The sequence below is a fragment of the Pagrus major genome, chromosome 1 (assembly GCF_040436345.1).
Source record: "Pagrus major chromosome 1, Pma_NU_1.0".
In the NCBI taxonomy this organism is placed as follows: domain Eukaryota; kingdom Metazoa; phylum Chordata; class Actinopteri; order Spariformes; family Sparidae; genus Pagrus; species Pagrus major.
Genome location: NC_133215.1, coordinates 22559687 through 22841003, shown reverse-complemented (window position 1 = coordinate 22841003; position 281317 = coordinate 22559687). Strand labels below are relative to the sequence as shown.

The following is a 281317-nucleotide window of genomic DNA, read 5'->3' as shown; positions in this document are numbered from 1 at the left end:
TCCCAGCCAAAAGCAACTCATTCCATTTTGTTTTAAGGCCATCTTTTCTTCCCCTCCTCCTTCCTAAAGTGGTTTTCAGGACTGCTCCGCTGCAGTCTTACCCTTTCTTTGACATGCTAGGAGCCCCAGCGCCTGCCAATAAAATAAATAGCAGCGGACTTGATTATACAGGGATAGACTGGCGAAACACTGCACCCGTTTAGTTTGGAAAGCCCAAATAGATGAGGCCTTATTCAACCCACTGAACCAGAGAACCCAATTGTACGAGTGTCTGAATAAGTGGGTGGCTACGTGCTGCTACCTCAGATAGTCTCTGCTTCCTTTTTATATACCAGCTCAGGCCTCTTGGTGAACCGTCTTTCTGTGGTCAACAGCAGCCTCGTCACTTTACTCCCAGTGGAGGACAGTAGCTTCTTTTAAAGAAGGCCTCTGCTGGCTCAGCGTCTCCTCACAGTAAAATGAGGGCTGCTGTCCTGTTGAAGGGAGAGACGGATTATGTTTTTCAGAGGCCCACCCAGGCATCTCACCACCAACACCACAATGAGGGCTGGAGGAGGCCAGAGTTTGAACACTGACCACAGCTTACCTTTGCCAAGATTATATTTTGTCGTTGTCTAGTCTTTTTTAGAATACACAGACCCTGAATGGCTGGAGAGTAAAATGGGATTAAAGGTCAGGAGATAGGTTGTTTAATTTAGCTCTTATGCCCACTGTGGGGCAGACATGCTTTCCCACATTTAATCTTGTTGTCCTGCCCACAGCTTGGCTCTTCTTGATCATTTTTCTTTAACACCCTGTCTGAAGGTCTTGATCTTTTCCCATATATTGCTGTCTTTGATGTGTCCCCTGTTAAAGGCGGCAGGTTTACTAAATACCAGGCTGACCTTTCCACACTCACTTCTCTCTTTTCTCTCCTGTATTAACTCTCTAACCTTGATAGACATTTGATTTGATCAATACCTCTCTATTTCTTCTCTATTTGTTTTTTCTTTTAAATCTTTTTTTTTAAATTTGTCAGTCAAGGTAGTTTATTTTGTTGCCCCAAGGAAATGTGGGAGGGGGGGCAGGTGGGCGAGAGGCCAAATCTGGGTTAATTTGGGTTTGTTTTGTGCTGTCTGTCTTTTGCAACCTCTGCCAAGGAGGTTATGTTTCCACCCATTTCAATTTGTTTATTTGTCGGTCTGTTGGTTTGTTAGCAGGATTACACAAAAACTACTGAACGGATTTTCACGAATCTTGGATGGAGGATGGATCTTGGCTCAGAATAGACCTGATTAACTTTTGGTGTGGATCTGGCTAAAGAGATGGATCAAGGAATTTTTTCTCACCTTCTTTAACACTGAGAGAGAAAGCTTCCCCCCCTTATTTTCTCAGGGAATAATGCATAGATCTTGATGAAAAATCTAAATCAGGCATATTTAGGCAGCTGGAATCTATGAGTGAGAACAAATGCAGGTCCTAATAAAAATCTGCATCTTGTGATTTTAAATATAACCTTCATTGAATTACAGGGGACTGTTTGGCCATTCAAGTGTTTGTTTATGGGTTGGAACAGTTTTACATGTCAGAAAACCATCAGGCTTCGTATTTGCAGCTAGTACCTGTGCTATCCGTATCATGCGGATGGGTGAAGGGTGGCAGCTGTAGTGGTCAGACGGTGGAAGTTCCAGATGTGGTTGGTAGACAGCAGGGGTACCTGCTGGCTGTCAGCTTCTTTACACTTGAGACAGGAAGTGATTTCTGGGGAGTTAATATGATTGAATTTTTAGACTTTAAGAGAAACGTGTGAAGGAGGAGGGTAAAGAGAGCACACCAACTTAACTGTGAGCTAGCCAGAGGCGCCAGCTACTCTTACACCACTCTGCTTTGTATATTTCTTTCCCTCTCTCTTTCTTTTCCTCTGTGTGTATCTCTTTCTCTCTGCTTATTCAGGGTTTATCTCCCTCTCCCTGTTATTCCTGCTAGGGATATTTAGCAAACGTCTGGTCAAAGGCCCAGCCTGTCCACAGGTCTGGATCAGATTTACTCAGGGCTTAGGGCTCTGTTTAGCGCTCTTTGCTTTGAGAAGAGGGTGAGGGCAAGAGAGGGAATTTCTAACATTGTGGTTAGAGGATATTTGAGATAGAGGGGCAGGGGAAATCCCTACAGGACATATCCCTCTTTCTTCTATCTTTGAGTAAATCAGTTTCTGCCACTGGAGTCAAAGCAGTGCACAAGAAAAACCACAAAATCCCTGTTACCATGTGACAGTTAAAGACTAACTCCACCAATTTTACATATTAAAGTCTGTTTACAGGTCTTGGGAGAGTACTACTGCATATTTAAAAAAAACAAAAAGTAGTATAAAGCCTTTGGTGGCTCACGGGGAAGTGGAATAAAAAAAGGCAATATCTCTGGTATTGATTTATGGTTTATGACTCAGCAATTTGTTATCTGTCTTCATTATAATTGTTATGTTTGTTTTATGTCTTCAACTGTGTAACTGTGCTGCTGCCTGTCTTGTCCAGGACTCTTGAAAACAGATTTTTAATCTCAATAAAACTTCTTTCCTGGTTAAATTAAGGTTTAATTAGGACAAGCTGTTTGCTATTCCTGTTTCAGTGAAAGGTGAATCATTCTGACATATGACTTTCTCCTCTGCCCTCTTTGCCCTCCCTTCCTTGACTATTCATCTTCTGCCTCCCCTTCAACCACACCATTCCTCCAGTCATCCGCCTCAGTTGAAGGACCAGGGTGGTCCTGGGGCTCCGCAGCAACCTCTGTCCCCAGCCCAGCTGCCTGAAGAGGCAGAGTGCCTGACGGTGCCCAAATACAAGAGAGACCTGGTGCAGAAGCTAAAGATCCTGCGGCAGGAGCTTTCTCAGCAGCAGCCCCAGGCCGGACACTGCCGCATCGAGGTCTGCCGCGAGGAGATATTTGAGGTAAAACAAACAAAAACCTGAGTAGAGGATGACCCTTTCACATCCAAACATGTTAACAATGCAACTTTTTTTGTACAAAATGCTCCACTTCAGGAGTGCAGATGTTCAGCGAGAAAAATAGTCTTGATGCCCGTAAACATGACGCCCTAACCTACAATTTCTGATGTGCTTTAAACCATAAAGGGAAACATTTGGTTGGCTGTTGAAGGGCATGTGAGCACAGCTTTCACATAAATTAATGCAAAACACGGAATTTACCGTGAATTTTGATAACATGCCTTGAAAATGTGATCTTGAAATTCATCATCTGGCTTTCAAAGCATCACAAAATGCAAACCCTGAAACAATAGCAGAATGCCCACCAAACACAGATCTTTGCATTTTACTGGCATTTTTTCACCCCATTTACGATATGCACCAGAAAACGGCCCAGGGCAGCACAGAACCAGTACTCAGAACTGCTTTATGGTTTCCAGGGAAAAGCAGAACAGAAAGTCCTTCAAAACACCACAAAAAAACTATTTCTCTGTTACTTTTCTTCTCCTCCTCTGTCTCTTTCTCTTGCTCTCCCAATCATTTGTTCTACCAAGGCGAGGCATTCTTTCTGGATGATTTCAGCAGTTAAAGAGATGTGGAGGGGAGGGGAGGGAGAAGGGGTGAGGAAAGGAGCGAAGGCAGCAGTGGCAAGTATTCGGGGCCAGACATAACTTCATAACTACAAGTTGAGCAATGAAAAATATGACTTCATCCTCCTTCGACGTGACAGCTGTGGAAGGGGAAAGTTAAGTGTGAAAACCAGCCCTGCAGATCCACTTGAGGTTTTCATGCAGGAACCGGCGCTGCAGTGTGTTCACGAGAATGTGCACATTCTCACAAATGCTGTAGTCTGGTTTTCTATCAAGGCGCGTTCTGTGCCGCAGGTTTAAATATGATTAACACAAATAAAATCACTTGGTGTACAAGTTTTCGATATTTCAGACACTTTGCATACAAATATTTTTGCCCACCAACATGTTGGATAACTTGAGTTTAGAGCGTCTTAAACTTGTTGAATAGTATCTTACAACCAACCGTGTAGCCAAGCTCTGTCATGCTTCACAGATGCAGCAGCGCTGTTGCTGTGGCAGGATATTGTTTACTGTGGCACAGCCTCTGAGTCTTTGGACTCCTCTAAGAGGACAGACATGGAGATGACTCTTACGTAATGTCAAAAGGAAACACACTGACTATTTGTTTATTTGTAACTGAGGGGAGAGACACAGTGAGGAGAGGCAAGAGAGGCAAGTGTTACCAGGATGCATTGCTCAGTTATTATTTTTAAAGCAACATTGTAACTGTAAGATTTCATGTTTGTAGGCTTGTAGTTATATCTGAAGGTGTGTGTTTATCCCATAACAATCCTGACACCAGCGAACCCTCCAAAGTTATTTACTATTTTCACATCCAGCAAAGGTAATAGTGATGTCTTTCAAATTATACTGTAGATATTAAAGCTGGTCTTGTTTTCTTTACTGTATTATAATACATTTTGGTGTATGTGTTGAATTGTAGGAGTCGTACCGGCAAGTGATGAAGATGCGTCCAAAGGATCTCTGGAAAAGACTGATGATCAAATTCAGAGGAGAAGAGGGACTGGACTATGGTGGGGTAGCAAGGTACTTTGTCACATTTGACGTTTCACGTTTGATTTTCTGTGGATTAAAATGTCAGCGACCTCTTTAGAACATAGCACTGAGCAGCATAAAAGGACCAACCAAGAAAACATAAAATGATTAAAAGAAACTACCTTGCGAGGAAGCTGGATTCACAAGATCACATGATCATGTGTCAACTTGTATCACATAGAACTTTAGCTCCTCTCCTGACTGACTGTGCAAGACTTTAATTTACTAAGCGGCACCGCTGGTAGCCCTCTTCTACTAGTGATCTGATAGGTTGAAGTTAGCACGATTGTACTTGTTTGAGCATTATTTGTAGTACATTTTTCACAATGTGTGTGTGTGTGTGTGTGTGTGTGTGTGTGTGTGTGTTTGTGTGTGTGTGTGCGTGTGTGCGTGTGTGTTAGGGAGTGGTTATACCTACTGTCCCACGAGATGCTGAACCCTTACTACGGCCTGTTCCAGTATTCTAGAGATGACATCTACACTCTGCAGATTAACCCCGACTCTGCTGTCAACCCGGTATGAATTATTTTGTTTTTTGTAATTGTCATTTGGGATGATTGAGGGGCAACAGTAGCTCAGTCTGTACGACTTGGCCAGCATTGACATATGTGGACTGGTAGCTGGAGCGGTGCCAATTCACATCCTGGGCACTGTCAAAGTTCCCTTGAGCAAGGCACTTAGAATTTAAAGCTGTATAATCCAAATCTGTATCCATAATATGAAAATGATATGACTGAAAGCCTTCATATTAATACCTCTTTTAATGTGCAGGAGCACCTGTCGTACTTCCACTTTGTGGGTCGCATCATGGGCATGGCGGTGTTTCACGGCCACTACATTGACGGAGGCTTCACGCTGCCCTTCTACAAACAGCTGCTGGGCAAACCGATCACGCTGGACGATATGGAGTCAGTCGACCCCGACCTCCACAACAGCCTTGTCTGGATCCTGTAAGACTTTTTTTGTTTGTTTCCCGGCAACCCAAGTTAGAGGAAACACTACCTGCACTGAAAGCAATTTTCTTGTCAAAACAAGTATAAATAGAGGTTACCCAGCATCAAATTTTAATGTTGTCTTCTATAACTTAACCTGTAGGTTTTCCTATTTTAACAGTTGAGCTGTAAAAATCTTTCACTGATGCCTTAATATTTAACATTTCTTCAAGAAGCAGTTGATTACAGGTGTAAATTGTATCAGGAGATGAGATAGAAAATCATACATAAAAAAGGTTCAGAGTGCACATACTTCAGACGCTCTCACAAGCTTGACAAATTTGTCTTAAACTTTCTAATGACTGAAGCGCCCTCTGCTGTCAGGAAAGATGATGACATCTAATCTCAGAAATGAACATCCTCGTTGGTTCAGGCATGCTCCTGCATGTTGTGACACAGTGATTGTGTATTTTGAAGATTGAGTGTTTTCCACATGGGGATGGGATCTTCTCTTGACAAGACCTAAATATTCTTACTTATGATGCTGTCGTCCACTATTATGTCTGTGAGGAAATAATCTCTTTGAAGTTATTTATGACCATGTGAAGGTTAAGTGTAACATATGCTGTTTTTTCATGAAGATAAAGTTCATTACAGCAATTAAAAGAAACCAAATATAACAAAAAAAATAATCACAGCTGGACACTTTAAATATGTAAGTCTGAGGTGCTGAGAGCAGGTCACTGCTGTCTGAGTTTTGTTGGACCAAATTCTTGAAAAAGACAGAAAATCTGAGTGAATGGAAATACTTTCTGAAGCAGCTCTGAGCTGATTCCTGTTGTTACCTACCCTCTCCCTCTAACCTGCCCTCCCCCCTCTTCAGGGACAATGACATCACTGGCGTGCTGGACCACACTTTCTGTGTGGAGCACAATGCCTACGGAGAAATCATCCAACATGAACTGAAACCCAACGGCAAGAGCATCCCCGTCTCAGAGGACACCAAGAAGGAGTATGTCAGGTATGGAGAAACACAAAGAGTGAGACGAAACTCATTTTCAGCCCACATAAGTATCATATTTTCACTGTTTTCATACAACTTTTTTGTGGCAGTCCATACTGTTGCCTTGCCATTCATTCATTGTCGTGATGATGAACACTCCCTTTGTGTTTCTTCCTCTTCCTACCACCTTCATGTTCTCTGCAGGTTGTATGTGAACTGGCGTTTCTTGCATGGCATCGAGGCTCAGTTTCTGGCTCTGCAGAAAGGCTTCAATGAGGTTATTCCTCAGCACCTGCTCAAATCCTTCGATGAGAAAGAACTGGAGGTAAAAAAAAGAAAAAATATTATTTCAAAAGAAGAGCAATCAAGTTACAGTAACAGCTATGACCAGCTTCTCTTCTTATAAAATTCAAGTTAATATTTAAGTTTATGTCTCCCTCTCTCCTTACAGCTGATAGTTTGTGGACTGGGAAAGATCGACATCTCTGACTGGAAGTCCAACACCCGTCTGAAGCACTGCACCCCCGACAGCAACATCGTCAAGTGGTTTTGGAAAGCTGTGGAGTCATTTGATGAGGAGAGGAGGGCCCGGCTTCTGCAGTTTGTTACCGGATCATCCAGAGTCCCGCTGCAAGGCTTCAAGGCTTTACAAGGTCCTTTTTTTAATTTATCTTAGAATACACAAAATTCCAGAAGCATATTTACATTTTTTTCAGTGAAAAAGTCCAGTGAAAGAAAACCTCAGATAAACAAACACATGTCTGGTCAAAGCTTATGGAAGAGAGTTAAAAAAGGGTTAAGGTCTTTATTAGCTGAGATGATAATGAGTAACTTAACAGTGGAATTTGATGCTGAACTGCAGCTGATGGATACTGTTTGTGTTTTGACTGCAGGTGCTGCTGGGCCCAGACTCTTCACCATTCATCAGATTGATGCTAACACCAACAACCTGCCCAAAGCCCATACCTGGTGTGTGTCAAATGCACCTGCAGACCCAATCTTTATAATGATAATGAAAAACCATATTATATCTTTACTCATGTGAACTCTTTGTCTCCCCTTCAGCTTCAATCGGATTGACATTCCGCCCTACGAGAGCTACGACAAGCTCTACGACAAGCTGCTGACGGCGATCGAGGAGACCTGCGGCTTCGCAGTGGAATGAGAGACACGTCGGAGAGTGTGTTTGTGTGTGAACATGTGTAACTGTGTGCAGGACTCTTGATAGACTATTATTGTGACTGCGACGTGCGACAGGCTCACTCAGAGCCTGATACGAGCCTTCGACCAGCCTGCAGTCTTCCTCTTCTCTCACCGCTCTCCACATTCTTCCCTTATCGAAATCTGTCTGAACAGCTGCTAGAGAGTCATCCTGTTATCGATTTTCTATTCATTTTTATGTTGGTTTTTTTTGGTGTAGTTTGTGTGAAATAAGGAGAGCAAAGAGAGCTGCAGCATTGTGAGTTTGCATTCAGAAACGGAACCTGCCTAAAATCCAATCAAATCAGGATGCAGCTTAATCAACTTCCAGATCAACATCTTTCAAAAGTGTTTCTTTAAAAATAATTGAAAAAAACTCTCCCTAGACATTTGAGAACAGTGAATCACTGTTTTGTTTTGTAATTTAAACTGATTGAAATGATCCTTGTCATGCTACTGAAGCTTTTACACTGCAGGTAGCCATATCTTGCCCTTAGTAGCAATCTTAACCTCAAACAATACACCTTCCAGTCCTCATGGCTGCAGAGTTGGTGTGCTTCATCCTGTAGGAGCGCCACAAATCCATCCTACCTCAGTGTGTAATATGTCGATATTTGAAGGGTTTCATTCCAAAATGCTGTGTATTCTCGTTTAGAAAATCTTGAGTTTTTACAACAATCCTCTGCGGTTAGTTTAATTGCCTCCTAGCAGTCATTAAGTAACTGTAAAACCGTGTAATTTCAATTGTGAATATCTGATTTTGAAATGGAACTCGTACAGACTGACCTGGATGTGGGTCTGATGTTTTGTGGCGTTTGTGGAGTCGAGCTTGTGGTGGATCGTTTGAAGATGAGGGACGGACTCTGGATGAGAAGAATCTTATTTTTTCCCTTCAATCACTGCAGTGTGACCACAGCTCTTGTAAACGTGTGTGTGTGTCTGTGTGTTTCTGCATGTGTATAAAATTGTGCACCTGTATGTGAGGAAGGTAGACATGTTGTAGATTAATTCCCCGTCACCTCTACTAGCACAGCGTCCTGTGTTTTAAGCTGCAGAGCTGATTGAACCTCACTATTTGAGCTTGGTTCGTTTTCTCTCGTTGACAGATTTGCCTCCAGCAGTTAAAAAGTGTGCACGTTTTTGAATTTTTTTTATTTCACCTAACCCGGCACACTTCCTATCAGATTATATGTGAAAAGGGCACAGCTGTCCATGGGACCAGGCTTGATTTAGAGAAGAAAAAAAAAAAAAAAAGTGATTCAAAGTTTTCAGTGACATCATCAGTTTAAAAAGGCAGACGTTTTTCTTTCTCTCCATCTTGTCACTTTTGAGCACTTTACAAACTGAGCAGTGATGGCTGGAGTGCTTTCTTCACATTAGATTAAAAATATATCATGTTTCATTTGCTATACGACTACATTAGAAATATACAGAGTAAAAAGTATCTATACACCTGTAATTTTTGAGTATATATGTACAAATACATAGCTATTTTGTATATTGTTGCTTCTTCTTTCTGTTCAATTCAAATGCAAGCATGTTGGTGTCTGTCACAGACCTCTTTGCATTCTCAGGTGAAGTTGTCCTTTGTTTTTTTTTTGTTGTTTGTTTTTTTAATTTTACATTTATTAGGCTAGTGTGTGAGGAGGGGTAAAACTGGTTTTAATGGAAACTATATTTCAGATGCCCTGTTTTTAAACCCATGATAGACTGTAAAAAAAAAGCAGTTTTCTTTTGGTTGATCACTTTCAAGTATTAACACACAAGTACCTTCATAGGAGAACATGAATGGCCATATTTGCTTCTCTGGAGGTCTGAATGCTGGTTGATGCCTCAAATCCTCAGAAGTGCAAATGTTCGGGGTTGACTGCTGCTGAACTCCTGGGTGCTACACACTGAAAATGGTCAATCAAAATGAAAAGTTGCTAAAGAAAACCAGCGAGGCAACAGTGAGGACCACCTCCATCCAAAGAAAACCCTCTGCATGAATGGATGCTCAAGAAATAAAGCCTATTTATTTGCATAATTATTATTCTTAGAAAATGTTTTTGACTTGGAAAAAATCAGTTAAATGTTCTTTTTTTAATGTATGCTGCCTGCATTTATTTGTAACCATGAACAGTTTGTTAGCTGGTACTCGCAAAGCTTGAGTTTTTTATTTTAATTTTGTGGTCATCATCAGATAAAACAAAACAGATCACATTGAAGTTGTCGTCTTTGTACAGTTACAGAGAATTTATTTGATTTTTACCTTTAATAACGTGACTCAGAGGCAGGAAAATAGATGCATTACAAGTTTTTTTGCACACGTTATGCATACTTGGGCTCCAAGTTATAATCAGACACTTCCTTCTATTTACCAAATAGTTAATGGACTGATTTTTTTTAATGTAGATAACATATATATAAATATATACACACACATGTTCTTGATATGCACACATGTATGTTTGTCCAGTGCACACAGTCCACTTCTGCTCTTTGCTACTTTTTGTTGGCACCAAGTTTTCTGGCTGGTTCAGTCTTCAGTGCAAAAGTTGTTTGGGTTGAGTGCTTCCAGACGAGGGGAAATCACACTTCTCCCCGCTTAAGCAGCCAAATTGGTCCGACATCCTCGACAATTTTACAGGTTATTGTTCTTTTTTTTCTTTTTTTTTTTCAAGCTTAGAACATCTGTGATATAAGGAGATTTTTGTCTCCTGATATGATGAATCTAATTGAATTGATTGAGAGCCAGTGGTCAAATTGACGATGGGTTAATTGGTTTAAAACCACAAGCTTTGTAATGTTTCTCTCCCCACACTTTTAAATTTACAGGTTTATGTGCAAGTGTGTGTGTGTGCGTGTGCGTCAATGACTTTTGATTGAATTCAGTACAAAACAGAAAAAAACTTCTTTTTTTAACTGCACCGTGTTTTATTTCTTTTGATTTCCTATCTGTTTTTGTATTTATTATTACAGTATATGTGTTCATAGTTTTTCACATCAGCTGCTCTGTGAGCTTGTAACTGACACCTGTACATAAGGACAAATAAAGAAGCAAAGTAATACACTTCTTGTACCCTTGCAGAAAGCTGAGCAATAAAACTATGCTGTTTGGACCTCACAGCATTATGTTTTATAGAAATGTGTGTGTTAATGTCTTTTTTACTGATAAAAGTTTGAAGAAAAAAGGGGAAAACATTGGACAGTTCACTATTTTTATTTGGTAAACTTCATATTCCTTCAAGTTTTCTGAATTATTCATTACTGAAATTGGAAATGACATTGCATCTACCAAGCTTATCATTAATATGAAACTGCCTCAGGAAATGGTTACATTTTTAAGCACTAATATATTTTAAAATATTTTATATTACAAGTAGCCTAAAGGTTCTGTGAATACAGAAGTATTGTCAGCAAAATTAAATTTGAAAAATGTTTTCTGATACATTACATAGTGGCAACAATGTATTGTAACTAAGTACATTTATGTAAGTATACTTACGTATACTTGTACTTTACTTGAATATTTCCATTTTCTGCCAGTGTACACTACATTTTGGAGGCAATTCTTGTACTTTTTACTCCACTACATTTATATGATAACTTTAGTTACTAGTTACTCTTCAGATAACATGCTGCATCAGAGACAAAGTAATATTTTGACACAATATCTGAACTTTTGTGTACTTTTTAAAACACTGCATAGTAGATGGGGTGTCAAGACACTAGTTACTGTTTTCTGCATATTTGAACACATTTTAAAAGGTTGTAATAGCTTTTATTTGCATTAAGTACGTAGTAACAATGATGGTGAGGTTAAAAGTACAGTAGTCACTGATATCATTATGGTGGAATACAGTATCTGTATGGGGATGTCTTTATGTATCAAATACATAAAGACATCCCCATACAGATACTGTATTCCACCATCCACCACTCGTTCTGACTTACGGCGGGCGGGAGGAGTCAAAAAACTGAACACAGGAGAAGAACGAGCCTCAGTTAAGCCTTTGTTTTTAGCCTTAATTCAACATATTTTAGATACAAGACATCCTCATTTAAATGGTGAATACTGAAGATTGAAGGCATAGCATTTCTGAAATGGGCTCTCAGTGACTTCTGTACGTCAGAACAGAAACTAAACAAGCCCCCATCGGAGGAGGTCCAGGCGAGTGAAGCGAGCTGACAGTCAGCCGGCCGGCCGGGCAGCACCAGACTAAACCTCGGCCCGGGATAACGTCACAGTGCTTGGGGAAAAAACTGCGGGGAAAGTTGACTTTATTTCTTATAAACTTGTAAGTGAAATACCACAAAGGTTAGAAACATGTCTGCAACTCCTGACCATGATTCTGGTGCCTCCTTTTCACGATGGAGTTAATGTAAACAGACCGGAGAGGTGTTTTTTATTAAAGGAACCACTTAAACTTATTTTAATAAGTCAGCTAGTTAACTTAGTTATAACCTATGATGGCGTCCTGAACAGAGAATGAACTCTCTCTCCCTCTGTGTGAGTTGTAATCTGAGTTTCTTTGGTCTTTGTTTTGGTAGCCGGGCCGCCTCGCCTCCATGATGACACCCTGATGACTGCTGGCACCCTCACACTGTGTATGTAGAGAGACTGACCACACACACACACACACATACACACACACACATACACATACATTAAGCAAGATGGCTGAGAGCAGTTTGAAACTTCCAGCTGAAGGCAAACTTCAAGCGTCGCCTACACAGAACAAGAAACCACATTTTTTAGCTAAAAAGGCATCCGACAGAGAGAGAGATAAGACCAGGATCAACATCGGTCTGGCTTTTCCATGATGGAGAGCCCTAAGAGCTGCTAGAAAGCCTCAGCTTGACCTGGAGCTGGCTTCTCCTCGATGCGTACGTGACTTGTTAGGTACATACAATGTTACAACGTAGGTCCTTAAAGTCTTAAAATGTCTTAAATTTATAAATATTAGGCCATAAAAGTAATTAGTCTTAAAATTGAATTTATGTGGCCTCATTCCAAAATATATTTATCTATTTCATATATCCATCTTTTAGTTGTTGTTTGCCAAAATAAGTCATGTTATTCTGTGGGAAAGTCAACATTTTGATGTTAGAAATCTTTAAACCACTGATATTCTCTAATGTTGTCCACAAACTGTGCTCCATTAGCCAGCTTCATCACATCATGTTTGGGTTTATATATTTATATTATATTTATATTATATTATGTTTATATATTTGAGTTTTTATACTTGACCATATGTGAGCTGATTGTAACGTCATGTAAAAAACGAGACCTTCCCCGTCTCTCTCAGTTGTCTGTACAAGCCTGTGGACTATTTGTCTAAGTTGTTTAATGCTGCTGGACTGTTGATTTCTTTGTGAAAGACTCAGATTTTCCGAGACAGTCCAAAGTATGTGACTTCATGCACGTTCTTGAGTGAATCATCTCTCTGCTCAGCTAAAAGAGAGCAACAGTTAGTTTATAAATGGTGTCCGCTAACATAAACTAATGACCAGCTTCCTGCAAAACACAGTTCTACAGAGCTCTTTTAAAGGGATACTCCTCTCATATGATATTTCCCTTTTAAAAGGTTTGGGGACTCACAACAGACAGATTATAAAAGTTTGATATGCTGACATCCTGACTTTCCCTTTTCCATTTCCATTTAATCATCGTAATGTATTGCTCTAAATAACACATGCTTTTGTTGAATATTTTGCATGGATATGAAGCTTGAGTATGGTAATTATAAGATTGTATCAATGTTTTTTTTCCTTTGATATATTTTGGTCCAACTAAGAATCCAAATAATACATATTCATTAAATAAAGCTAAATCTGCCATTTAATTATCAGTAATAAATTACTATGAGTATAGGTGCAGCCCTTTAAATTCTGGGCCTCACTGGCGCTGTGAATAGTTAATGAAAAGGCTGTTTTTTGGGAGCCAATTGTCTGGTCGTGGTGAAACTGTGAGTGGGGCTTATCCTGCAGATGGGCATGGATTTAAGTTTTTCAGTGATGTGTGGGTGCATGAGGGATAAACCCACTAGCAATAGCCTCAGAGGGCTGTGGTGATAGACAAAGAATCTGGAGTTACGATATGTAACGGCTCATCACAATGGAATAGAAAGTGAACTAGTGTTACGCTAATGTTAATGTAGTGTAGAAACGAGTTGTCAGTCTCCTACTATGTGTTTCCATACTGTATATGTTAATGTATTTGTCCATATGAATGAACCGGCAAGCTAACTGCCACGTGTTAAGACTGTAGTTATCTTCAGCCAGAGAATCAACCTCAACGGCCAACTGTAAGAAGAAGTTCTTCAACTGAAACCTGGTGAGAGGGCCTGAGTGTAAATATAAGTTTTAAGTCATTTTAAATTATACAATAATGATGAATGACAATATAACAAGTTCATTTCACAACCTGCTGAAATACACATGCGTATAGGTAGAAGTACATTTTCTTTATTCTTGTTCTGTTTATTCAGTGAAAATGTGGATTATGAATATCCACATATGAGTCCCCCAAATGAAGCTGCGTGGGAAACGTCTTCTGTCGAGTCATCTGAAAATAGAAAGGTAAATGTGACACTGACACATTTGCCAGGTAGAGCTGAAATGATTAGCTGCTCAATGAACTGACAGAAAATTAATTGCCAACCATTTTGACAATTGATGAATCTTTTTTTTCTCTAATGTATGAATTGTCTGCTTTTCTCTGTTTGATATCATTGAACCTGCTTTGGGTTTTGGACTGTTGCTAAGGTAAAACAAGCTGTTTGAATACATCTCCTTGCCCCCGAGAACAGGCTATTTTCTGTCGTTTTTTGGTAGTCTAAACATCTTATCAGTTTAATGGAAAAAAAAAGAAAGGAAATCACCAGATGGTTTGATACTGAAAAATACAAGTTATTAGCAGTGATAGTTCAAAATCTTGAAGATTGTTTAATGCGGATGTCCTCAATGAAAGGTTTCACCTAAAGTCTCCAGCTCCAAAGCTCAGAAGATACTGTCATGTGACCCTTCGGGTTGATGACTGTCTACCCATGCAGACATTTCTAGCTGAAACACATGACAGCACTTTCACTTGAATAGTAAAAAAATGCATGTAGGACCACAAACTCAGACTACAAAGTTGAGTTGCTGAAAACAGAGCCCTGTTTGTACGTCTGTTATCACATTGAAGTTATTATACTAGCTGATTGGAGCCCGACATGAAACCAAACTGTTTTGTTTTGTGTAATAAAAGTGAATGTCAGTGCCAGTTGTAAACTATATTTATCATTGCACCGACAAAAGATTTAAGCTCATCAGTGAGCCAAGTCGTCTCTGTAGTTCTGCTTCCACCTCTGTTGATGTCTTTCAACATTTCAGCTTCAGACGTTCCACTTTAGTTTTACAATTTGCTGCACTTATTTAATATCACACTTTTCTTTTGTGACAGTTTAAATGTATCATCTTTAAATTGTAAATATTTCTACTCAGAAACTGAAGAAAATAGAGGTGAGTCATCTTGACAGCAGCACAGCCCTTCTCCAGCAAAAAAAAAGTGAAAGGGAAGTTTTACCACATTTATGTGGATTTCCATTCAGTCTTGATTATAAATGTAGTCAATTGAAGCAATACATTCCTGTGTGTGCTATATTGACCGAGAGAATCAAGTTCTCCTGCCCGTGGAGCTGTGCCAGCAGCGCCTACATGTACCAGGATGCCTACTAAACAAACTAGCAGCTCAGCGGAAATAAAAGTTTGACAAAGTTGCCAAGTAAATGAATTCCTGCTGTTTTTCTCTTTCACGTCACTATATCGTTACCTCCAGGGCGTGTCTATCAAGTACATACAATTACATACAACAGTAACACATGCCAGAACTAGCGTCCGTTTGACAAAAGCTATCGTAGCCTTTTATCCAAAATATGGATATGCTTTCTTATAAAAGTACATTTTAATAGAACAGATTCGAGAGAAGACACTGATAAATAAACAGTCAAAAGGTTGCAACATTATGAGATTTATAATGTGAGCACGATAACCATCTTAGTAAATATCATGGTGTCACAGTATACAGAATTACACAATTATTATTATTATATTATTATTAAATATTTGATATAAAATTGAAATATATTTTATTATAACTTAAATGGATACTCATACCAATGTATACCTTTAAACTGGTAGGTAGTAGACACACACAAACAATTCAGTGGTTTTCCAGTTGTTGTGGGGAAATCTCCATCCAAAATAAAGTTAATCCACTTGGTCTCAACATCCTCAGATGGTGGGAGTGAGCAGATGAAAACTTTTGAATTGGTTCTTGCAGCCAGCAACAGAGCAGATAGGCTTGCTTGGTCCTTGTCGGTCCCACCCTCTTGCACAGCTAATGCGGCCTCAGCTGCATGTCTTTGGCCGTATACTCTGGCTCGGATAAATACTGCTGAATATCTGACTCAGCCAAACCACAGTAAAATTAATCCTCATCCATAACGTTCTCTGCACATTATGAATGCTATTTCCATTGTTTGGAAATTGTTTTCAAGCGGCACCAGTAGAACTTTCTTGGCTGATATCGCACAGCCGGAACAATTTGTTTACAATTGGATGTTTACAGGAAAAGTGAAGTAACAAGAACTTGGCTATTCATGCATCTCTTGTAACTCCCTCAGCTCGTCAGCTTTCGTTGTTGATGAAGAGTGCATCCTTCAGCTGTTCAATTCATGCAGAGAATGCAACAGACAATGTACAGTTATAAAACAAGCCCAAGGACTAAAGCTGGTGGTTTACCAGACTTGCTGTTTCTGTCAGAGCAGCTGTAAATGGACTAACCTGCCGGATGAAGACCATGGTGATTTCCATACGAGTGGAGAAGAAGAAGCACATGGACAGACTGCCTCTGCTATGTCATCAAGCAGCATCACAAGTTGAGATAGAGTCATGTCTGAAATGATCCTCCAACAGACAGTGGTTGTAAAAAATGGATAACTGTTTGTTGAGTCTACCTGCTTCATCCGACCCAGCGCATGGGGGGAGATTTGAAGGTGGGCAGTTTCTCCAGGAGCACAAGGAGGAGCTCATTCTGAGAGGGGATACAAACCCGAACATTTCTTGTATAATTAGACTATACCCATATAGTATTATTTCTTTGACTTGTGACAATAAATAATATTGTGTGCGACAAAAACAGGAATTTCCTAATATCTGAATTGTCATGTGCCTCCTCAGGAAAGATTCAAGTAATTTGAAGACGCCTTGGTTTCAGTAGTAGCTTAATACAACGGATGCCACAGTTGAAAACAAAGGTAAGTTACAGTAAAATTGACGTGTAAAATGTTGCTATGAACAATTAAAGCTTCTGCGTGCTCTCTGCCTGCTGCTTAATAGTGATGTTGCACTCAACACACATACCTTGACAAAATATTGATCATTCAGTGGCCAAGTATCAGAGAACGATGTTTTGATGCCTCAGTTTAACATGTCACACCTCAAGGCCTTTTTCGGTGGTTTATTTAATTGGAGGAAAATATATATAAATGCCTGATTATGCTGTTTGACATGCCTTTATCAATTATATTGCACTTTTGTTTGTTTCATGTCTGTCTGTAGATTTTGTCAACACTATAGTATCAATTGTGCCAGATGGGATCATGAAGCTTAACAGGTGTGTAGTTGAGATCAAAATGAAAGCAGAGTTTGAAGATGGGTGTGACCCAACAAGGCTGTCGGTAGTAGAGGGGTGAGAGTAGGAAAGGGGCTGTTGGGGCCAACTGAGACTGCTTTTATTGAATGGTCTTGACCAGAGATGCAAGATTTACTATAAATGTAGGTGGCAAAGCTGGCTGCCATATACATTGGTTACATGGTGGGTGCCTACAGCAGAGTGGAGGGAGCTGGATGGAAGATGGAGGATGGTGAGTTTGAAAGAAGCAACTGTGCAGTGAAAGAAATATAATAATAAATAAATAATTTTAAAAAACTGTGTCTGAATGTCTTCTCAATGAAAAGTATTTCCTCAGCATCAATTTAAACAGTGAAATACTGACGGACAAAAAAAAAAAAAAAACTAAACTAAACATAATGTAAAATGAGCACAGACAAGTCATCATGTCTCAAGTCAAGCCACGGGCTGAGTCTTTAACTTTTTATTTTGTGAAGTTATGCTGACTCGACTCGAGTCCAATCACAATGACTTGAGTCCACAGATTTTGGGGGAGAGTCGACCACGCCCACTCAGGAGACAGAACTGTACAGAGAAGCTTCGCGTTACATTTTCGGCAGACCAAAACGTCGAGGCTTATTCCTGTAGCGCCGACACACACACACACACACACATACACACACTCACACAACACACAGACAAACACACACACACACACACACCATCATGGTCCGAGTGTGCTCTTTCCCTGGATGCTTCAACAGAGAGAAGCGTGTGAGATGTCGCGTGCGCTCTTCGTCGCAGGACGTCGGCCTCCCGGTGACTTTCCACAGACTCCCGCTACATGACCCAGAGAGGCTCTGGCTGTGGCTCATCGCTCTCCGCCTGGATCTCAACCCCTTCCTCAAATCCCTCCGTGCAGTGCGGGTGTGTAGTGAGCACTTTTCACCGGAGGACTACCGTCCAAAAATGCACGGGAGGAAAACAGAGCTACTTCTGCTGAAGCCGACAGCTGTGCCGACCGCATCACTACAGCAGGCTGAGGTGAGTGCTCGCGAGTTCCAGCTCGTGCACCCACTCGCGCGCTGTCGCTTTAATCCTCGTGGCTACAGTGAAGATTTCATTTGAACAAACTGTAAATAATGTCTTTACAAACCGGGGTGGGATCTCGGGGCCTGTGTAGTCGCCGGACTAGCTGTGTGGAGCCATTTTGTTTTTTTCTTTGGTTGTTTACGTTTTAAGGGAAGACACTACAGGTGCACTGAAAACACTTTAAACTGTATCACCAGGATTACTTACAATAAGATATTTTTTACGACAAGTTTTCTTACATTTTATTTCTGAATATGCCAGAGATGCATTATCTAATGTAAAATGCACTAACTTGTATAGAACATAAATCTGAACACTGGATAAAGGCACATTTAAATACATACTAGAGTCAAATGTCAGCATCCATCATAACCCACGTCTTTAGGAATAAAATGTTATATAACTCCAAATCTCTCTCCACAATATAGATTGGAATAAAACTGGAAAGTGTTGTGTACTAAATGCCACTGAAGTGGAAATATTTGGCTCGCAATAAAAAAGGCATTTAAAGGTGCAATATGTAAGTATTGGCCACCTCTCAAATTCATACTCCAAACAAGTAGGGGGCAGCACATCACCAGAGTAGCTGCTAACTGTAGCTGTCGTTAGCTCAGTTAGCCATGCTGCTAACTGAGAGCTCAGAGTGGTATTTTGATATTACATATTTAGACAATAAAATGGTGAAAAGGGTAAAAACCTAAATAGATATCAGCACGAAGCTTCCACAGTGCGGATGATCCGGGTAATTTTATACCTGGGAGGTCTAGCTTTTTTCGATTAATCCACCACTGAGCAGCTTACATAGGAATGAACAGGGTGCCGCCTCTGAAGCTGTATCCAGATTGTAAATGTTACATCCAGGTGTGCTACTTAGACTGGGCAGCTACGTAGATCAGGTAGTGACAGCTCATCTGGCTCATACGTCAAAATAAGCTTCCGGGTGTATTTCCTGGGTGTGCAGCCACTGAATATGGATAGCAGTGTTTCTTCTGCTCAGCCCATCAACTTTACATTGTGACTACATCACAGATTTTTAAAATGTCTTTTTTTTTTTTTAGCTCAAGAAAAGTTATACAAATATAAAACTTCAATGAAGCAAAAGTTCATAATAGAGTCTTAATTGACCTTGTTTGCAGTCTGAGGTGAGCTGCAAACAGTTTGAAAGGTGTCGCTTTCCTCATAGTGGCGTAGGTGAAAATGATTTTTGGGTCGCAGGGAATTTTTACAATATATGTTTACAATATTTGCAATAATACGAATTTGTAAGCCTTCATTATTTGCAATACCGTGAGTGGCCACTGGGCAAAATTGGAAGCAAGGCTGAGCTGTATCCACCACTGTATCCAGTTCAGTAATACATTCATGGATTAACTGCTGCAGAAAGTAAGTCTGAGAGAATAGAAATGGTTAATGCTGCAATCTTGTGTGAATTACTGGAAAGGAGTGCAGGCCAGCCTGCTGAGAGGCTTTCAGGCCCTCTCAGAATCTAGATTGAATAGGCTAGTTTACCAGAGAATGGCTTTATTGGTGCGGTTGAGGTTTTTTTGGTTAGATAGGAGAATTAAGACTTTTTGCAATCCAGTCATAGTCGGCTATGCACATTTTTGGTTGCAAACTGGCTTTAAAATCAGAAGGAGGCCTCTAAGCTTCATATAGGTTATATAACAGGAGGCTGCAGGTGGCGGTATGCACCTACAAAGTCATTTACTGCAATCACCCATAAAACGAAAAGAAGAAGACTCTGCTTCCTGGAGAAAGTAAAAGTTCACTCAGAACATTTTCGTCGCAATGGTGTCGGCCTGCATCGTTCCCAAGTGCAAGGCAGTGAAGTGGAAACGGGGCGCTGGAGTGAGTTATTACCGGCTGCCATTAAAGGACCCAGAGCGTTGCAGGCAGTGGCTGAGGGCAGTGAATAATCCTAAATATGGAGAGAGCAGCGCCATGGAGACTCTACACAACCTCCGAGTTTGTAGTCTCCATTTCAAAGCGGAGGACCTCGAACGCAATGTTTTGGACAAAGCTGAGGGTTACGTGTATGGGAAAAGATTAAAAAACACTGCCGTCCCGTCTGTTAACTTAGACGGAGAGAAACCAGCGGCTTCTGCTCAACCAAAGCGGAGACGCGTTGGATTAAAGGTACAGTGGTCCCTTGTCGTGTGTTGTGATAATTGACAAACCACGATACTATTTTTCAGTGTTAAAGCTCCTTATGTGTGCGAGCTTTAACGTTACCTATGTGAGCTTGTGGGCTTGTTTTTGCTCACGTGGTATAGAGATTGTGGTTTTAAGTCACTGAGGATAAACAAACAGGGTGTCAGCATGAAGTAAAAACGTGATGTTGTTTTATAGGACATGGAAATCCTGATATTCAGAAGGTGACCGTAGATGCATCATTCAGTCGGATTGATGAGGCAGTGATGTATTACCATTAATTTGGCAGATGCTTTCTCTATGACAGTGCTGGCTAGCTAATGTTAGCTGCTAGCTTGGCTGGCACAAAGTGTTAAAACTGTGTGTAGGCAGATGATGACACAGGATTACACTCTGGGTGTGTAATGTCTGTCCTGAGGAACATGGGGTAGATTGGTTGGATAGTTTATTTTAGTCATACTAAATACTTAAACTCATGTCTGCCATCAGCTGTTAAGAGTGTGTCTGTGTTGTGTGTTATTTTACAGCAACAGGACACCTTGGAAACCGACAAACCACCAGGCCAGATCGGAGACACAGGTGAGTCAGTGAAGTCAGGTGAATGATTTTCACTATCAAGTGAAGTTTACAGGTGCATGTGGCATTCATTAATGACATGTGTCTTACAAGTAGCCATATCTGTGTGTGATGGTCGTGTGTAAAGATGACTGCTATGGTGTCCGTTTGGGACATTGTTGATGCAACACTGATGATCAGTAAACCACGTTGTTAAAGGATAAGTTCACCCAAAAATGAAAAGTCACTTCTACTAAAGTTGGGTGGTCCAGAAAAAATTTCTGGAGCTGCCAACATAATAGTGTTGCAACATTCTCATAAACAAGTAGATGGGAAAGGTAAAAAAACAAAAACAACTGGAAGAAAGCCCCCATCTACCCCACTTTTTTAGGAGACTGCTGTCATTCTGTTTTGCTGTAAAGCTCCAGAAATGTTTTGTTGACAACAGAACTTCACCCAACTTCCCATCAAAATGGGGGCGAGTAGATAATGACTACATTTCCTTTTTGAGTAAAAAGGACATTTTTACCCCAAAACAGATATGCCAAGTGACACAAATCTGCCACAGTTAATAACGTGTGTCTTGAACTTTTAACTGGCATCAATTGGGATTGCTCAAAGTCTCCATCTTTGCTATTTTACTATGATATAAATAATGCAGTTCATGAATCCAGCTTGAAAGCAATTTTTCTTCCCTTAAGTTTCTGATGTTGTCCAGCCTGGTGAAGACAGTTTGTTCGAGTCCACCTATAATACACCTGAGACGTCAACTGCAACAATGGAGAAGTAAGTCTTTAAATAACATTTGTATCCATGGTGAGATTTAAGTTTCCACCTCTTGCCGGCTCCATACAACCTGTGTCATATCTCTCCTGTCCTGTCACAGAGCACCTCTGCAGCACATTGTTGACGAGGAGGCCATCCTGCAGCTGATGAAGAACTGCCCGATGTGCGACAGAAAGTGCCGCTGTACCAAACACAATCGAGGTCCTTACTTCATAGTCTACCAGAGCTGCTACTTCTGCCATTATCAACGCAAGTGGGCCAGCCAGCCTGAAGCTCTAAACATGAACATTAATAAAGCACACACAGCGCCCAAGAGGAAACATCAGCCAAAGGAGAAGGTGTGTGTAAAAACCAAGGCTCAATCATGACCCATTAGAAACTTGAGGAGCCCAGTGTTAACTCTGGCTTACATGAATCTGAATTTGGGCACAGAACCAGAGTCAGATGTGCCTTAAAGTGGAGCATTATTAGGCAGCTGGATATGCTTAATGATGACAAACAATTCTATAAAGTAGAATCGCCCCTGAGTCTACTTACTCAGTTGGACAAAAAGCTGCCAGCTGGTGCCAACAGTGCAGACACACAGCAAACAGAGGGGCCACGGATGCTCAGTGATGGCCATGATGTTGACTGACAGCTGACCGTTGTCCTGGTGTATCAGGACCTTAAGTAAACTGGGAGGAATTGTTTAACAGTCACAAGCACTTAGTATTTCACTTTAGTATGTTTATGCCCACTTTCGTCCAAGCTGGACGCATTATTGTTAAGGTTAATACCCTTATATCCTTGGTTGTTAAAGTGACAATTCTGTATATTTTTTGGTTATATTTATTTAAATAAATGTCTTTTAAGCATTTACTACTGCTCAGCTTTACATTAAATGCATTTAACTGACGACTCATGGTTAGCGTTTTTATCATGAAGAATTTACAAGAAATGCAATGCATTTGTCAGTAAGCATAACACTTTATTTCACTGCTGTCATCTATCAGCGATGTGTCTACAAAACAAGACAACAGTGATCTTCTGCATTTTTGGACAGTTGATCAATCTGAAATATTGCAGGGATTAATGGAACAAGGAGGAGCAGCTGTGGGCACCAGGCTGCACACCCCCTGACCTCTTGGGGAGCTAACCAACTACTTCCACCATGACGTGCTATTTGCAGACTCCTGCCATGTGCAGTGTACAATCCGATAAACAGAATGATGTTAAAAGGCCAATTATTGCCTGACTTCTTTATTAAAATTACAATAGTTTGTTTTCGCCCCAGAATTGTGTGACCTGTAGTATTAAACTGCATTTGCTGTTACTTCCAGTAACAACAGGTTTTGTTTTTTTAAAATGTATTTTTATTTATTTATTTTCATCCCTTAACAGGTGTCACCAAATCCACCCAGAGTGACTACTTTGAAATAGTTGTCTGGAAATCAGCACTTGATACCCCGTTTATACCAACTTGTGGGGTTAAAGCTATAGTCTGTAGCTTTTTTTTGGTTATATTTGCTAAAATTGTCATTATGATCTGACAGTAGAATATGATACAGGTCAGCTGTGTAAAATCCACTGTCTGTTGGCCCACCCAGTGGCTGTACTTTTGATTTGCAAGAATCTACCTCTCCGACTGAATACAACCAATCAGAGCCAAGGAGAGTGAGCCAGGTGTCAATCACTCTCGTGCATGCCTGCTGGCAGCCCCCCTCCCCCGCGCAGGTGCAGTGCCTGCTCTTACCTGGTCTGATACCACAAGCTCAAAGGCAGAGAACAAGAGTGATGCCGAAATTGAAAAGTGGCTGAAGGTATGTCAATTGCTGCTCAGCAGCATATACCGATCCCTGGACTGGTATACCGATCCTTGAAATGGTATGCCGCTGGTATTCTACTGACACATGACGGTATGTGTCACTTGAGACTGTTATGCCATTGAAAGACTATTGGATGACTAATAGATAGCAGAAACTTTAAGCCAACCAACCAAACAATACTTACTGACAGGTTTTCTTTATTAGGAGAACACAATAATGCATTACTTCAATTACATCTACGTCACAGAACATTAACCATTGTGGCATATTATGTATCATGTTCACTGTACTTTGAATGACCGGAATCAGCCGCTAATAAAAAAAAAAGGATATTATATGGGATATTTTCTGATTCCTGGTACTTTTACTGTGTACTGTTTTACTTCTGGCTTATTGTGATAAGAAAGTGGTGATCCAGCATATAAGCCTTGAGGCATCGATATACCAACTGATCCAGCAGTATAAGCCTTCGGGTATTATACAGGCTAAATTTGGGTATATGTCTATTTGAGTGATTCATCTTTTTCTTTATTAGTAGCTTATTCCGGTCAGAGCTCTGAAACCCATTGTTTTCAATGGCTTGCGCCATGCTACATCAACCTTTTGCTGCATCCAGCAAACAGTGTGCTACGCAACACTTGCATCTAGCTGAGATCCAATCATAGTGCATCCTGATAGCATATTAACAGGAGTGTACGTGTGGTCTTGAAATTTACCACATACAGTGAAGAGTCACTTTAACATTGTTTATTACTTGAAAATATGACAACAAACCTTGTTTGAGTGAATATGTATTTTGAAAATACATATTGGCACAAGGATGACACAGCATCATAAGATTAATGACTTCTTGAACAAAATAAAAATCTTAAACGTTTTTCCTGTAAAGAGAAAAGGACTTTCCTTACCTTCTTTCCTTTACTTACCTGCCAGTCAAAACCAAGTATTCTCACTCCCGCTCACTTTGCTGTATGCATATTAACAGACAAATGTGGCAAGCTGAGAAAACCACCCTCTCGCTTGCATCAGGAAAGTAGCCTCAAGTCCAGCAGCTCAGTCTAACATCTCACAGGTTTAATAACAAATAAATAAATGGGACATATTCATTGTTTATCGAAATCTCCATACAATCACTGTCCACTTGAAGCGTTATTTAAGACACGATGCTGTCTAAAATAGTAGTACTGCTTTGTGACATCGCCGAGTTGGTCCATGCTGCATCTTTTACTTTCACCTAGGAACAATCATCGTCTTCATCTGGCAGGTTAGTCCATTTACTGCTGCTTTCACAGAAACAGCACTTCTGGGAGACCACAAGTTTTAGTCCTTTGACTTGTTTTCTAACTGTACATTGTCTGTTGCATTCCCGACATGACTTGAACAGCTGAAGGATGCACTCTTCATCAATGATGTACTCTGATGAGCTGAGGGAATCAGAAAAGATGCATGAATAGAATGATGACTTCTTGTTGTGACTTACGTATATGTACAGCTGGGGGTAGTATTTAACAACAAAAGCTTCAACCTGGATTGTGATTATTGATAATAACAACATACCTCCCCAAATCCACCAGATAGCGTCCGTCCCCCACACTTAATGAGATGCTGACTTCGTTATCCTCATCTTCTGGCATATCTGTGTGTGGATCCATTTCAACATATCAGTCATTACTTCACTTATCCTGTAAACAATTAGCTTGCAATCTTAAGGATTTGTTTTGCTGGTGAGGGACTCTGCTAATGTGAAGAAGACTCACCACTATCTTCATTATTTTCTGTCTGGTTGATTATCATCGACTCGTCTTGACTGTTCAATATTTGAGAAGCAGCATCTTCTGTCTGTGGCTCCTTTAAATAGGACAAGAAACAGCAACCCGTCAGCACAAAGCTTAGTTAAAACAGGCAACGTCATTTAATTTATTTAGTAGATTTCATAAACTGAAGCTCGACAAATACAGGTTAATATAGTTTAAAGAGAATACATTTAAATCTGTAACAAAAGAACAAGTTTGTATTATAAATGCATGCAGTAAATTGTAAAACTAAAGCAGACTGTCTGCAGCTGAAATGTTGTAAGGGATGGAAGCAGAACCTGCAGCTCAAATCTTTTGTTGGTGTAACACAAGACCAAAAACATTTTCAATGGTATTTTTAGTTGTCTGCAGGTGAAACTCTCTGAAAACTTTAAATCAAAGCCCACAAATGCCCCTGACATTTACTTTAATTACAAGGCTAGTTCTGTTAGGTTGTTAGGTTTAACTGCTTTATTGCTTTGGAGCTGGAGACAATACATGAATCATTTTCAGTCAGAACATCTGCTTTTATCAATCTTCAAGATTTTATCAATGATATTTATACTGTCACTTAGCAAATCATTTTCATGATTGAAAGGTTTTTCCGATGAATGGGTAAGACTGTAAAATATCAGAAAATGGTTTCACTTCCTGGTGAGGAGATGTATTCAAACTGCTTGTTTTACACAATCGACGGTCCAGAACCAAAACAAACAGAGAGATGATAAAGTTAGTGTCAAAATAGTTGCCGACTGATTTTCCGTCAGTTTTATTAAGTGGCTAATTGTTTCAGCTCTTGTGGGAGATGTGTCAGAGTCACATTTACCTTGCAGTTTTCAGATGACTGGACAGAAGGAGAAGGAGAAACTTCCTGCTTCACTTCAATTGGTGAATTCATCATTATTGGATATCCATCACCCATGCTTGCCCTAAATATACAGAACAAGAAGCACAAGAGTGTAAATTAACTTCTACCTTTGCGCAAGTCTTTTTCAGTAGGTTGTGCGATTAACATGTTATGCTATTATTCATCATTACTTCATGGTTTAAAAAGACATAGCAGCAACAATCAGGCCTTCTCACCGGGATTCAGATGAACTTGTTTCATAGGCTGGTCGATCCGCTTGATTCTCTGACTTGGTCCGAAGATAACTAAAGTTATAACACATGGCAGTTAGCTTGCTGGTCAGTCAGTAAGGACTCAAACAGTTGTATTTATGGAACCACCGACGGAGAATAACAACACGTTTGCACTACAAACGCAAGTGGTGTTACATACCACAATATGGCAAGATGATACACACCTAACCTACCTGTCCAGTAGTATAAAAGCCATCTTTGAGTCCGTTTTAATACCACATCAACAGCAACAACTTGTTGCCACTTTGTAATAGCAGCGCCAATATATTCTCGTCTTACTGCGCCGTTTATCACCGTCTCTTTTTGCTCGCTGGCCTTTCTCTGATCTAACCCTCTTCTTCTTACCCGCAGAGTCTGCAACAGCTGTGTTTTGAGGCGCTTTGGGCGCCATATTTGTTTATCACTGAGTTATGACATCACGTCCAGTGTGCCAGGTCACAGAATATGGTGTAACACCTGTGCACTGGTTTATTTATGATAACTAAATATATTATTTAGCGTCTTTTAATTAACATCAATTTTTGGACCAATGACCCACCTATCCCATCACCACTCATTCAGAGACCACGCCCCCCAGATTTGTGGATCTGTGAAACAGCAACACTCATGTCAACCACAGCGGAACTTCGACAACAACAACCGCTTTTACGGCAGCCCTATGGCAACTTTCAGGTCATGTCATTGCAATAGCTAACATCTAAACTTACATACTGTTTGGAGATCTGGTCCGCTCACTGCTGGATGAACGCATCACTAATTATGCACCGCTTGTGATTTTTTCTGCGAAAGTCGCCACCGACACCCAGTGTGCATCTTTGCTATAACAGCAAATGCAAGGGCTTTCATCATTGGGCCTTAGGCTCAATCTTCATTGCTGTTACATCATTCGGCGATAGATAGTGACTGATATTTATTTACATGAAAATCTTCAAGGTTATTACTTTAAAATGCAGAGTTAATAACACAGACTCTAGGACACATTCATCTCATTCTTTTGTATGATGTCCTGGAAACTGAAGGAGAACGTGTCTCTAATCTGTAAACACCAATTTAAAGCTGCAGTCTGGAGTTTTGAGAAAAGAGTGGACTTAGCTAGAATATTTGAATGATACAGCTCCCAGGTCCCCCCTCCTTTCTCTCTGCTGCGCTGCAGCCCTGCCTTCAAAGCCCCTCCCCACAGAGGAGCCTGCTGTGCACGAGCACGCCTGTAACGACGGTAACGGAGGACGCAACATAACCAAGATGGCGCATTCACAGGTAAGAAGTTTATTGGGAATATTTCTAGAATTGCTGTTTGGTTTTTCAGTGTCAGACCGTTTAGACTGCCAGGTTGAATTTAGTTACACCCTAAGAAGAGTTAACCATGTGCTAACACATTGTTTCAGCTACATGGAAGCTACTACATTAGCCGCTCACAATTGTCGCTGAGGAAAATCTGACATTTTTTAATTGCGTTTAATTGTTAGAGTTTTGAAACGGATTCAATGGGCTCAGGGGAAGAATACACGCCAACAGCTCCTTCTACGAGCAGATGGGCAGGTAGAAGAGGAAGCCGTGGGCGAGGAGCATCAGGCAGGGGCCGTGGAAGACGGAGCAGACGGCACAGTATGGGACAAACTGCCAAGAATCTCAGCGCAGAGGACATTACGCGGGTTGAAAATTTAAGATTGGAGAGGATTGCATATGAACGTGTAAGTAGCCTCAATTGTATTTTTATCTGTGGATAATGAGCCTCAGTAAACATATTTACTTGTTGTCAACTTGCCTCTAGTTTTCAATTGAACCTATATTTGTAGAAGGGCATAGTCAGATTCTGACCTGACATCTAATAATAAACCACACAGCTGAGGCTGTAACAACACAGTAAACTTGGCAATATATGCCTTCACAATCATTTTCGTACCTATCAGAGGATGCCCCGCCAGAAACACTGGAAATGACAGGGAATGGAGGTGCGGTCATCTGACGTTTGACTGCTGTTGAGGTAATGGTGGAAGAACCTGCCTGATATCTGCAAGACACAATGCAATACATACTTACACATACATACCTACAAACACACATTACTCTTATGAAATTTCGACATGACTAATCATGCAACATAATTATCTACTTGTAGAAGAACTACTACACACTGTTCAGTGCCCAGGTATTACAGAACAAACACTCTCGTAAATAAGTACAACATTGATTATGAGTTTATTTAGTGGAGTGAGCAAAAGCACACATAAATCTGGGAGAAAACCTGCTAACGAAAACTAATGTTGTTCAGGTTAAAGGAACTTGGGGCAGGATCAAGAAATAAGACTCGACAGTGACACGACGGCCATTAAAGGTAACTGCAGCCATCAGCCAAGCCGGTGCGGGAGCGTGCATGAACTCTTCACAGCAGTGCAGCTGCTAACTCACCTCCCGGATAACAGGTTGGGCTTTTGGTCCCATATATAAAAAGGGACATATTTCCAACTATTCGGTTTCAGACTAAAGGACCATGGAAAATGCGCAGTCTGTAACTATTCAGTGTAACACAGCGGTGACTAAGTTACATGTTTGCGGCTAACGCTACTTTGCACGTTAGGTCACTCCGAGTCCTCGTGATCTCATATGATTTTCAAATCAAGCTCTAAACATGACCTGTAATGTTTTCTTACCTGGTTACTAGGAAATGAGCCATGTCAGCATCTGTTTTCAGTCCCAATTCAAGTTGGAGCTGCCTCCATGAGTCGAGCGCGTATCCAATGTATATTCGGGTGCCAGCCCGGCTTTGGTCGTATTTTCGTTTAGACTCAAGAGATGCTGCTGATAAACCCTTCTTTTTCTTCTGAGTATGACTTTTTAGTGGAGTTTGTGTGGTGGTGGGTCGTTTGCTGGCTGTAGCAGACTCCATTACTACCTAAACACTAGTTTGGGTCCACCGCGCTTTTCTTCTTCCCGTATCCAAGTCGAAAGCCGTCGAGGACGCGCATTCAGCGTCATCTGACGTCACGTCCGCAGGACTGCGCGGGAAATTCGGACCACGAATTGCAGTACATCATGCAGCACACAGCCTGTTCAAGGCAATGGAGAGATACGTGGGTGGGCTCATTCTTTTTGGTTTTGAACGCTTCATCACCCATTAGCATCAAAACACTTAAAATGCATGTTTATTTTTTCACAAATCCTGCCCCAAGTTCCTTGCAGCTTGCACATCGTGTTGAATTACTTTGACAGGGCATTGGGAACAAAATACGCCCTGATTGTTCTATTTCTGATCAATACAGCTAAATTACAATGATGAGTGCCTCAGGCGAGTCACTGTAGATATCCAGAGCAACAAACACTATTCCTCACATCGCGAGTTACCAGGTAATCATCTTCACCATGCTGTCTCTCTGGAGCATGAGTAACGTTATTATACAAGCTAACAAGCTAGGATTTCGCAACAAGCTACGTAGCTTGACTGCAACATCGGCGATGTGCGCTATGGTGAGTATTACTATAACTGTCGCCACCATAGCCTTGTGGTTAAAACATAGAATGAAACATGTATCAAGCAATGGTCCTTACTTGTCCCGCAGAAGAGCGGCTAACTCTGCGTCGCTCTTCAGTCTTTGCAAATCCCGCAGCTCCCTCCACCTCTGACGAGACGCTCCATTACTGATCACTTGATCCTACTTTTATTTCGGGCACGGTCCCCTGCTTTCCTTTTACAACGTTTTTATTCGTCAGTCTGCTTATTTTTTCCCTGTGATGTGGGCAATTGTGGAGCCAACCGTGGGATAGGCATTTTTCCGAGCTGTTTTCGCTCCGTCATTGTACTCCAGTAGCGCCGAGATCGAAAAGTGGCCGAAGGTATGTCAATTGCTGCTCAGCGGTATATCCCGATCCCTAGACTGGTAAACCAATCCTCGGAATGATATGCCGCTGTTATTCCACTGACACATGGCGGTATGTGCCGCATGCCATTGAAAGACTTATAAATGAATCAAAGCTAATGAAAGAGCTAGCCTCAGCTAACATGACTAACGCTAGCCCAGCCACTGTAGCCAGTCTGACTAATCGATAGCAGAAACTTTGAGCCAACCAACCAAACAATACTTACTGACAGGTAACATGTTGACCGACAACATGCACTTTTGGACGATTTATTGACAGTTGCGTTTTTTTGGACAGGCATCGACACAGTCACCTACGCTGTCACTGTGTGCTGAACAGTGGCTTGCAGGTCGCAGACTCCGGCATCTCCGTGTGGAATAGTAGTGTACAAGCCACTTCAAAATTAATTTACATACACATGACTTGGATCGATGAGCAGGGTGATCGAAATGGGTTTCCTGGTTAGCGGACAGGGCCGAGGACCCCTCTCGAGACCGGATTCTCTAACCACCAGTTAAACTGTCACACCGGGCAAGAGGTTGTTATGGAGACATGAATCCGGACAGGATGAATGAAACCTCAACGCGAAGTGGAGGGGTTTCATTCATCCATTCATCCATCTTACTTGCTGCTTCATTTAGCTGCCACGAGCAAATAAATAGGCTGATTTGGTTGTAAACATGATAGCAATTTTAGCTTACACTGCTAACATAGAGGCTAACGTCTCTGTCGAACAAGTAAACAAGTGTTGACAATATTGCAGAGACAGAAATTGTCTCGACGCCGTCTAATAACAGAAAAAAAAAAACTAATGGCAGCTTTCACAGTCATAAGCCAGCATCGGCATAAAAGTTATCTGTGTCGCAACATCCACAATAAAGAGGAAAGATTACCTGTTCAACAAAAACTCCGCTGTATCAGCATCACTTTTCAGGTCCATATCTTCGCGGAGCTTTCGCCACCGTTCAAACGATGACCCAATGTTTACTCGGGTTTGAGCCCTCTTCATTTCGCATCTCCTCTTTGTCTCTGCCTTTTCAGCGACAGACTTGCGCTTTCTTTCAACCTTTGCTGGTGGGGCAAGCAGAGGCCGCTTGCTGCTGTCGCTCTGTTTTCCCTCCATGCCTGAACTGCTCAGGGCCAAACAAACCTCTTGTCTGCTTGTAGTTTCAAATGCGGAAGTGGGTTGGGACGAGGCGTGACCAGGAGCAGGAGAGTGAGCGAGGGGATTGGATGGAGGGTCCGAGAGAGAGAGTGCAAATTGAGCAAGGGAAACTCCCATGCGGACCGGATGGCTGCTATTGGTCAATTTCTTTGCAGTTTTGCAGGCGCTAGAGAGAATAGATTTATTTGGTTCCTTTTGCTCTTCACATTGTGTAGGTCGTACTATTGGGCCATAACCACCATCTAAATAATGATAATAATAATGATCAATCTTTCACATCGTAGACCATAGCTTTAAAGCTACAGTTGGTAATGTTGGAGAGCTAGCAAGATTTGAAAGTGGCACCTCCTCTAGGCTCCACCCCCTCCCGTCAGTGCTCCGTCCAAAGCCACGCCCCCACAAACTTGAACGCATCTGACAGGAGTCAGCAGGGCAGAGGACAGCTGAGTATTTCAGCAAATTTTGGACATCAACCAAACTACCTCATGTACCACCAGATGCGTCGAGTACATGCTCTGTGCAGGAAGCACAGATCCTATAAGTTAGATAAGCAGTATTTACCGATGACCTGTAACGTTACTGGCTTACACTGGCTGTGTCCAAATTCAGGGGCTGCAGCCTTCAAGGCCGCGGCCTTAGCGGTCCACGAAGGCCGCAGCCTTCGGAGAGACCTTGAAGGCTACATCCACCGTTGTTAAATGGGACGGTCTAGCCTTCGGAGTATTTCCTGGTTGCGTCACCAGGTGTTCATGCATTAAAGTCTGTTTTGGTTCAAATCTATCAAACGTGTACATTTATTTGTGTGTGTACAATGTGTCAAATCTGAATTGAATTATCAACATTACAAAATAAACATGAACCCATTGGTGAATAACAACTATGTTTACCATCGCATTACCAGCTTCACGTATTTTAACTGAAAGTTAAACTTTGGAGGTTTTATAGTCTCTTGAAGTTTAACATATCTGGCGTTGGATGTTCAAATGAGTAATAACCGAGTATAAACCCATTACTTAAATTTAAATGTCATGTCTGCGCCACTTGATGTCGCCATTTTCTCTTGCTTCCTCTTCTGTTTCGGGACTGAGCAGCGGTGCGCAAAGGATCTTGGGATATGTGAGGCCGCGAAGGATAGTAGCGGTGCGTCCTCCTAAACGAGGGTGGGGAAGGCTGCATTTGTGGGCTGCATGTGGCGCAGCCTTCGAATTTGGACAGCCTTCGCGCAGCGTTGTGACGTAATTGGCCTTCAAATGCGCCCTTCCTGGGCTGCAGCCCCTGAATTTGGACACGGCCACTGACAGAGAAGTTAATGTTAGCATTGGGCTAATATGAGCTACAAAAGTAGCTAAGTTGGCCGACATTACATATTTCATGAAAATAACAAATCCCCCTGAAGCAAAACAAATGATTACCTGTCCAACAGAAAGACAGCAACCTCTGCATCACTTCTTAGGCCCTTCAGCTTCCTCAGTTGTCTCCACCGTTCAAAAGCTGAACCGATGTTGACTCTGGTTTTCCCTCTGGCTTTATCCAAATCCCTTTTCGTTGCAGCCTTTTCTGCCTCCGGCTTTCTTTTCTTAGCCCGTTTAGCGGGGCGAGCCGTTACAAGTAACGCTGGAAGTGCTACTTTTGGCTGCATTTTCTCTGCCATTGTTCTCTCCTGCTAACTCGGTAAGGAGTGTACTGAAGATTTCAGGCAACAGTGACACGTGATGAGTGCACGCAGGGAGGAGGGAGGGACAGAGGGGGGCGTGGGCAGGACGAGACATGAAGGCATCTGATTGGTTCCTTCCACTCGCACCGAGAGGCAGGGATGGGTCAGTGTTTTTACAGGCCTGCAGCTGCCACAGAGGTCTGATTTTTTTCATTCCTTTTTCTGAACACATTATGTATTGACTACTCTCAGGATGGAAGGACCATTTCACCCAGTATAACAAAAAGTGTTTCTGAACAGGATTACCAACTATAGCTTTAATAGTTACTTCTAACTCACACAAAATTGCACATTTTTTTTTAAGGGAGTCTGGAGTGTATTTCTACAGGCATCAAAGAAGATAACTATATTGGCTACTATTTTCTATTTGTAGAATTTGACATTCTTTCTGTCTTCTTTCATAAATTTAGTGATCGGATCTTTCTGGAAGGATCTTAATGCCAGGGGTTCAAGATTCCAGTTAAACCACAAATATGCCACATGTGAGCCAAGACAATACTGTTTAAAAAGAAATAGGATAACCATATTGTTGCTCTTGTCCTCATCATCCATTATCTAATCAGAGTATTTTTTGATGCAAATGTAAGCCTTCATCCTTCATGTTAATTTGTGATGCTACAGATGAAACTGCCTCATTACAGAATTTGTTCAGTGGAGTGTATTACAATCAGCCTTAAACTTCAGGAGATGAGTGAGCCCACACATTTAATAGATGACGGCGGGGCATGTGTGTGGTCATTACATAAAATGCACAATATCAGTACACAGTGTTTTAACATTGCAGCTCTTTGTGTATTGGTTTAAAACGACCATGTCTTAAGTTCTGGCTGAAAGAAGTCGTGACAGACTGATTATCATCGCCCCTGGTGATCAGACAGCAGGACACCAGGTCAAAAGTTAAAAAATAAATAATCCACTAGAATGGTTAAAATATTAAAGAAAGACATAGCACATGTCAGGGACAAAAGGAGGTTAAGGATCAGTCAGTGTGACATTGATACTTATTAACTTTGCATCTGTGGTCTCTTTTTGGCAAAAGGAAGAACATTTTTACTAGTTGTTTGCTACAATATCAGCACACAAAGACTGCACAGTGAGGGAGCCACTTTAAAACATTCTTAGGTATCAAGTACTAAAACCCATGGAAGAAGGGGACTTGGTCCAAGGTGTCATTAAGTTCAGGTATAGCAGCTGAGGTGAGAGGAGGAGTTAGCTAAATAAGCTAGCAGCTACATATTGTCGGAGTGTGTTCAGTTCATTAATAATCAATAATCAGGATTTGTGTAAGTTCTTACAATGAATTTCCACTTCCTGTGCAAATGTCTGAAGGAAGATACCAAAGAGACTGTACTGCTCAGCCATCAGAATGTCGTACCCTTAATGGAGAATGGCAAAAACAATTATTTTTGCAGCATGTTCCTCTGATGTAAATCCAGCCTTAATCGAGCGGAGCTTAAAACAGCCCTTCATCTTGCTTCTCAGGTCAGTGCAGATAGCTAGTGTTGTACTGGAAGGAAGCCATCTGGACCCGACTGCGCAGCCTCTGGACCTCCAGATCCTGGAAGTAGTCGTCCTCGTCGTTCTGGACAATGATCTTCTGCAGTTCACAAATCTCACGCTCCATCCTGGAACGCAGCTCTCGCTTCATCTTCAGCAGAGCCTGCAAACAATGGGAACGATCAATGTGCTGGTTTATGAAATGGTTCAGGGATTAGAAAATAATCTGGACAATTCTGCCTCAAGGTGCATTTTGTCTGTGGTTTAAAACCAAAGATGGACCTATCTATGTAACAACTGTGCTTTTAGATTTTTAGAAAATAATTGAATTAAAAAAATGTGTTGGCCTTGGAGGACAAGTTCTCATGCACACACTTCTCACAGTGTACACTCAGTGCTTTTATCTCAGAAGCTACAGCGAATAAGGTCTTTTCGAATCAATTTGGGAACTCAGGGCTTCCAGGACACTGGATGAGCTGTAAGGACCTATTTTATGTTTATTTTTGGGTTGGTCCTGATATACTTGTTGTTTAGGAGAATGTTTTGTTGTGAAGCTCCAGAAATGTTGTGGACTACAAAATGTTCTTCCTTTATTAGATAGTGATTCAACTTTCATTTTAGGGTGAAATTAACAGCAGTAGTAAGTGACGGTTTTACCTTTTCTTGAGCTTTTTTCCGAACCTGGATGTCCTGCCGTTCTTGTGCAAGTTTTTCAGCTAGTAGTGAAAACTGAAAGAGAGAAAGCATGTTGTTAAGTCCAATTCTTTACTTGTTCTTACACAGGGCACTCTGTACATGTGTTTGTGTCCTACCTGGTCTTTGTAGTAGTTCTCCATGGACTTGATCTGGTCCTGGTGCCGTCTCTGATGTTCCAGTCGCTGCTCCCTGGCGTAGGCTTTTTGTTCTCTCAACCGGACTTTCTGTAGCTCCAAACCCTCCTCAAACAGTTGCCGAAACATCTAAAACACAAACACAGCCACACTCGGCTCATCATGTCACCCAACAGACTAATGCCAGATAATCACATGGACTGTGTTTTAATCTTTAACTTAGTAATATTAGTTAACATCTGACTGAAATCATCAACAACTAGGAAGAGATGGGTGACAAGACAGGACAACTACCTGAAGTCCATGGTTCCAGCTTCTAAAATGTGATTATTTGCTTCAATTCTTTGTTAAATGTCAATGAAAATGTCATCTATTTGGGTCGTGAACTTTTGGTCAGACCAAACAAGAAAAATTATAGAAAGACAGATAAATAATGTCAGTAAACATTAGTCGTGGCCTTAGTCCCTGAACTGGAGCACAAAGTCATTGCTACCCACCCTCTCCTCCTTGGTGCGTGCCCTCATCAGACGGGCTCGGTGCTGGACATGGTAGTCGCTGTGGTACTTCTTGGCGCGTGCTATCTGCTGCCTCTGTTCCCTCAGTCTGTTCTGGGTCGACTTCTGCTGCTGGACACGCTCTTTGAAGTCCCTCTGGAAGATAAACATTTTAGCTTGAAACTGGCAGGTGGATTGTGATTCATAAAGGGAACATTGCCTGAAAGTAGGGATGTCCAGGATCGGGATCGGGGCCGATATGGGCATTTTTTCACTGATCGGGATCGGCAATTTTGAACGTGGACCCAAGCCCGATTATTATTATGTCAGCTGTTGTCAACGGAGCACAATTTGTGGCAGAATGCAGTCGTGCTCGTAATGGTAGTCTGGAGAACCTGTGGATAAAATGTCTGCAGTGTGGAAATATTTCAAATTAGAAAGCGAAAGCGAAAGCAGTCCAACGGCAACACGTAACATCTGCAATACGACCGTTTCGCAAGCTGGTAACAAAAGAGCTGCATTTAATACTACACATTTGATACGGCACATAAACAAAAACATGAGTTCACTCAAGCAATACAGGCAAAGGCACCGAAGCAACAAACACTCGTGGATACTTTCAAAAGGAAAGAGAAATATCCTCGAGTCAGCGACATGGCCACAAATATTACAGAGAAGGTCATTGAATTCATTGCTCTGGATAACCAGCCCATCTCCATGGTAGAGGATCAGGGTTTAGTTACTGACTTTGTTTACTTGTTGTTTTTGTTAAAAAAACAACAACAAAAACTAATGAAAACCAATGTTGCAATAGGATATGCAGAATAAGAAAGAGCCATATGAAAATATTTACTTTGTTTCAACAAAATAAAAAAAGCTATTAAGAACAGCTTGGATGCAGGTGATTTTTTTCTTAATGCAGCTGTATTATCTAAGAAAATATTAGTTAGGGCTAAGTATCGGATCGGGACTTGGTATTGGCAGATACTAAATATTAAATGACTCAGTTCGGGATCGGGGTAAAAAAAACCTGATTGGGACATCCCTACCTGAAAATGTGCACATGCAAGTGTTTGAGCGCACAAAAGCTGAAAATCAGACTTGACAAACACTTTTGGTTTTTATCTTATGCCCTGTGCTTTAAACAACAACCCAGAACAGGTAGGTGAGGTCCGTCTGCAGGTGGGTGCATGCAATGTGATGTTATTGCTAATGTAACTAGATGTGAAGGGATCTTCTGAGTTTGTGTTGATGCTCACCAGACGCCTGCCGTGCTCTTGGTCTTTGCGGAGGATGTCCACCAGCAGGTCATGTTTCCTCTGGGCTTCCTCCACCTGGCAGACAAGTGATGCTTTTTTCATATTCATCTAATTCCATCCACCAAATCATACAGTCCAAATAATAAAGGGCACAGAGGTTTAAGTCAGGCACTCTGTACATTTGACTGCACTGTCCTACCTGGCTGGGGAGTTTGCTGCGACGCTGGCTGTGGGAGGATGACGGGGCATGGAGTCTGTCCACCTGCTGCATCTGCTGCTCCCACATCCGACCCAGGGCATGGGGGGAGATGTGAAGGTGGGGCAACTCTTCAAGGAGCACAGGGAGGAGGTCATTCTCCTTTACTTTCACTGGAGAGAGACAGCAGGGACACAAACATGAACATTACCGGTTTAATCAGACTACATTCATATTAAATTATTTCTTTTTTGCTTGTGAATAGGATTGGATTGGAATTGGATAAATTGAACATTGTGTGTTACAAAAACAGGAATTTGTTAATAGTTGTATTGTCATGTCATGTGACAGCTGATTAAGTTGTCTGAAGACATGCTGGTTTCAGCAGTAGCTTAATACAACCATTCCCATGGTTGCATAGAAAAAGTTAATTTGTGGATGCCTGATGCTTTAAGGGCTGAGTGCATAGGTAAGGATGCTCTCTACACTGGTGCTTAATAGTTTTGTTACTCTCAAAGCCCATAACTCACCAAAGTACTGACTGTGGGCAAGTATCAAAACAAGATGTATTAATGCCTTCCTTTAAAGGGTTAGTTTAGGTTTTTTGATGTAGGGTTGTATGAGGTACTTAGTCCTTAGTCAGTGTATTGCCTGCTGGGTCGGCAGTAAAACATATTTAAGCCACCTAAAATAGGCCCATTAAAAATACAATTTTATAAGGCAGGAGGAATTTATATATTTCTATTTATACATATTTATTAATGAATACTTTATAAGGAAATTATAGAAGTAAGGATTTATGTTTCACAGAACAGATATGCTATATGTTACTATAATATTAACAATGTAGTTTTCTGTCTGTATATTCCTCATGGAGCCTGCCTGAAAAACAATTTTGGTTCATTAAGTTTCTGATGTTTGTCAGGCTGCTATTGACTGCTGATGGTATAAGTTGTCAGAATAGAGTCCATTCTATTATAGTTTATGTTTTTAACCTTGTTTAAAATGACTTAAATTACTATATCTTTTTTGAAGTATTCCAACTCTCAACTAAAAAAGATCCTTTTGACTGACCATACTGATGTTAATTCACAGGCTTTCAGGTAAATACACCTGAGGCATCCACTGCAACCATGGGGAAGGCAACATTAGCCAAAGGAGAAGGTGTGTGTAAATGCCATGGCTCTATTATCGTAGCCTAATAAGATTAGTGTTTCTGAATCTTCCGTCTCAGTGTCACATGACCCATCAGAGACCTGAGGAGAACTGTGCCAACTCTGGCTTACATGAATCTGAATTTGGGCACAAAACCAATGTCAGCTGTGCCTTAATGTAGATCATTATTGCACAGCAGGAGATGCTAGATGATGACAATTCTGTAAAGTTTTCTGTGGAGTTATAGCTTCAGACCAAAATAAGGACATTTACTTTTATAATAAGGAACACAGTTGGAGTACAGCAGAGGAGATGAGCATAGATTTACTTGCCAGTTGTGACAAAATACTGTAATGACAATATTTAAGTACAAATATTATAATAATTATAATCTTTGTAAAGTTAGTCATAATCCTGCAGCACACTACGAATGTATTACGCCGCTACTACTACATACAGGCTTATATGTCAGCATGTCGAAGCATGACTAAAAGGTCCATGTAGTGAATATAATTTAACCTACTTGAATGAGCTTTCCTGGGGGACTCCTGCGACCTCCGTCCTGGTGTGGTTTCTCTGTTACTTTCTGATCTGTGCTGGGCCTTCGTTCTAGCTGGCGATGGTCTGGCTGCTTGGGAAACATCCCCTAGTATGGCCTCTCTGTACTGTCGCTCCTACAGAAAGAGACACACACACTGTGAGTAAACTGGGAGGAATACTGCATTGTGAGTATCCACATTTTTTTGTAAATACATTCAAGTTAGCATTCTTTTTGAACAGATGCGCTTTCACAAATTGCTAAATGAGCAACCATGAACAAGAACAGAGCAGACACAACACTACTGAAACCATTTCTTTTAAGCAGTAGCTCTAGTAGAGAAATAAAATCGATTCAACACAGTCACAACAGTTTGTAATCTTAAATGAATATGAGAAACTGATAGAGGTCTACGTCAGTGTCCTAAACATTGATGTGATGTAGTAAACAGAGGGGGAGTGCTGAGAGGCTTCCTTATTGTACTCAGACTACACAAGACATCGTAAAAATGACTTACGGCTTCCTGGGCTTTGAGGCGTGCCTTGTCTAGTTCTGCTCGTTCTTTGTCTTCATATCTTTTCAACTCCTCCTCATAGGCCTTATTCTGCAGGAACTGAGAGAGAGAGATTCATTTAATCATTTTTACATTTTTTTTTATTTCTGATGTTCTTATTGAAGATAAAACTCATCTTCAACATATTATTTAGGCTACATTTACAGGAAAAGAGAACACAATGACTATGTTAATACCTTGCTATGTTTCTTGTGAGACGGTCTGTGGTGTACCTCCTCTCGCTGTGAATGACCAGGAGCTGTGAGGTTGGTTTGTCTCCCGTCATCCACACTCAAGGCCTCTGCCATGGCGTCTTCTAACTGTCCCTGCAGGGAGCGACGGACCCGTGGAGGGGAGGGGGATAAGGAACGAGTCCGCTGGGTGGATTCAGCGTTGGGTGTTCCTGAAAATTGGAAATTTTACAATTCAATACAATTGTCAGTGTTGATGCAAATCACTAATTAAATCTTTGTTGTGTTTATAAAATTCTCACGTGGAGGACCAAAATCTGTCACATCATGTGACCTTTAAATTAAAATTAAAACTTGTGCAGTGCTTTTGTTATAAATCAATATGACACAACTGTGTTGTAGCCATAAAATGTGTGTGTACCTGTGTGTTGTCTAGGGGTCCTGCGACACTCCATGATGCTGTCACTGTGGTGGGACTGCTTGTCCTCTTCTTTGACATCACTGGACTCTCCACTTTCACTCAGAACTCGTTTAAGCATCTACAGGAATTACACATTGCACATTGTTACAAACATTAAAAGGATAACAGAAAAATGTCATACCATACTTTAACCCAACCTGAATAAAACAGACAAACTGGTAGGATTAAAATACAAAATCCACACACCTGATCAAGTTCTTCAAGTCGATGTGAGAGTTTCTCAGATATGTGATGTAGCTCCTCTTCTGCTTTCTTGTTCCTCTGTCTGCGATATGACAGAGGCTCTTCAAAACCTTCCTCCTCCAACCTGCTGCTGCTCAGAGATATTTAGACAGTTAGAAAAAGTAAAAGAAAAAAGTAATGTTACTTTTTCCCTGCATAAAATAAGTTCTATGAGGAAATCTTTCCAACAGGACCTCCACACGTCTTACCTGAGGCCCGTCCTTTCCCTGCGACCCCTCCTTCTCTCCGGTTGTCTTCGTGTATAACTCTGATCCTCCTCATCTTCTTCAGTGTCTGGTGGAGAAGGGGTTGTGGCCGCCATCTCATCCTGCAGGGTGAGGAACAGCACATCTGGCTGGGTGCGGAATAAAACCCTCCTGGGGCCCCCATTAGTTGGCTGAGATTAGACAGAAAGAGAAACAAGTTAATTATCATAAAATAATTATTTCCACCAGGGTGTCAGGTTTCCATCACAAACAATCCGAGCTGGAGCAGGTAAATACTGTATATTGTATTGAAGTTAGAAATTCCAGTATCATGACAACATTACCTGTCACCACTAAAACCAAGTGTGTCTGCATGGGTTAAAGTGAAGTTGCTCTCTTACCTCTAGTGCCTCCCCCTCCACTTCTGTCCTGGCTCTTTGCTGACTGGACAAAGACTTCTCACTCCCAGCTGGAAATTGAGCAAAACATGACCCCAAGAACTAAGTTACACTTCACACTGCTTGGGGATTTTCACTTGTTAGCCATCACACAGACGTAGCAGATAAACAGTATAATTTGGAGATCCACTGCCAACTCAAATGTCAGTTACAACTATTAATTCCATCAGGTGCTCACCACTTTTTTAAGCCTATGATCTGTGATGCTTTTAAAGAAATCAAGTAGCTAAAGCAGTTGACATTTTGTTCTGGTACATTTGTTTTACTCACCAGGAGACTGTAGTCCATTGGTAACTGTCTCAGCTTCTGGTTTAGAGGTCTGTGTGAAAAGGATGAGTGAGTGAGAAATTAAAAAGGGGGGAAAAAGCAGGAGAAGAACAGTTGTTGTTGCCATTAACATTGACTACAGAGGGGCAGTTTAATGAATATAGTCTGCAGCTCATAAAAGTTCATTTTCTAAAACCGCCACCAGAGACCAGCAGACACAAGACCTGTAGAACGTATTAATACTGGTGATCGGTCAAGTCACTCGAAAGAAAGAAGAGGGAAATGTTCTGTAGGATTGAGCTTGGTGGCTGTTGTTGTCATTGTGTACTCTCAGTTACAGGAGCCACAGGGTTAAACTGTGACGGCAGCCAACACCAAGCTTTGTCCATGTCAGGGCCTGCTATTAAGTAAGTGTGCAGACCCTTTTTTCAGTAATTGTCTTAATTACTATGGAAAAATTCTCAATAAAAGGGGGAAAATATTATAAAATCACATCATCTTGAATAAGGCAGTACTTTCTCCATGTTTGGAGATCCTTCTTTCCTTCTTTCTTTCTTTCTTTCTTTCTGCCTACCAATAAACTTTTAATGAACAGTGAACTGTTAAAAACCAGAAAATTGCTGAAGACTTAACTCTTCAGCTGGGTATGGACACAAACTTAAGTACATCTACTTTTATCATCTAACAAGGTGTAGGTGGTGGTTTGAGTGCATTAAATAATAGTTATAAAGCTTAGGAGGAGGTTTAGTCACACTGAGAATATGGTTGGTCAGGGTTGTTGGTGACCCATAAAACAATCCCATATACATAAATGTGTTTCCTCCAATGTAATTGATAGCTGACATTCAAAAGACTTTCATTTAAACCAGCCCTTCAGAGGTTTTTTAAGTGACTCTTACTCTCGTATTGTTATGAATAATATTGAGGAAGACTGAAAAGTAAGTTTATTACTGAAGTTCACCTCTGCCATTTTCTTAATGAGTCAGCACACACTTGTCCTTCCTGTATTGTCCTCAAATCACTAAAATAGGAAGTGCAAGTGTGTGGGTAAAAAACAGAAAGAGACAGTCTTGCATTGCTGGCACTGTAGTAAGATACCTCATTGCCTCTTGAAGATAACAAGTTAGCATGTCCTCAAAGTCAGTGCAAGTAAAAGGAAATTGACTATTTAACACTTGAACATCATCAAGCTGTATTATAAGGATACCTCTGTAGTGACAGGAACAGCTTCCTCCTCTGCCTGTCCTTGGCTGAGGCCAGCAGCTGTGGAGGGTTGGCTGGGTGGCTGTGGGTCTGTGTTCAGCCTCTGGGGGGTGTTGCTCTGGTTGGGTGGCTGCAGGGCGATGGCTGAGTGCAGCGGTTCAGTCGGTGGAGCGTCCTTGGCATCCAGAGGACCAGAGTTGGTGACTGTGTCTGAGGTTTAGGGAGGGGCAGCAAGTCCCAGCAGATTAATCATGAGGACTTTTTGAAAGAGTTATTACAGTAATACATTCAAATCTTAAGTCGCTCAATAATAAACGAATCAAAATATGAATGAAAGTTGAAGGCAACGTGATGTGATGGAGCAGACACATGACAGCATTTTTCTGATTATCGGAATCTGTGTCTTTGTTGTCCGATTGTGGATAAAATTAATTAATTTTAAAAAAATGCTAAATAGTTGACTAATATTTGGTATTAATAATCCGAATCTGCAAAGAAACTAGTGACTTAAAGTTATCCATTAAATATAAATATTTGCCACCAAATGTATATCATTTCCAAGTAGTGGTTATCAGTTTCCTTGATAGCAAATAATCGGTCCCTGAAAAAATTAAACAAACAAAAAACAAAACAACATATCGGCCGATCCCTACTAAATCGTCTTAGAATACCTTTGTGGTTTGCAGCAAGGCCACATGACTGATTAGATAACTTCTGTATACTGTTACAGCTACACCAACAACTTTAATCAGTGCTGGAAACAACAAATGTCTTCTCAGATGCTTAAATTGTTTCAGACAAAAAAAAAGAAAAGAAAAAAAAGAGGCATGAGCATTTTAAGAAAGAATTCTTGACTTATCTTAATGTAACAAAACATCTGGAAACCCAGAGGGGGAATAAAACTGACATGGTTGATAGACAGACGGGCCCAAACACAGTAAAGAACAAGTAAAGATGGGCTGTGTTTCCCATCTTACCTTCTTGTTTGGCTGTGAATGTGCGTGCCGAGACTCCCAACCCAATGAGCTCACTAGTGGATCCGATCTCTTCAGCGTTCCAGGAATGGAGGGAATGTTTACTGGAGTGGACTGTGGACCTAAACAAACAAACAATAACAACAATAAGACATATTATTAACAAAAAGTGCTGTATATTAAAATGAAGGATGTTTAATTTGATAAACTTGGTCTGAATTCATCAAACCTCACAATTACTGTGAGATGTCGATAAGTTGCAGCTAAAGACATAAACATCAATACACTTGCATGTCAAAAATTCTACTTTGTGAGTTTTCCAGATCTGAACCATGTCCAAGACTGGGTCGTGACAGTGTTGTTGTTAAAAGACTCGCAGTTTTCCTCGTACACAGGAACGTCATATTGTTGAAATAATCACAGCAAGAGTCGACTCACTGATTACACAAAAGCTACAAAGACACAGGCTGTAGCAGTGGTCCTTCTGGTACTTACAGCACCGCCACAATACAAAATGTATTTATACATTACAGTTGCTTTAAGTGCCTCCAAGATGTAAATGTTAACAGACAGTTTCAAAATTCACTTTTAATAGTATGACTTAGCACACCAGCAGTGCCACAACCTACACCCATACAAACAAATAATAAAATGTTATTCAGAAGCACACCCAGCTGCAGGAGCCTGTGTCACACCTGAGTTCATGTGTTTGACACACACCTCACCACACCTTTTTACTATTTACACTACTGCTAGAAAATTAGCCTGGCTAGCTGTTGTTCCAGCAGGATGTACAGGTAGGACCTGCACTACAGCTGAATGATATAGTCAAGGTCATGTCGAACAAACGGGTTGATTTGTTTTGGTCTATGGGAAAGAAAGAGGAGTTGGTATTCTTTTATTATGAGGTTTCTATTCATTCTACAATGTGCTGCATTCTCATGATAAAAGAGCAATGGGTGTGTGACTGATGTCTCCTGTTTTATTTGTCATACACCGTTTATCACATATCATCCCCCATTATCGCTTTGTCAGCAACGTTTTAAACACTCTGGTGCACTCCTCCACTTTCAAAATAATAAATATGACACAGACTTAAACCAGCTGGAGTAAAAAAAATGACCGTATGGCCTTTTGCTATCGGAAACACCTGTTGTCCTTCATGTCTTCCCAAAGAAAATGGTCTCGTACACAGGAATTAGTGGATTTTTACATTTTAAGGAGTCGCAACAGTACCATGTTTAGAACTAACAGAATAACTGCACAGCTGGCACAAACTGTGACAACCTAAACAAAATTACAAATTTTTTTAAAAAAAACATCAAACTTTATCAAGAAACAATTAACAAAAGGGTCACAGTATCACTCACACTGTTAAGCATGGTGATCTCTGGGGAGAGAAGTGCAAAATCACCACTGCAATTAAAAGGATAGCATCCAAGATATAACCATGATTAAAACATTAAAAAAAGTTCATAATCTTCATCTTGTGACCAATAAGTGTTTTTTAGTTTTGGGAGAGTATGTAAAGTGCATCTAGTAAGAAATCTTACTCTCCACTGGAGGACGAAGATGCTCCATCCAGTTCAGCTTCCTTGTTATCTGTGGCATCGCAATTTGCCGTCTCCTTGGTTTCACCAGGCGCATCCTCATTCGGACTGTCATTCAGATCCTCTGAAAAAAGTCATGAACAGTACAAATGACCCAGAGGAAGTGACAAAAAAAATAACTTTAGAAGAATGATGAGAAAACAGAACTGATGACAAAGAGAAAGCAACAATTGTGATTACAACATGAAATGACCTCCATGGAATTTAAAGAGGAACAAAATCATATGACCTCATCAATTGATATTCTCTTTTTGAAAACAAAGAAAACAAACCTAAAAGACTCACAGCCGAAAAAAGACGGACAAACAGCCATTTTGTAGCTTTTAGCACAGACATAAGTACCAACAGCAGACGCACAACTTGTACAGTGTCACCACAGCTCAGATTAATGAACCTTTCAGCCCCAACGATCTGTATTCACAGCAAACAGACCACTGTTAGCTTCTATTGTACTCGTTACCAATTTCATTATTGTACATGCAGGAAGTTTGATTAAGCCTTTTAGAAACTCTCATCATTGTGGAGACACAGTCATTAACTACTAATTGGTGTTTGGCAGCAGTCTGAGGGACGGCCCACTGACACAAAGGCATGCTCAGTTCTGCCAAACGAAGAGGCCCAACTGTTCTCTATACAGTCCTGCACCAGCTGGTCTTAAACTGGGTTTAGGACACATTATGTCCAGTTCACGGTGAGGAACAGACACGCAATATCACCTCAATGAGCACTTATGTCTTAGTCAGTAAAAAAAAAAGAAGAAAAAAAGAAGTAGTAGTGGATTCAGGCCCTCTGGAAACTGCTTTAATATTCTGGCTTTTGGGATGACTAAAGCAGAAATCTTCCTGAAAAATCTGTCTGGCAGTTTTGATAAATGATGAAGCTTTAAATTATGTGGTTAAAAATGAGAATGTGCCAATTTGTCACATGAAACACAGATAGTGTGTGTAAAAGTACAGTTCAAAATCTATATCTTCACAAATACCTAATAATATAAAAGGCATATCTGTAAAGTTGATGAGGAAAAAGTGACTAATGAATCTGCCTACCACCATTCTGTGACTCCTCACTTATCTCCTCCTTGAGATATTCCAGGAGGCCATCAAAGATTTCCAGGAGGTTGTTGATAGACTCTTTGTCCCCTCTGACAACATTTTCTCCTGCGAACACACAGCAATCCTCAGCATTACACTCGGTACTCATTAATTTTTACTGCTGAATAAAAAAGGGGGATTGTTTTGCCCTCGTGTTTCGGCAACCCCCCCAGGAAGTGAAGAAATTGGGCCATGAAGCCCAAAATAAAGTGATTTGGTGGAGAAATTTTCCAACATCTCCAGTTGGTCCAAGTGAAAGTTAAGTTTCTCTTCTCTTACACAAGCAATGTGTTAATTATTATACCTGTAATGTGTGAGAGACTGATCTGAAGGTAATCCAGAGAGAGGGAATCAATCACAGACTGAACGTTATGGACGTCATCTTCTTGACTGCATGGTGCTGCGATGTAATCTAGGAACACACAGAGCATGTATGGGACCACAGAATCAGAGAAATGCACACATCACAAACTTAAAAAAACATGTGTTCACAGACTTCCTGCAACATTTTGGAACTTCACTTAACAAACCTGCCATCACGAGACTGTTAATGTTGCTGAGCTCTTTCCTGCTCTGTTAAGTACAGGAAAAAGCTCAGCGACATTAACAGTCTTGTGATGGCATGTTTGATGGTCTTAGGAAGCATTCCTGACATACTAAGCACACTCATGAGATCATACTCTGAACTTAAACCTCACAGCTTGTTAACCATCAGCGTTTGTGGCCTTATGATTAGAATTAAAGCAACCTTGTTAGGGCTAAAAATAATGGCAATTTTCATAATCAATTTTTCACTGATCATTTGCTGAATGGATTAATTAACCACGCAGTCTATAAATGTCTGGTGATGAAACTTTGAAAAGCTGTTATTGTTCATACAATAAAACATTTGTTTTTGGTCTGTCTGACTTTGAAATCTTAAGATGTTCAGTTTATTATTTCATAAAAAAAGAAAAGCAGCCAATCATCACAAGGAAGAAGCTGAAACCAGAGAATGTTTGTTATTTTTGCTTGAAAAATAATCTAAAAGATGAATTTCTCATTAAAGTAGTTGCCTGCTATTGTTGATGGACTAATCAGGAGCTGCAATGATTCGTCGATCAAAAGGAAATTAAATGCCAATGTCATCGATTAATCACTAGTCATTTTTCAATAACATTTTAAACATTTGCTGGTTCCAGCTTCTTAAACATAAAGATTGTCTGCATTTCTTTGTCATTTTTGGCAGCTTTTTTTTGTCCAACCAATTGTTCAAAACTGAAAGCCTCTTCATTTACTGTTAAACTTGGGGATAATATTTGTGATGAGCATTTTTCACAATTTTTGGGGGGACATTTTATAAACTAATCAATTAATTGAGAAATAATCTGCATATTAATGAATAATTACAAGTACACTCGTCTGAAAATCTTTTGCTTCGAGACTCCACTAAAGAAATGGTAAATATTCACTTGTAAATAAAACATATACAACAACAATAAAATACATAATAATTAAGTAAAACAAAAACAGAGCATGCAGAGCAAAAATATGGCCAGCAGGGATAAGGTGGATGACTTTTGTATGATCTCCAGTTTGTTTCCTTACCTGGAACTTTCTCCCCCAGGATGTTCTCATACAGGGAAATGAAAACATTTGCATCACAGTCCGTCAGTTTCCTCAGCCTCAAGTTTATGTGACACTTGCTGAGTAGATCATTTGCCACATCTACCCAATCTGTACAAAAGAAAGGGAATGGTTCATGTAAAGTCCTTAAGTGGACATTTCTATAGGATGATACAGGCAGAGAGTAGTGAAAGAGTTAAACGAGCAAAATTCTGCATCTTTGGCAAGTTGACTTAATGAATACCGTCAGGGGACATTGTACCGTGAATTAATTCACATTTAGGGTTCTCATTATGTGACATCCACTTGTTATTCATTCACAAGTCAGTTTCAGTACCTCCTCTCAGGGTGATAATGTTAATTCAATCATGAATACCCATCCGCGGCAAACTTCAGTCAGAGAGCGGGGAGTCATCTCTCCCTCACACACACTGTACTACTACACAAGCCACTGTTACAGACTACCCGTCCGGATCACAGACATTACGCTTTTAACAAATAATACCGGTGGCCATGGATTTGAGAAGAATAAACAGCAAGCAAACTTGTGTCTTAAGTTACCTGGCACCTTGACGTCAGCTCTAACGTGTTGTGACACAACTTTACCGGTTAACTCAAATGTAGCTAGCTAACGTTGCTAACTCTGCGTGCTTGCTAACGGGAACATGATACGAGGACGTTGTACTGTGAGCTCTCATACTTCAATTAAAACGTGTCTCTAACATGTATATTTAACGTCAAAAGCTGTGGTAACAGGAAAGCAACAACAGCTAACGTGAGCAGTTCACTATTAACGTTACGTGTCGTTAGCTTTCTCGGGACAGGAGCGCAGTGTCGCTGTCTTACCTCTCTCTCCCTCCTGGGTTCCCATGAAACAGCTGTCGACGAGAGGCGACTGGAGCTCAAAATCCACTAAATAGCAACAAAAGGGTCTCGTATAACCCGGAACCCCGACCCTGGCCTGAGAATGTGGGTCCGTTTTGTTGTTGTTGGTTTCAGTACCAGGGAGAAGAACTATCGGCTCTTATTTAAAAATGAAGTCTTGTTTGATTGGACGATACGCTCGTTCTTTGTTTCCGGAAGTTCCCATTGATGGGTGCGTACCGCCCTCTGCTGGTCACTGTGTGCAATGCAGGCAATAATAATGTGTATAAATACTAAGGTCTCCCAGCATGTATGGCTATTTTATCCTTGCTAAAACCCACATATATTTTAAAATGATTATATTCTCTCTCTCTCTCTCTCTCTCTCTCTCTCGTACATAAAAGAAGAAATGTGTGTTTTTTCTTTGAAATGTTTGTAGCCCTTTATATACAAATGGGTACAAACATGGCTTAAGATAACGTAGAAAATGTAGATTTAAATATAAATACAAATAAGTGAGAACTGTATAGACACTGCAATCTCTCTCTTTGCAGCTTTTTAATCAAAGTTATTGAACTCTTTTTTCAATCAACTCAAGAGATAATACAATGGTGCCCAAACTTTTTTCCCTTGGATTGCCAAAACTGAAAGGAAGCACATGTGTATTGTATTGTTAATGCACAATGGTGCTAGGAACCCGTTTCCTTAATTGTCTGATTTCCTGTGCAAAGGGTCACTGTAAATTGCCGTGCTCAGATTACAATAAATAAATAATAATTATGGATCCTACATATTCAAAGAGCACTTGTACCTCACAGAAATAAAACAACACAAAAAATGTTACATATTTTTTTAATTCTAAAAAAAATGTTTTCGCTTGAAACATCTGGAGGGCCAAATTGAACCTAATGGTGGTCCAACTTTGGCAACCCTGAGATAATATCAAGGCTGGAAAGCTGCACACCCACTGCTCAGTTCATCTCCAGAGGGTTAAGGGGTATTATAAACATATTATAGCCCAACACCACCAGGATGAGCAACACCTGCTGAACTCCTTACCTCCACCCTAATTTTGTATTTATTTATTTATTGTCTATAGATGATAATTTTGTCAAATAAAACATTTTTAACTCTTTTTTGAGTAAATAAGAAAACAGTGTGTAGAATTATTTTCAGCTTTAAAGGTAAATTAAATTTATGTTTCAATGTTATCCTTTGAGAGTGGATTTTTCATTTTACATTAGCCCAGTATAAATTTGTACTTCACCTCCACATTGTCTTCTATATTAGTTTTACTACAACTCATACACCACAATATTCAGGGATTAAAATGTGGAGTTCCCATTGCTGTACAGTGCACACAGCAAACTACACATGGTGGCTCAGCAGGCCTTTTTGACTAGGAAAAACATTGGTGTTACTAATAACATTAACAATATCTGTGTTCTTTTAAGTGTCCCAGTAAGCAAAGACAGTGTGACAATGAGTCAGCATGAGCAATACCCTGAAACTAAAGCAGCGAAAAGGAATTCAGCCATCATCAATAATATATTTACACCTTTACACCTTCTCCACTGCCCTTCATACTCAGTGACTCATTAAATTAAAACCCTTTGAGGTCCATTTGAATTAGCCTGAAGAGATATAGCAGGTAAAGCTGTAATAGTGTGAACAGTTTCTCGGATAAACATCCATTTCCCTAAAGCAGAGGTGAGATTAAAAGATCATGACTGTAGCTCTACATACAGGATATCTAATTAAAGGCTAACTATACCTAGCTCTTGCACTTATCAGATATACATTTGTGTGCTTGCAGTTTTCTCTTAGCAACAACAACACAGCAACAAAAAGTGCTGAAGATGTTAGAGGAGATATAGCGGCCTAGTACAGTAAATGTGATGTACATGGCAGATAATAACCTGTTGATACTCATCTAGCATCAGAAACGAAGCTGGATGTGAAACTGTTGTTTAGATGAGGAACACATATAAATAGAAATAAGCAACAACATGAAAGAGGGAAGCTGAAATGAGATGAATCTACAGCAGCCTCGTCAGTGGCTTAACAACACTAAGTTTGAATCCCACCCCACTCCCCCCATTTCCTGTCACTCTTTGCCTGTCCTACACAAATAAAGCCATAAAAAGACAAAAAAATAAATCCCAACAGGTAAAGCATCTAAAAAAAATTACAGGGCAACCTGAAGAAACTGAGTTTAAATTCAAACTAAAGGACCTGTCAACCAATAAACCAGAAGCAAGAACCTCTGACAGCCATAGTTGAGAGAAATTAGTTTTTGATCCAGACCTCCTTTTCAGCCACAGAACCTTTTCTGTGTTATCTGAGGGGTTGTTGTGTAGACAACAAGTAGTGTTGTGTTGTGTAGTGCAACCACACTGAAAACATGAACAGAATAAAGCGACCCTGATGTAAACAGTTATAGAGCTAATTGTTGATGAGCTGTTCACTGCAAGAAGGAAAAATAAGACCACTGTAGTTGAATATGATGGTAAGGTGTAATTGACACCTTGTGTCAAGGAAACAAAAAGACCAAGACTATAAAGGCGGTATTTGTAAGAAAAAGTGATTTTTGAGTCTCATTCCTAACTCATCAAATAATGAGGCTCTGGGATGGTGGCCTACAATCCTAAAGCATCAGTGTTTGACAGGTTGGGAGTGAGACTCAAAAATAAACTTTTCTTACAAATAGCACCTTTAAAAGGAGCATATAACATAAATGATCATGTATTTTATGGCCAGTTCTAATAATTAACAAAGAAAATTAAGCTAAATGTAAATTAAGAGAAGACTTTTCATAATTTATATTTTATGATAATTTCTTTATGCTTGTAAAATATTATCATGGCTGTTGTGATATTGCATAATGCATCAATGATAGTTTTTGTTGAATTTTTAATGCACAACTACAGATCTGGCTTAATTGCATCATAATCATATCACATCTGCGACATGTAAGATTGTCTTGCTTAAATATAAAAGTAAAGTTCTGCCCTTTTACTTAAAAAAGTTCCAATTTATTCATAACAGATTGTGTCCTATTGAACATAAAATGATCAAAGCTGCAGTAAATGCATGAAAAACCTCTTGACACATATGACACTGCTAAAACAGTAAGTGTGTCTCTTACACAGCATGTGATTTTAAAACACAGCACTCATAAATAAGGAAGGTGGAGCTATTTCATTAATGTGTGTATGCATATGTGGTGTGGGACACCCTAGACAAGTTGCCAGTTCATCACAGGGCTGACATATAGAGACAACACAACCTTTCACGCTCACATTCACACATACGGGCAATATAGAGTGACCGATTAGCCTAACTTGTGACAAACAGACATCAACAGATCAACTTGCTGCTGCATTTGAGCAAATATCTGACCACTTTTACAATGTAACTGACAGTGTGAGGGACTGACAGAGCTGGAAGAAAATGACACATTGTCTTCTGCAGCAGCCTGTTGAATGCCATCCATTATTTAAGTATTTACACCAGTCTTGTCGCTGTTACAACAGTCACAGTGACTGGTCAGAATAATTTGGTATTTGTGTCTTTAATCTCATATCTGTGGTAGATGTCAGGCCATATGACTTCCACAAAAGTGTGGACATACTGTATGTTCTCCTTCGAGACATTTATAACTGGCCGTGTGAACAGAGTGAGAACCGACACTTTAGACATGTATCTACAATAGCCAGCAATAGAAAGCAGACGTTAAGAGACAAAAGCAGTACTGATACATACGAAAACCCTTAACAAATAATACATTTAGCATTTTTTGATGCATGAATGTTGATTAAATCTGATTTAAATTGCCATTATAGTACTTCATTTTGATTAAAATAGACAAGATAATAAAAGAACACATTAAGCTTCATAGTATAATATGCAGTCATATGATGCATTGTTCATCAGGTCTTTAAGGCTGGATTTACATCAGCACGTGTGGTCTTGAAATTTACTGCCAACAGTGAAAAGAGTCACTTTAACATTGTTTATTACTTGAAAACATGACAACAAATCTTGTTTGAGTGAATTGAGTGCATTTTGAAAATACATATTGGCACAAGGATGGCACAGCATCATAAGATTAATGAGTTCTTGAACAGACATCTGAGCAAAATAAAATCAAAAGTTTTTCCTGGAAAGACCAAAGAACTTTCCTTACCTTCCTTCCTTTACTTACCTGCCAATCAAAACCAAGTATTCTCCCTCCCACTCACTTTGCTGTATGCATATTAACAGACAAATGTGGCAAGCTGAGAAAACCACCCTCTCGCTTGCATCAGGAAAAACTGAACACATACAGAGAAGTTGATGATGACTTCATGATATTCTGGAGACGAACAACCAAACTCCAAAGAGGCAGCATAGTAGCCTCAAGTCCAGCAGCTCAGTCTAACATCTCACAGATAAATAAATGGGACATATTCATTGTTTATCGAAATCTCCATACAATCACTGTCCACTTGAAGCGTTATTTAAGACACGATGCTACCTAAAATAGTAGTACTGCTTTGTGACATCGTCGAGTTGGTCCATGCTGCATCTTTTACTTTCACCTAGGAACAATCATCGTCTTCATCTGGCAGGTTAGTCCATTTACTGCTGCTTTCACAGAAACAGCACTTCTGGGAGACCACAAGTTTTAGTCCTTTGACTTGTTTTCTAACTGTACATTGTCTGTTGCATTCCCGACATGACTTGAACAGCTGAAGGATGCACTCTTCATCAATGATGTACTCTGATGAGCTGAGGGAATCAGAAAAGATGCATGAATAGAATGATGACTTCTTGTTGTGACTTACGTATATGTACAGCTGGGGGTAGTATTTAACAACAAAAGCTTCAACCTGGATTGTGATGACTGATAATAACAACATACCTCCCCAAATCCACCAGATAGCGTCCGTCCCCCACACTTAATGAGATGCTAACTTCATCATCCTCATCTTCTGGCATATCTGTGTGTGGATCCATTTCAACATATCAGTCATTACTTCACTTATCCTGTAAACAATTAGCTTGCAGTCTTAAGGATTTGTTTTGCTGGTGAGGGACTCTGCTAATGTGAAGAAGACTCACCACTATCTTCATTATTTTCTGTCTGGTTGATTATCATCGACTCGTCTTGACTGTTCAATATTTGAGAAGCAGCATCTTCTGTCTGTGGCTCCTTTAAATAGGACAAGAAACAGCAACCCGTCAGCACAAAGCTTAGTTAAAACAGGCAACGTCATTTAATTTATTTAGTAGCTTTCATAAACTGAAGCTCGACAAATACAGGTTAATATAGTTTAAAGAGAATACATTTAAATCTGTAACAAAAGAACAAGTTTGTATTATAAATGCATAAATGCTTTTGTTGGTGTAACACCAAGACCAAAAACATTTTCAATGGTATTTTTAGTTGTCTGCAGGTGAAACTCTCTGAAAACTGTAAATCAAAGCCCACAAATGCCCCTGACATTTACTTTAATTACAAGGCTAGTTCTGTTAGGTTGTTAGGTTTAACTGCTTTATTGCTTTGGAGCTGGAGACAATACATGAATCATTTTCAGTCAGAACATCTGCTTTTATCAATCATCATTTTATCAATGATATTTATACTGTCACTTCGCAAATCATTTTCATGATTGAAAGGTTTTTCAGATGAATGGGTAAGACAATAAAAATATCAGAAAATGGTTTCACCAGGAGGTAAGGAAATGTAATCAAACTTCTTGTTTTACGGCAGGTCCAGAACCAAAGCTTTTTAGTTTACAAAGATAACAAACAGAGAGACGATAAACTGAGTGTTGAAATAGTTGCCGACTGATTTTCTGTCAGTTTTATTAAGTGGCTAATTGTTTCAGCTGTTGTGGGAGATGTGTCAGAGTCACATTTACCTTGCAGTTTTCAGATGACTGGACAGAAGGAGAAGGAGAATCTTCCTGCTTCACTTCAATTGGTGAATTCATCATTATTGGATATTCATCACCCATGCTTGCCCTAAATATACAGAACAAGAAGCACAAGAGTGTAAATTAACTTCTACCTTTGCGCAAGTCTTTTTCAGTAGGTTGTGTGATTAACATGTTATGCTATTATTCATCATTACTTCATGGGTTAAAAAGACATAGCAGTAACACTCAGGCCTTCTCACCGGGATTCAGATGAACTTGTTTCATAGGCTGGTCGATCCGCTTGATTCTCTGACTTGGTCCGAAGATAACTAAAGTTATAACACATGGCAGTTAGCTTGCTGGTCAGTCAGTAAGGGCTCAAACAGTTGTATTTATGGAACCACCGACGGAGAATAACAACACGTTTGCACTACAAACGCAAGTGGTGTTACATACCACAATATGGCAAGATGATACACACCTAACCTACCTGTCCAGTAGTATAAAAGCCATCTTTGAGTCCGTTTTAATACCACATTTTTTCTTAACTTGTTGCCACTTTGTAATAGCAGCGCCGATAGTTTTTCTCGTCTTACTGCGCCGTTTATCACCGTCTCTTTATGCTCGCTGGCCTTTCTCTGATCTAACCCTCTTCTTCTTACCCGCAGAGTCTGCAACAGCTGTGTTTTGAGGCGCTTTGGGCGCCATATTTGTTTATCACTGATTTATGACATCACGTCCAGTGCGCCAGGTCACAGAATATGGTGTACCACCTGTGTCACTGGTTTATTAATGATAACTAAATATATTATTTAGCGTCATTTAATTAACACAAATGAATTCTGATGCATGAATTATAGTTAATTAATTCTGTGAAACAGCAACACTGTCCATAGACAGACATACATATATGCTCATGTCAACCACAGCGGAACTTCAACAACAATAACCGCTTTACGGCAGCCCTACGGCAACTTTCAGGGGACACACTACTTCAAACAGATAAACACAGGGCAGTCTGTTCTACTAGTTATGTGCTAAAGCCGTTGCAGGAGGTATCGGAGATGTAGCAAAAGTTGCCATGGCTCTTGACAAGACGACGCGCCACCAACCCTAACTTAAAGCTGGAGTTTGTAGAATATGTGAGTGACGCATGAGACTGGGATGGAAACAACTGCGCCCCTCCCCTCCCTGTTTCGACTCCGTAGCTCCACCCCGGTCTCGTGGACGCGCGCGACTGTAGCTTTGAAATATTCAGTCGGACCTTTTCTGTCACACACGTGCCATGGCCGAATTACAGGTAAGAAAGTACTTTACCTTTCTCTCGTGAACAAATTGAACGTATGAACAAACAAACATTACTTTTGCATTGTTTAGAAGAGCGATAGAGACCGACAACAATTATTTCTTGCTAACGTCTCAGCGTGACACAGCCTACATGTCTGGCACTAATAAAGCCACGATATTTGACATACTGACGTGATACTTATACAGCATAATCTAATGACAGCAGCAACACTTATATACCACGGGAGAGAGGTGTGAATGCTAAGAATAATAAAACAACTATAATGCTAAAGTAAACAATTACCCCCACATGCACGGACTATCGGAGACAACCACTTTATTCAGACAACCTGAAAATAAATAATAACTGTCACATCCATATTTACACGACACACGTCCTCTGTTGTCGTGTATATATAACGGTATTGACAATACATTTGACGTTGACTTTGGCTGTGACTTGCTTGTAGCTGTCGTGAGCCTTTGGCTACGGTTAGCATAAAGCTAATCAACTCACAACGTTACTCATCAATTGTGGCCACAAACCGCCTGCTTTATTAGATTTACGGTCATTTCATTACACAGCCAATTACTACCACGCATTTAGATTATTAGCTACGTAAAACTTGCATTGGAGGCTCACCTGTCCAGGAGAAGAACAGCAAGCTCAGAATCCAACTTCAGCCCGATGCTATCGCGAAGCTCTCTCCACCTCGGATATGCTTGTCCAATGTTTATACGCGATTTATTCCGTCTATTGTCACTGTCCCTCTTAGACTCTCGTTTCTCTACATTGGTCTTCCTTTTTTTGGCTTGCTTAGCCGTGTACGCTTTTGTTGGTAATGCCGGGATAGCGACTTTTCCTGCCGGGACGTCCGCCATTGCACCTTCACGGAAGGTGAATGCGCATCGACTTTGGTCGAGCAACCAATAGGAACGCCCCAAACAGCTCGCTCTGTAAAATGAACTGTGATTGGCTGAACACTGCCGTCACGGCGCTGAGTTTACAGAGCCAAGAGGAGACACAGCAGTCCAGTGTTCTGTCATAACACTGTGAATTAAAATATGCTGAAAGGTTATTATTGATTTTTGACCAAATGACGCCAGAAATAACTTACACACTCCAGCTTTAACACGAAGGATCGTCCTTGTTCTTCTGATTGGCTTGCTCTACAGCTAAAGCGTTAGCCAGCTTTGTTTTAGCCACCAACGATAAACCTTATTACATATATCAAATGTAAACCGACATCTCGCAGTGGGTTTCATAAATAACACATTACATACCCTTCAATGAGGAAGTGGGCTAACTGAGGGTCAGATTTGAATCCCTCCAATTCCCGCAATTCTCTCCATTTGTGAAATGACCGACCGACGTTCACTCGTGTTTTCGACCGTCTTCTATCACATTCCCTTTTAGCCTGCTGTTACTCGAATAATGACCGTACTCTCCTTTTTCTCTTTGCCAATATTGTATCAGTATCAGCCATAACCATAAAATAACGACAAATGTAAAACTAACGACAAATCCCCTCCTACATCCTTTAACTGGAGAATGTACTCACTGTCAAACTTTCTTCTTCTCCTCTTTTTGTTTAATGGCGGCCGACAGCCGGCGTTTAGGTGCAACACCGCCACCCACCGTGTCCTTTCCGACTGGATGGAAAAAACAAAACTATTTGGTAATTCAAATTCAAATAGGTTCAGTTATTGAAAATGTCCTCAAGCAAAGGTCCGGTGTAGTGCCGAGAAGAGACTGCTTGCCGAAAAACGACTGCCCCCGACGGGAACGCGCATCAGTTCAGAGGAAGTGGGCGTAGGTCTACTACGGGTCAGCTGGCAGACGCAGCACCGAGAGAAATGTTTTTTTTGCTGTGCAGTCCTGTAGCCCAAGTGAAGAGGCCACGGAAAAAGAACGGCGCAGATAAAAAAAAGTAACCTGATGTTTCCATAATGTAGGCTAGTTGTCAACAATTGATGAGGGTAGATGCTTTACCTTGCCACTTTTATTGTTGTTGTTGTTGTTGTTGTTATCGTTGTTGCAATGTGATTTTACACCGCTTTGATCTATAAATAAAGTCATAATTCAATATCCCTGTTTCAGTGATTTTATAACGAGGATTAGGAAATCAATGCAGAAAAGAAAGCCGGAGTGTTTCCACGTCACATTAGATAGCAATCATATAACACATACTGAGAAATTAGTAAGTGCTATCAGAGGTGGGTAATAACGATTTACATTTACTTCATTACATTTACTTAAGTAACTTTTTGGATAACTTGTACTTTTAAGAGCATAATTATGAATACAATAATGCAGTATATATAGAACTGTAGGCTAACTGTAACGGATTGCCTTTACATTCTGCATAACATTCTTTTCGGCGGGGCCTGCCGAAAAGTGACTGCACCCTGTAACTCTGGATTGCAAGGAGTGATATTGACCAAATTCACTGTACGTGCACCTGGTTTCCTCTACTATTAATGCTGAAAAGACAGAGAATGTAACCCCTCCCAATCCAGAGTTACAGGGTGCAGTCACTTTTCGGCAGGCCCTGCCGAAAAGTGACTGCACCCTGTAACTCTGGATTGCAAGGAGTGATATTGACCAAATTCACTGTACGTGCACCTGGTTTCCTCTACTATTAATGCTGAAAAGACAGAGAATGTAACCCCTCCCAATCCAGAGTTACAGGGTGGAGTCACTTTTCGGCGGGGCCTGCCGAAAAGTGACTGCACCCTGTAACTCTGGATTGCAAGGAGTGATATTGACCAAATTCACTGTACGTGCACCTGGTTTCCTCTACTATTAATGCTGAAAAGACAGAGAATGTAACCCCTCCCAATCCAGAGTTACAGGGTGCAGTCACTGCACAGTGACACAGTGATATTGACCAGATTCACTGTACGTGCACCTGGCAAACACAGAGAATGTTATGCAGAATGTAAAGGCAATCCGTTACAGTTAGCCTACAGTTGTATATATACTGCATTATTGTATTCATAATTATGCTCTTAAAAGTACAAGTTATCCAAAAAGTTACTTAAGTAAATGTAATGAAGTAAATGTAAATCGTTATTACCCACCTCTGATAGCACTTACTAATTTCTCAGTATGTGTTATATGATTGCTATCTAATGTGACGTGGAAACACTCCTGCATTCTTTTCTGCATTGATTTCCTAATCCTCGTTATAAAATCACTGAAACAGGGATATTGAATTATGACTTTATTTATAGATCAAAGCGGTGTAAAATCACATTGCAACAACGATAACAACAACAACAACAATAAAAGTGGCAAGGTAAAGCATCTACCCTCATCAATTGTTGACAACTAGCCTACATTATGGAAACATCAGGTTACTTTTTTTTATCTGCGCCGTTCTTTTTCCGTAGCCTCTTCACTTGGGCTACAGGACTGCACAGTAAAAAAAACATTTCTCTCGGTGCTGCGTCTGCCAGCTGACCCGTAGTAGACCTACGCCCACTTCCTCTGAACTGATGTGCGTTCCCATCGGGGGCAGTCGTTTTTCGGCAAGCAGTCTCTTCTCGGCACTACACCTGAACATCATAATGTCTAACTTGCGTTATGATTTAGTGTGATATATATTGAAGTAGCCTAGTAGTTGTATCAACGTCTGCATGTAATCAACAACTGACTGTCAAATCAAATAAAGAAAGAACAATTCAAAAACGTTTTGACAATATTTATTGTCACTTAACATTTAATTATACAGATATATAATACTGTAGATATGTATCACTTTCTTCTCTCTAAGGAAAAGAAAGGCTGCATTTAAAAATAAAATGGTGAAAATAAATAAAATAGCTTTTTAAAAATTGTGCATCTTAAAATAAAGTACTTAATTTTTAAAAAATAAAGTGCAGCAGCAGCTTGAGTTTCCCTTTTTCTTTGTTAATGTTTCACATCTTAACAGTCTCAACCAATTTTACAACAGATAGAAACAATTGGACAATGGTGGAGCCAACCGTGGGATAGGCATTTTTCCGAGATGTTTTCTCTCCGCCATTGTTCTCTGCCTTTGAACTAGCAGTATCAGACCAGGTAAGAGCAGGCACTGCGCCTGCGCGGGGGAGGGGGGCTGCCAGCAGCGTATGCACGAGAGTGATTGACACCTGGCTCACACTCTCCTTGGCTCTGATTGGTTGTATTCAGTCGGAGCGGTAGATTCTTCCAAATCATATTACAGCCACTGGTGGGCCCACAGACAATGGATTTTTACACAGCTGACCTGTATCATATTCTACTGTCAGATCATAATGACAATTTTAGCAAATATAACCAAAAAAAAGTTACAGACTATAGCTTTAAGAGATATTTATTTACATGAAAATCTTCGAGATTATTACTTTAAAATGCAGAGTTAATAACAAACTTTAGGACACATTCTACAAATATGCATTTCAAAAATATTTGAATTTCATCTCATTCTTTTGTGTGATGTCCTGGAAACTGAAGGAGAACTTGTCTCTAATCTGTAAACACCAATTTAACCCCAAAAGTTGGCATAAACGTGGTATCAAGTATCAAGTGCTGATTTCCAGACAACTATTTTAAAGTAGTCACTCTAGGTGGATTTGGTGACACCTGTTTTTACGGGATAAAAAATAAATAAATAAAAACAAACCTGTTGTTACTGGAAGTAACAGCAAATGCAGTTTAATACTACAGGTCACACAATTCTGAGATGAAAACAAACTATTGTAATTTTAATAAAGAAGTCAGGCAGTAATTGGCCTTTTAACATCATTCTGTTTATCGGATTGTACACTGCACATGGCAGAAGTCTGCAAATAGCACATCATGGTGAAAGTAGTTGGTTAGCTCCCTAAGAGGTCAGGGGGTGTGCAGCCTGGTGCCCACAGCTGCTCCTCCTTGTTCCATTAATCCCTGCAATATTTCTTTACATCTGCATCATGTTGCTGTGGCAACATGATAAAAAAAAAAAAAACAACTTCAAAATATTCCTACGCCGGATTTCCGGCACCGTGCCGGAGGTCTTCAAGCCCTGCAGTTGGCTGTCAGTCAACATCATGGCCATCACTGAGCGTCCGTGGCCCCTCTGTTTGCTGTGTGTCTGCACTGTTGGCACCAGCTGGTAGCTTTTTGTCCAACTGAGTAAGTAGACTCAGGGGCGATTCTTCTTTATAGAATTGCTTTTCATCATTAAGCATATCCAGCTGCCTAATAATGCTCCACTTTAAGGCACATATGACACTGGTTCTGCGCCCAAATTCAGATTCATGTAAGCCAGAGTTAACACTGGGCTCCTCAAGTCTCTAATGGGTCATGTAACTCTGAGACTGAAGATTGCTAATCTTATTTAGATGCGATGACTAAGCCTTGGCATTGACACACACCTTCTCCTTTGGCTGATGTTTCCTCTTGGGCGCTATGTGTGCTTTATGAGTGTTAATGTTTAGAGCTTCAGGCTGGCTGGCCCACTTGCGTTGATAATGGCAGAAGTAGCAGCTCTGGTAGACTATGAAGTAAGGACCTCGATTGTGTTTGGCACAGCGGCACTTTCTGTCGCACATCGGGCAGTTCTTCATCAGCTGCAGGATGGCCTCCTCGTCAACTCCTTGATAATTTCTTGTAAACCGTAAACATACATTTATACACAATTATCTCCTGTGTATTCATCTCGATTTATCCAAAAAATGCCCAGAATGCATACATATTAAGATAAACATGAGGTACATATGCACACTGCCCTCTGCTGGCTAAGAGAGGGAAAAAACACAAGCGCTCACAGACGGCGCACATGTCGGCTCTCAACGAGCAATTAAGGACCAGAATAACAACAACATTCATAAACACGTAACTGCTACGCATAGACAACTTTAAGGCTGCAGAAAATCACATTGTGATCTTTAAACAAGGTGAGGATAACAGACACGGCAGTGAAAAATACACACATTACTGCTGACACGTTTTAACAGATTAACGAGGCAATAAAATACTATAATATGAACGATACTCACGTTTCTTCATTCACTCATACCCGGAGTGTCAACACAAAGCACACCTCCAAAAAACACACGTCAAAACCACAGGTAAGTCTCAGGTTTCTCAGGTGCATAAACCCTTGACAGGTAAAGGGAAAAAAAAGTCCGTCAACATGGCTGAAAGCTATTGTTTTTTTGAAAGCTATTGTTTTTCCTGACGTCTTCACGCCGTACTGTCGTCACTTCCTGTGGCAGCAGGAAGGAGGGGCTATGCGCTCCCTTCAAAATAATAGCCTTTTATACACTATTGTTATACCATCAATTCCTGGCGATTTTCCGTTTTTCATTTGCTTTATTGCAGTGTCAATTTCGGATTTACTTAACTTTTCTTCTGGAATATTTTCCCTCTCATTTAATATTTTTATTTTGTCTTTGACCAGTCCAAAAAGGAATTCACAATCCATTTCTTGGAAATTCGATTTGTATAAATTATTGTAGAAAAGCCATATTTCCTTGTTCACTTGTTCAAGGTCTTCAATTATTAGATCATTTTTCTTCAGTTTACAAATCTTCTTTTTACTTTGATTGTGCTTTTCTAATCCAAAGAAGTAAGCTGATTTTTTTTTTCTCCATGTTCGAGCCACCTGGCTCTTGATCTTACATACGCCCCGTTTGCCTTTTCTAAGTAGAGTTCATCTAACTGAAGTTGAAGGGCATGTAATTTAGCCTTTTCCTCCACTAAAGATTCCGATTTATTACAGAGCTGATCCATGTGTACTTTAAGGAGGTAGGATTTGACATTCTCCAGTAATCAACTGTGTTAGTTGTTACACATAAATTGGACAAGGTGTCATCATATTCTGGTTGTGGACCTCTATGAGGTATTCGATCCATCCAGGAGTTTGGTGCTATATTAAAATCTCCTCCTAGTATCATCTTTTCCGTCACAAATTTAGTTTTCCATTCATTTATGAGTATTCCCAAACTTTCCATCATGGCTCTGTTGTTAGTTCGATTATTGTAACCATATACACATGTTAAAATGAATCTTTGGTCATGAATCTCTACCACCACCATAAGCCAGTGTTCACCCGTATCACTTTTGTGCTCAATTATCTTACCAGGTAATCTGTTGAACAATATCATAACCCCTGCAGAGTGAGAAGTTCCATGTGAAAACAGTATTTTATCTCTCCACTGTTGTTTCCATAGTTTTTCATCTGTTGTTCCCGAATGAGTCTCTTGAAGGAAAATGCAAGTTGCCTTTTGTTCTTTACAAAATAAAAAAATAGCCTTGCATTTAACAATATTTTTCAATCCTCTAACATTAACAGAAACAAATAAAACAGACATTGTACTTTCAAAAGTCCTTGAATGCGCTTTATGTATTAACTGAGCGCAGGAATGAGCATGTTGTCCTAAGATATTAGTTCCAATGCATCAACCTATTAGTGTTAGTTAACTTTCTCTTAACAACCCACTTAACTTTTTTTTCCCTTTCCTTTTTTCCTTTACCTCTAATTAGGTTCTCTCTTAATGTGTACAAAAACATATTTCATCTCTTTATCCAACACAATAACTGACTCGAATTTCTTCTCTTCTTCTATTTCTAAGGTCTAACAGTTTAACCTGAATTCTGTGTTGCCTCAAAGTAAAAGACGATTTGACTTTTATCATGTCCACTTATTAAGGCTCAATTCTCCGTCCATCGATTACTGCATATCCCTCTTTTAGGAAGGCCTTTCTGCCGGTGCGTTGAGCTTCCTCCACTTTTGGCCACAGCTTTGCCCGAGCCTCTCTGTCCTCCTTTGAAAAGTCCTCCTTGAAGTGGATGTTCATTTCTTTGCAGACTCCTGCCTCTTTGGATTTCCTCCAGACTTCGTTTCAGGCCGAGTTTGTCAACCGCCACTGGGATCACCCTTGTGAGAATGCCGACCACCACGTCTTTTGTGTCCTCGTTTTCTCTTTCTTTCAATCCCAGAAGTCTGAGATCCCACCATCTTTTATATCTTGTGTTTTCAAGGCACATTTCTTTGAGGGAGCGGTTTTCATTTGTCAGAGCCTCAATTTGTTTCTGTATTTTTCCAATATTCTCCTTGTTCTCTTCGACTGCTTTTGAATTGGCCTCTATGTGGGATTCAAAGATTTTGAGTTAGCCATTAGCCTTTTTCAGTTGATGCAAAGTTCAAAACTTCCTGGTGTAACTTAGTTGGTCCAAAACTTGTTTCCTGCTGTTGGGTTGGTTTTCCTTTTTTTTTTTCCTTAATTTTTTGGTGCTTTTAAATGCCAGAATTAGGACTTTAAAAGTAAACTGTTTCTGCCCCTGCTGAAAATGCAGCCGCTTACTCCGCCATCTTGATGCTTCCCCCCAGGAAGAAGCATAGACATGTGTACATAAACGCCTCACTGAGCGGGTTGGCCCGCTGCTGCGATACCTCGACGTCACCACCATATTGGAGGTGGCAGCTCTGCCCCGTGATCTAATACAAGTCAATGGAGTGAACTTTATAAAGCTCCTTCTACAAAGTGCTAAAAGTTAATGTCTCTCATTTACACATTCACACACGTACGAATATATTCAGGAAACAGATAGGAACCAAAAACAACGTCTGTAACGTTCTCTGATGATTTAAACATTAACCTCTCCATACATGTTCAGTATACAGGTATATGGAGCCCTGGAGGTGACATGAATGTGTTTTTTTTCTCGCACGCGCGAGATACAGTAAGTCCCGCGCAAGAGATACATATAGATGAACGCATCTATATGAAATGGACTAAAAGAGCGGTCATGCCCTTACAAAAAAGTTTATTCAAGTGTTTATTAGTATACTTAACAAAATTATACTAAAGTATACTTGGCTTATCTTATATAAGTATACATAAAATTCTAAGTATATTTGGCCTATACTTGTACTTAATGTTTTGATCGAGATATACTTAAGAAAAGTATTCTTGCCTTATATAGAAAGTTTAAGTATACTTGGCTTGTAGTTGTGCTTACTCTTATGATAGAGCCTATTTAATACTTTTGCACGCATATTGGCTTCTTTCATGTAGTACTCCAGCATGTTTTACATACTATCTTATAACTTACATGTTAAAGTTTATAGTAACACATCAGCTTTGGGGTGGAATAGCTGAGAGTAAATAGTACACAAGTGGAACTGAAACTGATCTTATATGTACACAGTGTTATTAACCCACACAGAAACAGATAAACATTTGCCTGATTTTATTGACAATTCTTCCAAGGTGTGAGAGTATTGTAACAGACTTGATTCATACTGGCTGCTTTTATAAGCCATTACCAGAATATGAATACATTTATATTTAAATCTCATCACAAAACATCAAGTCTCTCATCTCATCTCATCACAAAAGGAGCAAGTCTCTTTATGTAATACATAAATCATTGGCTACAACACGACCCATGACCGCTCTTTTAGTCCAATTCATATAGATGCGTTCATCTATATGTATCTCGCGCGTGCACATCCATGTCACCTCCAGGGCTTCATATATCTGCATACTGAACATGTAAGGAGTAGTTAATGTTTACATCATCAGAGAACGTTACAGACGTTGTTTTTGGTTCCTATCTGTTTCCTGAATATATTCGTACGTGTGTGAATGTGTAAATGAGAGGCATTAACTTATAGCACTTTGTAGAAGGAGCTTTATAAAGTGACTTGTATTAGTTCACGGGGCAGAGCTGCCACCTCCAATATGGCGGCGATGTCGAGGTATCGCAGCAGCGGGCCAACCCGCTCAATGAGGCGTCTATGTATATATGTCTATGCTTCTTCCTCTGTTTCATGGCGGGTGGCAACCAGCCAGTGTTAAGGTAAATTACCACTATGTTCGTGCTCAAAAATGCTGATTGGCCGAAGAGGAGTCCTGTGTATCTGTGCTCGATTGCTCTTCCTCAACTACCCAGATGTCTGTCACAGTAAATTGAAATTGAATTGCAAGAACTGAATTTGAATTGTGAGAACTGAATGTGAAAATATATATAGAGTTGAATTTTCAGTGAGGATCAAATATAGTTTCAGAGAAACTGAATTAAATTTCATAATCTTACATTCAGTTTCAAGTTTATTGGAATTCAGTTCCAACCTAATAAATTAAATTTCAAATTATAATATTCAGATTCAGTTTTTCAATGCAATGATTCAAATTCAAATTATGTGATTCAAATTCAGTTTTTTAATGCAATTATTCAAGTTTAGCAATTCAAATTCAATATAAATGATTTAAATTCAGTTTCTAGTGGCACGTTTCAGCCCATACGATTCTACTTTATAGAATTGTTTGTCATCATTAAGCATATCCAGCTGCCTAATAATGCTCCACTTTAAGGCACATCTGACACTGGTTCTGCGCCCAAATTCAGATTCATGTAAGCCAGAGTTAACACTGGGCTCCTCAAGTCTCTAATGGGTAATGTAACTCTGAGACTGAAGATCGCTAATCTTATTTAGCTGCGATGACTAAGCCTTGGCATTTACACACACCTTCTCCTTTAGCCGATGTTTCCTCTTGGGCGCTGTGTATGCTTTATTAATGTTCATGTTTAGAGCTTCAGGCTGGTTGGCCCACTTGCGTTGATAATGGCAGAAGTAGCAGCTCTGGTAGACTATGAAGTAAGGACCTCGATTGTGTTTGGTACAGCGGCACTTTCTGTCGCACATCGGGCAGTTCTTCATCAGCTGCAGGATGGCCTCCTCGTCAACAATGTGCTGCAGAGGTGCTCTGTTACAGGACAGGAGAGATATGACACACAGGTTGTATGGAGCCGGCAAGAGGTGGAAACTTAAATCTCACCATGGATACATTTTTGCAGGTGGTAAACAATACACTGTATCACAGAGTTCTCACTTTAAGCTACATAATTTACTTGGTACATTGGAAAGAATATGACAAATGTTATTTACAGACTTACTTCTCCATTGTTGCAGTGAACGTCTCAGGTGTATTTTTGGACAAACTGTCTTCACCAGGCTGGACAACATCAGAAACTTTAGGGAAGAAAAATTGCTTTCAAACTGGATTCATGAACTGCATTATTTATATCATAGTAAAATAGCAAAGATGGAGACTTTGAGCAATCCCAATTGATGCCAGTTAAAAGTTCAAGACACACGTTATTAACTGTGGCAGATTTGTGTCACTTGGCATATCTGTTTTGGGGTAAAAATGTCCTTTTTACTCCTTCCAGTTGTTTCTTTGTTTTTTACCTTTCCCATCTACTTGTTTATGAGAATGCTGCAATGCTAATTTGTCGGCATCTCCAGTAATGTTTTCTTGACCGCCCAACTTTCCTTCGGCATGGAGGCAAGTAGAATTTAATTTTCATTTTTGGGTGAACTTATCCTTTAACAACGTGGTTTACTGATCATCAGTGTTGCATCAACAATGTCCCAAACGGACACCATAGCAGTCATCTTTACACACAACCATCACACACAGATATGGCTACTTGTAAGACACATGTCATTAATGAATGCCACATGCACCTGTAAACTTCACTTGATAGTGAAAATCATTCACCTGACTTCACTGACTCACCTGTGTCTCCGATCTGGCCTGGTGGTTTGTCCGTTTCCAAGGTGTCCTGCTGCTGTAAAATAACACACAACACAGACACACTCTTAACAGCTGATGGCAGACATGAGTTTAAGTATTTAGTATGACTAAAATAAACTATCCAACCAATCTACCCCATGTTCCTCAGGACAGACATTACACACCCAGAGTGTAATCCTGTGTCATCATCTGCCTACACACAGTTTTAACACTTTGTGCCAGCCAAGCTAGCAGCTAACATTAGCTAGCCAGCACTGTCATAGAGAAAGCATCTGCCAAATTAATGGTAATACATCACTGCCTCATCAATCCCACTGAATGATGCATCTACGGTCACCTTCTGAATATCAGGATTTCCATGTCCTATAAAACAACATCACGTTTTTACTTCATGCTGACACCCTGTTTGTTTATCCTCAGTGACTTAAAACCACAATCTCTATACCACATGAGCAAAAGGTAAAGTTAAAGCTCGCACACATAAGGAGCTTTAATCTCTGTGTCAGAGCCACTTGTCTAGATTGTGGGAAAAAATATAATCAAAACACTGATCTTCATCAAGTGATTCTCTTACTTTGACCATATTGACAGACAGAAAACACAGTCTTGACTACCATTTCTGAAACTACTTTGCACCAAAAATTGTATGTCTAAGTAGTGCTAGTAGTGGCATTAGTAGTAGTGTTCAACCAATTTCACAACATGCTGAGCGTTGTCTAATCAAAGTTACATTACTACTGTCCTTTTTGGCATCATGGGAATCTTGGTCAGCCGTCCCACATTGTTGGGCTCAGCATGGTCAAGAATAAGCACACATACATCCCCCATCCCATTTCTAGAAGCTGTCGTCACTAACACTCCGGTAGAAGATAACCAAAAGTGCATCACCTCCACTCTTTCTGCAGCCACTTGTACAGCTCTTGGAATAGCATTTTCCCTCATATACACTCTCTTTCGTTTTCCGCTTGTTGTAGGCACCCTGAAGGCGTCATGGTCAAAGTGGTCACTACAAACTCGGTTCACGAAGGTAACGTTAAAACTCGCACACATAAGGAGCTTTAAAGTGAAACTGCAACCTAGGCAGATATACTATGTAAGTGCATAGTTTTTAGTCAAGTAACATCAAACATCCTGTAACGTTACCACGTTTGTGAAAACGGTATATAAATATACCAACATATAAGTTATATAAAAGGTCTGTAAAGTACATACCTCTGTCTTTAGTTGTGACTCGGTCGGCACAGCTGTAGTCTTCAACAAAGCTCTTCCTTTAGAAAATTTGAAATCCTCCGGTGAAAAGTGTTCACTGCAGACCCGGAGTCCATCGACGTTGGCGGTGTTGATATCGCGACGAAGAGCAATCAGCCACAGCTGTAATCTTTCAGGGTCCTGAGCTGGTAGTTTATGGAAAGTCACGGATCTCCTGTACGAAAGCTTCATTTGATTGAAGCATCCAGGAAAGGAACACACTCGAACCATCTTTTTATATTAATTTACCGGCGCAGTTGAAAAAAAGAGTCAACCCTTGAGTGACAAAGAAAATAACAAAAAATGCTGTTTTACATCCAACTCGGGGAGAAGCTGACTTCGTTGTCGTGCATGGCTGTGCTCTCGTGTCGCTCACAGCAGGATGTAAATACCGGTGTGTATCTATCGCGAGTTCTCGTTGATCTTGTCTGGCGCGGCTTCCGTAGTGCGAGCGGGTGTGAGCAAAACTACCCCTGACTGCAGTAAGCAGATGGGGGCGGGGCTCAACGTGGGCGGAGTTAAACACTTGACTCCGCCCATGTTTGACACCACCCATTGCGCGGGCGCCATCTGGTGGCGGAGACCAGGCAGCACATTCTCAAACGTCAATGCAGCACCTCCGGACAGAGACAGAGGCGTCAAACCCACGTATTGATTGCATATGTAGAATAACGATACACTTCCAAATTCACCTGTTAGCTGGATTTCATTAAAATACACAGAGAGAGCTGATAATTAAGTTAAATGTATTAGGTGCCATTGTTTGATCAACTCTGTCCTGATATGTTACACCTCTGGGTTCAGCTTATAATTAAATAAAACGCTTTTGACTGGGGCACCTTTCATTATTATTTATATCAGGATCGGGTCTGGTGCCAAAATGTAATTCTTTGGGAAAACATGTTTCTTTTCGTATCTTAAATGTAAATACCAGCAATAATAGTAATAATACATAATATTCAATATACATTCTTGTCTCATCTTAATAAAAAAAGCATGGTAATACGTTTACATTTTCATGAGCCCTCACAACTTGACACGCAACTTCTTACTGAGGTTCAGCTCCCACTGAACTCGAAACCTGTGTAACTAGGGCCAGCTGAACTGGAACAGTGAAGTGAAATCAAGACTTAATATTGGGCTTCTAACTATATTAAAACAGAAAAGGCTATGAAAAAGGTTCATGCATTTGATAGACTTAGACATTCCTATTTTTAACTTATTAAATGTCTTCTTTTTTACTGTAAGTCCATTATTTTATCCATGCTGCCTATATTTAAAAAAAAAATCTACCATAGCATTTCCCCAAGTGAGTGTGACAAACAGTATAGACATAGACACGTTAAATTTTTGTACAATCAATTATATCAGCTACATTAAGGAGATCAGAGACTGAAGTGATATCTTTCAAAAGCAGACACAAACTCTGAACTGACACAGTCTAGGCTACATGTCTTTCCTCAAAACAAAGAGGAGCACTCTTAGCTCGGGCTTCACTCAACATAACAGAAACAAAAATACCATATACATCTCTGTATAGAAACCTACTGTATATGATTAATCCAAAGATAGTCTGTACAATGCATGAACCATGTACATTTCTAGGGGTCATTTGTAATGGGTTAGGTTGAGGGTTCTGTACACTTGGACACTTTATTCCTTTTCAAAAGCAGAAAACACCTGCATTTGCCTTGTGTCCATAATTTCTTTACAAAATGCTTCATAATCTTCCTGCAAACTAAAAAGGACCATGAACGATTCCCTTAGTTCATTCGTCTCCTCTTCATCCAGGCCATCAGACATATGTAGCAGTTCCACTGCCCTCAAGCGATCTTCCTTGTCCATGGTGAGGACTTGGGGAAGGGAAAGTTTTCCCTTGAATGTTTCTGTGCCACACCAACTTGCTGCCTCAATGGTGTCCCTAAGCAGAGCATCCTCCTTATCAAAAATAAAGAAAACAATTATTAAAATGAAGGTTGGAGAAGGCATAAACAGTGAAATAAGAAAAGCCCACAGCAGGCAACATACCCCGTTCCCTGTTCCCAGTTCTGGCAAGTTCTCAGCTTCCTCTAGAAAGGAAACAGATTGTGGTTCTTATAGGCACAATAACAATGCAAGATGTAAAAAAGATCAGTAGCTGATTTTAAGTATACTGGTTTAATGAAAATGGAGAAATGACTGCAAAACCACCTATGTGACATCCCACCATCTACAACCTTGATGGATGTGTGTACAATAATACTGCTTTAAACAATACCTGATGCTTCAAAGACAGATTCTGACTGCCTGAACTTTTTTGGAGGGACCACTTCCAGATCCTGAAATAAGTGGAGGGATTATGCTTTAGTTTGCAAGCAATAGTTTGACTACAAGACTAATTAATCACATGACCTCTCACCCGTTGTACTTGCTCTCGTTGCCTTTTTCTTTCCTGCAATCTGTCTTCTTCAGACCTTGGTGATTTAATGACAACATACATTCACTATGAAAACATTCATGTTGGTCTGTTGACAGTGAGTAAAAAAGGTTATTTAAAAGAACCTGATTCAAAAGTGTGATATTGAGGGCACTTACGGCATGGGGAAGTTCTGCAGGAGAACAAGACACCACCATCTCCTAATTTGCAGCATGTTTTCCTTTGAAGAAGGAAATGCAGGAAGATTCAAATATGTTTCGAAAAATAATACCTTGTATACTAAGCGTAATGTGTCACAATTTACACATACCTCTCTGAAATCGTAATTGGCCCCCTTTACAATGTACAGAGCGTACTGTAAGTCAAGAGGTACTGGTTAATGTAATGTCATGCATATTCCCCCAGGGTACAATTATTCAATACAAATAATGTGTTTTGTATGTAGCAAGCAAACATTTTAGAGATAACAGCAATGATATAACATACTGAATAGGTCTTACCATCAAAACAAACATGCTTTGTTAGGCCCTGAGGTGTGAACAAGGTATTTTAATAAAAGAATGGCAAGAAAATAGTAAATGTTAGCAAATGCTATTAAGTAATGTCTCAACTGAACATCATTCATGCCAAGCTTCCTCCAGGGGCCAGGGGCTATCACAAAAACATAACAAAACACTGACAAATAAATCGGATATAAATATTAATCTAAAACTCAGAAAAAGGAGATTTGAAGTCCAGGTTTATATTCATGAAATGCACGTGAAAACTGCATAATATTTTCCCCCCTCATACCGGCCCAAAAGTATGTCGGCCTACTGGGAAAATGCTTGGATACCAGATTACCAGTCCAGCCATGCCGATCTTACTTTAGTGTCAGAAACAGTGGCAGGTATTTGTACTTGGGAAATTGTAAAAGAAACAACAGTGGAGGAGTGAGATTGGAAGAGTATGATACTGGGGGAGAAGATAGATGGGTTTTCAGTAGTGCTGACTGGGGAAAATTTAAGCAGATTAGTGATAAGGAAATGGAAAAAGTTGATGTTAGTCAAGATGTTGATGAATTAAATCGTTCTGTTTGTGAAGCCATTCTAGGGGCAGCAAAACAAACAATTCAAAGGAAGGGAGGCAGAAGTAAAAAGAAAATTGTACCATGGTGGACGAAGGAATGTGACAATGCAATAAAATCACGGAATAAAGCATTTAAAATGGTAAAAAGAACTCATAATTTCCAGAATCTTATTGAATTTAAAAGGTTGCAAGCAAATATGAGGAAAACAATTAAAAATGCAAAGAAGGATTATTGGAGGAAATGTTGTAATTCAGTAGGAAGAGAAACAGAAATAGGTAAAATATGGGGAATGATTAAAAGAATGAATGGAATTAAAAGAGAATATGGGTATCCAGTCTTAGTTGAAAATGAAACTGCTGCAGTGACAGATGAGGAAAAAGCAGAGATGTTGGCACAGAATTTTGTTAAAGTTCATAGCTTTAGTAATATTAGTGAAGAGGGGTGAAGAGGAAGGGAAGCTACAATAGATGAGAATGAGGAACTATTACTACAAGAAGAAGATGCCAATGATTTAATAAATGTATCATTCACAAAGGCAGAACTGAATCGTGCTCTTAAGAAAACCAAGACGTCATCACCAGGAAAAGATCAGATATGTTACTTTATGTTAAATCATCTTAGTGAATCATCTAAAGACAGTTTACTGGAGCTATATGATAAAGTTTGGGGGAAGGGAAAATTACCACAAATTTGGAAAGAAGCTGTTGTAGTTCCAATACGTAAGCCAGGAAAAGATTGTAAAAACCCAGGGAGATATAGGCCTATTGCTTTAATATCTGATGTGTGCAAAATAATGGAAAGAATGATGAAAGAATTGTTATAGGGTGAATGGTGTCTCTGTCTCAGCCACTCTGCCCCCCTATCACTTGTTTCTGCACTATGTAACTTAAGTGAGAGGGTAGTATCACAGCGTTACATACATGTTTACTTCATCATACAAGTTTTTAACACATAACATTGTTATGATGTAATGAGTTTTGTCCGTAGTTAGCACCTACATTATGTCTGACACATTGTTACAGACCTGGGATTTGTATTTATGACAGTGGTATTGCACTCAGAAACTGTGGGGGGTGCCAAATCACACAAAATGCCCATTTCTACATAATGATGTTTTGACAGTGGAAATCCTCTGAGAAAGCGTCTGAGGTCTGGGACCACTATTTTATACTACAATGTAAGAATTAAAGGAGACACTCATAGATTTGAATTCAGTCAGTGCATGATGTCATTATTTTTTTTGCAACTAAAGCAGTAATTGGATTTTTGTCTCCTTCCTGCAGTGCAGTAATAACCAGGTTTAAATTCTATCCACACTAAACTGAAAAATCTGAATAATTCTGTCTACACCTGAAAATAATGTGCATATAAACAAAACCACAGAAACAGCTAAATGGCTTCTTCTTTTCAGCTGAAACTGAGAAAGGCAGTCCAGTGGGTTTGGATGCAGGGTCATGGAAACAGTTTCTTTTCACAGATCCAGAACAAAAAGGTGTCACAGGCAACATCATTCCAGTTGTTTAGAGCATCATATTTCATTATCTGCCCACAGTTTTCTTGTGTCCCACCGTTGGGCTCCCCAGAATCCCAGTAGCTGAAATAAAAAATAAAAAAAACTCTTCACTGGAGAACACAACCCAAGAAGCATGAGGCAGTGATTTAATTTAAATTAAAAAAAGTGTGAACCTTTGGGTCACCGGAGTCCCATCCACCCATTTCCATGTCCCCTCTGTTTCTGAGTCAGTCAGGCCAATCCACATTGGCTGCTTGAACTCGTTTACAAAGTTCTTGTTTAAAGAGAGAGACACAAACTATAAACAGCACAATCAGAAATGTAAGCTTTTTAATTAAAGTCATATCAATGTATCCTCCACCCTGACGTTTGCATACATTCAATTACTTTTAACTCTTTATTCTATACTACTATGGTCCTATGTCTGTTTTACACACAGATACATGTATGCAGACCTGTTCTCCTTCACTGTTGATAATCATCAGGTCTGCACCTTTGTGACGACAGTCATCTCGACTTGATTTCCAGGTGCGTCTGAAAATGGAAACTTGATAGAAACTACGACCATAGTACACCCAACCTTGTTGTGCATAGTGAGAAACAGAGAGAACGTTAGTATCTCATTCACAAGAATTAATAAATGATTCAGCTACAACACAAAAGGCCAAGGGTTTCTATGAGAATTCTGAATGTTAAAATTTACCGCTATCCATCAGCATCAGCTCCAGCTTAGCTCTCTCATCAATCAGCTTTTTCAGACTGGCTTCTGTATCTGAAACAGAATTCCGTGTGTGTGTTGCATTAATCTCTCAATGATACAGTGTTTAATTACTCTCTGTCCACAGAAGATCATTTAAGTCCTTACGCTAAAACTCTAGTTTCAACACTTTTCATTGCTTACACTATATTTTGCACCCTTATCTCTTTCCTACAATTTCAACTCTACATAAAGGAATATGAAGAGCTGCTTCTTCAAATAAAGTTAAGCCATCTATGCAGTTCAGCTTCCAGCTCTTCATCATATTAAATGCCTTAAAGGGGAATTGCCGTTTTTTTACAACCTGGACCTTATTTCTAGCATAAAATACGATCATTTACTCACCCAGATAACTTTGGTGTCATTTGGAGTCGTTCGGACGCAATTAGATCCAGTGGAGCGCTGCGTATATCCATATAATGTGAGTGATCGGGGCACCGAAGCGCAGCCTCTATATAAAGCATTATCTGTCGCGAAACTAGTTCATTTCACCAATATTTTGTTATGATACGCTAGTGCTATTCCCCTCTGAGTCTGGGCTTGCCTGTTATCAACATCCGGGGTCTGTAGGTTGACCTAGCCGTTTAGCCTAGCTGCAGCCGTTTGTTGTTCTTTGGCCAGCTGTTCCTCTCTCTGTCTCCGCATCCTCCTTTCAATGAGCTCCTCATCTGTGTACTCGTCCATGTCCATCATAGACAAAGTCATCGTCCACCACCTCAGAATCGGAAAAATATTCAGCCATGTTGCAAAAAACTAGCAGTAGCAAACTACAGGTAAACAAGCCGGCTGTGCTGTGGCTGCGCGCGGCTTTCAGAGATGACATCATCCAGGTCAGAGGTTAGTAGGTCAACCTACAGACCCTGGATGTTGATAACAGGCAACCCCGGACTCAGAGGGGAGTAGCACTAGCGTATCATAACAAAATATTGGTGAAATTAACTAGTTTCGCGGCAGATAATGCGTTATATAGAGGCTGTGCTTCTGTGCCCCTATCACTCGCATTTTATGGATATACGCGGCGCTCCACTGGATCTAATTGCGTCTGAACGACTCCAAATGACACCAAAGTTATCTGGGTGAGTAAATGATCGTATTTTATGCTAGAAATAAGGTCCAGGTTGTAAAAAACGGCAATTCCCCTTTAACTAGCATGCTTCTACATTGCATCATTTTTGAAATTATACTTCCATTTTAGAGCGTTCAGATTATTATACTCATGAGTATATGTGTGTGCGTCATGGCAAAATGTGTTCCTGGAGACACACTAATGTAGTGAGAACTAACTGTAGCCCCATTCATACTGTCTTTTCAAGGCGGGAATCTTGCGCCACTATTCCGCCTCGCCGCCTGTGTGAAAGTTACAGAGGCGGAATGGGGGGACAGTTTCGTTTCGCCTCTGATCCGCCAGCGGAGTTAGTAACAGAGCCACAACAGAGGCGAGAAGGCGCCTGTGTGAAGCTGGCAGTGCGGGTCAGAGGTGTGATGGTCTGATGGCGTTCATAGTCTGACAACTAAACAGATACTCCATTCATCAAATGAAAGAGAAATGTCCCACATTTCAATCCACAAAGCAAAGTTACAAAACCAAACATCAGTAATGTGGTCGCCAGGCGGCTCCTGCAGTTGACTGATGGTGACTACTTGACGTGATTTAGCGCAAAAAACTTTAACTCACCATGTCTTCATCTCCTTCCTTTAACTGTTTTAGTTACTGTCTCTGGCAACTTGTATGGAGGAAGTGAGTCGCGAGAGAGTCAGATAGGGTCTGCTATTTACTGATGGTGATTATGTAATTATGTAATTTAGAGCAAAAAACGTAACTTAATCAAGCTCGACCACAACACATAATAACAGCATCCATATGATTATAAACAGTCGGCCGATACATGTTTAGATTTACAGGTGGAAACCAGGGGAAACTTAGATCGCAACGTCATGATGTGTACCGTCAAACCTTTTTTGGTTTCGGAATGCCGAACAAACAAAGTTGACGTAAAAGCAAGCGTTCATCGCGCCAATAACGCGGAGTGTCTGTGTGAAAAGGGATACTGAAGCAGTTTTAAGTAGTTTTTCAGGTGTTTCGATTTCTGTCAGATTTTGTCAGTGTGATAGCGTCACAACTGTGCAGAATACAGTCCAAAACTTTATAGATTTGTAGTTGAGATCAAAATAAAGACCAAGTTTGAAGATGGGGGTGGACCAAGTGTAACATATATATATATATGTTGTATTTGGTTTCTGAATTTTATCTGATTTAAATAGTTTTATTTCCCTTTTACCTGTGAGAAGGCATTTTTCTGCACTTTGCTTTCTTTTTGTTCCTCCTGAGCCCCCGTAGTCCTCCAGGCTTCTGTAGCCCCTCCCTTCTTCCCCTCACAGTAATGTTTACAATGGCTGAGGGTGAGTTCGGCCGGGAAATCCCGCCAACATTTTTTTGTTGTTTGCCGTGTAAATGTGGGTTTAACCTATTGAATGTGTGAAGAAAAATATGCACAGAGAATGTAAATATGTTTATCAGTTGTTTTCACTAGTTTTTACGTTCAGAACAAGATTTTACAAACTATTTTATGTTACAGATATCGGCGCTCGCTGTTCATTCATTACACACCCCAAGTTTTGCTTCTGTTTAAGACAGACAGCTTATGTTTTTGTAATTTTCTTTGAAAATATTAGAGAAAAAAAAAGTGTAACAGACAGCTTATGTCTTTGTAAGACAGTAATGTTTACAATGGCTGAGGGCGTGAGACAAAAAGACGGATGACGACATTTTGTATCTGAACTGTCTCCCGCAGGTTTGGGTCAAATAAACGCTGTAAACACTGCAGAATCCTTCTTCTCCTTCTTGTGCCGACCCACTATGGTTACACCAGGGGCGGTCCTGGCTAGATTTACGCCCTGGGTGAACCATCCCTCGACCCCCCCCCCCCCAAAAAAAACCAGCAAAACTATATGTTATTTGTATTATTTTATTATATATAATCTTAAATACAAAAAGGTAACAAGAACAGAGAAAAAAACAAGATAAATAAATGAAATACAGTATATAAACACCAATGTAAATTGCACAAATCCTTCATCACAGGATCTAATAACCATGCTTGAAAAATCCCTGAAGAAAGCTAAAAAAAATATTGTACTGTCATTAGTATACATGTTATTCACAGCATTTATAGCGTTTACAAAAGTAAAAAAAAAAAAAACACACACACACACCTGAGGAGTCCTGCAAGGAACATGTGGCTGAGGAGGTAGATGGCTCCAGGACCATCCCTGAATAGGCCTGTGTGGCTGCAGAGGTAGATGGCTCCTCATCAGACTCCAGGACCATGTCTGTGGCTGCTGTGGAAGTATCTGACTCCTCATTTTGGCCAGTGGGTGCTCCAGCTCCAAAATATTTCAGAAGTGCCCCTGAATTTACAGTTAAGATACAATATGTAAGTTAGATCACACTTACATCACACATGCAACAGTTACCCAATTAAAATGACCATAATGCACATTTTATTAACGTTTGTTAACATCCTATTAACTAAGCATAACACACTACAAATTATTCAAAAAGCTATATCACATGTAGCTTATGTATGCCATGTCAATGTATATTAGAAGTTATTTAAGTTAGCATATAGCATATAGCATTAAAAATTCCACAGTCAGGATGTGAATTTGCACTTGTTGTGTTGCAAACACAAACTAGCCTAGGTTGCCTATGGGTGAAATTAGTTGCATGACATGATGCCTCAATTCTAATAGTTGCTAGTTCAGCAAAACTAAAAACCTTCTGTGGCTAAGTAGCAACATATTAGCAAGAGGCTAATAAATAGCCTATAGGATACTGTCACTCACGTCACTCATAGAAATCTGCATACCTTTATCTTTTGCCCGTTTCTCCTCCTCTTCTTTTCTTCTTTTTCTGAACTGGGCACCTGATGGCTTCTTTGCTCTTTTACTTTGATCCATGATGAAGATGAAGACTTGACATCATTACCTTTTGCCAACACCGTCCATTCGCCCGTCAAACAACCGGAGTCACGTGATGTAAACAAATATACGTAGATGCATGCACAGATTTTTTTTTTTTCACATAACCCAATTAATTACATGTAGGTATATGGGTCTATATTAATTTTAAGAATGAAATACAATTTATTTGGAAGCAGTTTGTGTTGTGTGGCCTGGGATTATCAGTCTATCCCCCACCCCCCTCCCCCTTGCCTCTGCTGACACACACAACCTGTGTGACTCTCAGCAGCAAGTTGACGTGACAATGAGGCGCCCCAGCGCCCACTCCACTAACTTGACATGGAAATGAGCGGTAGTCTAGAAAACTGGCGAGTTTTGTTTTGTCGTTTTTTTTTTTTGTTTTTTTTTGAGGGTGCTCGTGCGCCCTCACATAGATTGCGCCCTTGGCGGTCGCCCACATTGCCCATAGCAAAAACCGGCCCTGGGTTACACAAGCAAGGGGTCCAAATTAAGGGGGTGCCCCCTCACACTTTACACACTTGCTCACATTCGTTTCAATGCAGTCATGAAACTTCACAGGTGTGTAGTTCACATAAAAATGCAGGCTGACTTAAAGAAGATGGGTGTAGTCTGACCCTGCATGTTCACAAAATATTCCAAAGTTCATACACTTTTGACAAGGTCAATAGCTTGCAAACTATTTTAGCACTTAAGTGGAAGAATGAATACAATTATGTTTGAACTGGAAGAGAAGTAAAGGTTGGGGCGGCATAAGTTGAAGACATGAAGCAAAACAGCTCAGTGTCAGCTTTTCAAAAGCCAGCAAAGCCACTACAATCTCTTCACAAAGTCTGTCCTCTAGTTACCTTGAAGCTTCCTCTGAAGATCATTTCTGCCTCTGGTCAAGGTATCAAATCTTTCTTGCAGCCGGTTCTTCTCTGTAGCCAGACGGTTGTTACTGGTCTGTAACTGGTCTCTCTCTTGAGTCAGCATATTGTTACTGGTCAGTAACTGGTCTCTCTCTTGAGTCAGCATATTGTTACTGGTCAGTAGCTGGTCTCTCTCTTTAGTCAGCATATTGTTACTGGTCAGTAGCTGGTCTCTCTCTTTAGTCAGCATATTGTTACTGGTCAGTAGCTGGTCTCTCTCTTTAGTCAGCATATTGTTACTGGTCTGTAACTGGTCTCTCTCTTGAGTCAGCATATTGTTACTGGTCAGTAGCTGGTCTCTCTCTTTAGTCAGCATATTGTTACTGGTCAGTAACTGGTCTCTCTCTTGAGTCAGCATATTGTTACTGGTCAGTAACTGGTCTCTCTCTTGAGTCAGCATATTGTTACTGGTCAGTAGCTGGTCTCTCTCTTTAGTCAGCATATTGTTACTGGTCTGTAACTGGTCTCTCTCTTGAGTCAGCATATTGTTACTGGTCAGTAGCTGGTCTCTCTCTTTAGTCAGCATATTGTTACTGGTCAGTAACTGGTCTCTCTCTTTAGTCAGCATATTGTTACTGGTCTGTAACTGGTCTCTCTCTTGAGTCAGCATATTGTTACTGGTCTGTAACTGGTCTCTCTCTTTAGTCAGCATATTGTTACTGGTCTGTAACTGGTCTCTCTCTTTAGTCAGCATATTGTTACTGGTCTGTAACTGGTCTCTCTCTTTAGTCAGCATATTGTTACTGGTCTGTAACTGGTCTCTCTCTTGAGTCAGCATATTGTTACTGGTCAGTAACTGGTCTCTCTCTTGAGTCAGGTTGTTGAAATTGGTGTGTAACAGGAACATATCCATTTCCCCAACTGTGTTTGACACATAAACAAACAAAGATTGTCAACCATTATTATCATTTAAGGCAGTGGTTCTCAAACTTTTTCAGTCATCCCCCACTTTGGACAAGGGGGAATTTTCAAGCCCCACCTGCCCCCATCGCCCCAACACAATGCTAATGAATTACGCCAAGCTTAACATCCGCGCGAAAGTTTGTTCCTCTACAATTGACCGTTCGCTAAGCCCCGCCCCCCTTAGTTACTGTTGCTATGTCTGTCAAGCTTTCGCTCCTACCATAAGAAATATGGAGTTTTCAGTGATATCAATAAGAGATATTCCAAAGGAAATTAAAGAAAGGCATTGATAAAAATAGGCATAAAAAGGAAAATTTCCTCCCGTTTGTCGCGCCCCACCTGTCACGTCTCTATTCCCCACCAGTGGGGCGCGCCCCACACTTTGAGAACCGCTGATTTAAGGTGTCAATCAGCGTGTTAACAAAGAACTTATATTAAAGACAGAAGCCAACTATCATTATTTTGTATGAGGACTCAGTCCTCCGTATTAACAGTGTTGTTGCATTCAATACAGAACGAAGAGAAGTCTGCCAGTTGAGATATCTGTAACTGTATACACAAGACTACAAACAAGTTTACAGGCTACAAACTGTGACTGGGTTCATTTTACTCGGAAGGCAAGAAAATATGAAGCTTGAACTAAGAACTGTAAAGTCCCCCTCTGTCTCTTATCTGAAGTTATAACTTTTTATAGCTTTCAGTATTTTCAATGTGTAATATTTAAGAGTTAGCCACCTATTAAAGGTCACTCCAAACAAATAGTAGCCGCTGTATCACCCGAATAACCACTAACTGCTGCTAATTATATTCTTTGCTGTAGCTACTATCACTATAGGTACTAGTTGTGGTTTAGCTAGTTAGCCATACAGCTAGTGGTCCTATTAGAAGGGAGTCAGAGAGAGAGAAGAGCTCACAACACACATAATCACGAGGATTTGAGAAGTTATATATTTGATCTGCAACTGTGTATTCCTACTCAAAATGAGCACACTTAAAGTAGCGTGCTCTGTTCTTACGGCCAGGCAAAGCTGCCTATTCATGTAATTTTGAATGGAGAGGGAGGTGCATCACTCTGTCTCCACTCTCTGCTGTTTCACCCAAGTGAGAGAGCAACACGGGTTGACATTAGCTGACATTGACATAACATTGCTTTCTAAATATAAGCTACATTACTTTATCAGCATACTAAAAAAGTACTCACACATGACAACCAGAGTTATGAGTCCAGTCAGGAGGAGAAGACACAGCAGACCCAGAATCACTGCAGCAGCTCTGAGTGACCTCTTCTGAACTCGTGTATCTACAGCAGCTGGAATTAGAAGACAATATTTGTAATCTGCTTATTTTTCAATATCAATTCATAACTTTAAACAGATTTGGATGGCTGTCAGATGGAGCGAGACTGACAACTTCACCAGCTTCATGCTCTCATCAGTCAGCCAGAAGTGAGAAAATCGAGTGGGTCTGAACTTCTCTTTCAAACTCCCTTTTTTCATTCTGTGCAAAATTTCTCTCACATTTATTGTAACACTGTGAAGACCTTCCAGGAAATCCTCTCTCAATATGTGTACTGTACCATACTTAAATGACTATTCCGTCTTTGTATGACAGCCATCTTTCACTTTGCCTTTGAGAATAGCCTTTCTAACAAATACTTTCAAGAAGGCATAACCTGGACATGACCTAGCACTTAATTCTGTTTTGAAAGCTACTGACTGGCCACTGTCAGAGAACTACGGAAGTGTATTGAATTCACTTGGGATGAAAAAAAAATCTGCTCTGTTGTTATGAATTAATAAGATAATGATCTTTGATAGGGGATAGGATATGGGTGTGTGAAATAATTCATCTTTAATGAGGAAACAATTAATCACATAACCTGCAGTGATCCCCAGCCACAGAAACATTAAGTGTGTCTCCCAAATATAAAAGTGTCAGAGTAAAACTGTTGTAGAAGCAAAAACCTGAAAAGTCCCACTGAAATAATATATATCCTCTATTTGTTCCCCTAACAAACTACAGGGCATGGCTTTAATCAGGTGATATGGGAATGTATGGGTGTCATTAGCATAATGGAGATCAATACCATAGTCCCTGACAATATGGCAGTGACACTATTTCCAGATTCAGCGCAATTAGGTCTGATCTACAGCACGTTGAGGCCAAATAAAAGTTTCCTCAAGTGGGATCAATATAGTATATGAGAAAGTCCGTAGGCTCTGTGCTGTGGTTACCTTCTTTCCCCTCTGCCTTGTGTGTGTTTGCATGTGTTCATTACCTGACAGTGCAGGTTCAGGTCTCTTTTGCTCCGGAGTCTGGATGTTGTCTTCATTAGCATAAATATTTTCTGAGCATTTTACCAAACTCTTCTGACAAGGCTTGCCTGATGGACTCTCTACATGGATATCCATTTGCTCCATGACGCTCAGCAGTATTGACAATTCAGTTTGGTGCAGAGGGCCTGAGGGCATCAGAGTCTGGAGACTGAGTTTCTGAAATGATAAAAGATTGTAGTGAACTGTTTTGAATTGGTGTTCCCAACACCTGTCAAATTGTCAGCAGCATATACACACATGTGACCGCATTTAACAGGAAACTGAATCATTTTGGGTTAATTACTATTTCTGCACAGTGGCGGTCCTAGCTTGCATGACGCCCTGGGCAAACCTCACCTTCAGCCTAAAGGAATTCTGATTCTGATTCTGATTCTGAACCCCCTGCTTCACCGCTCCCCTGCACCAGTAGGGAGAGCTGAGGTCCAGTAGGTGAACCTATCCGCCCCCCTCCCCCTTCTCCTTCTTACACAGCCTCTGTATGTGAGACTCTCTCAGCAGGAGCAGACGCACCTTTACAAAACAGAGGGCACCCAGCTGCCCGCTCCCCACACGGCAACATGTCATAGTTGACTTGACGTGTAAATGAGCAATACAAAAACCAGATGAAATGAATGCAAACAAATTTAAGGCAGCCGGTACTGGTCGGCACCGGGGTCGATCCGCCGAGATGATGAGATAAGCCCAGAGGTGGCTGCTACAGAGCCAGTTACTGTGGGCGACTGTCCGCTCGGTATTTTTTTTTTTTTTTTTTAGAGCGCTCAATGCCGCCCCTCCACAAATGCCTCCCTGGGCGACTGCCCATATGAGAAACCGCCCCTGTTTCTGCAAAATATGTTTTGAATCTAACCTGCTCAAAATCATTTAACATGTACACAAATACACATGTTTGCTACCAAACACACTCCCAAACAGAGCTTAAAAGCCTGCCAAATCCTCTCCAGTTAAAACTGAAGAAGTCTCTTGGATGAGAGGTGAAACGTCTTCAAGAAACTGCAAACACCTCCACTTTTATTGAATGCACTTATGGCTACATGTGGAAAACCTGGGTTTACTTATGGAGTTGATAACCAGCTTTGTTTGACTGCTTTGTTAGATTGTGATTGTAGTGAAGCCAGATAACGGAAACGAATTCTGGGTATGTTGAACTTGCTTCGGGCCAGTTGCACCAACATGGTTAACGCCTGGTCTTAAGCGAAGTTGGTCATAACTTGACTTTTTAAGTCCAAGCAATCTGCACCACCTGGACTTAATCCTTCTTCTCGTTGAGACCGGTCTTAAATGGGACTCCCGAAAAACTTGATATTTTACAGAGGGCGGCGCGTTACATCCTGCGTAACACTGCGTTATGTGTCTGATGAGGAAACTTGTAGGCTCACATTGGTGTCTCGTCACTTGTAATGCATAGATGTAACCATTCATATCTGGGTACAGCACTGGAGATGGTGCCCTAGACTTTGCGGGTATAAAAATACCAGATGCTGGTTTTGTGAAGCTCCAAAAACTTACCCACGGTTTTACAGCCACTTCTTTCACAATGTAAGCTAATGGCAAAATGTATTTTTGGGCCCCAGTGTATCACATGACAATGTAATTACAGGGTTTGGCCTCTATGAAAGTCGGCTTCAAAGCCTGGCAATCTTCGTGGGGGCTTGTCAACATTTATTTTTGATTATCATAGCTGCTCCTATCGCGTGTGACACCAAAAATGATCTGAATCTATTAATGTCATCTAGACCAGGACCATTTCTAAAACCTAATCAAGTATTTTACTGCCTAAAACTAACCTAACCAAACTGTGAATGACGGGTAGAAATATTCTTTTAAATACCTGAAGACAATATAAGTCTAGTCATACAAAGCCATAAAACAGAACTCTAATAAGAAGCAGGATGCATACTCTGGTAGGCATTTTCCACCTGGCCAGGTTTTTATTCTGGTTTTTCACTAATTACTATTTTTTTTAAATATTACTGAAGACTATGACCTACTTTCCAAAGCCACCCAAACGGTCTTACAAGGCAGAATATCACCTTTTATGCACATACATGAGGTTAAATACACAAATTATTTGAAAACAATACACTGGAAAGGGTCCAGGGCGGCATTCCGAACGTTCACTTTCATGTTTCGGAATGCCGGCCCTTAATTATTTTTGAAAAAAGGTCGCCATTCCGAACCTGAAAGCCCAAACTTAACCATAACCCGGTCGGAATGGCGGACCGTCGGAACGGGTGTCGCCCCCCCCACTGAAAAATGCTGAAACGTGAACCGCTACATCCTGCAAAACAACGACCCAGCAAGAAATATCAAACTGGGACAAACTAACACAATATTCCTTTTTTATATACAGAGGAGGGAATTAATTAATAAAGCATGTTACATTTGCCGAATTTAAGGGATAGGATAAGCGGTCCAAAGTTTTGGTGACACAGCTCTATGATTTTCTTATCTCAGTGTCAAATAAAATGTTCCTTTTCCACGATCGTCCACAATTAAATGATGTCCTACACATCAATAAGATTGTAAACAGTGCCCTCACTCTGCACTTCACATTTACTATAGTTAAAATGACAACTTACCGCTAACTTTCCCTCTCTGCTCCGCTTGTATCCACTTTCACTTTCTCTGGCTCTCCCTCTCTCTCTCTCTCTCCACACTCATTCATTCCTGCTCTATTCCTTAAAGGAGCCACTCTCAGGACAAATGTATCACTGTCCTGCATTTTGTGTCATTAGTCGTCATTATTCACTGGGTCCATGCACTACCATCTCGTGGGTGGACATTAAGGCTATTTAAGATAATTTGACACAATGATACGGGTTGGTTGAAAGGACTAGATATCAGATATATGCGCATGATATCACTCATTTGTAGTTTGTGTTTGTCATTGGTGGAAAGTCCCAAGCAGCCTACATTTACTCAGGTGATGTTCTGTACAAATTCAAGGAGTATTTCCATTTTGCTGTGAACATTACATTTATATTTCTACTCCACTACATCTCACAGGCAAATGCTGTGCTTTTTACTCTTTTACATTCCTCCTATCCAATGAGAAAAAAGTATCTCAAAATGTAGTAATTTTGAGTATTTATGATAAACTGCAGGATGAAGGCTTCCTCTATGGATTTAGAAAAATGTCCTTCTCCGTAAGAAAACAGACTGTTTTTCTGAGCTCATGAAAACGGACTCATCAAGAAACATAGTTATATATGTATACTTTCTCACAGGAAAGTGACGCCTCAGATGTATGATGATCTTACACAATATGGTGCATTTCTGTAGATTAAACTATCCAACAGTAAATAAAGTAGTTGCATTGAACTCAACCCTTAAGCATACACCAGTAAAATGCAACATCAGTGCCACAGTAATATTAATCCTATCATTTAACATTGACAGGGACCATTTTACTGCAGAATGTGTACTTTTACTTTAATACTTTGAGTACATTTAGCTGATGATAATTTTGCAGGCAATTTTTTAAGCGCAAAAAGTGATTGAATTGCCATTACAGTGGTGTTATGTAATTACAACAGAAAAGAGAATAATATCTAAATTAAACTTCAAAATGCAAATCAAAGAGCCCTGCTGCACCACAGGCTTGTGTTGTACAGTTCAATGTCCATTCAAAGTTCCTTTGGTTATCATAGTTTATTTCTCAAAAAAGCAAGCAAGCAAAGAACAAAGGAATCCGGCATGCCTCTCCTGCTCTGGTAAAAAAAAAACCATAGGCCCACCCAGGTGCATCATGGTCTTACACATATCCTTCTACCTATATAATCCAGGGTGCCCTCAGTGTGACAGAAATTCCCAAACTCAACAAAATACTTACTAGACAAAACTAAACAAAACAAAACAAATAACAAATAAAAAAATGCTATCAAACTCTTATCTGATTAACCTAAACATTTAGAATAACAACAACAAAACAACAACAACAACAACAACAACAACAACAACAACAACAACAACAACAACAACAACAACAACAACAACAACAACAACAACAACAATAATAATAATAATAATAATAATAATAATAATAAAAACTAACAACAAACAAAAAGCTCCAAATGCAATTGTGGGTTATATATTGTACAGTCATATCATGTATTGTTCACTATGTCATTAAAGCAAAGTTTTAATGTTGCAGAGGTGCCATTTTTCTTATCATTAAAATGATAATTTCACCAAAAATTAGCAGGTAACATAACATACAGATTATGTGCACACTAAAACGGAAATCTGGAAATGCTGTCTACCCTTGAAAATAATAAGCATGTCCACACCATCATAGTCTGACTGCTTTTGTGAAGGTCTGAGTTCACAATGAAATGTCACAACAACAACAACAACAACAAAAACAAACAAACAGATAAATCTTTTGTTCTGTTCAGATGAAACTGAGAGATGCATTTATTTGTTTTCTGTACTGTCTGATGGGTTTTGAGTTATTGTGGGAGTTTCTTTTCACAGACCCAGTAGAGTGAATGGGAACAGTCTTCATCATTCCAACTTTTTTCAGCATCATATTTCTTTATATCCCCGCAGTTTTCTTGTGTTCCACCGTTAGGCTCCTTAGAGGCCCAGTAGCTGTAATCAAACAAATAAACTTTTATCAGAGAATGCAATTCAAGAAGCACAAGGAAGTGATTTAATTTGAAACAAACAAACAAACAAAAGTCTGAACCTTTTGGTCAGTAGAGTCCCATCCACCCATTTCCACGTTGCCTCTGTCTGTGAGTCAGTCAGGCCGATCCACATGTACTTCTTGAACTGGTTTGCAAAATCCTTTTTTAAAAAGAGAGACATAAACTATTAACAACTTAATTGAAATTTATGTAGAATTTTTCCATCAAGCTTATTTCAATGTCCACCTCACTGACTTTTACAGTACTTCAATATCTTAACTCCAAGCTTTGACACACACACACACACACACACACACACACACACACACACACACACACACACCTGTTCTTCTTTGCTGTTGATAATCATCAGGTCTGCACCTTTTTGAAGACAGTCATCTCGACTCTGTTGCCAGGTTTTGTTGGTAGATGACACGTAATAGAAACTACCTCTGAAATATACCCATCCTTGTTGAGCATGGTGAGAAACAGAAAGAACCTTAATATCTTGGTAACAACGAGAATTAAGACATGATTCAGCTACAAAACAAAGAGCCAAGATTTTATCTGTCAGAAATATGTATGTTTGCTGGATCATGGCTCACAGGCTGAGAACTGTGATGAGGGTTCATTTTTTCTTCACTGATTTAATCAGCATTCTTACCAAAGTCTTTCAGAATGCTCTTCAGGACCTCTTTCTCATTAGTCAGATCTTTCAGACTGGCCTCAGTATCTGAAACAGAATGACCATCATCTGTTGCGTTAGTCTATACAGTGTTTGTTTCAACCTAAAACAGAATCATTAGCTTTCTTGTAACGAGAATGAGAAACAGAGACAATGTTAGTATCTCCTTCACAGCAAAAATGATAAAAGAGACAAAATGGTATCTAAGAAATTTACATGTTTGCTGTATCATGACTCAAGAGTTTTATTTCACTTTAAAAATGTATTTGATCATCCTACTTACCAAAGTTTTTCAGAAACCTATAAAGAGGAATCTTTCTATTATCTATTGCACAAATCTATCAATGATGCAGTGTTTGCTTCCTCTATCTTGGCTAATGTCGAAGTCATTCGTGAGCGTCTGTGGCCCTGTTGTTGAAGCGTGTCCCGCACCGTTGGCTTTAGTCGGCCCTTGTCAAAGCTTTTAAGCTAACTGAGCGTGTGAAATTGGTGGTGGAGCCCATCAGCGAGAGAAATCACTGTGCCTGGCTGCCCAGCTAAGTAAATCAGTGCATGAGAAGAGAAATGGAAAAGGAAAGCTGCTTTATAATGTCGCTGTGGTATTATTTTTATCAGACATATTCTTGATTAGAAGTGGTTATGTTAGCAAGTGGTGTAAAAAACATCATCATGCTTTATCATAACAGTTTGATAATCCGCATTCCCATGTCTTCTGTTTTCGCTTTTTTTAATGATAAATACAGACTACTGCCACCTGGTGGTATCGAGCAGTATTTCCTCTCGGCTGTAGTCTTGGCTGTGGTGTGTTCAAGTGCAGCTTTTTGCCTGGGACACAGGTAATGTAAGGTGACTCAACTGTCAACCTTCATCACCACTGCTCTTTGAAGCCGGTTTGGTGTGTCTGGGCCCTTATTCTCCATACACAGAAGCTCATTTAAGTCCTCATACTAAAGTCACATACACTCTCAACACCTTTCACTGCATACACAATATTTTGCACCCTTTATTCCATACCTACTATTCTAAGTCCTCATGAAGTAAAAAAGACAGATGTACTGTTTAGCTCCCAGCTATACTTTAAAGCAATACAGCTCAGCATCAGCTATAGCAGCCAGCAATCACATCACAGTCTCTTTTGCATTCTCTGGTTACCTTCAACCAGTTGGTTGTAACTGGTCTGTAGTTGGTCTCTTTCTTCAGTCAGGTTGTTGTAACTAGCCTGTAACCCGACCATCTTCATTTCATGCATTTCATTGCTCCTGGTTACTGTGTTTGACACAAAAACAGGTTAAAAAAATTAGCTGAGAGAATTTAGTTTTGAGTGAGGAAATCATATATGAACACATATGAACTTAGACCACAATTAATAATAACAAACAAATACTGTTAGCCAGTATCACCTGTTGCTTCATCAGCATGCTAACAAAGTACTCACACATGACAACCAGAGTTATGAGTCCAGTCAGGAGGAGAAGACACAGCAGACCCAGAATCACTGCAGCAGCTCTGAGTGAGCTCTTCTGAACTCGTGTATCTACAGCAGCTGGAATTAGAAGACAATATTTGTAATTTGTTTGTGTTTCAATATCATTTCAAATATAGTAAATAAAGCCTTGTATTGGTGGTTTACACAAATTACAATCATGAAAGCAAGAAATAAAAAGACAAAACAGAGATTAATCCTAACATTTTTCCCTTTATTTCCCTTATTTTTCCCTTTCATTTTTTGCCTTTAGATGGAGTCAAACACCAACCTCACTCTGTGAGAATCTAATGTTCTGAGTCAGTAGAAGTGAGAAAATTCAGCAGGTCTGAACTTCTCTTTCAAACTCTTTATTTATTTATTTATTTATTTATTTATTTATTTTTTGTTGTTGCAGAATTTCTCTCACATTTCTTGCAACACTGTGAAGTCCTTCCAGGAAATCCTCTTTCAAAGTGTGCACTGTTCCCCCCACATTAAAATGATTACTCAGTCTTTGTATGACTTAACGCTTACTTGTATAGATGAGAGAAGAGAGTATAGAGCTGCAGCCCTCAGAGCACACACAGACAAAATTATAAACATTAGCAGCCATCAACTGCAATTTGTCACATTGTAACTCACTCAAACCACTTAAGCTGCTGTCACACCTGGGGGAGCGCTTGCATAAAACACATAAATAACAACGTGTAATCATTAATAGATATACAATGATAAAACATTGTCATTAAAGAAATACTCCAAGCAGCAGCCACAAAGCTCTTGGGAACCCCTGGTCCAGCCATGAAACAACCCGACTAATCATCAAATCCCTGCCACCAGGGATTCGAGGCAGTAGAATGACTCAGGAGTTGAGTTCTGTAACATTTCTCTATTTCATCATCATTGAGAGAGTCGACCAAGTGTAAAGTCAAATATCATCTACAGCTGACAGGACAAAAAGCAATTAATGTTTTATTCAGAAGTTTTTGGTGTCAGTGGCCAAGGGTCCAGTTTGTTCTCTTTTCACACATTGCACCTCACAACAACAGCAAATTTAAGTGTAAATGTAAAACTATTGTCGAAGTGAAAAACTGTACAAGCAAAAACCTGAAGAGTCCCACCAAGAAAATAAAGTAATTCTGTGTGTCATCAGCACAATAATGAACAATCTAAAGATTGAGTGGCTCTATTTTCAGATTCAGTACAATTAGGTCTGATCTGCAGCATGTTGAAGCCAAATAAAAGTTTCCTCCAGAGGGATCAATAAAGTATATCAGAGAGTTGGTAGACTCAGTGCTGTGGTTAAATTCTTTCCTCTCTGCCTCCTTCACATTATGGTTTCTCAAACACGTCATGTAAGTCTTTGTTTTACTTCACACGAGTTCTTTGAGAATATGTAATATAATGTTTGTGTGTGGTGTTATGTAAGAAATGCAGTCAACATCCTTTTAGAGTGTTTACATGTTTGTGTTCATTACCTGAGAGTGCAGGTTCAGGTCTCTCTGGCTCCAGAGTGTGGATCTTGTTTTCATTTGCATAAATATTTTCTGAACATTTTCCCAAAGTCCTCCTCTTACCAGGATTACCTGAAGGTCTCTCTACATTAACATAGATATCGAATTGATCCATGACACTCAGCTGTATTGACGGTTCAGTTTGGTCCTGAGGGGCCTGAGGGCATCAAAGTCTGGAGAGTGAGCTCCTTTAATGATAAATGATAAACTATTGTGCTGACCTCTCTGAAATAGAAGGCGTTCCGACCCCAATGAACAGGAACCTGAATCTTTTGGGTAGGTTACTTCTGCAAAATATATTTAGAATATCATACTGCAGCCTCCAAAAAGGCTGTTTACTACCATAAAATGTCTGCCATTCACACAACTTAAACCTTTGTTTAATACAATTGACAATTCTCTGACAGCAGCACACTATTTTTAACACACACACACACACACACACACACACACACACACACACACACACACACACACACACACACCTTTACAAATAAGATAAATAGCAGATGATAACTGTTGAAGTTGAAGTAACACTTCTTCATTTGTACAATCATTTATAAAATAGCAGAGGCCTCAATCACAAAGCAGCTTTTTAGTTAGTAAGGTAACTTCAGGGTAAACTCTAACCTTTCAGTGTTATAATGGTGGTTCACTTCTTATCAGGATATGTTGTTATGCTGCACACATAAAACATAACTGGAGCAGGTTATGTTTCACTAAAAGCACCACCTTCTGACCAATCAATTTTTTGGAAAATGGCATTATTATTGATAGAAGATCATGAGAGGTGTCACCTGTTGCCTGCATGCAATGTCACAGCCATTTCAGTCATTTTATAACAGAGAAACAGATTGAAGCAATAAAGCCTTGTTAGAAGATATGAAAGAACTGCTTTGAATGATGTTTCTATATTTATTTCGCCCAAGTCCGTTTGACACCATGGGGGTTGCAGCTGAAAGAATAAGGCTAAAATTGTCATACACCGTATAAAAATACATCAGAGGAACATATTCATTTAATGCAATGCACAAATGTAATTATAATCAGATTATCTACTCGTGCCCTAATGATGGGGCAGTGACATTACTGTATAAGCCTGTTGATTTACACATTTACACAGTCGGCAGTGTTTGTGTCAGCTGTCTGTCCTGCATTTGTCGGCTGTAACTGTGTTGCTGTCCTTTAAGTCCTTTAAATCATGTCACCCTTGTCTTTGACAAAATCATGTATTAATGTAAAGTCACATTATGTGGAAATTAGCATTTTGTGTGTCTATCTATCTATCTGAATTTGAATTAAAATAAAATAGATAAAAGAGCAGTTGTTGGCTGTATATTGTAAATTAATATAATGCATTATTCACCATGTCATGAAAGCAACGTTTTAATGGTGCAGAGGAACCATTTTCTGGTGTCTAAATGCAATAAAAAAAAACAGGTAACATAACTGAATGGTGATCAAACACACAGTATTGAGGCTGTAATGACTTATTAAAACAACAGCAAGGCCTCCTCAACTGTCACTTTGCTTTGCCTGTGCCAAAGCATTTATAGCAGGAGTTTCTTTTCACAGACCCAGTAGAGTAAATGGGAACAGCTTTCATCATTCCAACTTTTTTCAGCATCATATTTCTTTATATCCCCGCAGTTTTCTTGTGTTCCACCGTTAGGCTCCCCAGAAGCCCAGTAGCTGCAATTAAAAAAAGAAACTTTCATCAGAGAATGCAATCCAAGAAGCACAAGGAAGTGACTTAATTACAAACAAACAAACAAACAAAAGTCTGAACCTTTTGGTCAGCAGTGTCCCATCCACCCATTTCCATGTCCCCTCTCTCTGTGAGTCAGTCAGGCCGATCCACATGTACTTCTGGAACCGGTTTGCAAAATCCTTTTTTAAAAAGAGAGACACAAACTTTAAACAACTTAACTGAAATTTAAGTTCCATTAAACTCATTTCAATGTCCACCTAATGTAGACTAACTCCAAGCTTTAACACACACACACACACACACACACACACACACACACACACACACACACACACACACACACACACACACACACACACACACACACACACACACCTGTTCTTCTTTGCCGTTGATAATCATCAGGTCTGCACCTTTTTGAAGACAGTCATCTCGACTCTGATCCCAGGTTCTCTTGGTAGAAGACACGTAATAGAAACTACCTCTGAAATATACCCATTCTTGTTGAGCATGGTGAGAAACAGAAAGAACCTTAATATCTTGGTAACAATGAGAATTAAGACATGATTCAGCTACAAAACAAAGAGCCAAGATTTTATCTGTCAGAAATATGTATGTTTGCTGGATCATGGCTCACAGGCTGAGAACTGTGATGAGGGTTCATTTTTTCTTCACTGATTTAATCAGCATTCTTACCAAAGTCTTTCAGAATGCTCTTCAGGACCTCTTTCTCATTAGTCAGATCTTTCAGACTGGCCTCAGTATCTGAAACAGAATGACCATCATCTGTTGCGTTAGTCTATACAGTGTTTGTTTCAACCTAAAACAGAATCATTAGCTTTCTTGTAACGAGAATGAGAAACAGAGAGAATGTTAGTATCTCCTTCACAGCAAAAATGATAAAAGAGACAAAATGGTATCTAAGAAATTTACATGTTTGCTGTATCATGACTCAAGAGTTTTATTTCACTTTAAAAATGTATTTGATCATCCTACTTACCAAAGTTTTTCAGAAACCTATAAAGAGGAATCTTTCTATTATCTATTGCACAAATCTATCAATGATGCAGTGTTTGCTTCCTCTATCTTGGCCAGGGGCGGTTTCTCATATGGGCAGTATGAGCAGCCGCCCAGGGCGGCATTTGTGGAGGGGCGGCATGAGCGCCCGCAAAAAAAAAAAAAAAAAATACTGAGCAGGCAGTCGCCCACAGTAACTGGCTCTGTGGCAGCCACCTCTGGGCTTATCTCGGCAGATCGCCCCCGGTGCCGACCCGTACCGGCTGCCTTAAACTTGTTTGCATTCATTTCATCCGTTTTTTGTATTGCTCATTTGCACGTCAAGTCAACTACGTCATGTTGCCGTGTGGGGAGTGGGCGGCTGGGCGCCCTCTGTTTTGTAAAGGTGCGTCTGCTCCTGCTGAGAGAGTCTCATATACAGAGGTTGTGGAAGAAGGGGGAGGGGGGCGGGGGATAGGTTCACCTCTGGACCTCAGCTCTCCCTACTGGTGGTGGAGTGGTGAGGCAGGATTCAGAATCAGAATTCCTTTATTAGTCCCGCAAATGGAGAAATTTGTGCGTCACAGCAGCCAAAGAACAGTTCAATATAACAATAAGCAATAATAATAGTAAAAAGTAAACAATATAATAAAAAGGTAAGAAATAGAAATAGAAGTTAGTTAGTTGCCCAGTTAGTGCAAACCAAAATGACAAATGAGTTATGTATACATTCATATTAGATTCATCTAATAGTGCACAACTAAGGTATTTAGTAGGCTAAAGTCAATCACAGCATGAAGCGCTGAAGGTGAGGTTCGCTGAGGGTCATGCAAGCTAGGACCGCCACTGATCTTGGCCCTGACGCACCAGGCCGATGGTCGGCCGTTGGCTAATGTCGAAGCCATTCGTGAGCGTCTGTGGCCCTGTTGTTGAAGCGTGTCCTGCACTGTTGGCATTAGTTGGCCCTTGTGAAAGCTTTTAAGCAACTGGGCGTGTGAAATTGGTGGTGGAGCCCATCAGCGAGAGAAATCACTGTGCCTGGCTGCCCAGCTAAGTAAATCAGTGCATGAGAAGCGAAATGGAAAAGGAAAGCCGCTTTATAATGTCGCTGTGGTATTATTTTTATCAGACATATTCTTGATTAGAAGTGGTTATGTTAGCAAGTGGTGTGAAAAAAATCATCATGCTTTATCATAACAGTTTGATAATCCGCATTCCCATGTCTTCTGTTTTCGCTTTTTTAATGACAAATAGACTATTGCCACCTGGTGATATCGAACAGTATTTCCTCATGGCTGTAGTCTTGGCTGTGGTGTGTTCATGTGCAGCTTTTTGGCTGGGACACAGGTAATGTGAGGGGACGCAAATGTCAGCCTTCATCGCCACTGCTCTTTGAAGTTGGTTTGGTGTGTCTGGGCCCTTATTCTCCATACACAGAAGCTCATTTAAGTCCTCATACTAAAGTCTCATTTTAACACTTTATGGAGTTATTATAACTAAGGTTCAGGAACTGGACCACGCCACTTCTCCTCGCTGATCTGCCACCCAGGCCCAGCCAATCAAATCACCTGTTCTCATCAACCTAACCACCTGTGACTCATCAACCTAACCACCTGTGCTGCATTAACTCAACCACCTTTGTCGCCCTGATTCAATCACCTGTGAAATCTATATATGCAAGCCTAACCATTTCTCTCCTGTCCGACCGGCTGCCTCCTGGCGCCCAACCCGCAGCCACAGCTTCCAACCCGAGACTCCCGGATCCGTTTTGTCTTCCCTCCGCATCCCATTCCGTCGGACCGACAACAAAGTCCAGCTTTTCCCGCCGCTCACGGCCTCCACCTCCACCTCCACCTCCACCTCCACCTCCACTCACAGTTGCCAACTCCTCAGTAAGGGAAGTTGCTATTGGCTGTCCTAAAAGTCACTAAATGATGTCATCACCTAATTTGCATGACTGGCCATGTGCATTTAATTGTAATGGACGCTGTAGGAGAGAGGAATAGCGTTGTGGGAGCGACAAAAAGTGAGTAAAAAACACCCTTAATATTTTAGAACTACAAATGAACTTATTTTAGTGCATTGATTTATTTTAGACAAAGAAAATTTTACATTTACATCCCGACTGTAAGCCAGGGCGGGATCAGCCAGCGGCAGCTACGCGCATGCGCGATTCACAGTCTGGACGTGGAGGGGTGAACTTCTCCTGCTCTGACTGCAGCTGGGAGGGACTGTTGCGCGAGGACTGGGCCACCTGTGAGTGCTTTGGGATGGGGGAGGGGCCCATGGCAATCTCCAAAAGTCTCCAATAACACCAGAAAAAGTCATTAGATTTGTCATTAGTCGCTAGAGGGGTTTGAAAACTCGCTAAATATAGCGACAAAGTCGTGAAGTTGGCAACACTGCCTTCACTCCGTCCACCACACACTTCGCGGCTCACCGATGACATCTCCGCGCAGCCCCCACAGAGGGCCAGGTCGTATCTCCCCCGTGTGTTCTCCCCACCTGTCTTACCTGTCCCACCCCCTTTTTTCCTAATTCCTCGCTTCCCTGTAACTGCAGGCTGCACGATCAACCCTTGAACACATTCCTCCATCCCAGCACCCTTTCCTCGCCTCTTCAGTCTTCCTTTGCCCCAGGTAACGTAGCACCCGCAGCTACCCCCAGTTACCCATTTCCAGCAACCACTGCCAATCACACCACTGTGCACACAGCCACTGCCACCACAGGCCAGGGCTCATCCACTGCTGGTCTTTCCCGACTTCCTCCTTTTTTATCCCTCTTCCCTTTCTGTTCGCAACACACTCGACCCCTTTCCTTCATCCAACACACTCGACCCCTCTCTCCTACATCCACCTCTTTACCTTTCATCCACCTACCTCGACCCCTTTCCACACGACCCCCCTTTCTGTTTCGTCCAACGCACTTGGCCCCCCATTTCTGTTTCGTCCAACACACTCAACCCCCCTTTCCGTTTCGCGCAACGCACTCGACCCCCCTCTCCTACATCCACCTACCTCGAACCCCCCTCTCCTACATCCACCTACCTCGACCACTCTCTCCTACATCCACCTACCTCGACCCCTCTGTCTTACATCCACCTACCTCGACCCCTCTCTCCTACCCTCATCAAGCCTTCTATCAATTCAAATAAAGTTACCTTTGCGCTAAACCAAAACCCTTTCATCTTACTACACTGTCATTTCATACCCTTCACAACCTCCCTTTCCCCTCCATCTACATCGTAACAATAACCAGCTTCATCATATATGCCCATACGGTTCTCAAAATCAGAACTTCCACCATCAAAGTATATCTCAGCGGCATCAACTTCTTCATCAAACTGCTCTCCGGAGCTCCAGCCCCCTCCGCTTCTCATCCCCACGTCACCATGCTGATCAAAGGCCTACGTAAGGCAGAACCCCAGCTTGCACCGAAACGCTGATTCAATCACCTGTGAAATCTATATATGCAAGCCTAAACATTTCTCTCCTGTTCGTCTCAAGTTCTTATAACCCTCCCCCCCAGACCCTCTCCTTCTCCACTATCCTCTCACACAGCATCACCGGCAGCCCAGCCTTTGACATCGCCATCCCATGGCAAGAAGATCCTCCAGAAGAGGGACCAAGGCCATTCAAGCACAGGAACCACGGGGGGGATGATGAAGCCACGCCGACCAAGACATGCGCCCATCGAGACGTACCCCCACTCTGAGTCTCAACCTCCCTGGTTCCTAGACGGTCCAGCCAATCCGCAACCCTACTCAAACCCCCCTCTTCATCCACCAACCTCGACCCCCCTTTCCTTCATCCAACAACCCAACCCCCCTTTCCTATCCCTTCCAAAATCTTCTACCAATTTAAATAAACTGCCTTAACGTTAAACTGTGGCGTGGTCTTGTTAGTGAAACATTGCGTACACGATATTTTGCACCCTTGATACCTTTTCTACTATTCTAAGTCTTCATAAAGTCAAAAAGACAGATGTACTGTTTAGCTCCCAGCTAAACATTAAAGCAATACAGCTCAGCATCAGCTATAGCAGCCAGCAATTGCATCACAGTCTCTTCAGAAATTGCATTCTCTGGTTACCTTCAACCTTTCTCTGAAGATCATTTCTCTCATTGGTCAGGGCTGTAACCAGTTGGTTGTAATTGTTCTGTAGCTGGTCTCTTTCTTCAGTCAGGTTGTTGAAACTGGTCTGTAGCTGGTCTCTTTCTTCAGTCAGGTTGTTGTAACTGGTCTGTAGTTGGTCTCTTTCTTCAGTCAGGTTGTTGTAACTAGCCTGTAACCCGACCATCTTCATTTTATGCATTTCATTGCTCCTGGTTACTGTGTTTGAAACAAAAACAGGTTTAAAACAATTTGCTGAGAGAATTTAGTTTTGAGTGAGGAAATCATATATGAACACATATGAACTTAGACCACAATTAATAATAACAAACAAATACTGTTAGCCAGTATCACCTGTTGCTTCATCAGCATGCTAACAAAGTACTCACACATGACAACCAGAGTTATGAGTCCAGTCAGGAGGAGAAGACACAGCAGACCCAGAATCACTGCAGCAGCTCTGAGTGAGCTCTTCTGAACTCGTGTATCTACAGCAGCTGGAATTAGAAGACAATATTTGTAATTTGTTTGTGTTTCAATATCATTACAAATATAGTAAATAAAGCCTTGTATTGGTGGTTTACACAAATTACAATCATGAAAGCAAGAAATAAAAAGACAAAACAGAGATTAATCCTAACATTTTTCCCTTTATTTCCCTTATTTTTCCCTTTCATTTTTTGCCTTTAGATGGAGTCAAGCGCTTGAATAAAACACATAAATAACAACGTGTAATCATTAATAGATATACAATGATAAAACATTGTCATTAAAGAAATACTCCAAGCAGCAGCCACAAAGCTCTTGGGAACCCCTGGTCCAGCCATGAAACAACCCGACTAATCATCAAATCCCTGCCACCAGGGATTCGAGGCAGTAGAATGACTCAGGAGTTGAGATCTGTAACATTTCTCTATTTCATCTCTCATTGAGAGAGTCGACTAAGTGTAAAGTCAAATATCATCTACAGCTGACAGAACAAAAAGCAATAAACATTTTATTCATAATTGTTTAGTGTCAGTGGCCAAGGGTCCAGTTTGTTCTCTTTTCACACATTGCACCTCACAACAACAGCAAATTAAAAGGGGAAATGTAAAACTTTTGTTGAAGTGAAAAACTGTAGAAGCAAAAACCTGAAGAGTCCCACCAAGAAAATTAAATTGAAATCCTCTCATCAGATGATATGGAAAAGTATTTCTGTGTGTCATCAGCACAATAATGAACAATCTAAAGATTGAGTGGCACTATTTTCAGAATTAGTACAATTAGGTCTGATCTGCAGCATGTTGAAGCCAAATAAAAGTTTCCTCCAGAAGGATCAATAAAGTATATCAGAGAGTTGGTAGACTCAGTGCTGTGGTTAACTTCTTTCCTCTCTGCCTCCTTCACATTATGGTTTCTCAAACACGTCATGTAAGTCTTTGTTTTACTTCACACGAGTTCTTTGAGAATATGTAATATAATGTTTGTGTGTGGTGTTATGTAAGAAATGCAGTCAGCATCCTTTTAGAGTGTTTACATGTTTGTGTTCATTACCTGAGAGTGCAGGTTCAGGTCTCTTTGGCTCCAGGGTGTGGATCTTGTTTTCATTTGCATAAATATTTTCTGAACATTTTCCCAAAGTCCTCCTCTTACCAGGATTACCTGAAGGTCTCTCTACATTAACATAGATATCGAATTGATCCATGACACTCAGCTGTATTGACAGTTCAGTTTGGTCCTGAGGGGCCTGAGGGCATCAAAGTCTGGAGAGTGAGCTTCTGAAATGATAAATGATAAACTATTGTGCTGACCTCTCTGAAATAGAAGGCGTTCCTAACACCTGTGAAATAGTCTGCAACACATTCACACACAAGACTGCATTTAACAGGAAACTGAATTATTTTAGAATCTCACACTGTTTAAAATCATTTGACATACTGTATATGCACAGCAGCCTCCAAAAGACTGTGTTAACTACCATAAAATGTCTGCCATTCACACAACTTATACCTTTGTTTAATACAATAACAATTCTCTGACAGCAGCACACTATTTTTAACACACACACACACACACACACACACACACACACACACACACACACACACCTTTTTTCACTTCTGTAAACTCTGGCACTCTGTGATGTACAAATAAGATAAACAGCAGATGATAACTGTTGAAGTGAAACACTTCTTCATTTGTACGACCATTTATAAAATATCAGAGGCCTCAATCACAAAGCAGCTTTTTAGTTAGTAAGGTAACTTCAGGGTAAACTCTAACCTTTCAGTGTTATAATGGTGGTTCACTTCTTACCAGGATATATTGTTATGCTGCACACATAAAACATAACTGGAGCGGGTTATGTTTCACTAAAAGCACCACCTTCTGACCAATCAATTTTTTTGGAAAATGGCATTATTATTGATAGAAGATCATGAGAGGTGTCACCTGTTGCCTGCATGCAATGTCACAGCCATTTCATTGTGCTTTTTATACAACAGAGAAACAGATTAAAGCAATAAAGCCTTGTTAGAAGATATGAAAGAACTGCTTTGAATTATGTTTCTATATTTTTTTCGTAATTTGCTCCCAAGTCCGTTTGACACCATGGGGGTTGCAGCTGAAAGAATAAGGCTTAAATTTTCATACACTGCATAAAAATACATTAGAGGAACATATTCATTTAATGCAATGCACAAATGTAATTATAATCAGATTATCTACTCGTGCCCTAATGATGGGGCAGTGACATTACTGTATAAGCCTGTTGATTTACACATTTACACAGTCGGCAGTGTTTGTGTCAGCTGTCCGTCCTGCATTTGTTGGCTGTAACTGTGTTGCTTTAAGCCTGGATTATGTGTGTAACATTGTGTATTTGTCTAAAGGTTTGCTCTTCTTTAATAACATATTCCTTCTCTCCTGCCAGAAGACTTTTCCATGTTTGTGGAAAACCTGGGCTGACTTATAGACATGATCACCTTCATGTGACCACTTAGCATGATTGTGATTGTGAAGCTTAGTGAAGCCAGATCACAGAAACATATCTGGGGTATGTTGAACTTTCTTCATAGTACAGGCCTCTAGTGTTTTGACCATCTCACTATTCTCTATATTGTGTTACAACTCCCCAAGTCCTTTAACTCATGTCACCCTTGCTTTTGACAAAATCATGTATTACCGTAAAGTCACATTATGTGGAAATTAACATTTTGTGTGATTTGGTGCCCCCCACAGTTTCTGAGTGCAACACCACTGTTGTAAATACAAATCCCAGGTCTGTAACAATTTGTCAGACGTAACATATAGGTGCTAACTACAAACAAAACTCATTATGCCATAACAGTGTTATTTGTTGAACACTTGATCCTACCCTCTCATTGAAGTCACATAGTGCAGAAACAAGTGATAGGTGGGCGGAGTGGCAGAGACAGAGACACCATTGACCCTATTACAAGACACTGTACCATCAACATGATATGTATATATCTATATCTATATCTATATCTATCTATATATATCTATATATATATATATATATATATATATATATATATATATATATATATATATATATATTTATATATATATATATATATTTATATATATATATATATATGTATATATATATATATATATATATTTATATATATATATATATATGTATATATATATATATATCTATATATATGTATATATATATATATCTATATATATATAGATATATATATATCTATATATATATATCTATATATATATATATACATATATATATATCTATATATATATATATACATATATATACATCTATATATATATACATATATATATATATAGGGCTATTCAATTGTTACAATGATTGTTGGTTGAAATGATAGATATCAGATATGCAGGTATGATATCAGTGATAGATAGTTACAGGGTTTGCCAGTAATTTAAGTACATTAAGTACATTTCCTCAAGTACTTAAGTCCAAATTCAGGGAACTTGAGCTTTAGTTTATTATTTACATTTTAAACGTTATACTTCTACTCCACTACATATCAGAGGCAAATATTATTTTTTATTTTGTTAATTTAATTTAATTTGTCTAACAGCTTTAGTTACTATTTAGATTAGTTGTTCACATCCCTCCTATCCAGTGAGAACAATGTATCTCCAAATGTAGTAATTTTCGGTGTTTATGATAAATTGCAGGATGAAGGGTTCCTCTATGGGTTTTGAAAATGTTCCTTCTTCTCAAGAAAACAAGCTGTTTTTTCTGAGCTCATGAAAAGTTGACATTTGTGTGTCTCACAGGTCAGTGATGCCTCAAATATGATCTTCTAGATTATGATGCATTTCTATAGATTAAACTATCCAACAGTACATAAAGAGGTTAAAATGAGCTTAACCTTAAACATCTACAGCAGTAAAATGCAACATATATGCAGAAGTAATATTAATCCTAAAACAACAAAATATATAAATCATTTACAGGGACAATTCTACTGCAGAATATGTATTTTTGCTTTTTAACTTTAATTCAAGTTGGTGATGATGATTTTGAATACACATTTTGCATACAAAGTGATTTAAATGAGTGCTTTGAAATAAAATAAAATAGATAAAAGAGCAGTTGTTGACTACATATTCTAAATTAATATAATGCATTATTCACCATGTCATGAAAGCAATGTTTTAATGTTGCAGAGGAACCATTTTGTGGTGTCTAAATGCAATAAAAAATAACAGGTAACATAACTGAATGGTGATCAAACACACAGTATTGAGGCTGTAATGACTTATTAAAACAACAACAAGGCCTCCTCAACTGTCACTTTGCTTTGCCTGTGCCAAAGCATTTATAGCAGGAGTTTCTTTTCACAGACCCAGTAGAGTGAATGGGAACAGCTTTCATCATTCCAACTTTTTTCAGCATCATAATTCTTTATATCCCCGCAGTTTTCTTGTGTTCTACCGTTAGGCTCCCCAGAAGCCCAGTAGCTGCAATATGAAAAAATAAACTTCTATCAGAGAATGCAATCCAAGACGCACAAGGAGATTATTTAATTTGAAACAAACAAACAAACAAACAAGCAAGCAAACGAACAAACAAACAAACAAAAGCCTGAACCTTTTGGTCAGCAGAGTCCCATCCACCCATTTCCACGTCCCCTCTCTCTGTGAGTCAGTCAGGCCGATCCACATGTACTTCTTGAACCGGTTTGCAAAATCCTTTTTTAAAAAGAGAGACACAAACTTTAAACAACTTAACTGAAATTGAAGTTCCATTAAACTCATTTCAATGTCCACCTAATGTAGACTAACTCCAAGCTTTAACACACACACACACACACACACACACACACACACACACACACACACACACACACACACACACCTGTTCTTCTTTGCTGTTGATAATCATCAGGTCTGCACCTTTTCGAAGACAGTCATCTCGACTCTGTTGCCAGGTTTTCTTGGTGGTAGAAATGTAATAGAAACTACCTTGGAAATATACCCCTTGTTGTTGACCATGGTGAGAAACAGAAAAAAAAAGTTAGTGTCTCATTTACAACAACAAATAGCAAATGGTTCACACAAAGAGAGGAGACAAGACGGTATGTTGAGAATTTTGAGGAGGGTTTAATTTCATTTTAACAATTTATTGTATCATCTTGCTTACCAAAGATATTCAGAGTCCTCTTCAGGTTAGCTCTCTCATCAGTCAAGTTTTTCAGACTGGCCTCAGTATCTGCAAAGAGTGGTCACCATTATTTAAGCAATCAACACACTAATAAGAATAGATTTTGACAGACACATATTTAGAGAGCAGTCAGAGCAAATATTTAAGTTGAGTGAGTGCACATTTGCAACAAATCCAAAATCCAAAGTGGATAATCATATCTTCCAAGTGGTCCCTAAATAGATATGATAATGCGGTACCATATGTGCAAAAACACATATGGTCACTTCACCACATGTGTTTTGCACATGTGAAATTCATGTGGTTTTTCTGTAAGGGCGGCACACTCTCTTCAGAAATTGTATTTTACTTACCTTGAAGCTTTCCCTGAAGATTATTTCTGTCTTCGGTCAGGACTTCAGATCTTTCTTGCAGCTGGTCCTTCTCTGTAGTTAGGTTGTTGTAACTGGTCAGTAGCTGGTCTCTCTCTTTAGTCAGGTTGTTGTAACTGGTCAGTAGCTGGTCTCTCTCTTTAGTCAGGTTGTTGTAACTGGTCTGTGACTGGTCTTTCTGTCTTGTCAGCTTGTCCGCTAACTGGTGTCTCTCACTGATGAGGTTGTCGTAACTGGTCTGTAACTGGTCTCTTTCTTTAGTCAGGTTGTTATATCTGGTCTGAAACAGGAACATATCCCTTTCCTGCTCAGATTTGCTTTTGTTATCTGTTTAAAACATAAACAAATAAACACTGTCAACCAGTATTATCTTCCTGGAGCTTTATCAACATGCTAATAAAGTACTCACATTGGGAAACCAGAGTTTTGAACCCAATCAGAAGGAGAAGACACAGCGCACCCAGGCACAATGCAGCCACACCGCAAGAACTGTTCTTTCCATCACCAGCACCTGAAGCTAAAATGCAGGAGTCCATAGCCAACAAAAAACAGTAATGCAATATCAAAACCTACCTATTCACTACCTGTAAAGGGACATGCATAGATATTTTGAGCAGTTGTTGCTGTAGTCTGAAAAAAGTAAACCTAACCCTGCTGCCTATACTGTATGTAAGCCAGCAGCACTCAGCTTGCTAAGATGGTTCATAGGGTAGCATAATATCAAAAAATATTGAAACTATTATACGAAAAAACATTTGGTTCCATTCCTATGCTGATGACACACAACTCTATCCACCCATCAAACCTAGTAATAAAACCTCCCTTCATCACCTCTGCAGACATTAAAAACTAGATGGCTGAAGACTGTCTCAAGCACAATGACACCAAAGCTGAAGTCGTCCTACCCCTCACCACCAACCATATCAGGACTCATTTTGATAGTCACCTCCTCCACTGTCCACTGGCCTCTAACTTATAGCACTCAGCCATAGATTTTAGAGTTTTATTTAACTGAGTTTTTAAATTAGACTTACACATGAAAATGAAAATGGTTGTCCAACCTTGAAAGGTCATCCACACACCTCGATCACTGATCCCTTTATACATGTCTCTCTCAAAAGTCCCTCCATTAGAATCTCTCCCTCCAACTTATACAATTGTGACCACATCACACCATCGCGTTTTGACCTTTTTACATTGGTAACTAGAGTATTTTTGAATTGATTTAAAAATACTTTTAAGGCCCTCTCTGGTTTGGCACCTCCTTACATCTCAGAGCTCTTCTCCTATGGCTAAGCGCGCTGACTGAGATCATCAGAAAAAACTCTGCTCTTGCATCTTAAAACCAAAGGTAATTACGCATTTGCTGTCAGAGCCCTCAATCTCAAGCTTGCTGAATCAGTGCCCCATTTTAAGTCACTTCTTAAAACACACTTGTATAAAGCTGAGTACACTTGTACTAAACTGAGGATATCTTTCTCACCAGGCACTGCAGCAGTCTTTTCATTTATTTCTTCATCAGAGTGGCTCTGTAATGAAACATCCTTCACTGAAGCATCATTTACTATGGCGATGTCATCTTCCTCTTCAAAGAATACCATCTCCATATTTTATCCACTGAGAGTGATGATCGTGCTGGTCAAAGTGTTTTCTTTAAATGGTGCTGGTCTGTGATGTGATTCTTCTTTTATATCTCTCTCTGCTTATACAGCAACTTTCTCTGTTTCTTCTTCCTCATTTTTCACTAAGTTGTGTTTCTTTGTAAACTTACACTGCAATAATCTTCATCCTCCAGGTCAGAGCCGGTTCAGACCTCCATGGGGCCCTAGGCAAAATTCTGCAAAGGGGCCCTCCTAACTGAACTCCAAAAATTTTCAACAGTCGCACCTGACACCCAGTGCTTCCACTCATCCCCCCTTTAAACATATTGCACTGTCGCCACCTGTTGGTCTAACTAAGAATAAATTCAGACCAAATCAGAACAAATCAAATCAAACTAAATGTGTAAACAAACAATCATACAGTCTTAAATGTTGGGCATGTAAACATGTTAATGTTTGAAATAACTCACCATTAAAAGTGTCCCTTTCTGCACTTTCTGGATGCAAAATCATCAATAATGTCATCATATGATATTTGCTTCCCCACATCATGGTTGATGCTCATGATGGCGAAACCACTACTATTAATTCAGCTCCATCAAATTGGCTGCGCTTGTTTTACTTTCATATACTTCAAATGTAGGTAATTATTTATATTATTATTTATTATATAATTATTATTTATTTAGCACCATTGTCATAATATTTCATGAGTTTTATTTATTCACTAAGATATCTGCATCTATATTTGCCTGTGGGCTATCCAAGCAAACAAAATTAAATCTTAGTCAATATTTATCCATTACTTTCCATTTTGTATAAGTGCAGTTGTAACTACACTACAACTAAAATTATAGTAGCCAGCAAGACACACATGGAGACCGGGGTTAATGTAGGTCAAACACGGACTAGTCCCTCCCACTCTCCCACATGGAGAGGAGAGTTACCTGACTGCTGTTCCCGCAGTTCATTGTCATGCTGTTTCTTCCTCCATTCCCCGAGGGATAACTCCACTTCATCGTGGCGTGCTAAACGCTGTCTTGCTAGGCTGATGCGCTGGGAATCTGGGACACGTGTGCGACGGACGGTCACGTCTTTTTTTTTTTTGTTTGTTTGTTTTTTTCACGGGGCCTCTATTAGTTTGCGGGGCCCTACGCAACGTGCGTAGTGTGCGTATTGGGTGAACCGGTACTGCTCCAGGTTTATCATTCCTTAAGCTTTTTATTGACATATACTGCATGATCATATGAGTTTGTCTACTTTGATCACAATAAACAATCTTGCAATACATTACAAGAGAATTCAACACCATAAACAAGAGTATCTTAAGTTGATGTAATGTTTAATCTGCATAGTGTGAACAATTTAATTTAAATATCTTCTTTAGTAAGTCAGCATTCTTATATCTTATACTAACTTTTTCTACAAATGCCATACCAGTAGGAAGCCAGGAGTCAGGATGCAGGTCTCAGGATATTCCCATTGGTGCATCAGCGCTGTCTTTGTTATGTGTTGGTGAAGTGAGTTGAGGTCCTTAAATGTTGAACTCAAACATTATGACATTTAAATTGACTATGTGGAGAATAAAAAAGCTGCAAAGACTTTCAGTATTTTTAAGGGAATCAATTTTATTTGAACTCTTAAAAGGCTCATAATTTAGGTCTCCCTTGGCTCGTACAAAATGTATCAGTAATTTTCTGTATTTTGGGACTTTTTACAATGGCAATTGTTCTATGTCTTTGTTGTAAATAAAGTATTTTTTTTTTAAAAAAAGTCAAGGTCAGGTCCTCACTAATTTGAACCCCAGAGGATGTATCGTGAACTCATACTGGCCAAAAAATTTGATCTGAAATGTTCCCAGGGATCTGAAACTGACTGAATTGACTGAATCAAATTGGAAATTGCTGACTAAAATAACAATAAAGCAAAGTCGAGTATTTCAAATGAGGAACTGAAACGGGCCAGCTTAAACTTGCAATAGACAAGTTTTCTGATTCAACGTTTAATTATTAAGTAAATGTTGATTGCGCAATGCAATGGAAACAGAAAAATGTAACCATCGGTTAACATTGGTTCCCTATAAACCTTGTTTTTACACTGGCACACGGTCACCCAGCGAAAGGAAGAATTACTGTGGATCCATTTCTATTATAGACTAGCGAACACAGTTTTATTTGTTTGACATTATAAACAAGTCTGTTGTCTTGAACTGGACAGGAAAGCTATGTATTATAAGGTCATTACAGTTTGCTGCAACTGCGTTAACCTGTTTGTTTAGCTAACTGTTTAATATCACCATATGGATGTTTCGGGCAAGACTCTCTTATTTAGCCTGTAGCCATATTGTGTCAATTTCACAATTAACAGGTGGGATTAATTATACAGGTGTTTGTGGTCACTTGTAATTAACCCCACCTGTGTATACTGACAGTGAATTGCCAGGATATACGCTGAAGAGTGCATTTTTACAAGATGTCCTTGTGCCAAGTATTAAAAAGTTAAATTTGACTATTGTCCTCGTCTTTGTTTAAGGTCTAATTCACTAAGAAAACCACGCCAAATTTTAATGTTACGGTAGTTTACTTAAATTGGTAGAAGATTTTGGGAGGATAGGAAAGGAGGGGTTGAGGTTGGTGGATGAAGGAAAGGGGGTTCGAGGTAGGGTTGCAGATAGGCTGGACCGTCTAGGAACTAGGGAAGTTGAGACTCGGAATGGGGGTACGTCTCGATGGGCACAGTCTTGGTCAGTGTGGCTTCATCGTCCCCCCCGTGGTTCCTGTTCTGGAGGATATTCCTGCCATGGGATGCCGATGGCGAAGGCTGGGCTGCCGGTGATCCTATGAGAGAGGATGGTGGAGAAGGAGAGGGTCTGGGGGGGAAGGTTGTAAGAGCGGGAGAGAAATGGTTAGGCTTGCATATATAGATTTTGCAGGTGATTGAATCAAGGCAACGTAGGTGGTTGAGTTAATGCGGCACAGGTGGTTAGGTTGACGAGGCGCAGGTGGTTTGATTGGCTGGGCCTGGGTGGCAGATCAGCGAGGAGGAGTGGCGTGGTCCAGTTCCTGAACCTTAGTTATACTAACTCCATTTATGATTTTAACGCAATAATTTGTTTAACATTTGTGTTTTGAAACCATAGCGTGATTTGGCGAGCCTAACTGTGTCTTATTTTAATTGTTGACTTAATGACTACTATAATGAATTCTAGCCTACTCCAAAGAATGATAAAAGCATGTCGATATGATCTGTGTCAGTCAACTATGTTTAATCAGAGGTAGCCTATTGTTGTCAGTGTTTTACCATTTTTATATATTATGAATAATCTGGTTTTCTCTTTCTCGCTCTCCCGCTCGCTCATTGAGGCCTGATGGACTGGAAAATATAGGGTTGGAGTCACCAGACTTACAACTTCTGTTCATATTGTTTTCTCTTATCTGTTTGTTCCTAAGCATTGTTAATTGTTTCTATCATTGTTTATTTTTGCTTATTGTTTTTTGGATGTGCATATACATCTTTAATCTGCCCCCCCACACAAAGCCCTATACTTGCTAATTGGAGGAGGTCACTATCAAGAGGACTGTAAGCCATTTAAAGTTTTTGAAGAAATTACCAATACTGCTGTTTTGCTGTTGTGAACAGTCTCATATTTTGACTTGATGGTGTTGACATCACCAGGGAGCACCAACATTAAAATTCATCTTCTGGGGACCTCATTACATTAAGAGATGGAGATGACTTTTGATGATGGAGAACTTTTTATTCAAGCAAATTTGACACAATGTTCAAAAGGACAAATTAATATATGCTCATGATTTATGCGAGATAAACATTACACTGCAAATAACATGATTGGTTGTTAACAACAGCCATTCTCTTCTTTATTGCAAAGCCAGAACAGTCTCTTAGTCTCGAGACTTGAATTGCAATCTCCAGTCATGGAATGCACCTTAGTAAATTTACCAAACTACTGTTGGCCTACTTAAGTATTATTTTGAGGTATTTTTACCTTACTTGAATATTTCCATTTTCTGCTACTTTATACTTCCACTCCACTACAATTTGGAGGCGAGTAGTGTACCTTTAAGTCCCTACATTTATTTGATAACTTTAGTTAGTTAGTTGCTTTTCAGATTACATGCTGCATTTAATATGATAGCTTTTTTTCTTTATTGGCAATCAGATTTGAAAGAACAAACAAAAAAAACACATTCTGATAATCAGAAAAATGCTGAATATATGATTCAGTGACCGTCCAGGCAGGAAATCAGTTGACCCAAAGTGTATCGTATCTCCAGTAAATATTGTAAATATTAATTACTTTTACTTGTACTCTTGTTATTTAATTACATCTGATATCAGATACTTATACTCAAGTACTTTCATATCGGTGACTTTTACTAAAGTAATATTTTATCACAATATCTTTACCTCTACTCAAGTATGACTATGGAGTACTTTTAACAACACTGTCACATGCATTCATAGCTATGATATCATCAACCTATAATAAACAATATCAAATTATAAAAGCCTTGGTGTCATAACTCAATGAATTTGCCATTATCTGCAAACAAACAAGCATCTTTTGCCTAAAGCAGAGCAGTATATGTGTAGGCTGTTGGGTGTCTCCTGCAGAAACACTTCAGCACAACAACTCCTCACTGGTCCACAGCTCCAGTTCTACACTGTTATTGTAATTTAACAAAGAAAATATATTTATACTGAAACCATGCCGAAAAAATAAGGTTTTGCATAATTTTAGCAGTATTTCGGTTACTATTTATCCATGTTCATGTATACTGTATTTAAAACAAGTATTCTTATGATGAAACCTCACAGGAACTGAATTTGAGAAGAATTTGTGTTCATGTCAATGAGTCACTTAATCTGCAGCTAGGGCATAATCAATGTTTCAGTTATGAGAGTTTGGTTGCAGAGTTGCAGAGTTACAGAGCCACCGTCTTTTCACAGATCCAGATATGTCGCATTCCACATGGTGAATCATTCCAGCTGTTTTCATCATCAAAGAACATTATTTCTCCACAGTCTTCATCTCTGCCTTCATGACTGTTGGGCTCCTTAGCACCCCAGTAGCTGAAAACCACAAAACAAAGAATATGCAATGTTACTTTTTGATATTGATGTAGATCTATCAGAGCATGATTTAAAATAATATGTGTGAACCTTGTGGTCAGCAGAGTCCCATCCACCCATTTCCATGTTCCCTCTGTCTCCTGGTCCGTCAGTCCAATCCACATGTGCCTCCGAAAATATTGTGTGAATTCCTTTTTACAGAGAGAAACAAACTGTCATCAGAATAAATAAAACAGACAGTAAGTGTAATCCTCCAGCTTGGTTACCTGACATTTAACTAGGAAGCAAAGAATCTCTGTACGTCTGTCTGTATGTTATCTGCATACCATGAAAACCGTTCTTGTGGTTGACTTCACACACGGCAGATTTATTGCTGTTGACCTAGGGAAGTGCAGTGTAAAATTTGGTGCAATATAAACATACGACATGTTAAATATGAATACTTTTTGAATATACAATGAACACCTCTTTATGCCTCTACAGACTGAAGCTGGGCTCACACGAGATCCCTCTCAAGTGATCTCATGAGGAAGCATTCTGGATGAGTGAGTGGATGTAGTCAACACAGGTTTTATATTCTTCCGCGAGAATTGTGGTTGAGATTTTAAGTTTCTGTCAACATGCTTGTGTAGCGGGTTAGCACTCTATCTTGCGTTGTGTAGTTGAAATAATGGCGTGCACACAGCCACTGTCCAGCTCGACCCACATTTAATGCTGATGAGAAACACAGAAAAATACAGTTCTTCACAGCCAGATCTCAGCACAGTTCAATACAGCAACACTGAAATAAAACGACATGAAATAAATTCATCTTGCTGCTCAAACAGTTACACAACGAGGATTAGCCATGACGACATTAAGCTAACAAAGTTACCAACATGTACAGCAACTTGCTCTACATACATTTCAATCATCCAACATCATCACAAATACTAGTTGTTGTCGTCGGGAACTTATCTCTATATGTACAGCTAATAAAACACACTTTTGTCCGTAAAATTAATAGTATTTTGGCGGAGCTCTGTACAACACAACCTACCATGGTCCGGTACCAGCAGACTGTTGACTAATTAGGGGGGTGGGGTGGGGGGCAGTGGGCACGTGTGAAGTCTGCAAGGGCCCGTCCGAGTGTGGCATTCAAATACCGTAATAAATCTCAGTGGCATGATACAAAATAATAGAAACAGTAATGGAGACAGCAAGACAGGTAGTAATGGCAAGTGAGATCATTAACTATACTAACTCTGTTACACTAGCTAACGTTAGCCTCAAGGGCAACAATGTTTAGCATTGCTTGGCAGCACTGTCAGAGAATAAACACCTGGATTTGGATTCTGCTCTGATCCAGAACCATTTACTGGCAGGAGGACAGCTCAGAGATTATTTTTAAACTTTTTGGATTAAGAAGTGGATTTATCTTCACTGCTGTTTGTCAACCTGACTCCAGCAGTGAGCCGTGGAGCTGACCTACATTTTCGGTTGTTTACGCTGTGTAATGTTGACTGCCGAATGGAGCTGGAGTAGAAATGGACTTTACTTCATGAACAACATTACAGAAAGGAGAGGGTAAAATAAGTACCATGTCTACCAGACTCTCCTGTGAGTACTAGTATTCATCAAGAGTTGTCCTGAATTCAACCACACAGACACACACCTATAGTGTGTGCTGCTAATGTTAGCTTACGGCTAGTGTACAGTGAAGTAAGCGGCTGTTTGGGGCAGATAAAGACTGCATGGGTAATGCAAACAAACACAAATGTTCCTGCAAACAAACATTCTTCACTGTTGATGTACACACCATTAAACAGCCACTACTGCTGATGAAAATCTACCTGATGTCACTCATGCAGAAATGTTCACAGATTAGATGTTTTCAAGTTATTCACGTTAAGCAAGCATGACCATTTTGAATTCCTACATAGTATATCTTTAAGACTGTCTGCAAACCCCTCATATTACCAGATAACATTTACTGCACTAGTTTATACATTTTTTCTCTATTTCTCTCTGTCCTCACACACATATTGATATGCATAAACACACACACACACACACACACACACACACACACACACACACACACACACACACACACACACACACACACCTGTTCTTCTTTGCTGTTGATAATCACCAGGTCTGCACCTCTCTGCAGACAGTCACTTCTGCTCTCCTGCCAGGATTTCTCCCACGTAGAAATGTAATAGAAACTGTTGTTGAAATACATCCATCCTCGGCGAGAATATTCATCTGTTAAGATAAAACATCAAAAGCATCTCAATAATGAAGTACGTGCATTTTCAGTCATTTGTCAATTGTTTATATGCTGCGTGTAAATGCTGAACAGGTGGGCTGTGAGTGTGTTACACACCACAGTGTTACAGGAGAATTTCAGGAAAGATTTTCAGATAAAGTTATGTAAGTTTGAACTAAATATGTGTATAATGTACAAAACATGAAATCTTTTTCTGTTTTTTCCCCTATTTTATTTTTTAAGTAATAGCTCTGATGTACAGGATGTGGTTGCTATCTACCCTATGTTGCACAACCGTAATTAGAGTTAATAATTTGATAAAAGTCTCAGTTTGCATGGTAACTTCCTTTCACCCACTCCTGATGTTATCACGGGAAGTCAGTACTTCCTTCTCTCTCTCTTAGTCACTGATACCTACATACACACCTCTCAGGGGCTTAAAGGAAAAGAAACGTGTATGTCAAAAAGTCTTTAATACAGTCCATATAATTAGTTTCATCCTTACTCACCAAAGATGGTCAGCTTCCTCTTCAATTCATCTCTCTCTTTAGTCAGCGTTTTGAAATTAGTGTCAGTATCTGTTGTTTTGTCTTCAGAACCATCTGAGAAAGCACAAAGATTTACACATTTTATAACTGTAGTTCAACCCTGAGGTTTTCTCAGGCCGCCAGTGGAGATGTTAGCGTACAGCGGAGGAGGTCAACAGATACCCCGGTATCATTCAACTGTTTGACACCAATATAAATTAATATATAACAAAATCTAATTGAAACATACGACATAACATGACCCTTTTTTTAATACTAACATTTTATTTAGATTTCCCAATATACAATGCAAACTAAAACATTAAAAACAAAGACTCACAAGTTTAATGTCAAAGTAAAGACAAACAAACAAATAAATAACATCATCATCATCAACAATGACGACGACGACGACGACAACGACGGCGACAAGACACATTTCTACCACACATCAAACTAATAGGCTTAGCTCTACATCAGTATGTCATATCTGGTCAACATAAATTAAATGTGTTGAAGATAAAATAAATAAAATAAAATAAATACATACATACATGTAGTTTTTTTCACCAATTAAAAATCAACCAGGTATAAAACAATCCTCTAGATTCTGACACCTCCATTATTTAAGCTCTAGCATTATTGGCCCATTTTTAAACATTTCTTTTGTATTATTTAGGAATTATTTAACAAAAGCTCCTTTGAGGGAAGAGGATTTATTCCTATCAAGAGTGTTAGACATTAGTGTTTTTTAAAAACGGTATTTCTAGAAACATTTTTAATGATATTATGGGATTAATTAGAAGATAAAACATCAATTTAATTTATAAAATTTTGTACAAAGCTGGAAACATTTCAAAGGTATGCCTAGTTGGGATATGTCTTTGCTGGAATTTCAAATAGCCATTAAAATATTTCATTAAAATTAGCCCTGGTAAACAGGATTGTCAAGAACATCTGTTTCTGTAATTTCCTGTTACCCAAGAACACTGGCCTACACGTTTTGACCTCGTGTGACTGCGCCACTATTTTTTCTATATTTAACCCCTTGTATTGGCTTAATCTTATATTTGTTTGAAATTGTTCCTGGGACAGAAAATGCCTCATTTTCGGAAAAATACAAATCCATTCATAAAATCATTTGAATGATTGCTAGTCATATTTATTATGCAAACACATTTTTTATACCTTTAAAAGTATGATGAAAATGTATGATATTAATTTTAGCTTTGCTTGTTGGCCTATAGTTTTTCTCAGTTTGACTTTGTTTTGTAATAAAGTGTTTCATGGTCAACTTGTGACAGGCAATTTATAACAGCCTGGCCTGTAACTATCATTCTTATCGATAATTACTATGTTGATAATAGCGTTGCATTGAATATAAATGTAATTTCATGTTTAATTGTAAAATGATAAGTCACAGAAGAGTACTGTAGAATACTATGAGGGTTAGAAGGCAAACAGAATAATCTGTACAATGAGTCATAGCTCTTTTATTAAGTGAACTTCATAGTGATGAAAATATTTATACAAATCTCTGAGAATAATAATGAGATGGTAACGTTTAGTGTTTGGGGAAACACAAGTCGAGACCAAACTAAACTTACAGAAAGCCAGGCGCAGTGAAATGTTGAGACCAGCTTGTAAGATACACAGGAGTCCAAAGCTCAAAGCAACAAGTCTGTAGAGATTTCTCCCTGTGTGCAGAAATCATTTATATTATAAATTATTGACATTATTTACATTATAGGCAGCCAGGCCTGATGATTGTTATGTGATGCAAGACAGATGACAAAAAGTATTAACTTCATCTCTGTAGTAAGTGTTATTTTAATTTACACTTGATAAAAATTACTAAAATCAATCAGACAAATTATGCAACACTGTGTTTATCTTGTGTAAAGCCATACAAGTGGCATTTTTTTAAGGCTATGACAAAAACACATGTAGAGTTCTGGAGCCTTGACAGAGGTGGTTTCAGAAATCCGGAAACTCAGCAAGCTAATATTTACAATAATGATAAGGTAATAATACAAACTCAGAAATATGTATTATTTGCATAACTGAATAAACACGCTGTTCTCAGAGGGGTCTGCCAAATGTAAACAAAGTAAAATCTGGTTGTCACATAGTTTGTTTTTTCAGTTAATTCAGTCATGAAAAAAAGGAAGAGAGTTTGTTTATTTAGTTTGTTTAGGCATGAAAGAGACATGATTTTTCTCTTCTGATTAAAAATTCTTCCCAAAAACTACATAGTGCACCTTTAATAGTTTTTATCTTAGATACTGTGTCGTAACGATATTGCTCAATACAGTATGCAGCTCTTAAACATTGTGGTTACAGGTTACTTTGCATCAAACCTGACTTAGCTGATAAATATCTCTACACAAGACCAATCTTGTATCTTAGAGAAAAATGTTGAGGCTTCAACAGAACAAAAAAAATCAGTACAACATGAAAATAATGCATCACTGAGCCTTTTTTTAAAGTTATTGTACTTCATGTATATCCTTACCTAAAGGTCTTTTTTGACTGTTGTTGAACATTCCAACGTTGTCACGAAAGTCACAGCCGTATATTTCTGAAGTGACGGAGTGAACGAAACAATTTAATTTGTTTCCACGCTTAAAATATTTCAGAAGATTTCCTGCCTTGTTACATTTGTTATGATGGACGTCTCTTCCTCACACTTTCATCCTCCGTGGTTTACAGTCTTTAATCAGATGGCTTGTAGGTTGAGTCACGTGTATGTAAATTTTAAACCTTCACTTCTGTTTTTTTTAAGAAATGGAGGTTATAAACTGGTTTGTCAATCTTGCACAATCTGTATGTATTTAACATTTCTGCATGTGTTTTAGTTAAGATTCTTCATAACTGATGGTTAGTTGAACAGAAAAACAGGATTTCAGTATATAAATCATGCAGTTATTAAAGAATAAAAGTGACAACGATGATAAAATACTTTTATTGACTTTTCAAGCCAGACATGCAAAATGCTTTCAGATAGAAGAAACATCAAATGCAAAAACAAGACGTATACAAAAGTAGTAAACACAACAATATTTAGACCCAAATAATAAAACTACATCTGTATTTGCAGATTAAAAATGAAAGGAGAGAAAAGGGGGTTCTATGACCACCCTTTGATTTTAACCTTGAGAGGAAACATTATTACCCAAAGAAACGTCAAAATTAATTTGTTTGAATTTTGTCATGCCCAAAAGCTACAAAAATAGCAAGGTTTTAAATGGGCTGCTGAAAATGTCTGCCTGTCAACATTTCCTGCTTATAAAATCTGACCCAATGTGCCACTTTGTTAAACATGTTTCAGTGCTGTCTTCACAGTCAATATACAGTAGCTGTCATGGTGGTGTCAATGCTGAGTTACAGGGTCATTTTCTTTTCGCACATCCAGAAGTTTTCATATTCACATGTTTCATCATTCCAGTTGTTTACATTGTCAAAGAAATTTATTATTACACAATCCTCATTTCGGCTTCTATAACTGTTTGGTTCCCCGGAGCCCCAGAAGCTGAAACCAAAGACAAATAAGCTTTAAACATAGAACACAAACCAACAAGCTCAAACAACAATTGAAATTCAACCAATGTGATTAGTCATTTCACAGAATTCCAGGATCTTTTCAGGTACTATGCACTTTAAGAAGAGGAGAAGACCACGAGTTTCAACACTATGATTTATTCATTTTGAATAAAAGAGCATGTGTGTACCTTGTTGTCAGTCGAGTGCCATCCACCCATTTCCATACCCCCTCCATCCCTCTGTCCGTCAGTCCAATCCACATTATCTTCTGGTGCTGTGTTATGAAGTCCTTGTTTTTAAAGAGAAACATAAAGTCATTATTGAAGGTCATGTTGATAATATTTTTATGTAAACAAATTATAAACAAAAAACATCTACAGAGCTTGTAAGGTGCTGAATAAAACATCTCTTTTCCTTAAAAACATTATGATTGTGAATTAATATTTCTAAAATGTTTGTCTGGTCCAAAATAATTGTTTTGTTTATCTCTGCGTAAGAGTTCTGATGGTTGTCTCCAGCTTCTACCAACAGTCATGGTAGTTACACACAAACACACACGCACACACACACACACACACACACACACACACACACACACACACACACACACACACACACACACACACACACACACACACACACACACACACACACCTGTTCTTCTTTGCTGATGATAATCACCAGGTCTACACCTCTCTGCAGACAGTCATTTCTACTGTCTTGCCAGGTCTTCTTGGTTGAAGAAATGTAATAGACGCTGTCATTGAAATACAGCCATCCTTGTTGCAAGTAGTGTCCTGTTTAAAAAAACAAAGAACCAAAATATGTCAATCCAAGACAGAAGGACATTTAAAACCTGCTGGTGATCATGGATTTATTTAACAAGATTTTCACTCATAAGGCGATAAAACTACTGTCGCAATAACTACTTTATTAATTATGTAGTGGCTCAAAACACTGCATTGAATATTCCACTCTTCACATATTCGTCTAATGAAACACATTTGGAGCAACAACTGTCATGGTTCAGTGTCCGTTTGTTCCTGTTTCCTGTTTTACTTTGAAGTTTTACCCTTGTGTGTCGCATCGAGCTTGTCAGTTCCTCCTGTGCGTTTTTCCGTTAATTCCCTCACCTGTCCGTGTCCATCTTCACTCCACCTGTTCCTCGTCCCGTCATTAGTGTGTATGTCTTTGTCTTTTGTCAGATCGTTTTCGTTTCCCTCTGTCTTGGTCCGTGTTCCGTATTCTGTGTTACTCCGTCATTCCTCTGTGACGTCCCGTTCCCGACCTTCTCCGTGTTAGCCTGTGTCCGTCTTGGTCTGTCTTCCTCTGTGTTCGTGAGTGTTTCCCCGTGATGTCACCCTGTGTTCTCCCCCAGCTTCTTCCCCAGTGTCTCCTCCAGTGACTCCTCCTGTCTCCCGTTTTGGTATGTTTGTAGTTTTGGTTTCTGGTTTCTCTTTTAATTTTTACTTTGCTTTTGTTTGCACTTTGTTTTAGCCTTTAGTTGTTACTTTGTTTGTGTCTACTTGTCTCATTTTAGTCTTTCTGTATTTCCTCATTTTTTTGTATTCAGCTTTAGTTATCAAAAACTTGCCCTTTGTTTCTCCCAATACTGCCTCCTGTGTGTCTGCACTTGGGTCCTCATCGAACTCCTCCTGTACACTCCTTTTAATAACTGACTACTGGTATTAATATATTTATTCTCATACTTACTGAGAACATTCAGCTGTCTCTTCAGCTTGTCCCTCTCTTCAGTCAGGATTTTATAACGCTCCTCAATATCTAGTGGAGAAGTCAACATTATTTGCAACAGAATCAGAGTATGTTCACAACTAAAGAGACAGCTCACTAAATTAACACATTAGGTAATGTACTTTTCATCCCTTACCCAAGTTAATCCTCCTCAAGTTGTCCCTCTCTTCAGTCAGGATTTTATAACGCTCCTCAATATCTAGTGGAGAAGTCAACATTATTTGCAACAGAATCAGAGTATGTTCACAACTAAAGAGACAGCTCACTAAATTAACACATTAGGTAATGTACTTTTCATCCCTTACCCAAGTTAATCCTCCTCAAGTTGTCCCTCTCATCGGTCAGATTTTTACAACTGCAGTCAATACCTGGTGGAGAGGCTTACATCATAAAAGATTTGGATTATGTCAACAACTGAAGAGACAAATATACTTTAACACAGAATTTCCAAATTACATTGATATATTCTTAAAACTGCAGGTATTTTCAGAAGCTGAATCTTGGTTAGTTAGAAATTAATATATGATTATATAGAAATAATGTAACAATTCAAGACAACTCACAGAGAGCAAGACGCAGGCAAATATTCAGACTGGCTTGTAGGATACACAAGAGACAAAAGCTCAAAGCAATGCATCCATGCAGTTTTCCTCCTGTGTGCAGAAAACACACACGCACACACACACACACACACACACACACACACACACACACACACACACACACACACACACACACACACACACACACACACACACACACACACACACACACAATGGGTTCACATGGCAGAAAGCAAGCTGCACTGGACCTGCAGCACCTACTGAGGGCTCCGGTGTTTGTCCATTCTGGAGCAAAGCTCAGACTGATCAGGGCTACTGGCAGAGGTGGTTAGACATGAATACTGTATTCGTACAGTAATACTGTATACAACTTGCACAAAAAGGCGAGAAGATAAATGATGCCATCTGTTGGTTGTCAGGCTCTTTTTTGACTTCATCAGATCAAACAGGTCACTTGAGTGATTGTGTTGGGACAAAGTGCCATGTAAGTATGTGATGGAAATTACAGTATTAAATATCATCTTTGTTTGTCAGATATAATACATTAAAACAAGTGACTTAACAGTCAAATAAAAGTAAATAATCACAATAATATGTAATAAATTAAATCAAGTAAAATGAGAAGATTACAAAAATGCTGAGATGTATAAATGTAATTACATTAATAGATGTAATTAAACAAAAAATGTCAACCTAAAAACCAAAAAGACACTTTCACTTCTGCACTTACAAAATGCAGATTCCTTGGATTTTATTTTCTTAAACTTTTAGACAACAACATGTCTTCCATGACCTTATACTTACTTATACTTATTATACAATTCAATGCAAGACAACTGATTTAATTCTGGTTGCTTTAATGGTTAAAACAACGTAACAGTGAAAGCATTTTTGTCTCACCCGTTGCTGCACTAGTCACCTCACCAGTGTAACTCTTTCTGGCTGAAGTAGCAGGGAGGTTTACAATCTGGATAGTGATCTCTGATTCACCTTTGTGGACCACCATATTTTACCCGTGAATGTGTGCTGAAAGTCGTGTCGAGAGGTGGTTTCTTCTTAGAATGGTGCAGTCTGCTTCTTTTTTATGTTGCTTGCACAGCACAGCCCTTTTGTTCTTCCTTGTTCTTTAATAAACTGTGTTACTTCCTTGACTCAAACAGTTTAGTCATGATACAGATTATGAATGCTGCTGCAGCTATAACATGTAACATGTTTTGAACCTTGACAAAGGTCATCAAATTAAAGTCACTTCCCAAGGTGGGTTGAGCTGTAGGTTGATATTAGAACTGCTCAACATCAGCAAAGTGTTGACAGGGTAAAATTTAGACTGTTTATTATTTCATTTGATCTATTCTGCAAGCTATTTAGATCCAATTAAACAAGGAGAAAGACACCAAAACAGACTGATCCTACAAACTAAATTCAACAAAAACAATATCATTGTACTCTACGTACATTTATACCACTCTACAAAATACTTCATATTTCAAACTTTCTTTTGAACAGACCTCTCACACTCTTAAATTCTCTGCAGTATTGTTGCTTACAAGCCAGTCTGAAAATTACAAGCAATCATACACAATATGGCTATAACCACACATAGATACAATACAAACTTAACTGATACAGGCTCTGTGAACACTAACTCAACATTCAGACGTCCATATTAAAAGCATAGTTTCCTACAGAAGTGATAAGATGTGGTCACTCTGATAGTTGAGGTGCCAAAATACACTTCCTGCTTCACTGTGAGAAGTGTTTTTCCCCGAAAGGACTGTGTTGATGATAAAACACAACGAATCTGTCTTTCATGTTTACAGCAGTGCTTTTAAATCTGTTTTTCAGAACATGAACAGGAACCTAGTGCAATTCAAATGTCATTCCTCTTCCCTTCTTCTGCTCCCTCCTTTATATGGTCCGGGTTTGAAACCAAGAAAAGAACATCCGGTTGACACAGAGTTAAAGGAAGTGAAACTACGGATAAGTTAAAGCTTATGAGACGTGAAAACATGGGGAACACATGCACCCACATTTTTGAGTCAGACTTGAATGCACAAACAAGTGTGATTCAGTTTGCTGTTCTAGTGCTTTATTAAAATTATGACAGGAGACAATAAAAGATAAGCTATCAGATATATGTATTAATTCTGCATTATACAGTATTCTCAAAAAGAGCCAGGTTGGAAGATGCATACATGATTCATTGTGTAATATTTTACATTCTTTCATCATTGTTTTGCAACCAAAGCAGTAGCTGGATATTTGTTTCTCTGTTAATGGCCTGCCTTCCCCTCAGCCCAGTAATATCCTGTGTCTCAGACTAGATCCACACTAAGCCAGCAAATCTGAAAATGCTGTTTAAACCTGAAAATGATGTGTCCACATGATTTAGGCATCTTTGGTTAAGATGCAAGTCCACATGTAACTCTAAAAATACATGTTTTCAATGCATGTCTAAATTCGGCCCATGAATTCCCCCGTTTAATTTATTCTTGCTTCAGGACTGGCCGGACTCTTCTGACTTATCTAATCTGAAAAGTATTTAAAAAAATTAAAAAAATTAAAGGTGGGCTCAGTGTGGATGTAAGGCCAAAGTAGAAAATACAGTTAGTTCACTAGTTGGCTTTGTGTGGGAGTCGTTCGGCTCATACTGGTATTGTCCTGAGTTAGACATCTGTTAAATATAGATGTGGAGTTTCTTTTCACAGATCCAAAAACTTTTCACATCACATGATTTATCATTCCAGCTGTTTTCCTTTTCATGGTATCTCACTTCTCCACAGTCTTCTGCTTGTCCAGTGTTGTTAGGCTCACCATCCAACCAGTAGCTGAAACCCAAAACCAAACAATATGTTTTTTGTAAAGAACACAAGAAATACTTCAACTGAAGCATGCAGGATATTGTTGATTTCTTTATTCTAACAATGCAGTCTAAATCTAATAAATGAGAAATATGAAGCTGTGTGAACCTTGTGTTGAGTGGAGTCCCATCAACCCATTTCCATGTGCCCTCTGTCTCTGTGTCGGTCAGTCCAATCCACAAGTCATCCTTCAATTGTCTTGTGAAACTCTTTATACAGAGACAAATCATCAACATAACTGTGAAATTTAACAAAATGGAATCCACCTACTACCTCATTGCATTCAATCTTGTTTTGTGTGTGTGTCATGTTTCTGTCTCACACATAGTTAAATATACATAAATACACCCACCTGTTCTTCTTTGCTGTTAATAATCATGAGGTCTGCACCTCTTTGCAGACAATCATCTCTACTCTCTTGCCAGGTTTTGGTGGTAGAAGAAATGTAATAGAAACTGCCGCTGAAATAAATCCATCCTTGTTGGGAGTTAGCTTTAATTGAGGACAAAAACAGAGAGAAATCCTCAATATGTCAAAAAAAATATGAATTAAATGAATCCCAACTTCACTCACTCACTCACTCGCTCACTCACTCACTCACTCATATTTAGTTTAAGTTGCTAATTTCAGTGTATAACTTGAACAACAAAAGTGCATAATTTTAGGTCATCTTAACACTTAATAATAAATCATAAGTTTAAAGAGAATCAAAGAGCACTTCATTATAGTCACTTAATTATCCCTTATATACAGCAGGCGATTTGTCCCCCTTGTTAACCTGCCATCACGTCGTCTGTGTGCTTCCTGGTTGGGCAACTACGGCTCACTATCTGCTGCATCAGCTCCACTGCTGGCTGTTTATCAAAAACCAACCACAAGAAAAACACATGCACAACCCATTAACACCCAGACAACCACTGAACATACTGAGGAAATAATAATGTGTCAGTCACGCTGACAGATATTTTCGTGGCTCTGGTAAAGTCAGTCCACTGGACAACAAGAGGGAGAGCGATTGGTGGGAGTTGCGCCAAAGCCTGAGTGCCTGTTCTCAGCTGTCCTCCTGTGCCACACTCTGCCACCTGGGTGCCCTGATAGTCTGCTAGACATCCAGCAATGAGACGAGAATTAGATATCTGGGGAAAATGTGAAGCTCCTCTAGTAGAGAAAGCACAGAAAATGTTTTGAGGAAACATAAATCTGATCAATCAATCAATCAATCAATCAATCAATCAATCAATCAATCAATCAGTGAATCAATCAATCAAACCTCAAGGTGGCGCTAACAGAAAAGTTGGGATTTACCTCTTGGAACCATAAATGTCTGTACAAAATTTTGAGTCAAGCCACTTAGTGGATGTTGAAATATTTCACTGGATAAGTGAAAACTTTGACCTGCAGCTGGTGCTACAGGGAAAAGTAAGGGGATCACAGAAGTCATGGATTCATCATCTGAGCAGTATGAATCCTCACACTTACCAATGTCAACCAGCTTTGTCTTCAGTTCATCCCGCTCCTCAGTAAGGGCTTTAAATCTGGCCTCAATGTCGAGTGACTTCCTATCTGAGAAAGCAGAAAGACTAAATCATGGGAATATTCTGCAATAAAGCTGAAATGTTGATGGAAGGGCAAAAGAAAACGCAAGTTAAGAGATATTCAATGCAAACAATATGGAAATTGTAAAAAATGGAAGACACCCCGTGCACAGTCGTGCTTCTCTTCTGGGTGCAGCTGGTGGTTAAAAAATATCAATATTCCAGTGCACACCAGGATACTATTGACACTATTCTGTTAACAGTTACATTAAAAACAACAAGGAGCGAACTTTGCGTTACAAATGTTGTTTCATCAGATTTGGATATGGAAATTGTGTTTTAATCCAGGGTTGCACATTGGGGCAGTAGTTGGCACTGTAGCCTCACAGCAAAAAAGTTTTGCTCCCGCTTCTTCCCACAGTCCAAAGACAATGGATGGATAAATGTCTTGATCTTTTGATCAAAGGTTTGAGTTTGTTTATTACTGGCATTAACCATTTCCTCATACAAAGCCATCACATCACATCCTCATCTCACTTGATCACAAAGCATCACATTGACGTTGCTGCGAGAACTACAGCAGTCAGACAAAGTGATTGTCATAGTTTTAATTGTCATTATTCAGAATATGTTTGTAGACAGTTGTGGCTTTAAAATCAGAGCTTTATGTCAAGTCTGGTGTTCTAAGAGGCCCCATCATGTATTACTAGTGTGTATGTGTTTACAGTAGTTGCTATACAGTTGTCATGTCTTTCAGGTCCAACAATCACATGCTGTTGATCTTCAGGCATAAAGGAATTGTGCTTAATCAACCAGCAGTGTTGTTTTCAAAATGTTGCACATGCTCTGTCAAATTGATAGAGATGTTTTCTCCATTCACTTGTGATTTCTTAAGTTGCAGCGTGTGTTTCCATGGCCATCATATATAATAACCAGATGGGGAAGTTAAACAGAGGTCAGTCAACACAGGTTTAAAGTTCAAAGACAATTTAAAAGGACTCACAGAGGGTAAGACGCAGTGAAATGTTGACAGAAGCTTGGAGGACACACAGGAGGCCAAAACTCAGAACAACCAGTCTGTAGAGTCTGTAGAGTTTTCCCTCTGTGTGCAGAATCCAAACACATACGTGCAAAATCAGTATTATTAACAGAAAGGCCTGATACTGAATTCTTTGAAACAGGAAACTGGTAAGCTATTTTTTATTTCACCTCTGGTACTGTTTATAGACAAGACAGAATGAACCTTATGATGTCGAATTAAGTTATTACTAAAGCAAAGCCCTCACGGTTCTGACAAAAGCAATGCCTTCCATGTTGGGTCATCCCAAACTCATGGTCTGCACACAGTACAAGATACAGCATATTGTCAGACAAACTTAAAGTTACTTACTCCTGGATGAAGCATCAGGCAGGTTTTCATCGTCCAAAGTCATCTCAGACTCCTTTTTCCAACAGAAAATGACAAAATTATGTGATGGTGTTTCTGAGAACTGGACTGGTTAATAACTGCTTCTTCTTTTCTGCCCACCACATGAACTTACTTCTCTTTCTTGTCTGTCAGCAACTTATCACCATCCCCCCTCCCTCTTATTTGACTATGCTGTCTGTCTCATCCATATCATGGCTGTTGTAATATTGTACCATTAAACACTGAAAGCTGTTGCAGTGCCATGACTTAGAAATCTTCAATACATCATTACATCCAGATGTTTTTACAAAACACATACAATTTATTAACAATAGAGATGATGAATGAAAAACCCCACTTAGTACAGATGATTGCTAATTCATCAAAAGAGTCTCGGATCAGTTTTGTCGTTGGGTCAGGGTTGGGGTTGCTTTGACTAGAGATGTTCTGATACCATTTTTTCCCTCCCGATACCGATTCCGATACTTATGCTCAAGGGCGTAGAATTGGGTCTGGACGCTAGGGACACGTCCCTACCAATATTCAGCCGCTACTGTGTAGTCACTATCAATACAACCGCTGTCCGTAGTGTTTAGTCAATGATTATGGCACACAAAGGGTTAAATATCGGTCTCTGCTAGAAGTCCCGCCTCTAACCCAAATACCGCTCCCTGATCGGCTGCCGGTTTCTCGCTAACTTACATGTGATTGGCTGTCCCCACTGTCACTCCTTCTGCTTGTAAAAACTACCTGCAACCTGCTAGTTGGACCGGACGAGAGGCAGTGCATGTTATCTGCAACTGCGAGTGTAAGTTGTCAACATGTTCGGCATTTGTTCTTCCTGGGTCACGTCAGCTAGATGGATTTTAATATCAGTGGTGTCATTTACATTTGTGTTTGTGTCTGTTTGCGTGCGTGTACGTGTGTGCGTGCGTGTGTGCTGTATAGGATTTGAAGGATGTCAAAGAAAACTGGATATAAGAGACTTCTTTAGGAGTCAAAGTGTAAGTTACTTCAAGGGTGTATAGGTAGAGGCTCAACAATACAGATATTGAATGAAAGAGAATATTTAATGCCAAAGAGATACACTTTTTAAAAGTTATTTTTAATTCTTATTTTCATGTATTTGTGTAGAAGAGAGCAACGGTTTAAAAACACAAGTAAAGAAACTTTGTGGTGGAAATACAATAAAACCTCAGATTCTAGATGATCATGTGATTTTATAATTATAAAATATAATTAATTAATATTAAGTAATCTTAACATTTAGTAAAAGCCTTTTTTGCTCAGGCAATAACTGTACCATCAAGCTCTATGATCATTGTATCCCTAATGTATCTGTTCATGTCATGCATCAACATATTTTTGTAAGGTGACAGACAGCAGAGAGGCTGGAGGAGATGGAGGAGGAGAGGCCAGAGAAGGTAGAGGAAGAGAGGTAGGAGGAGGTAGAAAAGGAGAGGCTGGAGCAGATGAAGGAAGAGAGGCAGGAGGAGGTAGAGGAGGAGAGGCTGGAGGAGATAGAGGAGGAGAAGCTGGAGGAGATGGAGGAGGAGAAGCTGAAAGAGAGGCTGGAAATTCACAGGTGAGGTTAAATAATGATGGATATGTTAGTCATGAGATTCAGCACTGTGACAAATGTTAGTGTGATGATGATCTGAATAGCAATGCTTCAGCCATGTGGCTTTAAAATCAGAGCTTTATGTCAAGTCTGGTGTTCTAAGAGGCCCCATCATGTATTACTAGTGTGTATGTGTTTACAGTAGTTGCTATACAGTTGTCAAATTTATATTGTGGTTTATTCCTAAGGAAACTGATCCACCTGGAAAGAGCAGCAGGGAGAGTGGCAGGGAGAGCAGCAAATTATGATTGCTAATGCAAAAAACCGACAACTTTCAGGACTGCTGCCTTGGAGCACTTTTGTGTCCCCACCAATCTCAAAATCAAACCTACTCCCTTGCTTATGCTGTGGGTATCGGCCGATACCGAGTACCGATACCGATAGCCTACCAGTGTGTTATATATATATATATATATAAAAATATCATACTACGCCTGCATGACTGTGACATGATTATCATTGTGGTAAGGCCTGGCTCAGGTTAAACCCTGTGTAAAACATGAATGAATACAGCAAATGAAAGCCATTTATTTTTAAATTTATTTTTAAATAAAACAGTATAAAATAGTAGTGCAACTTAACTAAATAAATCTAGGAATAATTATTTTTAATAAATTAAAGTGCAGCCACAATCAGCTCCTTGTCTACAGGTGTCAGGTGATCAATTCTTCTTCACACCTCTAAAACAGCACAGCGCAACTGTTTTAAGAGCAGCGAAGAAGCGGAGCAGATAGGCAGGACTGCTATCTGTCGGATGCCGCAGCACAATAGACAAACAACTTGTCTATTGCCAGGTTAATGTCCATTGTAAGAAAAAAAAAAACTACTTTAACTACAACACACCAGTGTCCCTAGCATGGCATCTTTGGGTCTTTTATTAAGTAAGAGACTTGATGCTTTTGTTGTTTTTGTAGATTCAGATGCACAATTAATTTACACAAATTGACATTATAGTATAGCCTACTTTAGTGTATCTGAAACATGATTTTAAGATTACACATACACATTGTGTGGTTTGAGCAAGGGAGAGTTAAGTAGTGGCATGTACTGTGAGTACTCGTGTAATTATATAGTAAATACTACTCATGGGTTGTGATCCTATCACAAGATGGTCTTAGTTAATCTCTAGTTTTTAGAGGTAAATTTCCAGTCAACAAATTGTTAAATAAAGTTTAAAAAGTGACAGCACCTGAGACCATAAGGACTTTATTTTATTTGATGAGAACATTATAAAATGGCCAATTGCTGACCAATATACAGTATAGTCAAAAAAGATTAAGGTCATGCAATGTGTTTTCCACCATGTCAGGAAAAACAAGTTGCACAAACTTTTCTTTTTACAGCCATTATAAAACAAAAGTAGGGTAGGTGATGGTTTAAGACTACAAACATTTTGAAATGTAAAAATCATGAACTTATTAACATTGACCTCTAGATCTTCTAAATGAATTCTGGGCTTAAGCATGATCCCCTATTGAGGAATTAAATAAACCTGGTGACATGAAGCTTATTTCACACAGAACGATTCAGATTTGCATCAAGTAGTCAAAAGTAACATAGCAGACATGATTGATAATCTTTGTTGCCCTGACCTCTACTGGCCAGATGTTTCCACACTACTGTAATACACTGTTGACTGCACTTAATTTAAAAAAGTATGAATCACCAAGCAGCCCTGAAAACAGTCTAATATTAAGGGACCTCTTATTTGATATTGTCATATTTACATTTGACATTTTTTGTTATTGTTAGAAACAAAACACAACAACATAAAAATGGATTTTATTATTTTTTTTCAGAAAGTACAGAGAAGATATTGGCCTTTTAGAACACAAGCTTTATGACAAGGCAGAACATTTGACCTCAAACAATAATGTCTCTGCAGTAAGGTGTAACTATCAAGAAGATCAATGTTGTTGTCACTATTTTAATTTAAGATGGTGTGACTGTTCTCTGAAGGAAACGAAGCTGTTAAACAGACAAAAAACAGCATGACTCAGTGACAAATTTCACACAACTACAAAATGACACTAACTATAAAAGTTGTTTGACATACAGAAATAATGCAAGCATAGACTTCTTTGTTGCAAGATTATATAAACATGCTGCTAAACGTTTCATCATCTTACATAATACATTTTGACATTTTGTAAGAACAAATGGGAGTCCTACTACAGAACTTGAGTGCGTCAGAGGTGTAATCTGTGAAACACTGCAGACTTTTATTACACATTCGACAGTCTACAAATGATAAATCTACTCCCTGACATCATTACTCACTTCTTTTTTTTAAATATAGCAAACACCTGTTTCCATTTGAATGCTCCAAAAGGTGTGTTTTCTCAAAACTCTTCATACAATCAGCAAATATCACATACTGGTGGCTAAACAGAAAATAGTGCAACAAAGAAATTAAATGCAGTGCTGTAGAAATTAGTCCTAAAACCTAGAAATCAGTCACCATATTTCCACTTCCGGGTCCCTTGAATGGGTTTTCGGTTAAATGCCTGAAATAAGGCCTGTGGTTACCACATGCTTAAGATATTAACACATTTTTTTCTAGGACATAAAAAATGTCACAAAATGTCCCACAATTGAATTATAAAGCACTTACCTGTCTTGAAAACCTACCCAATAGTCTGTCTTTACAGGCTGACTTACTAACTTTACAACTCGTAGACTGATCAATTTATAGAAAATGTGTATAGCAATTGTGAAGTAAGATGCTTAGTGGTGGTGACGTTTAAGTCATACAACCACAAAGTAGTCTGTTTGTAGCCTCACATTAGCTTTTTACTTCTAGCGATTTAGTTTACACTTCAAAAATCACAAAAGTGGTGTTCATCTGTGAAGTTTACCTTGATAAACAAAGTGTGTTAGTATCATAAACATACGTTCGCCACAGAGCTTATGTTCGGCAATAATCCAAAATCCAATTGAAATTGTTGTTGAGGGAACTAGGGTGATGCTAAGTCCCAGGTTAGCCTACAAAAATATGTCATCCATAGACCACTCTATAGGAGGGATAGCAATTATTCAGTCGGGGTTAAACGCTTCAGTGCCACCTGCTGGACATGAATTACAATAAAACAGCTGAGCAACCAGCCAGTTATGATGATGTAACTTGGCTGGAAAGTATGTTTGAAAAGGTTTAGACAAACTAAAGTCCTATAATGCTACTTTTAAAAGTTCTGCAAGGGAGCTAGTTTAGCTGCCGTTAACGTAAGCTTCAAAGACTAACTGGACAAGCTATAGTTTGCAGCTCTGAATCCCGGATGTCTTAAATTCTGAGCTTTTACAATGATGATATGATGTGTTTAAAAGTTTAACTTTTCTTTTTCCTGATGACTCTCTTCTTCACTTGTCTGAAATACATGAAGTAATGAGCAAAACTGTTTTTAGTCTTTCAACCAAAAAAATCTCAATGGAAGGTGCAGCTTATTGTTTCTAAAGCTTTTACCCCCCATCTTGTCGCTTTTCTCTACAGAGGAGGATTTAGTTATTATCATGTGGCCAAAATATGAGATTCTGGTCATGTGATAACAGCTGGTTGTGTGGGGGTGGGACATGATTACTCCTGTCTGTTCCAAAATGGCTTCTGTCTCGGATGTGATGTCTTCCTTGATCCATCTCCAGCAGTCCACTATCTCCTTGTTGTTGGCTTTTGATCGCCTCCCTGTTGACTGGTTTTAACTGTTGAGAGTTGAGAATAAAAGATTATTGGATCAATTCTCCATCTCTGTTCTTATCCGTTACTCTTTTCATTCATCAGCGTGAACGCTGATTCTTAATCCTGTTTAATTTTGGCAGGTAACGACTTCAGCACTGTTCAACATAGAAAATGAAATCATTTTCAAAGTGCTCAGTTCATTACTCAGCTCAAATGTTCAGGACATTACTGTTTGTGTCCGAATCTTTCAGTTAAAGCTGGTGACATCACAGTGGGGTTAATCTGTTAGATTCTTCTTTAAAATTTCTCTTCAACCTCCCCAAACTCACACAATTGCCACTTCTCATTCATTATTTTTTCATCAAAAAAAGTGTGCTTTTTCAAACAATGAAACTATATCCAAGCAAACAGACTTGGCATTATGGCCCTCAAAGTGAAGTCTAATGTCCAGGAGCAAGCTAGGGCCCGTCATTATAGCGGGACTAGGGCCCCTTCAAACCTACAACTGATTGATATGAACTGATTAGACTGCTTGTCTGATCTCTGTGGTGTCACAGTACCTTTATTATGGATAACAAGTCAACTCCATCTAGTACACTGTAGCTTATTGCTGTGCTTAAAGGGCTTTGACATCAGCTGCTTAAACCTTAATTCCTTATCATTTTCAACTTTTCAGCAGCCAGCAATCTTTTCAGAAATTTCATTCCCAACTTACCTTGAGGCTTTATCCAAAGATTATTTCTGTCTTTTGTCAGGGTTTCCAATCTTGCTTGCTGCTGTTTTTTTTCCTGTGACCACTTGGTTGTAAATGGTCTGCAACTGGTCTCTTTCTTGAGTCAGGTTGTTGTATCTGGTCTGCAACTGGTCTCTTTCTTGAGTCAGGTTGTTGTATCTGGTCTGCAACTGGACTCTTTCTTGAGTCAGGTTGTTGTATCTGGTCTGCAACTGGTCTCTTTCTTGAGTCAGGTTGTTGTATCTGGTCTGTAACTGGTCTCTTTCTTTTTTCAGGTTGTTGTTACTGGTCTGTAACTGGTCTCTTTCTTCAGTCAGGTTGTTGTATCTGGTCTGTAACTGGTCTCTTTTTTCAGTCACGTTGATGTATCTGGTCTGTAACTGGGCCATCTCCTTTTCTCTCTCAGTGTTGCTCTTGAAAACTGTGTTTGACACATAAACAAAGAGTGGCAACCATTAATATATTTCTTAGTGCATTATCAGCATACTAACAAAGTACTCACCTATGAACACCAGAGTTATGAGTCCAATCAGGAGAAGACACAGCAGACATAGTGCAGCAGCTCTGCAGGAAATCCTCTTTCCATGTTTAACACCTGAAATTGAGTGCAATGTTTGTCACTTCTTTCTTTGAATTTCAATTTCAAATGAAATAAAATCTAGCCAGCATTATCATTATCATATGTTATAAAACTCTGAAAATACAACTTATTACAGACAGTCAAATGACCTGTGTACTAGAATTGTTAGCCGCTGCGATGCTTGGGGTGCTTGGGTAGTGTTATCACAAGTATGAAGGTTTATTGCTAATTTTAATTATATTCAAAGGAGCAGCTGTCACCCATTGAAACCATTCAAAAGTATGGAACATATATTTTTGTATGAGTCAATATAAATTTAGATTCGTTTGCACAGCTTTGTATGTCATTTCCTCAACCAGCAAAACTGTTAAAAGTCTTTGTCACTTGCTGTTTGACTCTTTCTACACATTAAGTTGTTTTTTTCCTGAAGACAAGCTGTAAAACTATAGTCTATTCTCTCTCTGTGTGTGTCTGTGTGTAGAACATGTAGTGTACATGTAATCTTGTGTGCATGTGTTTATTACCTGAGAGCGCAGGTCCACTTCTGTTTGGCTCCAGAGTGTGAATCAACACATTTTCATAAATATGTTCTGAACTTGACATCTCCCTTTTCCTTGTGCTGGGATAATCTAAGGGACTCTCTATGTTACCATAGATATTCAGTAGTTGAGCCATGATGATCCAGCTGTACTAACAATATGGTTTGATCCTGTGGTGCCTGAAACCATCAAAGTCTGATCAAAGTGTCCTTCGATAATGTATTTTTCTGAACTGTGTTCAGAGTAACATCTTCTAAAAGAGGACATTGTCTATTTACACACCTGACTCTCTACTTCACAGGAAACTGAGGGCTGGTGGTGTGAAATGTGTTAGGTGACCACATTCACCTATTTAACCAAGAAGTTGCAGCTGCATGAAGGTGCTTTCCGTTTTGTTCAGTGCTATGTTGTAAATTATCTTGAATGTCACACTTCAAACCTCTATTTCTCTGTCTGCAGACTTAAAGATAGATGTCAGTACATTTTGATATGGATAAAAATATTCAACTCTGTATTCCAATACCAAACTTTACTAGGTGTAACTTCACAAATTTAAATCTTTCCATGACAGCACATTGATATACATAAATAATTTCTTCAGCACAAGTAGCAGGATGTACCAGAGGTTATTTAAGCAATTAAGGCCGTCAAAAAGGTGCAAACTGTTACGGTTAACGAGGGACTGTTACGACCAGGGCATAGGAGAAACCCTGGCGCCACATGAAAATGAGACTCCCCTCTTCCCATCCCCCAAGCACCACCAGCAGCAAAGCATTTTTCAAGGTTTTATTTAAAAACACATCTAGAACACAAACAGACATGCTCGCAGTCTGGCTGAGAGAGGAGAGCCCCCAGGAACTGGGAAGAGCTGGCCTTTAAACTTCTGGCTTCAAGGCAGGAACCAATCAGCTCCCTGGACAGCCTACACTCACTCAAACACACCTGCAATCAATCACACACACACTCAGGTAACAGAGAGGGGTATTTTAGCACAGAGGCAATTAAAACACATACAATAGAAATGTTTATACTACCTCTGGGGTCGTAACACCTCTCCCCTTAAAACTGAAAGTTCCTCCCCTAAAGAAATGTTCAATTTCAGAGATGCAATAGGGTGTTTAGCTATCACAAGTCCGACCCCCTCTGTCATGCTGAACCACACAGTCTACATAAAAGTGATACTTCATCTTCTGCACAGGATGAAAATCAGTGGGTGCCACTCCCACTAACAAAATGGCTACCACCAGGAGGAGAGAACACAAAACCAAATGCATAATTACTGATGTAAAACACACAGCAAAAAAGCAACAGGTGACCAACACAACAGTGGAGTGCAACCAAACAAAACGAAAGGGTAACAACAAGTAGTTAAACTACAGAATTTCTGCCATCCACTAACAGCAGCACACAGACCCGACACAAGTGAACTGCCACTACCACGACACAAAATGGACACCTTGTGGTCTCCAACCACACGTTACTGTAATGGAGATAGAAACCCAGAAACAAAATGACCGGACAAACTGGGAAGCCACACCCGTCAAAACACAAGACACACAGAGAGGAAGGTTGAAGTCTAAAAGCCAGATTTAATAACAGCTCTGAAGTACAAACACAAAATCGAAAAAGCAAGTGCATCAGGCCGTCAATGAAAAGCTGGCAACAAAAACAAAAGGAGAGGGCAGGGGCAAATCTGAGAATAAAAGAAGTACAAAAACTACCTAAAGTAAATGCAAAAGAAGCACAGGGAACAAAGGCATGAACATAACGACTGCAGGAGACACAGGACTGAGGTTGGGAAAGAGAATAGACAAACTGACAAAATAAGAGAGGAAGACAAGGACCTTACTGTAAATACACAGGTAGTGATTACCTAACGAGACACATGTTTACAGGAGAAAAGAGGAAATGAGAAGCAAAACATGACACATGAGGAGAGAGTTACAAAATAAAATATGAAATCACAAAACTAAAAACCCCAGCCATGACACAAACATCATTTATTATCATTTCACCTTTCTTCAGTTGACATCGTGTCAGCAATCATCTCACTCATGTTCAAAGAAAGTTTATCAATTATATGTTGACAGTGAAACCTTTTGGTAAATTAATTAATTATTAGCTTCTTCAGTACTTCTGTTAATTGCCTGAGCAGGTGAGGTTCAGAGCATTCTTGTTATGATGAAGGACAGTAATGACAACAAGTTACCAGCTCAGGGATGACTATACATGTATCGGTCAAGAAATATCACTCCCAGCTCTACCCTTCTCGTGTCAGCTTTGAACCCACAGGCCTCCGTCATTAAGTTAGCAATACCCGCAATACTCTGCCTCTGATTGGCCTGAAAGACTAACCTTAACCCAAACCAGTCTCGGCCCTTATGCCCTAATCTAAACAACCCAACCAATAAAGGCAACCAATCAGAGGCAGAGTGGGAGTCTGAGCTGGAAAAGCAGTGGGATCCATAATAACACACGTCTGGTTAGTTAAATGAAAGCTTGTTGAGAAAGATTTCAGATTTTAAGAGTTTGATAGTCAGGTGACCTTCATTGTCATGACAACAATAATAAACACGCAGTTAACGTTTGGGTTTGGGATAAAATAAGTACATTTGTAAGTTAAGTCACGTAAGTGATGTAACATAAATTAAAAAGAAGTCAACGTTGACTATTAGTTTTCATCCCACTGCTGTCTCAACGGACTTCAACAGCACATCCAAACATTTGGCTATATGAGTGCTTTCAGGAATAACGCTAGTGGGTTATCTACAGCAGCATAGTTTGAAGTGCAGGGCGACCAAGCTGACATAATTGTCGTGTTGAGAGTGACAACAGGTTGATATAGCTCAATGGCCATTTTGCCTATAAAGACATGGATACAGCTTCATCGTTCACATGTACACAGTCACAGGATTGTGAAATATTTTTGGGAAAGTGGAATTTCTGCACCCAGACTGACCATAAAGTGCGTTACAGCTTTTCAGGGTTTTATATATGCTGAGTTATAAAGCTATCATCTTTTCACAGATCCAGAAATTGTGTTCTTCACACGATAAATCATTCCAGTTGCTTTCAAAATCATGGGACTTGAATACTACACAGTCTTCTCTTTTGCCTCTATAAGCGTTGGGCTCTCCAGGGCTCCAGTAGCTGAAACAAAGAAACAAATAATCTTGAAACAAAGAGCACAAGCCAAGAAGCATTGGATGGACAGCAACATGTGTTCAGGTTTAAGTTAAATTAAAATGTTCCCTGTGATTCAGTATGGAGCCAGTTATCACTCCAACAAAAGGCATTAAGTTTCAGCATTGATGTATTTCGATTAAAAAGCTAACATGTGAACCTTTCAGTCAGCGGCGTGCCATCCACCCATTTCCACATCCCTTCGGTTTCTCTGTCTGTCAGTCCGATCCATGGGAGGTTGTGGAAATTTCTCGTGAACTCCTTGTTTACAGAGAAAAACAGTAATCAATATAAATAGAACTAGTTTAAATCAATCTTACCCCTAGATGACCTCACATGTTTAACTCTTTCTCTTGCTATTGCCTCTTAACTTCAAACACACCTGTTCTTCTTTGCTTTTGATGATAATCAGGTCAGCTCCTCTTTGCAGACAGTCATCTCTGCTGTCTTTCCAGGATTTCTTGATAGAAGAAATGTAATAGAAACTGGGATGGAAATACACCCATCCTTGTTGGAAATAGTGATCTGTTATGCAAAGACATAAGATAACAAGATGTGAAAATTTTGACAACAAAAAGAGCTTAGAGTTTGACTCTGCAATGCTAAATTATTTACCTACTTCAACAGTTAGTTAATTTAACAAGTGATAATGAATAAATTAGATGGGTAAGTAAAAAGAGCATGGCTTTGAGGACAGACGTTTGTTTCCTCTTCCTGTGCGTAGGAGTATGCTCATGGGGGCCCGTTAGTGTAAGCTGGGCTAGGTACTGACATTTTTCGTTTGCGCCCTATCCTGTTTTCCTGAAGAGTGCACCGAATGCCCCGTTAGATGCAAGTTTTATCCTCCTACTTACCAAAGTTAATCAGTTTCCTCTTCAGTTCGTCCTCAGTCAGGTTTTTACAGCTGGCCTCTTTATCTGGTGTCTTACTGCCAGAACTGTCTGAAAGAGCAGAAACACTTCATTGAGAATTCATGTGTCAAACATTACATTAAACCAGCAGTTCTGCCAAAATGCACTGAGATCAAATTGGTTGACTATTATAATGCTCAAGGTTACTTTGACATGTAGACAGGAGAACATTCAGGAACAAAATGTAGACTTGACTATAACCATGTTAACAAGCTGACAGTTGTGACTCATGGGTTTCGTTTTTATTTCAATAGCAAAAATATGAAGCAAGATCTGGAAAGTCCCATCCTCTTCTGAGGAATCTAACAGTAATACATGAGCTTAGTACTGCTATTATTATATATTATATACTGATTCTAAACTTCCCCAAACTTGTTTCCCTGTCGTCAGCCACCCACAAATATTAATGCATTAATGAACAGGTATGGGAAACTGCATTGTTACGGAATATTACTCAATTGGACCAAAACTGTGAGAGAGCCTGAGTGCACAGGAATTATCATGAGTTGTTATTGTCATAAGTCATTGTCAATCAAGTGATCTGCACACATAGAAACCCCTCAGAGAAACTGATGGTCATATCTTGTAATTTCAAGTAACCAGATATATTTTTCTTAGTCTTATATTAATAGGAAAAATTAAATAAAAGTCTGTGGAAATAAAAAAAAGGAAAAAAAGAAAGAAATTAAAATGACTCACAGAGAGTGTGACGCAATGAAATGTTGAGAACAGCTTGTAGGATACACAAAAGTCCAAAGCTCACGGCAACACATTTGTAGAGTTTTCTCCCTGAGTGCACAAATCAGACAAACATTAATCACAAATTAAGTGTCTGACGACCTGCTCCATGAAGCAGGTGTACAGAGTTATCTGAGAAATGTTCTGTGTCGCCATTTGGGGACGAATGAATGTGGGACAGAGATCGAGATTAACACATTTTACAACCACAGAAATCCTAACTTAGAGAAGTCAAGAAGAGATAGGAAAATCCTAGGTTTACTAAATCAGTCAATGTGTAGTCAGGCAGTTTCATAAACCATTATGTGTACTTTTCAAGTGTAATACAAGAACATAACTTGTTCCTCAATGCAAAATGACTGAATAATCTCACATCACATGAAAGCAGATCAATAATACTTCCTCACGTACACTAAAAACTTTGGAAAAATGGATTCTTTCTCAGCCCTTCTTCCCAGAATGTTGACTCACCAGGAACTGCAGCAGTCACTCCACCATCCTGTCCAGAACAGCTCTTCAGGGCACGCCCGGCTGATGCATCGGGTATGTTTACATAGTCCATAGTGATCTCTGACTGCTCCTTTTGGACAAACTTCATTGTGTTTTAACAACCAAGTGACAATGGTGATGTTTTCTAAGTGGTGGGAGTTTTTTCTAAGAATGAAACTGATGTGGGATCCACTTCTGTGTGACCTTACAGAGTCGTTAAGGACACTCCCAGAAGTGTAAAAGCTGTACGTCTTCAACAAAATCACAACCATATGTGGTATGTTGAAACATGTGAAACAATGTCATCACTGGTTGAGCTAATCTGTTCCGGGTTAGAAAGCAGAAGTAAATACATTATATAGCCAAGACTTGCAATTTGGAAGAAAGAAGAAGAGGAAGTTCTCAAAACTAATTTTTAGAGTTAGATGTCAGACTACCACAGAAATGAAATCATATTTATCTAAAGCATGTGAGACCATGAGAACATCTACGCAACACAACCAACTGCTATCTATCTATCTATCTATCTATCTATCTATCTATCTATCTATCTATCTATCTATCTATCTATCTATCTATCTATTGTAATGATACATATTGTAGCCTTCTCAGGCTGTAAACAGGAAAACCATGCTTACATCATTTCCTACACATGAACTGACATGTATGAAGACAAAACCCAAAAACCCAAATATAACCTGCATGCCTACCTCACCTTCAGACAACATGCACACTCAGTTTTCTCCAGTGAGCTGAGGGTAATATGATTAAATGGAAATTAAAAATAAATTAAAAGATGTTTAATAATTATATAACTGTTTATTTAGGTTGTTGGCCAGTTTTTCACCATCCATCAGACTCCTTCCACTTCCTTCTCCTATCCCAGCTTTAGCAACCTGAACCCTGGAACTTGTACCTGAACCCTTATGTGTACCCACTTGACTGTCGGCACCTTTTATTGCCCCATTCCTGTTTACCCATGCACTCTCAGTTACTTCTGTTTGGACTTGCTACCCATTTTGCTGCTCACTTTTTGCAATAAATCACTCAACTGTTTCTGTCTGTCTCACACTCACCGGCCTGATACAATGACCTGTAAAATGCCAATCCATGGTGCATTTATATACTGTAATTAATGTGATCAGTTATTTTTAATAACTCATAACAAGTTCATTCAAGTCCACACAGATGTTCAAGATTCTCAAAATGGCACAAAATTGTGGTTTACATTGACAATGTGATGGGCTACTTTAGTGTGTCGTGTTGTACTTCCACATAAACGGTTCTTCCTCTATTTGGCACATCCTCTCAATGTCTTAACCCCAATGTAAAGATTGTATCAGCTCAGTCTTGCACCAAAAGAAGGAACAGAAAGTTCACAAATCAGACTATTCTGCAGTACTTCTTACCAAATATTAAAACAACCAGGGTGATGCAGCCAATGGAGATACAAGATTATATCAATGAACGACCAGGACGTTGGCGGAAAGGCACTGGGGATGCAAATCAAACAGGTAATAACACACAAAATGTTATTCTGTATGTACTGTTAAACAACACAGGTTGTTTTTAGTGTTTTCAGTGCACAGTAACATGGTGCTACAACCCTGTCTCAGAGAAATTTTATGAAAAGCATGCCAGTGCACTGTGTACTCCAGTTGTGTCGGCAGCTTAGGAAAATGTACATTGATGATCCGTTACTGTTTGTTTCACAGAGAGAAGATGAAATGTGTTAGGACAATCCAACACTCTATACAAGAGTTGTTGTCTTTCAAAGACAATTCCTACTTTTGTATGAGTCAGCATCAATTTAATGATTGTTGAGAGGCATCGGTGAAGACAAAACCAATTTCAGTATGTCTCAGATAAAATTAGGTTTTCTGATTTGTCATCTTTAGCCTCATATATGTTAATCTAAGCATTTACAGCAGACCATTTAAAAAGTGTTTCCTGAATGCCATAAATTTGCTTACATTGAAGAGGTGGGCTACAATTACGAACCGATATTCTGAGCACTCCTGCGATATTATTTTGTCGAAAAATGTCCCCCAAATCAGGCTAATTGATAGCCTTGTAAAATTTTTCATTGGCCGTCAGTGTCTTTCATCAAATCGCTCTGAACGTGAGCCCAACAATATTGTTCACCGCTGTCGTCGTTTTTAAAATTTCCAAGTGGTAACTGACAGAAACGATGGACAAAGCTACAAAAATGAGACCCAAGTTGCGATAAAGTGTAACTATACATTGAGGCAAATATTAACATGCTAATGGGTGATTTTTAGTCTGGTAAACTAACTTTACAAACTGTATATTGTAGAACTCAAAGGAAAAAAGAATAGATGTCTCTTCATTAATGATATATCAATAAGACATTACAGCCTCACATGGTGCTACGCAAACTTTTATTGCTGTTCGTCTTCATTTTACAGAGAGAAGACTCTGTCGGCTGCTTTTCATCAGCTTTGGCATTCTGTGTATCATTCAAGCCACTCTCAATGTTGCCCTACGTCTAACCTGTGAGTATGAGGGGGGTTTTGGCGTTGTGTAACTTCAAATTTTGTAAGACAGCATAGACAAAACCACAATATTGCAAACACACACACATTGAGTAGTTTGGCATGTTGCTGTCAAACGTATTCACAATTTGCTGTCAAAAAACACCTGACAAATATTTTCTATTTCAAATTCATTTGAAAAATTATCTTAAATGTAACCTTTTGTTTTGATACAATCAGTGTACTCAAGCAAGGAACCAACCGACACAGACTGCAACGCAACTCACTCACGTGATGACCAAAATCAGGTGACAGTGGTGCAGGACTGTGAGCGAAGGATTCCTTGTCACTGCAACAAATTACAAGAAAGATTCAACGCCTTGACCAGAGAGAGAGACCAGCTTAGAAATGAGAAGAGTCATCTCACCAACACGATAAGGAAGCTGGTGGAGGAGAGGGACAGACTGTCGAGGGCTGAGAACAAATCAGGCAAGTCATCTGCCCTTAAGTTCAGTTTCTCCTCATTTCTTTCTCTTTCATTCTGATATAAAGGAATCTATCCACCATTTACGCACAATCTGTAATTTACCCAGACACAAATGCCTGTAAGCATTTTGCAACATCTGAGTGCGGCATGGCTGTTGTTTTGGCATATTGCTGTGATGTGTTCATTTATTTTTGGTAACAGTGAGGTGCTAACTACTCAACGCTTCTTGTGGTTACAATGAAGAAACCCTTGCTGCTGCTGGCAAAGTTATGGTCACAGATACAGGATACAATATTTATTTTCATTGTCCTAAAGTTCAAGTGACAAAGTTTGGTTATATTTTTACTTACAGATCCCCATCCAAGTGTCAGAGTCTAATCTGTGACGTGTCGTTTGTTTATTTCATCCTCCAGAGCCGAATTTTTGTGTTTCCTCTCAGCGGTGTCCTCCAGATTGGAGGGAGATCAAGTCCAGATGTTACTTCCTCTCCACTGAGCAAAAAACGTGGGAGGACAGCAGGAAATACTGTCAAAGTAAAGGTGCTGACCTGGTGGTGATCAACAGCGAAGAGGAACAGGTAAAGTTGACTAAATCTGTGTCTGGGCCTACAGTATGTGTGCACCATTCTTGATGGTGGATAAGATGTTTTGAAGTCATAGTTATATTTTCTATGATCTCAATTAACAGAGGGCCTTGTACCGTATGGATGGGAATCAATATCTCTTGTTCTGGATTGGTCTACATGACACCGCTGGGACTTTTAAATGGGTTGATGGATCTGCACTGACCAAAACGTAAGAGCTTCAGAATAACCCTGAATTTTTCTGCTAGGCAGGTTGATTCAAACAAGACCTTGGTATCACAGAAATGAGTGCTACAGTATGTGGGCAGCGCTTGGCTCTAGAGATCTTAACAGGTCTGGATCAGAAACAGACAAACGGAAAACCAACTTAAAGGAACAGTCATTATCTGCCTTTCCATTGACGTGGGAGTAGATAATGACTAAATTTTCATTTTTGGGTGAACTGATACTTTAAACCCAACGTGTATCACAAAAGTTTTTTTTGTAATTATTTTTTTTTTTAATGAGACCTTAGAAATAGTGAAAAGTGTTGCCTAAGTTTGGCATGGACTAATACGATTGCATTGCTTTTAGTATTGGCTGGTCCATACTGCTCTATGATGGACAACAATGAAAGGCAGTGCACCTCTTTACATTGTTTTCTGTGTTGTGATTTGATTGTAATGTGTTTATGTCTCTGGCCTCCATCTCTATCTCATTCAGATTTTGGCAATCTGGCCAGCCTGGTGATGGTGGTCCCAACAACATAGAGGAGTGTGTGGAGATGTATCACTTCAACCCAGTGTTGGCCAACTGGAATGATGCCCCCTGTGGGCACAATCTGCATTGGCTGTGTGAGAAGGCTCCATGTTTCATTCCATAGTACATCGAAATATTTTGAAAATAACATCAAACTGAAATATGGAAAACAATAGGATAAGCACATCCTAATGAGAATAAAAAAACAACAATGTATTGGATTCATGTTACTTGAAGGTATTTAGTGGTAAACTTTGTTCTACTTTGTATCTTTCTAATGTGTATTTTTGGGGAGAAATGTTTGTAGTAATAGCTTTTAGTAGGAACATCCAGTTGTTATTGATAGCCAGCATAATATTTAAATGAATAAAAATAGAATGACCAGTTAAGAATCAATAATACAGACTATTGTAATGTAGTTGAGTCCTATCAACAACCTGATCAAGATGCTCTCCTGGAGATGCCAAAGCATCAACTAAAACACAACTGTTGTCATTGTGTGTAAGCAAGACAAGAAATACAAAATCAAATGATTTGTAAATCATTAGTGTTATTACAGAATCGCCCCCCAACATATAGCTAAATGATAAAAACAATAAACAGGAGTACACATGTACACATATTCATTCAGAGGTATCAGGGGGGAAAAGTTCCATTATAATTCAAAAGCTTTTTACGTTTTTGATGTTTAATAAAGTGAGTGAGTAGAGAATCAGTTCTAGGAGAATATGTCAGATGTTAGGCAGTGATTTAGAAAGTGTCTGTCTGTGAATAAAAGATCTTGCTACATTGCTAATAGAATAATGAAAGGCTCTGGATTATTACTATTTTTTACATTGATAGGCAAATTATAGAGTAATGCATACTTATTGAAAGAGGCTATAAAGGGCTCAAAATGTCTGTAAGAGCCCTCACGCCCTTAACGATGTCACAGTGAGACAGCCCTAAAACTGGTATATTGGGTATGTGCCTCTCTGAGTCTAGACATTGCATTATATGTCCCATAATGACAGAGGGATAACCAGGGGGTTAAAATAAGATGAATGATTGCAGTGAGTCACCAAAGGATGGCAGCAATGCACTGACCCTGTGCGACACCTGGGTGAAAAACATATGCAGATTGGCTGTGAGTAGAGTAATTAAACAGACTGCGAACGAGGGGAGGAGGGAACTGACACGGGACTGGTGATATTGAAAATCACCTGTCCACTTAATATTGTTAGTTTCCTTCAATAAACGTTTAAATCTGTAAAGCAGCAAGATCTCTAGAAACCGATCTGAACATTTCCACTGGCAAGTTTATTAAGCTTCGACCTCAATGGGCTACAAAATAAGTAACGTCAGTCTAAATGTGAGAGCAGTCGAGGGACGGATAAACCATGAAACCCAATTATATTCGTTTCAATATACCCTGTACAATAAGTAGCTTGTTTCAATATTGTGATTTCCGAAGACATGCAGAGTAGGTAAAATGTAAACCAGATGAGCAACGAAGGAAGCAGCTCTGTAGAAGAAGTGAGGGGGCTCTGAAAAGAGCCGTTGTGGTTTGTGGGGCAGCAGACAAGTTAAGCGCGCTCTCCGCGGATGCGGCGGGCCAGCTGGATGTCCTTGGGCATGATGGTGACCCTCTTGGCGTGGATGGCGCACAGGTTGGTGTCCTCGAACAGGCCGACCAGGTAAGCCTCGCTGGACTCCTGCAGAGCCATGACAGCGGAGCTCTGGAAGCGCAGGTCGGTCTTGAAGTCCTGAGCGATTTCTCGGACCAGGCGCTGGAAGGGCAGCTTGCGGATGAGCAGCTCGGTGGATTTCTGGTAGCGACGGATCTCTCTCAGAGCCACGGTACCGGGCCTGTAACGGTGAGGCTTCTTCACACCGCCGGTGGCCGGGGCGCTCTTACGGGCAGCCTTGGTGGCCAGCTGCTTCCTGGGAGCTTTGCCTCCGGTGGACTTACGAGCGGTCTGCTTGGTTCTTGCCATTGTTTCTTCTTCCTCTGAACAGACAGGAGAAAAGTGTAGTGAAGAGACGAGACTGGCTGCTCTTAAACTGTGGGACCGGCTGTGAAACGGTGACGCTGCTTCAGACCTCCGGCTCCTGATTGGTTAGCGGCTCCTCTCGGAGCTCAGCGCCGCCTGGAGGAGTCGACCCCCGCCTGAATCTCCGCTGCTTATTGGCGAGAAACCTGTTCAAAAAGACCGCCTTAATTCAGCCAGGGGCCCCTCTGCTGAAAGCCTCTTCTCTGGTTGGTCTGTTGGAGACCCGCACACGCTCCGCGGACATAAAACGAGGGTTGTGAGTATCGGCAGCACATTTTCTTTGAGACGAGACTCTAGAAAGACCTGAAACATGAGCGGAAGAGGCAAAACCGGCGGCAAAGCCAGAGCAAAGGCAAAGACCCGCTCCTCCCGTGCCGGGCTCCAGTTCCCAGTCGGCCGTGTCCACAGGCTGCTGCGTAAAGGTAACTATGCGCAGCGTGTGGGTGCCGGCGCCCCCGTCTACCTGGCGGCTGTGCTGGAGTACCTGACCGCTGAGATCCTGGAGTTGGCTGGAAACGCTGCCCGTGACAACAAGAAGACTCGTATCATCCCCCGTCACCTGCAGCTGGCTGTCCGCAACGACGAGGAGCTCAACAAGCTCCTGGGCGGAGTGACCATCGCTCAGGGCGGCGTGCTGCCCAACATCCAGGCTGTCCTGCTGCCCAAGAAGACCGAGAAGGCCGCCAAGAAGTAAATCATCCTGCTTGAGACCAGCAACACAAAGGCTCTTTTAAGAGCCACACACTCACTTCTGATAAAGAGCAGTGTTTCTCATGTCTGTCTCAGTGAATAGCTACAATCCTCATGAGTATCAACTCTACCAAATCAGTGTATTGTGATAAATATACGATGGATAGCATCAGAGGGTGAATAAACGCGTGATTTACACCAGGTTTTACCTGTAGCGGCTTTTTAGGTCCAATCTATCCTCATTCGGGTAGGATGGGGTGTACCTATTTCCCTCGCCTACTGTAAGTTTTTATTTTAAGTTACTTGGTTCATCACTAATGTCGCACTAATTAAGGTTAATATTGTGGCTATCTGGTCTCGGCATGTAAAACAAGTGGATTCAATAAAACAAGTCACCTGTTCTTGGCAGGATAATTGAGCCCAGGGCTGTGGCCAGGATTTTAGAAGTACTGAGGTTCTGACCTCACACATACATCAAGAACATTTTGAAGACTATGCTATAGTATATATCTGTGCATTTCTCTGCATTTTGACAGGACCAGTAATCGCTTAGGAAATAATATCAGTGCCAGCAAATGAATGACATTCTCAACTTCCGACAGAAGATGAGAGACAAATATGGCCAGTTTTGACTTAATGATCAAACTTATTTACACGCTAAAAATAGATTTCTTTATTAATCCACAATCGAAATTTCACTGTTGCAGTAACAATTCACATAAAATCACAAATCTCACAATAACACACACTATAAAAACACACAATAGTAAAAGTAGCAAAATATTTACAAATATATACATACATAGTGCGAGATTTAAAAAAGTAAAGATAAAATGAATAAAATAAAATGTAAAGGACATTTACATGGGTAACACTTTATAACAACTATCTGTAATAAACGGTACATTTATAGTTAATTAATTTTACTGTTAAGAAAATGTTCATAAAACATTCATCAAGTAGTAATCGTAAAGGTTGAAGGCATCAGTTGCAACTCATCCAAATAATGCTTAAAAATGAACCACACAGTATATATATTATTATTATTATTATATTATTATCAATTGCAACTTTCCAATAAACAATCATTAATAAATCGTTTATAAAGCATTTCATTGGTTGTTAACAGTGACAGAGATTAATTAACTATGCCGCTGATCTTATCTGGACTTAAATTCCCTCATATTATTTATTCCACCGACTGTTCCAAGAAACATAATGATGCATTATAAAGTGTAGGCCTTCATCTCTGCAGGGCAGCCCTTCCCTTTCCCGCTCGCGCTGTGTGCCGCTCACCCTCTCATCCTACCTGAGTCACTAGATTGGACACACTGTGGAATAAAAGTGCAGTCATATGCAGCATTATAACATGAAACCCGGAATCGGAATCTGCGCTTTCCAGATATGAATAGTTAGATGTCTCACTTCCAGAGGAATCTCAGTTTTGTCGTCTACAACGTCACAATTTATTAACAATTGTAAAATTATTGATCGAGTTAAGATTAGCAGAAGACTTTGGGTGCCGTGTGTCAATGCCCAGTCTCATAAAACTAGTTTAAGAGAAGTGAGAGGAGGGGTTATCTGATTGTCTACAGGGTGCAGTTACAGTGTCAGTGCCACTGAAATGTTATAGGCTATATTTAATATCGATTAGGATACATTTCTCAACAATTATGAACAGGACTGAGCTCTTTAAGGATGGTGTGGGTGGCTCTTAAAAGAGCCTTTAATCGGGACGTGTGATGTTGCAGTGACGGCTCACTTCTTCTTGGGTGCTGCCTTCTTGGCTTTGGGCTTGGCAACCTTCTTTGCGGGAGCCTTCTTGGTCGCAGGGGCCTTCTTGGCCACTTTCTTGGGGCTCTTGGTGGCCTTCTTGGGGCTCTTGGCTGGTTTCTTGGCCGCCGCAGGTTTCTTGGCCTTCTTCGGGGACTTCTTGGCGGCTGCTGGCTTCTTGGCCGCAGCTTTGGGCTTCTTAGCCGCTGCGGGTTTCTTGGCTGCGGGCTTCTTGGCTTTAGCAGGAGCCTTCTTAACCGGCTTCTTGGCTTTGGGCTCAGCCACCTTCTTGCTCATCTTGAAGGAGCCGGACGCTCCGGTCCCCTTGGTCTGGACCATGGCCCCCTTAAGCACCAGGCTCTTGATGGCGGTCTTGACGCGGGCCTTATTCTTCTCTACATCGTAGCCTCCGGCAGCCAGAGCCTTCTTGAGGGCAGCCGCGGACACGCCGCTTCTCTCCTTGGATGCGGCTACAGTTTTCAGGATGAGCTCGCTGACGCTGGGGCCAGCCTTCTTCGGCTTGGTCACCTTCTTCTTGGCGGCTTTAGCCGGAGCGGCGGCGGGAGCTGGAGCTACTTCTGCCATTTTGTGTCAAAGTTCTGATCCTACTCACGACAACACGAGAGTCTGACTGGACGAATGGAGAATCCAGAGCAGGAGGCTGTCCTTAAACACACCATGAGAGCCGTGGAGACTCAACCCAGGCCGTGTCTCCTCTGGGCAGTCTGAATGCCGGGCCACTTGTGTTTTCTCTTCATCGATAAAAGACTCCAGACTAAATGTGGGAGAAGTGTTGGAGGCTGACAGTGAAGGAGCCGATAGCGGACTTGTTTCTCTTCATATTGAAGTCATGTAGAGCTCTGATGCTCTCTGCATTTTGTTGCAGGAGCCTCCAAACCTCACACTTTCACCGTCGTGACCAGCACTGCTCAGCGACTTTTCCCACTCATTTCTCTCCTAAAATGTTTTAAAATGCATCAGAGCTCCGTCAAAAGCAGTTTTCCAGCTGGTCAACGTGTTTGTTCAGGGACTCAAAGTGAAAACAACCATCTGTTGGTGATCACTTTGTAATAAACTCAAGTTATTCTGGCAGCAGCAAACACACTGATGATGGCCGAGGGTTGTGGTGTCAGACAGAGCAGCTCACTGTGGCTGTCAACATTTCTTTCGGCATTCTTTTACATTCTGTTAAAAAGAACACGGACGATGAATTGGCAGCAAAGTAAGTGTCTTTAAATGTAACAGTCAAATATTCAGCTTTTTTCCCCTGACGGCTTCCTATGACCAGCTAGATCATAAAATATCGCACAGAATGTAATGCCGCCTCTTCCTTGAGTCAAATAGGCTCGTGTTTTGCGATACAGAGGACAGAAGTGCAAAATAACACAATATATTATATTGAAATTAAAAAAGATTTTAAAAGGCACTGATATGATATAGTATAGTTTACAATATGTAATATGCAATCTGAAACATTTTCCCCTTTGTTACAAAAAAAGAGTAATTACTGATATGTAATAAAAATATACACTCAGTAACTGGAATGCCACCTTTCAGTGTGAACAAGCACTGGAAAGCTCCCTCATCTGTTACCTCCACTCTCCTCATCTCTACCACCCTGTCCTTCAGTCTGACTGTTTCTACATTGAACTTAATACAACATGTCAACACGCTGCCTCTTAAAAAAACTAAACTTTTCACCTGACTTTCTGTATTTACAGATATAGCTAATCACTTATAAAATATCTTAGCCTGATGTTGAGCAGACAGCTGTGTGCCAGTATAATACTCCAATAACAATAGAGTTGTCTTCCAGGAGAGAAATGAAAAGGGCTTTATTTCGTCTTTCAAATGTATTCAAATGTGTCAATTATACTATGCATATAACATATAAGTATATTGAATATGTAAGTACGCCTACTGTATAACCTAGTGTGTAATCAGTATATAGTTCTATCCCCGACTCTCATCTCAGTTTTGGACATCATTTTACATGTAGCGCAGCAGTGAAGACACAGCTTCAGGGAAGGAGTTGAGTGTTTCAGTCTGATTGTATCACTAAGTTTGAGCTTTGTATGAGGGCTTCAACTGTAAATAAAAGCTATATTCAGAAATCACTGAAAGTAAGTCTAGATACATTTAAAAGGGCAGGCCAAGAGAACTTGACAAGAGCTCAGAGGTCTTGGCCTGGCCTTCCAATAGGTCTGCAGCAGTCTTTGGGATGGTGGCTCATATCTTCTAACAATGTTAACCCAGCCATGCGTGTGATTGTCAGTGGATTAAATAATGTGGAGTTGAAGTATAAGGACATACACCAGAGCAGTTTGATCAGGGGAGGGACTGATATACGATCATGACTTAGTTTTTCAGAGTGATCTTTATCATCCACAGTGCTGTAATTTGAGACATTAACATGCATCTTTAACAAATCATTGATAATTCACAGACATAGTGAAAGAAATAAACACAAAGGATGTAAATTCTCAATCATTGAAATTAATACGAAAATTCGAGGAAGAAAGCGCTTCTAGTTTGAGGTGTGTGGCCCTTAAAAGGACCTTTGTTGTTGTAGATCTGATGAACTATCGGTTTAACCTCCGAAGCCGTACAGGGTGCGTCCCTGCCTCTTCAGCGCATACACCACATCCATGGCGGTCACGGTCTTTCTCTTGGCGTGCTCGGTGTAGGTGACGGCATCACGGATGACGTTCTCCAGGAAAACCTTGAGCACACCGCGGGTCTCCTCGTAGATCAGACCGGAGATACGCTTGACTCCACCGCGGCGAGCCAGACGGCGGATAGCGGGCTTGGTGATTCCCTGGATGTTATCACGGAGGACTTTACGGTGACGCTTGGCGCCTCCTTTACCGAGTCCTTTACCTCCCTTGCCTCTTCCGCTCATTGTTGCTGGTCAGAGAAAAGATACTGAATAATTTGAAACCCCTGCGTCCCGGATATTTACATCTTATCTGAGGACGTAATTGAAAACAGAGGTGGGCCTCTTCTTCTCTGGCGTTTCATGAAGGTTTATGATTTGATTCATTAGCGCCACCTACTGAACAACAACATGAAAGACTGTGTTAGTGTATGTGTACGCGCGCGTGCCTTGCTCTGTGACTGGCTGCAGCTGTGTCTCAGCTCTCTCAGGTGAGTGCAGGTGGAGCTTCCTGTCCTCTTCTCCTGGGAGTCTTGTGTGTCCGTCGCTGTCCGAGGTGCTGAACTGACACCAGCAGAGCTGCTACCTGCTGTCTCTGTCCAGGGTGATGAAGCTGTGCTGCTGCTGAGCTCCGAGGAGCAGCCACCTATTTACCTGCTGTGTATCTGTGATTGTCCACCCGTATGACACATATGGATGACTGGATAGATCTACTAATCTATGTAAAGCTGCAGTCATTAAACAACACTACACTTTGACTGTAGTATCATTCCTGTCCTCTATCTTTGAGTTCAGAAGAATCTGTTTTGCTGTAGTGGTTTTGTCCCTCTGACATGGCAGCTAGAAACTAACTGTGAAGTGAAGGAAAAGGAAATGCAAGAACTACAGAAATGGGAAAATAAAACAAGCAATAAACTAGAATTTAATCATAAAGTCTTTTAGCTAAATTGTTGTCTCCATGAATTATCCCTCCCAAAGAACAGACAATACAGAAAATTAAATTTCAAGTAAACTTTAACTGGGGAACCACCAAGGAAGTCACAAAGTGGAAGCTTCTATACAAAAAACAATATGGCGATCTTGGTGTTACAAATTTTAGGGGAGTTTCATCCTCATCACAATACATAATGAGTATTTTTGTAGCAAGTCTAATCACAAAGATAAGCAACATTGTATTTAATTTTGTCATTGATGTTTTTATATTTCACTTTTCGGGGGCTTCATCAGTTACATATCTATACTCATTAATAACTTTATAAATCTCTTTAATATGTGAGTCAGTTATAAAATCATCAGGGAGGAGTTTATTAAAAAGGGCTTTTTTGTTGGTTTGTTTGTTTTTAATTTGGCTCTGCTATTTTCTGTAGTTCAATGGGCCTTAAATCCACCCCTCCACCTGGCACTGCTCAGTTCATCTCATTAAAGGAAATGTAATTTCTTGTTGAGGTCGGGTTCCTCCAAAACCCCAATATCATTTCCTTTCTATACACCAAAACCTCTTTGTATGCTCACAATTTACCCCCCCAGTCTCACTGGAACAAACTTTGGCAACATTACATTGAATTGCCGTCAGATGGCCGTCTGTTCAGACCTCACTGGCGGGACAGTAGCTTTGGTATTGCGCATGCTCAGTTTCCAGCACAACAATTCAGCCAATCTTGTGCAAGCAACAGCAGACTACGATTTGCATCGTTCACCAATATATTCGGCATTTCGGTGATATTGAGCTCATTCGTTTTACGGAAAATCGTACCTCAAACGACCATGCCAGAGCCAGCCAAGGCCCCGAAGAAGGGCTCCAAGAAAGCCGTTTCTAAAGCCACTAAGAGCGGAAAGAAGAGGAGAAAGACCAGGAAGGAGAGCTACGCCATCTACGTGTACAAGGTGCTGAAGCAGGTCCACCCCGACACCGGCATCTCCTCCAAGGCCATGGGCATCATGAACTCCTTTGTGAGCGACATCTTCGAGCGCATCGCCGGTGAGGCCTCCCGCCTGGCTCACTACAACAAGCGCTCCACCATCACCTCCAGGGAGATCCAGACCGCCGTCCGCCTGCTGCTGCCCGGTGAGCTGGCCAAGCACGCCGTGTCTGAGGGAACAAAGGCCGTGACTAAGTACACCAGTTCCAAGTAAACTCATCCTGACATCAACAACCCAAAGGTCCTTTTTAGGACCACCCAATCCTATCAATAGGTGCAATATTCCTGCTTATAGGACTTATTCAAGACTGCTGTTGTATTTGCTATATTATTAATAACGCATCTCATGTTTCAAATACACTGCATTAAATGATGTGTTACAATGAAATCAGTGATTGCCATCTACATTATTTCAGAGGCAATAATGCAAACATTTATCTTTCCCATAAAATAATACATATGCTGAGAAAAACATGGTCCCCAGAACACTTTGAAGCTTCAAAGGTGGCAGGGTCCATCAATAAGAATCAGAATTCCTTTATTAGTCCTGCAAACAGGGAAATTTGTGCATCACAGCAGCCAAAGGACAGTTCAATATAATAATAAAAAATAAACAATATAACAAAAAGGAAAGAAATATAAATAGACTTGTATATACATAATATATACAAATATAAACAGTGTATTATTAATAAATAATAAATATGAGTATGAAAATTGCCCAGTTAGTGCAAACCAAAAGGAGAAATGGGTTATGAATATTTTTTTATTGCACAGTGAGGTCTACTGGGAGCAGTGCTGATTGTAGAGTCTGACAGCAGCAGGAAGGAAGGACCTGCGATACCTCTCCTTCAAACACTTAGGGTGTATCAGTCTGTCGCTGAAGGAGCTGCCCAGTGTTGTGATAGTGACCTGCAGGGGGTGGGACTCCTTCACCAGCGGCGATGACAGCTTATCCATCATCCTGCTCTCTCCCACCACCTGCACTGGGTCAAGAGGGCATCCCAGGATGAAACTGGCCTTCTTGATAATTTTATCAAATCTCTTCCTATCTGCTGCTGCTCCAGCAGACTACTCCATAGAAAATGGCTGATGCCACCAGAGACTCATAGAAAGTCCTCAGGAGTGCCCCCTGCACCTGAGTTTCCTCAGCAGATGGAGTCTGCTCTGACCTTTCTTATAGGTTGAATAGAGTAAAACTGTGTGAAATGGTGTTTTTTTAAGAGGTCTGTAGGTTTCCAGGTAACTCGGCCATAAGGAGTTTATTTACCTTAGGTTTTAGCTGAGTTTGCTTTTTTGTCATGAAATAAATCAGTGGATGCAGACGATGTGCTAACCACATAGTTGAGCTAAAAAGTCAAATTCAATGTAGCTTTATTGGAGGGAGCATTTCAAATCACATAGCAAATCATAAACTAAATCAGTAAATCATAATGGTACAAATACATAACAAGAAATAGAATAACAAAAAGAATATAATTATATTCGTAATGGTTTTATTCGCTTAGGTATATGTGAAATATAGTTCAAGTGGCCTCAACACACCTGATTCAGTTGACTCAGTTGTCAGAGATGTTTAATAAAATTGTTTGATTAGACCTTAATCTGGTTATTTCACAAGACAAAAGAAGGGAAAATTTTGAATAAGTCATGAGGACACATTGTGTGAAATGAAATTGCAACCACTCCGTTTACTTTGCAAGAAGTAGTGCAACCAGAAAAATAAAATTTAAATAAGAAAACAAAACTGAAAAGAGAATAAAATAAAAGACTTAAATTCAAATAGAGAAAATCCTCAGATGCTCAGTCCTGGCCATGACACTGCAGTTTCACAAACAGTTCATGGTTGGGCTGGTGAATGTCCATCATGATCCTGGTCACTCTGGACCTGCACCGCCTGGTGTAAATGTCCTGAAGGCAGGGCAATGCAGTTCGAGTGATGCGCTCAGCACATCGGATCACTCTATGGAGAGATTTCCGGTCCTGGGCGCAGCAGTTGCCGTACCAGGCGGTGATGCTTCCAGAGATGATAGACTGGATGGTGGCAGAGAAGAAGGTTTTCTGCAGCGGCAAATATAAGAAGACAAGCTTGTCTTCTTCCCGTAATCAAGTCGAAACCCGTTGAGGACGCGCATTCAGCGTCATCTGACGTCACGTCCGCAGGACTGCGCGGGAAATTCGGGCCCGAATTGCAGTACATTATGCAGCACACAGCCTGTTCAAGGCAATGGAGAGATACGTGGGTGGGCTCATTCTTTTTGGTTTTGAACGCTTCATCACCCATTAGCGTTAAAAAACTTAAAATGCATGTTTATTTTTTCACAAATCCTGCCCCATGTCCCTTTAAGTACATTTATAGCCAGAAAATGACTTCTGATACTTGAGTTCATTTATTTTCAGAATCATTTCATTCATATATTCAAACAACTGGTATCCAATAGACCCGATGACATGACGTTACTCTGGTCTCTTCTGGTTGACTTTCAGTTGATTTGCATTATGGAGATATGTGAAATCAGCAAACTTGTTTATTTCTGCTCTCATTTTCAGCTGTAACTTTAACATTTAAAGATTTATAGTTAAACACGATGGTCTGAACTTTCTGACGTCTCTGCGCTGTTTGTTACTTTAGGTCTCAAACCTGAGGTTAGTGAAATTGTTTAATAATGACAAATGACAGCACCAGACACACATTTTAGATTAATTAAATGTATACACTTTTAAATAACATATAATGAAAAGACGTCATCAAGTTTTTGTAAAACAACAAGCATTGTTGTTGTTGCTATAGCAACAATAACAACAGCATTCTACAATAAGAATGCTTGATGAAGATCAAAGGAAGATCAAAGGCAAATGTATCAAAGACACATGAAATGTTATAAGTAGAAGAAATGACTTTATATTTGACATTTGTGCTCAGACTACAGTTTAGTTCAGACACATATCTCTTTGTCGCAATGGAACGTACACAGAATAACAAAAAAAAAGGTAGGAGAGGGAGAACAAGAAAGAAGGAAGATAGTTCACAGGATAAGAAAGTAGGAATAAACTTTAGGAGAGATCGTTCTCAGGCCAGGAGAAGACATAGAAGCCCGAGCATAGAAAACAAAGCGGCCCAGCAGAGGACAGAGCCGGAAGACATGGAAAACAACTCTGAGAAGGCTCGACCTCCAGCAGTTTTGTTTTCCCATTATGGACACTTGCTCCTCTGCGATGAACCTGAAGAGCAGACTGAAGTGCAGACTTCTCCCAGCATGTCCTCTCAAGACACATCGCAGGAGATGAATGAGTTGAAGAATCTGAAGTTAGAGGAGATCGAGGATCTGAAACCACAGCTCCAAGCGGTCTCTGAGACGCTGCACAACACTCAGACTGACCATGAGCGCCAGATTGCCAACATTCGGATCAAATTGGAGAAAGTGAAGGCCGAGAATGCAGGCCTTAAAAAGCAAGTGGAGGACATGAAATTAGAAGTCCATGCTGAAAAGCAGCTGCGTGCACTGGCTGAACACAACACTGGGACAACTACTCAAAGCCTGAAGGTGCAGCTCCTTGACATAGAAAGAGCAGAGCTTGAGGCTCGCACAAAAGCCGAACAACTGGAGGCCGATCTTGTATTTGAGAGGGCTCAAGTTCAGATGCTGGCCAAGAAAGAGGAAATGGCTGGGAAGATTGTAGAAAGATCCCAGGCTTCCCATCAAGCCCAGCTTGAGGAGCACAGAGAGGAGACCAGGAAGATCGCATCTGCCCTTAAAAAGGCAGAGGATCTGCTGGAGACTAAGCATCTCTGCTGGCAGCAGGAGAAAACATCCCTGCTGGAGAAGATGGAGAAATCAAGAGCTCTCTATGAGGATCAGCTGGAAGAGCAGAAACACGAGAACAGCACCCTCGTTGCTGCTCTGAGTAATGTCGAGCAGAAGCTGGAGAGTCATCAGGTGGAGTGGCAGGAGGAAAGGACATCCCTCATTCAGGCCACAGAAGACTTCAAGAAGACTGTGCAGGATATGCAACAGGAAACAAAGGAGGCTTTGGAAAGATCCATCAGACATCAGGTGGAGTTGCAGACATCCCTCATGCAGTCCACAGACAGTACTGACAAGATGCTGCAGGAAAAGGAGCAGGAGCGGGAGGAGAAAGAAAGCTCCATGAAGTCCCAGGTGGAAGAGCTCGTGAGCAAGAAGAAAAAGAAGAAGAAATGGTATAGGAGGTTCTTCCAGTGCATATGTCCATGCTTATTTACCGAGAACGACGACTAAAAACTCTCCCTGAGCTACAACTGGTTTTCTCCGGGTGCTCCGGTTAACCAACTTTAATTGAAAAAGAAATTCTTCAATTAAAAAAAAAAAGTTACATTAGTTCAGGCGTGTAAAACTGACCAATCACAAATATACAAGAACAAATGCGTGTACACACCCAGCCGTCCGAGGAGAGGGGATCTCTCTCTGAATTGCCTTTCCCGAGGTTTCTTCCTGTGTCCTTTCAAGGTTGTTCTGAGGTTCATGGGGAGTTTTTCCTCGTCTTCTTAGAGAGCTTGGGCTGGGTACCTGTTCCTGATCTGGATCTGCAAGGCCCACTGTCACACTGGTTTTCTCCGGGTGCTCCGGTTAGCCAACTTTAATCGAAGAAATAATTCTTCAATTAAAAAAAAAAAATGTTGAATTAGTTCAGGCATATAAAACTGACCAATCACAAATATACAAGAACAAATGCGTGTACACACCCAGCCGTCCGAGGAGAGGGGATCTCTCTCTGAATTGCCTTTCCCGAGGTTTCTTCCTGTGTCCTTTCAAGGTTGTTCTGAGGTTCATGGGGAGTTTTTCCTCGTCTTCTTAGAGAGCTTGGGCTGGGTACCTGTTCCTGATCTGGATCTGCAAGGCCCACTGTCACATTGGTTTTCTCCGGGTGCTCCGGTTAGCCAACTTTAATCGAAGAAATAATTCTTCAATTAAAAAAAAAAAATGTTGAATTAGTTCAGGCATATAAAACTGACCAATCACAAATATACAAGAACAAATGCGTGTACACACCCAGCCGTCCGAGGAGAGGGGATCTCTCTCTGAATTGCCTTTCCCGAGGTTTCTTCCTGTGTCCTTTCAAGGTTGTTCTGAGGTTCATGGGGAGTTTTTCCTCGTCTTCTTAGAGAGCTTGGGCTGGGTACCTGTTCCTGATCTGGATCTGCAAGGCCCACTGTCACATTGGTTTTCTCCGGGTGCTCCGGTTAACCAACTTTAATCGAAAAAATAATTCTTCAATTAAAATTTTAAAAAAAATTGAATTAGGCATATAAAACTGACCTTACTACTCACAAATATACAAGAACAAATGCGCGTACACACCCAGCAGTCCGAGGAGAGTATGAAATCAAATCAGATCAAATAAAAAATTTGCCTTTAAAAGTAATTTTTTAAAATAATGTCACGTTTGTCATTCAGCTGTTCTTCAGAATTTAAAGTTTGTTGTAAAGCTTTAACCACACACAGGTCATTTCACTGCAGAACTCGTGCTTTTACTTTGGATACTTGGATACAGCAGATTATACCTTTACTTAATTAAGAATGAATTGAATGCAGGACTTGTACTAAAGTGTTATATAGTTGTATGTATTTGTACATAAATGAAGGCTCTGTATACTTCCTCCACCACTCATCTAATACTGACTATTGAAAAATGACATGTCATCATAAAAATCAATCATTTCTTTAAGATTTCAACAGTATTTGTCCTTTGCCACTAAAATGTTGAGCTTTTAAGGCTTTCTTATGTGTGCTGGTCATGTAACCATGGCAACTACAGGAGCCACACCACCCCACAGCAGCGAAACGATAAGATAGCTAACCACTTAGAGGACTCTGAATCATACACCTTATAATACTAGTTATCAAATATCTTTAGATTTTAATCCATGTAGCTACATTTCTGTTGGTCCAAAACGCTGCATTCAGAGTCAAATGAGCAAAAATCATTTCTGTTAAATAAAATAAAACGACCCAAATGAGTTTCTTAATCGATCAGCATTGTAGGCTATATTATATGATTGAGTTATTTCATCGAAGGGCAGTAATGAAATAAGATTGTGTGAAGGCATTCAGCCAGACCTCCAACCTCATCACCCACAGCCGTAAACACAGGGACGACCGGCCCCACCGCTGTCCTCGCTGCCTCGAAGGCTTCCAAAACAGAGTGGACATGCAGCAGCACCAGGAGCACCACTGCGCCGATGGCGATGGCTCCATCTCTGAAAATGTTCAAGGCCTAAATCTGTACCAACGATTCACCTTAAATTTGTCGCATATCATCTGGACTATTTGTCCAGGGTAGAAGTACTGTTTATTATATTTTAGACACTTATCCACTGATAACAACCGGTCCAAAGTTACTGGAGAATAAATGGAATTCTTTTAAACCCCATTTAGTCTCCATTTAAATTTCATAATCAGCTCCATCAGCAGGCCTAATGCTATCTAGATTTAACATTTAGATTTAGCATTTAGATTTAACATTTAGATTTAGATTTAGCATTTAGATTTAACATTTAGATTTAGATTTAGCATTTAGATTTAACATTTAGATTTAGATTTAGCATTTAGATTTAACATTTAGATTTAGATTTAACATTTAGATTTAACATTTAACATTTAGATTTAGATTTAACATTTAGATTTAACTATTTAATATATTTCTAAGTTAACAAATACTGTTGTAAATGTGCTAAAAATTGACCACTCTTTTAAAAATTGTTTGAAGCTAAATGTGACAAAAAGTTGTTGTTATTTTCAGCGTGAGCTGCTTTACAAACGGCACCCCATATAATGCTGCCAGGGATCATTTTTGATAAACGTTTTGCAAAGCCAAATAGTTTATTTTAGCTCTGTATACTCCTCACTTCCAGCAACAGAAGAATAAAAGCTAACTGTTGTGTGACACAATGTTTCTAAAGGTTTGAATATTCACCGATGATAACTCTACGAAAGGAGTCCAGCAGAAGAAATGTTCACAGCCAGAGTGATTAGCTGACAGGAAGCCTCGGCCATCATCAGTGTGTTTGCTGCTGCCAGAATAACTTGAGTTTATTACAAAATGATCACCAACAGATGGTTGTTTTTACTTTGAGTCCCTGAACAAACACGTGGACCAGCTGGAAAACTGCTTTTGACGGAGCTCTGATGCATTTTAAAACATTTTAGGAGAGAAATGAGTGGGAAAAGTCGCTGAGCAGTGCTGGTCACGACGGTGAAAGTGTGAGGTTTGGAGGCTCCTGCAACAAAATGCAGAGAGCATCAGAGCTCTACATGACTTCAATATGAAGAGAAACAAGTCCGCTATCGGCTCCTTCACTGTCAGCCTCCAACACTTCTCCCACATTTAGTCTGGAGTCTTTTATCGATGAAGAGAAAACACAAGTGGCCCGGCATTCAGACTGCCCAGAGGAGACACGGCCTGGGTTGAGTCTCCACGGCTCTCATGGTGTGTTTAAGGACAGCCTCCTGCTCTGGATTCTCCACTCGTCCAGTCAGACTCTCGTGTTGTCGTGAGTAGGATCAGAACTTTGACACAAAATGGCAGAAGTAGCTCCAGCTCCCGCCGCCGCTCCGGCTAAAGCCGCCAAGAAGAAGGTGAGCAAGCCGAAGAAGGCTGGCCCCAGCGTCAGAGACCTCATCGTGAAGGCTGTGTCCGCATCCAAGGAGAGAAGCGGCGTGTCTCTCGCCGCTCTCAAGAAGGCTCTGGCTGCCGGAGGCTACGATGTGGACAAGAACAAGGCCCGCGTCAAGACCGCCGTCAAGGCTCTGGTGCTCAAGGGGACTCTGGTCCAGACCAAGGGGACCGGAGCGTCCGGCTCCTTCAAGATGAGCAAGAAGGTGGCTGAGCCCAAAGCCAAGAAGCCGGTTAAGAAGGCTCCTGCTAAAGCCAAGAAGCCCGCAGCCAAGAAACCCGCAGCGGCTAAGAAGCCCAAAGCTGCGGCCAAGAAGCCAGCAGCCGCCAAGAAGTCCCCGAAGAAGGCCAAGAAACCTGCGGCGGCCAAGAAACCAGCCAAGAGCCCCAAGAAGGCCACCAAGAGCCCCAAGAAAGTGGCCAAGAAGGCCCCTGCAACCAAGAAGGCTCCCGCAAAGAAGGTTGCCAAGCCCAAAGCCAAGAAGGCAGCACCCAAGAAGAAGTGAGCCGTCACTGCAACATCACACGTCCCGATTAAAGGCTCTTTTAAGAGCCACCCACACCATCCTTAAAGAGCTCAGTCCTGATCCTCTACTCTTTGTCATATCAATGAATGATCACTTAGAACACAGTAACTTTGTAATACAGACAAACGAAACAAAGGAGGGAAACAAAGGTTCCCTCATCAGGTCATCAATAACTTACAGACGAACACAATCCAACCATCCGACAGATGACTACGTGAATCTACTGCCATCATCTCTACTGCACCTTCATTTTAGATTATTGATTAAAAAAAAAAAAAGAATAATAGTACTGTTGATAATACTAATTAATAATGCTGGGGAAAAAGTAAACAAACATTAAACCAGTAAACGATTAATGTTCACAACGTTACATATAGACTATCTACATTTTTAATGTTTTACCGTTAAAGTGCATTATTTTCCTTTATATATTATTTTGAATTTGCTTTTGCTCAATTTGTTACATCTTGTTTATTTCTTATGTAATTAAGCCATTATTTTCATCTTATTCATGGTGTTTCCATATAGTCTATTTTTATTTATTTATTTATTTTTATTTTATACACTATTTACTTATTACCATTTCTGTAGCTAAAGACTTTAAAATTAGTGCACTTGAGTGGAATGACATGTTGACACTTTCTGATGGATACAGAATAAATAATGGACCTAATGATTTGACGACCCATCCCGGTTACTATGCGAGTTGTAATGTGCATTTATTTGACAGTCTATTTCATTCGAACAGCTCAATATGTTTGTATGGACCTGTTCTTGTTTTGTTACTGACATTTGTGATCAGTCAGATTTGTCTGCAACGAAATTATTTGGTATCGTTTAGCCTACTCGCGATGTTTAGTTTAGTTATTTTTTGTAAAACCCATTTACTTGAAAATTGATTAAGTTGGCCCGCTTAATTAGTGCATCACACTAGAAACACTGCTCTTTATCAGAAGTGAGTGTGTGGCTCTTAAAAGAGCCTTTGTGTTGCTGGTCTCAAGCAGGATGATTTACTTCTTGGCGGCCTTCTCGGTCTTCTTGGGCAGCAGGACAGCCTGGATGTTGGGCAGCACGCCACCCTGAGCGATGGTCACTCCACCCAGGAGCTTGTTGAGCTCCTCGTCGTTGCGGACAGCCAGCTGCAGGTGACGGGGGATGATACGAGTCTTCTTGTTGTCACGGGCAGCGTTTCCAGCCAACTCCAGGATCTCAGCGGTCAGGTACTCCAGCACAGCCGCCAGGTAGACGGGGGCGCCGGCACCCACACGCTGCGCATAGTTACCTTTACGCAGCAGCCTGTGGACACGGCCGACTGGGAACTGGAGCCCGGCACGGGAGGAGCGGGTCTTTGCCTTTGCTCTGGCTTTGCCGCCGGTTTTGCCTCTTCCGCTCATGTTTCAGGTCTTTCTAGAGTCTCGACTCACAGAAAATGTGCTGTTGACACTCACAACCCTCCTTTTATGTCCGCGGAGCGTGTGCGGGTCTCCAACAGACCAACCAGAGAAGAGGCTTTCAGCAGAGGGGCCCCTGGCTGAATTAAGGCGGTCTTTTTGAACAGGTTTCTCGCCAATAAGCAGCGGAGATTCAGGCGGGGTCGACTCCTCCAGGCGGCGCTGAGCTCCGAGAGGAGCCGCTAACCAATCAGGAGCCGGAGGTCTGAAGCAGCGTCACCGTTTCACAGCCGGTCCCACAGTTTAAGAGCAGCCAGTCTCCTCTCTTCACTACACTTTTCTCCTGTCTGTTCAGAGGAAGAAGAAGCAATGGCAAGAACCAAGCAGACCGCTCGTAAGTCCACTGGAGGCAAAGCTCCCAGGAAGCAGCTGGCCACCAAGGCTGCCCGTAAGAGCGCCCCGGCCACCGGCGGTGTGAAGAAGCCTCACCGTTACAGGCCCGGTACCGTGGCTCTGAGAGAGATCCGTCGCTACCAGAAATCCACCGAGCTGCTCATCCGCAAGCTGCCCTTCCAGCGCCTGGTCCGGGAAATCGCTCAGGACTTCAAGACCGACCTGCGCTTCCAGAGCTCCGCTGTCATGGCTCTGCAGGAGTCCAGCGAGGCTTACCTGGTCGGCCTGTTCGAGGACACCAACCTGTGCGCCATCCACGCCAAGAGGGTCACCATCATGCCCAAGGACATCCAGCTGGCCCGCCGCATCCGCGGAGAGCGCGCTTAACTTGTTTGCTGCCCCACAAACCACAACGGCTCTTTTCAGAGCCCCCTCACTTCTCCTACAGAGCTGCTTCCTTCACTGTTTCTGTGAAATCATTCTCTAGATGTTTTTTTTTCCTGATATTTTTATGAATAGAAGTGACTAATTTGTCATACATAGCACGTCGGTCAATATTTAAGTATAATCTATTTGCTCTGAAGACGCCAACCTAATATAATCATAGCATAGTGCACCCACACCAGCAGGTTGCAAAACTCGTCAGGTCAGTACAACAGCATTGTAACACAACGTAAATAACATGAGGACACATCTCAGTCTCTGAGCAGCAGCCTGACACTTCTCCTTCAGTAATCACTGCTGATCAAATACCTTTTGGGTCATTATACACAAATATGCCATTTTGTCTGGCTCCAACAAAATTCCTCTGTAAATCTGAATAAACAATCAAAGATTATTCAGATATAGTTTTCATGATATGTCTCATAACATCAAAACAATCATCCCCCCCCCCCCCCAACCTCACCCCCTTTTGTTTTAGAGTAGAGTTGTGCAAAGCATCTTCCAAGAAATGTAAAAATGGCCTGTCTCTCAGTATAATTTTTCTACTCTTACTAGCTATAACTATCATATAAACTTAAACTTATATTAAGCTTCAAGTGTTGTTTCATTACTCATGAATGGGTTTTATTCTTAATATGTGTCAAATGTTGGAAAAATAAACAAAACAACAACAACATCACTCTGATCGCCCATCGCCACATAAGAGCTCACCCAGAGTGGCCATTGGGCTCTTGGTCACCTCTCTGATGTTAAAAACTTGATACGCTCTTTCACTACCCACAGAGACTTTCATCTTGGGAGGGATGGCCACAGTGTCACAATTCCCATCTTGAACTGAAAGTGGATGTCAAAGAAACACTGCTAGAGATGTCTTTTCAGTGTTTAATGAAATATACTGTTTATACAAATACACAGTAATGCCCACAGTAAGACCATATATCCATGTAAAATAAAGAGCTCCTCACCAAAGTGACAGAGAGAAAGATAGAGAGAGAGGCAGGAATGTTAATTTCACTAGTGTTATTTCTCCGGTCAATGATAAATCATCCATTTCGGCAAAGCAATGTTTCACTAATATTACATAATAATAATAACAATAACTGTAAGCTGTAACACCTGCAAACTGTAACTTTATGGCAAGCTAAAATAACACTGTAAGTTGGACACCAAGTCTACTCTTAGCATTATTTGAAAACAAAGGCACGCACACACGCACGCGCACACACACACACACACACACACACACACACACACACACACACACACACACACACACACACACACACACACACACACACACACACACACACATTTCTCCTTCCTTCTCCGGCCCTGCACCCGCTGCTGCAATCCAACTTGTGGTGGCAATGGCAAACATATCAGTAATTTTGGCACATTTTGCTGCGTCCACTCGTAGGCTTTTTAGCCTTTTTTCTCGTACCTTCTCTGCGCACCCCTTGCGTTTTTGTGGTTTATCCATTTCCACTCACTTCTCTCCAACTCCGGTCAGCTCAAATGGCAAAATGTGATAACCTTGGTCAAGGGAGAGGGAGGGGCGGGCCGAGGAGGGCTGAGAGATTTCATTGGATTAGCCCAATGTCCTTCAAGAAAATCAACCAATGGGCCGTCGCGGTCGATAAAAATGATTTATAATATACTTTTTTGATTAAATTATGACAGCCCCGGGCCGGCCCAAAAATGTACGTCGGCCTGTCCATGCATGTATGTCAGTAACAGGGTTAACAAAACACAGATATGCATGTTGATTATGTGGGGGAAAAAAAGAAAGAGAAATTGAAAAGAGACTGAGATGGCAAGGCACATTTTTCTGAGAGGTAAGAATCTACTTCATACAAAAAGGGGCTTAAAGACTTTTCAAAAAGTACTTTGAAAATCAAACATTAAGAATGGGAAATTGCATGTTTTCGTATAATGACCTTTTTAGTACACTTGTCAATTTAACAACAAAGCTCCGCACTGAGGCACCGACTGCAGACATGTTTCTCTTTGTATCTCACAGAATCCAGTGACAGAGCATCAAATAGTCCAGATGCAACATACAAACACTGCAGGAAGACAAAGGGGGGATGAGGACGAGAGTGTGTAGTTGACGTTCACAGGCAGGAAGATGGACATTTCACTGCTATGTAGAATAAGAAAAGAGATGAGCTGCTGTGAGCACTATTCCCATCCTAAAGCACCTTAGTGAAAGGTTAAAGTGCATAATAAACATTAAGTGATATGTACAGATCTGTTGTAAGTTTAGGGAATTTTTGTTTTGTATAACCAATCAAATATAACATGTAGCCCTACGTGTATGGAGCGGTATGCATGCACTAGCCAGTTATTAATGCTTCATAGATGGTTAGAAAATTAATTGATGAAGATAATCCTTTATTGATCCTCAGAGGGCAAATTCAAGTGTAACATAAGTAAACAGCTAAAATGTTACTTCTCACATCTACATTATAGTGCAATAAAAGCATTTAATTCTTTGCTTATAGGCTTAAATGCTGATAGCATGGAATCGATTAAAGAGCCTTCAAATCAAATGTACAGCATGTGTCAAAGAGGGCTCTGATTTTTATCTAAAGTTCTCCTCTGTCTGAGGCCGTAAACACTGACTGAACATCACTATTGATAATGATTCAATTCATAGATATGTCTGCTGATCATTGATACAAAACAGGTAAAAGAGAGAGCTAATTTATCATTCTTTAAATCAAATGAATGAAATAAGATATTGTGGTTGTCAGTGTGATTTGTAGATAAAGGGCCTCTCAGTCAGGATGCAGCTTCGTGGCTGCTCCTCGGAGCTCAGCAGCAGCACAGCTTCATCACCCTGGACAGAGACAGCAGGTAGCAGCTCTGCTGGTGTCAGTTCAGCACCTCGGACAGCGACGGACACACAAAACTCCCAAGAGAAGAGGACAGGAAGCTCCACCTGCACTCACCTGAGAGAGCTGAGACACAGCTGCAGCCACACACACACACACACACACACACACACACACGCACACACACACACACACACACACATGCTGTTGTTCAGTGGGTGGCACTCATACACCAAATAATTAACCTTCATGAAACACCACAGAGGAGGAATAGGCCCTGCCTCTGTTTTCAATTACGTCCTCAGATAAGATTTAAATATCCGGGACGCAGGGGTTGGAAGTTATTGTTATCATTACAGACAACAAAGAAAAGGCCACACTCTTCCGTAACCATCTCGAAAATATCCACTCATGCCCCAATGACACTCACTTTGATAACACATGGAAAGACCTGGTGGACAAGGAAATCACAAAACACAAATCATCACAGACAAATGGAATCGACCCCCCCACAGAGCACCACCCCCTCACAAGGCCTGTCACCACCAAATAAATACAACTGCACCTAAAAAAGATGAAAAATAAAGCACCGGGAGAAGACACCATCCACACCATACTTATCAAACAAGCACCAGTCACCTACCTTCAGCACCTTGGACAGCTCTACACCACATGCCTCACCACTGGCCACTTCCCTTCACCCTGGAAGACCGCACTTGTCACCATGATCCACAAACCCGGCAAAGACCCCCACAACGTCACCAGCTACCGCCCCATTAGCCTCCTCAGCCACATCGGAAAACTTTTTGAAAGAATCATCACCTCCCGACTCAGTAATCACATCGAATCAATAGGTCTCATCGGTATCCATCAAGCAGGTTTCAGAAAAGGCAGAGCAACAACAGACAACATCCTCCGTTTATCCGAAGACATCTACAGAAACTTCAATAAGAAACAAATCACCCTAGCAATATTCTTCGACATTGAAAAAGCATTTGATAAAGTATGGCATAACGGTCTCATATACAGATTACTGGACACCAACCTCAAACTCCCCAAACCCACCCAATCCATCATCTCCAGCTTCCTCAACAACCGTCACATCAAGGTCAAAGTCAACTCAGCCATCTCAACACCATTCACCCCCCAAGCAGGAGTACCACAAGGCGCAGTTCTCAGTCCACTTCTATTTCTCATCTATACCTCAGACATCTACTACCCCCCAGCCACCATAGCCAAAGTTTCTCAGTTTGCCGACGATCTTTGCTACTGGTCCAGCTCAAAATCTCCACAACTAGCAGCTAATAAACTCCAACATTGCATAACAGAAATAGAAACCTGGTCAAGCATGTGGCGTATCAAACTCAACCCCGTCAAAACCCAATGTGTCATCTTCACCAAAAATCAACACCTACAGCGCAATAACATTAATCTCTCATTATTCAATCAACAAATCAGCATCAGCAACGAAGCAACCTTCCTTTGGAGTAACCTTTCAAAGCAACATGACCTGGACCAAATTCATCACAAAACTGGAACAAAAAGGAAACATCAGACTGAACCATCTCAAAGCCCTCTGTGGAAAACATGGCGCATCACCCTCAACAATAATCAAAGTCTATCTAGCCTACATCCGACCCCTGTTCGAATACTCCGTCCCCGCCTGGATCACCCTCACCGACAACCAGATACAACGTCTCCAAGTAATACAAAATAAAGCACTAAAACTGGCTCACCGTCTCCCAAACTATATCAGCAACCACTACATTCACAGAATAACTGGCATCCAGACCATCAGACAGAGGCACCAAGCAATAGCCCGAAGATATTTAAGTACAGCAATAAACAACCCTGCCCTCCAGAGAACCATCCAAGAAGCCAAACAAATTGTCAACACCCCCCTGTCATTCATCCTCCAGCTGAAGCCCCCCCTCCCCATCCCCTGATCCCCCCTCTTCTATGGCCAAGTAACTCAACACAAAAACACACAACACAGACCACCAAACACTCACACGGATACATGAACATATGAATAGAACACAAATAGATCACTTAAGACACAAATACACACAAGCCTGCACTAAATACACATGAGCACTTTATTTTATTTTGTTTATTTTCTTTTATTCTCTCTGTCTCTCTCGCTCTCGCTCTCTCTCCTGCTCTCTCTCTCTCTCTCTCTCTCCTGTTCTCTCTCTCTCTCTCTCTCTCTCTCTCTCTCTCTCTCTCTCTCTCTCTCTCTCTCCTGCCTTGGTTCACTTACGTCCTCCTTCCTCCAGAGTCCTGCTCCTCCCACCTCTTGCCGCTCACCAAGCTCCACCCACAACAATGGGTAGAAAAGGGCGGACGCCCTGAGCTGCCCCACCAGGCTCAAGAACTCTCGCTCGCTCGCTTGGAAGTTATTGAGAAATGTGGTTGGTTGCTGGGTGGTTCTGCTGATGATTCTGTGTATTCGGTTGATGGGGATGCCTTGGTTTCCCAGTTGTTCTTTGACTCGTGTTTCCCTGACGTTGATGTCGATGCCTTTGATGACCAGGAGTTTCACAGAGGAGTCAGAAGGAGGGGTGGAACCTTGTTTTCGTGCTAGTCTGCAAGTGAAGTGTGCACCGTTGAATGCTCCCTCCGGCCATGGTGTGAGAAGGTTGTTCAGGGAGGGGATGTCCTTAGGGAAGATGAGGAGGTTACCGTTTCTCATATGAACCAGTTTATGGAGTTGGGTTTGTGTTTTTGGATTTCTTTGACAATGGCTTGATTGGTTGTGAAGGAGCTGTCCGGGGTTCTGTAATTTTCCATGACCACTGGTGTGACGTGTTGGTTTTCTGTTGATTCCCTTCTTGCTCTTTTTCTTGAGAGGGTGTTAATAGTTGGGTATTTATGCATGTTTGTGCTGACAATGTCGGAGTAGGTGGCAGAAAACTGGGGGAGGGGGGTATGTGGGTCCTGCGCTTAAGAGGGGTATTTATACAGTGAGACACAATGGAAGTGAAGTGTGAGTTTCAAGTGCTTAGTGACACCAATGAGATTTTAAAAAGAGAGAGAAAGTGCCTTGGTCATCACTAGCGCCTCTACCTTGATTTATATAGGTCCGTGGATGAGAGCAGTCAGGCTCTGCTGGCGATGGCTCATGGAGGAATGCAGTGCTGCGTCTGTCGTCGGAGGTATCTGGCTCTGTGCGAGACTGGCTGTCCGTCTGTTAATCAACTGACGTCTGTCTCAACTGACTGTCAGATATGAATGTCTGAATTCTCAAAATTCACCTGACAAACCCTGACCAAGCTGCCGGCCTTCTCCACGAGGGTTTCTACATGGATCTGATTCAGTACAGAGTGGAGAAGGCCCGGCCCCCACCTACCATCCGCCAGTGCTACAAATGCCAACAGTTTAACCACATATCCACAAATTGCAAAAACCCTGTTGTATGCCTGAGATGCGGCGAAAACCACCACCACAAAACCTGCAATAAAGACAAACGTGAAGCCAAGTGCGTCAACTGTGCTGGTGAACATTCTGCTGCCTCCAAGAACTGCCCCATCTACCTGTCATACATGACTCCTCCCTCCCGAAAGCCACCACCCCCTGCAAAACCCCCAACCACCAACCCCACCAGCCTGCCACCCAATAAAAACACCCAACTCACCCACCTCCGCGACGACCTCAGGAAGCTGGCCATGGACGACACCAGCATCGAAGAAGTCATCAAAAGCATTAGAAAACACACAAACTACATTTCATGAAAATCCTTACCCCAAACCACACATAACACACCTGCCTTTTTGCCTTCTGTCTGTTAAATTTTTTTCATAATGGCCATCAGTACTTTTCTCCATACAAACATCAGAGGGATAAGAGGAAAGAAAGAGGAATTAATCCAACTGCTAAATGAAAAGAATATCTCTGCAGCATCAATAAATGAAACATTTTTAACAAACAAATCACGCATCAAAATCCCCGGATACAACATCATCAGGAAAGAAAGACAGTCTAGACAAGGAGGAGGAGTAGCAACTTTAATCAGGAAAAACATCGAATACAGTGAAATGGATTATGGTCTCTCATCACAACAACTCAACAGAAATGAATATGTCACAATAACAATGAAAAATCACCTGCACCATCTCATCACAATCATCAGTATCTACTGCCCCCCTGGAACAAGACCTTCAGCAGAACTGTTTCAAGCCACCACCACCTCTGACCACACCCTCATCATGCGAGACTTCAATGCAAAACACACCGACTTCTACTGCAATATAACAAACACAAATGGAAATGCACTCAAACAGATTCTAAACAACACCAACTTATCAGTAATCAACACCAACGAACCCACCTACATCTCCCCTGCAACAGGCAACTCGGACATCCAGGACCTGATTCTCTGCACCCCCGACCTGGCCTCAAAACTTCTCCAGTTTCCACCACAAACCATCTCAGCAGTGACCACCTACCTGTCCTCATCACTTTCTCCTTCCACCTACAAGCCACCCCAAACAATAAATACAACTACAGAAAAGCAGACTGGGAAATCTACAGAAAACACATCGAAGGAAAACTAAAACACACCCCCATCAATCCCAACACCACCCCCGACGATCTGGACCACCAAGCAATCCTGCTAAGTCAAATACTCACCCAAGCCAGAGAGGAAACGATACCCAAAAACACCAACAAAACTCCAACACAGTCACTCCCCCACCACATCCTCCAACTCATCAAACAGAAGAGAAAACTACGATGAAATTACATCCGGTCCCGATCACCTCAAACCAAAAGAGAAATAAACAGACTCCAAACCACTAGCAAATTACAACTCAGCCTCCACAAACAAAACACCTGGAAAACCTTTTACAAGAAACTGGACCACGACACAAACCCCCGAACCTTCTGGCAGAAAATCAAGAGCATAAACGGAGATCCACAAACCAACACCACCCCCCCACTCAAATCCTCTGGCACAATCATTACAGACAACAAAGAAAAGGCCACACTCTTCCGTGACCATCTCGAAAATATCCACTCATGCCCCAACGACACTCTGTGAAGAATGGACTTTGCAGCCCACGTCCACACAGGATGGTGGCGACAAGACAAACTGAGGTTTGGTGGTGATGAGGTGAAAAACGCAGCAATGGCAAACGTGGATGAGGGTGAAAAGTGCAGATTTATTTACAGTGCAAAACAAAAAAAAATAGGTGTTCCAGTCCAATGGCAACAAAAGAAAACTTCAAAAACAAAACAAACAAACAAACAAAAAAACATGAACCCACCGGTTCCTCAACGTTAAAGGCACTGACTCAATTCTCTCTCTCTCAATACAACCTCTCGGCAAGTTGCTCTCTCCAGACTCCCACACCCTGAGGCAGAAAACCCTGGGTTTAAATAGCCCTTCAGTTCCTCTAATTGGAAGAAACCAACGTGACAAGGTATTTTGTAGGTACAGACATTCAATGGATATTTTACCCATCACCCACAGCTGTTCCAATACTAATAATAATAATATTAATATATTAATTATTATTATTATTATTATTAATGAATATGATTAAATAATATTTACATCTCTTTATAGTTAAACATTTTGTAATGTACCCATAGCTTCCCCCACTCAAAGCAACCCTTTCCCCTGTCCCAAACCGGGAATAAATTCGTCATCGTCGGGGGACTCGTGTTCCTTGGGGAAGCAAAGTGATGCGGGACCAGGAAGTGAAAGTGAAAGTTATCAATGTACTGTTGGTGTTTGCGTGCATGATGTATGGACAAACGGAATGAAATGAGTTATGGAGCCGAATCGACGGGTACCGCGTCGTCCGCTCTGATGTTGGCAGAAGTTTGGTGAGTAACTGAAAGATGTGTAAAGTAGTGATTGCGCATGAATGAATTACGCCGCGGTTGCCGGCGCCGCGTGTAATTACAAATGCCCGAAGCTCCGTGTGTGTATGCGTGTAAGTGTGTGTGTGCGTGCGTGCATGTAATAAACAGTAGTCCATTTAAATGGTGCAGAAAATGTCAGGCGAGTTGGGGGAAAAGAGGGCTAACTTTTCACACTTCCCTCCTCCTCTGGAGGCTCGCCACTGGGGTGGCGAGACAGAAAATCCGCCACCATGTTCTGCTTTCCCGCTCTATACTGCACCTCAAATCTGAAGGGCTGCAGAGCCAAAAACCAACGGGTAATGCGAGCATTAGTGTCCTTCATTTTGCCCAGCCATTTCAAGGCTCGGTGGTCCGTCTCCAGAACAAAGTCTCTACCTAAAAGGTAGTACCTGAAAGTGTCCAGTGCCCACTTTACGGCCAGGCACTCCAGCTCGACGGCGGAATACCGGGTCTCCCGGGGAAACAGCTTGCGGCTTATGTAAGCCACTGGTCGTTGCTGCTCTCCCTCACCCTGGAGTAGTACTGCTCCCAGACCAACTCCAGAAGCATCAGTCTGTACAGTCCAGGGCTGGGTAAAGTCCGGGCTCTGCAGCACAGGGCCGTTGCACAGAGCCTCCTTTAAATCCATGAAAGCTTTCTCATGCTGCTCCTCCCACCTGACCTTCACCGTACCAGACTTTCTGGTCAGGTCAGTGAGGGGTGCTGCTCTGCTCGCAAAGTTTGGCACAAACCGCCTGTACCACCCCGCAAGCCCCAAGAAGGACCGAATATCCTTCTTGGTCTGGGGCTGCAGGCAGTCCCGGATAGCCTCAATTTTGTCTTTCTGGGGTCTGATTACACCACGTCCTAGGATATGTCCCAGGTACCGCACTTCCTGCTGGGCCAAAGCGCATTTCTTGGGCTGGGCAGTCAGTCCTGCCTGATGTATGCGCCGTAGCACCTCAGCAAGATGCCCAAGGTGCTCGTCCCAGGTGGCACTGAAGATTACTATGTCGTCCAGGTATGCGCCTGCGAAAGCACCAGTCCCATCCAGCACACGATCCATCAACCGCTGGAAGGTGGCTGGCGCTCCCTGCAGGCCAAACGGCATAACTTTAAACTGGAACAGTCCCTGGGGCGTCCTGAAGGCTGTGTAGGGCCTGGCCTCCTTAGCCATTGGCACCTGCCAGTAGCCCTTACACAGGTCCAAAGTGGAAATGAAGTGCGCCTTTCCAAGGCGCTCGATTAGATCTTCCAGCCTAGGCATGGGATATGCATCAAAGTGTGATTGAGCATTTACCTGGCGGAAGTCAATGCAGAAACGCATGCCGCCATCCTTCTTTGGAACAAGGACCACAGGGCTGCTCCAGGCGCTCTCTGACCTCTCAATCACGCCAAGTCTTTGCATCACCTGCAGCTCCTCCTGGAGGGCAGGCAACATTCGCTCCGGAACTCTGTACATCCGCTGCCGGAGTGGTGTGGTGTCTTTCAGCAGGACGTTGTGCTCGGCCATGGAGGTGGCTCCGGGCTGGTCACTGAACAGGCCGTCAGGGATGACAGCTCGCAACTCCTGCTGCTGTTGTGGGGTGAGATGTGTGATGTCGATCTCTCCTGCTGGATGGTCGGTAGGGAAGAACTGCTCCGGAGTGTCTTCCTCCTCCTTCACTGCTTGTACCAGCAGCTGTTGACTCAGTGGCACCTCTCTCTCGTGCCACTCTTTCAGCAGGTTAATGTGAAATACCTGCCGCTGCTTTCTCCTCTCTGGCATTTCCAGCTCGTAGGTGGTGGGCCCCAGCTTCCTGCTGATGCTGTAAGGTCCCTGCCACTTGGCCAACAGCTTGTTCTCCTCCGTAGGCAGGAGTAGAAGAACTTTCTGGCCTGGCTGGAAGGTTCGCTGCCTTGCTCTCTGGTCATACCAGCTGGTCTGGGTCTTTTGTGCCTGCTGAAGGTTGTCCTTTACCAGGTTGGTCATCTCTTCCATCTTCTCCCTCATGGTGATGACATAGGTGAGGATGTTGGTGGTGGTGGGCTTTGGTGACTCCCAGGCATCTCTGAGGAGATCCAGAGGGCCTCTCACCTGTCTGCCAAACAGGAGTTCGAATGGTGAGAACCCTGTTGAGGCTTGGGGAACCTCCCGGTAGGCGAACATGAGGTAGGGGAGCCAGCGGTCCCAGTCTTTGCCGTTGGCAGCCACAAACCTCCTCAGCATGCCCTTCAGTGTCTGGTTATATCTTTCTACCAGTCCGTCAGTCTGGGGGTGGTAAGGAGTGGTCCTAATACCCTTAATCCCCAACAACCCATACACCTGCTTCATGGTGTTTGACAGAAACGCTGTTCCCTGATCAGTTAGAATCTCCTGGGGAATCCCTACCCTGGAGAATAACTGCAAAAGTACGGGGGCAATGGTTCTAGCCGTGACCTTTCGGAGGGGAAAAGCTTCAGGGTAGCGGGTGGCGTAATCACAAATTACCAGTATATATTTGTAGCCTGCCTGTGTGCACTCTAGGGGGCCAACAATGTCCATCCCTATCCTAGTGAATGGCACATCAATAACTGGGAGAGGCTGTAGTGGAAAAGGCTTGACTTTGTGTTTGCTTGTGAGTTGACATGTGGGGCAGGTTTTGCAGTGTCGGTGTACATCAGTATACATGCTCGGCCAGAAGAATTTGCCAGCTATTCTCTGGAGTGTTTTTACACTACCCAAATGCCCTGCCCAGGGAATGTCATGACCTAAGCTCAGGATCTTTGGTCTTAGGCTACAGGGAACTACTAGCTGCTCAGTGCTGCTCCCTTCAGGCTGGTGATATAGCAGGCCCTGTTGCACAAAGTAGAATTCTCCTGAAAGAGCTTTTGCCTGACCTGTGCTCACCCCTTCAACCTCTGTAGCCTTACTGAAGAGTTCTTTTAGGGACTCATCTTGCCTCTGCAGCTCTTTTAAATCATGGGGAATTTCCCAGATATCTTCCCTCACAACGGGCAGAGGTTCTGGCTCTGAGTCCGCCATAACTCGAACTGTGCCCAACAGCTTTTCTCGTCTGCGCTGCTGACGGGTCTTTACAGCCTTACATTTCTCCTGAGAACTGATCTCCTCTTGGCTGTATGGCATCATCTCTAACAGCCTCTGGGTCTCTGTCTTTGTCTGAGACCTGGTAGCAACCATACTCACTGGCAGAGTAGACTGCACCAGTTCTGGCAGTATGAGCACATCCTGACCCAAGACAACTGGATGGCTCAACCCTCTGACAATGCCCGCTTTAAGCTTGTATGTCTGCTCTTGTACCTCAAGACAAATCTCAGCTATAGGGTACTCATGCTCATCTCCGTTGACACAGCACACTCTGAGGCGTTCCCCTGTCAGCGTTTCGGGCTGATCCACCAGGTGGGGTTGCACGAGAGTCTGGGTGCTGCCAGTGTCAAGAAGAGCCCTTGCTGGCCTGCCGTTCACTGTTACCTCTATGGTCTGTACCTTGCCGACATATGAGGGTTCTTTTCTAGTCCCAGGACCTGAGCACATGTTAGCACTTCTTGCTCTCTTAACTGGGCATTCTCTGATGAGGTGTCCTGGCTTACCACAAAAGTGACAAACAAAGCTGTCTTTGCTCATGGGGGTTCTGGTTATAGGTGGGCTTGTAGGTCTGGCGTGAGGGTTGTGCTGTGGTGGGTAATATCTGGTGCTTGGACCCCTGCTCTGCTCGCTATACCTAGGACCAACTCCACTCCCATACCCCACAGACTTACCCTTAATCATCGGTCTGCTGGAGCCTTGCTGGCGGAAGTCTTTTGTTCCACGGCGAGCAGCCATGAAAGAGTCAACAAGTTCTGCGGCGTTGTGTCCAGTCTGTGGGTCATGCTCCTTGACCCACACCCTCACCTCTGGAGACAGCGAGTGCAGGAACTGCTCCAAAATGAGGAGCTCCCCAATCTCCTCAACGGTCTTTTCGGCTGGCCTAATCCACTTGTGGTATAAGTCCTTCAGCCTGTTGTAGAACTCCCTCGGCGTCTCCCCCGGTTGCAGGTTTGGTTCTCGAAACCTTTGCCGGTACACCTCTGCACTTATCTCATACTTTGCTAGTATGGCATCTTTCACCTTGCTGTACTCCACTGCGTCGTACGGATCCATGGCTACATACGCAGCCCGTGCCCTACCGGTCAGATATGGCACAAGGAAAATAGCCCAGTCAGCTTGGGGCCACCTGTAGGCTGTAGCCAGTCGCTCAAAGGTGGTCAGATACTGCTCCACATCGTCCCCTTCCTCCAGCCTTGGCACGGCTGCTCTGGTCCACGTCGCTGGAGACGCCACCACTGGTGGTGCAGCAGGCAGCTGCGGATCTGCGGGTGGAGCTGCAGGCATCCACAGGGCTGCTGGCGGCGCTGCTGGTGCCTGTAGGGCTGCTGGCGGCGCTGCTGGTGGTTGCACTCCACCTCCGACACCTCTCTGCTCCAGCTCATCTCGAAAGCTGTTGAGCTGCACTTGCACATTTCGCCACCTCTGCTCCTGCTTGAATGACTCACGTTCCTGGGTCTGCAGGGACTGCTGTATGATGTTATACAGATCTGCGAGGTCTAGTGTCCCACCAGTGTCAACCCCTGGCTCCCCTCCTCGGGCTCCTTCTTCCTCCTGCTCCTGCAGGTCCTCCTGGGCCAGCTGTCCGTACGACATCGCTTGCCGTACTTCTCCCTGTCTTCCTGGCCTCTTTCTCAGTGTCCTTGAGGGCGCCACGATCCCACTTCTGACACCAACTGTGAAGAATGGACTTTGCAGCCCACGTCCACACAGGATGGTGGCGACAAGACACACTGAGGTTTGGTGGTGATGAGGTGAAAAACGCAGCAATGGCAAACGTGGATGAGGGTGAAAAGTGCAGATTTATTTACAGTGCAAAACAAAAAAAATAGGTGTTCCAGTCCAATGGCAACAAAAGAAAACTTCAAAAACAAAACAAACAAACAAACAAAAAAACATGAACCCACCGGTTCCTCAACGTTAAAGGCACTGACTCAATTCTCTCTCTCTCAATACAACCTCTCGGCAAGTTGCTCTCTCCAGACTCCCACACCCTGAGGCAGAAAACCCTGGGTTTAAATAGCCCTTCAGTTCCTCTACTTGGAAGAAACCAACGTGACAAGGTATTTTGTAGGTACAGACATTCAATGGATATTTTACCCATCACCCACAGCTGTTCCAATACTAATAATAATAATATTAATATATTAATTATTATTATTATTATTATTAATGAATATGATTAAATAATATTTACATCTCTTTATAGTTAAACATTTTGTAATGTACCCATAGCTTCCCCCACTCAAAGCAACCCTTTCCCCTGTCCCAAACCGGGAATAAATTCGTCATCGTCGGGGGACTCGTGTTCCTTGGGGAAGCAAAGTGATGCGGGACCAGGAAGTGAAAGTGAAAGTTATCAATGTACTGTTGGTGTTTGCGTGCATGATGTATGGACAAACGGAATGAAATGAGTTATGGAGCCGAATCGACGGGTACCGCGTCGTCCGCTATGATGTTGGCAGAAGTTTGGTGAGTAACTGAAAGATGTGTAAAATAGTGATTGCGCATGAATGAATTACGCCGCGGTTGCCGGCGCCGCGTGTAATTACAAATGCCCGAAGCTCCGTGTGTGTATGCGTGTAAGTGTGTGTGTGCGTGCGTGCATGTAATAAACAGTAGTCCATTTAAATGGTGCAGAAAATGTCAGGCGAGTTGGGGGAAAAGAGGGCTAACTTTTCACACACTCACTTTGACAACACATGGAAAGACCTGGTGGACAAGGAAATCACAAAACACAAATCATCACAGACAAATAGAATCGACCCCCCCACAGAGCACCACCCCCTCACAAGGCCTGTCACCACCAAATAAATACAACTGCACCTAAAAAAGATGAAAAATAAAGCACCGGGAGAAGACACCATCCACACCATACTTATCAAACAAGCACCAGTCACCTACCTCCAGCACCTTGGGCAGCTCTACACCACATGCCTCACCACTGGCCACTTCCCTTCACCCTGGAAGACTGCACTCGTCACCATGATCCACAAACCCGGCAAAGACCCACAACGTCACCAGCTACCGCCCCATTAGCCTCCTCAGCCACATCGGAAAACTTTTTGAAAGAATCATCACCCCCCGACTCAGTAATCACATCGAATCAATAGGTCTCATCGGTATCCATCAAGCAGGTTTCAGAAAAGGCAGAGCAACAACAGACAACATCCTCCGTTTATCCGAAGACATCTACAGAAACTTCAATAAGAAACAAATCACCCTAGCAATATTCTTCGACATTGAAAAAGCATTTGATAAAGTATGGCATAACGGTCTCATATACAGATTACTGGACACCAACCTCAAACTCCCCAAACCCACCCAATCCATCATCTCCAGCTTCCTCAACAACTGCTACATCAAGGTCAAAGTCAACTCAGCCATCTCAACACCATTCACCCCCCAAGCAGGAGTACCACAAGGCGCAGTTCTCAGTCCACTTCTATTTCTCATCTATACCTCAGACATCTACTACCCCGCAGCCACCATAGCCAAAGTTTCACAGTTTGCCGACGATCTCTGCTACTGGTCCAGCTCAAAATCTCCACAACTAGCAGCTAATAAACTCCAACATTGCATAACAGAAATAGAAACCTGGTCAAGCATGTGGCACATCAAACTCAACCCCGTCAAAACCCAATGTGTCATCTTCACCAAAAATCAACACCTACAGCGCAACAACATTAATCTCTCATTATTCAATCAACAAATCAGCATCAGCAACGAAGCAACCTTCCTCGGAGTAACCTTTCAAAGCAACATGACCTGGACCAAATTCATCACAAAACTGGAACAAAAAGGAAACATCAGACTGAACCATCTCAAAGCCCTCTGTGGAAAGCATGGCGCATCACCCTCAACAATAATCAAAGTCTATCTAGCCTACATCCGACCCCTGTTTGAATACTCCGTCCCCGCTTGGATCACCCTCACCGACAACCAGATACAACGTCTCCAAGTAATACAAAATAAAGCACTAAAACTGGCTCACCGTCTCCCAAACTATATCAGCAATCACTACATTCACAGAATAACCGGCATCCAGACCATCAGACAGAGACACCAAGCAATAGCCCGAAGATATTTAAGTACAGCAATAAACAACCCTGCCCTCCAGAGAACCATCCAAGAAGCCAAACAAATTGTCAACACCCCCCTGTCATTCATCCTCCAGCTGAAGCCCCCCCTCCCCATCCCCTGATCCCCCCTCTTCTATGGCCAAGTAACTCAACACAAAAACACACAACACAGACCACCAAACACTCACACGGACACATGAACATATGAATAGAACACAAATAGATCACTTAAGACACAAATACACACAAGCCTGCACTAAATACACATGAGCACTTTATTTTATTTTGTTTATTTTCTTTTATTCTCTCTGTCTCTCTCGCTCTCGCTCTCTCTCCTGCTCTCTCTCTCTCTCTCTCTCTCTCTCTCTCTCTCCCCTGCCTTGGTTCACTTACGTCCTCCTTCCTCCAGAGTCCTGCTCCTCCCACCTCTTGCCGCTCACCAAGCTCCACCCACTACAATGGGTAGAAAAGGGCGGACGCCCTGAGCTGCCCCACCAGGCTCAAGAACTCTCGCTCGCTCGCTCGCTCGCTCGCTCTCGACTCGACTTGGGAAATTTTCAGTATCTTTACTCTGACCAGCGACAATGAGCGGAAGAGGCAAAGGAGGTAAAGGACTCGGTAAAGGAGGCGCCAAGCGTCACCGTAAAGTCCTCCGTGATAACATCCAGGGAATCACCAAGCCCGCTATCCGCCGTCTGGCTCGCCGCGGTGGAGTCAAGCGTATCTCCGGTCTGATCTACGAGGAGACCCGCGGTGTGCTCAAGGTTTTCCTGGAGAACGTCATCCGTGATGCCGTCACCTACACCGAGCACGCCAAGAGAAAGACCGTGACCGCCATGGATGTGGTGTATGCGCTGAAGAGGCAGGGACGCACCCTGTACGGCTTCGGAGGTTAAACCGATAATTCATCAGATCTACAACAACAAAGGTCCTTTTAAGGGCCACACACTTTCTTTATTTAAAGAGCTGATTTCCAAATTTTGTACGAGAGAGAAACTCAATGCTTGCTCAATATTTTAGCCTACTTCACAACTTCTACATCAACTTTCACCTACCGGTTATTTAAAAATAGGTGCGATGTTTTACTTTTACTAGGCCTACTCCTGAGTTGCAGAAAAAAGGCAGAGGATCTACCGTTTTGATCCTCCTCCTGTTGCACTGTTGTTGAGGTGAAACGCCTTCAAGAAACTAAAAACATGTCCAGTTACCCAATTTTTGTAAATGTGAAAACCGGTCCAATATTTTCTCATATCTATTTCTGATGTGTGTGTGTATATATATATTTTAAATTAACACATAATTGAGTGTCTTTGTGTCTTAATGTTTAACTGTTTTACACCTGTAGCCTAGTTGATCTTTAATCTGTTTTACTTAAATGAATTCATTAGTGCATCTTACTCTGCATTCTTGAATTTGTCTAATTCTTTGCTTTCATATTTTAAGTTCTATTTAATTCTGTATTTTAGTATTTCCCATGATTTAGTGTCAGATTTAACTAGAATGTTCAATTGGATCAGTTTATATATTTTACATTCAGTCATCAAATCGTTATCTTTCTAATTACTGTGTATTGTTTTAACCAACAAACAGTCAGAAAAAATCAATTCAAAACTTTATAATTGGAGGACATATATTTGTGGAATTTTGAATCAAACCTAGTAAACTCGCTTCCAAAGGGGCAAATGACTCAACAAACATCAATTTGCTTTGCATCTTTCGATAGTTTAACCTCAGGACTCAGTTTGAACAATTTCTTGAGTTATTGTATTGAAATCTCTACATAAAATAAAACCAGAACCTATCATAGTTCATTCTTCAAGTCTTTTTAATAATTGACACTTCTTACATTTATCTGGAGCAGTATGAAGCATAATAATGATATTTTTCACTGTGATAAAAAACAATCCAGTAAAAGAAGTCTGCCAGGGATGATATCTCTTAAAATATGCCAACACCATCAGCCTTAGTATTGCCTATGGAAATTACACTTTTTGCACAATCACTGAGATGTACATGATGTCGAAGTCCTTCTCAAACAGATATTTTATTTTTTCTTTCCTGAAATTACGGAACTGGATTCCACAAGTGTTCCAGGTGCCGACTTTTAGGGAATATTGTGTGTCAGCATCTCTGCTGTCGGAGATGCTGAACTGATATCAACAGAGCTGCTAACAGCTGTCTCTATCCAGTAGTCGACTTTTTCTTGTGTAAATATACCAGACTGTGAACCTATACATTCTAGGAGGCCATTTTTAAAGTGAGACAGTGCAGGTGCATAGGGTCAAATACTGAACTATGTCACCATGAAACTTCCCCAGCTGATCACCTGCATAAAGAAATTTACCTTATAAACCATAATTTTGTCACAGTTGTTTGAGAAGAAACTGGTCCGTGTTTTCTTTAGATATCTGCTAGTTTTTACTTTCTTGTGAACAAAAAAACAAACAAAATAAATATTTATGTATTTATCTGTCAAGGTAAAATAAAGGGAGCTGATAACTGAAGGATTCACAGGAAGCTGTTGTCACTTCAAAGTAACAGGCCCTGCCTGGAGGCCGGACGTGTATATTAGAGAAACTGTTGACTCGGTTTGGAGTAACAACAGTCTCAATTATGGCTGCTGGTGTGTCTGTTTGACCCAGCTGGAGGCGATGAAGGTCCAGTAGAGGTCCTCAGGTCACCCAGAGACCCTCTCCACCTCTGCTCAGCTGATGTCGATCTGATGTCATCACCATGGTGTCATCCGAACTCTCGATTGTGACCTTTGGAAGCCAACTATTACAAGCTTTGAGGCAACGTCTCCTTAAAGAACATCTCCAACTTTTCTGCTGTTGCAGAAGTGAAATATCTGGTGATGGAAGGTGAAGGAGGTCTCAACGAGGTTTAGTCATTTCAAGGGTGGTTCAATCTATCATATCCACAGTGCAGTAAGGCCTCGGTCCAGTTTGGTCACACATGCATCAGCAGACCAGAAGGACTTGAGTGGGGTTTAGGACAGTGTGGACAGAGAGGACAGCAGAGGAGGACTACATGAATATCACATGTGTTAGCAGGCTCAGAGGATGGCAGCTTCAGTGGCTGCAAAAGAACAGGTTGTGGCAAACAGCTCCATGATGGCGTCCACGCTGACCCGACTGCAGACACAGTCAGGCTGTGGAGGAGGAAGTGCTGGAGGACTCAGGGGAGACTCTGCCCTCTGTCCCGCAGAGGTTACTGAGGTAGTGCACAGTGGCAAGGTGCCTTACAACCACTCCCATGTAGCAACCACCTATAGAAACCACCTGAACACTGTCACACACCAGTGCTGTTTCTTTTAAACCCTGACCTGACCTAACCTGTTTTTTATGACCTTTACTGAACCTCTTACTTAAACCTTAATATTTAATTATTATTTTAATATGTTTGTATTCTTCTATCTATCAATCTGCAACACAGTCTGTCATTAGATCTTCAGCTTAGCTGAGCTTAATCAAATGTAACTATAATTCTCATTCAGGTGTCATGCTGTTTTGTCTCAGGTCCAGTCATTATCAGTGTTTTCAACATCCTACAGGGGCATCAGACAATAAAGAAAATGTGTTGGAGAGCGTGTCCCCCCCAGTCACAGTTATCAATAAACAAGCACCACTGAAAGTCAAAGCACACACTACGCCTTCCTCAATACTGCATCATTCTGCTCTGCAGGATTTTATCTATACTGTTCTGAATCAAGTCTCGTGTTCTCGTGAAAGAACATGAGATATTATGTTGCACATTGTGGGTCCTCCAACGGCAAACATGCCAAGTTTCTGTGGCTGTGCCTGTCTCAGGTTGTCCCGAGGGTTCACAGGGGGATCTTACCCATCATCAGTTAACCAGTCCTCCACAGTTTAACTTTTATCATGTGTGATATAACTCTATTCGGTTTAGTGTTAACAACTGGGAAAATATCAACAGTGAGACTGTGAACCGCATGCAAGTAAGACAACAAAACATGAAAATGATCAATGTGGGTCATTGTGCATTAGTTGTAATGTATTTAAATTCAAATTCAAATTCAAAAAACTTTATTTGTCCCCGGGGGGCAATTCAAGTTAAGGCAAGTGGAGCATTTGTACACAATACAACATTTAACAGATATACAGCAAAACACAGAACGGTAAGCTAGTTAAAATAAAAAAAATTAAATTAAATTAAAAAAATATATATAAAAATGTAAAAAGGTATAAAATATAAAAGGTTATAAATAGAATAAGGAATATAAGCAGGAGCTACATAAGGTGCAAGTTGGTACTGAGGTAGATTGAATGTCCGTATAAATACTATAAATATGTAAAGATATAGTGGGGATGTGTGTAGATTATTGTCCGTTAGCAGGATGGGGAAGGGGGGATGGGGGGATGGGGGGGTCCAGGGTCCAGAGCAGGGAGGCAGCGGGGCAGGGATGGTTGGGAGTTGAGGAGTTGAACAGTTCTGGGAACAAACCTTGTTCCCCTCCTCTGTGTCCTGCAGCCCGGGCAGCGGAGCCGGCGTCCTGAGGGGAGCCACTCAAACACTGGGAACAGAGTGTGTGAGGGGTCCTGTAGGATCCTGAACGCTGTCCTCATTGTTTGCTGCTCACACACGTATGTATTGGGTTGATACATATCCAGGAGCAGATGCATATACATTGATATCGACGATGAACACTTGAGATTGTCTATTTTATTAGTTTATTTTATTGTCTACTTTACTATTTTATTTATATCCTTATCTCTCGTTTCCATTCATGCTATATTTCTATTTCTACTTTGCACAAAAACAAAAAAAAGTATTCTGATTCTGATTCTGATTCTGATTCTGATGGTGAAGAGCAGCGCGCTACAATGCATCACTTAACAATTAAGAGAAATATGTGAGGTCCATTAATGTAGAAGAAATAAATGTACGGCACTAAAAAGTGCTGCCCTTAGTTTTGATACTACAGAGATTGATTGCTAAGTGTTATCTAAGTATATATGTATTTATTCAATATTGACTTAAATGCTATTCCATAAAAATAAGGCTGAGTTAATTATTGTAGTCAAAGGGTTTATAGCTGGAGGGTATAAAGCAGCACTCCAGGGAGACTCCTGAAACAGATTATCCCACATTTTTTCTTTCATTTATTATTTTGTGAAGTATTTTATAGTCTGTGATCGTAATAGTCAGATGTCTGAATGATCTAAATCAGAGTCATCGCCTTTGTTAACATAAAGCGCCAAAAAACACGTCCCACATTAAAGACATCTGCTCAGACCCGCTTTCTGGTTTGGGATGGTAACTTGTGCGACGCATGCTCAGTCTGGAGCACAACCCAGCCAATCCTGTGTGAGCAACGGGACAGTGTCATTTGCAGCAGGCGCATATATATACCGCGTTCACAGCAGTAAGATCGTCTGAGCTGATCTCGAAACTGCAGTAACCATGCCTGATCCCGTGAAAGCGCCCAAGAAGGGCTCTAAGAAAGCGGTATCTAAAGCCACCAAGACCGGAAAGAAGAGGAGAAAGACCAGGAAGGAGAGCTACGCCATCTACGTGTACAAGGTGCTGAAGCAGGTCCACCCCGACACCGGCATCTCCTCCAAGGCCATGGGCATCATGAACTCCTTTGTGAGCGACATCTTCGAGCGTATCGCCGGTGAGGCCTCCCGTCTGGCTCACTACAACAAGCGCTCCACCATCACCTCCAGGGAGATCCAGACCGCCGTCCGCCTGCTGCTGCCCGGTGAGCTGGCCAAGCACGCCGTGTCTGAGGGAACAAAGGCCGTGACCAAGTACACCAGCTCCAAGTAAACTCATCCTGACATCTACAACCCAAAGGCTCTTCTAAGAGCCACCACTTCCTCTGAAAAGCTTCATTCCACGATGATCTGTTGTGTTAACTGTTGTTTAACATGGAAATCGTGATGAAATCAACTGTTCTTTAATGAGTTATACTGTGTGCATCTGTTACACTAGCCATTTGAAAAAGGAAATCTTCGATCTGATTACCAGGCACCGGCTTCTGTTTCCCCCTGAACTTGAACTGATTTGAAATGCAATTTGTAAACCTGCTATCCAGAAACAAAGGTTCTTATCAGCAACACACTGCTTCATAAAAGGTCTTTATCCTACACAATCGTGCCCGTAGTTTTGATTCAAGGTACAGTGATGTATTAATAATACTACAGCAGTATTGTGCAGTTACTTACTGCTCCACTTGAGCTCATTTTAATGACTTTCGATACTGTATTTCCACAACAATACATCACATTCTACGAGAGGGATACTCACCTGCCTGAAGAAACGTTTTCAACTCTGATAATGTCCCGAATGTATAACAACCATCAGTGTGAAACTATTCTCTACCCCTATCGTAGCCTACTGGAAACATAACATTTCTATGTTACACAATAGGGGTCGCGTGAAAATATGTCCCCGCGCATGTTTATTGTGCCTCGCTCTTATCCCGGCCCCCCACACAGACATGTTGGAGCCACTCACATTTACTTCGGATCGGATTTGATGGAAACAAACCAATCTTGTTGGCAAATGAAAAGAAAGCAAAGAGTTTTGATTTTCTGTGAGCAGAACTTTCCACAGTAAATAAAAGATCAACTTAGCAAATGATCCATGAGGAGAAACGGACAAAATGTTCCAGTCTCTCAACCACATGGGGACAGTTCACCATATGTGAGACAGAGGAGTGATTCAGGTTGTTCTCCCCACACAGCATCACATAACGAGAGGTTCATCAGTTCATATCTACGATCGTTTGTTTTTAAAATCTATTATTAATTTTCAAAGATAATGAAAAAGGAACAATGGTTTCTTTCAGCTGCTAATGACCACTGAAGCACCGCCCAGTGAAGCTCGCGCCATGTCTTCTCTATTACGTCCGCAGATAAGGTTTATATTGCGCATGCCTGGCTCTTTGCAGCACACTTGAAGCAGTAAACTACAAGCTACAAGATGAGCGGAAGAGGCAAGGGAGGTAAAGGACTCGGTAAAGGAGGCGCTAAGCGTCACCGTAAAGTCCTCCGTGATAACATCCAGGGAATCACCAAGCCCGCTATCCGCCGTCTGGCTCGCCGCGGTGGAGTCAAGCGTATCTCCGGTCTGATCTACGAGGAGACCCGCGGTGTGCTCAAGGTTTTCCTGGAGAATGTCATCCGTGATGCCGTCACCTACACCGAGCACGCCAAGAGAAAGACCGTGACCGCCATGGATGTGGTGTATGCGCTGAAGAGGCAGGGACGCACCCTGTACGGCTTCGGAGGTTAAGCTGTCTCTGCTCACAATCCAAACCAAAGGCCCTTTTAAGGGCCACACACCTCAAACTAGAAGCGCTCCCTTCCTCTTATCTTCCTATTGAACTCGGTGATAACCCACATCTTACACTTACAAGTTTATATTCATTGTTAATGTCTCATCCATGGCTTTCTCTTAATTGATGGTACTGTTCCTTGAAACAACTACTCCCATATGCAACTCGATCAATGTAAGATATTGTTCATTCACATGCCTGAACACAGCCATTTTATTACAATCCTAAACTGATTATGAAAAACCGCAATCGCACTGCACAACACGCTGGAATGGATTTATCAGTCTCTTCAGTTAGAATCACTTTCCTGATTATCAAACACCTCAGTTCAGTGCAAGAGCAAAATACCTGAATGAATAAGTGACAGAATTCTGAGCACTTTTATTTGATACAGTTACTATAACAAATCAATGTGGAATGAAGCTTTTCAGAGGAAGCAGTGGCTCTTAGAAGAGCCTTTGGGTTGTTGATGAAGCCCCCGAATAGTGAAATATAAAAACATCAATGACAAAATTAAATACAATGTTGCTTATCTTTGTGATTAGACTTGCTACAATAAATACTCATTATGTATTGTGATGAGGATGAAACTCCCCTAAAATTTGTAACACCAAGATCGCCATATTGTTTTTTGTATAGAAGCTTCCACTTTGTGACTTCCTTGGTGGTTCCCCAGTTAAAGTTTACTTGAAATTTAATTTTCTGTATTGTCTGTTCTTTGGGAGGGATAATTCATGGAGACAACAATTTAGCTAAAAGACTTTATGATTAAATTCTAGTTTTATAATTGCTTGTTTTATTTTCCCATTTCTGTAGTTCTTGCATTTCCTTTTCCTTCACTTCACAGTTAGTTTCTAGCTGCCATGTCAGAGGGACAAAACCACTACAGCAAAACAGATTCTTCTGAACTCAAAGATAGAGGACAGGAATGATACTACAGTCAAAGTGTAGTGTTGTTCAATGACTGCAGCTTTACATAGATTAGTAGATCTATCCAGTCATCCATATGTGTCATACGGGTGGACAATCACAGATACACAGCAGGTAAATAGGTGGCTGCTCCTCGGAGCTCAGCAGCAGCACAGCTTCATCTCCCTGGACAGAGACAGCAGGTAGCAGCTCTGCTGGTGTCAGTTCAGCACCTCGGACAGCGACGGACACACAAGACTCCCAGGAGAAGAGGACAGGAAGCTCCACCTGCACTCACCTGAGAGAGCTGAGACACAGCTGCAGCCAGTCACAGAGCAAGGCACGCGTGCACACACATACACTCACACACACACAGTTGTTCATGTTGTTGTCGTTTTATTTTATTTAACAGAAATTATTTTTGCTCACTTGACTCTGAATGCAGAGCTTTAGGACCAACAGAAATGTAGCTACATGGATTAAAATCTAAAGATATTTGATAACTAGTATTATAAGGTGTATGATTCAGAGTCCTCTAAGTGGTTAGCTATCTTATCGTTTCGTCGCTGTGGGGTGGTGTGGCTCCTGTAGTTGCCATGGTTACATGACCAGCACACATAAGAAAGCCTTAAAAGCTCAACATTTTAGTGGCAAAGGACAAATACTGTTGAAATCTTAAAGAAATGATTGATTTTTATGATGACATGTCATTTTTCAATAGTCAGTATTAGATGAGTGGTGGAGGAAGTACTCAGAGCCTTCATTTATGTACAAATACATACAACTATGTAACACTTTGGTACAAGTCCTGCATTCAATTCATTCTTAATTAAGTAAAGGTATAATCTGCTGAAGGTACTTGAAGTATCCAAAGTAAAAGCACGAGTTCTGCAGTGAAATGACCTGTGTGTGGTTAAAGCTTTACAACAAACTTTAAATTCTGAAGAACAGCTGAATGACAAACGTGACATTATTTTAAAAAATTATTTTTTAAGGCAAATTTTTTATTTGATCTGATTTTCATGCTCTCCTCGGACTGCTGGGTGTGTACGCGCACTTGTTCTTGTATATTTGTGAGGAGCAAGGTCAGTTTTATACGCCTGAACTAATTCAACATTTTTTTTTTTTTTTTAATTGAAGAATTATTGAATTATTTCTTCGATTAAAGTTGGCTAACCGGAGCACCCAGAGAAAACCAGTGTGACAGTGGGCCTTGCAGATCCAATCAGGAACAGGTACCCAGCCCAAGCTCTCTAAGAAGACGAGGAAAAACTCCCCATGGACCTCAGAACAAACTTGAAAGGACACAGGAAGAAACCTCGGGAAAGGCAATTCAGAGAGAGATCCCCTCTCCTCGGACGGCTGGGTGTGTACATGCATTTGTTCTTGTATATTTGTGATTGGTCAGTTTTACACGCCTGAACTAATGTAACTTTTTTTTTTAAATTGAAGAATTATTTCTTCAATTAAAGTTGGCTAACCGGAGCACCCGGAGAAAACCAATGTGACAGTGGGCCTTGCAGATCCAGATCAGGAACAGGTACCCAGCCCAAGCTCTCTAAGAAGACGAGGAAAAACTCCCCATGAACCTCAGAACAACCTTGAAAGGACACAGGAAGAAACCTCGGGAAAGGCAATTCAGAGAGAGATCCCCTCTCCTCGGACGGCTGGGTGTGTACACGCATTTGTTCTTGTATATTTGTGAGGAGCGAGGTCAGTTTTATACGCCTGAACTAATTCAACATTTTTATTTTTTTTTTAATTGAAGAATTATTGAATTATTTCTTCGATTAAAGTTGGCTAACCGGAGCACCCGGAGAAAACCAGTGTGACAGTGGGCCTTGCAGATCCAATCAGGAACAGGTACCCAGCCCAAGCTCTCTAAGAAGACGAGGAAAAACTCCCCATGGACCTCAGAACAAACTTGAAAGGACACAGGAAGAAACCTCGGGAAAGGCAATTCAGAGAGAGATCCCCTCTCCTCGGACGGCTGGGTGTGTACACGCATTTGTTCTTGTATATTTGTGATTGGTCAGTTTTACACGCCTGAACTAATGTAACTTTTTTTTTAAATTGAAGAATTTCTTTTTCAATTAAAGTTGGTGAACCGGAGCACCCGGAGAAAACCAGTTGTAGCTCAGGGAGAGTTTTTAGTCGTCGTTCTCGGTAAATAAGCATGGACATATGAACTGGAAGAACCTCCTATACCATTTCTTCTTCTTTTTCTTCTTGCTCACGAGCTCTTCCACCTGGGACTTCATGGAGCTTTCTTTCTCTCAAACTTGAAAGGACACAGGAAGAAACCTCGGGAAAGGCAATTCAGAGAGAGATCCCCTCTCCTCGGACGGCTGGGTGTGTACATGCATTTGTTCTTGTATATTTGTGATTGGTCAGTTTTACACGCCTGAACTAATGTAACTTTTTTTTTTAAATTGAAGAATTATTTCTTCAATTAAAGTTGGCTAACCGGAGCACCCGGAGAAAACCAATGTGACAGTGGGCCTTGCAGATCCAGATCAGGAACAGGTACCCAGCCTAAGCTCTCTAAGAAGACGAGGAAAAACTCCCCATGAACCTCAGAACAACCTTGAAAGGACACAGGAAGAAACCTCGGGAAAGGCAATTCAGAGAGAGATCCCCTCTCCTCGGACGGCTGGGTGTGTACACGCATTTGTTCTTGTATATTTGTGAGGAGCGAGGTCAGTTTTATACGCCTGAACTAATTCAACATTTTTATTTTTTTTTTTAATTGAAGAATTATTGAATTATTTCTTCGATTAAAGTTGGCTAACCGGAGCACCCGGAGAAAACCAGTGTGACAGTGGGCCTTGCAGATCCAATCAGGAACAGGTACCCAGCCCAAGCTCTCTAAGAAGACGAGGAAAAACTCCCCATGGACCTCAGAACAAACTTGAAAGGACACAGGAAGAAACCTCGGGAAAGGCAATTCAGAGAGAGATCCCCTCTCCTCGGACGGCTGGGTGTGTACACGCATTTGTTCTTGTATATTTGTGATTGGTCAGTTTTACACGCCTGAACTAATGTAACTTTTTTTTTAAATTGAAGAATTTCTTTTTCAATTAAAGTTGGTGAACCGGAGCACCCGGAGAAAACCAGTTGTAGCTCAGGGAGAGTTTTTAGTCGTCGTTCTCGGTAAATAAGCATGGACATATGAACTGGAAGAACCTCCTATACCATTTCTTCTTCTTTTTCTTCTTGCTCACGAGCTCTTCCACCTGGGACTTCATGGAGCTTTCTTTCTCCTCCCGCTCCTGCTCCTTTTCCTGCAGCATCTTGTCAGTACTGTCTGTGGACTGCATGAGGGATGTCTGCAACTCCACCTGATGTCTGATGGATCTTTTCAAAGCCTCCTTTGTTTCCTGTTGCATATCCTGCACAGTCTTCTTGAAGCCTTCTGTGGCCTGAATGAGGGATGTCCTTTCCTCCTGCCACTCCACCTGATGACTCTCCAGCTTCTGCTCAACATTCCTCAAAGCAGCAACGAGGGTGCTTTTCTCGTGTTTCTGCTCTTCCAGCTGATCCTCATAGAGAGCTCTGGATTTCTCCATCTTCTCCAGCAGGGATGTTTTCTCCTGCTGCCAGCAGAGGCGCTTAGTCTCCAGCAGATCCTCTGCCTTTTTAAGGGCAGATGTGATCTTCCTGGTCTCCTCTCTGTGCTCCTCAAGCTGGGCTTGATGGGAAGCCTGGGATCTTTCCAAAGCCTCCTTTGTTTCCTGTTGCATATCCTGCACAGTCTTCTTGAAGCCTTCTGTGGCCTGAATGAGGGACGTCCTTTCCTGCTGCCACTCCACCTGATGACTCTCCAGCTTCTGCTCGACATTACTCAGAGCAGCAACGAGGGTGCTTTTCTCGTGTTTCTGCTCTTCCAGCTGATCCTCATAGAGAGCTCTGGATTTCTCCATCTTCTCCAGCAGGGATGTTTTCTCCTGCTGCCAGCAGAGGTGCTTAGTCTCCAGCAGATCCTCTGCCTTTTTAAGGGCAGATGTGATCTTCCTGGTCTCCTCTCTGTGCTCCTGAAGCTGGGCTTGATGGGAAGCCTGGGATCTTTCTACAATCTTCCCAGCCATTTCCTCTTTCTTGGCCAGCATCTGAACTTGAGCCCTCTCAAATACAAGATCGGCCTCGAGTTGTTCGGCTTTTGTGCGAGCCTCAAGCTCTGCTCTTTCTATGTCAAGGAGCTGCACCTTCAGGCTTTGAGTAGTTGTCCCAGTGTTGTGTTCAGCCAGTGCACGCAGCTGCTTTTCAGCATGGACTTCTAATTTCATGTCCTCCACTTCCTTTTTAAGGCCTGCATTCTTGGCCTTCACTTTCTCCAATTTGATCTGAATGTTGGAAATCTGGCGCTCATGGTCAGTCTGAGTGTTGTGCAGCGTCTCAGAGACCGCTTGGAGCTGTGGTTTCAGATCCTCGATCTCCTCTAACTTCAGATTCTTCAACTCATTCATCTCCTGCGATGTGTCTTGAGAGGACATGCTGGGAGAAGTCTGCACTTCAGTCTGCTCTTCAGGTTCATCGCAGAGGAGCAAGTGTCCATAATGGGAAAACAAAACTGCTGGAGGTCGAGCCTTCTCAGAGTTGTTTTCCATGTCTTCCGGCTCTGTCCTCTGCTGGGCCGCTTTGTTTTCTATGCTCGGGCTTCTATGTCTTCTCCTGGCCTGAGAACGATCTCTCCTAAAGTTTATTCCTACTTTCTTATCCTGTGAACTATCTTCCTTCTTTCTTGTTCTCCCTCTCCTACCTTTTTTTTTGTTATTCTGTGTACGTTCCATTGCGACAAAGAGATATGTGTCTGAACTAAACTGTAGTCTGAGCACAAATGTCAAATATAAAGTCATTTCTTCTACTTATAACATTTCATATGTCTTTGATACATTTGCCTTTGATCTTCCTTTGATCTTCTTCATGTTGTTGCGATAACAATAAAAACACCAAGCATTCTTATTATAGAATGCCGTTGTTATTGTTGCTATAGCAACAACAACAATGCTTGTTGTTTTACAAAAACTTAATGATGTCTTTTCATTATATGTTATTTAAAAGTGTATACATTTAATTAATCTAAAATGCGTGTCTGGTGCTGTCATTTGTCATTATTAAACAATTTCACTAACCTCAGGTTTGAGACCTAAAGTAACAAACAGTGCAGAGACGTCAGAAAGTTCAGACCATCGTGTTTAACTATAAATCTTTAAATGTTAAAGTTACAGCTGAAAATGAGAGCAGAAATAAACAAGTTTGCTGATTTCACATATCTCCATAATGCAAATCAACTGAAAGTCAACCAGAAGAGACCAGAGTGACGTCATGTCATCGGGTCTATTGGATACCAGTTGTTTGAATATATGAATGAAATGATTCTGAAAATAAATGAACTCAAGTATCAGAAGTCATTTTCTGGCTATAAATGTACTTAAAGGGACATGGGGCAGGATTTGTGAAAAAATAAACATGCATTTTAAGTTTTTTGATGCTAATGGGTGATGAAGCATTCAAAACCAAAAAGAATGAGCCCACCCACGTATCTCTCCATTGCCTTGAACAGGCTGTGTGCTGCATAATGTACTGCAATTCGGGCCCGAATTTCCCGCGCAGTCCTGCGGACGTGACGTCAGATGACGCTGAATACGCGTCCTCGACGGCTTTCGACTTGGATACGGGAAGAAGACGAGCGCGGTGGACCCAAACTAGTGTTTGGGTAGTAATGGAGTCTGCTACGGCCAGCAAACGACCCACCACCACACAAAGTCCACTAAAAAGTCATACTCAGAAGAAAAAGAAGGGTTTATCAGCGTCATGTCGTGAGTCGAAACAAAATTACGAGCTGTGTAACACTGAATAGGTACAGACTGCGCATTACCACGGTCCTTTAGTCTGAAACCGAATAGTTAGAAATATGTCCCTTTATATATGGGACCGAAAGCCCAACCTGTTATCTGGGAGGTGACGTTAGCGGCTGGCTGTAGCCACAGGCTAACGGTTTGTTTGTGTCTGTGTAGCAACATTAGCCGCTTACACACAGCAATCCCGTATCAGAGACGATATCTCTGTCCCCCGATATGCCGCCTTTGCTTTCGCCTGTGCCTTTCAGACTGCATCAACCGTAACGGTAAATCGCCGCGCTTGTGTGTCGCTACACACAGCAAACCAGCTTCCCGACTGCTTCATGTGTGTGTAGGGGATAAGGCATCAGCTGCACTGCTGTGAAGAGTTCATGCACGCTCCTGTGCTGGCTTGGCTGATGGCTGCAGTTACCCTAACGGCCGCAACGGCCGTCGTGTCACTATTGAGTCTTATTTTTTGATCCTGCCCCATGTCCCTTTTAAGTAAAAGTAAAATTATACTTACGTGATTGTATACCGTATACTATGGGTCGACTGATTATTGGATCCGATATTAAAGGGGCACTGTAATTTTAAAGAAGAAATTCCAACTCAGAATTTTCATCAGCTCATCACTACCCGGATCATTGGACCCCATTCAGTTCGCCTATTGTCCCAATAGGAGTACTGATGAGGCCATCTCACATGTCCTCCACTCCACCCTCTCCCACCTGGACATCGGCAAGGGGAACTACGCACGTTTGCTGTTTATTGATTTCAGCTCGGCGTTTAACACCATAGTTCCCCTCAGATTGGTCGCCAAGCTCTGGGATCTGGGGCTGAGCTCTTCACTCTGCTCCTGGGTCTTGAACTTTCTGACTGGCAGACCACAGGTGGTGAAGATCGGGAATTGCAGCTCCAGCACCCACACCCTCAACACCGGCGCCCCCTAAGGCCGCGTCCTGAGCCCCCTGCTCTACTCCCTGTACACCCATGATTGTACAGCCACACACAGCACCAACACTATTGTGAAATTTGTGGATGACACGGTGGTGATTGGCCTGATCTCCAACAACATGGAGACGGCTTACTTGGAAGAGGTGGAGTTGCTGACATCATGGTGCAAGACCAACAACCTGGACCTGAACGTCACCAAGACCAAGGAGATGGTGGTAGATTTCAGGAGGGAGAAGCAGAGGTCCCATTATGCACCACTACAGATCTACGGGACCCCAGAGGAGAAGGTGTCCAGCTATAGGTACCTCGGAGTTCATATCTCTGAGGACCTAACATGGACAACCCATATCATCTCACTGGTGAAGAAGGCTAAGCAGCGCCTGTATCAACTCAGACGGCTGAGGAAATTTAAGATCTCCACAGGGCTGCAGAACATGAAATGCTCCCTCCAATAAAGCTACATTGAATTTGACTTTTTAGCTCAACTATGTGGTTAGCACATTGTCTGCATCCACTGATTTATTTCATGACAAAAAGCAAACTCAGCTAAAACCTAAGGTAAATAAACTCTTTATGGCCGAGTTACCCGGAAACATACAGACCTCTTAAAAAACGCCATTTCACACAGTTTTACTCTATTCAACCTATAAGAAAGATCAGAGCAGACTCCATCTGCTGAGGAAACTCAGGTGCAGGGGGCACTCCTGAGGACTTTCTATGAGTCTCTGGTGGCATCAGCCATTTTCTATGGAGTAGTCTTCTAGTTTTCATACTCATATTTATTATTTATTAATAATACACTGTTTATATTTGTATATATTATGTACATACAAGTCTATTTATATTTCTTACCTTTTTATTATATTGTTTATTTTTTATTATTATTGTTTGTTATATTGAACTGTCCTTTAGCTGCTGTGATGCACAAATTTCCCTGTTTGCAGGACTAATAAAGGAATTCTGATTCTTATTGATGGACCCTGCCACCTTTGAAGCTTCAAAGTGTTCTGGGGACCATGTTTTTCTCAGCATATGTATTATTTTATGGGAAAGATAAATGTTTGCATTATTGCCTCTGAAATATTGTAGATGGCAATCACTGATTTTATTGTAACACATCATTTAATGCAGTTTATTTGAAACATAAGATGCATTATTAATAATGTAGCACTACAATAGCAAGTCTTGAATAAGTCCTATAAGCAGGAATATTGCACCTATTGATAAGATTGGGTGGTCCTAAAAAGGACCTTTGGGTTGTAGATGTCAGGATGAGTTTACTTGGAGCTGGTGTACTTGGTCACAGCCTTTGTTCCCTCAGACACGGCGTGCTTGGCCAGCTCACCGGGCAGCAGCAGGCGGACGGCGGTCTGGATCTCCCTGGAGGTGATGGTGGAGCGCTTGTTGTAGTGAGCCAGACGGGAGGCCTCACCGGCGATGCGCTCGAAGATGTCGCTCACAAAGGAGTTCATGATGCCCATGGCCTTGGAGGAGATGCCGGTGTCGGGGTGGACCTGCTTCAGCACCTTGTACACGTAGATGGCGTAGCTCTCCTTCCTGGTCTTTCTCCTCTTCTTGCCTCCCTTTCCAGCGGTCTTTGTCACCGCTTTCTTGGAGCCCTTCTTGGGCGCAGACTTTGCTGGTTCAGGCATTCTTGTCTCTTCGCTCAGCTCAACGACGAATGTGTTTGACTACTGAGAGCAACTCTTTTGTATAGACTCCATGCAAATACTACTGTGTGATTTCCCTCCTGTGATTGGTTGAGCTGCTCGCTGTGGTCTCGCTGTGAGAGCTGACATGCAGAAGGACGTGGTGAAACTATCTGAGACCAACACAAAGGAAACACTTTGGGAAAGACTCTTACTAAAAGTGTTCGGTGTGACCACAGACCACACAGCCTGAGTCTTCTACATTTAATAAGTCTTTGTTTCAAAAACTTAAACTGTATGGAGGACCACAAGTGTCACGGAAATAGTAACAAAGCATTTAACTAATTGCACAATAAATACAGGCATTAATAAATTAGTTTACAATTTAATTTAGTAATCTATTAATAGACTAAATTACAAAGTAATTAATTATTTGATATTTGAATGGGGCATAAAAAGAGGAATTATTAATAGAATTTACAAATGAAATATTAATCCATCAATAAATAGTTCAAATTAAAAAGAGATCTACAACAACAACATTTAAAAGACACATCATAGAACATGATTTAAAAATTAATTAATTAATTCATAAATAAATAATGGCATTCAAAAATCTATTTGAAAAGGCAGTTTAAAAAAACAAAGACATAGCGGGATTCAGGGCCGGCCCTGGGCATAGGCAGTATAGGCAAATGCTAAGGGCGCCGTCATCCACGGGGGGCGCCGCAAACAGGGGGAGAAAAAAAAATACTATTTTTTACCAGTGCTATTACTAATATTATTTAGAAATATTATATAAGCCCACAGCAACATAACCTTATTGCAAAGCCTATTAAATATTGGAGAGGCCTTTTTTCTGGGTTCCTGGCTCGTTGCACTGTGCCTGCCCTCTGTGAGGGAGGGGGCGGAGTCGAGAGGCGAGCTGCCTGAATCTGACCGGACCGTGACCCAAGAGAGACGTTTATTGATACTGTAGCGGAACTACAAAGTCCAATAGACTGAAACCATCCGCGCCCAGGGGAGGACAAGAAGGAAAGCAGAGGAAGAAAAACGTGAAAAAGAAAGAGGTACAGTGACGTCAATGTGATTAAGTGAATTAAACTAATAGTTTAATGATCGTAGTTACCGTTGTTGGAGCAGAGTGTTAGCTTGCTAGCTTACTTCGGACGGTAGTAGCATTGTTTAATAATCAGTAAATAGCTGAGTCGACGGAAGTTAATGTTACTCCACCTTAAATTCATCAGGGACGTTTGGAAAGTTAACGTCAGGCCTGTTCAGGTGTTATTTTAACCTGTTGGTTGTGTTTTCCTGCTTGTATGTCAGTTAAAATGCTCTGAGTTTTCCATCCACTTTATAAGTAGGCTAACAGGGCAGTTGTAAGACTTTGGTTTATTGTGTCACAGTTTGTGTTTGTTAAAGTTTACATCAGTGTTAAAGTGCAGTTAAAGTGTATTACTGTTAATACTACATACCTTAGCTTTCCCATATCATTCATAGGCTACATATATATATATAGGCTACACATATATAAATTTCACTGCACTTTACTGCTTTTTGCACTCTGGTTAGACTGAACTGCATTGCACTGACGATAAAATTGAATGAATCTCATTGTATTTTAAAATGTAACATCCAGTGGTCACATACTTCTCTTCTCTCTTCAGATGCACTTTTAAAATATTTCACTACCACCGCCAGTGACACAGCATCAGGTGCTCCTGTCCTCTACCTCAGCACAGAGAGTGACACAGCATCAGGACTAAAGGCTGCACCAATAGACCTGCTGACTGGCCATCTCTTCTAACTGACAAAGTAAGAAAGGAGTTAGTTCACAGACGACCATTTCAAATAAGAAACAGTTACACATATCCCAAAAACAAAGATGGGATAAAGTGTCCACATGACTTTTTTACCAGAGTCAAAAGAAGCTGGCTGATCTACTCAAAAAAGAATGATAGCTTGCACTGCTTCTGCTGCAAATGTTTCCTCCCAAAGAATACAGACTGTTTTTATTTTGTATGTAAATAGAATATTCTTTAATACCAATAGTATACCAGTGCAATACCTTATTTATATTGTATTTTTTATTTATCACTTGTTTCTTTCTTCAGTTTTTATTTGGTGTGATATTTTTGACTTAAAAGAAATAAAATCTTGAATACATACATGTAGTTTCTGTGTGAGTGTATGAAAATTGATTGTAAAATTGACTGCGATGCAAGGGGGCGCCAGCCAAAATCTTGCCTAGGGCACCAAATTGGTCAGGGCCGGCACTGGCGGGATTCACAAATTGAGTTGAGAATTTCCATGTACACGCTACTTCTCCTTTTCCTATTAGCTATTCCATTTGCGGAGTCATTTAGCTTCTCTATTTAACCTCTCCATGACACTTTTAAATTCAATTATTTATTCATGAATACATAAACGCATTTTAAAATGTTTTACTTATTGACTGTTAAATGTTTTTACTGTAAATCCCTTTTTTTGAATTATTCATTGATGGATTAATATTTCATTTGTAACTTCTATTTATAATTCCTCTTCTTATTGCCCATCAAAATATGAAATAATTAATTTACATTGTAACTTAGTGTATTTATTAATATATTAATATATTAATTCGTACAATGGGTTAAATGCCTTATTACTATTTCCGTGACACTTGCGGTCCCCCATAAAACTGTGTCCCAGTGTAGTCTCAATGAAGACGCTACACTTTATTACCAGATGTTACAAATATAATGTTAGGTGTTGCTTCTTGTGTTGTTGTTTTTTGTTTTGTTTGTTTGTTTTCCCCCAGAAAGAAATAGTAAGTAAGTGAGGCAGCATCCTTAAATAGCACAGTCCTGTCCCTGTAATGTTAGTTGTATCACTATGACCACGCATAAAAAAATATATATTTTAATAATACAGATAAGTAGAAAATAAGACGAAAGCAAGGGTTGCCTCATCAGGTCATAAGATAACTTCTTCACTAACACAGAGACGATCACAATCCAACCATCCGTGTAATATCCAACACATGAATCTACTGCGCCTTCATTTAAAAAAATACTTGATTAACACTCAGGAAGATAAAAATCAGTTAAACATACTGTTATTACACCCCTTTTTAAAATTGCACTGGTCCCGACAGTAAATGAATAATGAACCTGATCATCCGCTGCCCCATCCCAGTTTTTATGTGCATTGCCTTTTGATTTGCAATGCATTTACTTTCATTCAACATTTGTTATCAGCTCAAGGAATTTTTATTCCAGCAGCCAAAGTGTTTGAATGGACCTTTACTAGTTATATTAGCGATCTCAATGAAGCCTTGGATTTTCTCTGCTACGCATCCATTTTGTGTCAGTTACTTCCTTGTTTTGGCGTCCCATTACTTATGGTAGATTTACAACGCTGACTTAATTATTGTATATCACATTGACATAAGAAACACTGCTCTTTATCAGAAGTGAGTGTGTGGCTCTTAAAAGAGCCTTTGTGTTGCTGGTCTCAAGCAGGATGATTTACTTCTTGGCGGCCTTCTCGGTCTTCTTGGGCAGCAGGACAGCCTGGATGTTGGGCAGCACGCCGCCCTGAGCGATGGTCACTCCACCCAGGAGCTTGTTGAGCTCCTCGTCGTTGCGGACGGCCAGCTGCAGGTGACGGGGGATGATACGAGTCTTCTTGTTGTCACGGGCAGCGTTTCCAGCCAACTCCAGGATCTCAGCGGTCAGGTACTCCAGCACAGCCGCCAGGTAGACGGGGGCGCCGGCACCCACACGCTGCGCATAGTTACCTTTACGCAGCAGTCTGTGGACACGGCCGACTGGGAACTGGAGCCCGGCACGGGAGGAGCGGGTCTTTGCCTTTGCTCTGGCTTTGCCGCCGGTTTTGCCTCTTCCGCTCATGTTTCAGGTCTTTCTAGAGTCTCGTCTCAAAGAAAATGTGCTGCCGATACTCACAACCCTCCTTTTTATGTCCGCGGAGCGTGTGCGGGTCTCCAACAGACCAACCAGAGAAGAGGCATTCAGCAGAGGGGCCCCTGGCTGAATTAAGGCGGTCTTTTTGAACAGATTTCTCGCCAATAAGCAGCGGAGATTCAGGCGGGGTCGACTCCTCCAGGCGGCGCTGAGCTCCGAGAGGAGCCGCTAACCAATCAGGAGCCGGAGGTCTGAAGCAGCGTCACCGTTTCACAGCCGGTCCCACAGTTTAAGAGCAGCCAGTCTCCTCTCTTCACTACACTTTTCTCCCGTCTGTTCAGAGGAAGAAGAAACAATGGCAAGAACCAAGCAGACCGCTCGTAAGTCCACCGGAGGCAAAGCTCCCAGGAAGCAGCTGGCCACCAAGGCTGCCCGTAAGAGCGCCCCGGCCACCGGCGGTGTGAAGAAGCCTCACCGTTACAGGCCCGGTACCGTGGCTCTGAGAGAGATCCGTCGCTACCAGAAATCCACCGAGCTGCTCATCCGCAAGCTGCCCTTCCAGCGCCTGGTCCGAGAAATCGCTCAGGACTTCAAGACCGACCTGCGCTTCCAGAGCTCCGCTGTCATGGCTCTGCAGGAGTCCAGCGAGGCTTACCTGGTCGGCCTGTTCGAGGACACCAACCTGTGCGCCATCCACGCCAAGAGGGTCACCATCATGCCCAAGGACATCCAGCTGGCCCGCCGCATCCGCGGAGAGCGCGCTTAACTTGTCTGCTGCCCCACAAACCACAACGGCTCTTTTCAGAGCCACCTCACTTCTTCTACAGAGCTGCTTCCTTCACTGTTTCTGTAATTAGATATGATCGTTACTGCAACTTGATTAAATTAATGTATAATATATGACTATTGGTAATCAAGATAATGACATTTAATAATTTTCTCTCATATTACCTAATTAGCTACTTAATATAAATTGTTAATGATCAGTCGGGTGTTTTCTCCAGACAATTTTCAGACAACTTTATTTGTTTTCCCCAAAAAAGTGACTGCCATACTGTGGTGACTTACTGTAACTACACTTTATTTGAATCCCTTTTTAGATTATGAAAAGGTGAATGACACGTGTTGAAAAGGTCCAGTCACTCAAAATCCCCGTCTCAACTGATGCCACGCGACCCTCCGTACCTCTAGCCAAATCGGGGCCAAAACGCTGAAACCGGGTTGGGAGGAAGACATTTTCTCATCTACACCATCCATAGCGCCACCCTCTGGACACAGGAAGTCAGCCTCATATCAATCAATCAGTCTTTATTTATATAGCACTTTTCATACAAATAAAATGTAGCACAAACTGCTTTACACAGGCAAAACAAAGCAGAAGTAAAACCAAAAGACACACACACACACACACACACACTTTCTTTCACACATAACACATGCATACATTTTTGAAAGAAGGCAACTGAAGCACTATCTTACTCTCAGCAATTTGCAGTGAGGACAAACATCATCCGATTTACATGACATTTACAGGTTGTTTTCTCCACATCATACACATCATATTCATGACTGCCATGACTTTCCCCTTGATAATTATTATTAGATATTGTATTTTGTTTCCATGTGTACAGTAGAAGTACTTTAAAAACATCTTTGCGCATTGTTTAATTCATGGTTAAGTGTGGATGTAAGTTTAATTGGTGAAGGTTGTGTGTATATTTTGTAAAATGTAAATAAAAAGGTAATTTTTGCAAAGTATCTGTGCGTGTTAGTTTCCTTTTTTATAAATGTTCTATGGTATTGAGGGTGTTTGAAAATTGTCATAAGTTTTCACACATAAAACAATTGTCATCTTACAGTATGGCAAAAAAAAAAGTATTCCACATGTGTTAGTGTTAGACATTAGTTATTTTTGTGTTTGTTTTTTAATCAAGAAGTTAAGATTATTGATGGAGTGAAGTAAGCATTATTATAAGTATAAAGTTAACACACAACAATGTGGAGAACATCTTGTGTTACATGACTGTAGTGTTTTCGGTAGTAGTAGTTGGTAGAGCTATGTTTGGCCTGAAAAAGGGCAAAAGTCTTTTGAGTCAAGGTTTATGTTGGTGAATTTCTCATTGCATGATGGTTTATAGTGAGGTGTTTTGTTTGTATTTGGCAGTAACAAACAAGTAAAAAAGTGCATAGTTAAGGAGATGAGTATTTGAACAGTATTATGACAGAGTTGTGATATGTAAAGGCAGTGACATAAAAAAATTGGTTAGGTACTGGGTTTGTAACTATTAATATGATTTGTGATAAAAGTAACTTTGGAAAACTGTCTGTTGATATTGAAACTGATGGTTTTAAAGTCATTGTTGATTTGCCTCTTAGGGAGATATTTAATGAAGCATCAATCAAGTGAATCACATATTATGGACAGAACAAAAAAACAAAAACCAATTTCTGATGTGACGTGGTTGCAATTGTTGATGCTAACACACTTGGGACTTGAGCAGGGCATTTCTTTTGTATTTAACAGGAGAGATTATGTTGTATTGGTCTGCTAATGAGCATTCAGGATGAATGGCTGATGGGCAATTCTGATGGAATGCAGAAGACAATAACAGAGCACTTAGTATGGTGATGGGCTTTAGTGATGTGTTGTGGTCTGATTGGTTGTTTTCACATGGCTCCACCCATACACAAGCAAGGTAAAGCTAGCAATGTAACAAATGACTGTACCAATTCACTTGGTACCTTTGCTTTGCTGGTATAACCTGCATAGTTGTTTCAGTGAACTACATTGATCTACCAATCTTGCAAGGTAAGCACTATGTTAGCTTTTGTAAGAGCAGAGTATACATTTGTTGTACACTGTACCTATTGATGGAAGAAATACTGAGTATTGCATATTATAAATAATATAAGAATAATGTGGAAGGGAGCATTGTTTTATGTTTCTTGTTTTGTAGTTTCATATGTATAAAATAGCAAATTTATTCTGGTAAAATACAACAGTTATTTTATTGTTACAATAGTACATCATTCATGTGTGCAAGTTTGTCATTAGTCATTAGCATTTATAGAGACAGATAAAGAATTCAACACGCACAATGTGATGTTATATGTATTAGGTATAGCTATAGTTTGCTAAGTAGTATTTATGTTGTTATGGTATGACCATGAGAAACAACCTCCATGAAAAAGAGTACAGGATATCATACAATAGTGCTGTAGTTTAAAAGCTGATTTTATTTTGATGTGTTAGTATTGCTATTATTGTTATATGAGGATATTTAGTAGAGAGTGGAAGGCACAGTCAAGGCATAAATTTTTTTTTTTTTAAATTGCAGATTACACTGCCTAAAGTATATCTTGTTGGAAATAATGGGAATATGTTGTATGGACATTTTCAGATGCCTCGTTTAAAGTCTTACAAGCGTTCCCAGGCTGCTAAACGGAGGATGATGGAGCGTCGCTGGCTTGTGAAGGAACCTCAACGACCTGCCAACGACCGTTCTGCATGTAAGTGGCTACTCATTATGTCTTCCAAATTTCTGTGTGCACTCTAGTTGTGGCATTACAAATATGTTTTGTCATGTTTTTGTGTTGTATTTGAGTGAGAGTTTGTGTGTTTCTTGTAGTAACATCAGGTATGGTTTGTACTGTGTCAGTAATGGTTCTTGTTTGTTCTTGTTTGTTTTTAAATAGGTCTCAGGCATTGTGTGAACGAATGGCCAATCTCTTCTTCTACGGGACGCCCCCACAAGTTGGTCATTCCAGCGTTGTCTCCTGATAAGAAGGTGTGAATTATTTTGAAACTGTGAACATAATCTTTCGTGAATGATCCATGATGGCAATGTTAATATTATTTTTTGTGTTGTGTTAGTTTGTGCTTGTTGTTGGTGACTCCAATCTGCGAGGCTGTGTGGATGGCATTGTGGAGCTTCTAGAGGGTCGTGTTGCCTTTGGTTTCATGTCGACACCAGGGGGCAGTGCAGCTGACTTGAGGATCGAGGTGGAGCAAGCAATTGTGCCTGTGGTCCCCAAATCAGTTTGTGTTTTGGCTCCGAGCAACAACCTGACAGCGAGCATGACCATCTTCAAGGCAGGGGAGGATTTTGGTAGGCTCCGGGCCAGTGTCTGCAGTCTGTGGCCCAAGGTAGGCCTTTGTAACCTATATTTACTCTTTATTATTTGAAAAAATATTTGTATGACTCTGTATTGTAGGTGATTTGGATGTATGATTTGTAGAACAGCTGTTTATATTTTTTCATTAATTAATACATTGTAGCAGGAGTGTAGTTTTGTAATAATTTTCTGTGTTTTGTAGGTCTATGTTGTCGACTTTCCTCGACGTCTGAACATTGACCTGAAGCGGCAGGACCACCTTGGCGATGTTTATCGTAGCCAGGCTCATACTTGGGGTATGCGTATAAGAGAACCATCTGTTGCATGTAGATCAAGTGATGTTGTTGTAGACAATCTGAGTTGAAGAAATAATGTAACTACTATAAAATTGCTTACTATTTTATATCGACAAGGCGACATAATTGCCATGGCTTTGTCATTGTCTACTTTCAACATATATGAGCAATGTAATGAATATGCTTGTTTTCTTGTGTAGGAGTGAAGTACTATGATATTGCAGCACACTACCCTACTAGCGAGCCTGACCTATGGAGCAGAGATGGTGTAAGTACAGAACTTGTTAATGAGAGGCATATGTAGAAGAGGGAATTATACTTGTTTTTATAATTAATATCACAAGATAAATTCATGACACATCACATTGATAGGACATCGTTTTTAAAAGTCTGTTGAAATGTGTTGTCTTTGCAGGTCCACCTGAGTGACAATGAGGGGATACCGAGACTTGTGTCTTTGCTGGATTATTTTGCAGCTTTACAGTTGCTGGAACCTGCACCTAAGGCAGAGGTGTCTCCCAGGCCATCAGCACCCATTAGACATGTCTGGCCAAAACCCGTTGTGACTGGGGAAGTCAAGATGTCACGTCCACGAGACCTTTCTAAGTGGACGCTTGTTGGAGGCAACACAAAGGTAATAAAATGTGTGCTGTAATTCTTTAAGTTGATGTTGATGAATTGATGAAAAAGTGTTTTCTGTAGACAGTTTGACTAGTATTAGTACGTATTCATTAAGACATACTTTGCTATTTCTCTTTAAAGGGTACCCAGCTTGGGGAACCTGAACATTCCAGCACCTCACCCAAAAGGCTGGCCCAGCATCAGGTTAGTGTTGTTTGTTTTGTGTAAAGTAGCATTGTGATATGTTGACAGATTAATGTGTACATTTTTTGGGGGGAAAATACATTGTTAGTAATAGATGCAGCTTATGAGGATGTTGCATCACCTTCCTCTGAGCCTGTGGTGGGCCCTGCTGGTCCTCGAAGGAAAAGGGTAAGTTTTATTTAAATTATTTATGCAGGTTGAAGTCTTTTGGTCTTTGGTTAACTTTGTGGCTTTTCCAGATCATAATGAATAGTCAATACGTTTAAAACGTCCAGTCACTCACAATCCCAGCCCCTCTCACCTGATGCCACGCACCCCTCTGCACCCCTAGCCAAATCGGGGCCAAAACGATGACACTGGAAAAATAAAAGAAGAAAAAAAAAAAAAATTGATTTGAATACAAATCAGATCAAAACTATTGTATTTATATAGCCCAAAATCACAATCACATTGCCTCAATGGGTTTTACAATCTGTACAGTGAATGACATCCTCTGTCCTTAGACCCTCGATTCGAGTGAGGAAAAACTTGACATGTTGAGGAAAAAAGAAAAACCTTTAACAGGGGGGAAAGAAAGAAGATGGAAGAAACCTCAGGAAGAGCCACAGAGGAGGGCTCCCTCTCCCAGGATGGACATTCATGCAATAGATGTCGCATGTACAGAACAGAACAACAAAATCCCAGTTTACAAGTTGCATTGACAGAATATCTGATACAAATTATAATATATATAAAGTGTGTGGATCCAGGAGACAACTTAGCAGGCCTAGGCATCGCCAAGTTGTGCCCGAGCCACAGGACCTCCTCTCCACCGTTGTGACCTGGAAGAGGGCAGGTAATAATTAGCAGTAAAACAGAGATCAGAGTGAAGAGGCATCACATTTTACATAAATACAGAGGGAGACAGTAAAAAAGAGGAGAGCAATGTTCCAGCGGAGTCCAGGGTATGACAATCCATATCCATCAATATGTGAGGCAGCAGGAGCCAGGAGAGGAAGATGGTCCCAAGGGCCAGAGGCCCATCAGAAGGGAACCTGAATGAAAAGAGAGGAAGAGGAAAATACGAAAAAAATAAGATCTTAATCTGAAAACATCAAATCTGCAACTGAAAAAAATGAGACCTCACATAGATCAAAACTTGAAGTTTCAGTTTCAAATTTAATTTTCTTTAAATTAAATCTTTTTTGTGGCCTTGATCTGGCTCCAGACAGCCTGAGTCCACCCCTATCCAAAGAGCATATATCATGTTGTACTTTATCTTAGTGTAAATACTGCTCCAAGTTATTTGTCTCTGCTTCTACCTGACATGTTATAAAGGCCAACACCATATAACTTGATATTTTCCTCAATTCATCAAATAACCCCTCCAGTTCTACCACTTATCTGCTCAGAAACAGCTGCAGAGCATCCAGACCAACATCTGTTTGCAACATGACAACCGACTTAATCAGAGACATTTTGGTGTGTCAATAATAAGATGAATGGAGGCTCACTGTCACTCTGTCATGTTTCACCAGGACACTTGACATTAACAGAGACATGTGTTTTCCTTCTATGACAAGTCAACATGCTGACAAAAGGGATACTTTCACAGAGGTCCACTAACATGTCCTCATGCAGATATATGATCAGGTTTGTGTTTGTAAACCTGCTGCCTCCAAGTTTATCAAGAACAGAGCACATAGCTGTTATAGCAGTTCATTATTTGTCCTCACACCCAGAAACCAAACTGTCTCCTACTGGACTAACACTGTGCTGGGTCCAGGTTTTCACAGTGTCAGTCTGATTGAGATTGTTTGATTCAACATAACTTTATTTAGAAATATGAAGATGATTTCAAGTACAGTAACTAATTTAAATCATCATTTAAACATAAAAAAAATCTCTGAAGCTGAAGGAAAGCTTTTCTACAAGTTTCACTCAAAGATATCTGTTCAATTGTCGCATCAACTGAAGACTTTTCACATCCTGACGACTCACAGAGACTCACAAAGACCCACAAAGACCAACGAAAGTGACACAACCGACTTCCATCATGGAAAATGTGAGATTTGAGCTCTTGTAAGTCTGCTGTGTTTTCTGTGTATTTTACTATAACTAATAGGCTTACATTGCTAACAGACTCTGGAATTAACACGCCAACACACAGTGTGAAGCTAATAATATAGAAATATCTGTCATTTACTCACCTAGACTAATGATAAATGTCATCTTATTGAATTAAATACAATTTAACAAAACGATGGCTTGATAAACTCCTCTGAAAGGACTGACGGGTTTTTTTTGAATGAATAATCTAGTCTCACAAGTTTACCTAAATGTTGTTGCAGGATCAATCTAAAAAAATATTTCTTATACATTTTAGCCCATTTTTAAAGCGAAATATCAAAGTTTAGGTCCATTTTCCATAAATTATAAGAAAGAAATAGAAGTCTGTCAACAAGTTATTGAAAAATAATTAAAAAGAAAATATCTCTCATATGACGAATCAATATTAAATCTCAAACGGCTGAATCACATAGCCTATGAGAAGAAATAGCTAAGAGGAACTGCTACTATGTGTACTGTGAAAGAGGTCTATTGTGCTTTTCTCTACATGTAAAACCTCATTCTGACATAAGTGTGTATTGTTGCAGGGTGATGTTGCCTACAACGAGTGTCCGTGCTGCAGGGACCAGAACCCAGAGTGTCAGCAAACTGCTGCTTCTGCCAACCCTCCCAAGAAGAGGAAGCGGACCTCCTTTCGGACCTCCTTTCAGAACTTATTGTGATGTGGAGAATTTGGTTTCCGCTCCTCAGCCGTCCACCTCAGATGCAGACATTCTTACATTTGCAGAGTTACTGGATTTGCTTCCAAGGCCTCAGTCCACCATCCCACCTGCCAGCGGTCTCCAATGTGGCGCCCAGACCATCCCATGTATGATGTAATAAAATGTTTGTTTCACTCCTCAGAGGGTTAGGGTTAGAATGGTTGTGTTCATCCGTACAATTTAGGCCCTGGATGTTGTATTGTCTGAAGATCAGGCAGCCTCACTCGACTCAGCCACCAGCCAAACCACCTCACAGAACCCCCTCTTCACCATGCCCTCACCTGAGCCACCACCAGAGCCAACCTGCAGAGCCACCTCATGGCTAAGTCAGCCGCCCAGCCACACGCCAGCCTCTGCTCCTACTACTTCCTTTGTTGTTACAATAAAGTCCTTTTAACCTTCCCCTGCTTTTTGTCCATGCCTTACTGATAAGAGTGAAAAAGGACCCTTTCAAAAACAGCTAATAACTTCAAATCATTGGTAGTGTAAAGATTTCCCCCAGCTAAAAAAAGAAAACTCACATTTTGATGTTTTGTTATGATTTTCCTTTGATATATATGGTCTTGGTCTTGTCTCGGTCTCGACCTCTAAAAGTCTCGGTCTTGTCTCGGTCTCGACCTCCAAATGTCTTGGCCTTGTCTCAGTCTCGGTACTCTCTGGTCTCGGTAATGTCTGTGTGTGTGTGTGTGTGTGTGTGTGTGTGTGTGTGTGTGTGTGTGTGTGTGTGTGTGTGTGTGTGTGTGTGTGTGTGTGTGTGTGTGTATATGTTATAGCTACTGTATTTGTATTTTCAGAGGACAGGTTAGAACCAAAATAGAACATTTGATGTGATCTTGTGCTCACAGAGCAGCAACTGAAACACTTTGACAAACAAACCTGCTCTGCAGAGAAAGCACTGCCTCATAGTGTAGGTAATGAGCAGAACTTTCCACAGTAAATAAAAGATCAACTCAGCAAATGATCCATGAGGAGAAATGGACAAAATGTTCCAGTCTCTCAACCACATGGGGACAGTTCACCATATGTGAGACAGAGGAGTGATTCAGGTTGTTCTCCCCACACAGCAACACATAACGAGAGGTTCATCAGTTCATATGCACGATCGTTTGTTTTAAAATCTATTATTAATTTTCAAAGATAATGAAAAAGGAACAATGGTTTCTTTCAGCTGCTAATGACCACTGAAGCACCGCCCAGTGAAGCTCGCGCCATGTCTTCTCTATTACGTCCGCAGATAAGGTTTATATTGCGCATGCCTGGCTCTTTGCAGCACACTTGAAGCAGTAAACTACAAGCTACAAGATGAGCGGAAGAGGCAAGGGAGGTAAAGGACTCGGTAAAGGAGGCGCTAAGCGTCACCGTAAAGTCCTCCGTGATAACATCCAGGGAATCACCAAGCCCGCTATCCGCCGTCTGGCTCGCCGCGGTGGAGTCAAGCGTATCTCCGGTCTGATCTACGAGGAGACCCGCGGTGTGCTCAAGGTTTTCCTGGAGAACGTCATCCGTGATGCCGTCACCTACACCGAGCACGCCAAGAGAAAGACCGTGACCGCCATGGATGTGGTGTATGCGCTGAAGAGGCAGGGACGCACCCTGTACGGCTTCGGAGGTTAAGCTGCTGTTTCCCTAAATCTAAACAACAAAGGTCCTTTTAAGGGCCACCCACACATCCAAAAGAGAGCGTTTGTTTTCTCCTGTTAATGTGTTTTATTGTATGTTTTACTGTATTGATATTATCACGTCTATATGATTGTTTTTGGACGGCAGCACTGTCTGCAATGAGCCACTTCTATCTGTAGAAAATAAATACATCACTGACATTGCCCAACGATCCCCAGATCTCCAATGCCTATATGGCATACCAAGTGGTCAGGTCAGTCAGTTGGACAACGTTGGGACAACTATTAAGATTGTTCAATTGAGTGTGGATGTACTCCGTCACCTAGACAGCCCATTGGGTTTTCTATTACCCTGTGTGATCTTCAGTTTTTTTATACAAATTTGTTGCAATAATCCAAGCATGGTCACTGGTGATTAAAATGGCATACCCCACATCATACAAAATAACATGCCAAGGAAATTTACGAGATTAAATCTATTGTCTCCAACCAATAGTATCATTTCATCTAGTCAGTTAAAAAAAATCCTGATCGGTGAAAACTCCAGTCCTGTTCGTCATCGACGTCCTAATGTGTGAATAATTATACATTTCATAATTGCATTTAAAATTAATTCGAGGAATACCAGAACTGAAGCGTGAGCGCTCTGGTAATCATATCAATCATTTCCTTGTTCAAATGTTAATTAAACAGATGCATACAATATAACTCGTTAAAAGGACAGTTGATTTCGTCATGACTTACATGTTTAACAACAGTTCACACAACAGATCAACGTGGAATGAAGCTTTTCAGAGGAAGTGGTGGCTCTTAGAAGAGCCTTTGGGGTTGTTGATGTCAGGATGAGTTTACTTGGAGCTGGTGTACTTGGTCACGGCCTTTGTTCCCTCAGACACGGCGTGCTTGGCCAGCTCACCGGGCAGCAGCAGGCGGACGGCGGTCTGGATCTCCCTGGAGGTGATGGTGGAGCGCTTGTTGTAGTGAGCCAGACGGGAGGCCTCACCGGCGATGCGCTCGAAGATGTCGCTCACAAAGGAGTTCATGATGCCCATGGCCTTGGAGGAGATGCCGGTGTCGGGGTGGACCTGCTTCAGCACCTTGTACACGTAAATGGCGTAGCTCTCCTTCCTGGTCTTTCTCCTCTTCTTGCCTCCCTTTCCAGCGGTCTTTGTCACCGCTTTCTTGGAGCCCTTCTTGGGCGCAGACTTTGCTGGTTCAGGCATTCTTGTCTCTTCGCTCAGTTCAACGACGAATGTGTTTGACTACTGAGAGCAACTCTTTTGTATAGACTCCATGCAAATACTACTGTGTGATTTCCCTCCCGTGATTGGTTGAGCTGCTCACTGTGGTCTCGCTGTGAGAGCTGACATGCAGAAGGACGTGGTGAAACTATCTGAGACCAACACAAAGGAAACACTTTGGGAAAGACTCTTACTAAAAGTGTTCGGTGTGACCACAGACCACACAGCCTGAGTCTTCTACATTTAATGAGTCTTTGTTACAAAAACATAAACTGTTCTCAGTGAAGACGCTACATTTTAATACTAGATGTTACAATGTGATGTTAGAATGAAAGAGTTAGAAATAGTGAAGCATGCTTTATTTACAATGCATGATAAGTTAAGTACTATTAAGTGATTTTCCAACATAGTTTTTTTTATGTTGTCTCTCTACACAGCTCACCAAATGTAACTTCACATATAGGTGAGATTAAAGATGAGGGCATACAGGCCATCCATCATTTAAAAGCCCCGGTCCAGACTGTCTGCCCACTGAGTTTTATTGATCTTAAACCTCCTCATGTTGATGTATAATGAAGGTCTGCACAAGTTGTGATATGTTTATCACATAGAAGTGGTGATGACACTAATATAATTAATTACAGACATCTGACCATTGGGACTACAGACTGAAATAATGATGAATTGATTGAATTATATATTGGATGAAATTACACATTGATAGCCATCAGAGTTTAAAGGGGCACTATGTCGTTTTGGAAAAGAATTTCAAACTCAGAATTTTTTTTTTTTTTCATCAACTGAATAAACAGGCTCTTCTCAGAGAAAATAAGGTTCCCAGAATACTGTCTATATTTGGTGGACCACCTTTCTTGCTTCAAACAAAGTAAAATAGTGTAGAATTGTGATAAATAGATAGATAGATATACAAAAAACAATAAAGTACTTTATACAATAAAATGCTTAAGTAGTTATAAAATAAAATAAAATGCTGAGGTATTGAGGAGATGAAATAGCTTAGCTTGATTTTGAAAAGATAGCTGTGCACCAGTACAATACTCCCAGTGTTGCCTTCCATCAAAGAAATAAAGAGTGCCCCGTTCCCTCTTTAAACTATGTAAAAATTAAATCTGGAGAGCATGTCATGTGCATTTTATTGAGACACACACACACACACACACACACACACACACACACACACAGCTAAGCTATTTCTTGGAGCATTCGTTGATTTTGTTTCTTTCAGTGTTTACACTAAGACTGTATCCACGCTATCAGTCATATCTTAAACAGAAAGTCATGGTGAAAAAGTTTAATTTTCAAAACAAGGACAATAAGTTTGATCTGAAAAAAGTCAGAATAAAAGTTTCAGGTTCATTCAACAGGTAACAGATGATGGAGCTGTCCGTGGTGCTTGTGCATGCTGACAGGTGGCATTCCTGCTACTGCAGATATAGTATATTTATTTTCATTAAATTTTTTGAGAGATTTATATTTCGTTACATAGCATGTGTAACAAAAGCAAAATGTGTTTCAGGAAATAATGTAAACTATTTATTTTCACATTCCATCATGTGTACCAATTAAAACACATTTGTAGCCTGATTTTTGTCATGTATTGTATTATTAAACACTGCTAATGCAAAACACCTTTTAACCCCAGGTAGTGTGTAGTATGCATACGTTTTGTACACTGATCTACTGATACAACAGGTCCAAAGGTTGGTTCTGACTCTTTTTAAAATCCTCATAATCATCTCAATCACTGATTCGTTTTGATCAAACTGTTTTTATAATGCTGTCAGAAGAAAAGGCAATAAGTTTATTTGAACTGCCAAATTACTGTGAGACCTTTGAAGGAAGTCCAAATCCTTAATTTCAGTCTCAGCAGAATACAAGTGTGAAAATTAAGTCTTTCAATATCCAGCAGATACAGGCTATACATTACCAAAGCAGTGTCGCTGTTACATTTTAAGACACTTCAGCTACTATGATGTCATTAATTGTTCACAGTAGATCTATTAAGAGTTTATTTATATTAAAACGAGTCCTCAGCAGGAGAAATGTTGACAGCCACAGTGAGCTGCTCTGTCTGACACCACAACCCTCGGCCATCATCAGTGTGTTTGCTGCTGCCAGAATAACTTGAGTTTATTACAAAATGATCACCAACAGATGGTTGTTTTTACTTTGAGTCCCTGAACAAACACGTGGACCAGCTGGAAAACTGCTTTTGACGGAGCTCTGATGCATTTTAAAACATTTTAGGAGAGAAATGAGTGGGAAAAGTCGCTGAGCAGTGCTGGTCACGACGGTGAAAGTGTGAGGTTTGGAGGCTCCTGCAACAAAATGCAGAGAGCATCAGAGCTCTACATGACTTCAATATGAAGAGAAACAAGTCCGCTATCGGCTCCTTCACTGTCAGCCTCCAACACTTCTCCCACATTTAGTCTGGAGTCTTTTATCGATGAAGAGAAAACACAAGTGGCCCGGCATTCAGACTGCCCAGAGGAGACACGGCCTGGGTTGAGTCTCCACGGCTCTCATGGTGTGTTTAAGGACAGCCTCCTGCTCTGGATTCTCCATTCGTCCAGTCAGACTCTCGTGTTGTCGTGAGTAGGATCAGAACTTTGACACAAAATGGCAGAAGTAGCTCCAGCTCCCGCCGCCGCCGCTCCGGCTAAAGCCGCCAAGAAGAAGGTGAGCAAGCCGAAGAAGGCTGGCCCCAGCGTCAGAGACCTCATCGTGAAGGCTGTGTCCGCGTCCAAGGAGAGAAGCGGCGTGTCTCTCGCCGCTCTCAAGAAGGCTCTGGCTGCCGGAGGCTACGATGTGGACAAGAACAAGGCCCGCGTCAAGACCGCCGTCAAGGCTCTGGTGCTCAAGGGGACTCTGGTCCAGACCAAGGGGACCGGAGCGTCCGGCTCCTTCAAGATGAGCAAGAAGGTGGCTGAGCCCAAAGCCAAGAAGCCGGTTAAGAAGGCTCCTGCTAAAGCCAAGAAGCCCGCAGCCAAGAAACCCGCAGCGGCTAAGAAGCCCAAAGCTGCGGCCAAGAAGCCAGCAGCCGCCAAGAAGTCCCCGAAGAAGGCCAAGAAACCTGCGGCGGCCAAGAAACCAGCCAAGAGCCCCAAGAAGGCCACCAAGAGCCCCAAGAAAGTGGCCAAGAAGGCCCCTGCAACCAAGAAGGCTCCCGCAAAGAAGGTTGCCAAGCCCAAAGCCAAGAAGGCAGCACCCAAGAAGAAGTGAGCCGTCACTGCAACATCACACGTCCCGATTAAAGGCTCTTTTAAGAGCCACTCACACCATCCTCAAAGAGCTCAGTCCTGATCCTCTACTGTTTGTCATATCAATGAATATAACGTTTATTTTCTAATGCAGAGAACCAAAACAAACACACGAGGAAAACAAAAGTTCCCTCATCAGGTACGAGAACGATCACAATCCACCATCAGTATAATATCTCACACATGAGTGGACATGCATATACTGCCATCCGCTCTGCTGCACCTCAGCACTCAGGGAGTCGCATACATTTAAGCCCGTAAACTATGCTGCTTTTACACCCTCATATTTTTTTTTATATACGCACTATATAGGCTAATCTAATATTAAAATATTTATTGGAACATTTTTACTGTCATACTGTCTTATTGCATTATTTTCCTTTGTACATACTTATTGCTTTTGTGCAAAACATTTGCTCTACACTTTATTTCTATTGCATTGTCAAATTAGACAAAACCTACAAATAATATGGTCTTTATAAGATATTAAACATATATTAGACACTGATCCAGTTTTTTAAAGTTATTTTTAAATTGGTTTAAGACAAGTATTTCAACAGTTAACATTCCTTTATCCTTTTCCTTCCTCCAAAATATACTGAAATAAACCTGAAACAGTGTTTGAAATTGAAAAACATTTGACAATCTGTTACTTTATGTGTTACCTATATATTACATTACAATGTTACTGTCTGTGTACAGTAATAAATGACTTATTACACTACTTTTTTGTTACTTTCAACAGAATGCTTAAATAACCTATGCAGAATAATTAAATAGCCTAGACAGGGTCAGTGCATTGCTACCATCCTGTGGTGGCTCACTGAACTCAGTTCATCTGGACCCCCTGCATTGATGGATGGATGCACAGGCTCAGTTAGAGTTTAAAGTCTTTTAAAGGATATTTATGTAGAAATCACCCTTAAACAGTCTGACTACAACATTGTTGATGTTTTAACAGAACATCCCATCTTACTGCGTTCACCCCATAGTGAAAATAAAGCTTGACAAAATGTTTTTATTCTTTTTCTTACTTTCAATACACCACGTTTCATTCCTTTAGGTTTTATATCTAAAACATACAATTATTCACTTGTCATTTTCTGCATTTGCCGTCTTACATAATAATTACTTATTTCTTTTTGTTAAGCATGAAAATGCATAAAACTTTTTTCACTAACAATGAAACATTATGATGAAGCCTGCATTACTATAGATGTAAAGATATCTACTTCACTTTACTTAATACAATTGCTCACGATACAGCATGAACTACTACAGCACAAGCATGAATCCTTACTGCAGGTGATTGTTGAAGTGTGTGTAGGTGAGCAGTCATGAAGTATTATAAGGCCCATCAGTCAATCTCAAGTTTATAACTAGTATCCTAAGACACTTTAATTATAATTCACATGTTTATTGTTGACAGTGTATCAGAACAAATAATTACTGATAAGTGAGGCCATCTGACAGTCTGAAGATTGTCTCGAGAAATCACTAGACTGGTCATTAAGACGGTTTAAGCTGAGTAATTGTTGGAAAAGAGGAAAGTAAAAATTAAGTGTCATTATTATTGTTACCTATAGACATTCAAGTTGCAGTAACGATCATATCTAATTACAGAAACAGTGAAGGAAGCAGCTCTGTAGAAGAAGTGAGGTGGCTCTGAAAAGAGCCATTGTGGTTTGTGGAGCAGCAGACAAGTTAAGCGCGCTCTCCGCGGATGCGGCGGGCCAGCTGGATGTCCTTGGGCATGATGGTGACCCTCTTGGCGTGGATGGCGCACAGGTTGGTGTCCTCGAACAGGCCGACCAGGTAAGCCTCGCTGGACTCCTGCAGAGCCATGACAGCGGAGCTCTGGAAGCGCAGGTCGGTCTTGAAGTCCTGAGCGATTTCTCGGACCAGGCGCTGGAAGGGCAGCTTGCGGATGAGCAGCTCGGTGGATTTCTGGTAGCGACGGATCTCTCTCAGAGCCACGGTACCGGGCCTGTAACGGTGAGGCTTCTTCACACCGCCGGTGGCCGGGGCGCTCTTACGGGCAGCCTTGGTGGCCAGCTGCTTCCTGGGAGCTTTGCCTCCGGTGGACTTACGAGCGGTCTGCTTGGTTCTTGCCATTGTTTCTTCTTCCTCTGAACAGACGGGAGAAAAGTGTAGTGAAGCGAGCGAGACTGGCTGCTCTTAAACTGTGGGACCGGCTGCGAAACGGTGACGCTGCTTCAGACCTCCGGCTCCTGATTGGTTAGCGGCTCCTCTCGGAGCTCAGCGCCGCCTGGAGGAGGCGACCCCCGCCTGAATCTCCGCTGCTTATTGGCGAGAAATCTGTTCAAAAAGACCGCCTTAATTCAGCCAGGGGCCCCGCTGCTGAAAGCCTCTTCTCTGGTTGGTCTGTTGGAGACCCGCACACGCTCCGCGGACATAAAAAGGAAGGTTGTGCGTGTCGGCAGTACATTTTCTGTGAGTCGAGACTCTAGAAAGACCTGAAACATGAGCGGAAGAGGCAAAACCGGCGGCAAAGCCAGAGCAAAGGCAAAGACCCGCTCCTCCCGTGCCGGGCTCCAGTTCCCAGTCGGCCGTGTCCACAGGCTGCTGCGTAAAGGTAACTATGCGCAGCGTGTGGGTGCCGGCGCCCCCGTCTACCTGGCGGCTGTGCTGGAGTACCTGACCGCTGAGATCCTGGAGTTGGCTGGAAACGCTGCCCGTGACAACAAGAAGACTCGTATCATCCCCCGTCACCTGCAGCTGGCTGTCCGCAACGACGAGGAGCTCAACAAGCTCCTGGGCGGAGTGACCATTGCTCAGGGCGGCGTGCTGCCCAACATCCAGGCTGTCCTGCTGCCCAAGAAGACCGAGAAGGCCGCCAAGAAGTAAATCATCCTGCTTGAGACCAGCAACACAAAGGCTCTTTTAAGAGCCACACACTCATTTCTGATAAAGAGCAGTGTTTCTTATGTCAATGTGATGATCCAGTAGTTCATAGTGGTCCAACTCGATCACTGTCCCACACAAAATGCTTATCTTTTCAACAAAAATAACAAAGTCCATACAATGCATTATTGCAGCTAAAATGTACTATACTTACACACTACTATACCCAATTACACACCAAATAGGACCTCCTCATACACTATTACATGCAATTTCACAAACTTATGCAATAACAAATCAAATGCAAGACCATATCACATCCAAAATACTACTTACTCCTTAGATGCAATTGTACCCTTTCTACAACATAATCCTGTAGACACCACACTTATACCAACGATGGCTTTAATTTGACAGCAATGTGGACCTTCTTCATCCCTGTGTCGTCTAAAAATCAAAGGACACTAAATATCTCAGCTGTAAGTGGAGGCGACTGTTACCACATGTGGTTCAGTCCTCAGATGTCGAAGACTTCCTGTGAATTTCACTGAGGACGTCACAGTGATGAACACAGAAGTTAGACTGCTATTCCTGTTATTATCATCACGTCTTAACGCTGCAACTAGCTCTAGCTAGTGTGTGGATTCTATGTGGAAGTGAGTGAAAGGCAACAGATTTTGATTCTATTTTTCATCATCTCACCTAACTGCATTCTCCTGATCTTCAAGCAACACACACACACACACACACACACACACACACACACACACACACACACACACCAGGTAGTCCATCATCAGTCACGTCATCCTCATGATCATGAAAAGACAATCGATCATAGTGACTGCAAATAATTGTGAAGAAGGCTTCTCTAGTTTAGCTGAAGCTTTATTGAACATCCGTCAACACGCAGGTATAAACAGAACTGGCCTCCGCGCGGGCACCCCTCACATTACCGTATAACACCTAGTATATGCGCAAGCACATTTCTACTAAATTATACTGCCGTATATGACAGTGACGATGAAATTTACTTCTCACTTACTTCTTTCAGATCATCCAGACATTGTCGAGTCTCTCAAAGTTATGAGCACAACATTCCACATTCCTTCCTCTAAAAGAAGGTTCAAAGTGTTTGTATTAATGTTGTGATGTTGTAATAAAGTCAATCCGAATGATTAACTGTTAAATGTTGGGAAATGTTAACATGTTATCCGAACAAGAAAATATTCTGATAAAAGATTAAATAACTGCATTGTGGTACCTTGAGCTGCCAGCTGTTGGACTTAGTCTTGTTGAAGCAATAGTTTGTCTTTAGACCACCATTAACCCTGTAAGACCCAAATATAGAAAAAAAAAATGAGCAAAACATTTTTTGACCTCTCAGATATTGTTTTAGGAGGCCTCTGATGTAGATATTAAAGAGTTTTCAAATTTTTTACGTGTTAGTAAGTTTTTAGGGAAATGTAAATTTGCAACGTTGGGAGCAGAATTTCTGTTTGTTCTCACTTTGTCTGAATAGATATACAGAACATTTAAGAATTCATTTGCAGGGTTGATTGCTTACTTAGCCCCATAACAGTATATATCATGAGTAATAATCACACAACAATCATATTTTTATGAATAAACATTTATTAATAAAAATATATTTACAATACGTTTTCCTCCGTCACTTTCGATGTGGTTTGAATGAAGTCTGTGTTCACTTGCAGTGATAGTCCCTAAGACAGTTCTTTTCATCTGTGAATCACAGGCGAACATTGCACTTGCTACACAGTGTGTTTGTGTATCCATGTCATCATTTCATCCACAGAGTTGTGCTCTTCAGGTACCACCTGAAGGCATTTCTCCCTGAATGAATTCAGCCATGCTCTGAGTTCCCAGAGTTTGTCCTTCTAGTACTCCAGTGGGGTGAGGAGGGAGGTGGCATCATTGGTGATTTCTGAACCAGAAAAAGAGATCTAAGTATTTTCATTAGTATGTCCATAAGTATTATCATTTCAGTACAAATGCTAATCAAAATTCCACTACATTCAAACAATACTGTCTGGCTGGCCTTTTATGCTCTCTACTTATCATACTAAAAGGAACACGTGCGTCCCCCCAGAGCACTTACAGGTTCACATTCAAGACCACCTGTCCCTGAACAATGCAACAGGCATCCCCCCAACAAATCCAGAACATTCAGAACCTGTTTTTCTATCTCCTAATGCTACAAACTGCTACTTGGGCAACACTGAGAAAAATAGCTCAGGATCATTTGGAAGTTAAAAAACAAAAAACTACAAAGATACAGGGAGTTTCAAATACCCCATACAATTTATTCATGTGTTTAATTATGGTCTAAGCTAAACTAAGTAAAAAATTAACAGGAAAGCACATTTAGAGCTTAGTTACAATGAATCATCCACTTTAAATTTCTACTACATTTTTTTTTCAATTTGTGACCATGTGAGAAGTGCAGTGTCCTTATGTAATGTGTAAGGAGCACAGGCTATTTTGACTACCTCTCTGACCCAACGTTGTAGAATTTCAACATAGACATAAGAAGCTCTAAATCAAATTTGATGAATGTTTTCCATAATAACTAAATATGTACATGTTCTAGACATTGTAATAAACGCAAAAAAAAAATATTTAAGGAATTTTACTTACTTGAATCCTGACAAATCCAGTCGTGCAAAATAAGGAAATGAGCTCAACGGGAAGTTTGCAGGTAGAGTGAGTTCATGGCCAGATGACCGGACCTATAAACACTTATTCTATCCAATAGCATTGTGAGGACAAACAATAGGACCCATTAACTATGTAAATGTGGCCTTGAGGAAAAAAAAAAAAAACATTTGCAGGCCTTTTTTTAGAATTGTTAAAAGTGATTTTGTAAATTTGCAACAGTGGGTCTTACAGGGTTAAGAAGATGGACTGCTGGCTGACCCAGGGGTTCAACAATGCACTGCATCTGGGGATTAAACACAGCGTTACATCAAAATATGCAAGAAGAAGGAAAATATTTTTCCCCAGGAGGGCAGAGTAATGACCCGCCTGTATCTGAATTTGGTTGGTTAGCATCAGCATGTTGTGTCTTTTTGACAGCATGCTAATGCTAAGACCTCCCATCATAGCTAGGGTACAAAGTTGTTTGAACCACTAAACATAAAATTACTTCCCTCTGCCATACTCAAAGTAAGTTCAGAGCATTTTCATCTATTTGAAAAGACCAAGACGGTTTTTCATTCCCTATGTTCTTAAAATTTATTTCTGATTACTAGCTTTAGAATTCTCATCATACATGTGGGATGTACATGGAGCACTAATTAGATTTTTTTTTAAAAGCACAAGGGAAGAAATGCAAGTAATTGACAAATTGTCTGACTACAGTAGATGACTTACTATTTCATATTCAGAATGTCCTATGAATGGTAGATAGCACCAGACAATCATGTACATCACACAGCCCAGGGTCCACATATCAATGGCCTCAGAAAATGGAAGGGCCAAAATAGTTTCTGGAGGACTAAATGCGCAATAGAAACATTACACAGGATGTTTACACTGTCATGTTTTGGAAAGATGAGCACATGGAATTAACATGTTACAGGCAGGAAGCACACAGCTGTTTCTTCATAATAAAACTGGTCAACTACTAACTCACTCCAGTACAATAATAACCAAATAATAATTATAATTATAATTATGATTATAACCAAATATGGAATGCTTGCAGAATCTCTCCTTTCCTGGCTTCTGATCAGGAAATGGCCACACCGAAATCTATCAGCTTAATCTCTAAGGGTCGTATTTGGTGATTCACCATCATTATGTTGTCAGACAAGTGCTATGGCCAACTGTAAGTACATGGTCAGTAAGAATGTAACAAAGCCTTAAACTGACTGAGTGTTCGTTGCTTTATATATATCCAACGGCTCAAACACAAGTGCCTCTCCACATTTGGTTGGGAAAAAATTGCTAAACTTGACAATGTTGTATTTCTCAATATTGTAGTGCTTGATCCTCCTCATCATGGAAACCTGGAGACACATGGCAAGTTGGACATAGTTAGTTTTTTACAGTTAGTTAATGTGTTAACATGTGTGAAGTCAGGGGAAACTGCTGAAGTTGAAAGTCTTGAGAGAGTGCTGAAAGGCAGAGCTTCATATTGTGATACCTAAAACTGTGTGCATACTGTGTTACAACAGTGTACAATTAATCACTGTATCTTTATATAGGAATGTTTGTAGAGAGCTTTACCTGTTAAGGTCATTTTAATTGCACTAAGTAAAAGGTCCCCTCTCCCAGAACTTTCAGGAACTTATATTCGCTGAGGAGTTGAGATTAACTGGATTCATAAAATGCCATTTTTCTCTCAGAATGCTGGAACAAAATGGGTAAAAACAAGATAAAGGAGAAGTTACTTTAATTCCCTTTGAAGGAAGATAACAATGTTTTAGATATTGTGCTACAGAGAGTGTATATTTATTTTTGCTACAATCCACTGGTTTCTACTATGTCAACAATTAGATTACACAAAACATGTTTAACTACTACTTTAGGTCTTTACAATCATGTATTTATGTCCTATTCCACATTTCAGTGGTCAAAGGATTTTCTGAGGTCTTATCAAAACTTAACTTAACAAACTTTTTACACCCTGTACCACCTCAGAAAATATCCGGCTCTCCAAGTACCACCCTATGACCCATGTAAAAATACAGTAGTAGAATTAGGCAACCCTATTCAGCTAAATGTAGTTCAAACAGGAGTCAAAGTTATTCCCAATAGGAATATTATTTATTGTTGACTTGTCAGCCACAATCACACTGTGCAAAGGATTGGCACTAAAACTGTCACTTAAACTATGGCTGATATTTGTGCCACATTCGTGAAGGAGCAATGGGAGATTTTGAGCACAGACAAATACATCTTGCAAGCACATGAATTATATTTTGAAGAGAAATTATGTACCAGCAAAACATAATTTCATTTGAGCAAACAAAAATATATTTGCTCAATAAATCTATTGGCTTGTAGCCAGCAAGAGTTTGAGAGCACAGGTTATTATTGTGCTTTAAAATAGATAAAAGCAGACATGCGAATACATTTATTTAAAAAATATTTTTAAAACCAAATTGTAACGAAATTTTGATCTGTTTCGTTCTGTTCTCCCTGGGTTAGAATGGGTTTACTCCGGGTTGCTCCAGTTTCCCTGACATTACATTTGTAATATAAAAAAATAAGCTAACCAGGCCCCTCGAGGCAGCAGCGCTGACTAGATTACCACCTCCCTCTTTATTTCAGACTCCCTGTGTCGGTGTGTGTGTTTACCCCGGGTGCCCCTGTTTCTTCCGACCGTTTCCTGTAATGCTGTTTCATAATAAAAGCTTGTAAATGACTGAATAACAAGTGGCTTTTATTGTGAAGAAGTTATAATAAAATGAAATGTGTCTGTAACTGAATTAGCAGAGCCAATTAGCGGTGATTCTAAGACAGCGCTGCAGGGATCGGGACAAGCGCATCGTTAGTTTAAGACACACCTTCAAGCAGGTAGCCCAGGTGTGGTGGAAATGCCGCCCCGGGCTACTGAGCTGAGTCAAACTGAGTAGAGCCAGGCCGGCAGATGTTATGGGAAAATGGCACAAGGCTGCAAGTTTATCTCTGATAGACATTGCGTTTCTCTTACTTTTATTTTTTGTTTTCTGTTCCCTCAAGCTGCAAGCTGTGTCACTCTCTCACTGTCCTCTCTCTGTATCTTTCGCCTCCTCCTCCTCCCCATCCTCTCTTTTCATTCAGGCTCCTTTCTGCTGGACCACAGGGCCCTGGGAACATATTTCTCTCCTGGCTCCCGCTGTCTCGCATATTGATGGATCTAGATGGTCATACCCTGGACTCCGATAGATCACTTCTCTCTCCTGTTTCACTATTTCCTTTTATCAATACTTGTGTAAAATGTGAAATGCAATACAAATGCAATTTGTAAATTGTGATTGTGATTTTCTATTGCATGCCTGTCCAACCTGGGAGAGGGATCCCTCTCCTAACGTGGCTCTTCCTGAGGTTTCTTCCATCTTTTTTGTTCCGCTGTTTAAAGTTTTTTTTTTATTTTTGTATTTCCTCAATTTAATATTTTTCTCACTCCTGTGGAGGGTCTAAGGACAGAGGATGTTGCTCACTGTAAAGATTGTAAAGCCCACTGAGTCAATGTGATTGTGTTTTGGGCTAGGCTATATAAATAAAATTGATTTGATTTGAAGAGGACAGTTTCTCTGCTATGTAAGGACCTAACACCTGACTGGAATTTCTGAAAGACGGCATGATCTACATTTGTCAAATTAAAGCCTGGGTTTAGCCATCGTTGGTATAATTAAGTGTGGTGTCTACAGGATTATTTTGTAGAAAGGGTACAATTGCATCTAAGGAGTAAGTATTTTGGATGTGATATGGTCTTGCATTTGATTTGTTATTGCATAATTTTGTGAAATTGCATGCAATAGTGTATGAGGAGGTCCTATTTGGTGTGTAATTGGGTATGGTAGTGTCTAAGTATAGTACATTTTAGCTGCAATAATGCATTATATTATATCGTAACTAGGCCTACTGCAATTTTTGTTGAAAAGATAAGCATTTTCTGTGGGACTGATCGAGTTGGACCACGATGAACTACTGGATCATCACGTAGACATAAGAAACACTGCTCTTTATCAGAAATGAGTGTGTGGCTCTTAAAAGAGCCGTTGTGTTGGTAGTCTCCGGTAGGCTACGATTTACTTCTTGGCGGCCTTCTCGGTCTTCTTGGGCAGCAGGACAGCCTGGATGTTGGGCAGCACGCCGCCCTGAGCAATGGTCACTCCGCCCAGGAGCTTGTTGAGCTCCTCGTCGTTGCGGACAGCCAGCTGCAGGTGACGGGGGATGATACGAGTCTTCTTGTTGTCACGGGCAGCGTTTCCAGCCAACTCCAGGATCTCAGCGGTCAGGTACTCCAGCACAGCCGCCAGGTAGACGGGGGCGCCGGCACCCACACGCTGCGCATAGTTACCTTTACGCAGCAGCCTGTGGACACGGCCGACTGGGAACTGGAGCCCGGCACGGGAGGAGCGGGTCTTTGCCTTTGCTCTGGCTTTGCCGCCGGTTTTGCCTCTTCCGCTCATGTTTCAGGTCTTTCTAGAGTCTCGACTCACAGAAAATGTACTGCCGACACGCACAACCTTCCTTTTTATGTCCGCGGAGCGTGTGCGGGTCTCCAACAGACCAACCAGAGAAGAGGCTTTCAGCAGAGGGGCCCCTGGCTGAATTAAGGCGGTCTTTTTGATCAGGTTTCTCGCCAATAAGCAGCGGAGATTCAGGCGGGCGTCGACTCCTCCAGGCGGCGCTGAGCTCCGAGAGGAGCCGCTAACCAATCAGGAGCCGGAGGTCTGAAGCAGCGTCACCGTTTCACAGCCGGTCCCACAGTTTAAGAGCAGCCAGTCTCCTCTCTTCACTACACTTTTCTCCTGTCTGTTCAGAGGAAGAAGAAACAATGGCAAGAACCAAGCAGACAGCTCGTAAGTCCACCGGAGGCAAAGCTCCCAGGAAGCAGCTGGCCACCAAGGCTGCCCGTAAGAGCGCCCCGGCCACCGGCGGTGTGAAGAAGCCTCACCGTTACAGGCCCGGTACCGTGGCTCTGAGAGAGATCCGTCGCTACCAGAAATCCACCGAGCTGCTCATCCGCAAGCTGCCCTTCCAGCGCCTGGTCCGAGAAATCGCTCAGGACTTCAAGACCGACCTGCGCTTCCAGAGCTCCGCTGTCATGGCTCTGCAGGAGTCCAGCGAGGCTTACCTGGTCGGCCTGTTCGAGGACACCAACCTGTGCGCCATCCACGCCAAGAGGGTCACCATCATGCCCAAGGACATCCAGCTGGCCCGCCGCATCCGCGGAGAGCGCGCTTAACTTGTCTGCTGCCCCACAAACCACAACGGCTCTTTTCAGAGCCCCCTCACTTCTCCTACAGAGCTGCTTCCTTCACTGTTTCTGTAATTAGATATGATCGTTACTGCAACTTGAATGTCTATAGGTAACAATAATAATGACACTTAATTTTTTACTTTTTTCTTTTCCAACAATTACTCAGCTTAAACCGTCTTAATGACCAGTCTAGTGATTTCTCGAGACAATCTTCAGACTGTCAAATGGCCTCACTTATCAGTAATTATTTGTTCTGATACACTGTCAACAATAAACATGTGAATTATAATTAAAGTGTCTTAGGATACTAGTTATAAACTTGAGATTGACTGATGGGCTTTATAATACTTCATGACTGCTCACCTACACACACTTCAACAATCACCTGCAGTAAGGATTCATGGTTGTGCTGTAGTAGTTCATGCTGTATCATGAGCAATTGTATTGTTAAGTAAAGTGAAGTAGATATCTTTACATCTATAGTAATGCAGGCTTCATCATAATGTTTCATTGTTAGTGAAAAAAGTTTTATGCATTTTCATGCTTAACAAAAAGAAATAAGTAATTATTATGTAAGACGGCAAATGCAGAAAATGACAAGTGAATAATTGTATGTTTTAGATATAAAACCTAAAGGAATGAAACGTGGTGTATTGAAAGTAAGAAAAAGAATAAAAACATTTTGTCAAGCTTTATTTTCACTATGGGGTGAACGCAGTAAGATGGGATGTTCTGTTAAAACATCAACAATGTTGTTGTCAGACTGTTTAAAGATGATTTCTACGTAAATATCCTTTAAAAGACTTTAAACTCTAACTGAGCCTGTGCATCCATCCATCAATGCAGGGGGTCCAGATGAACTGAGTTCAGTGAGCCACCACAGGATGGTAGCAATGCACTGACCCTGTCTAGGCTATTTAATTATTCTGCATAGGTTATTTAAGCATTCTGTTGAAAGTAACAAAAAAGTAGTGTAATAAGTCATTTATTACTGTACACAGACAGTAACATTGTAATGTAATATATAGGTAACAACAGATTGTCTTTTTTTTTTAATTTCAAACACTGTTTCAGGTTTATTTCAGTATATGTTGGAGGGAGGAAAAGGATAAAGGAATGTTAACTGTTGAAATACTTGTCTTAAACCAATTTAAAAATAACTTTAAAAAACTGGATGAATAAATCAGTGTCTAATATATGTTTAATATCTTATAAAGACCATATTATTTGTAGGTTTTGTCTAATTTGACAATGCAATAGAAATAAAGTGTAGAGCAAATGTTTTGCACAAAAGCAATAAGTATGTACAAAGGAAAATAATGCAATAAGACCGTATGACATTAAAAATGTTCCAATAAATATTTTAATGTTAGATTATATAGTGCGTATAAAAAAAATATGAGGGTGTGAAAGCAGCATAGTTTACGGGCTTAAATGTATGTGACTCCCTGAGTGCTGAGGTGCAGCAGAGCGGATGGCAGTATATGCATGTCCACTCATGTGAGATATTATACTGATGGTGGATTGTGATCGTTCTCGTACCTGATGAGGGAACCTTTGTTTTCGTCGTATGTTTGTTTTGGTTCTCTGCATTAGAAAATAAATGTTATATTCGTTGATATGACAAAGAGTAGAGGATCAGGACTGAGCTCTTTGAGGATGGTGTGGGTGGCTCTTAAAAGAGCCTTTAATCGGGACGTGTGATGTTGCAGTGACGGCTCACTTCTTCTTGGGTGCTGCCTTCTTGGCTTTGGGCTTGGCAACCTTCTTTGCGGGAGCCTTCTTGGTTGCAGGGGCCTTCTTGGCCACTTTCTTGGGGCTCTTGGTGGCCTTCTTGGGGCTCTTGGCTGGTTTCTTGGCCGCCGCAGGTTTCTTGGCCTTCTTCGGGGACTTCTTGGCGGCTGCTGGCTTCTTGGCCGCAGCTTTGGGCTTCTTAGCCGCTGCGGGTTTCTTGGCTGCGGGCTTCTTGGCTTTAGCAGGAGCCTTCTTAACCGGCTTCTTGGCTTTGGGCTCAGCCACCTTCTTGCTCATCTTGAAGGAGCCGGACGCTCCGGTCCCCTTGGTCTGGACCAGAGTCCCCTTGAGCACCAGAGCCTTGACGGCGGTCTTGACGCGGGCCTTGTTCTTGTCCACATCGTAGCCTCCGGCAGCCAGAGCCTTCTTGAGAGCGGCGAGAGACACGCCGCTTCTCTCCTTGGATGCGGACACAGCCTTCACGATGAGGTCTCTGACGCTGGGGCCAGCCTTCTTCGGCTTGCTCACCTTCTTCTTGGCGGCTTTAGCCGGAGCGGCGGCGGGAGCTGGAGCTACTTCTGCCATTTTGTGTCAAAGTTCTGATCCTACTCACGACAACACGAGAGTCTGACTGGACGAATGGAGAATCCAGAGCAGGAGGCTGTCCTTAAACACACCATGAGAGCCGTGGAGACTCAACCCAGGCCGTGTCTCCTCTGGGCAGTCTGAATGCCGGGCCACTTGTGTTTTCTCTTCATCGATAAAAGACTCCAGACTAAATGTGGGAGAAGTGTTGGAGGCTGACAGTGAAGGAGCCGATAGCGGACTTGTTTCTCTTCATATTGAAGTCATGTAGAGCTCTGATGCTCTCTGCATTTTGTTGCAGGAGCCTCCAAACCTCACACTTTCACCGTCGTGACCAGCACTGCTCAGCGACTTTTCCCACTCATTTCTCTCCTAAAATGTTTTAAAATGCATCAGAGCTCCGTCAAAAGCAGTTTTCCAGCTGGTCCACGTGTTTGTTCAGGGACTCAAAGTAAAAACAACCATCTGTTGGTGATCACTTTGTAATAAACTCGAGTTATTCTGGCAGCAGCAAACACACTGATGATGGCCGAGGGTTGTGGTGTCAGACAGAGCAGCTCACTGTGGCTGTCAACATTTCTCCTGCTGAGGACTCGTTTTAATATAAATAAACTCTTAATAGATCTACTGTGAACAATTAATGACATCATAGTAGCTGAAGTGTCTTAAAATGTAACAGCGACACTGCTTTGGTAATGTATAGCCTGTATCATCGCTGGATATTGAAAGACTTAATTTTCACACTTGTATTCTGCTGAGACTGAAATTAAGGATTTGGACTTCCTTCAAAGGTCTCACAGTAATTTGGCAGTTCAGATAAACTTATTGACTTTTTCTTCTGACAGCATTATAAAAACAGTTTGATCAAAACGAATCAGTGATTGAGATGATTATGAGGATTTTAAAAAGAGTCAGAACCAACCTTTGGACCTGTTGTATCAGTAGATCAGTGTACAAAACGTATGCATACTACACACTACCTGGGGTTAAAAGGTGTTTAATAATACAATAAATGACAAAAATTAGGTTACAAATGTTTTTTAATTGGTACACATGATCGAGGAATAGTTAGAATAGTTTACGTTATTTTCTTTGTTACACACGCTATGTAACAAAATATGAATCATTTAAAAAATGAAATGAAAATAAATAAATATATCTACAGTAGCAGGAATGCCACCTGTCAGAAAGGGTTAGGGTTAATAAAACTTTTCACTCTGACTTTGTTTATATTTGGCGGACTCTGCCACCTTTCTAGCTTCAAACAGAGTTCTTGGGATCTTATTTTCTTCTGAGAACAGCTTGTTTATTCAGTTATGGGAAAAAAAGAAGATTTTGTATTAGTACCTCATTAATATTGTAAATATTAAAATTCTGAGTTTGAAATTATTTTCCAAAACGACATAGTGCCCCTTTAAACAAGGGTGGCTATCAATGTGTAATTTCATCCAATATATAATTCAATCAATTCATCATTATTTCAGTCTGTAGTCCCAATGGTCAGATGTCTGTAATTAATTATATTAGTGTCATCACCACTTCTATGTGATAAACATATCACAACTTGTGCAGACCTTCATTATACATCAACATGAGGAGGTTTAAGATCAATAAAACTCAGTGGGCAGACAGTCTGGACCGGGGCTTTTAAATGATGGATGGCCTGTATTCCCTCATCTTTAATCTCACCTATATGTGAAGTTACATTTGGTGAGCTGTGTAGAGAGACAACATAAAAAAAACTATGTTGGAAAATCACTTAATAGTACTTAACTTATCATGCATTGTAAATAAAGCATGCTTCACTATTTCTAACTCTTTCATTCTAACATCACATTGTAACATCTAGTATTAAAATGTAGCGTCTTCACTGAGAACAGTTTATGTTTTTGTAACAAAGACTTATTAAATGTAGAAGACTCAGGCTGTGTGGTCTGTGGTCACACCGAACACTTTTAGTAAGAGTCTTTCCCAAAGTGTTTCCTTTGTGTTGGTCTCAGATAGTTTCACCGCGTCCTTCTGCATGTCAGCTCTCACAGCGAGACCACAGTGAGCAGCTCAACCAATCACGGGAGGGAAATCACACAGTAGTATTTGCATGGAGTCTATACAAAAGAGTTGCTCTCAGTAGTCAAACACATTCGTCGTTGAACTGAGCGAAGAGACAAGAATGCCTGAACCAGCAAAGTCTGCGCCCAAGAAGGGCTCCAAGAAAGCGGTGACAAAGACCGCTGGAAAGGGAGGCAAGAAGAGGAGAAAGACCAGGAAGGAGAGTTACGCCATCTACGTGTACAAGGTGCTGAAGCAGGTCCACCCCGACACCGGCATCTCCTCCAAGGCCATGGGCATCATGAACTCCTTTGTGAGCGACATCTTCGAGCGCATCGCCGGTGAGGCCTCCCGTCTGGCTCACTACAACAAGCGCTCCACCATCACCTCCAGGGAGATCCAGACCGCCGTCCGCCTGCTGCTGCCCGGTGAGCTGGCCAAGCACGCCGTGTCTGAGGGAACAAAGGCCGTGACCAAGTACACCAGCTCCAAGTAAACTCATCCTGACATCAACAACCCCAAAGGCTCTTCTAAGAGCCACCACTTCCTCTGAAAAGCTTCATTCCACGTTGATCTGTTGTGTGAACTGTTGTTAAACATGTAAGTCATGACGAAATCAACTGTCCTTTTAACGAGTTATATTGTATGCATCTGTTTAATTAACATTTGAACAAGGAAATGATTTGATTACCAGAACTCTCCCGCGTCAGTTCTGGTATTCCTCGAATTAATTTTAATGCAATTGTGAAATGTATTATTCACACATTAAGACGTCGATGACGAACAGGACTGGAGTTTTCACCGATCAGGAAATTTTGTTTAACAATGACTAGATTAAATTATACTACTGGTTGGAGACAACAGATTTATTCTCGTAAATTTCCTTGGCATGCCATTTTAATCACTAGTGACCATGCTTCATTATTGCAACAACAAATGATTATGTAGGCTATATTAAAAAAAAAAAAAACCCAATGGGCTGTCTAGGTGACGGGGTACATCCACACTCAATTGAACAATCTTAAGTTGTCCCAACGTTGCTCCAACCTGACCACTTGGTATGCCATATAGGCATTAGAGATCTGGGGATCGTTGGGCAATGTCAGTGATCTTTTTATTTTCTACAGATAGAAATGGCTCATTGCAGTCAGTGCTGCCGTCCAAAAACAATCATAAACGGGATAATATCAATACATGTTATGATCCAATAAAACATTAACAGAAGAAAACAAACGCTCTCTTTTGGATGTGTGGGCGGCCCTTAAAAGGACCTTTGTTGTTGTAGATCTGATGAAGTATCGGTTTAACCTCCGAAGCCGTACAGGGTGCGTCCCTGCCTCTTCAGCGCATACACCACATCCATGGCGGTCACGGTCTTTCTCTTGGCGTGCTCGGTGTAGGTGACGGCATCACGGATGACGTTCTCCAGGAAAACCTTGAGCACACCGCGGGTCTCCTCGTAGATCAGACCGGAGATACGCTTGACTCCACCGCGGCGAGCCAGACGGCGGATAGCGGGCTTGGTGATTCCCTGGATGTTATCACGGAGGACTTTACGGTGACGCTTAGCGCCTCCTTTACCGAGTCCTTTACCTCCCTTGCCTCTTCCGCTCATTGTCGCTGGTCAGAGAAAAGATACTGAATAATTTGAAACCCCTGCGTCCCGGATATTTACATCTTATCTGAGGACGTAATTGAAAACAGAGGCAGGGCCTATTCTTCTTCTGTGGTGATTCATGAAGGTTGATGATGAACTCCTTGGAGCATTTAAGCGCCACCTACTGAACAACAACATGAATGCAGCAATCCAGATGCATGGGACACCCATACATATATAGGTATGTCTATGGGTACACCTCCCGCCCGAGTTGCAAAGTGTGAAATCTCCCAGCTGTCATGTCGAGACGTTTCACCGAGGCACGCCCCCTTTTGGTCGTAATATCAACTGTGCCACTCGGGGCTCCTGAGAGCAAATACCCCTGACTGCAGTAAGCAGATGGGGGCGGGGCTCAATGTGGGCGGAGTAAAATGGTTAACTCCGCCCACGTTGAGCCACTCCCCGATCTGCTCTTGTAAGTTTAATAAAGTACCTTGACATTTACAGTAGAGCTGAGAGAACAATCATGCGACAGATACATCAGTAGCTATTAGTGTCTGTCTTTTGTGTTGACGTCTGCGTCTTTGTTTTCTCCCCCACTGTACTGTGTGTGGAAAACATTTATATAGTATGACCATTTTTCAGTCACATATTTCTGATTATTTCCTTCAGATTTTATTCTTCATGATTTATTAAATGAGTTGTGTTTACTCACCTAATTAATATGCTGTGTGTTAAAGTGACTGATCTGTTTGTTGGTGGTGCTCTATTGTAAACGGGTGAGTTTGTGCAGCAGGGTGCTCTGTGACTGGCTGCAGCTGTGTCTCAGCTCTCTCAGGTGAGTGCAGGTGGAGCTTCCTGTCCTCTTCTCCTGGGAGTCTTGTGTGTCCGTCGCTTTCCGAGGTGCTGAACTGACACCAGCAGAGCTGCTACCTGCTGTCTCTGCCCAGGGTGATGAAGCTGTGCTGCTGCTGAGCTCCGAGGAGCAGCCACGACGCTGCATCCTGACTGAGAGGCCCTTGTATCTGTGCAGGCCTTTCCATGATTGATGAACTGTAAAACACGCATCTATGCCATGAGACATTAAACTAATCTGTGTAAAGCTGCAACATCACTGTATATCACTGGGACTTTGAGACCCTACCCTTTATTATCTTGTTTGCAAATTCCCAGGCATTGTTGTCACTCATTTTGGAGAGCTGCAAAATCTAAAATCATAAAATGTGTGAAAAATGTTTCTTAAAGAGGATGACTTATCTATTTCCTCTCCCTAGCATTTCCCTGTGGTATTAATGTTGGTACCACTGTCAAGTTTTAGGAAGAAAAAAAGCAACAACTGATTGTGTTACTTACAGATCTAGTAGAAAGTTTGCTGGTTTTGTACAGTCTCATATCCTGGTGATGAGAGAAAACAAATATCAGCGGGGGAACAGACTTTGACACAACAGCAGCATTCCCCAGCGAGTGAATGCCCATCCGTTTTCACCTTCTTCACCTCCTCCATCAGTAGGGTCCTTTATCTCCTGCAGTGCAGACTTTCCAGTTATTCCAGTTGTTCTGCCGTTACCTGAAGTAACTGAAGTGCCTCTTCCTGTTGTGGTTGCACAATGACAGGTACTTTTTCTTTGTGCCGCAACACAAAACACCCAGGCATAAGCAGAGTAATGTAGTTTATGCTGTTCAATGCAGCTGCACAGATTTGTACATCGGGGAGACAAAACAACCTCTCAATAAATGAATGGCACAACACAGGAGGGCCAACTACTCGACCTCACACGTGTCCTTAACGACTCTGTAAGGACACTCCCACACTGAGTTTAAAAGCCTGCAGCTCCCCTCCAGTTAGTTAGAACTGAAGAAGCCTCTTGGACGAGAGGTGAAACGTCTTCAAGAAACTGAAACACGTCCGGCTGCCTACGATACAGCATTTAGAAATACCACGAGAACCTTCATCAACACTTAAAGGCTCACAATGGATACCGAACACCAACCAATCCCTGATTAGTTCATCAGTCAGAAGGCCACAGCTTTTACCCAGCAGTCTTAACGTAGACTCATAATTATTATTTACTTTTATCTCATAATTTTGCCCTTTTTTTCCTCAAAATTTTCGACTTCTTATCCTATAATTTTGAATGTATATGTCATAATTGTGACTTACCATGGGGATGGTTTCCATATATGTCTGTTTTTATTCATACTGTTATTTCTTTCACAATGTCATACTGTAACTGGACAAACAATAATCATATGTTGAAACAACAACAACAACAACATGCTCCTACTTTTCCACTCAGGTCTGACACATGAGACAGCAGCGACACCCTGAGGCCACTGTGAGAAATGCACTGAGCTACAACATAACCGGCTTGTTTTCAAAGAAATTCTGACTAAAGCAGCAGAATATCTACTAAAAGCTCCCTATTTAAGGTACATGTGTGCCATATCATGCAGATTTCGCACCCATCGCTTCTATTTTCATCTCTGACCACACTAACAGACTAAATATCCGCTGTTGAGTACTGCGGTGTTGGTGCTCTCTCGAGTTGTGTGTGACAGCGACATGGTGTGTGTCAACGCTGCACTGGAGGTGAACTTTGCTAGCCAGATGCTAACAGTCGCAGCAGCTCAGCAAGAAGCGATAACATCTGTCAGTTTTGTAGGAGACCTGCTACTGCCGATGCATTTTTCTCTCTGACCGAACAGCTTATGGGACACGATCCATGTCAAGGCTTTAGCAGCGTTAGATATTTGTACAGACGGGAGCCAGACTGAAGTTTAATAACTCCCTGCAGTGAGCTAACACTTGCGTTAGCTGGCGGACGAGCCTTGCCAGAAAGTTCTGTATTCAGCCTGGCATTTTAAGTGTTTACCAGCGTTAGACTTTTCCGAAACGTTCGCAGGTCGTCACAAATATACAAAACATGGTGTTCTTGAAGCTGGATAAGGTGACCATCACCTTCATCAGTCCTTAACAGACTTCAAAGTCAGGTAAGAGGAGCTAAAGCTAGCTCACGTACTGTGGCTAGCTGGTTAACTGGTGTATCTGCTGACTGAAGCTTCGGCGAACTATTCCCCCAAAAATTGTGTGCCATGTTTTACTTTTGCCTTCACAGTAGCGTTATTTGTTGTAACCAGCACTTGGCGCTTTATCTAGCTAACTGCGAAGCACCCGGCCTGTCAATGTTGGTCTGTCCTCAGGATGATGAAACCTCGGCATACTCTGACAGCTAGCGCTAACTAGCTAACCTAGCTTGATGCTACCGGCTTCTTAGAGACCTTGCAAATGTCCGTTTTGCTTTGAAATGTGTCTCATGGCTGTCATCTGATCTTTCCAATGGAAGTGAGGTTGGCTGAAATTTAACAGCAGCAAAACGGCAGTAGAAGGAGAGAAACTGGACTCATCCGGCTCCGCATCCAGGTCAAAAATGGAGTTAGCGGTGAGTACAGCTGCTGGCTGCTGCCACTTTGTTATGGTCACCATTCATCACACAGCCACTGTACTGAATGTGATAGAGAGTTAATTACTCTAAGTTTAATTAGCATTTAGGTTCTCAAATTACACAGTTGGAATTTAATGTTGGGGTAACCAATTACAATAGTGTGTGTGTGTGTGTGTGTGTGTGTGTGTGTGTGACATTAAAATAATAAAGGCTGGAATCATCAAGCACCAATCAGATCATTTATTTATTAATTCATAAACGGCAAGCAACTTCTGTAACTTCAACACATCAATAACACAACATCCATTCAGTGTTAGCAGTATGCAGCTTAGGGATGCACGGTTTGGATTTGTTCAGCCGATACTGATAATAATTTCACTTTTTAAAAATAAGTTCATAACCTGTAGTTTATGCATTTATCGATATCTCTAATGCATCTGTTAAAAAAGAAAATAATATATTTGTATATGGATTGTTTTTAATGCACTGGCATCTGATCAGTACTTGGTATCAGCTGATACACAAAATGTAGGTATTGGGATGGTAAAAATGGTATTGCAACATCTCTAGATTGTGAAGTTCGAGGCCGATCTCCTTCCTATGGTAATGAGAACACCGTGCGCTTTATTTTGAAATTCTAAAGATGACTTGCTGATTTTGTGAAAGTGTCTGGAAGCAAATGATAAACAAAATCACAAGAAAAACGAAATCTGACAGCATCAGTCATCACATCATTTCAGACATGGGACCAAGCTGATCTGGAAGGCACCGGGGAAACATGGCAGAGGTTTTTCTCCGGCCACACAGGTGTTCTCAAAGTTTGATTTTAGGTGGGATAGGATATTTTTTTAAATTTCATCAGATAAATCGCATCATATTGTGATCTGTGGGGAAATGTGTTTCCTTGCCACCTCACAGGGATACATGGTTGCTGGAAGATCTGTATGCAGCCATTAAATACACACAAAGCCACTTCATGACTCATGCGTTTGACAAAGATGCAGTTCAACAGTGAGCTTTGCAGATGGGGGGGGGGGGAAGCGAGTGAAATACAGATGTGTGAGTGTGTCCCTGAAAGATAAAGATAGAAACCCATAGAAAAACGTAGGCTGGTTTAAGCTTCTGCTTTGGCTGTGAAACGGGGGGGAGGGAGGACGAGAAGCAGGAGACAGCCATTGTGGGTCGCGAGGAAGACAGAGAGAGAGGGAGGAAGAGGGGGAAACAGGGTTTGTGAGAGAGATGGAGGTTTATTTTATAATATGCTGTTTGTAATCGCAGCATCACAGGGAGAGAGAGGTGAAAGAGGGCAGAATGCAGGAAAAACAGGATTCTCAGAGCCGAGACTCAGGCATCCTGGGGAAGGTAGGAGAGTGTGTTTGTGCATGATGTGTGCATTTAAGTGGTGTGTGTGTGTGTGTGTGTGTGTGTGTGTGTGTGTGTGTGTGTGTGTGTGTGTGGAAGCTAAGTGTAGTATGTATTAAATGAGACTGTTTACGTCCGGTGCAGAAATTAATTAAAATTGTTGTTGCTGTAATTGTGGTGATTGTTATTGCCTGAAGACAAACGTTTCCTTTACATGTTTTTCTGTTTACATGTTGTTTTTTAAAATTCGTTTTGTCGTTTTTCGGTGTAACTGTTTACCTTCAAATACAGCTAAATTTAGTGTGCGTGTGTTTAGTGACAGTATTTTCTGTCTGTCTGTCTGTCCATGTCTGCGTCTCATGCCCTCGCTGGCTGTTTGTCCATGAGGCATGTAAGCACAGATAATGTTTAGTCTCAGTTCAGTTCTACCCAACAGCGCCTGTGTGTGTGTGTGTGTGTGTGTGTGTGTGTGTGTGTGTGTGTGTGTGTGTGTGTGTGTGTGTGTGTGGACTGTCTCTGTACATCTCAATCATCTATCTCCAGTGTGTGGGAACCCGGCCTCTGCTCTGTGCTACAGGCTTGTTATGGCAATGTTATATGAGCATATTCTCAAATTAAAGTCAGTTCCTCTTGTCTGAGATAATAATTTTGCAGCTGACTTTTAGTTTCATTGTCAATTAATCTTTTGATTATTAATCAATTTACCATTTAGTCTACAAAATGTCAAATAATTGGCAGAAAAGCCAGTTACTATTTCACAGCGCTCAAAGTGACGTCTTCACAGTGCTTCTTTTTTCTAACCAACAGTCCAAACCCCAAAGACTCTTCATTTACCATCATACATGACAAAGAAAAGCAACAAATCATTACATTTACTGGGCTCCGCTTTTTTTGGCGCTTGTGCAACCCTTATAGTAGCTAATAGTTGCACCCTTTTTAATTTAAGAATGATAGGTTACCCCTAGCATCTGTTTTCTGCATTATGTTCTGTTATAAATAAAAGTTGTCCTACCAGACAACATGCCGATACCAATATACGTCCGTCATATCTGTGACAGGCAAATATCTGATATATCGGTCTGTAGAGTTCAACAAGAGGTGACGATGCTGAGAGAGATTTTGAATTTTCACATGATGATTTTTACACTGTGGCTAATCCTTCGTGTCTCTCTTTGCTCTTCATCCTCCTTCGTCTTCTCTCCACTCTCTCCGCTCTCTGTCCGCCATTTCTCTCTCCTGTCTCTTCCCTCCCTTATTGCCCCATTTCCATCCCCCTCTCTATCTCTGCCTGTCTGTCTGTGTTTGTCCTCAGGCTCACCCGGCTCTCAAAGCCTTTATGTGTGGCTCTCTCAGCGGCACCTGCTCGACGCTGCTCTTCCAGCCCTTGGATCTGGTTAAGACCCGGCTGCAGACCCTGCAGAACAATGCCAAGCCGGGGTGCGTTTGCAAAACATAACACACACACACACATGCGCGCATCTCATTGTCTAAATGTGTAAACACACATGCGCTGCACATTTCGCCTGGTTTTACTTCTTTTCTCTTTGACTTTTACTCACACACACTCTCCAACGAGCTCTCCGGGCACAGAGACACAGGCACGTTATGGTAGGACAACATTTGCAGGCAGTGCCGGCCTGACTCTGCTGTTATGACCCATATAGGCCAATTAGTCACACCAGCACCATCTAATCACCCAGTCAAGCTGCTTGGATGCAATTATTTTGACTGAAGACAGGAACAGGAAACGTTAGCAGCTAATAATTTATTTTAACTTTAAATGCTCTTGTCAGTATGTTTTTACATGTTTGAATGTGTCTGTAACCTTTCCCAACTGTCCTGCAGTGCACCAAAGGTGGGGATGGTTACTGTTCTCATCAATGTCATCAGGACAGAGAAGTTCTTCAGTCTGTGGAAGGGAGTTTCACCGGTGAGTGACTGACCTTGTTTGTTATTTTCAACATTTCCAACAATTCCTGCGGTTATAAATCCCTTTGTAGGCAGTGAGGGTATTTGTTCTCCAGCAATCTTTCTGCCTTTCAGCTTACATTAGCATCACCTCCTGCTTGAAGAACACAACAGACACACAGCCACATTGAGTCTGCTGGTCCTGTCATGTGTGTAAATATCACTTGACTGTTCATAGGAACAATCCATATTGATCTGGAACAATATCTTAGATGGACAGAAAAGGCCATCACGTGTTTTCAGATTGTCGCCGTCATAATCCGATGTATATATTGCACTTTGTTGACTCACAAAATACAGGAAAACACAAGAAATACACAATTAATTATTTAAAATACAAATTAGTTCTGACATTTTTCTAACACCGTCTAAACCAACTCAAACAATCCAAGCCAACCCTTCACCCTTTTCCAGTGCACCCCTCAAACAATATCAATTTTATTTATTTTTTTATAGTTCAGTTTTCAATGTGCTCTCACCTCACAGCACGTATAATGTGAAGAAGTGAAGAACAGCGCTCAGTCCTCTCCTCCTCTCTTTTTCTCTCCTTATCTTCCCTTACAGTGACTTTTCCTCTGTGGCCCATGTGTCAGTATATTTCAGTCTAAATGCTCCCTTTTCCAACTTAATTAAGGATATGAGAAATGTTTATTGCCTCTGTTTCTCCCTGGCAGTCATTTGTGCGTTGCATCCCCGGCGTGGGCATCTACTTCAGCACCTTCTACTCCCTGAAGCAGCACTTCTTCCTGGACAGGGCGCCCAATGCTGGCGAGGCTGTTCTGCTTGGAGCGGGTGCCAGAGCTGTGGCTGGTGTCTGCATGCTGCCATTCACAGTCATCAAGACACGCTTCGAGGTGAGCCACCATTTTGTTTTCTCTTTGAGCTGACCTGACATGTGGCGTATCATTTGTGGACTTGAATACTTCGCTGATCATTATTTCATGTTGTTAACTTGTTAAAAGGTCAGTTTATATTTCAAGACAGTTGTTAACATGTGATTGCATTGTATGATTTGTCTTGGTCATCTTTTTATGACCTGCTTCTTTATTCTTATTTCGTTATGAGAATAAAAGGCCTTAAGCACATGACACGTTTAAAAAAAAGATGACAAGAAATTAAACTTTACTGATCCGGCAAACACATTTTACGAGAACACAAGCAACAAGAAAACAAGCTGCTTTTTGTGGAGCTGTTTGCTCACCAATATGTTGGAGGATTTTTGTATGTTTTTTCGGCACTCCTCATACTTGACTTGTGTGTAAGGAGCAGTCCTTTAGTCAAAAATAAAGCTGCAGAAGACATCCCCATTCTTAATCTGGCCTACAAAGCTCTGATTGGTCGGTTGGATACCAAATGGGGAAACAGACATCAGTGAGAACAACAGCAGACCTGAAAAAAAGGTCTGCAACCAGGCAAACACAGCTCCTTAAGCTGCAGAGGAGGATATTTGTGTTTGTTAATTTATCTTAGGTCTCTTTTAAATGCATGACACACACATGTTGAAGAGTGAGAATGTCCTTACATGAAATGTCCACCTCCAGTTTCTCATTAACCTGGATTTCTGCTAATAAACATGGTGACGAGTACGCCAATGAACGACCATTCATAAATCCATACATTAATGATCACAATCTACAACAGATGGTCCACAGCAGCGAGAGAAGAGAAGAGAGAATGTCATAAATAATGGTGTTAATTTCACGTTTATATGTTATTTCAGAGTGGCTGTTACAACTATGTGAGCGTGGCCGGGGCTCTGAGGAGTGTGTATGAGACAGAGGGAGTCAGAGCTCTGTTCTCTGGGCTGACCGCCACGCTGCTCCGAGACGCTCCCTTCTCCGGCATCTACGTCATGTTCTACAGCCAGGCCAAGAAGGCGCTGCCTCAAGGTGAGAGCCACACTGCACCAGCTAATCGAAGTGGAGGTCATTAAAATGTGGCGCACCACTTTCTATAGATCTGATGAGAAGAGGGTTGTGTAAGTGGTGTCCCTGTATTAAAGAAGATCAATCAAGTGTAGTGAATCGTTTACTGCTTTTTAATCTTTGGCCTTCAGAAAGAGCTTTTAAGTGCTTTTACTGTGTGTCTTAAATCTAAAAGTTTTTTTAATGCATCATTTTCAGGGGGTGCCGTTTCTTCCACTTGTTATATGCACATTTGCAAATCAATAAAAACTGACACTGGAGCCATCAGATATTAGGATGGGGAAAAAGTACAAATATGGCAGGGCTGACGTAGAAAAGTCAGTGTATTGATTAAAACAAAATGCAGCTAAATTCAATACAAAAAGTATGGACACATAAATCATAATGTACATGCAGCATGTGACTTAAATGTTACCTGTCACTGGAGAGACAAAACGTGGCTGTAGTGTTTCTCAAATACATGACAAACATAAATACCATGTTTTCCACACAGTTTTACATAATTTGCAGTTTTACTGGTGCTCTTTTCATTGCAGCCCTAATTCCGAAAAAGTTGGGACGCTGTGTAGAACATAAAAGCAGAATGAAACGCTTTGCAAAACCTTATCGACCTGTGTTCAGTTGAGTACAGTGTAAAGACGAGGTATTTATTGTTCAAAGTGATAAACTTATATATAAAAATATGCATGTAATATGAGTTTGATGCCAATAACATAGAAAGTGAAAAGAACCACAGCATCCAAACATTTTGGAATAGGCTTTGTTCGTTATCTTGCCGTGCCCTCTTCCCCTGCAATAGTTAAATGGCACCCGACCGGAGAATTAGTGTCACCAGCTTTTTATCTCAATGTGCCCAACTTCTGATGTTCACGACTGGAGCAGATAGAAAAATTGCTTTAATTAGCTTTCTTTTTTTTTCTAGAAATTCTTTGATGTTTGGTTTTTGAATATGAGATTATTTCCGTCCATCACCTGCTTATTCCTGTATTTTTTCTTTTTGCAGTAGAGCCCAACAGACACACTGGCCAGGCCTGATAATATCTTAAATTTACCAATAAGTTTATCTTAAAAGATGTCCTAATCAGTCTCAAAACCTAAAAAATCCTGCAATGGTCAGGTTGTAATTAGCAGTGCACCTGAAAATACACATTAAAGCAACATTATGTAGTTTTGTGCGATTTGGCGCCCCCACAGTTTCTGAGTGCAACACCACTGTCGTAAATACAAATGCCAGGTCTGTAGAAATTTGTCAGACGAAATGTAGGTGCTAACTACATACAATAACTACTGTTGTTGTATTGTTACATCATGTAAATTTAATATACTCCGATGCTTTTTCCTGATGCCTGGTCTCTCAGAGGTGGCTTCCTCAGCCTACGCCCCGCTGGTGAACTTCGGCTGTGGGGTGGTGGCAGGCGTCATGGCGTCGCTGGCCACACAGCCTGCTGACGTGGTGAAGACCCACATTCAGATCAGCCCATCCCATTGGAGTACGACAGATGCAATTCGCTACATCTACGCGGTGTGTGCTCGTTCAATCCCAGCAGTCAGTTTTTGTCTTATTCTTATTAACAGTAACATATCATACTGAACTTTCCTGCTCTGCTCTCTCCCTCAGGAGCATGGCACGGGTGGGTTTTTCCGCGGGGCCGTACCCAGGTCTCTCCGACGCACTCTGATGGCTGCCATGGCTTGGACTGTCTACGAACAGCTGATGGCTCGAATGGGCCTCAAATCCTGAAGAGCACCAGTGTTGAGCCGCGGTAAAACAGGACAACATACGAGGGGATAATGATATACGGCATTTTCTCACTGAAAGCTGCATGAAAGAAGAGAAGGGAGCCGTGGAGCTGGTAGAGACAGAGAACGAGCACTATCAAGAGTTTGAGAAGAGGAACCAGGTGGATAACTGACTTAAAAGAGAGAGTGAGAATTGTGCGTGTGTGTGTGCGCGTTTCTTTGTTGTTATTTAAATGTTTCTGAAAATGTGCCTGTCTGTGGGTGTGGGTGTGTGACTTTGAGACTGTTGATGCTATACCTGACACACTCTTATATCAATCTTGGACTGAAGTGACACTCTCTGCTGTGAAGTGAACTTATTCCTCCTCTCACTACTTAAAAAGATGCCCTTGACAGAGGGCCTGTAGCTGTGCTTGGCAGCATAGTCGCCTTTATGAATTGCTGTCGAGACAAACGGGACACTCAGCAAGCTGGTGTACCATACATCTGCTGAGGTAACCAAAAACAAAGCACTGCAGAGAGAGGAGCTCTGGTTTCTGCCATATTTATGAAACGTGCATACAATTGGTCCCTGTTTCTTACTTGCCAATTATCAAGCAGACTTACATATTTAATATGTTACAGGCTCAGACAATCAGAGTCACTCACACAGCTGCATTATGGGAAGAAAATCTCAGTAAAGCCTTTGTTGCCACACTGCTCAAATCTATGCTAATTTACAGTTTATATGCAACTGTGGTGCATTTCTGCCTCAACAAAGTGAAACCAGATGTGCTTTTTAAAGGATTAAGTAGCATCTGGTCTTAAGAAATATAGCTGAAAATATTTAGACCTGTGATGACATCAGATCAGGATTTAAATGCTTTTTTATGGACAAAAACAACAATGTAATTTGCATTGTTTCCTGTGTTTTTTAAGGTATACTATGCAGGATTTGTTGTTGCTGTTTGTAAACACACCATTCAGAGTTGGCCCCTCATCACTGGCTAAACAGGCAAGACCAAGAAAAAGAGAGTGCAGCGTTAGTCGAGCAAGCTAGAGAATGAATAAAGAGAGGGAGAACAAAGCAGCGAATCAGATAACTAAAGCGTTATTTTCCGATTTACAAAATGCAAACAAACACCTCCACATAACCCCTCAAGATTTTGTGCGAATGCAGCCACAGTGCACAATTCATTCTGTCTGCTGTTTGTCTCTTTGCTCTGCCTGTGTGTGTAGCTCAGCAGCCCCACCCTCGGTCAAACAGACACACAGACCTGCAGCTCTTTGTGAGAGACCGAGAGCGGAAGAGAGAGATAGAGACAGCGATGTAACCTGGTTGCTTCGTTTATATAGATTCCTGCCCCCACGCTGTTATTGGCTGCGGCCCACACACTATTGTCCAATGGCTGATGCCTGAACACAGCAACATACAAAGGAAAAAAGAGGGCAGGTTCTCTGTAAGTGGATCAGAAGTGATGATTGAGAAAGATTATTTTTGTACGAGTCCTATACATTGCGTTTGAAGAAAAATCTGCATAGTATATCTTCAAGTTAGCACTTTCATCATTTGACTTTTTTCTACACATTAAACATTTTAATGACAGGGTTCAATTGTAAGATAACATTCAAATATTTTGGACTTTGTTGGAGTGAGTTACCTGCTGTGAGTTAAATGAGTAGCCTGTGAGTGTATTTCCACAACATTAAGCGAGTGAAGCATTGTTTGATCATTGTTCAACTGTGTTTATAAAACAGAATCCATGTAGCTGCTGGAGAGATTCGGATGTTGACATTTTCCAGCTTCTTCCTGGTTTTGACTTAATACAGAACTACTAGTTGTAACAAATGGAAGCAATATTTTTATGTTTCTTGTACAGTGTGCCCTTTGTTATAAATAGTATTTATTATTGTTGATATGAAAAAGAGGTGATATATTGATACATATATACATGTTTAAAGATATAATGCCAAATGGAAGATCTCATCGGTGGAGAAGATTGGGAGACTTGATCATTCTGCATCCTAAGTGTAAACACACTGAAGAGAGTTTGGAGTCTTGGTTACATGACACTACGGTCCACCATGATCTGTGATATAACTGGAAGGTTGTGTAGCAAAAATAGAAATGTATTGACCCAAGGTGGTTTCTAAATGCCTCAGTGTTTGTTGTGTAACACAAACTGTGTATCTAACCGTGCCGTAACTCACACCAGGAAGTTTTACCTCGTCCATTACATTCATCATCACACCAGTCCTGTAATCCTCATAGATCCTGTGGCGATTATATTGTATATTGTCATTGTTGTTGTAGATATGTGGTTTGTGCTCAGACAGAAGCTGTGCCTGCCTGGTTTTTAACGTCAATAAATTTGTCTTTTTAAAAAAAAATATTTTGCCTTTTTTAATTAAAAAGAGCTTGACTTTAAATTGTTGTTAATTTAGCATATTTCCTTCATCTAAATAAATAAATATAGAATCAGCCTTGTTATCTACAATCCAGAGCTACTGAATATGGTCAGAGAGCCATTAGATACCACCACCACTATGTCTCGTTATGTTTTAAACACCGCCAAAGCATTTCATGAATGTTTGATTTAACAGACAGGATTTCATTTTTTTCTGCAGATCTGGGTCAGATTTTTCTGACAATATATACTTTTTATGTTTTTGCTGAAATACATAATACACACACACACACACACACTTTTTAATAACATGAAACAATAATGAAATGCTCTCTTATTGTTTATCAGCAGACCATCATAGGGCTGGGCAACATGGACAAAATCAAATATCCCAGTATGCGTATTTAAGCAAATACCTAAAAAGAAAAAAAAAAATCGATTTTGGACAATATTGTAAGGATGACTATTGGTACTTTGACAAAATATCAACACTGAGATTTTTAATTAACAAGTACAATTTAAAAAGTGGGTAAAGACAAGCATTAGAACAAGTAGAACAGTCTGATAAGTTCAGAAAATTACATCACTTTACTATAATGCAGCCTTTGAAACCTAGAAAAGACAACATTTATGTCATATCACGATCTAAGACATCTAATCTCATATGACAATAGAGATATATCAGATATATTGCCCTGTCCTAATATTAATATACAAGCACACTCCATGGTTATTTAAAGCAACGTTATAAAACTGATAAATGTTGCATTAAGTCTAAAAATGTATACTACAGGAAGGTTGTGACTAAAGATACAGTTTGAAGTCTAATCTTAAACATTTGCACAATTTCTCAACATTGTATTACATACATAAAGCAACATTACGAAGAAATTGGCATTGTGTGCCCCCCACAGTTTCTGAGTGCAACACCACTATTTGTCAGACATAATGTAGGTGCTAACTACAAACAAAACTCATTACATCATAAAATTGCTATGTGTTGTTGTGTTACGTGTTGAAAACATGTATGTTGAAGTAAACGTGTGTAAGACTGATCCTACCCTCTCACTGAAGTTACACAGTGCAGAAACAAGTGATAGAGACAGCCACACCATTCACCCTGACACTGTACTATCATATGGATTTAAAACCTGTTATTATAAGATGAAATAGTTACATAAATATGCTGTAAATAATGTTATAAAAGACATAATTGTTAGGTATTGGTTATTTGTGGCTCCTCTGGCCTTAAGCTGACATAATAATATTCATAATAGTACAATAGTCTAAAATATTTCAAACACGTCTTAAAGCTTTTCTATAAAAAGAGGTGAATAACATTTACTAAGCATTTTAAAACTTAAGCTAACCTTACCAGCAAGAGTGATATGTTGCGAACCTAAATAACATGAATGAGCTTTAATAGCAGATGAAGTTGAGTCTCTCGCTGCAGTCCCAGTTCTCCCATCGTCCCTCTTTGGTTAAAGCTCCACAGCGTTTCCATATTGGACACAGGTGGTCCTGATCTCCTTCCTGGGGCCAGGCCTGATAATCCAGAGGGTCTTCGTTCACCCACAGCCATCTGTCATGCAAGTAACGCAGACCAATCCACACCCGCTTAGTGACGTGGTCCTGCTGGATCTTGCTCACAGCCAGGAGGTGCTCGGTCTCAGAGGCCAGGCTAGTGAGTGCATTGTGTTTCTGTTTGCACTGCAGCATCGCCTGCTGCCAGGTCATTTTGGTCTCCATCACGATCAGGTTGATGCAGAAAAAGTGAAACTCTCTCGGTCCGAAATTGTGCCATCCTTTCCAGCGGCAACCACCCCAACAAGCACTACCATAAATCTGGTCAAGTCTGTCATCTGGTTCGTCCACATCCCACCGTGTATATGTTGCGTGTCCTCCTCCTGACCACTTCCAGTCTGTTCCATCTTTGTAGAGACCGATCCAGAACTTCCAAACTTTCCCGATTGTTGCATTTTTCAGACTAATTTCTTCCCTCTGTGAAGTGATGGGGGAAAGATCAGTGTAATGATCTCTGCAGTACTTTTGAGCTTCAGGCCATTCGTATTCATGTTCCACATAAACATGCTTTCCAAACTGTGCAGACACGCTTGTAATAAAGAGCATCTTCAAAACCATAAACTCCATGGTGGAGAAGTTTAAAGATAATTGTCGGGATGAGCACAAAGCGTGTTGTGTTCAAGATGTGATCCAGTGTGATCCCTCCTCTGCTGTGACGTGACTGATGAAGGGATTGTAGCCTTCCGACTGTTCCCCAATTTTGACTTGGAAATGTATTTTCATTTGACCTTGTGAAAGGTTGAAGCATCTTCTGTTTAAACTCAACACTTGGTCATTTAAAGATGTAATATGTAACATTTCTGCATTAAAACACACTTACAAATAGGAAAGTATGAGTAAAGTAGCTTATCGGCATGTCACTGAAGTTTAATGTTTATGAATGAAGGTTTGTATCAAATGCTAAAATATTCAAGGTGATGTAAGCATTCATAGTGTGACCTCCGCGGGTGCTTCAGTAGTTTCTTACAAAAGCCAGGGATTGCCTCTAATTCATCTTTTAACTGTGAGGTACCTGGTATTAAAATCATCAGGAGCAAGAAGGAGCAAGCGCTACAGCTACACCTCGTTTCCACCCAAATCCTCATAACTGAGTGGATTCTCAATATCTGGATCGCAGGATGACTGGACACATACGTAATGCATTTGTTAAAGACTAACTTATGAACCAGACAAAGCTTCACCAGTGATCACAAACCACTGGACTTCCAAAGGTTCCAGATGCATTTTGTGTCAAAGGTCTAACAAAATGACACAAAGGCCGAGCTTGATGTGACAATGTAGTTTTATTACAAATCGAGTTTGTATAAAGATAAATGACATACACATCTCAAGAAGGTTCAAGGCACTCCCATTTTAAACAATTAAAATGCCTTTGATGTCGTGGCACATTCAAGTTAGACTGTAAAAACAAACTCTAATGAGTTTCAGCATCAAGCCTTCGTCAGGAAGTCAAGAAGTACCAATAGTGGAGGCTCGACATTGGTTCATGCTAGCTGTGCTTGACTGCCAAAAGTAATATGAACCACGACACTGGTTTTACTAAGGTTGCATTGGATCAGCTGAAGTCACTGAAGCCTCCACATATTTTCCTACAAAATTTGCTGAAGAAATTGATTTCCATTTGACCTTGAGAAACATCGAAAGCAGGCTTTGTTTGAGCACAGCATATCCTGGTTTGTCTTTCGAGTCTGCACAACTTAAAGTGAAATGTCCTGTGTGTCCAGTGAATTTGTGTTAACAGCAGTCAAAATCTAATTTTCCTTATGTTGCCACAGAATCTGATGGGTCATATGTACTAACATAGGAAACAAGAGGTATATAAGTAAACATGACAAAGAGTCCTGAGCCATGCTAGCACAGCTCTGAAAGCTGCACTTAGGCACAGTAGTGCTTTCAGCTGAATGCTAACATTAGTATGCTAACATGCTCACAGTGGTTGCGTTTGCAAATCCAATTTGACGTTACACTAAAATGAAAGTGTGGATGCTCAAAGATGTAAAGCGTGGTCTTTCTGTATAAATGAATGGGTCATTTGTAGCAAAGGTAGCTAAATGTTTCAAGGTGCATTATGTAGTTTTGGGGATGAAAGTTTAGTCAGCAGCTAAAGATCTTCATTAACTGTTTTGTATGCCTAAACAAACTAAATAAACAGACTCTCTTTGTTTTCATGACTGAATAAACTGAATAAACAAACTGATCTTAAAGGACAACACAGTTTCATACTGTTTTACTTTGTTTATATTTGGCGGACCCTGCCACCTTTCTAGCTTCAAACAGTGTTCAGGGGACCTTATTTTCCTCTGAGAACAGCTTGTTTTTTCAGTTATGGAAAAATAAATATTTCGTTTGTATCATTTTGTCATTAATATTGTAAATCTTAAAATTTTGAGTTTGAATTTCTTCTACAAAACTACATTCAACAAGGTCAGCCAGAAACCCCATATTTACCCAAAACAATCAACCCTGATTCAAATGATCAGCTCATCATCATCAAAAATCTTGGAAATCTCCATAACAATTGTACAAATGTCATCTGCTAAAGAAGAAGTTATGCATTTCGTGTGTTATTTTATGTGACTGCTGTATATGTTGACTATTCTCTGCACACATTTTCTATTGAGATTGTGTATCTCAACAGACTGTTCTTCAGTATTTTTTCCCCCCATTGATCATAACAAGAGCCTGCTATTGAGAATATTTGTTCTGTTGTGGTTTATTTGTTGCTTGCCACAACCCCCTCTAGCTCTCCCACTAAACTTGTAGGGAAGGCGTTCAGGAAGGCCAGAGGTCTGGATGTGCTGCGGATGAAGAAGGAGGATGGGCTCAAGTTCCTTGCAGTCCCCACCTTTGACAAACCTGGACTTCAAGATGGAGCGGCACACTCACCGACAGTGAGTTAAACTTTTCATCATGGTTCATCTGTTTCTTCATTTTTTCCTCACTAGTGTCAACATGAATAATAAAAAGTAATGTTTGTCTGCTCATGTCCATTTTCATGTGGGTTTCGGTATTTGTTTTTAAAAGTTGGTTTCAGTAATTTAAAGCTTTAAGCATTGCAATGTAATCTGACAGTTAAGGTTAAACATGAATATCTGCTACAAAACCCAACAGGAAAACACGAAGAAAACAATTTTTTATTATTTTTTTTATTTATAATTTATTTTGAGTTCTTACTTGTTTGCTGATTTTTTGCGCATGATGAGATTCAAGATGGTTGTGAACAGGTCACTCACAACGCACAAAATAATGGAAACTCTTGTTGAGGTCTAGAAGAGTTATTGATATTACAATACAGTATTTGGACGAATGTCAGGAAACATAATCAATTGGCGTATTTCTAGTAATCGGGATGTTTTGAAGGTGTCAGGTGATCAACTCATCGCATTAACCCCAAAAGGTACCACCCCAGATGGGACTCGAACCCACAATCCCTGGCTTAGGAGGCCAGTGCCTTATCCATTAGGCCACTGGGGCAACGGTGGCACAGTTAACATGTATTGTGTATTTGTACAGAGATTCACGGGCGGACGCGTCTTCTATGAATAGTTTTGTCGTAATCCTTCGCGACGACCGCCGCGATAGCGCTCTGTACCGTCGCTAGGCAACAAATAACACATGAATGAATCAAGTTCATGACAGAAGAGCCGAGCTATTTCCTGTTCAGCCCCAAATGCTGACTGACTTCAAAATAAAAGTCACTCGAGACCCGTTGTCCAAAAATGTTCCAATTTCCGCGCTTTTTCTTCGATTCGCATGTCCCACCTGAGGTTTGTCCCCCTCAGAAGTTTTCAAAGGAGGGCCATAATATCAGTCACATCCACACCGGACGCGTTAACTGCCTCACTACATTGCGAGGAACTTTAAGTCTGCTTTTAATTTGAAAACACGAGTGCGGAAGAAGTTATCTATGCTGCATTTAAGTTTTAGGTCGCTAACGTTAAGCAAGAGCTAACACATCCACGAGATGGTGAAAAACTTGTTAAACTATGATTTTATTACGACCATGTTCGTCGTAAGAGAATTGAGTTAACGTTGGCGGCGTTATCTGGTTGGTTTCAACGAAAAATGAACCGTGCTCTAGCTAAAATCTAACGTTAGGTAAGCTAGCGAAGTGTCAGCTAACAGTTTGTGTTTTCATAAATAAGAAGAGCCACCGTTACCTTGGTTAGTGATAAACACGCCTTTGCTAGGTGCGTCTTCAAGAAAGACTCGTCAACATGGTGAGTTACCGTTTTTACATACCTCATGCCAGCATCATTATGGTACGCCTATAACAGTCTCATAAGTTATCCTGTCAGAGCAATTGTTCTGGGTGCTGGCCCCAACCCACTCAAAGCTACAGTATGAGATAACTTGAGAAAATCAAATGTTGTACCTTGGCAGATCCTCTCTCGCATAAAGCCAGCCGTGGGAGGAGAGACACCTGCGACCATCAGTGAGAAGAAGAAGAAAAACAAGACAAAGGTTCCCCGGTTGGAGGAATACCTGCAGCAGAGAGACTACCTTGGGGCCTTGACACTGTTAGAGGTACAGACATACACATAACTTAACTCAATCCAAATGGGCTAATAAGATTAATAATCACGTGCCAAGGTCATTTGCAGAGTTAGAAAAAATGCACAAGATCCCCAAAACGGGCTAAGAAAGTGTATAAGAGGAATAAATACATAACCTTTAAAAAGTCAGATAAATGGGTCCAGAGAACTTCATCCAATGAATTTAGTCCAGTCTATTATCAATGTATTATATCACTGGAGACATAGGAGCAGGAGGCAGGGAAACATGGAGGATGTGTGGTGTAGCAGGTGAGCTCTGAGTGGGCTCACTATGGAGAGACAAGTGCAGTGTAAGTGTAGTTCTGAACTAAAGATAGGCAGGCAGGTATATCTGCCAGGGTTATTGTTCATATATTGATACCGATGTAGGCCAAGAGTAACAAGACATTGCAGTAGAGAAGTGACAAAGTAGATTTTGAGGTAAATTAAAAACAATGTCACCATTACTTATTTTGTCCACCAGAGAGCACAGACAGGTTGATTTTTTTCATTCCTTGTCACAGACTCCTAAGGGTCCATATCAGAATGGTTTCTGTTATAATAAAATTATTATTTTAATTTTACATTTTTTCTTATTTTATTTTTTTTTAATTCCAAATATCAAAATCAGTAACGTCCTCAAATGACAAATATTAATGGGAATATGTTCTCTACATCGAATTTCTTACAACTCCTAGGAAATGGGTTTCCCCTCTCCTGACCTATAAGTAAGTGATCTGTTTCTTGCCTGCTGGTGATTGTTTAGACCACAATTTTTCAAAATTAAGGAATAAAGCGATAATTTAATGTAATGAAAAAATATCAATGCATGACTGTTTAATTTGAATACCTTGTATGACTTAGATGGAACTGCTGTGTTGAATTTCCTTGGAGCTGAATAAATAATGACTGCATCTTCACAGAGGGGCTAACTGTTCTTTGTTTTATAAATGCATTTCCTCCTGCAGAGTATCACCTGTCATGCCCTGAAATGAAAGTTTCAGAAATACCGTCGCTCCTATATCTCTGCTACAGAAAGACTGTATCACTGAATGCTGCTGCTCTGCTGCTGACGTGTTGCTGTGTCATCTCTAGTTTCAGAGAAGTATTGGCGAGAAAGAGGAGCATGCGGACCTCTGGATTGGCTACTGCGCCTTTCACTTGGGTGATCACAAGAGAGCAATGGAGGTATTTTTTGTTGTGTATGTGTGTTCCTGAATGAGTGTATGTAGCTAGGAGCACATTATTTCAAATGAATAAATGCTAAATGCAGTATTTAAATACCTGTTGGATAAATGGATAAGGATGTGACAAACAGTTTTACAGGGTCTGATCACATGTGTAATATTTCCTCATCATGTTCTGACAGGAGTACAAGTCTCTGACCAGTAAGCCTGAATGTCCTGAACAGGTGTGGGTCTATCTGGCCTGTGCCCTGTTTTTTCTGGGGCTCTATAAAGAGGCTGAGGAAGCAGCATCGAAGGGTAAACTGTCCAGAGTACATTGTACATTTTTGTAACCACTTGACCTACATTTTGTACAGTTTTGTTAGTGAAAAGAAATCCTCTTGATCAGCAGTACACTGTGGCTCTATTGAGCATTTGATTGTCTGTAGATCATCAATAAATTTTCCAGAATGTGAAATAAATATTGCCTGCTATTCCAACCAGCCCACACACTAAGTTTATATTGTTTTCACATTTGAAAAATAAATCTAATGAAACATATTTTGCAATTGATTTGGACAATTAGTAATAACACCTTGTGGTATCTAAATATCAATAATTATTGGTTAATTTGTTTAATTAAGACGTACTCATTCACCTGATTTCAGTTAAAAATCGAATTAATTCAGTCCAAATGTCACAAAGTATGCACATACAGAAAGCCCGCCATTCTTTGTGCAGAGAGTTGTCCTCATACTTTTAATCATAGATTGTATTTTTGGACAACATTTAATTGACCACAGTAATTTTGCACCTGACTTTATTCGAGAGGTGATTTCTTGAAGGCTTTTGTTTGAAACAGCAAAATGTTTTATGTTGCTTGAGGTACACAGAGGAAATCAGTGGATTACAGGCTTTTGCTAAATGGGCAAAACAATAATCAATTAATTGAATCACTGTCAACAATTAAATTAATCACCAATTATGTTGATGATCAATTAATCAGTTTGGATATTTTTTTTTGAATTCACTTCTCAGGTATTGCGTACATTTTTACCAGATCACATACAATGCTGTTCAATCAGTTCTGTGATTGCTGACAGTGAGATTATGATGTTCATACGATGCCTCTTACTCTAATGTGGTCTGTTTTGTCTGTCTGTAGCACCAATGTCACCTCTGCAAAACCGACTACTCTTCCACTTGGCTCACAAGGTTGGAAAACCATTATACTATAACTATTATAATGTCAAGAATTGTATGGTATCTTGAGTAGTTGAGTAATAGGTTGTGTGTGTATTTCAGCTTAACTTTCATCTCATCACAGTCCTGATAAAAAAACAAACACCTTTTTTTCTCCATTACCCTTCTGCCCGTGTCTTGAGAGTATTTCCACTTTTTATGACCTGTTTGTTTCGAAGAGTGATTCACGTCTTCTTGCTTTTCTCTCAGTCGTCTTGCTTTTTATGTTACCAGGATCACATTTCTGTATGATGTATTCCTTCATTGTCTTGATATTGTGTCTCAGTTCAACGATGAGAAGAAGCTGATGGGTTTCCACCAGAACCTGGAGGACGTGACGGAGGACCAGCTGAGCCTGGCATCCATCCACTACATGCGCTCCCACTACCAGGAGGCCATAGACATCTATAAACGGCTTCTACTGCAGAACAGGTCTGTGCCTTTTACTCTCTTAAATTAGTTTCCCAGTCTCCTGCTGCACCTGGGCGCATGTGCCATCCTAGCAGTACCTTGTCAGGGGTGACTTGTTAATGGAGGAGTGTTAGATTTTGTGTGCCTCACGCCTTGTGGAACCATAAAGATAATTCAAGTACGGCAAGTAAGTCAGTACATCAGATCTGCTGAACTAGCTTCCTCTAACGCTGATATACTGTATCCATAGTAGCAGAGGTGAGAAAATGAAAGACTTTGATTTTACTAGATATCCTGGTTCACTTCTCTCAGAGATCTATTCATGGCTCTGTGGCGCCTGTGGGCCAAGCTGCATGTGAGGTTTTTTACTGGGTTCACAGCAGCTTTAGTTGCAGGCAGCTCTGAGCACACTTTCTGTTGTCTATTAATACTGATACTTCCTTGGACTGTTAACAGAAAAATGCAAAAATATCGAAATGGGGTTATGCAAAAATTACATTTTTTGAGTACCATGCCATTTTATCAAGGCCTTGATGTTGCTTGTTGTTTAGTTTTAGCTAGCCTGCAAATATTCATTCCTTTTTAAAACTCAGCTCTGACATCCAGGTCTTCCCTCGTTTGTTTCTCTGATAACTTCTTGTCTCCGGCTTTTTTTGCACTAATTAAGGCGACTGTGTACAAGGTCATGAATTAGAAGGAAAAATGTATTTACTTATCTGATTTAAGTCATCATTTCACAACATCACGTTCAGTAATAGTATATGATAGTGAATGATGGGGTAACATTTACAAAATAAAAACAACCTACATTTGTTCATTTAAAAAAAAAAAAAAAAAATATATATATATATCAGAAATATTTTGTGTCCATCTGCTGCTAGAAATAAGTCAAAAAGCCAGCTTCACATCCCCATTGTATCTTGTGTTTCAGAGATTTCCTGGCCCTGAAAGTTTATGTGGCTCTGTGTTACTACAAGCTGGACTACTATGACGTCTCCCAGGAGGTGTTGGCTGTGTACCTGCAGAGCATGCCCGACTCCACTATTGCCCTCAACCTCAAGGCCTGCAACCACTTCAGACTCTACAATGGCAAGGCAGCTGAGGTACTCACTGTTTGTTTGCTGCATATCCAGGCCGATATGTTGGTTGTTATTCATTTTTACGTTGTTTTATTCACATTTTCATACATACATATTCATGTTTTTTTGTTTTTTTTGTCAGTTATATCTGTGAAGAATTGATTGGCCAAAGATTTAAGGCTATTTTATTTTAACAATGAAATGAAAAAGCAAGTTCTATTTTAAACATTTATTTCACTGCATTTTCATTTTCAAATCTTTATCCATGTTTGTGTCTCCATCACTAATAGTTAGATATTAATATTTCAATGGCAGATACTTGAAACAGTTCACAGTACTGTAACTTTTAGTGAGAAGGAACTAATTAAATATGTTTTAGTGGTGTCAGTGCACAGCTATTGTGCCTTTTAATGGAAATCTTTATTCATTAGTCATGCATGCACCACTACAGTGAGTCAGTAACTGGTGGTAGGTTTGACTCATGTGTGCACTCTCCCACTCTTAGGCTGAGTTGAAGAACCTAATCGACATCTCCTCCTGCTCCTTTGAGTTTGCTAAGGAGCTTATCCGACACAACCTGGTAAGCTCTCCACAAGCTCTAACTGTGTGTAGGTTTGTGTAACCAAGAGTGCGCATACACCAGTGACATACAAGCTACTTTTCCACATTGTGAATCTGTCCCCCTGTGTACTGCAGGTGGTGTTTCGTGGTGGGGAGGGGGCGTTGCAGGTGCTGCCTCCTCTGATTGATGTGATACCTGAGGCCAGACTCAACCTGGTCATCTACTATCTCAGACAAGGTGTGCGGCCATGACAGTGCAGTTTTTTCCTGGAACAAACAAAAACATGGGAAATATTTCTATGAAAATGCATGCATGCAGGATACGACTGTAAAAAGGGTTAAAGGTTCATTTCTTTAGACCTTTATTTACAAATGCAATCAACTTTACTCATCCAAAATAAGTTATGAACACAAAAATAGAACATTTCTAATGAATAGACAGTATTATAAGTTTAAAGTAAACTACAAATGATGAAATAGAATACAACACAATAAATCCACATGCTTTCCTACTATCATATTTATCATGCAACATTTAAAGGAGACTTATAATGCATTTTTGTTTTATATAGGTTCTTGTGCATGTAAAAGATCTTGAAAGTTAAAAAGGTCAAAGTCCCCACCAACAGAAGCTCCTCTCTCCCACAGAAAGCACTGCTCCTGAAACGCCTCGTCAGTAATTGATTTAGCACAGCTGCTCTGTTGTTTTTAGCAATGCTGGGTCAGGCTTGTGTGAGTTGACCAATCAGAGCAGACTTGGTATTCAGGAGGCAGGCCTTAAAGAGACAGGAGCTAAAACAGAGTGTTTCAGACAGAGGGAAAATACAGTGCTGCAGCACTGGACAGTATGAGAAAACTGATGTGTTTTTTTGTGCAGAGGAGCATGTAAACCTATTCTAGTAGTAACCCAAAACAAAATTATGAACCTGGAAATGAGTGTAATATGAAGAACAACTACATCCATGCTCCATTTTTCACTTGCAGATGATGTCCAGGAAGCCTACAACCTCATCCAAGATTTGGTGCCCTCGACACCTCAGGTAATGACTCAAAGTGACATCAAGTTTTAATTTGACATTACACTTGTTCTGTCCAGCGCTACACAACTATTTGGACTCAATGAGTGACTCCAGATCTGCTGAATTTCACTCTAATGTGAAAAATGCCTAATACAGTGGCTGTGTTCATTACACTCATGCTCTTTAACAGGAATGAAAATGTACAATGAAAACCAGAATCTTGGCAGATTAAATGAAGTCTGTTAATAGACCTCCTCTCCACACTCCTCTTAAGAGTTCCTGAAGAGTTTTTTTCTTTTATGTGACCAGTTTTTATCCTCAAAAGCACCTTAATGTCAGATGGATCTGAAAGCATGTGAAGTGTTTGGCTTTTGTGTCCCTTTTATGTATGTCTTTCAGCTTGTTGAAGTGGATTTTGAAGCAGCAAAGAAAAAGCAGATCTAATGGTTGATAAACTCCTGACAAAGAAATATGTTAATGATTTTATATTTTATCTACAACTGAATTTCAACAACTGAATGTTTTTTTCACATTTTCTATCAAGATAATCAAGGTTGCTTTTCTCCTTTTTCAAATTCATTCACCATGAAGAGACTAGACAAGAGAACATATGATTTTTTTGACTTTGATCATTATATTTTCAGGAGTATATTTTGAAAGGAGTGGTAAATGCCGCACTGGGACAAGAAATTGGATCAGTGAGTATTTCTGTTCAAAAACTAGTTAATCACAAACAAGTGTGATAACAGTGATTCCTAGAAAACTTTGTGTTTTTCTTTTATCTTTCAGAGGGATCACCTAAAAATTGCTCAGCAGTTCTTTCAGTTAGTCGGAGGCTCGGCTAGCGAATGCGGTACTTTGAATTTGAATTTGATCAATCTGATTCTTAAAAACTAAACTGTGCAAGCATGTGTGTCTGACACATTTTTGTCTCACAGATACTATTCCTGGCAGACAGTGCATGGCCTCCTGCTTCTTCCTCTTGAGACAGTTTGAAGATGTTCTCATATATCTGAACTCAGTCAAGGTTAGTGTTGCTCTGCACGAGGCACATGTTATATGGTATATTCCTGTGAAGAATCACAGCGATATTACTGCACTGTGGTATCAGTATGTAAGAGCGAGATGAAAAAAGACTCCCACACACTGGGTGATAGGTGTCACTTCAGATGACAAGTGGTGCTTTACAGATGCAGTACATCTATTCAGGTGTGTTTTCTCTTTATCACGATGAGTTTCACTACCAATAAAATGCTCGCAGTTGGTATGCACTTATGTTTGAATCTTAGCCTTGTTGTTTATATCTGTGCTTTTCTTCTTGCAGGGTTACTTCTATAATGACGATACATTCAACTTCAACTATGCTCAGGCTAAAGCAGCACTTGGCAACTACAAAGAAGCAGAAGAGGTAACTTACTTCAGCATAGAAGGTCCTGAAGGTCCAGTGTGTAAGATTAAGGGGCACAAAAGGAATATCATATTCATAACTATGTTTTCATTAATGTTTAATCACTGGAAACTAAGAATCATTGTGTTTTTGTTACCTTATAAGGAGCCTTTTATATGTACAGCATGGATCTAATAAGGGGAATCTGGATACAGCATCGGCTATAAAAGCTCCTCAGTGGCTCATGAAGCCAAAAAAAGTTTGACCTCCTGGGTGTAAAATTAACTGCATAGCTTCCACATTGTGTAGCCCATAGAGCATGCGCACTAGAGACTAGCCGAGCAGCTAACTTCCGATTTAGCCCCCAGCTAACTTGATTGGGAATAAAACACAATTATTTCGTGGCTCTTCTAGACCAATCAAATGTTATAAGACCAAATGGCTCAAACTCTGATAGTAAAACAAGTCATTTCACAGGGGGTTGTGAAGCTAAAAATAAAAATCCAGTGTTTTGCAGCTGCTTCTTTCACAATCTAAGCTTTTGGGAAAAAGTCGTTTTAGGCCAACGTGTATCATGTGACGTTATAATTACACAGATTGGCCACTATGTCTTATTGACTTCGAAGCTCGGCGCTGTTCCTGTGGGCTTGATCTACAGAGAGATCCTTTTCCACACAGTCCGCCATGTTGCACTGCCATGTTTCTACAGTAGCCCACAACAGACAACCAAACACTGGCTCTAGGAGGGCCTCTTCACATTTTTTAATGGCCACTGTAGTGGAGGGTTATACAAGGGGTGTTCAGTTGGTTGCAATCTGCAGCCACGCTGCTAGATGCCACTGAATCCTTCACACTAGTTCTTTAACTCTGACAAGTTGTGGACTAATGTTTTGGACTAATTTTAATGTTTCTTTCAGGTTTTTCTGCTGATTCAAAGTGAAAAGATCAAGAATGACTACGTGTACCTCAGCTGGCTGGCACGATGCTGTATGTATAGTGTTCTCACAAAAATCTTAATGCAAGGCTAATTCATTCATGTAGCACAAGCTGCTGTCAGATGTGTAGCCTCAGGCTTGTAAAGAATTTAGGGTCACTGTTGCACTCGACTCGTGTTACACTCAACAGTTCTAAGAAATGGATATCTCCATTAAAAGATTTTTCACTCTTTTCTTTGCTTAATCCACATCAATAAATCCTGCCCACAGGCATTTAATATTTTCCAAATCTGAATCTATGAAGGTTGCTGAAACAGCGTGTGAATGATGGATTATTCAACACTCTTCTTGTTCTTGTCAGACATAATGAACCAGAAGGGCCGGCTTGCCTGGGAGCTCTATCTGAGGATGGGCACTTCCTCTGATTCCTTCAGTCTTTTACAGCTCATCGCCAACGACTGCTACAAGGTGACATCTTCCTCTGTTTTCTGCCTCGCGTATCATCTGTTGTTCCCACTTCAATGGGTATACATGCATGCATTATACTGAGATTTATGGATGCATTATACTAAAAGATTAGGAGAAGAATAATGAATGTTAAATAAGCTTTTCTGGCTAAATCTATTATTATTTGGTGTGTAAGATGTCATCAGATGTCTTGTTTTGTCTGACCAACACTCCAAAACCAAAATGTATTCAGTTTCTAATGATATCAAACTAAGAAAAGCAGAATACACTAAAAAAAAAGATGGCACATCATATTTGGGCTTTGTTTTTTTTTTGAGAAGTGATTCAAAAAATTAATTGAATTCAAAACAGCTGCGGATTAGTTGTCTGTCAATCGACTAATTGTTTCAGCTCTAAATAAGTACCTCACATCATTGTATTAATCTGGCTGTTTCTTTGTTAAAATACTGTAATTCATTGCTGAGGGCAGATCACTCAGTGCTGTGCTCATGAACTTGCACATTTAATGTCTTTTTCTTGATTGTTTTTGTGAATTTTTTCTTCAAAAAGTTTGGCTGTGTTATTTGGAAGTCGATATGTTGCTCATGATCACAGCCTTTTGTTTCAGATGGGCCAGTTCTACTACGCAGCCAAAGCGTTTGATGCACTGGAGAAACTGGACCCAGGCTCCAACTACTGGGAAGGCAAGAGAGGGGCATGTGTCGGCGTCTTTCAGCTCATACTGGCAAACAAAGAGTCCAAGTATGTTTGTCTTTATTCCTGTGCAATAATGTGTGTGTAGATTCTGTATGTTTCTGTTTTGTTTTGTTTTTTAACTGAATAAGATCTGGACTCACTCCTAAAACTTCTGTTGTCTGTTTGAGTGGGTGTGATGTCTAATCAAGAGAAACATGACAGATGTTGCATTCTTTGATCAAATCTTATTTCCTGTTTGTGTTCTAGGGAGACACTTAAAGAGGTGGTGCTCCTGCTGCAAAATTCAGGAAACCCCCAGGTTGAATACATCCTGCGAGCTCTGAGGAAGTGGGCAAAAGACAACAGAGTCCTCCTCACATGACAGCTTTGAACTTCAGCAGGTCTTAAATCAAGCGAAGCTACTTTATGCACACATCAGCAGTCATTTCACTTGACTGAATTGTATGAATGATATCTATGCTACATGAAGCAAAGAAATATTGAGCTATTATCTCTTGTAAACTGTAGTGTTTTGTATTAAAATGTGTAAGTTTTGAATTGCAATGTCTATGTACTTATATTTGTATTAAAATTATGACTATGCATTTTTAAAATTACTTTCTTGTTGTCAGTGATTCACTGGTAACTGATGTCAAGATATGAGCATATTCCTTAGAGGGAAGGAAAAAAGAAACAGGACTGAGCATGACAAAAGTAGGATTATTGAGACTAAAATAAAAGAAATAAAGAATATGAAGAGTAATTTTTTTAAAAAGATCTAAGGAAGCAAACTAACAGAAAATAAAACTATCTAGAAAAACATTTGCTTTGTGAAATGTATTTGGAAATGTCATGTCAAAGTTGAAGTTTGTTTGACATGCATTGCTTCATGAAATGTTCTATTTCCTGACAGTAAAATAAGGTAAAAGGTTTACTCCATTGATTCAGTATTGTAGTTTCATAAAGTTAGGCGTTTGGTGAAAGACAGTTTAGAACAAGAAGTTAAAGCAGTAGAAGCCAAGAAATCCTGAACTTTAGTCCCTAGTAACTTCAGAAACGCTGGATCCAACAATTCCCAATAATGCAACTTAATAGCATCTTTTCTTATTTCTGTTTAAGTGCCCTCAACTTTAAACCTGTAATGCTGGTTTTGCATCTAAATTGTGAATTCTCAAGGCCAGACTTAACTTGACGGAGCTCCTCCAGAGCCACAGAAGACATTATGCAACTGTTTTCACAGGCTGAGAGTACGTCCACATTAAGCCGGTTAAATTTGATTTGCAGCAAAACTACGAGGACAACAAAAAGGAAACCTATTATTTTCTAACTTCTGTAATCATGCATTTTGTGTGTTATAGTAAAGCATATAACACAGCTTTTGTCATTAATCCGTATTTACAATGATTTATTCAGACGATGTCCTGACCATAAAATAATGATTTGGAAAAAGAGATTTCACAGTTTTAGATGTTGGAGTGTTTCACTGTGGACACAGGTCCTTACAAAAATGCCTTGAAATGCTAGTCGGGACACAATTATTTTCACATATTGGAAAGTAAAAAAAAGGCTTCATGTACATAAAATGTACCATTAATCACTATATGTAAAAATCTCAGCTGCAAATTTGGCAACTCAGCAGGGCTCCCCTTATTGCTCAGACGGGGGTAGGTTGGGGGTTGATAGGGGCCCCGACAGTAAGATTTTACCCAGAGGCTTTCTAACAGGTTAATCCAGCCATGGTTTCTACCAAAAAAGTACAGAAAATATGTGTGTCAATGCAAAACTTAGATGTATTCACAGAGGTTATTGTGATCAGGAGCATTTCCGCTCTTAACTGTATATCAACAGGTGGTCTTAGTGCCTGTAACTAACTCAGCTGTGTTGGGGTGGTTAACCGAGACAGCCAATCATCTGTCTTGTTTTCTTCCGTTTAGGATTTTATGTTTGTGTGCTCAGTGCCATTGTAGAAAAATGCACAATTCAGCATTTTCCTGAATAGACAGGAAGAAAAGGCTTGAAATGAGAGCTGCCTGTTCTATACAGCGAGATGAAGCTGTTATCTATTATGTGGATACACACAACATGTGGTGTGTGTGTGTGTGTGTGCCACGGCCTGTCCTTCACTCAGACACTTTATAAAGGTCATTATAGTACTGATAGTGTTGTTATTATCGCCTGTTGTGACAGAGGCGGGTTTAGGATCGGGGCACGCGGTGATTGGACGTGATGACCCCCCCTTTGTCACGGTGCTTCCGTTCTGTGCGTACGCGCATGCGCAGCGACCCCTCTCTTCTGATATTTTATTTACTCCCGAAACCCAAGATGGCTCCTGTGAATGTCTCGGTCCCATAGCAAATTGAGGATGCAAGTAGCTGCCGAAAAAACAACTTTTCCCCGACCGTCGCATCCCCTGGAGTTCAATTCGTATGGTGCGGAGGAGGCCCTGACATCCGTCTAGGCACCGAGCAGCCGTCGGAGCTCCGCGAAACCTTCTTCAAGCCACCAATTTGGAGTAGTTTCGCGAAGTAGCTCTTCTCCTCGCTGTCGCTGTCTGTCCGGAGCGAGGTTCAGACAGGCAGGCAGCTCATCCAAATGGCCGAACCGAGAAAAGTGCAATTTGTCACCCTCTCGGCCTTCGCAGCTGGAGCAGCCGCGGAGTCTAGGAAACGCCGGCTGGAGGATGAGGCCGATTTCAACTTCGGTAGAGCCGGGGAGGTCGAGGCAGCGACCGGGGCAGGGGGTGCTGCCAGCAGCGAGCCTCTCGACAAAACCGGCGACAGGGAAAAGGCTGGAGCCGAGAAGAGGGCGACGGTGCGGCTCAACCTGTCCCTCTCCGAGCCTGACGACCGCTCCTCGGTCGAGTTTAATTACGGCGAACTCGTCCAAAACCTCCAGGTAGGACCCCCCAGTTTAACTAACACCACCAGGCCGAGTGGGACTGGAGCGGGAGTTCATTTTATCGCTCTTGGAAGTGTTTGTGAGGACTTGTCTTTGCTAAGTGAATCGGGGCGGGGGGGTGAGTGCACCTTGTCCTTCCGCTGGACTAGCGTGGTTGAAACTGACCATTAGTGCGACTCAACACAAAAGACAGCAGCGGTGTTTGTGGCCACGCAGCCCCGGTCCGTCCACTCTGCGTGTTTTACAACTTCAGCTGCGCTCTGTAACAAGATCGTAGCTTTTTTTTTTTCCTTTTTTTTTTTAACGAGGGACCTCGTCTTTCTGCACATGTAGAGATGAGGCTTATCTTGCGCTGCTACCTGTGTCCTGTTCACTCAGACTTGCCCAGCAACAGCCCAGTCACACAGCCATTACAGCACTTGGAAATGCCACATGCAGTTTGGCCCTCTGGCTGCGGGTGATAGATAGATGAGAGAGCATTGCTGATGGAAGTACCAGGATGTAGCATGGGAGCGAGGCAAATGTCAGAGCTGAGGGATCAAACACACACAGGCTCATTTTCATTCAACACACTTTTTTGTTTTACTGGTGATTTACGTGAGTGGCGGGGGTAAAAGTTTTCAAACCTCAAGATAATTAAATATTTCTTATTTGGATCTAAATGTGTTCATGCCAGCATCATGTTGTTGTTGTTTTTTTGCATGTTGTGTATTTTTTTGGAGTATTTTTTTTATAAATAATAAACTTTTGTGATTGATATGTCAATATTTAACTTTTTTAGTTTTTTCTTTCTCAACAGTGAGTCAGTACAAGATAGCAGACTGAAATAGCCCTAATTCTGACATCAGATCGTCCCTGTTCATAATCTTTAATATTACATTTTTCCCTATTTGCTTCCAGTCAAAGAATAAACCTCCAAGTGTGACTCCAGCCCCCAATCCCCCCAATCCCCCCAATCCCGCCAACCCCTTCAACGATGACGAGAGAGAGCGGCTCCAGGTCGAGGCCCTGGCAAAAAAGTTTGAAAATAAATATGTGAGTATTTATTTATTTATTTGTTGAATTTTTAATTATTTTCATTTGAAGTGCTTCTATTCTGATTATTTTACAATTATAGCCTGACTGACGCTGGATTTTTGAAGCCGATACCAGTATTGATATTTTGGAGTTAGTAGAATATAAACTTTTCAGTGTTTTCTCTGTTTCTAAGAGATTTCTGATTTCTTGTTACATTTTGACCACCATATACATCAATCTGCAATGAAATATAGGATGGTGTGTTAATTAATATTAGTAAAACTACTGGGTTTGTTTGAGTTAGTTAACTTGTTTAAGTCACATAAATTTAATTTATTTAGTCTAAAGTCTTAAATTTGCCTGTGAGACTTTTACAGTTTGTACAGCAGGTGACTCCCTCAACTTCAGTTCAGTTAAAGACAACTGAACTCCTGAACTAGGAAAAAGAGGAAAAACCTTGGGAGTAACTGAGTAGATTATACATGTAGTATGAGATATTTTAAGTCACTTATTGATGGTTTCTTTCACTCACTTGATATTGGATTTTTGAGGCTTATATTGTTGAATGAGAAATTGTATTATTTGTTTGTCTTTTAAGGAAACATGACCGGGATAGGTAGTGAGGACATTTTACATCTAAAAAATAAACTAGTCAGTGCTCTCTGGTGGACAAACCTTTTAATGGAAAGAAATGTGTGTGTGTCACCACAAACATTTCCGTAGTGCAGTTTCTTTCCACTTATCAGCCAGAAACAACACATCTGTGAGATGCCGATGTTGACAGACATATCAGCACAGTCCATTTATCAGTCAGGCTCTAGTTGTCTATCAGCAACATGAAGAAAATGAGGACATTTTGTCAGTCCTCACTCTGAAAGGGGCCATTTTAGGATCACAAAAAAAAATGTGAGGACTCTTAATGTGAATCACAACCTAAACTGTTTTCTCTCTTTTTCTTTTTTTTTTCAGGGTAACACTGGGAAGAAGAAGAGGAAGGACCGAATGCAAGATTTGATCGATATAGGTTTTGGCTACGACGAGACGGACCCCTTTATTGACAACTCAGAAGCTGTGAGTACCCCTCGCTTTATTAATGAGGACGTGATTTTTCACTGATGTGTCTGTTTTCCAGGATGTCACTTTCATTTAGTCAGATGTCTCTCTTCAGTCTTTAGAATAACGTTGCACAGCGATCTCTTTTCTTCTTAAGTATTCTTGCGATTAATTTGCCGTCCTCGTCACATTCTTGAACTGCTGCTCTCTTGTCGTGTCGAGGTAGACGTTATTCCTGTGTGGTTAAATATTTATTTCCTGGCTCGATGTTTCAATACAGTACATTCAGTGGTGCTTCTAAAGATAGACGCTTGTCCCTTCTACTATGCTGTAAAATCATCCTCATGACTCATGAATATGTATGTGCTCCTTGTGTCCACACAGGGATGTGTCATTGTTTTTGTTTGACAGTGTTTGTTGCTCAGTATTCAGAGCGTCTCACTCTGTCTGACTGTAACAGCTGATAATTATTATTAATTGTTGTGTTGTTTTGATAGCTGTCCTAGCTGCACTCACACATTTGCAGCGCCCCTTGACCCCTTCTTTTCTGTTTTGAAATGCTCTGAGATGGAAAAATGTTTCATCTGTGGCCTGGAGGTGGAGGGACTGTGATTCTTTTTAGTGATTTATTTATTTTGGCGCACAACAAGTCATCCATTTTCACTGACCGACCGAAGAGCACCGACTTCTTTTGGAAATGTTACCAAAAAAACATTATAAGTCAGTCAATATGTTTGGACATCCGCTTTTTGTTATGTAAGAGGATTTATTGTTTTCCAAATTCCTGTGATCTTACAAAACAAACTGTCTTCTATTATTTCTCTCAGTATGATGAGCTGGTGCCTGCGTCTTTGACCACAAAGCTGGGGGGATTTTACATCAACACAGGCACGCTGCAGTTCAGAGCAGCCTCTGAATCGGAGGGGGAGGGAGACAAGGTAAGGCCACCTCAACATATACGTAACTGAACTTAAAGAATGTATTTATTCTTTTTGCTTTCTTTTCTTTTTTTTATTTTCTCAACTCATATTATCAACATTGGGAAATTAATGTTTTGTTATTTAAATTTGGGTTGTTTATCTGACATTTAGAGAAAGTCCATGAAATGACATACAAGTCTGATGACTTATTTCAGTTCTTATTCTTGATGTAAAACTAGCAAAGACGCAGGATTCCAGGTGACCTGGCAACATCCTATTACTAACAAGCCAACACAATAAATATGTTTAGAAATACCATTAGAATCACGAAGTCAAAACTTTTTGGTTTACCAAACGCTCTGGAGGTATAAGCTTATTATTTTGATATTCTAATGGTGACCTGTTCCAATTATTTGAAGCACATTACCTAAATGATCAAGTGTCCATGTTGGAAATATGTTAAGAGATACATTTTCAGCCACGCTAGTTGCATGAGTCTTCTGCGGCAATGTCTGTCGGTTGGTCGGTGGGTCCCCCACTTCGGCCAACAACTTTTGGACGGATCGGCACGCAATTTTGTAAATGTTCACTAGTTTCCTAGGGAAGTAACTGGGGAGACTATGGACATTATGGGTGATACTTTCGGTGCTCGTCGCAACTAACGTAAATAATAAAGTATCATTATAATTGACCACGGCAGCACTTTAAAGGCTGTAGAAGCGTTAGCTACGTGGGCTAAGCAATAATAATGATGTTAGCAGTATTCACACAATAAAGTATCTAACCTAGATCTTCATGAATGAATGATATGCCGCACCAACCAATGGAATATGCCGGTTTCGATTCAGTGACTGGACACGCCAAAGTAACGCCCATAATTCATGAAAGAAGGTGGATATTCATGTTCCTCAGAGGATAAATCCCAATGACTTCGGTAATCCCCTGACTTTTCCTGCCTATGCTTTTAGCATGCTAACATGCTAAACTAAAATGTTGATATGGTAAACATAATACCCGCTAAACTTCAGCTTTATAGCATTGTGGCTGAGAGCATGTGAGTACTGACGTTAGAATTTAGTTCCAAACACAGCTGTGCCAAAGGGCCCCTCACAGGGCTGATGGCACGTCCGTCTTATTTTAAAATGCATTACCCAAATAAAATAAAAATTCTTCCCTGTGCCAAATTCCACGAGTCAAATCAACACCTTTGACCCTGTGGACAAATAGTGGTCTAGGAAAGTGTACTGTGTCATAGAAATTACATGGTTTGATGGCTAACTTTGAGAAGTGTGAGCTTCACTGCCAAACCGTGCTTTATTCCACAGTAAATAAAACATGGTTTGCTGGAGAGGAGTTGTGTGACGCATTCTCATTTAGATAATGTGGTTACTAACATTTTGCGTGACACATGGTTATTGCACCGTGTGACACAGCAGGATGTCAACAGTCCTGACAAAGGAGTATGAATGTCCTCCCAACAGGAGCTTGATTTTCACTGGTTTCACTGAGACGTGATGTAGACGTTATCTTTCAGCACATCAGGAGAAATCTCTGAAGGACACACTTAGTCACACACACACACACACACACACACACACACACACACACACACACACACACACACACACACACACACACACACACTCTGCGTGTGTTCCTCAGACAGAATTGATCGTTTGCCACTGTGCACTGTCGTCATCTGCTCATTTGAGTTAAGGAGTGTATGTGCTCTTGTTTCAGACGCCGAATGACAACAAGGAGCAGGTGATTAAGAAGAGGAAAAAGAAGGACATGAACAATCTGGAGGAGAAGAACCCAAAAAAGAACAGAGTACCGAAACAAGGGTGAGTATCGCTGCAGTGTAATATAATGTCTGTGTTTATTTCCTCCTGAAACCTAAGCTTTTAAAAAAGCACTTGATCAAAAGAATCATTACTGTTAAGATGTCAAAAAAATGTCAGTTTAAAATGTCAAAAACACACAGACGGACACCGTTATGTAAATGGACAAGTTCTCCGCCTGTGTGTGATAAGTTGACCTTTCGGACACCCATGGATCTGTTGTCCTCTATGAATATGTGATGACGCATTTGTCAACTCCTGACCGCGCTAATAATCCCCCACCACCCTGTGTGTGACATTATACACTCCTGTGCTTTTGTGCGGATCCTCTCATACATCTATCATGAGGCGCGGATGCTGACTGTGACTTGCTCTTAGCTGCTGTGACAAGCCAGCCACCTTCCAGAAAACGCTCCATTATCTACGCTCAGATTGGCCCAATACTCACACTGCTATTTGGAAGGCAACTTCCAAAAATAGCTGCAGCTATTGCCATTGTGCCATTATGAAACAGATGCTGTTATATATGGGCATGTGTGTGTCAGATCCTTCAGAGCAGACTGCAGGTTAATGCCTCAGAATCCCTGCAGTTCCTCACTCATCCCACGTCTCAGAGTCGTCTTTGTCAGCCTGTATCGATGCCTCAGTTTACCGTGAAAATTTGTTTCATGGGTCGCATTTAGTTTTCATGTTGCGCTTATTACCTCCACCTACTCACTTTTCTGTCCCTCTGAAATTGTCTTTGTTTATTGTGATGCTTGTTTTTGGTCATTTTTGCCAGTAGAAGAAACAGTCGATTTTTTTCAACCACTGAGAGTTACCCACTTCTGATGGGTGACATCAATAAGATACTTGGTAGTTTTGCAATTATTTTTATTTATTTAATTTTTTTTAGTTCATAACTTCTAGTTTATGCACACCTGTGGGTAAGAAAGGCTAAGATCTTCTTGTTGTTCATCTAATTCTTCTTTTTTTTCTCTTTCTCTTTTTATTTTTCTCCTCCTTCTCCTCTGTCTTTATTGGTGGATCACAAACCAAATTCAAAGGTGCATACCACCACCTACTGTGTCAGAGTGTGTAGATGTATTGTCAGCATTTTGCTACAAACAAGTCATTGCTATGTTTCCCTCCAACAGAGTGACGGCTCTCAACCTCCACCGGCCAGAGAAGAAGAAGAGGAAGAAGCTGATGAAGGACTCGCTGTACCTGGCGGCTATGCTCCGCCGCTTCACCCGGGAGAAGGAGGAGATGAAGAAGCGGAATCCGAATATGGCTCACCCCAGCCTGGCAGGAGCTGTGGCGAACAAGCCCCACTCCGCCAACTCAACAAACCACGTGTTAGCCTCCAACTCCACCCACCCGCAGGGCAACACAGCCAGCAACGACCTCTCGCTGGCTGACCTCACCTCGGACCCTGCCGTGATGTCACTGCTGGGCTCGGCCAATGAGAAGGAGCTGCAGGATCTCCTAGGCGACCTGGACTTCAGCTTGTTGGACACTGACCAGCAGCACGCCATGGCGGCGGCCAGGGAGAACGGCATCCTGGGAGTCGGTGTTCCGGCTCATAAAGCAGCGGCGGCAGCAGCAGCAGCAGGAGGAGGAGGTGGTGGCGGCCAGGGGCGAGGTCTGGGGTCTTCCAGTGGACTGTTTTCTCCGCCCCCGTTGCCTGATGGACTGCCTGCTCCTCTTATCAAACGCATCGAGGACCTGCGGGCGGTGAGTCAGCTGTCGCCAGTCTGTGGGTGGATGCAATTACCTGCGAAGCCTCTTTACTGTAGTTAAACACAAATGCCAATCCGGCTCAGGAAGTGGCAGGAAGTGTTTGTTGTTTTTATTTAGTGCAACAACAACAACAATAGTCTCTTCTAAAGGATTGGAGAAACACGGCTTCAGGCTGAACCCTGAGGGGACCTTATATAACTAAAACAGCAGGGTTGGCGTCGCAGCCTTATTTTTTTGTTGCTCTTGTATCTCGGAGCCACAGAGTCAATTTGAAGCAAAGGAATGTTTTTCTAGATGTGGGTAAAAATGTAAAGCGAGGCAGAGAGAGGGATGATGCAAGTGATGGATATAGAGGTGAAGAAGAGAAGAGTGAGGAGGAGGGAGGCAGATAAATAAATAATGGAAATGTCAGATTGTTTTTGGTGCTTCTAAAGATAACGTATTATATAAGTAATATAAATATTTTCTTGAATTCATTAAAGGAAGTGTCACTTCGGTCTCTTGACCTTTTAGTTTGGTTCATTTGGTTTGAGCCAAGGACAAAACTGCACATTGTTACCTTTTAGTTCTGGTTCATTTCATGTTCAAAGTGACTTTTTACTAACAAAGTCGTACAGAGCAACAGTTGGTCCTAGTATTAAATAGTTTTTTGAAGGTCATCCAGCATTATTAGGGAAACCAAATTCAAATAACAGACAGCAGATCATGCAGCACCTCTCTGCCTGGTCTGTGTTTATTTTTCTCACCTGCTGGTCTCACAAGCTTGCAAATAAATTGTTATTTATGAACGCTATTAGTTGAGACTGTAGCTGGACCTTGTATTTCATAAAAGAGCAAAGCATTTCGTACCTTAATATCACAGGAGGATAGTTACTGTGTGTTTCTCTCACTTTTTATTGAAAAACTGACAAAATATGGAGCAGGACACGAACACAACGCATGCTGTTGTAACGCGTTTACGCACTTCAGAGCTGCAGCGCTTTGTCGATTAATCTATCGAAATTAACGGCCAACTATTTTGATAATCAATTAATTGTTGAAGTCATTATTCGAGAAAAAATGTCAAATATTTGCTGGTTCAAGTCTCTTCGATGTGAGAACTTGCTGCTTTTCTTTGTCAGTTATAACAGTAAATGAAGAGTCTTTGGGTTTGCGGCTGTTGGTTGGACGAAATAAGAAATTTGAAGATGAGGCTTCGGGCTCTGGGAAGTTGCGATGAGACATTTTGTTGACAATCAACCGATAAATCATAAAACCAAACGGCAAATTGGTTGATAACAAAAATTGTTTGTTCATTGCAACCCTAGATGACTTGCTGATGCACGTGTGTTGCCATCATGGTTACAGCATGATGTTGCATGAACATGTGGCTACACAGATTAGGAGATCCTTTACAGTGTTATTTAAAAGTAAAAGTAACAGTAGTTTTGACAGTAGTGACTTTTGAATTCATGCTAAAATCACATATCTACAGGCACAAAATCCTTTGGTAGAATTTCGTTGTTGGTGTTAAACCACAGTCCACCTGGAAGACCTGGTGTTTAGTGTGCACTGGAGTTTGATTGAGGGCATTCAGAAGCCAAACCCATTTAGTGTAAAAGAATCCATAGACACGTAAGGTTAAATTTAGACTCAGGTGAAGGTTAGTCCAGGAGAAATAAGGAAATGTGTTTCTGTCAGCTGAAGCCCTCAGAGGTTCAGCATCACAGATATATGTATATGTATTTGTACTGTATGGAGCTGGCATGCTGACTCAACCTTTTCTCCCTCAGGCCTCGCGGCAGTTTGATCAAGAAGGCAGGAAGAAATTTTTCACCCTGGACATGAATAACATTCTCCTGGAGTGAGTAGGACAGCTTTTAAATCACCGTCAGCCACATCCCCGCTCGCTCTCCTCCTCCTCTGCTCTCTTCCAGTCCTTCTCACTCATTTTCAGCAGATTTCCCTCGATACCTCTGCTGCTGTCTTCAAGTGTTTTCTTCTCTCTCTGTCTCTCATTGTCTGTGTTAATTAAATGCTTCTCATTTCCACACTTGAACTTTATCTTCCCCCACTCCTCTTATTCTGTTTAGCTAGTCTTTATTCTTCCACATCTATTACTTCAATCTCCCATCTCTCTCTTCTACCCCGCCATCTTTTTCTCCCTTTCTGATTCCACCTCCATACCTCTCCCTCCCCTTTTGTTGTTTGATCTCTTTGTGTTTCTCACACTTTTTCTTCCTCCTCTCAGTATCGAGCTGCAGGTCCAGGAGCAGCCTCCCGAGGTGCGTTCAGAAATCTACTCGCACATGGAGGCATTTGTGCCGTGCAACAAAGAAGCCCTCCTCAAACGCTTGAAAAAGCTCAGTCTCAACATCCAGGTGAGTGAGGCTTATCTGTGGAGGAAATGTTAAATCCATCTAGAATCTGATTTGAAAACATCGGTCCCACTGCGGCTTTTTTGGATCTTTATGGTCATTACAATGATTTTCTGTGAAATATGTCTCTCATTGACCGTCTGAAATTGCAATCGCAACAATGACTGAACCTCAGGGTGGTTTAGTGTGCTTCAGTTAACTAGATTGTATCAAGTGCGTCACACCACATCTGCAGGTGAAAGTGTTTATAGCTGCTATCGTAGAGAGGGGTGAGACGAGATAATTGTGCAATGGGGGATAACAGACAGTGTCTCACGGACGTCATTGCTTGACTTGAAAACAATGACAACAATTTAGATTTCTTTTTTTTCCTACTACTTCCTGTTTATTGCATCACGCCAGTCCCTTGTGGCTTCTTTGCCCTCGCGCACTCGTGCTCCTCGTTGACACCATAATACAATAGAAACCACTAAAAGTGATCACGGGTACAATAATCAAGGTTAAGGATCCCAGAGAGTTGAAGTCGGGCCCCTTGCAGTGGACCACCATGGGACCTTATATCAGATGAATATGTATAATAGTGAATGGCGTGGGACAAATACTATTTTGATCTGTGTTGAATTGTGCCATGAATTAGACAAACAAGGTTTTCAATCTTAAAGACAATTTTTCAACTTGAGAAACTTAATCAAGTTTCAGACTGTAAAAAAATCTGCAATTATAAAGACTGCACGTCCAACAGTCGCGTAAGTGAAGTCGTCTTGTTTAACCATCACCAAAACCCGAAACTAAACCATTGTAGAGTCGGTCCCGTATATTAGCAGCTCACAGAACTGACTAACTCTCCTTTCACACAACTGCAGCTGTCTGTATAGCTAGACTTGTTGTGATTTTCACCTTTTTTTCATACTTTTTCCCTGCCAAGGTGATGGCCTTGGTGATGTTGGTGACATACTATGAAGGAGATAATATAGTTCACTGAGCGTTTTTTATGTTATGATCTTTATTTTAAACTGTCTTTTAAATTGACAAACATCATGTGTGTAACTCATGGCACAGTTCAAATAGGATCACAATTGTACCTCTCCCCATTAGCTACTATACAGTTTTTTTCCTGAAATAAAGTCCCATGAGACACACCAGAATGGGCGGGAATTTGCTTCTCCATTCCTACACACATGTTCTTTAAATCATTTGCTTAAAGTTATGAAAAAGTCTGCTCAAAGCATTCATTTTGGGTCTTTTCATACATGATAACGTGTGGAAAGAAAATTAAAACAACGGAAATGCAATTTTTATATCTTAATTCATTTTTTTACTTCCTCGTGGTAACCTGTCTGCATCCAGCTGGTCACCTGAGGGAAGGCGCTGCGTGCACGTTGAAATCAAGACAGGAAAAGAGTTTTCTCTCAATGAAAAATGTTTCTCCTCGAAGCTTATGACAAACTGCCAAAAACGAGCCAGCAAGATGCAGCAGCGAAACCTGTTGTTCCTCAGGCTGCGACAGAAAACAAATGTGCGTGCAGAAGCACCTGTGGTTACAGCCCCTCTCGTCAAGTGGATTGATAATGTCGGCTGCCTAATGGCCTCTTGAGCAAGCGTAGGGTGAGTTGTACTGTATTTTGAACAGTCAATACAATTCAGTAAAAATTACTTTATATTAATGAAATATACAAATTTCAATGAGATGGTAATCTGCAGGAGAAATGAAGGAAAAATACTTGGTTGTTATAAACATCAGCTTGTAGTGGTCCATTTGAACGCGATAGATGCGATCACTGTTTAAAGGTATCCACTGTACCGTCGAGTTTTTCATAACAAATGTTTTCTTCATATTCTGTTTTCTGATTTGCATATTTCTGAGCACTCGAGCTGCTTCGTTCAGCCTCTGTTGTCTAACCCCAAAACTGATCCTCTTGTTCCTCCACATTATTTGTGCCTTCTCATACAGCTTTTAATCCGCAGCCATCTTCACTGCCTCAGTTGTTAATGTGGAGGCTGACTAGTGCAGCGAGGACTGCCAAAGAAAACGGGCTTCCAAACGTCATTTGTCATGGACCATTAAAGTAGCAATGTTGACAAAATACATCAACATAGCCCCCCACTTGCTACTTCTTGAATTTTCCTCTTGCTACCGCTGCTTGTTCTCTTTTTTTTCCCTCTCTCCTTTCTAACTTTTCTTTGTCCATTTCTTCCTTCCTTTCTCCTATCTTTTTCTTCTCTGTCACTGTTTCTGTGCTTCCGTTGTTTTCCACTCTCCGCACTCTGATTTCAATTTCCTCCCTCACAACAACTCTACTCCACCTTTCATTCTTGTTGTTCTCCCTACATCTGTCTTCCTCTGTCCTTAACACACCCACCTCTGTGTTCTCTCTCAGGACGATCGACTAAGGACGCCACTTTTGAAGTTGAAGCTGGCAGTGTGTAGTGTGATGCCAGAGCAGATAGCCAGATACAACATGGACTGCATGGCCAAGGTTGCAAAGTAAGTAAATCCTTCTTTTGTGTGCCAGAAGCTGATGTACTCAAACTAAAAACTGTTCCCTATTTCCAGGTCTGACTTTTATAGTTTGATGTTTGTGAATGTGTGCATGTTTATATGTCACTGACTGTGTGTGCGTGTGTGTGTGTGTGTGCGCGTGTGTGTCCTGCAGGCAGCAGTCAGAAGAGGGCGACAGGAACGGCTCAGAGGAAGAAGATGAGGAAAAGCCTGGGAAAAGGGTGATGGGCCCACGGAAGAAGTTTGTCTGGGATGACAAACTCAGGTAACAGCTGGCTGGATGACGCACTGTGTTTGTGATGTTTGACTTTGCATCCTGACTTGATGTCTAATCTAGTAAACAGAGCTTACACAGGCTTTAAAGATTGTTTAGAGTTGCTGTGATGGAGAAAAATGAGGCGATCAAGTCATGAATATTTCTCAGCTGCTTGAAACTTTAAGCATAAAAATCGGTCCTGTGTGATTTTTGGCAAAAATTTGCAATCTTTTTATAAGAGGACTCCATTAATTTAACACTCAACAATGAACATTTAAAAAATGTGTTAAAAATGAATGCAGCAGAGCCAGAGATATCCTCTTTTTAAATCCTTTTAAATGCAACTCAACCCCCAACAGTTGGATGTGCTACTGTGCATTAATTTCATGAAGGAATAACTTGAAAATTCACGTTGCAGTCGGAATAACAGCTTGTAAAGTTGGAGAAAATTATGGCACCTGTAATATGGATTTAGGTTGTAACCGTTAGTTGCTGTCCACATAGAGTGACCTGGATTAGTAATCAAATACAAAACCAATACATTTTGGTGACCATGTCGCTCCCACATATCAACTTGAAGCACATGAACGCAGTGAAGTTGTGAGAACGACTTCCCAGCTCAGGGAGTGGTACCATCCAAGGAGCATGTGAATGCAGCATTACGCTAGCATTGGCTGATGTAGCCTCGAGTTGCTCGCCTCCAGCAGAGATGAGGAGCAAGCTACAGAGTTCTGGTATTCTCATGTCTTTCTCATCTCTCTTATATTTAAACTTGTAGTCTTCAGACCCAACCTACTCAAGTGACATCACTTGAGGTAATTCATCAGATTTCACACAGCTCCGTCTGGAGCCATAAAAGTGTTTTATACACCCCTTTCACATGCGCAGAAGTACTCAACAAAACCTGTAAACACACTTTGAAGCTCTGAGAGAGAATTTTACACCTACATGAATGTGGAAACCCCGAGTAAAGAATTAGTTTCCCAATGAAATGAGAAAAACCTTGTGACCGACTCGCAGCATCTTTTCAATCATAATTTATTCTCCTAACAGCTTCTACATTTTTATTTTCCACAGTCATTATTACCTCTGACTCGCTGAAGAATAACAGTCTCCTCGGTCATTATGTGCCAATACCTGCAGCTGAATTTAGATTTTAATATTGGATGATTTGTGCTGAGTTGGATATTTGTGTTTGTGCAGGAACCTGCTGTGCAGCCTCGTGCGAGTGAAGCTGAGCTGCTACGAGATGGAGAACCAGTGCTCTCTGTCTGTGGAGGACTACCTCAAGGCCTTCTTAGAGAACGAGGTCAAACCACTATGGCCCAAGGGCTGGATGCAGGCCAGGTCTGTCTGTGTCTGTGTGTGTGTGTGTGTGTGTGTGTGTGTGTGTATGTGTCTTTGTGTTTCTCTGTGTGTTTTTGCTCTTGTGAAATGTAGCCTTTATGTATAGCAGCCCTTTTTACAAATTCCCTCATGGTGATGACACAATTACTGAAAATCCTTCAGGGTGAGAACAATGGAGTTGACCTTAAAACTAGAACTGGGTTAGAAACAATAAAGGTGTGTGTGACAAGCCTTTTGTGTCAGGCAGGTTCTAACTGAACAATCTTTACCTCTATGACATCACCGTCACGATGACTGGTACCTCTGTTTAAATTTCTCAAGTAATTTCTTTAAGTCACCAGACACTAATTCATCCGGCCGCTCTTGTCCTCTGTCATTAACACTGTGTTTCCTCTGCTCAGGATTTTGTTGAAGGAGAGTATTTCTGTTCACGGTCACCTCACTGGAAACCTGTAAGTATTTACTTTATCTCATGTTTCCTCAGTAACTACGCGTGGATTTATTGGAGACTGGGCTTTGAATGTAAAAATGTAAATAGAAAAGGCTGAATATTTGCTGCCGTGTTTCCAAACAGAGTCAAGAGGAGAATGGTGCCTGGGCCCAAGGCCAAAGCCAAGGTGAGGATGGCTCAGATCTTCATAGTTACTAAAAATAACTTTTTTTGGTTTTACAGTGCAGTTGCAAGTGTTTGAATTTCAGTTGAAGTGAAGTGGAAGTTAAATGTGAGCCTGGTTCTCTCTGCCTCTGCGAGTGTACAGTTGTCTCAGGTTGCTGACATTGACCATGTGTCCTCTGTTTTTTAGGAGGGTCTTTGGATCCACAAACCACCTCTCACTATGACCTCCACCCCTTCTCTGTCCACCTCAACTTCCGTTCTGACCTCCAACCGCCTGCCCATCTCCTCCTCGCCCTCGGAGCCCATCTGTCTGTCCGACTCCCTGGACGAGGATCTGACTGCTCCCTCTCTGGACTCCATCTCCCACGCTCTGGCCCTCCTCAGCAATGCATCTAAGGGCCTGGGCCCCTCAGACAGCCCCTTGTCGCCTCCTCCCCTGCAAATGCCCACTTCCTCTCCTCCCCCCGTCGCCCCTCACTACCCCTCAGCCTCTCAGCTCTCTGCCTCAGTCGCATCCACGACGCAGCAACATTCCCTGTCTAAGGTGGAGACCGCTGGGAACTTGACAACGACAACGCTACCGACCTCCTCTCCTACCTCCTCTTCCTCGTCTCTCAGTGTCGCCTCCATGGCTCGTGTGCAGGCGGCAGGCCTGTCGCTGGCCTCCAGGACTGCAAATGGTCCCTACGGCTCAATCAAAGGATCCGGCACCATGGGACAAACCCAGACTCAGAGACTTGTTACTATGGCATCACCCAATCACAGGCCAACCTCGGTGATTGGCTCGGTGATTGGCGGGAGTGGCAAGATGCATCCTCACCCCTCCCCTTCGCCTCCAAAGCAGCGGCCTCCTCCCACGGCTTCCCCTCTTCTGCCCCCCCATCAGAAGGGCTTTGTTAGTCCGGCGGGGTTGCTGGGAACTATGGGGGCCCCTCAAGGACTGGTCAAGAGCAGTGCCAAAGTCAGCGGAAACGAGAACACCGTGAGCAGCAGCGCTCCACCTTCTTCCTCGCCCTCCTCACAGTCCCGCTCCATCTCCACCACCCACTCTGTCCTGCAGTCTTTCTGCTCTCCCTCCCCGGCGGCCTCGTCGCCGTCCCCCACCTCCCATACCTCGCACTCCTCTCAAAGTAAATCGCACACACACCACCACCACCAGCCCAACTTCATCACACCCATGCAGGCCACCCTCACCAAGTCCTCCCACAGCAGCAACTCCTCCCCCATCATCAAACTCACCCCTCGTCCTCCGGCGCCCACCCCACCCCCCTCCTCCTCCCCTTCCCCGTCATCCTCGCCCTCGCACCCACTCTCCCATCAGATGACCCCCAGCCAGCAGCACCAGTACTCCCCCAAAACCGCCAAAACTTTCCGACCCCCCTTCAGCATAGCGGGCGCTGGGCAGGTGAAGCAAACACAGGGCGCTGGGCAGGTGAAGCAGACGCAGGGTGGTGGGCTGCTGAAGCAGGCACAGGGTGGTGGGCTGCTGAAGCAGGCGCAAGGTGGTGGGCTGCTGAAGCAGGTGCAGGGTGGTGGGCTGCTGAAGCAGGTGCAGGGTTGTGGGCTGCTGAAGCAGACGCAGGGTGGTGGGCAGCTGAAGCAGACGCAGGGCGGCTGCAGCTTCGCAGGAAGCCAGAAAACTCAGTCCACCACTAGCAACAGTAGCATAATCAACAACTCCACCAACAATAAGGGGGTGGTATTAGCTGTCAGTCACCCAGACAAGACTCCCTCGTCTTCAGCAACTTCTGTCTCAGCCAATCACGGGCAGCGGCAGAGGATGGTGGGCGGGGCTAACCAGAGCTTAAAGGCAGGAAATGGTTGGGTGCCTTCAGGAACTCTGGCCACGTCGTCCACAACATCACACCTCTCACAGGTCAGTCTCTGGGAAACAAGAACAGCATGTTTTACATGGAGCTTGGACAATGGAGTCACTGTTCTGAGTACCTTTTTGTTTTCATTGTTTCTTCAGGTATCAACAGCAGGCACTTCCCTCCTGGGCAGCCCCTCCACTCTGCCTCTGGGCTTTGGCATGTTGGGAGGCCTGGTGCCCGTCTCGCTGCCCTTCCAGTTCCCCCCGTTGCTCAATTTCAGCCCTCCCGGAGCCCCAGGGGCTGCTGGCATGGGCTCAGCTCCCAGCTCCAACTCAGGATACCCTCTAGCACAGAGCGACCTAATGGGTGAGTGGGCACACAACCAAAGACAAAATAATTCAGGGGGAAACACTTGTGTTCGACCCTTTTACATAGCACTTACAGCAACATTAAGGAACAGAGAACAGACTTTTTTTTTTTTTTTTTAAAGTATAGTGTGGGTATCGTATTAGTATTTGGTATTTAGTATTAGCTATAGTTTTTTTTTACTGTCTATACATTCCATAAAAAGACCAAAACCAGCAAGTGTGTCAGTCCGTCTCTCAGTACTTCTGGAATATATAGTTACAATCTTTTTAAATAGTCTGAAGTAATGTCCTAAAACAGCCAGGCAATGTAGTTTTTAGCAAGTGTTACTCAAACAGGAGGGGGAGTGCATTTGTTGGGAACTATTTTAAGCTGTGGATTAAAACACTCAGTGCACAAGTGAGTTATTTCCAGCAGCAGGACAGTTTATGTGAGATCAGCTCTGAATAAACGACAGTGTCCACGATGGGAATAATATATATCAGGCTTTTTTATACACACAAAGTACTTCTTAGGAGGATGAGTTCATCATCTGTTCATCGGTGGCTTTGGTCTTTTGATGAGATTTGACATACCATCCTTGTTAACTGTTTTTTTTATTTCATTTAATGACCTTTTTGTCATTTTAAAAAGAACTTATGTAAATTTTATAGAATTTACATTTGTACTGTTTTAGTTCTGTGATTTGTCTCATTAATTTACTTGTTTAATCATTGATTATACTGGTTAAAATATACTTGTGAGGGTGAGCCTGAAAAAGTTATGATTTTAACATCAACCTTGCGATTTGATATTACAACAATCTGTAAAAAAGTTTACTGAATATTAAGAAGCAACCCATCAATTCTGTGAAGACAACTGTAGCCTGCAGATTTGCAATGCTGGAGCACAGCTGGTCTTACTAAAAGTCTAAAATTTTTTATAAATTAAATGATGAAATGAAATGGTTTGGGGGAAAAAGCCTTAGCTTGAATTCAATTAATATAAAATGCTATTTAAATCCAATCGCAACATTTGTCAGATTCATAAGCTACGATGAGATCAATAGGAAAAGTTAAATGCCATTCTTAAATAACCCAACACCAGTTCGATCAATGTGCTCATGATTTTGTAATATTAATACAAATAGAGATATCTCTTTTGTGCAAATGAACACTTCAAATTGTTTGAATGTGAAGCCAATTTACTCGGCGAGTGTGCGCTGCTCCTGAAGTCTACCAGCAGTACCGCCATTGTGTCTGCTGTTCTCCACATCTCTCGTCGTGACCCTCTCACCCCATGTTTTATTATTTCTTTTTATGAACCACCGTCTCCCTCCTTTGTCCTCTCCATCTTTTGTGACGGTCTCTGTCATCTCCACCTGTTGTACTCACTGCCACTTCACTTTGATCCTGTCCTCTCTTTTGTTACTGGTCTCCCATTTTAACATCCCCCCCACATCTAACTGCATCATCTTTTCCATATAAGCCTTTTTTTGTTGTTGCTCATCTTGCCTCCATCTCTCCTCAGATCTGTATAAGAGTCTCCAGTCAGGGTCGCAGGCCGCCCTACCTCCTCACTTGCAGCTTGCTTTCTCAGGTAATCTGCATTCCTCCTCCTCTCTCTCTCTCTCCCTCTCTCTCTCCCTCTCTCTCTCCCTCCCTCTCTCCCTCTCTCTCTCCCTCCCTCTCTCCCTCTCTCTCTCCCTCCTCTCTCCCTCTCTCTCCATCTGTCTGTGTCAAATCGACCTGTCGTCCTCTGCTCAGCTGCGGTGTTGTTTGCTCTGTAACTTTCTGCTTGCTTCAGTATATTTGCTGTTTGGCATGCCTCTGGTTTGACCTCTGTAGTTGTAGCGCAGAAGACGCATGTGTTAAAGCTACTGAAGTTGTTTTTTTTTTCATTAGTTTGCAGGATAGATGGTGAGGATTCACTTGTGCAGATGGTTCTTTGATATGAGAGCAGCAGTCTAATTAGCACATGAAACTGCAGTGTGTGATTTGAGTGTCTAAATTATGAAAAATGAAAAATATTTGACAGCTGATATCTGGGGAAATGAGGGTTGAACATCTGTCAAACATAAATCTAAGTAGCTTCGTGAACTCACAGCCCAGCCTCACCTGAAGTATTCATGGCACTCAGGTCAAAGAACCATCTGAACGTCTAAACCGAGAGAGACAAACACAGCTCATGTTTGATAGTGTTTCCAGTGTCCTGTGAAACTTCTGTTGCACCAGGGATGAATATTATAATTATATCTAAATATTTTCATCTTCTGTTTATATAAAAGCCTTTCATTGACACTGGACACATTCAGATGTTAGATAATGACGGCCATCTTTACTCCACAAAGAGTGTCGGAGGTTGAAACGGGTGAACGGGTGCAACGGGCTGCTGGTTGTCTGAGAGTTGTTAAAAATGTCTCTCCTCCTCTCCACTCAGATGCGAACCAAAGCCAGGGTGGAGACATGAAGAGGAAAACACACTGACCAATAACAGCGAGGTGACATCACAGCCTCCTGGACACATCCACCAATAGGAATCTTCACTTTGATTGACTGACAGAGTGATGTGGTATGAGGGGGCGGGGCTCCACTGCCTCTTTTAAAAAAAACGGACCTAAAGGAGAATCAGTTCAATCCTCGCTACAAGTGGCAATGATGAATTAATTTAACTGTATTTTCTAATGAACCGGGTATGAGAGCAAGACGGAGTGAATGATGAGAAAACTTATTTTTTGTTCTGCTTCTTTTTATTTTTGTCAACATGTTTACATATGACCGACCTTGATCACTGTGGAATGAGTGTGAGCGAGGTGGTGGTACAGATGAGAGTAGTGGTACGCTACGTAATATAATTTGTATTTAAGCTCATGTGGAATAACAGGACTCTTGTTTCTTGCAGTACAAAAAGGAAAAAGAAAAAAAAAAAAGAAAAACAGACTGAGTAATGAATTTTTATTTTTCTGTCTTTTGTCTCAGATGTGGGAATCGTCGTGTCCGTAGAAATTTTATTGTTGGTCACCTCTGCTCCCACAAATGACTGTTAAGTAGTAGCTTAAATTAATATTGATAAATTATTTGTATTTTACACAGGGACAAAAACACATTATGATGTGTGTGTGCGTGAGAGAGAGAGAGAGAGAGAGAGCGCGGTGAGGTTGATTTGAATGTGTGTATGTACATAAAAGAAACACAATATACTGTTAATTTCCAGATTCTTCTGTATGAATGGATAAGGACGTGGATCCCCTTTTCACAATAATGAGCGAGTGTAAGTGTGATGCCCCTCTCTTGCTCAGTGTGTTCTTGGTGCTGTTTAATCACACTGGACCTTTCTCTGGAAAAAAGACTTGAATTGAAAAAGTTTCGGGCTCCTCTTCAGGAGAGAGGAGCCGCCTGTGAGAGAGGGGAGAAACGTCAAGATTGTAGCCTACTTGAATTGTGTTTTTTTTTGTTTTTTTTTATTTGTGAGTTAAGATTTTATTTACTTTATCTGCTTATTGACTCAAACCAACTTAATATAACACAACGCCTTAGTTTATATTGAAAAAGTATGAAAAAGATCTATGCAGGACTGTAAAACGCTCAATGCAAAAGTGCAAGTCGTCGCTTGGCTATCAACCTCTACTCAACTTGTCAGTGCATTTCTGGAGTTGTGAATGTTTGTAGATGATGTTATTCTGTCACATGAGACTCCTTTTCTTTCTGCTGTGTGTTCAGACAGAACGCAAAGCGAATTTTTAGAAGTCTATGAAGTTGGTGGAAAGACGATTAGACGCAAGTTTGCGCAAGGGTGGGTGCAAGATGAGCGTGATTACGAGCAGCAGAGTGAACAAAAAAAACCTTTGCACTCCGATGTCAGAGATATCGGCCAGTTCTGACACAGTCCCATATCTTCCACTCGAATCAAAGCCAATAACACCAATACAGTCAATTTAACCAATTCAAAGACTTATACACTGTTGTAACTGCTGTAATGAACTGCTTTTAATACATAACATGATGTAATAGGCGATTTTAAGCTGTTTTTCTGGTGGCTAAAGCCTCCGACGGAGCCCCTAAATTCCCCTAAAGGTCAAATTTAATTAATTTACAGAATAAAAAAAAACTAACAAGTTCCATAATTTGTGTGGACAACATTTAAGAAAAAAAAAAAACCCTCCCTACAGGACGTTAAGGGCTCTGTCCAATACAGTTGGATGTCGGGATAACCATCTAGGAATGATGCTTGTCAGACTAACGGCCGTTTTTTTCCGTCAGCTTGCCGAGGCAAAATTTGCATCAAAGTTAACCAAAGTCCAACTCGACACAAAGAGAAGATGCAAATTTGCTCCAGCCTTCTCTTATTTCTTGCATGTGTGACCATAGCCTTATGAATCCACTTCATAATCGTAATTAAAATCCTGAGGAGACAAAAAAGAAAAGTGACCTGTAGAAGGAGACCAGAAGGAAGTGCATAACATGAACAGTGTTTCTGGTGAGTTCAGAGGCTGAGCTGAGCACAAACACACAGAAACAGTCTTTATGTCCGTAGCTAGCTTGTTTACAACTAACATCTGTAGAGTCAATATATTGGCCTTTTGTGGCGAATAAACACAAACAGTCAAAATGACACGGGGCTAGAGTTCGCCCGGCCGTCTGTCTGAACACACCTGTAGAGAAACCTTCCCTCTGCTGAATACCTCCGTTAACAAAAACGTTCTTCCTGAGTCTCTGGCTGTCCTCCCCCGAACAGTTCCCAGCCCTCCTCCATGTGTGTCTGACTGACCGGCGGCACCGAGAACGGCGCCAAAGATTGATCTGTAGCTCCATGTTTTAGAAGGGGTGCTGCTGGTCACTGTGTGTGTGAGTGTGTGTATGTGAGTGTGTGACTATTCAGACATTTTCCCCCAAAATGTAAACCCATGAGTGTAAACGTGTGGTTGTTCAGGATGTCATTGTGAAGTCATGTGACTGGAGCAGTGGGTGACATCTTCTAAATTGTGCTTTCTTTGGGGGTGGGGGAGGATCAAAATGACATTTCGTGGTTAACTGGTTACTTAATTTGGTCTTTTGTAGGTTATTTTTTGTGTGTCAATTATGAAATTAAACAAAACAGGTGGTTTTCAGGACGACTCTTGTAGACTTTTTTTTTTTTTCCAAACAAACTTGTTTCTTCTTCCAACTTTAAGTGATGAACATTAAGTGATTGAGCAACATGTGCATTCTGTCAACACCAATGACCTCATAGCCCCCTGCTGACACTCGCATGCTTTTCATTTGTTAGCTGGACCTGATGAGGAAGGCCAAAAAAACAGCTGTGGATCAGACAACATTATACACATTTTTCTTTTTCTCAAAAAACAATGAAAGATGGTCACATCTTAAAATAGCTGGGCACTGTAGTTTTAGCTAATGTTAGTCAGTCTGGAGTAAATGGAGCGTTTGTTAGGGACTATTTTCGGAGTATTTTTTGGTCCCCTAGTGAGTATTTACTGCAGCACGATGGTGTGTGGGACTGACTGCAACGCCCATGTTTATGGTGATGAAACGTGTCTGAGTGCATCAGCGTGGCTCAGTTGTTTTTCATAGTTTTGACAGCAATACTGTATAATCAATTCATAGCTGCTTTTGGTCTTTTCACATTGAGATGCATTTGTTGAATATCAGTCACCCTTTAAGTCCAAGCTTTGAGTTTTGTACAGTCCTTTGGATTCAGAAAATGTGTCAAGAACATGAAACTAACAATTATTACTCTGCCAAGGAGGTTGTGTTCACCTGTGTCCATTTGTGTAATCCTGCTCACAAACCAACCAACCAACAAAAACTACTGAAAGATTTTCCACCAAACTTGGATGAAGGATG

The 281317-nt window shown here is 41.1% G+C and overlaps 37 protein-coding genes, 3 long non-coding RNA genes and 1 other non-coding gene across 47 annotated transcripts in view; 18 read left to right on the top strand and 23 right to left on the bottom strand.

The window, feature by feature from the left end:
• LOC141003798 (E3 ubiquitin-protein ligase SMURF2-like) overlaps positions 1-8950 on the top strand; it is a 68021-nt gene extending 59071 nt beyond the window's left edge. Inside the window, exons 12-20 of the mRNA XM_073475265.1 lie at positions 2708-2921; positions 4473-4576; positions 4987-5101; positions 5357-5535; positions 6401-6538; positions 6725-6845; positions 6972-7173; positions 7414-7489; positions 7586-8950. Coding sequence (XP_073331366.1) covers positions 2708-2921; positions 4473-4576; positions 4987-5101; positions 5357-5535; positions 6401-6538; positions 6725-6845; positions 6972-7173; positions 7414-7489; positions 7586-7685 — 1249 coding nt within the window. The 3' untranslated portion in view covers positions 7686-8950. The remainder of the gene's footprint in view (positions 1-2707; positions 2922-4472; positions 4577-4986; positions 5102-5356; positions 5536-6400; positions 6539-6724; positions 6846-6971; positions 7174-7413; positions 7490-7585) is intronic.
• Positions 8951-17926: 8976 nt separating this feature from the next.
• On the top strand, positions 17927-22740 carry LOC141000667 (uncharacterized). 2 transcript variants are annotated; one of them, XM_073471451.1, is made up of 4 exons: positions 17927-18407; positions 21134-21185; positions 21863-21947; positions 22048-22740. In XM_073471451.1, exons 1-4 carry the CDS (start codon positions 18090-18092, stop codon positions 22313-22315), a joined length of 723 nt encoding a protein of 240 aa, XP_073327552.1. In that variant the 5' UTR covers positions 17927-18089; the 3' UTR covers positions 22316-22740. The 2 variants fall into 2 exon arrangements, with proteins under 2 accessions (XP_073327552.1, XP_073327543.1); XM_073471442.1 differs by lacking the exon at positions 17927-18407 and adding an exon at positions 20219-20591.
• A 1192-nt stretch (positions 22741-23932) lies between these two features.
• LOC140998685 (uncharacterized) lies at positions 23933-29722 on the bottom strand. Its single transcript, XM_073469040.1, has 7 exons — positions 29337-29722; positions 28589-28696; positions 26629-26697; positions 26372-26474; positions 25510-25600; positions 25310-25388; positions 23933-25176 (listed from the first exon to the last, which is right to left on the bottom strand). Exons 1-7 carry the CDS (start codon positions 29570-29572, stop codon positions 24987-24989), a joined length of 876 nt encoding a protein of 291 aa, XP_073325141.1. The 5' UTR covers positions 29573-29722; the 3' UTR covers positions 23933-24986.
• Positions 29723-34388: 4666 nt separating this feature from the next.
• Positions 34389-49252, bottom strand: LOC141009321 (centrosomal protein of 95 kDa-like). The gene is made up of 21 exons (XM_073481910.1): positions 49096-49252; positions 48232-48360; positions 46949-47056; positions 46600-46710; positions 45497-45617; positions 43947-44065; positions 42974-43179; positions 41770-41818; positions 41443-41510; positions 41045-41232; positions 40800-40926; positions 40554-40671; positions 40139-40344; positions 39906-40001; positions 39374-39524; positions 37699-37868; positions 37500-37574; positions 36244-36396; positions 35729-35875; positions 35574-35645; positions 34389-35079 (listed from the first exon to the last, which is right to left on the bottom strand). The coding sequence occupies exons 1-21, from the start codon at positions 49118-49120 to the stop codon at positions 34903-34905; spliced, it is 2616 nt and encodes an 871-aa protein (XP_073338011.1). The 5' UTR covers positions 49121-49252; the 3' UTR covers positions 34389-34902.
• A 3862-nt stretch (positions 49253-53114) lies between these two features.
• On the bottom strand, positions 53115-57268 carry LOC140999901 (uncharacterized). The gene is made up of 6 exons (XM_073470472.1): positions 56950-57268; positions 55280-55348; positions 55023-55125; positions 54220-54310; positions 54020-54098; positions 53115-53886 (listed from the first exon to the last, which is right to left on the bottom strand). The coding sequence occupies exons 1-6, from the start codon at positions 57186-57188 to the stop codon at positions 53697-53699; spliced, it is 771 nt and encodes a 256-aa protein (XP_073326573.1). The 5' UTR covers positions 57189-57268; the 3' UTR covers positions 53115-53696.
• A 3792-nt stretch (positions 57269-61060) lies between these two features.
• On the bottom strand, positions 61061-62471 carry LOC141000719 (uncharacterized). The gene is made up of 2 exons (XR_012179569.1): positions 62313-62471; positions 61061-61920 (listed from the first exon to the last, which is right to left on the bottom strand). It is a non-coding gene; the product is annotated as an uncharacterized lncRNA (long non-coding RNA).
• A 971-nt stretch (positions 62472-63442) lies between these two features.
• LOC141009633 (THAP domain-containing protein 1-like) lies at positions 63443-69550 on the bottom strand. 3 transcript variants are annotated; one of them, XM_073482352.1, is made up of 5 exons: positions 69078-69550; positions 67848-67899; positions 67222-67297; positions 66794-67031; positions 63443-64403 (listed from the first exon to the last, which is right to left on the bottom strand). In XM_073482352.1, exons 1-5 carry the CDS (start codon positions 69342-69344, stop codon positions 64332-64334), a joined length of 705 nt encoding a protein of 234 aa, XP_073338453.1. In that variant the 5' UTR covers positions 69345-69550; the 3' UTR covers positions 63443-64331. The 3 variants fall into 3 exon arrangements, with proteins under 3 accessions (XP_073338453.1, XP_073338594.1, XP_073338521.1); XM_073482493.1 differs by lacking the exon at positions 63443-64403 and adding an exon at positions 65497-65808 and having other exon boundaries at positions 69078-69549; XM_073482420.1 differs by lacking the exon at positions 63443-64403 and having other exon boundaries at positions 66517-67031; positions 69078-69549.
• Positions 69551-71510: 1960 nt separating this feature from the next.
• LOC141010654 (uncharacterized) lies at positions 71511-71926 on the bottom strand. The gene is made up of 3 exons (XR_012180197.1): positions 71840-71926; positions 71688-71749; positions 71511-71566 (listed from the first exon to the last, which is right to left on the bottom strand). It is a non-coding gene; the product is annotated as an uncharacterized lncRNA (long non-coding RNA).
• Positions 71927-87419: 15493 nt separating this feature from the next.
• Positions 87420-104630, bottom strand: LOC140997562 (uncharacterized). The gene is made up of 14 exons (XM_073467539.1): positions 104568-104630; positions 104141-104485; positions 103767-103835; positions 103482-103603; positions 103215-103315; positions 102950-103084; positions 98093-98325; positions 93702-93770; positions 89751-89858; positions 89468-89581; positions 88295-88363; positions 87974-88098; positions 87690-87790; positions 87420-87592 (listed from the first exon to the last, which is right to left on the bottom strand). The coding sequence occupies exons 2-14, from the start codon at positions 104451-104453 to the stop codon at positions 87451-87453; spliced, it is 1701 nt and encodes a 566-aa protein (XP_073323640.1). The 5' UTR covers positions 104454-104485; positions 104568-104630; the 3' UTR covers positions 87420-87450.
• An 11950-nt stretch (positions 104631-116580) lies between these two features.
• On the bottom strand, positions 116581-120498 carry LOC140997475 (uncharacterized). Its single transcript, XM_073467434.1, has 8 exons — positions 120393-120498; positions 119493-119582; positions 119235-119309; positions 119066-119128; positions 118891-118959; positions 117832-117974; positions 117366-117466; positions 116581-117166 (listed from the first exon to the last, which is right to left on the bottom strand). The coding sequence occupies exons 1-8, from the start codon at positions 120496-120498 to the stop codon at positions 117019-117021; spliced, it is 795 nt and encodes a 264-aa protein (XP_073323535.1). The 3' UTR covers positions 116581-117018.
• Positions 120499-121989: 1491 nt separating this feature from the next.
• Positions 121990-125354, bottom strand: LOC140997331 (C-type lectin domain family 4 member F-like). Its single transcript, XM_073467362.1, has 6 exons — positions 125279-125354; positions 124892-124990; positions 123833-123916; positions 122706-122845; positions 122462-122562; positions 121990-122023 (listed from the first exon to the last, which is right to left on the bottom strand). Exons 1-6 carry the CDS (start codon positions 125319-125321, stop codon positions 121990-121992), a joined length of 501 nt encoding a protein of 166 aa, XP_073323463.1. The 5' UTR covers positions 125322-125354.
• An 11142-nt stretch (positions 125355-136496) lies between these two features.
• LOC140999681 (uncharacterized) lies at positions 136497-137818 on the bottom strand. The gene is made up of 3 exons (XR_012179495.1): positions 137743-137818; positions 137233-137322; positions 136497-136563 (listed from the first exon to the last, which is right to left on the bottom strand). It is a non-coding gene; the product is annotated as an uncharacterized lncRNA (long non-coding RNA).
• A 5765-nt stretch (positions 137819-143583) lies between these two features.
• LOC140999435 (histone H3) lies at positions 143584-144039 on the bottom strand. The gene has a single exon (XM_073469811.1). The coding sequence runs from the start codon at positions 144037-144039 to the stop codon at positions 143629-143631; it is 411 nt and encodes a 136-aa protein (XP_073325912.1). The 3' UTR covers positions 143584-143628.
• Positions 144040-144405: 366 nt separating this feature from the next.
• LOC140999492 (histone H2A-like) lies at positions 144406-144791 on the top strand. The gene has a single exon (XM_073469914.1). The coding sequence runs from the start codon at positions 144407-144409 to the stop codon at positions 144788-144790; it is 384 nt and encodes a 127-aa protein (XP_073326015.1). The 5' UTR covers position 144406; the 3' UTR covers position 144791.
• A 1097-nt stretch (positions 144792-145888) lies between these two features.
• Positions 145889-147144, bottom strand: LOC140999355 (histone H1-like). Of its 2 annotated transcripts, XM_073469721.1 has the most exons (2): positions 146635-147144; positions 145889-146592 (listed from the first exon to the last, which is right to left on the bottom strand). In XM_073469721.1, the coding sequence occupies exons 1-2, from the start codon at positions 147142-147144 to the stop codon at positions 146545-146547; spliced, it is 558 nt and encodes a 185-aa protein (XP_073325822.1). In that variant the 3' UTR covers positions 145889-146544. The 2 variants fall into 2 exon arrangements, with proteins under 2 accessions (XP_073325822.1, XP_073325813.1); XM_073469712.1 differs by having other exon boundaries at positions 145889-147144.
• A 2005-nt stretch (positions 147145-149149) lies between these two features.
• On the bottom strand, positions 149150-149461 carry LOC140999622 (histone H4). Its single transcript, XM_073470120.1, has one exon. The coding sequence runs from the start codon at positions 149459-149461 to the stop codon at positions 149150-149152; it is 312 nt and encodes a 103-aa protein (XP_073326221.1).
• A 1509-nt stretch (positions 149462-150970) lies between these two features.
• LOC140999663 (histone H2B 3-like) lies at positions 150971-151435 on the top strand. Its single transcript, XM_073470181.1, has one exon. The coding sequence runs from the start codon at positions 150980-150982 to the stop codon at positions 151346-151348; it is 369 nt and encodes a 122-aa protein (XP_073326282.1). The 5' UTR covers positions 150971-150979; the 3' UTR covers positions 151349-151435.
• Positions 151436-158675: 7240 nt separating this feature from the next.
• LOC140999373 (histone H1-like) lies at positions 158676-159597 on the top strand. The gene has a single exon (XM_073469732.1). The coding sequence runs from the start codon at positions 158694-158696 to the stop codon at positions 159291-159293; it is 600 nt and encodes a 199-aa protein (XP_073325833.1). The 5' UTR covers positions 158676-158693; the 3' UTR covers positions 159294-159597.
• Positions 159598-160324: 727 nt separating this feature from the next.
• Positions 160325-160709, bottom strand: LOC140999525 (histone H2A-like). The gene has a single exon (XM_073469964.1). It carries the CDS (start codon positions 160706-160708, stop codon positions 160325-160327), a length of 384 nt encoding a protein of 127 aa, XP_073326065.1. The 5' UTR covers position 160709.
• Positions 160710-161074: 365 nt separating this feature from the next.
• LOC140999476 (histone H3) lies at positions 161075-161485 on the top strand. The gene has a single exon (XM_073469889.1). It carries the CDS (start codon positions 161075-161077, stop codon positions 161483-161485), a length of 411 nt encoding a protein of 136 aa, XP_073325990.1.
• A 16474-nt stretch (positions 161486-177959) lies between these two features.
• Positions 177960-178308, top strand: LOC140999613 (histone H4). The gene has a single exon (XM_073470108.1). It carries the CDS (start codon positions 177960-177962, stop codon positions 178269-178271), a length of 312 nt encoding a protein of 103 aa, XP_073326209.1. The 3' UTR covers positions 178272-178308.
• Positions 178309-182789: 4481 nt separating this feature from the next.
• LOC140999572 (histone H2B 3-like) lies at positions 182790-183493 on the top strand. Its single transcript, XM_073470045.1, has one exon. It carries the CDS (start codon positions 182800-182802, stop codon positions 183166-183168), a length of 369 nt encoding a protein of 122 aa, XP_073326146.1. The 5' UTR covers positions 182790-182799; the 3' UTR covers positions 183169-183493.
• Positions 183494-184292: 799 nt separating this feature from the next.
• LOC140999629 (histone H4) lies at positions 184293-184687 on the top strand. The gene has a single exon (XM_073470133.1). The coding sequence runs from the start codon at positions 184327-184329 to the stop codon at positions 184636-184638; it is 312 nt and encodes a 103-aa protein (XP_073326234.1). The 5' UTR covers positions 184293-184326; the 3' UTR covers positions 184639-184687.
• Positions 184688-193441: 8754 nt separating this feature from the next.
• LOC140999563 (histone H2B 1/2) lies at positions 193442-194039 on the bottom strand. The gene has a single exon (XM_073470033.1). The coding sequence runs from the start codon at positions 194037-194039 to the stop codon at positions 193665-193667; it is 375 nt and encodes a 124-aa protein (XP_073326134.1). The 3' UTR covers positions 193442-193664.
• Positions 194040-197548: 3509 nt separating this feature from the next.
• LOC140999540 (histone H2A-like) lies at positions 197549-197933 on the bottom strand. The gene has a single exon (XM_073469990.1). The coding sequence runs from the start codon at positions 197930-197932 to the stop codon at positions 197549-197551; it is 384 nt and encodes a 127-aa protein (XP_073326091.1). The 5' UTR covers position 197933.
• Positions 197934-198200: 267 nt separating this feature from the next.
• LOC140999452 (histone H3) lies at positions 198201-198742 on the top strand. Its single transcript, XM_073469837.1, has one exon. The coding sequence runs from the start codon at positions 198300-198302 to the stop codon at positions 198708-198710; it is 411 nt and encodes a 136-aa protein (XP_073325938.1). The 5' UTR covers positions 198201-198299; the 3' UTR covers positions 198711-198742.
• A 4924-nt stretch (positions 198743-203666) lies between these two features.
• On the bottom strand, positions 203667-208833 carry LOC140999547 (histone H2B 1/2). Of its 2 annotated transcripts, XR_012179494.1 has the most exons (2): positions 208355-208833; positions 203667-204215 (listed from the first exon to the last, which is right to left on the bottom strand). XR_012179494.1 is itself a non-coding variant. In XM_073470003.1 (1 exon), exon 1 carries the CDS (start codon positions 208831-208833, stop codon positions 208459-208461), a length of 375 nt encoding a protein of 124 aa, XP_073326104.1. In that variant the 3' UTR covers positions 208333-208458. The 2 variants fall into 2 exon arrangements, 1 of the variants encoding a protein (XP_073326104.1); XM_073470003.1 differs by lacking the exon at positions 203667-204215 and having other exon boundaries at positions 208333-208833.
• On the top strand, positions 207254-207651 carry LOC140999582 (histone H4). The gene has a single exon (XM_073470057.1). It carries the CDS (start codon positions 207294-207296, stop codon positions 207603-207605), a length of 312 nt encoding a protein of 103 aa, XP_073326158.1. The 5' UTR covers positions 207254-207293; the 3' UTR covers positions 207606-207651.
• Positions 208834-211491: 2658 nt separating the features above from the next.
• Positions 211492-212426, top strand: LOC140999344 (histone H1-like). Its single transcript, XM_073469701.1, has one exon. The coding sequence runs from the start codon at positions 211492-211494 to the stop codon at positions 212092-212094; it is 603 nt and encodes a 200-aa protein (XP_073325802.1). The 3' UTR covers positions 212095-212426.
• Positions 212427-213688: 1262 nt separating this feature from the next.
• Positions 213689-214247, bottom strand: LOC140999457 (histone H3). Its single transcript, XM_073469850.1, has one exon. The coding sequence runs from the start codon at positions 214245-214247 to the stop codon at positions 213837-213839; it is 411 nt and encodes a 136-aa protein (XP_073325951.1). The 3' UTR covers positions 213689-213836.
• A 368-nt stretch (positions 214248-214615) lies between these two features.
• Positions 214616-215000, top strand: LOC140999518 (histone H2A-like). Its single transcript, XM_073469950.1, has one exon. The coding sequence runs from the start codon at positions 214617-214619 to the stop codon at positions 214998-215000; it is 384 nt and encodes a 127-aa protein (XP_073326051.1). The 5' UTR covers position 214616.
• Positions 215001-221738: 6738 nt separating this feature from the next.
• LOC140999500 (histone H2A-like) lies at positions 221739-222143 on the bottom strand. The gene has a single exon (XM_073469927.1). The coding sequence runs from the start codon at positions 222140-222142 to the stop codon at positions 221759-221761; it is 384 nt and encodes a 127-aa protein (XP_073326028.1). The 5' UTR covers position 222143; the 3' UTR covers positions 221739-221758.
• A 367-nt stretch (positions 222144-222510) lies between these two features.
• LOC140999464 (histone H3) lies at positions 222511-222966 on the top strand. The gene has a single exon (XM_073469864.1). It carries the CDS (start codon positions 222511-222513, stop codon positions 222919-222921), a length of 411 nt encoding a protein of 136 aa, XP_073325965.1. The 3' UTR covers positions 222922-222966.
• Positions 222967-224323: 1357 nt separating this feature from the next.
• Positions 224324-225280, bottom strand: LOC140999391 (histone H1-like). The gene has a single exon (XM_073469756.1). The coding sequence runs from the start codon at positions 225253-225255 to the stop codon at positions 224656-224658; it is 600 nt and encodes a 199-aa protein (XP_073325857.1). The 5' UTR covers positions 225256-225280; the 3' UTR covers positions 224324-224655.
• Positions 225281-227425: 2145 nt separating this feature from the next.
• On the top strand, positions 227426-227926 carry LOC140999554 (histone H2B 1/2). The gene has a single exon (XM_073470020.1). It carries the CDS (start codon positions 227426-227428, stop codon positions 227798-227800), a length of 375 nt encoding a protein of 124 aa, XP_073326121.1. The 3' UTR covers positions 227801-227926.
• Positions 227927-228529: 603 nt separating this feature from the next.
• On the bottom strand, positions 228530-228919 carry LOC140999605 (histone H4). The gene has a single exon (XM_073470095.1). It carries the CDS (start codon positions 228917-228919, stop codon positions 228608-228610), a length of 312 nt encoding a protein of 103 aa, XP_073326196.1. The 3' UTR covers positions 228530-228607.
• A 2246-nt stretch (positions 228920-231165) lies between these two features.
• On the top strand, positions 231166-241711 carry LOC140999329 (mitochondrial glycine transporter B-like). 2 transcript variants are annotated; one of them, XM_073469682.1, is made up of 8 exons: positions 231166-231892; positions 232246-232341; positions 235019-235143; positions 235552-235636; positions 236349-236528; positions 237395-237563; positions 238958-239121; positions 239218-241711. In XM_073469682.1, exons 2-8 carry the CDS (start codon positions 232330-232332, stop codon positions 239338-239340), a joined length of 858 nt encoding a protein of 285 aa, XP_073325783.1. In that variant the 5' UTR covers positions 231166-231892; positions 232246-232329; the 3' UTR covers positions 239341-241711. The 2 variants fall into 2 exon arrangements, with proteins under 2 accessions (XP_073325783.1, XP_073325791.1); XM_073469690.1 differs by lacking the exons at positions 231166-231892; positions 232246-232341 and adding an exon at positions 233656-233706.
• Positions 241712-243145: 1434 nt separating this feature from the next.
• On the bottom strand, positions 243146-243475 carry LOC140997171 (snaclec VP12 subunit B-like). Its single transcript, XM_073467351.1, has one exon. It carries the CDS (start codon positions 243473-243475, stop codon positions 243146-243148), a length of 330 nt encoding a protein of 109 aa, XP_073323452.1.
• Positions 243476-246711: 3236 nt separating this feature from the next.
• On the bottom strand, positions 246712-246784 carry trnar-ccu (transfer RNA arginine (anticodon CCU)). Its single transcript has one exon. It is a non-coding gene; the product is annotated as a tRNA-Arg (tRNA).
• A 501-nt stretch (positions 246785-247285) lies between these two features.
• On the top strand, positions 247286-257349 carry ift56 (intraflagellar transport 56). The gene is made up of 18 exons (XM_073469643.1): positions 247286-247530; positions 247694-247837; positions 248941-249033; positions 249215-249329; positions 250177-250226; positions 250540-250685; positions 251596-251767; positions 252249-252323; positions 252440-252542; positions 253289-253344; positions 253968-254021; positions 254113-254176; positions 254262-254350; positions 254648-254731; positions 255628-255697; positions 256007-256113; positions 256721-256854; positions 257056-257349. Exons 1-18 carry the CDS (start codon positions 247528-247530, stop codon positions 257168-257170), a joined length of 1674 nt encoding a protein of 557 aa, XP_073325744.1. The 5' UTR covers positions 247286-247527; the 3' UTR covers positions 257171-257349.
• Positions 257350-259087: 1738 nt separating this feature from the next.
• On the top strand, positions 259088-280581 carry LOC140999255 (uncharacterized). The gene is made up of 17 exons (XM_073469579.1): positions 259088-259683; positions 260587-260721; positions 261673-261774; positions 262584-262694; positions 264417-264520; positions 265654-266233; positions 268012-268082; positions 268470-268599; positions 270975-271081; positions 271251-271361; positions 272556-272699; positions 273101-273151; positions 273274-273316; positions 273503-275191; positions 275288-275495; positions 277005-277073; positions 277914-280581. The coding sequence occupies exons 1-17, from the start codon at positions 259381-259383 to the stop codon at positions 277958-277960; spliced, it is 4005 nt and encodes a 1334-aa protein (XP_073325680.1). The 5' UTR covers positions 259088-259380; the 3' UTR covers positions 277961-280581.
• Positions 280582-281317: the final 736 nt, after the last annotated feature.

What these genes read in the sequence shown, in the direction of transcription:
- LOC141000667 (XM_073471442.1), top strand. Translation starts at nt 20,244, where the DNA reads ATGGTGTCGGCCTGCATCGTTCCCAAGTGCAAGGCAGTGAAGTGGAAA. An exon ending in GGAGACGCGTTGGATTAAAG is followed by an intron (nt 20,592 to 21,133) that starts GTACAGTGGTCC and finishes GTTATTTTACAG; the next exon opens with CAACAGGACACCTTGGAAAC. An exon ending in TCAACTGCAACAATGGAGAA is followed by an intron (nt 21,948 to 22,047) that starts GTAAGTCTTTAA and finishes GTCCTGTCACAG; the next exon opens with AGCACCTCTGCAGCACATTG.
- LOC140999563 (XM_073470033.1), bottom strand. Translation starts at nt 194,039, where the DNA reads ATGCCTGAACCAGCAAAGTCTGCGCCCAAGAAGGGCTCCAAGAAAGCG.
- LOC140999572 (XM_073470045.1), top strand. Translation starts at nt 182,800, where the DNA reads ATGCCTGATCCCGTGAAAGCGCCCAAGAAGGGCTCTAAGAAAGCGGTA.
- LOC140999525 (XM_073469964.1), bottom strand. Translation starts at nt 160,708, where the DNA reads ATGAGCGGAAGAGGCAAAACCGGCGGCAAAGCCAGAGCAAAGGCAAAG.
- LOC140999901 (XM_073470472.1), bottom strand. Translation starts at nt 57,188, where the DNA reads ATGGCGGACGTCCCGGCAGGAAAAGTCGCTATCCCGGCATTACCAACA. An exon ending in ACAAGTTCATCTGAATCCCG is followed by an intron (nt 55,126 to 55,279) that starts GTGAGAAGGCCT and finishes CTGTATATTTAG; the next exon opens with GGCAAGCATGGGTGATGAAT. An exon ending in TATCTGGTGGATTTGGGGAG is followed by an intron (nt 53,887 to 54,019) that starts GTATGTTGTTAT and finishes TGATTCCCTCAG; the next exon opens with CTCATCAGAGTACATCATTG.
- LOC140999613 (XM_073470108.1), top strand. Translation starts at nt 177,960, where the DNA reads ATGAGCGGAAGAGGCAAAGGAGGTAAAGGACTCGGTAAAGGAGGCGCC.
- LOC140997475 (XM_073467434.1), bottom strand. Translation starts at nt 120,498, where the DNA reads ATGGTGGTCCACAAAGGTGAATCAGAGATCACTATCCAGATTGTAAAC. An exon ending in GGTGACTAGTGCAGCAACGG is followed by an intron (nt 119,583 to 120,392) that starts GTGAGACAAAAA and finishes TTCTGCACACAG; the next exon opens with GAGGAAAACTGCATGGATGC. An exon ending in TCATCAGCAAAGAAGAACAG is followed by an intron (nt 117,467 to 117,831) that starts GTGTGTGTGTGT and finishes TTTAAAAACAAG; the next exon opens with GACTTCATAACACAGCACCA.
- LOC140999435 (XM_073469811.1), bottom strand. Translation starts at nt 144,039, where the DNA reads ATGGCAAGAACCAAGCAGACCGCTCGTAAGTCCACCGGAGGCAAAGCT.
- LOC140997331 (XM_073467362.1), bottom strand. Translation starts at nt 125,321, where the DNA reads ATGACTTTGGACGATGAAAACCTGCCTGATGCTTCATCCAGGA. An exon ending in GACAAAGCTGGTTGACATTG is followed by an intron (nt 122,846 to 123,832) that starts GTAAGTGTGAGG and finishes CCTCAATTAAAG; the next exon opens with CTAACTCCCAACAAGGATGG. An exon ending in GGGACTCCACTCAACACAAG is followed by an intron (nt 122,024 to 122,461) that starts GTTCACACAGCT and finishes AATACTTTTCAG; the next exon opens with ATTAGATAAGTCAGAAGAGT.
- LOC140999457 (XM_073469850.1), bottom strand. Translation starts at nt 214,247, where the DNA reads ATGGCAAGAACCAAGCAGACCGCTCGTAAGTCCACCGGAGGCAAAGCT.
- LOC140997171 (XM_073467351.1), bottom strand. Translation starts at nt 243,475, where the DNA reads ATGGAGACCAAAATGACCTGGCAGCAGGCGATGCTGCAGTGCAAACAG.
- LOC140999500 (XM_073469927.1), bottom strand. Translation starts at nt 222,142, where the DNA reads ATGAGCGGAAGAGGCAAAACCGGCGGCAAAGCCAGAGCAAAGGCAAAG.
- LOC140999391 (XM_073469756.1), bottom strand. Translation starts at nt 225,255, where the DNA reads ATGGCAGAAGTAGCTCCAGCTCCCGCCGCCGCTCCGGCTAAAGCCGCC.
- LOC140999622 (XM_073470120.1), bottom strand. Translation starts at nt 149,461, where the DNA reads ATGAGCGGAAGAGGCAAGGGAGGTAAAGGACTCGGTAAAGGAGGCGCC.
- LOC140997562 (XM_073467539.1), bottom strand. Translation starts at nt 104,453, where the DNA reads ATGTTCCTGTTTCAGACCAGATATAACAACCTGACTAAAGAAAGAGAC. An exon ending in TTACAACCAACTGGTTGAAG is followed by an intron (nt 88,364 to 89,467) that starts GTAACCAGAGAA and finishes ATTCTGTTTCAG; the next exon opens with ATACTGAGGCCAGTCTGAAA. An exon ending in GGGACTCTACTGACCAAAAG is followed by an intron (nt 87,593 to 87,689) that starts GTTCAGACTTTT and finishes GTTTGATTACAG; the next exon opens with CTACTGGGCCTCTAAGGAGC.
- ift56 (XM_073469643.1), top strand. An exon ending in ACAATGGCAAGGCAGCTGAG is followed by an intron (nt 251,768 to 252,248) that starts GTACTCACTGTT and finishes TCCCACTCTTAG; the next exon opens with GCTGAGTTGAAGAACCTAAT. An exon ending in CAGCTGGCTGGCACGATGCT is followed by an intron (nt 255,698 to 256,006) that starts GTATGTATAGTG and finishes TGTTCTTGTCAG; the next exon opens with ACATAATGAACCAGAAGGGC.
- LOC140999605 (XM_073470095.1), bottom strand. Translation starts at nt 228,919, where the DNA reads ATGAGCGGAAGAGGCAAGGGAGGTAAAGGACTCGGTAAAGGAGGCGCT.
- LOC140999663 (XM_073470181.1), top strand. Translation starts at nt 150,980, where the DNA reads ATGCCAGAGCCAGCCAAGGCCCCGAAGAAGGGCTCCAAGAAAGCCGTT.
- LOC140999582 (XM_073470057.1), top strand. Translation starts at nt 207,294, where the DNA reads ATGAGCGGAAGAGGCAAGGGAGGTAAAGGACTCGGTAAAGGAGGCGCT.
- LOC140999492 (XM_073469914.1), top strand. Translation starts at nt 144,407, where the DNA reads ATGAGCGGAAGAGGCAAAACCGGCGGCAAAGCCAGAGCAAAGGCAAAG.
- LOC140999373 (XM_073469732.1), top strand. Translation starts at nt 158,694, where the DNA reads ATGGCAGAAGTAGCTCCAGCTCCCGCCGCCGCTCCGGCTAAAGCCGCC.
- LOC140999464 (XM_073469864.1), top strand. Translation starts at nt 222,511, where the DNA reads ATGGCAAGAACCAAGCAGACAGCTCGTAAGTCCACCGGAGGCAAAGCT.
- LOC140999518 (XM_073469950.1), top strand. Translation starts at nt 214,617, where the DNA reads ATGAGCGGAAGAGGCAAAACCGGCGGCAAAGCCAGAGCAAAGGCAAAG.
- LOC140999547 (XM_073470003.1), bottom strand. Translation starts at nt 208,833, where the DNA reads ATGCCTGAACCAGCAAAGTCTGCGCCCAAGAAGGGCTCCAAGAAAGCG.
- LOC140998685 (XM_073469040.1), bottom strand. Translation starts at nt 29,572, where the DNA reads ATGGAGTCTGCTACAGCCAGCAAACGACCCACCACCACACAAACTCCA. An exon ending in AGTCATCTGAAAACTGCAAG is followed by an intron (nt 25,601 to 26,371) that starts GTAAATGTGACT and finishes TCCTATTTAAAG; the next exon opens with GAGCCACAGACAGAAGATGC. An exon ending in TATCTGGTGGATTTGGGGAG is followed by an intron (nt 25,177 to 25,309) that starts GTATGTTGTTAT and finishes TGATTCCCTCAG; the next exon opens with CTCATCAGAGTACATCATTG.
- LOC141009321 (XM_073481910.1), bottom strand. Translation starts at nt 49,120, where the DNA reads ATGGGAACCCAGGAGGGAGAGAGAG. An exon ending in CCCCAGGAAAGCTCATTCAA is followed by an intron (nt 37,869 to 39,373) that starts GTAGGTTAAATT and finishes GTCTCTCTCCAG; the next exon opens with TGAAAGTAAAGGAGAATGAC. An exon ending in GGAAAAAAGCTCAAGAAAAG is followed by an intron (nt 35,080 to 35,573) that starts GTAAAACCGTCA and finishes CATTGTTTGCAG; the next exon opens with GCTCTGCTGAAGATGAAGCG.
- LOC140999344 (XM_073469701.1), top strand. Translation starts at nt 211,492, where the DNA reads ATGGCAGAAGTAGCTCCAGCTCCCGCCGCCGCCGCTCCGGCTAAAGCC.
- LOC140999629 (XM_073470133.1), top strand. Translation starts at nt 184,327, where the DNA reads ATGAGCGGAAGAGGCAAGGGAGGTAAAGGACTCGGTAAAGGAGGCGCT.
- LOC140999554 (XM_073470020.1), top strand. Translation starts at nt 227,426, where the DNA reads ATGCCTGAACCAGCAAAGTCTGCGCCCAAGAAGGGCTCCAAGAAAGCG.
- LOC140999476 (XM_073469889.1), top strand. Translation starts at nt 161,075, where the DNA reads ATGGCAAGAACCAAGCAGACCGCTCGTAAGTCCACTGGAGGCAAAGCT.
- LOC141009633 (XM_073482352.1), bottom strand. Translation starts at nt 69,344, where the DNA reads ATGGTTCGAGTGTGTTCCTTTCCTGGATGCTTCAATCAAATGAAGCTT. An exon ending in AGTCACAACTAAAGACAGAG is followed by an intron (nt 67,900 to 69,077) that starts GTATGTACTTTA and finishes GTTATTTTACAG; the next exon opens with CAGCAGGACACCTTGGAAAC. An exon ending in AACATCGGCTAAAGGAGAAG is followed by an intron (nt 64,404 to 66,793) that starts GTGTGTGTAAAT and finishes AATCCCACATAG; the next exon opens with AGGCCAATTCAAAAGCAGTC.
- LOC140999329 (XM_073469690.1), top strand. Translation starts at nt 233,656, where the DNA reads ATGCAGGAAAAACAGGATTCTCAGAGCCGAGACTCAGGCATCCTGGGG. An exon ending in TGTGGAAGGGAGTTTCACCG is followed by an intron (nt 235,637 to 236,348) that starts GTGAGTGACTGA and finishes TCTCCCTGGCAG; the next exon opens with TCATTTGTGCGTTGCATCCC. An exon ending in CAAGAAGGCGCTGCCTCAAG is followed by an intron (nt 237,564 to 238,957) that starts GTGAGAGCCACA and finishes CTGGTCTCTCAG; the next exon opens with AGGTGGCTTCCTCAGCCTAC.
- LOC140999355 (XM_073469712.1), bottom strand. Translation starts at nt 147,144, where the DNA reads ATGGCAGAAGTAGCTCCAGCTCCCGCCGCCGCTCCGGCTAAAGCCGCC.
- LOC140999452 (XM_073469837.1), top strand. Translation starts at nt 198,300, where the DNA reads ATGGCAAGAACCAAGCAGACCGCTCGTAAGTCCACCGGAGGCAAAGCT.
- LOC140999540 (XM_073469990.1), bottom strand. Translation starts at nt 197,932, where the DNA reads ATGAGCGGAAGAGGCAAAACCGGCGGCAAAGCCAGAGCAAAGGCAAAG.
- LOC140999255 (XM_073469579.1), top strand. Translation starts at nt 259,381, where the DNA reads ATGGCCGAACCGAGAAAAGTGCAATTTGTCACCCTCTCGGCCTTCGCA. An exon ending in AGCTCAGTCTCAACATCCAG is followed by an intron (nt 268,600 to 270,974) that starts GTGAGTGAGGCT and finishes GTTCTCTCTCAG; the next exon opens with GACGATCGACTAAGGACGCC. An exon ending in CTTGCAGCTTGCTTTCTCAG is followed by an intron (nt 277,074 to 277,913) that starts GTAATCTGCATT and finishes CTCTCCACTCAG; the next exon opens with ATGCGAACCAAAGCCAGGGT.